Here is a 260,985-nt window from a genome sequence, read left to right on the forward strand (position 1 = left end):
GTGTATCTCGGCTGGATTATTTGTACGCGCAAACTAAAGTCACATTTACTGAAATGCACATTCAAATACGTCGTACTTTCAGATAGAGTATGTACCTATAAAAATAGTGATAGAAAGCATGAAATAGATACAGATGCACTAATATGTAGGCCAAGTAGTGAGGAAGTAGGCTGTGACAAGTAAATGTAAAATTCAGAGATAACTTCTGCCGTAATGAGTCAAAGCTGTGAAAATCAGCAAACGTTAGCAGAGGGAACAACACAATACGAGTGATATAGATATGAAAACCATTTAAAACGTTCACTTTACTCCCAAGACATAATGCATGCAATTTTAAAATAAAAGATGTGGCCAGACTCAAGAATTGTCAGGCCTGCATGTCAAGCGAGGTGGAACTGTAACAAAACATTCCGCAAGATTTAGGCTAAACTGAATGCAAAGATTAATTGTGGGGAAAAAAATACTTTGTCGCTCTTCAAAACACATGCCCTGTCTTAATTAGTTGTTTTCAGAGACCAGCAACATGGTAAATTAGATCCTGATGTAATGAAGCCTCGCACAATGTTCAAAAGCCTAAAATGAGTACATTTTTCCTCCGGAAGATGCTTCCTTCCTTTCTACTGATCACGGACCTAAGACAAACCGTCTGTCAGCATATTGGAAAGGAGTTTAAAATATAGTCCAAAGAACCAACATTTTAAAACACACAAATTTTTCATTGCCACAGTTCTCCGTTAACCAATTTGTTTTTAGAAGTTGAACATGGGCAAGTTTGCCAAACAATAAATATGTTTTTGACCTGAGCTTTCTTCTGCTGGAACCCTTTAGCAGGAATCTGATATTTATAAACAAATTGTAGGCAAAATTTCCATGGTTGCCATGGAAACCAAATTATCAGGCCTCTTATCTTTGGTATCCCGAGGTGATGGATAAAGAATGCAGGGATTGTGGGCGAAATTAGTTCGTGGTTGGGGTGTGGGTGCGCGGCTGCGTGGAATATCAAGAGTCAAAAAGCAAGACATGGGGTTCTGAAGAAAGTCTCCAGGTTTAGCGCAAAGCTATCCAGGCGTTGGCATTTTCCACCAATTGAAAGGTACAAGCAGCTGAAGTTATGTCTCTTGATGCTGCAATTGATCCAGAATGCCACTGGCAAGAACAATAATTCTCTCAGACACGAAGGGATTGGACACAATGGTTTATATAAAATACAAGCGGTTGCTCTGACTTCAATGTGTTGAGATGCTGGCTTGAATAAAAAGCATGAAATCCTTTTGAATTGGAACCTGAGCTGGCTTAAAGATGAGAACTTAGCCCTAAAGGTAAGAATCTGAAATGTGTTTGGCTGAGCCAGGGGATTAGAGAAGAGCTGGGAGTTTTCCTCTAGAGCTTGGAAAATATATCTTTCTGAAATTGCCTGACAGCGATCTTAAATTATATGTGCAAAAGTTAGATCCATTTTCTTTTACTACTTGCACTTGAAATACATATAATCGATACAGTGCTTTGCTATCCAAGATATGTATGCTCAATCCTATTTTTTCTCTCTCTTATCACCAGCGAGAATCATTTTGTTTTGGAAAAGTCCGTTTTCAGCAACAAGTTAGATGAGCCAAGACATATCAAAGTGAAGAGAAGCGGTGGCGTAGTTGCATTGTCGCTGGACCAGAAATCCAACATAACGCTATGGGGGATGGGTTCAACTCCTACTCAGTGACTTTAGAATTTGGATTCCATAACAATCTGGAATGAGAAGCCTAGTCATTGGGTTTGCTCAGTAAGGTTAGAGGGCGACGTAGTTAATAATCTAGGCTAATAACGTGAGGTTACTTCCCATAGTTTGCAGTGGAATTTAAATTCCATTAATAACAATCTGGCGTCATCAGTGATAGTGACTAACGTCTGCCATTCTTGCCTGGCTTGCATGCGACCTAGCAAGCCTCCCAGTCCACTCAGTTGTATGAAAAAAGGATTCGGACGGACCACCCGCCAAATTCACCCCTGTCGACGCTGAAAAGAGTCCTCCTCACTAACAAAATTGGGAGAGCTGCCTCACAGACGACTCAAGCAACAGATTGAAGGAATCATATTTGATATAGTCATCCACACAGAATCATATCCGACAGATAATAACATTGCCATCATCATCGCTGGTGTTGGTGTACAGTCGGGAGGGAGTTGCCCTGGGAGCCCTCAACATTGACTTTGTACTCCGATGTGGCATCAGGTCAAACATCGGCAAGGAAACCTGCTGCTGATTACCACATACAGGCCCACCCCAGCAGCTGATAAATCAGTACTCCTCGATGTTGAACACCACTTGGAGGAAGCATTGAGGGTGGCATGAGCACAGAATGTACTTCAATGTCCATCACCAAGAGTGGCACCACTGCTGGGTGAGCACTAGAGGACATAGCTGCCAGACCAGGTCTGTGGCAGGTGGACAGAGAACCAACAAGAAAGAAAAATATACTTGATCTCATCCTCACCAACCTGCCTGCAACAGATGCATCTGCCCATGACAGTAGCAGTCGAACTGACCACTGCACAGTCATTGTGGAGACAATGTTCCAGCTTCACGTTAAGGATACCCTCCACCATGTTGTGTGACACCACCACCATGCTACATGGGATAGATTTTGAACAGATCTAGCAACTCAAGACTGACACCCATGAGGTGCTGTGGGCCACCAATTGCAGCAGAATTTCACACAAACACAATCTGTATACCCAATTTGCCATTACCATCAAACCAGGGGATCATTCCTGGTACAATGAAGAGTGCAGAAGGCATGCCAGGAACAGCACCAGGCATATGTAAAAATGATGTGTCGACCTAGTGAAGCTATAAGACAGGAATAATTGTGTACCAAACAGCAAATGATAGACAGGGCAAAGCGATCCCACAACCAACAGATCAGATCAAAGATCTGCAGTCCTGCAACATTCATTCGTGAATGGTGGTGGACAATGAATTAACTCATTGGAGGATGAGGCTCCACAGATATCCCATTCCTCAATGATGTGGGAGACCAGGACGTTAGTGCAAAAGATAAGGCTGAAAAATTGGCTACAATCTTCAGCCAGAAGTGCTGAGTGGATGATCCATCTCGCCTCCTCTGGATGTCCCAGCATCACAGATGGCAGTCTCCATCCAATTGGATTCACTCCATGCAATATCAAGAAATGGCTGATGGCACTGAATGCTGCAAAGTGCATAGTTCTGAAGACTTGTGCTCCAGGACTTGCTGCACCCCTAGCCAAGCTGTTCCAGTACAGCTACAACACTGGCACCTAGTCGGCTATGTGGAAAATTGCCCGAGTATGTCCTGTACACAAAAAACAGGACTAATCCAGCCAAGCCAATTACTGCCCCATCAGTCTACTCTCCATCATCAGTAGAGTAATGGAAGGAGTCATCAACAGTGCTATCAAGTGGCACTTGCTTAGCAATAACCTGCTCACTGACACCCAGTTTTGGTTCTGCCAGGGCCACTCAGCACCTGACCTCATTGAAGCCTTGGTTCAAACATGGACAAGAGAGCTGAACTCCCGAGGTATGGCGAGAGTGACTGCTCTTGACAGAAAGGCCGCGTTTGACCGAGTGTGGCATCAAGGAGCCTTAGCAAAACTGGAGTCAATGGGAATTAGGGGAAAAGCTATCCACTGGTTGGAGTCACATCTAGCACAAAGGAAGATGGTTGTCATTGTTGGAGGTCAGCCATCTCAGCTCCAGATCAAGGTAGTGTCCTCTGCCCAACCATTTTCAGCTCCTTCGTCAATGATATTCCTTCCATCATAAGGTCAGAAGTGGGGATGTTCACTGATAATTGCAGAATGTTCAGCACCATTTGCGACTCCTCAGTTGCTGAAGCAGTCCATGTCCAAATGCAGCAAGACTGGGACAATATCCAGACTTGGGCTGACAAATGGCAAGTAACAGTCGCGTCACCCAAGTCCCAGGCAATGATCATCTCCAACAAGAGGGAATTTAACCATCACCCTTGACATTCAATGGCATTATCATCACTGAATCCCCCATTATCCTAGGGGTTACCATTGAACAGAAACTCAACTGGAATAGCCATATAAATACTGTGGCTACAAGAGTGGGTCAGATGCTAGGAATCCTGCAAAGAGTAACTCACCTCCTGACTCCCTAAAGCCTATCCACCATCTTCAAGACACATGTCAGGAGTGTGATGGAATGCTCCCCACTTGCCTGGATGAGTGTAGCTCCTGTGCCACTCAAGATGCTTGGCACCATCCAGGACAAAGCAGCCTGCTTGATTGGCACCACTTCCACAAATATTCACTCCCTACACCACTGACACACGTTTGCAGCAGTGTGTACCATCTACAAGATGCGCTGCAGGAATTCAGCAAGGCTCCTTAGACAGCACTTTCCAAACCCATGACCACTAGCATGTACAAGGACAAATACAGCAGATAGATGGAAACACCACCACCTGGAAGTACCCCTCCAAGTCACTTACTATCTTGACTTGGAAATATATTGATGTTCCTTCACTGTCACCGGGTCAAAATCCCGGAAATCCCTTCGTAACAGCACTGTGGATGTACCTACACCACATGGACTGCAGCTGTTCAAGGAGGTAGCTCACCACCACCTTTTCAAGGGCAACTAGGAATGGGCAAAGAATGATAGCCCAGCCAGCGAAGCCCACATCCCGTGAATGAATAAAAAAAGTAGAATCGTTAGATATTCCAGGTTAAGAAGGGAACCTCTAACTAGTAAGCATGCAGTCTTTTGGTGATTAGCTTGGTTATGTTGACCATCACTTCTCCCCACCCCTTTCACCATGCCCCAGCTCTCACCCCCTCCCCAAGGTCCTCACAACAACCATATTTGCCACATTTGAGTAAACTCAAACGCTCAATGTCAAGACTATCAACTATATGGTTACATGGGTAAAGGAATGAATACGAGGACAACTGGTGTTCACGAAACTGTAACCTTGTAAGATGTCAATACATTTAGAAAAGAATGAGGGACAATGTTGTTAATTCTGTGTTAAAGTACATCTGCCCTCCGCGTCACACCGAGAAGATAGGTCATCTTAAATTTATTGACATTGAATTGCTCCTTGACTGTAAATTGCACAATGTAGCACATTTTACGTTAATATACAAAATTTTGAAGCCTAATGATTAATCCTATATTTGAACAAGTTAGCTAAACAGTATAACAAACAAGAAAAGTTTACTGTTGAATACATTGCTGTTGAAAATTAAAACGCGATTGGATTCGGCTTGTCAAAGTGATAGAAAGTTGATTTACTCATATAATGTACAGCAAATTGTATTGGGTCCATGAAGCTGGTTCTTTCACAGAGTGTGTTAGGATGAAACCTGCTATAAAAATGATGAAACCTTCTGTCTTCATCTTGACTTGTATAATATCATTCAGTTAAGAATCAGCAAGATTTAGTGGTAGTGCTGCATACATGAGCATTTGAATATGGGGCATATCAGCACTTTTATCTAGGTCCATTTAAATTTGGGACAGGGTTTGGAAACACACGGTGTCCACTCACTGACCCGTTCTGATCCCAATTGGAGTGGGTGGTCTGTATGCCAGTCTACAGATACTTAAGCATATGTATGCAAAATGACGGAAACAGCTCGTAAAATATAATTCTCTCTTGATGGCACTAAGAATGCATGGTGTATCCAATCTCTCAAGAGCACATTAAGTGTTATTTCAATGGAACACTTTCTTTACAGCAATTAATCATATAGGAATGAACTGTAATAGGTAACATTCCTCCCTCAAGAAAATGAATGAGCATGGCAGGTTAAATTTAATGCTGAGAAATGTGAAGTGATATATTTTGGGAGGAAAAATGAAGACAGGTCATTCAAAATAAAGAATACAATTCTAAACGGGTGTGGGCACAGAGGGACAAGGGGGTTATGCACACAAATTGTTGATGGTGGCATGAAAGGCTGGGAAAGTAATTAATATGGGGTCCTAATCTGCATAATTAGATGCATAGAGTTCAAAAACTAATAGGTTATGGTGAACCTTCATAAAACATTTATTCAGCTTCAACTGGACTATTGTATCCACAATTTTGGGAGGATATAATGACTTCAGAAGAGTTCAGAATAGAATTTCAAGAATGGATCCAGGAAGGGGGACTTCAGTCATATCAATAGATTGGAGAAGTTGCGGCTGTTTTATTTAAAGAAGAGAAGGTTGAAAGAGATTTGTCAGAATTGTTCAAAATCATGTGGTATGGGCACAGTAGACAGGGGAAACTGTTCCCATTGGCACAATTGTCAAGAGCCAGAGGGCACTGAGCTGACCCACAATACAATAGCCTCCAGCATATGTGGGACAAGGAAGCGAGTCCCAAATCCATCCCAGCCAGAACAGGGATGGAACCATATTTTGGTGACACCAAGCCACACAGGCTGTCCAGCCAGATAAACAAACTAGCTCCCCAAGGAGACTGAGCTGTTGTGGAAACATACACTTTTACATGCATGTTCTAGCTTGGAGCTATGGGTAGTGACAGTAGAGGCTCCGATTTCTTTCCAGTGCATGCCTGACCAGGGATTTTTGCCATGCTTACTGCCTGCCATTCACATTTGTTAGAAGCATTTACATGTTGATACTCAACCTGTTTGGCTATATTATGGATGTACCTTCCTTGGACATCAAGCCTTGAAGTGGGACTTGAACCCAGAGCTTCTGGATCAGAGGCAGGGACACAACACTGCACCACACGGCCTCCCCAATATCAAAAAAGGATATTAACCTATAGGGGGCTGCAGCAAGGGGAACATAGGAACATAGGACTTCAGTGCAGGGGTGGGCTTTTTGGTCCTTTAAGCCTGCTCCGCCATTATATAAGATCACGGCTGATCTGGTTGGGGTCTCAATTTCCTTCCCTGTCTGTCCCCAATAACCCTTGATTCCTTTGGGTGTCAAAAATCTGTCTAACCCAGCCTTGAATAAAGTCAATGACCTCCACTGTTCTCAGTAGAAGACAATTCCACAAACTAAGGACCCATCCAGGGAAATAAATTCCCCTAATTTCAGTCTTAAAAGGGGGACATCTACTCTTAAACTGTGTCCCCTAGTTCTAGCCTGCCCTACAAGGGAACACATTGTCCCAGCATCTATTCTATAAAGTCCCCTCAGGATCTTACACATTTCAAAAAGTTCACTTATCATTCTTCTAAACTCTAATGGTTATAGGTCCAACCTGTTCAAGCTTTCTTCGTAGGATAAGCCTTTCATGATGGGAATAAGTTGAGCGAACCTTCTCTGTACTGCTTCTAATGTGATTACATATTTTTTCAATAAGGAGACAGAAACTACATGGTTTTCCAGATGTGGTCTCACCAATGTTCTGCACAGCTGCTGTAAAAGTTCCCTGCTTTTCTATCCCATTCATCCTGCAATAAAGGCCAACATTCCATTTGCCTTCTGAATCACTTGAACTTGCACACTACCATTTTGTAATTCATGTACCAGGACACCCAAATCCCTCTGTACTACTCAGTTCTACAATCTCTCTCCATTTAAATAGTACACCGCATTTCTATTCTTCCTGCCAAAGTTGACAAGTTTACATTTTCCCACATTATACTCCAACTGCCAAATTTCTTCCCACTTGTTTCCTGCTTTCTGTCTACCTCTTTTCTTGAATAAAGGAGTTACATTAGCTGTTTTCCAATCCCCTGACCCCTCCAGAATTTAAGAAATTTTGTAAGATTGTAACTAATGCACCTAATATCTCTGCAGCATCTTCTTTTAAGACCTTAGGATGCAGTCCATTTGATCCTGGGGACTTGTCAGCCTTTAGGTCGAATTTATTTAGTGATGGTGACTGTTTAAGTTCCCCCCTCCTATTCACCTTTTCATTTTCATGTAGCATTGGGAAGTTTTCTATGTCTTCTACAGTGAAGACAGAAAAAAAATGTGTTTAATGCTTCCACCGTTTCCTTGTTTTCCATTATCAATTCCCCAGACTCACTATCTAGAGGGCCAACATTAGTTTTAGTTACTCTTTCCCTATTTAAATACTTGCAGAAATTCTTATTTTTTTTTTACATTATTAGCTAGCTTTCTTTCACTATTATTATTTCTCCCTCATTATATATTTAGTAATACCCAGTTGGTTCTTAATATCAGACCAATCTTCTGAACCACCTGTAAGCTTTTCAGGATTGTACAGTGCTTCTTTCAACTTGATATAATTCTGAACTGCTTTATTCAGCCACAAATGATGCATCCTTCTCAAAGAGTCTTTCTTTCTTATTGGGATAAATCTTTGCAGAGAATGATTAAATATCTCCTTAAAAGTCTGCCACTGCATCTCTTCTGTCTGAACTTTTAACTTAGTTTTCAAGTTCACCTTAGCTAGCTCTGCTTTCATACCCAAATGATTACCTTTATTCAGGTTTAAAACACTAACCTTAGACTCACACTTCACCCCTTCAAACTGAACATGAAATTCTGTCATACTATTATTGCCGTTTTATGCTGAGGTTATTGATTAATCCTGTCACATTGCTCATCGCCAGGTCTAGAATGCACTGCCCCCCTGATTGGCTCCAGTACATAGTGCTCTGAGAAATTGTCCCATATACACTTTGCCTTTGCCAATCTGTGTCATCCAATCTACGTGTAAATAAAGTCACCCATGAGTATTGCAGTTCTTTTCTTAAACAACCCATTTATTTCTTCCTGCATACTCTGCCCTATGTTGTGAATACTTTTAGGGGGCATTTAAACTACTCCCACAAGTGACCACTTATATTTACTATTTCTTCTCTTTACTCAAACTGATTCCCAACCTTGCAATTTTAAGCCAAGGTCTTCTCTTACTATTGTACTAATGACATCCTTAATTAACAGAGCTACCCATTACTTTTTCCTAGCTTCCGACCTTTTCAAAGTGTCAAATACCCTTCAATATTGAGATCCCAGCCTTGGCCACCATGGAACCATGTTTCCTTGATGGCTATCAGGTCACACACATTTATTTCTATCTGTGCCAACAATTCATCAGTTTTGTAATGAATGCTGTGCACAAGCAGATCCAAAGCCTGTAACTCTCACTTTTCACCATTTTTGCACTCTCTGGTCTTATCTCCTGGTGCAGTCTTAAGTTTGTACTGTCCCTTCCTGCCACTCTCTGGTTACCTTTATCCAAAATTGCTAACCTGCTCTAGCACCTGATTGTTATCCTTTGATTTACTACATCTCCTCTCACATGATCTCTTCCCCCCTACTATTTAGTTTAAAGGCCTCTTCATCAACCTAGTTACCTGACTCACCAGAATGCTCATCACAGCCCAGTTCAAGTGAAGACTGTCCCAATGTACAGCTCACATGTTCCACAGTAGTGATGCCAGTACCCCATGAATTGAAACCTATTTCTCGCACACCAATTTTTGAGCCATGCATTAATCTCTTTGGCTTGCTGCATTGTTCCAGTGAAGCTCAACACAAACTGGAGGAACAGCACCTCATCTTCCGACTAGGCACTTTACAGCCTTCCAGACTGAATATTGAATTCAACAACTTTAGATCTTGAGCTCCCTCCTCCATCCCCACGCCCTTTCCGTTTCTTCCCCCTCCCTTTTGTTTTTTTCTAATAATTTTATATAGATTTTTCTTTTCCCACCTATTTCCATTATTTTTAAATCTATACATTTTATGCCTTTTAGTCTTATTCCACCCCACCCCCACTAGAGCTGTACCTTGTGTGTCCTGCAATCCATTGTTAATTAGCACATTCGTTTAGATAATATCACCACCTTCAACACCTCTTTGTTCCTTTGTCTGTGACATCTTTTGATTATCTGCTCCTATCACTGCTTGCTTGTCCCTACAACCACACCTCCCCCCTCAACTTCTCTCCTCCTACCCCCACCCCACCTTAAATCATCTTATATTTCACCCCTCTCCTAATTTTACTTAGTTCTGTTGAAGGGTCATGAGGACTCAAAACGTCAACTTTTTTCTTCTCTGCCAATGCTGCCAGACCTGCTGAGTTTTTCCAGATAATTCTGTTTTTGTTTTGGATTTCCAGCATCTGCAGTTTTTTTGTTTTTATCTCTTTATTCCTATTTACCCTTTGCCAATTCTCATGTGGTTCAGGTAATAATCCAGAGATTATGACCTCTGAGGTTCTGCTTTTTTAATTTAGCTCCTAGTTGGTCATAATCCCTAAGCAGAACCTCTTTCTGCATCCTCCCTGTGTCACTGGAACCAACTTGGACCACGAAAACAGGATACTCCACCTCCCAGAGCAAGTTCCTCCCCAGCCGCAAGCAGATGCCTCAAATCCTGCCACAGGGCAGGCGACACAGCTGTCTGGAGTCATGCTTTCATCTGAAGAAAGCTGTGTCAATCTTCCTGGACATGCTGCCCCATAATACCAATACATTCCAAATAAATCTCTCCACTAAAATGGCTTTCTGTACCATGGAGCCATGTTCAGTTCACTTATCCACCCTGCAGCCCCTGCTTTCCTGCCCACAAACTGCAAGAACCTTGAACATATTGGACATTTGCAAGGGCTGAGGCCCCTCTAAATCTACATTTTTCAATCTCTTACCCGCCTCACTTATAATTCCTGTCTCTGACCATTGACCAAATCAGCAAACCCTAACCTAAAGGACATGACTGCCTCCAGGAATAAATTGTCCAAGTAATTTTCCCCCTCCATGATGCAATGCAGTTTATACAGCTCAGCCTCCAACTCATTGACTCTGAGCCAAAGCTCCTCAAGCCACTGATACTTATTACAGGTATGCTTATTCTGGATCACACTAGCGTCTTGCAATCCCACATTCTGAAATCACAACTCATCACCTGCTCTGCCATCTTTATTATGTGTTAATTAATTTATTATTTTCTTAATTAATTTATATTTAATAAACCATATTACTCCCAATGAGTTTTACTACTGCTAGTAAACTTCACTACTACTAATGAAAGCTATCATTACTAATAAATTACAAGAGTTTTGAAAGATAAATGAGCAAAGTACTCACCAACAAATCGCTTACCTGTTTACCTCCTCCTTCATGCACCAAATTCCCAAATTCACACCCTATGATGAGCTGCACTCAGTGATGAGCTGCTGTCTTCATTTTTGCTTACTTCCTGGGGGTGCATGTACACACATTGTTCAAAATGGCAGAGCAGGCTGAGAAAGTATTTAAAATGCATGAAGGAACCTAGGGTTTATAAATAGAAGCATAGAGTACAAGAGCCAGGAAACTATGATGAACCTTTTTAAAACACTGGTTTGATCTCAATTGGAGAATAGTGTTCAGTTTTGGCTACAACTCTTTCATAAGGATGTGAAGGCTTTCGGATGGCAGAGAAGATTAATGAGAATGGTTCCAGGGTTGGGGACTTTAGTTAGTTGAATAGATTGGTGAAGCTGAAATTTTTGTCCTTAGAGAGAGAAGATTGAGAGATTTGATAGCAATGCTGAAAATCATGAAGGATCTGCATAGAGAAGATAGAGAGAAACTCTTCTCATTGGCAAAATCATCGAGAACCAAAGATGTCATGAAGAACATTTTGTTTACCTGATGAGTGATTATGATTTGGAATGCACTGCCTCAAACAGTCATGAAAGCAAATTTCATTGTGGCTATCAAGACAGAAATAGATTAGCTCCTGAAGGGAAAATAGAAAATGTGGGTCCATGGGGAAATGGTGGCAGAGAGGACCTAGTTGAGTTACTCTTGCAGAAAGCTGGCATGGACATGACAGGCTGAATAGCATTCCTCTGTCTTGTGCCATTCTATGATTCTTCTTCTGCTTCACCTGATTTCTCATTTATAATGTTGTAGAAGATTGTGCAGTATAGGACCAAGTGGATGATTTATTTTCACCTCCATAATAGGGCCAAATTTCACCCCTGTCTCAGCTCATCTGCTGCTGAAACCCTTATTCATGCCTTTGTCACCTCAAATCCAACATGCACCTAGCTGATCTCCCATAGTATGTTCTCCATACATTTGTTGTCATCCAAAACACTACTTCCCTTATGTTCACTTGCAAAAAGTCATGCTCACTGACCTACATTGGCTCCTTGTCAAGCAACATCATGATTTTAAAATGTCATCCTTGTTTTCAACTTCTTCTATGGTCTTGTCTCTCTCTGTCTCTGTATTCTCCTCTTGACCAACAACCCTCCAAAATATCTGCATTCATCTAATCCTGGCCTTTTGAGCATCCCTGATTTTAATCACTCCCCTATTGTTGACAATGTCTTCAGCTGCATAGGCGCTAAGCTCTGGTTACACTGCCCTATCTCTCTACCTGCCTTTTCTCCTTGAAGACAATGCTCAAAATCTATTGCTTTCGGTAATCTGATCTAATGTCTCCTTATGTAACTCAGTGCTTGTTTTACGATGCTCCTGTTAAAAGGCATGAGACATTTTATTACATTCAAAGCACCAGCTAAATATAAATTGTTTTTGTTGGACTGAATATATAAGCTTAAAATGCATACTAAACTAAGTCTGCATCCAAATGTCCTCTGCACTCCAACCTTATTTCTAACTTAAACTCCTTGGCCCTTATCTTCCCCTTGAGCAGCTTCAGGGAAATTGAATAGCTTTATTTTTTCTATACATCTTTGACAAGCTTAGCAGGCCTACTTATGCTGTGGTGAAGTCTTGCAGTGAAATACTTTCATCCCCTCTCTTCATTCTGATTTGCACTTAGTTTCACCAAAATTTAATGGGTGTTGGCTTGCAATATGCTAATGCCCTTGGCCTGAGAACTTAGCAAATGATGAGAGGGCAGCCATAAATTCTGCCTTGGTCAATATCTGACAAGAGCTTTTTTGAGAATTTTCATGACTCAATTTTTTTTTCTGCAACATTTCCTATGTTCTTTTAAAGGCAATAGAGCAAGGTGCTACTTTATGATGGCAATAATTTTGGTTACACCATTTCAATGTTGTTTTTCAAAGATGGAGATTTTGTGGCCCCAGCAGCACAACAGACATCATGTTGCATTGTACACTTGATCATCATGATGAATATGTTTCCTTTGCAATTTCAATATCCATCACAAATGACTTAAATATACTAAGAAAAAGCTTTTAGGTAAGCCGTTCTTCACATGCGCTATATTCTTAGTACCTGCATAGGTCCCAGTGACTTTGCACACAGTGCTCTGATGTACAATAGATTTATACTGTTTTGCCAAAGGCCCTTGGTTATCACTACATAGTATGCTGGAATCATTTTTTTGCTTAGGGAAGGCAACGTACACACAATGAATGTTTAAAAATATATATTTTATTGCAGATATTATTGCATGTTGCAGTTGTGCTATAAATTATTTCAGAAAAAGGGCAATTGAAGCATTTATAGGGAGAGGTTTATTAAAAAATATGTCAAGATGCAAAATGAGCTCCTGGTAGAATCATCCCTCAAGAGATTAAAGTTTTTTTTTCCCCTGCTTTAACCTCTTCCTGGATTTTATGATTCTATTGTTGAAATGATATCACATACACTTAGTTTATCACATAGTTCCCGATTGTAATTCAAACGTGCTAGAAGTACCAACGACATACTGCTCTTATTGTGAATTTTTAATCAGAAAAATCCAAGCAGATATTTGTAAACGTAAGGCAAACACCCGAAAGGTTAAAATCTTAAAGGGTGGTCAGTAGTCTGATGTTTATTTCCAGTATGTATTTATTCCAGAATGCCATCATTTGCGTTTTTGTTTTGTTGAAATATGTAATGGCATTTCTCTTGAACATACTAAACTCATTTAGGTACATAACGATTTTGTTAGTGCTAAGACATTGCAAGGTTGAAACATATAAAGTTTAATGAAGGAATAACAGTCTTCAGGGAATAAAACATTAGCAGTAAACCAATGTTAAAATAAAGATTAAATTTCATCCGTTTCATTCAGTGAATAGGTTAATTTAAATAAACTTTGTATCAGTTTTGAAAAGCGATAAAAAGCATTATATTGTATTCTCTAAATAATTCTCTAATTTGACTGTAGAAATTAGATTTCAGTAAAATATGCTTGCTTTTGCACATACGTTTTGCCTTTGCATTTTATGCAATATACTGAGGAGAGGTGCCTGCTTCTAATATTCCTTTTAGCACATAAATATAACTGCCTTGTTTCTAGGTTATTGAAAATCCTTTGGTTGTATCTATGGTCCAGCTTGAATTTTCTTTATGGAAAATTTTACTCAACAATCTGCCTGGTCTGATTATTTTGACAGGCAAATATCTTTTGAGTGTTCGGAATGGTAGACGGTTTTCTGTACTTCTCGTCTACTAGGTGCAACAGGAAAACGATGGACATCATCACTTCGGACATAGTGTTTTAAATGTTTATCTTTGTACTGCAAAAATAACAGTGTAATTATTTTGATTCAAGTTCCTGCTGCAATTATTCTGTTCTGTGTAAATAATAATTTGTTACCTAGGTACATGTTCACGTGCAATATTTTACACTAGGTTTTTACCTTCCAGCTCCATAGATAGGTTGACATTATCTGTCGCTAAGGCCACAAAAGGACAATGCTACTATCTCCCCAAAACCTTTCGCATCCATACAAATCTAACAATGTAACTCCAAATGACTGCATTGTCTGATACTCCAATCTACGCTTATCTTTCTGTATGAATTTATAAATGGAGAAAAAACAGTTTTAGAGCAAACACATTTAACCGAAAACAAATTTATAAGAAATAATTACCTCTTCTGCTTTGGTCGCCCTGGTTTGAAATATCTGCAGATTATAATACAGTATTTAGAAAGGTGGACTTTCTAATAACATTGTAGAAATGTTTCATCACACGTCAGATTTTAAATGGGGAACGGGTTAGATTGCTCAGGTCAAGTTTTTCAGTTGAAAACTAATTTAGATTTTATTATTTTAATAAAATAAAAATGGTGGAGAAGCCCGTTGGATTGAAACATATGTAAATAATATTTATGTTAATACATTACACATTATACTTCACATGCCCAATGATAAATAGGAACAATCGCCGAGAAATAATAGGGTTAATGCGGCTTATATGGTGATCAGATGTATTCATTATTCTACTGCAAAAAGGGACATATAAATGCTGTGACATTCCCGTGTGTGTTCTTCTTCTGAGTGAAATCTGAAAACATAGCACTGCATATCTTGCGCACAGAGCGAACGTGTTTACGCATAATCCATGCACAAACATGAGCTCTCAAAACCGAAGTCCTGCACTAAAGCAATTAACGGTGGAAGATCTGTGAGACATATCTCTGTAGTTTTCCCCCTCATCTTCTCGTTTAGATACTTAATGGAATGAAAATCTTAGGGGGAGGGTCAAGTTATCCTTAAAATAGCTGGAAATTAGTTGAAGGATCAGTGGATAATTACTGTATCCCGCATGATTGAGCATGTTGCTTGATTCGTTCGAAAATAATCCATCCTTATTAGCATACATAAAACCATAAATTGTCGAAATAATACTCATGCAAGTGAAAGCAGTTTTACTTACAGCTTATTTTGCTCTTGATTTTTTAAGGATTAACTGTTGAATTCCACATGTAAATGTTCCAATCACCTAAAGTGAGAATCACTTTCCAAATAAACACAGTCGGTTTCGTTCCCTAACTATCGACTCCATCTATCTCCTTTGCCACATCTGCAATTAAGCCAGTCTGTTCACAACCCTGGTGCCACATTTGACCCTGAGGTGAGCTTTGGACCCCATATTAGTGTCATCACTAAGACTGCTTTACTTCACCTCTAATTGTATCATTTGACTTCGCCCATTTCAGCTCATCTGTTGATGAAACCCTCATCCATGTCTGTTACTCTAGACTCAATTATTCGAACACACTCTTGGCGGCTCTCCCACATTCTACCCTCCGTAAACTTGTGGTTATTCAAAATTCTGTTACCCCGCCCCCTGGCTCAACTCAAGGCAAGTCCCATTCTCTTATCACCCTTGTGCTCACTAACCTACATTGGTTCTTGGACAAGCAACATCTTCATTTTAAAATTCTCATTCTCATTTCAAATTCCTCCATGGCCTTGCCTCTCCCTATTTCTGTCATCCCCTTCAGCCTTGCAGTGCTCTGAGATACCTGTGCTCTTCTAATTCTCCCTTTTTGTACATTTTCAATCATAATTGCTCCACCATTGGTGGCTGTGAATTTAATTTCCTAAGCCTCAAGTTCCAGAATTCCTTCCCTTCTCCTCTTAAGAACATAGGAGCAGGAGTAGGCCATTCAGCCTGTTGAGCCTGCTCCACCATTTAATTAGATCATGGCTGATCATTTGCCTCAACACCACTTTACCATGCTATCACCAAATCTCTTGATGTCATTAGTCTCCAGAAATCTATCAATTTCTGTTTTGAATATGCTCAATGATTGAGCTTCTGCAGCCCTCTTGGGTAGAGAATTCCAAAGATTCACCACCCTCTGAGTGAAGAAATTCCTCCTAATTTCAGTCTTAAACAACCTATCCCTTGTCCTGAGGTTATTTCCTCTGGTTTTAGACTCGCCAGCCAGGGGAAACATCTCATCTACATCTATCCTGTCATGATGTATAAGAATTTTGTAAGTTTCAACGAGGGCACCCCTCATTCTTTCAAATCCTAGGGAATACAGACCAAGTCTCTCCAGTCTCTCCTCATAAAACAATCCCACCACCCCAGGGATTAAACTGATGAACCTCTGTTACACACCCTCTATGGCAAGTATATCCCTCTTTAGATAAAACAACCAAAGCTGTACACAATACTCCAGATAAAGTCTTACCATGGTTCTAAACAACTACAGGAAGACATCTTTACTCCAGTACTCAAATCCCATTGTGATGAAGGCCGGCATCCCATTTACCTTCTTAACTGCTTGCTGCACCTGCATGTCAGCTTTCAATGACTCATGAATAAGGACACCCACACTTCCCAATCTCTCACCATTTAAGAAATATTCTGCCTTCCTGTTTTTTTTACCAAAGTCAATAACTTTACACTTGTTCACATTCTATTCCATCTGTTATGTTCTAACCCATTCACTTAGCCTGTCCAAGTCCTGTTGAAGCCTCCTTGCATCCTCCTCAGAACTTACATCACACTCAGTTTGGTAACATCAGCAAAATTGGAAATATTACAATTGGTCCCCACATCCAAATCATTTATATAGATTGTAAACAGCTGTAGACCTAGTACTGATTGTTGCAGTGACCCACTAATAAGAGCCTGCCATCCTGGGAATGACCTGTTTATTCCTACTCTCTGCTTTCTGTCAGTTAACCAGCTCTCAATCCATAGTAGTATGTTTCCCCCAATCCCATGCACTCTAATTTTATTTACTAACCTCCTGTGTGGGACATTATCAAAAGCCTTCTGGAAATCCAAATACACCCACTGGTTCCTTTTTATCAATGCTGCAAGTAATTTCCTCAAAAAGTTCCAAAACGTTTGTCAAACATGATTTGCCTTTCATAAATCTATGTTGATTCTGCTCAATTTTACCATTCTTTTCTAAGTGCCCAGTTATCACATTCTTTAGACTTTATTCTAGCATTTTCCCTACTATTGAAGTCAAACTAACAGGCTGTAGCTTTCCATTCTTAAATAGTGAGGTTACACTTGCTGCTCTCTGGTCTGCAGGAACTTTTCCAGAGTCTATAGAATTTTGAAAGATGACCACCAATGCATCCACTAACTCTCTAGCTGCTTCCTTGAAAACTCTGGAATGAAGCTCATCAATCATGAGGATATATCAACCTTTAATCCAGTTACCTTTTCAAGTACTATCTCTTTACAAATACTAATTTTCTTTAGTTCCTCGGTTTCACAAGTCCCTTGGTCACCTAGTATTTCTAGGAGATTATCTGCATCTTCTTCCGTGAAGACAGATGCAAGGTAACTGTTCACCATTATAAATAAACTGTGAGTGAATACTCCTTGTTCACCATTATAAATTCTCCTGTCCCCACTTGTAATGGGCCCACATTTGTCCTGGCTAATCTTTTCCTTTTCATACACCTAAATAAGCTTTTATAGTCCACCTTTATGTTCCTCGCTAGTTTGCTTTCATATTCTCTTTTCCATTTTTAAATCACTTTCTTGGTGCTCCTTTGTTGGATTCTAAATTTCTCCTAATCCTCAGGCTTACCACTTTTTTTGGCATCTTTATAACCCACCTCATTTGATCTAGTGCAACCTTTAACTTATCTCGTTAACCATGGTTGATTTACATTTCCCTTTGTATGATTGTGCCTTAGATAAATGTTTATATGTTGTAGAGCATGTAGTATTTCTTTAGATACTAGCCATTGCCTGTCTATTGTCAACTCTTTCAGTGCATTTTTCAAATTCATCATAGACAACTTGCCCCTCACAGCTTCAAAATTTCCTTTCTTCAGATTTCACACCCTAGTTTCAGAATGAACTGTATTGCATTCAAACTTAATTCAAACTTCTATCATATCATGGTCAGTCTTTCCCAAAGGCTCCTTTACAGCAAGGAATCTAAGCCCCCTTTCACATTCCCATCCCCCTGCCAATCTAGTTTAAACCCTCCCCAAAAGCACTAGTGCATCTCCCTGTAAAGATGTTAGTCCTGGTCCTGCTAAGATGCAGCTCGTCTAATCTGTACAGTTCCCACCTGCCCTAGAACTGGTCCCAATGCCTCAGAAATCTGATGGCCTCCCTCCCATGCTTGTTCTCCAGCCACGTGCTCAGTCTATGCTCACTAGCACGTGGGACTGGAAGTAATATTGAGATTTACTGCTTTAGAGGTTCCACTTTTGCAACTCCTTCCTAGCTCCCTGAAATGTGCTTTCAGGGCCTCATCGTCCTACCTAAGTCATTGGTACCAATGTGGCCCACGACCTCTGGCTGTTCACCCTCCCCAAGGAAAATGCAGCTGCTCTGTGGCCTCCTTGGCCCTGGCATCAGGGAGGCAACATAGCATCCTGGAATCACAGAAATGCCTTGCTGTTCCTATAACTAGCATTCTTCATCTACCTTGCTTGCTTTCTTTAAGACATTTCTTAAAGCTGACTTACTTGACCAAACATTTGGCCATCTGATCTACATTTCCTTATGTGGCTAGGTATCATACTGTCATACTTCATTTTATAATTCTCCTGTGAAATGCATTGAGAGGTTTCATTATGCTAAAGGTGCTTTATAAATATAAGTTGTTGTTGGGATAGTAAGTGTAATGTGAAATTTGGTTAGTTTGATTTAAGTGACCAATATACAGCCCTTTGTTGTGTTATTCGTGCGAAGATACATTGTGACCTTATTTTTCAGTGTCATTGGGCAGTTGGATTTGGGAAACTTGCAATGTCATATATTTGAAAGTTGAAGAATTTAAATTGACTTCTATATAACTGCCAAAACAAAAACAGAAACAATGGATTTTGGATTTCCAGCATCCGCAGTTTTTTGTTTTTATCTCTATATAACTGCCATTTAGTTTGGATGCTGGTGAGAAGAATCATCAAAGCAACAAAGTTTCCAGGTAACATTCATCAAATCTCATCATGAATTCCCCTCACTTAAATTTATGGAGCTAACCGTCAAGTGAATGATTAAATTTAGATACCAACTATTAAGGAAATAAGGCAGCTATTTTAGGTTGATTTTTTTTCCAAGAAAGCTGAAATCCTGTCGGCAGGGGTAAAAGTGAGGATCGACTTCACTCCGGTGGGTGGCTGGACCCTGGAGTGGCATTTTGCCAGTGGCAGCTACAGGCCACTGCCAGGTCTACCATCATTGCCCCCAAATGCTGACAGACCCATTTGAGGGTTTGCAGCTCAGCAGCACCACCACTAGCGGTTATCAGTACTGCAGTTCCAGGGAGAGGCAGCCTCAAGGCACAGCACCCTCAAGGACATGACTTTGAGGAAGTCTGGGCCAAGCAGCCTGTCCCTGGCAATTTTGGGTAGGAGGGAGATTGTTATGGTGGCATCACCTTGGTTGAAGACATGTTTATGGCTGCTGAAGCCCCTCCAAGGGCCATGGAGCACACATTAAGAATAGCCCCACACTTGAGACCCTGCCTCCAGGATTAAACTCGTGTTAACCCAACATGGCAGGGGACCTCCACTATATTTTGTGGTCTCCTGCCTCCCAGCCCATCTCCAATGGGCTAAGAAAATTCAAGATGGTTAGATACTGGGTCTAGAGTCAGTCATGATTCTTGGAACATTCTCTGTACCAGTAAATTAATAGAGGCCAAGATTTACATGTACAGAATTTACATGAGCCTCACCAAACCAAAAGCTATATTTTGGGGCGTCAGTGCTTTCAGAGCTGGATCACTCTGAAACTTCTTGCTCCTTTGTCACATTGCTGTCACTTTGCAAAGGTGTACAGCAGTAGTTGGAAATGATCCAGGAAACTTATAGCCTGGGCAATAATGGAATTGACTACATTTTGCTTTTCAATTACCGGTAGATGTTGTGTAGAGTTAACTGATTATAATACATCACTTTGAGTTTCAGGAGAATACTTTGACCCCAAAACTGTTCTCTAGAGCACTAGCCTAGCAACATCCTTTTCAAGATTATCCTATTTTCATGGTGTTGTTCAATGTGAGTAAAAAGGATGTTTCCTAATATGCCATGGAAACACAAAGAATGACCAGTGCCATTGATTTAGAGTGACTGATTAAGTCAAATGTTTAGCACAACAGAATATCCTGGGACTTTTATCAGTATATACTAAAATAAATAGAGGCCAGTGACAGACGTTGATAGATTCTCTTTATAGGGCATTCTAAATTGATTGTATCATAAGTTTTTAGAGTGCTCTCTTTAGTAGTTTTCCTAACCATGTTCTTGCTGTTGACTTATATGTCTTCTCCCTTAAATTTTGATTTCCACCTATTTTGCTTTGGGTTGGTCAATATGTAACAGGAGAACCGTGATACAGAAGTATGAAATAAGTGTGATACTTATGAGAAGTGCATATATCCATAAGGCCTTTCTTAAATTTGGGTGAGCACCTCCGTTTAAAAAGGAATTTAGCCCAATTCATTACTATACAATTATTTTATTTCAGGACTTACATAATCAAATTTAACTAAGGCACTGAAATTATATAATGGAATAATAGATCAGACAAACTTTGGGTTTGTATCAGCATCAACTATTGAAAATAAAATAAACAATAGTGATGGATAAACTTTTCGATTTGTCTTTACATTGAAGTACAGGAAATATTATCATTGAGGAATCTGGGTTGATTCAACTTGAGATTGTTATATCATGTAAGAATATATTTATTGTTATTGTAGCTTTAATAATGATTTCAAAGTTGCAGTATTAATGATGACATACAATTTTTTTCGAACCCTTAAGTAAACTTGAGATCCTCAATTAATTAATGGAGTTTATATGTATTCTACTGATATTCTCACATTTGAGTGCAATAATACCTGGAGAAATTCAGTACCTACGATTCCCACCCTCCCAAACCCTCAGCCACATCCCTCCTCGCCTGCACTCTGCACACTAGTTCCAGATCTGGTAGTATTGGAGATGGGGTTGGGGAGAAAGAAGAATGAAAGGTTACCTATCACAAAGTTGGTGCTGGATACTGGACATATTTTTTTGATTAAATATATCAACATTATCAGATGGAATAGGCCAAATTGGGATCATTGTCATTCTACTTAAATAATGGTGACTCAGATGCTATGAATTATTTTCCTACTAGGATACTTGTTTCTTGTAGATACAATGATGCACAATGCGAATCATTTTCTTTCATTCTTGCAAGGTGCACTAACTTGTTCCTGTTTCTTTTGCTTGCCTTCACTCAAGCAGAAGTGTGAGGCTGATGTGTGATAAGCAGTGCCACTGGTATTACACTTTAAGAACTGGTAATGAGAAACCAATGTACCTGAAAGGCACAGTATTAAATGCATCCAAGGGAACATCCTGAAAAAGTGATGAGTAAAGATCTCTTTTATACAAAATTAACTTTGAACTGTTTGAATTTAATATAGGTCCAAATGCAAAATAACCATTCTCATCTAACAAAGCTATTCCCCAGACCACCCAATTTTCTTTCTCTCTTTTCCTGAAGATGCAGGCTTATGTTAGCTATTGTTGCAGAGTCAATAGCTGCCCCTTACTATAAGAACATAAGAAAGGTGTAATCTCCATCCTGTCATTCCTAAATACTTACATAAACCTAGACTGTTGAGGAATTAAAAACATTGAATGATTTTCCCCATTTCTAATAAGAAAACATTTCGGCTGTTATATTATCTACACCACTGCTTGAAATACAATCAGTTACTTGAACATAAATGAGGAATGACAACTAGAATTTAACTGCTCAGTATGGATTAGTGGTGCATCACATATTATCACATACAATTCAATATTATCATCTGCTCAATGGATTGAGGAAAAATGTGTTGTGTTTCTATATTCCAAGTGTACTAACTCTAACTCACATTTAGTTCACTGATATGAAGTTGTTTTGATTGTTTTTTTCCTAATGTACAGGTATCATTACTTCGCAGTCTTTAGATGTTGACAAGGTCAGAAGACAAACAACTGCTATTCTCTAAGGAATTATTCAAGAAGACTTATTCCAATCCAGCTACAAATCAGCACCAATCTTCACCTAAAGAGCGTTTAGTGAACATTTTTTGAGAACCATAATGTATAATTTCTTATGCTCTTGTTATAACTTGAATGCAGTAGCAAATGATGGACATCAGGCTATGTTACTTGGATTGTGCTATCCAAATGCAATAAAGTATGTTGAAGCTCTCTTTTATACTTTTGATATATCTCACAAAGCTCTATTTTTTGGTCTCCCATTCTCCACCCTCCATAAACCTGAACTCATGCATAACCCTAATGCCCCTATCTTAAATCATGCTATGTACAATGGAGCAGGCTTGTGAGATCGTATGTTCTACTCCCAATCCTATTTCTTATGTTCTTAGTTCCTGTGCTCACTGACCTACATTGGCCTCTAGTCCCACAATGCCATGATTTTAAAATCTTTAGCCTTGTTTTGCCTCTTCCTAAAAATGCTCCTTAAAACTCAGCCCTTTGACCAAGGTTTGGCCATGTTCCCTGATATTTCCAAATGTGGCTCAGTATCAAGTTTCATTTGATAACATTCATGTGAAGTGCCTTGGAATGTTTTGCTATGTTAATAGTGACAAATAAATGCAAGTTGTTGCTGTAGTTTTCTCCAATACTCGCAGAAAAGCTGAAAATGCATTCATGGGATGTGGCCATCTCTGGTGAGGCCATCATTTGTTGCCCATTCCTCATTGTCTTTGAACTTAGTGGCTTGCTAGGCCATTTCAGAGGGCAGTTAAGAGTCAACCACATTGCTGTGGGTCTGAAGTCACATGTAGGCCAGACCAGGTGAGAGCAGTAGATTTCCTTCCCTGAAGGACATTAATGAGCCAGCTGGATTTTTAAAAAATCAATGATAGCTTCATGGTCACCATTACTGAGATGAGTTTTAGATTCCAGATTTATCAATTGAATTTGATTTCCACCAGCTACCATGGTGGGATTTGAATTCATGCCTCTAGAACATTAGCTTGGCATTTATAATCCAGTGACATCACTACTACACCACCATCACCCCCATGTCACATTGCCTCATTTATTACATGTTGAAATTCTGTGTTTGTGAAATGACATTCTAAGCTTTAGAGAAAACATTAATAGTTATTGTGGTTTATCCACTGATCCTTGACTCAGCTCTTAACTGAGCCTTGACTCAGTTACCAGTGAAATTTTTCAAGGTCAAAGATACTATGTACTATGAATTAGACAAGATCTTGCCAATTTCACGTTATGCTTAACCTTCTTTGTCAGTAAATCTTTTAGGAGAAATGTACGGGAACTCTAAAGGAATCGAGGGATTTGAGGATTGGGTGGGAAAGTGCAGCTGAGTTCGAAGATCAGCCATGATATTATTGATAGTGGAGTAGGCTTGAGCAGCTGTCTAGCCCACTCCTGCTCCTCTATCTTGTGTTCTTATGGAAGGTCGTGTGACTAAGAGGTGATTCCAATAAAATAATGCTCTGGACCCATTCATAGGGCCACTTGGCAAGTTCCAATATAACTAGCCAGTCCATGGAAACAAGAAGGGAATGGAGATTGTACCAGGACTATATAGTATGCAGCATTTCTGGATGCATTTGTATTTCCAAATTTCCAAGGAGTTGACTTCACTTTTATTTTGCGGATGTTGCTTATATTAGGAAATATTTCTACTAGTCTTGGAAAACAGACCAAATTTTTAAGTACAAACATTAAATTAAGCCTCATTTGCACCATTGAGACTTGAATTCATCCACATTCTAATGCTCATAACCTAATCAAACTAAATCCTACTCAACTATCATTCCTATGAATGCTGAACTGCTTTGGGTATTGATCCAGCGATGCCTTCAAATCTCTCTGTGATTTCACTCCTCCCTCTTTCTGTGATCTTTCAGCCCTACAACACTAAACACTTTGTGTTCCTACAACACTGGCCTCCTCTACACCCCTCACTCCTGAGCCTTACCATTGTTGGCCATGATTTGAGCAGTTGATATGCTAGGCTATGCAACTCCCTCCAAATTGTTCCATATCTCTCACTATTCAGATACGCCCTGAAACCTAACTCTTTAATTAAGCTTTTGGCCACCTTTCCTAATATCCCCTTCTTTGGCGCAATGTCAATTTTTGTCAATTGCTCTAAGATATTTACCTACATTAAAGGTGGTATGTCAGTAAAGGTTTTTGCTTTTGAACAAGAACACCAGCTAAAGCTTTGCAGTTCAGCCCCAAGAGCCAATTTTTTTCTCTAACATAGCTACTAACAGTATGAAAAAATGCAGATGTACAGATATTCAGGAATGAATAAAGAGCTACTTTAGTTAGGGCAGAGTACTTATCTGTGTGCAGAAAGCTGTAAAGTTGTATAAGAAGTGAAACATTTAGTCATTAAAAACGCATACATGGTAAAGATTGTCCTGATCACGTTTACTTATACATGCAAAAACAGAATACATCCGAAAATAGACTAAGCATAAAAGATTACATTTGATGTTATTGAGAAAGAAAGCCACCTTTGGTACAAATGTAACAAAAATGCATAGTTTGCCGCAGGTGATTGAAAAAGAAAGTGACGTATTTTTGTGATTACTGATGTCAAAAATGTACAATATGCTTCAAATGAAAATTAAGCAGTAACAGCCTGACCTAGCTAAGGTGAGTAGCTGAAGCCAGTTTACTGTTTCATCCACATTCTGTTAGACACACAGAGGTGCATTTTGCCCTGCATGTAAAGTTAAAGAAATTTCATTCATTCAGCTTTCAAGGCTTTATAATAAGTTTAGTAAGATTATTTTCCCCAACTTTACACACAGAGGAAAATATATCTAACTGTCAGATGTTTGAATACCATATAAGTAATGGCAAATACATGCTGTTCTTCAATCCAAGTCACAATTTGTTGAGACATGGAGAAACTGCAGTCGCTAGTTTGGCATGACATGCATTGACTCAAGAACTTTTTAATCCATATTCCTGTGGAATAAAATCCTTATGCATTGGCACTAGAAATGATCACTGCTTAAAACAGCTTTTAGATTTTGTGTACATTTGTCTTCACGCATCTCAGGTGAATTCTGATTGCTTATCCAGCTGGCTAGTTCAAGATTTAATCAATATTCACTAACGTCATATATATTTTTTCACTTTAAACATGTATAGTACAGTTAATCTGTTCTGTAGTCAGACACTGGGAAAGACACTAAGGGTGTAAAATTGACAATACATATTTCACAAAAGGTGTTGGCTTCAATGTTATGTTAGCATGAAGTTATTTTGAATCATTTGTTTCTAATTTGTTTTTACCATTGACTTTCATGTGGTTACAGTTGAACATATAAGAAATGAAAGTTGGTCAACACAAGGAATAGAGCCAAGCTAAATAAAACCCTTTAACTAGAATTAGAAAACATCCAAGACAAACAAATTAGCATTTGAGTGCACACAACAATACTTCTTCCAAATGTGATTTTAAATTGAATTTACAGAACCCTTGTGTCTACCCTGATGATCTGACCTGGTTTCTGAGAGTTCTCAGATTGCTGTGACAAATGACGTTACTCATTCTGTGATTCCTCCTTGGCAGCTTTACTCTCTCGTTTTTCTGATCGTTTAGTACGCTTCTTCTTCTTTCGAGTGGAAGAAGCAGAATGTTGCCCATCCTGCTTGGCAACTTGGTCCTGTTTGCTAGATAGCATGACTGGAGTGCCTCCCATGTAGATGTTAGACTGATACTCATCAGGTTCCAAGTTTCCAAGATGCTGAGTTCCAAACCTGGGTGCCCAGGTAGGTATGCCATCTTCCAGATCTGGAGATGCTTTAATGTAGTCCACATCTGTAAAACAAATTACTCATGAGCACAAATACAATTGCTGACAAGAGCAGATTACCATATCTAGGAGGAATATGAATATATTCGTATTTTCCTGCATTTTCAGATATCTTCAGAAAGCCAACACATCTGGCTAACAATTTTCCACCATGCTATTAAATTGCCTTTGGTATTGTCCATGGTTAACTGATTAATATTTTATTAGTTACTGATTGTGCTAGAGTTGAGAGCTAGAAACTTGAAAAAACTTGATGTGTTGACTTAACAATGTCTGGAATTTTACCAGCCCTTTGGCAACAGGCTGGGAGGTGTGAAGGCAGGCAAAATAGCACAGGAAGGTTTCATTGGCCTGTCCAAAGTCTTTCTGCCACTATGCTAATTTGCCAGAGGCAGGCCAAGTTGGTGGGTCAGTCGCCTGTCGGGAACCCAATTGAGCCACTTTACTGGCCAATTATGGGCCACTTCCCACTGCCAATGGGCCACTTCCCATTTTAGCGGGTCAGCCAGCAAGTGGGGAAGTTGCAAAGCAAAACCTGGTGGCTTTGAACTCTGGGGAGGGCACCCTCATCTCTGTACGCTGATGAAGCAGTCCCCCATCAGCAATAGTTGCTACTATGGCACCTACGCCTCTTATGCACGACAGAAACATCCCCCCCAACACCCGGTGACCCCAACCCTTCGAGGTTGGCCATCCACCTCTAACAGTAATGCTGCTGAGATCATTCAGTTGGCTGCCCTCTGATTAGGTGGCAGCTCTTGGGCGCAGACCACCACCCTTAATTGGGGTGGCGGCACCAGTGGTGGCCATTTAATTGTTCACCACCGGCAATGTGCTTTCATGGGCCCCACCACTGGCTGAAGCTTTTGGCTCTGCGAATGCTACCACCTTTAGAAAATCCAGCCCAATTTCTCTCCAAGTATAATAATTGAATCACAACTTCTTGATCTTCTTCATACTCTTCAATAAAGACAATAGAAATCTGTCTTTTTTCAGTAGCATCCTTAATATAGGACAATGTCCCCAGATGCTTCACGGGAGCATTATCAAACAAATTTTTGACACTGAATCACATAAGGAGATAGGAATGCACATGACCAAAAGCTTGGCCAAGGAAGTAAGTTTTAAGTAGCATCCTAAAGAGGGTACCAGAGGAAGAGAGGCAAAGAGGTTTTAGGAGACATTTCCAGAACTTAAGGCCTTGATGGAGTGATTAAAATTGGGAATGTTCAAAATGGAATTGGAGGAGTGCAGATATCTCAGAGAATTATGGGGCTGGATGAGGTCACAGATGCAGGGTGGACTGACAAGTTAGAGACAGTGAAGGGGTTGACAGACTTGGTGGTAAGGTAGAGTTCGGTGTCATCAGTGTACATTTGGAAAATGATGCTGTCTTTTTGGATAGTATCACCAAGGGGCATAGATAGGGTTTAGATGAGATATGGGTGGTGGGGGGAAGTAAGGATAGGTCTTTGAGGGATACAGTTGGTAACGGTATGGAAGTGGGAGGAGAAGCCAATTCAGGTGATTCTCAGATGGATGATAATTGCTGAGCATTGGAGAAGGATAATGTGGTCAACTATGTCAAAGTCTGCAAACAGGTCAGGTAGGATGCAGAGGAATAGTTTACCACTGTCACAGTCACATTTTATTATTCCTTCATGGGATGTAGGCAACACTGGCAAGGCCAACATTTAATGTCCATGCCTAATTGCCCTTGAACGGAGTGGCTTGCTCAGCCATTTCAGAGGGTAGTTAAGAGCCAAGCATGTTGCTGTGGGTCTGGTGTCACATGTAGTCTAGGCCAAGTAAGGATAGCAGACTTGCTTCTCTAAAGGGGCATGAGTAAACTAGATTGTTTTTTGTGACAATCAATGATAGTTTCATGGTCTCCATTACAGAGATAAGCTTTCAATTCCTTATTTTTAATTTAACTTAAATTCTACCAGTTGCCATGGTGGGATTTGAGCCCATGTCCCTAAAGATTAGGCCTGGCCCTCTGGATATTGCTACCAAGCTACCACCTCCCCCATAGGCTGTCAGTGACTTTGAAAAGATCCAGAGGCAAGGGTGGAAACTGGATTGCAGGGATTCAAACATGGAGTTCCGGGAAAGAAGGGTACGGATTTGGGAGATGACAATATCTTCATGGAGCTTGGAGAGAAAAGGAGATTGAAGATGGGATGGTGGTTAGCAAGGATGGAGGAGACGACTAAGACCAATTCTTTCCTTTTTGATCAATCAAGAAAACCCACCAGAACTCATAATTGAGCCTTTTTTATGTGGAAATTCCTGACTGTAGCTATATTTATGTATGATCCATAAATTAATATCAATATACACACATGCAGGCACAAAGTAGCCACATAAAGCAGTAAAACACCCAAGTTAACATTTCTGTCTTCCTACATATCAATTCTAAAGTTGCAACTTATTTTAGCATTGCTTTCATCATCATGATTGTTAATTATACAAGAAAAGACTGGAAGAATGTTTGAAGCAAGAAAACACAATTCAGTTCATGTCAGTTGTTCTATTACACTATATACTTCTTTATCTAAACCATTCAGTACCATTTTAGATTTTCAATTTTTGCATCCTCATGCCTTAACTTAAACAATCTTGACATAATCAAGACCTTGACCTAAGGCAAAATTCATTACTTCTTTTCCTGATTTAAAAATGTGTCATCTATAGAAAACTCACTTCACACAGCACTTCTCGACAAATTTAGCAGTTGCACAAAATGAAAATCTCTATAAGAAATAAATAAATTGCATTTATAAAGCACATTTCATGTCTTCAAGATGTCCCACAGAGTTTTCATGATCAATTAGTTTTGAAATAAAGTCATGCTTGTCATATAGGCAAATCAATGAGCCATTTTGTGCACAGTACAGTTCCACAAACAGCAATGGGATTAAAGGTCAGTTAAATTGCTTTGGTTGGTTGAGGACCACATTGTAGCAAGAATCCTGGGAAAGCGTAACTCCTCTTTAAATTGAGTCGGTAACATCAATGTCTATTTCCACGGGCAGATGGGGCCTGAAATTAATAAAAATGGATGGAAGGGAAAGAGGAGAAAAAGGGGAGAGGTTGGAGGCTGAGGGAGAAGAGAAAAAGGGGCAGCTACAGAGAAAGAGGAAATGGAAGAAGGAGTAGGGGAGTAAAGAAAATGTGGTGGGGGCAGAAGAGGATTCTTGATTTTTTAAAATTTATTCATTCAAGGAATGTAGGCGTCACTGGCTAGGCCAGCATTTATTGCCCATCCCTTGCTGCCCTCAAGAAGGTGATGGTGAGCTGCCTTTTTGAAACGCTGCAGTCCATGTGATGTTAGGAAGGGAGCTCCAGGATTTTGACCCAGCGATAATGAAGGAATGGTGGTGTAGTTCCAAGCCAGGATGATGTATGAATTGGAGGGGAACTTGCAGGTGGATGGTGTTCCCATGCACCTGATGCTCTTGTCCTCCTAGGTGGTACAGGTTGCAGGTTTGGAGATGCAATCATCTAGACAAGTGGGGAGTATTCCAACACAGCCCTGATTTAGAGGGGTCAGGAGGACCCCTATCCACAGAATTCCCAGCTTCTGACCTGCTCTTGTAGCCACAGTATTTATATGGCTGGTCCAGTTCAGTTTCTTGTCAATGGTAACCCCAGGATGCTGATAGTGGGGGATTCAGTGATGCTAATCCATTGAACGTCAAGTGGAAATGGTTAGATACTCCCTTGATGGAGTTGGTCATTGCCTGGCACTTTTGTGGTGCAAATGTTACTTGCCACTTATCAACCCAAGCCTGAGTGTTGTCCAGGTCTTTCAGCATATGGGTATGGATTGTCTCAATATCTGAGAAGTCACAAATGGTGCTGAACACAGTACAATCATCCATTAGCATCCCCACTTCTGACCTTATGATGGAGGGAAGGACGAAGCAACCAGGCCTAGGACACTGCCTTGAGGATGTCCTGTAGTGATGTTCCAGGACTAAGATCACTGATCTCCAACAACCACAGCCATCTTCTATTGTGCCACGTATGGCTCCAACCAGTAGAGAGTTTTCCCCCTGATTTGCATTGTTACGACTAGTTCCTGGGCGAGATCCCCATTTATTTTGACCGGTCAATGGGTGAGGTCCCCAATTTGTTAACTTCCCAAATGGGATCCCAATTGTGTTATGCCCTCAGTTGAGGAAGAATGAGCTGTCTCCCCTTCTTTAATCAACTCCCTCGGTTCATTACAAGGTTAGTTTAAATGGGATTCCCTTACCCCATGTGGATGCCTTTTCCCAATCCAAATGTATTTTTTTTTTTAGAAGAAGCCAATTTAATCAGACTTTCTTGAGTCAAGGGAGTAAATTTATTAGTTCTAAAACCCGTGCATGATGATACGATGCGGCTGTTAAGTTGGGTGATTCTGGTAGAGCTGACTTTGGCAGTTTCATAGTTGGTTTGGCGGCAACACATGATTCTGCAGGGCAGCTGAAGAAGCTGTCCTATTTTCTTTTTGATTGTGGCTTCTGCTGAGCCTTGCCTCCAGCAACAGGAGAGAGAGAGAGAGACTTCACCTGCAGAGGTGACTCATTGATCTTATTGTGTTGTCACTCTCACAGCACACCAGCAAACACTGCACTGATCTGCAGCTAGCTTTTTAACCCATTTTCCCTGTGTATTTCATGAGAGGAAATAGTCACCTTGCATCCATCTCAGAACTATTTACACATTCTGAGATATAAATTAACAGGAGATGGATTTTTGAGTGACTGCTGAGACATACAATCAGTCTTTTGTCTCTGCAACCACGGGAGATTCAAGTTCAGTCTTTTGTATCTTTCCTATCTCCTTTTCAAGTGTCTCTGCGTGAAGAAGGCCATGACACCTTTTCAGGTGCAACATTCCATGTTCTCTCAGGATATGTCTGTCAGTACAATCCACATAGGAGTTTTCCAGAAAGTGGTCACTTGACATTATCAACCATCTTTTGCTGAGAGTCCTTGTTTGTATTTCTTTAAAAACACACAAATCTTCCTTAAAAAGCTCAATATGCTTAAGTAATTCACAGTTGTAATTGGCTTTTCATGTCGCATTGATTTCAGTTTTGCTTGGGCTCCTTGATGCCACACTCAGTCAAATGCTGCCTTGATGTCAAGGGCAGTCAATTTCATCTCACCTTTTGAGTTCAGCTCTTTTGTCCTTGTTTGGACTGGGGCTGTAATGAGGTCAGGAGCTGAGTGGCCCTGCCAGAACCCAATCTGACTGCGAGTGAACTGCTTATTACTGAACCAGTCTTGCTTGAAAGCACTACTGATGACCCAACAACCCCTCCCACCGCTGATGACTGAGAGTAGACTGGTGGGGTCGTACTTGGGCTGGGTTGGATTTGTCCTGATTTTTGTGGATAACACAATGGATGCTAAAAAAAACTTCAACAGCTCCACAGTGGCACTTTAGTTTCTCAAGGGTGTCCTCATCATCTGCCAAAACATTAGCAGAGGATCCCTGAAAGCCACCAAGTAATGGTGCAAACTATGTGATGGCAAATTCACAATGGATCATTGATAGAAACCCTGTAGAAACCCAATCCCTCAGTATCAATTTCATGTTGACACACTGATAAATGATTTGTCATCGACGCTGTGTGTAGGAGTTTTCAATGCATTTAGGAAGAGAAAATTCTGAACTAATCAGAATCGTTAATATGTAGCTGATGTCTATGGTGAATCTTGATCTGTTGATTGACATCACCATTCACTCTCTCACACATACCCTCACATGTCCATCTGGCCTCATCTCCTCTGGAGACTACTTCCCAGCCCTCACCATCTTGAGGTCACTTGCACAGATCAGCAGGTGCCCTCACACACAACCTGGGATACCCACCTTCCCCAGTACAGGGTACAGTCCTCACCCCGTAGCCTCTTTTCTTGCCTGAAGCCACTTCTCCCACTTCCTCACTCAGCTGTTGAAAAGCCACCCCTGCCTTACAGTTGTGGAGCCTCGTGACCCTCCCCTGTCAAAAGTGATGTGGTGCTGCCTGCGAAGCCTGGCACTGATGACCGTGAGCGCAGCCCGAAGCAAGGTAGGAAAACAAATCTCGAAGTCCAGAGTGAAGTGCAGCTCACCTGGCACAAATTGCTAATGTACGGTTGTGAAGCACATCGGCGTGCAATCTCACCGACGTGCCTGGATTATCCAGCGTTGGGGGCTGATTCCAGTGAATTTGGGTTATAATGAGATGCTAAGGTATTGAAATTATGTTCTCAACATGCGAGGACGGGAAACACAGCAAACTGGTTTTACGACAACCTGAAACCGATTTTTGCGACTGCTCGATAGTTCCCACTCCCGTCCACTATGACGCAAATGAGAGTGGATGATTCTGGCCTTGGACTTATGGGGTGAACAATCATGAGTTCAAAAATACTTCACACCACAGTTTAGTTCAGGTTTTTGGTGCTCCAACCTCCTGTGCCTTGTTGTCATGCATGTTAAAACATTATCAATGCATTCCAGTTCCTGCTTTACCAATTCTCCTCTTCTCCCCTGAAACTCGTGACCTATTTTGGAACTAGTGTCAATATGAACTAACAACTTCTGATACTACAGTGAATAACTACTCTTTATATTTAAGCCTCCATGATGAAAGTCAGCCAGCTGTTCATCTTTTGTCAGTGATGTTTGGGGGGGATGGAATCACATTTCATGAAGCTATTAATGTATATAATATTTTAGAAAATATTTTTCTTTTAAAATAGAGGTTTAGTCTGAGGCTGAGTCTTAATTGGATTAAAGCTGGCTAGTCTGGTGCTTTGAGGGTACTAGCTTTGATATGGAAGAGAGATAGTGTGCATTTGCAATTTTTGAATAGAGCATTCTAGAAGTGGGGTGTATGCAGATACCAAGCCATATGTTTATATTGCTAATAAAATTGGTACTATGAAAGGGGTTTCACTGTTAAAAGGTGAAGTTCAAAGAGGCTGGTGAGACAATGAGAGTTTGAATTCAATCAGTGGTGGTAGGTATAACTTCAGTAGTTTTCGGGTGTGCAGAGCAGAGGCAATGTGAGATCAAAAGGTAGCTGCAAGCCTCCAACTGGCTCCACAGTGAAAAGAACCCCATTTTGAATTTGTACAGTGAAAATGCTTTCCTGCTGTCTGGTTAAGATTATGGGTTGCTGTCGCCTTAAAGGAGATTAGTTTGGGAATTTGTTAAAAGTTATGATAGTAGTAATATGTAGCCATGTGTATATATTTTAACCTGTGTAAATCAATAAAATGTTTATATTAGTTTAATGGAAAGCCTCGAGAACTAGTGATCTGTTTCCTGAGTTTAGGGTCGCATCTCAAACATAACACTCAAAATTATAGGTTATGACAATTGTTTAAAGTTTCCCTCTGGGAATTTTAAATAACTCCACCTTACCAACTGAATCAGTCACAACACAGAGCAGAGCACCTGTCTGTTTTCACCTTACAGCAACATACCCACACTTTACAACAGTGGTCACATCAGGTAACTCTGTGTAGGCCTTCAGATCTTTGTGGTCTACCTGCTTCAATAATGCATCACTTCACATACTTGCCTATGAAGATTTGGAATATTTCATCTGGATGCCATTAGGAAAATTAGTAGAAAGTGAAAAAGACAAACCAATACAATCAAGGTATCACAATAACTTAAAACGCGTCCCATAGCACTTTAATATAACTTAATTTTGTGTTTTTTGTGGCAGCATAAAGATGCTATTTTCATTTCTTTTAATTTAAGGGAAATTTGAAGCTAAGCAATAGACTTAAACACCAAACATAGAACAGGAGCCAAAACAAAAAATGCTGTAAAAAATCAACAGGTCTGACAGCATCTGTGGAGAGAAAGACAGGTTAATGTTGCGAGCCTGAATGACTCTTCTTCAGTCATATGAGCTCAAAACGTTAACTCTGGGCAGGATTTTCCTCTCGGCGATTTGGGGGCGGGGCCCACTCGCCGCGGGGAAAATGACGTGGGATGACGTCGGGAGGAATCCCTGACGTCATCCCGGTCCCTTTAAATTTTTAGGAAGGCGGGCGGACAGCGAAATCAGCTGTCCGCCCGCTGACCTGTCAATGGCCAATTGAGGCCATTGACAGGCTCATTAAGATAATTAAAGACCTGCCCGTCCAAGCTTAAGGCTGGCGGGCAGGCCAGGAGCCCCAGTGGGCTCCAGATTGTTCACGAAACTTTATCCACTGGCGGGATGAAGTTTCATGTCTGTTTTTTTTTAAACATTCAATAAATTTTATGTGTGTATTATTAACATGTCCCATCTCATGTGTCATTGTCACATGAGGGGGACATGTTAATAATTTCAATACTTATCTATTTTTAGACTTTACTTACCTGTCACGAATCTTCCTGAGACGGCACTTTGCCTCAGGAAGCAGTGCGCTCTTTGACAGATGGGGAATCTCTACTCCACCCCCCTCGCACAGGAAGCGCATAACGCTTCCTGTCGGGCAGGCCGCCCACTCAAATTGGCAGCGGGCCCCGTTTTGGTGGCGGGGGTCAGCTGTCCGTCCGCCGCCAAGCCGATGGGGCCCGCACGCCAACCGAGGGCAGAATTCTGTCTTTCTCTCCTTGGATGCTGTTAGACCTGTTGAGTTTCTCCAGCATTTTTTGTTTTTGTTTCAGATTTCTAGCATCCGCAGTATTTTGCCTTTATAGAACCGGAGCAGGAGGTAGAACTCCCACCCTTTCTGTCAGCGCAGTGTTCGATGCATTTCAAGGGCCAGAACTCATTACCATGCAGTTGGCGACCTGCCTCACTTAAATTGGAATTCAGTTGTTGCAAGTCATTGATACCTGTAATATCAGGTGATGTGAAAGTTGATGTTGCCACTCGGCCACTGGAGGATGGAAAAGGAGGAGGGTACTGACTTTCAAGAAGTTTCTCTGTTCTTCTGAATTCATTTGTTTATGATTGGCTGCACATTTATAGGTAACTATGATCCTTAAGTGTCTTGCCCAAGCATAAGGAATGAGAGTCAATACATTATTCAACTATGCCGTGCAGCTAGTTGGAGCTGGAAGCTGATTCCATCTGCAGCCACTATGTATAGAAATGTGTTTTAGCTTCCAGCAGAACAGTGCACAGGATTAGGAACATATACTACATAGTCCACCCTTAGTACGGAAAATCAAGGTGTAATTGGTCATTGGCAGCAATGGAAAACTGATTATTGGTAGCTCATTTTATATCTCAACAGATATTGTTTCCCATTCAAATTGGGCATGCTGCAGAATAAGCTGCTGGTTTACTGTCAACAGTTTTGCATCACTACTGAAGATCAATTTCAGTCCCACTGAAATTATTTCATTGCCCATAATAACATCTCAGCTTGCTCACTTGGAGAATAGCACCAGAAACTACTGAACTCCATGGCTAGGCTTTGTATACTTATTATACTGCCTTTACTAACTGTGCCGTTGGGGAATTATTCCTAATTTCCATTTTATCAATTGCTCCTTACTAGAGGAGCTAATGCTGCCAAAATATATATATATATTTTAATTCATGTATTTTCCCTGCAGCATTTTCAAAATAAACACATTTGTGCTTCTATATTCATGAAGTTTTTAATTTTAGGCACCCTGGTTCTTTAGTGAACAAAGGGATAATTATTTTGATGCTGCTTTATTTGACAAATGGAAAAGAAAATAAATTAATTCCATTTGATGGAAACGTGTTGGCAGTAACCTCAAGATGTAAAATATTGGCTGCAGGCACAACGTGCTCATAAATTTGAAATTGGTCAGTCGAGAAATATATTAATTAGCTTCAGAACAAATTGTAGTGATGGAACAATGAGCTCTGAATGCTTTACATAAATTATACAGGAATAAATTGGATGCTGGAATGGATTTGCATCTACACCCTTTTCCTGTTATTTCAGTTCCAACAAATGCAACACCACTGTCAACCTAATAATTGCATAGCCTAAAGTTTTGGTCACTCAGTACCAGATATTTGGTGCTAAATGTCTTTCCAAGCCTCCAGTATGGCAGTGAAGAACGACATGTTCATTATGAGCAAGAAAAGCGCTGAATGACATACAGGCAAACATCAAAAAAATTGGTATGCCGTGCTCACACCTGAAAAAGCCATTAGACTCTTTTTAAATGCAAGTCATGGATCTAACACCTGAGGACCCCATTGCAAGTTTGCCCGTCACCCCAACAGAGGCATACACATGATCTTTCCTCGACACCGATCACTACCCCAGCCATTGATGGACTCAACACCTCCTCGCCCATGCTGCCTGGCCAGGGACAATTTTCAGACAGCCAAAGTAATTTTCAAAAATATTGAAAACATTCATTTCCTCCATTCTGTTTTCTATGATAACTTGCTGGGACCAGTGTCCTCGCCAATAGTATAACTAAAGTTGGAGACAGGGCTTTAAACAAAGGGATTGGGGAGAGGATTCCGGTGAAGGGAGATTTAGATATACAAAGAGAAATATTGAGTCATCAGAACAGTCTAATGATATGGGTAAAGGCAGCAGAATAGGCAGGAAGTGACAGTGGGTTTAACATAAATTGTACATCAGCAAATAAGGTCATTACAGGGAACAAAAGTGAAACAATGAAATTAAAGGTTCTTTATCTGAAAACATAGCATCTGCAATAAGATGGGAGAACTAGTGTAACAAATAGTGGTGAATGGCTTAGATCTAATCACCATTACAGAAACATGGCTACAGGGGATCAAAGTTGGGAAATAAATATTGTTGGGCACATAATATTTTGGAAAGATAGACAGGATGGCAAAGGAGGAGTGATAGCCTTGATAGTAAAAGATGACATAAGAACATTAGTGAGAAAGGCCTCAGAAGATCATGAAGTAAAATCAGCATGGATGGAAATTAGGAAAATCAAGAGTCAGAAAACACCAGTGGGATTGATTTATAGGCCCCCTAAAAATAGTTATAACATTGGACAGAAATTACTGAGGCTGGTAACAAAGGCAATGTAATAATCGTTGGGGGCTTTAATCTTGATATCGACTTGGACAATCAAATTGACAAGAGTGGTCTAGAAGATGAGTTTGTAGTATGTTTATGTGACACTTTCTTGGAGCAATATGTTTCGGAACTTACTTGGGATAAAGCTTTTGTGGATCTAGTATTGTGTAATGAAGCAGGGTTAATTAATAATGTCACGGTAAAACATCCACAGCGAAATAGTGATCATAGTATCACTGAATTCCATGTTAAGTTTGAAAGTGACATACCCAGCACAAACAATAGTCTTAATATTAGACAAAAACAATTACATAGTCTTGAGGGGGGGAATTGGCTAATTATGTTAATTGGGTAAATAGACTAAAAGGTATGGCGATAAATGAACAGTGGGAGCCTTTACAAAAAACAAATCAAAATGTTCCGCAAAAATACATTCCACTGAGAAACAAAAACTCAGCAAGAAAGACCCATTTGTGGTTCACTCAGGAAGTTATGTATGGTATTAGATTGAAAGAGGAGGCTTGCAATCTTTCAAAATAAAAGCAAGTCTGAGGATTGGGAGCATTTTAGAAACCAGCAAAGAGTCACTAAAAAGCTGATAAAGAGGGGAAAAATAGAAAATGAGAGTAAATTAGCCAGAAATATAACATAACAAAAACAGAATTACCTGGAAAAACTCAGCAGGTCTGGCAGCATCGGCGGAGAAGAAAAGAGTTGACGTTTCGAGTCCTCATGACCCTTCGACAGAACTTGAGTTCGAGTCCAAGAAAGAGTTGAAATATAAGCTGGTTTAAGGTGTGTGTGTGGGGGGCGGAGAGATTGAGAGAGAGAGAGGTTGGGGGGGGGTGACAACCACACCTGCCCACCCCCCCACCTCTCTCTCTCTCTATCTCTCCACCCCCCACACACACACCTTAAACCAGCTTATATTTCAACTCTTTCTTGGACTCGAACTCAAGTTCTGTCGAAGGGTCATGAGGACTCGAAACGTCAACTCTTTTCTTCTCCGCCGATGCTGCCAGACCTGCTGAGTTTTTCCAGGTAATTCTGTTTTTGTTTTGGATTTCCAGCATCCACAGTTTTTTTGTTTTTATCAGAAATATAACATATTGTAAGAGTTTTTATAAGTATATAAAAAGGAAAAGAGTGCCTAAATTAAACGTTGATCCCTCAGAAGGAGGGGCAGGTGAAATTATCATCGGGAATGAGGAAATGGCGGAGGCTTGAACAAATATTTTGTGTCTGTCCTCACAGTAGAAGACACAAGTTTCATACCGGAAATGGATAGTAACCTAGCGTCTAAAAGTAGTGAGGAATTTAAAGAAATTAATATCAACAGAGAAAAAGTATTGGAAAAATTTAAGGACTAAAACCTGATAAATCCCAAGGACCTGATGGCCGACATGCTAGGGTGCTAAAAGAGATAGCTACAGAGGTAATGGATGTGCTAGCTGTGATTTTTCCTAAATTGCTTAGATGCGGGGATGTTCCCATCAGATTTGAAGTTGGAAAATGTTACACCTCTGTTCAAGAAAGGAGGGAAAGAGAAAAACAGGCCAGTTAGTTTAACATTAGTCGTTGGGAAAATGCTGGAATCTGTTATTAATAAAGTCTTAACAATGCACTTAGAAAAGCATTGTAGATTAGAACAAGTCAACATGATTTTACAAAAAGGAAATCCCATTTAACAAATTTATTAGATTTTTTTGAGGATGTAACTAGTTGCTGTAGGTCCAGAGGACCATAGGCTCTCATCAGAGAGAGAAGACTGGTTGTGAGTTTAACCTGAGGGTCACCACACCTCATGTGAGGTTGAGAAGGTGGGGCCTTCATTGATGACCTCAGCCAGTACAGGAATTAAACTCACACTGTTGGCATCACTCTGCATCACAAAACAACCATCCAGTCAACTGATCTGGGGTAGATAAAGGGGAGCTAGTAGATGTAGTATACCTGGGTTTCCAAAAGGCATTTTATAAGGTTCCACGCAAAAGGTTAGCAGGCAAGATATGGGCTCATGGAGTTCAAGGTATTATATTTGCATGCATTGAGGATTGGTTAATGGACAGGAAGCAGAAACCGGGCATGAATGGAGTGTTTTCAAGTTGGCAGGCAGTGAATAGTGGAGTGTTGCAAGGAACAGTGCTGGGGCCTCAGCTATTTTCAACCTGTATTAATGACTTAGACGAAGAGACAGAGAGTAATGTTGCTAAGTTTGCTGATGATGCAAAGCTAGGTTGAAAGTTAAGCTTTGGGGAGGACAGAAAAAAACTGCAGAGAGAGATAGACAACTTAATTGAGTGGGCAACAAAATGGCAGATGGAGTATAATGTAGGTAAGCATGAAGGAAACGAAACGTAAGAATAGAAAAACAAAATATCTTTCAAAAGGTGAGAAACTTGTAAGTGTTGATGGTCAAAGAGACTTGAGTATGCTTGTACAAAAATGCAGAAAGTTAGCATGCATGTAAAGCAAGCAATTAGAAAGGCAAATGGCATGTTGACCTTCATTACAAGGGGATTGGAGTACAAGAATAATGAAGTCCTGCTACAATTTTACAGGGTTTTGATAAGATGACAGATGTACAGTTTGGTTTCCATATTTAAGAAAAGATATAATTGCATTGGAGGTGGTGCAGAAAGTTCACTAAATTGGTCCCTGGGGTGAGGGGATTCCCTATAATGATAGGGTGAGTAAATTGGGCTTTTTTTCTCTGGAGTTTAGAAGAATAAAAAGCAATCTCATTGAAACATTCAAGATTGTGAAAGGGCTTGAGTGGAGATTGTTAGAGAGTCTAAAACATGGAGCACAGTCTCAGGATAAGGGGCCGATCATATAGTACTGAGATGATGAGAGTTACTTCACTCAAAGGATTCTGAAACTTTGAAATTCTCTACCCCAGAGGGTTGTGGATGCTCCATCATTGAATATGTTTATGGCTGGTCTCTCAGAGAATCAAGGGTACGGAAACTGGACAGGAAAGTGGAGTTGAAAGCTAAGATCAGCCATGACTGTACTGGATGGAAAAGCAGGCTCGATGGGCCATGTAGCCAATCCCTGCTCCCATTTTTTGTGGTTTTGCATTTTGCTGAGAGCCCATTCTTATGTTCTTAGTAACGTTTCACTGGCAGTCCATATAACTGTTTTGAATGGGAAGTTTATGCATCGAATTTGACTATTACTTTCCTATATTCAGTTATTGTTTATTACTTTCTTTTGAATGTGAAATGTACTGGAGAAAAGATCTTACGACTTGGGCATGAGCATGTGTGACAAAACACGAGCCTTTTAGAAATATATATATGAAAATTTATATCTAATAATACTAAACATTTAATTTTGTGATATTTGGCAATACAAACAGGATGCAACTTTCTCATATTCCAATCTCCTCAGAAATTCCCTGTTGGTAAAAGTGTTTCTGTGGCTGGCATACTGGCCTTATATTGATGCAGCCTTCACAAGGAGAGGTTTCATATTTAATTAGATCTGTTTTGACAATTGGTTCTCAGAATTAAAGGCTAGTTTCTGAATATATTACTTTCTGATGTTCTCTTCACTCCACCAGTCCTTGCTCAAAATGATTATTTTTATGTTGGTGTGGATAATGATTGTCATTGTGCTACCTGAAGCTATGATGAGTCACCACTTAACCCTCAATACTGTGGAGACTAAAAAGAAGTGGGGACATATATACCAGAAGTGAAAACAATGCACAATTGTTTTTGGTTACTTACCCAAGACCAAGCAAACCATTTGATGTGCCCCGTCTACTAACTTGGCTGAACTCCGCTAACACACAGTTTAGGTTAAAGTTGTCTGATCTTTGTGGTTCACTGCACCATTTGGTGCATGGACTCACTGAGCCATGGATGGTGTCACTAAGATAAATTCTTGTTGTTTTTGTAGTAATCATAATCACCTCAATAGAACTGATTAGAATTTATTGCACATATAGTTCACCTGCTCTATGCTGGTGCTGATGTTCCACGTGAATCTCCTCGCACTCTACTTCATCCAACCCTATAACCCTCACCTTCTATTCCTTTCTCCCTCATGTAACTTTGCCTTAAATATCTACTGTACTTTCCTCAGTTACTCACTGGAGTTAGAATCATAGGAAAGTTGTGGCACAGAATGAGGCCATCCAGCCCATCATGTCTGCATTAGCCGAAAAAGAGGAAAGAAAGAAATTAGCTGCTCATTTTAATCCCACTTTCCCACAGCTGGCTTGTAGCCTTTCAAATTTTGCACTTCAGGTACCTTATAAATGAGTTGAGCATTTAAGTTTCAACTACCAATTAAATCCTTCTACCAATCACCTTAAATCTATGCCCTCCAGTAACTGACCCCTCAACTAAGGGAAACAAGTCTCTCCTGTCTAGCCTATCTAAGCTTCTCATAATTTTGTACACCTCAACCAAGTCACCCCTCAGGCTTCTTTGTTCTATGGAAAACAACCCGAGCCTATCCGATTTTTCTTCATAGTTGCAATTTTCAAACATCTTTGAAAATCTCCAGAGCAATTATGTCCTCCCTGTAATGTGGTAACCAGAACTGTACATAAATTTCCAGCTGTGGCCTAATCATCATTTTATACAGTTCCATCATTACATCCCTGCTTTTATATTCAATATCTCGATCAATCAAGGAAAACATTCTATATGCTTTCTTTACCACTTATCAATCAGTCCTCCGCCTTCAGAGACCTGTGGACATCCACTCCAAGGTCTCTCACTTCCTCAATCCCTCTCACCAACTTTCCATTTATTGAGTATTCCCTTGCATTGTTTGCCCTCCCCAAATGCATTATCTCATACTTATCCAGATTGAATTTCATTTGCCACTTATCTGTCCACTGAACCAAACCATTTATATCATTCTGGAGTTGACAGCTATCCTCTTCACTATCAACTACACAGTCAACTTTTGTGTCACCTGCAAATTTCCCAATCCCACATTTAAGTCTGAATCACAAATATATATGTCAAACAGCAAGGACCCTGTGAACACCACTGGAAACCGCTTTCTATTTGCAAAAACATCCATCGACCATTACCCTTTGTTTCCTGTGGCTAAGCCAATTTTGGATCCAAATTTGCCACCTTCCTCTGTATCCCATGGGATCTCACTTTTCTGACCATCTGCCATGTGGGACTTTGTCAAATGTCTTACCTGTGAGTTCCGTATTCTATTTTTCTTTTGCAAAAGATATTGTGTTGTTTTCAGATTCACTTGGGGTGAGGTGCACCCAGCTTACTCACTAGAACAATTGGATAACTATGACGATGGAGTATTGTGGCGTTGAATGGCAGAACAGCATGGAATGGAAGACAGAGAGGCCATGCGCTCATTGTTAATTCATATTGATATGATGTCACCTTTGCCCTATCCTTTGGGCCAACACTGACAAAGGCAAAGATGCTTAGGTCTTTTGCCAGAGACATGGAGCCTTGTTTCAGGTTCATTTTATTGCATATAGAACAAATATTCATACATTTCCCTTTCATGATTTAGAATTAACAGGTATGCAATGAAAGGGCCTCCCCTGGTCCCTGTGGGAGCTTCATGATCAAACTGTGACATGGCAAAGAGGGGGATAGTTTCAGGAAGAAAAAACCTGAACGGATCAATATGAAGACTCAGCACCCAAGTGGGCATATTTTCTCTGCCATGATCCCTCACAAAATGATCTGGATTAAGCAGTTGACGATAAGCCAGCTTGATGCATGGCATTTAATTTGTTTATTTATAACATAAATTGGTGAATTAGGTTTGGCAGTACTATAAATAGTTACAAGAGCTGCAAGCAGCTAATACTGAATCTTCACATCTCCAGCTGATGCAACCATTGTTCATACTGTCATCACAAAGATACTGGTGATGTACTCTTACATGTTATAGTGAGCTATGCTGCTTACCAAGTCACATATGAAGAGTTCCTGTTGCCTTCTATCTGCCGAACAGAGATATCAGCCCAAGCTTTTCAGGCATTTAGTGAGTTTTGGAAGAAGGGGCTTAAATGGCATGGCTGCTGATTACAAGCCCAATGACAGAAGGCTGAAACCAAGTCAATCCGCTACGACAGACTTGACAGACTATCTGACTCAGCAGGCCTTAAGAAATCCTAGGCATTGTTGATGAATGACCAGCCAATCTTCTTCATTAATGGCACTCAGAGGGACAGACTTGCCACTGGGATTTCTCTCACTGACCCCCACTGGACATGATAAGCAGCACAAAACTTACTAGTGGCATGCACAATACATTTCTAGCTGTCTAAATTCTAGCAGCTCTCTTGTGCACATATCAGAATTCGCGAAGTTTTGGCTCTTGCCAATCTCCAAAATTTATTCCTGTACCTCCCCATGAGAGGACAATGAACACTGCGTATGGGGTAAATAGAAATTCAATGTACATTAATTCTTGCAGTGACTTAGTTTTGAAAACCTTTAAGCATGCTTATGGGTTGCAATCCATGTTCACAGAGTCCATGATTAAAAAAGAAATGAAAATCATTACAATCCATTTTTTGAAGTACAATAATATGGACACTCAATGTTGCCAGAAAGTCAAACAGAGCCAAATGCTGCAGCCTGAAATGAAATTTTCATGGATTTAATGAAAGAAAAAGCAATATAATGTTATTTAATTAGGTGACAGAAAACTCTAGGGTTGAAAGATGGCCAAGAGTGGTAATTTTCTGAAATGCTTTATTGGGCATAATCCTCCTCACCACCCACTTGTGAAATGCCATAATAAAACACTTTAAATGGCCTTGTTGATCTTCTCAATCAGAAACAAGTGAAAAATATTAGCTTTGTGTTTTGGGCCTAGAAATTTGGGGGGGTCACAGGTTACAAAACAGATGCCAGTCTTCAGCCAATTTGATTCACTCCACGTGATAACAAGAAATGGCTGAAGGCACTGGATATGGAAAATGCTATGGACGCTGACAATATTCCGGCAATAGTACTGAAGACTTGTGCTGCAGAACTTGCTGCGCCTCTAGTCAGCTGCTCCAGTACATCTGCAACACTGGCATCTAGCAAGCAATGTGGAAAATTTCCCTGGCATGTCCTGTACATGAAAAGCAGGACAAATCTAACCCAGCCAATTACTGCCCATCAGTCTATTCTTGATCATCAGTAAAGTGATGGAAAAGTCATCAACAGTGCTATCAAGTGGCAGTTGCTTTGCAATAACCTGCTCACTGATGCTCAGTTTGGGTTCTGCCGGGGCCATTCAGCTCCTGACCTCAGTACAGCCTTGGTTCAAGGATGGTCAAAAGAGCTGAACTTCCAAGGGGAGGTGACATCAAGGCTGCATTTGACCAAGTGTGGTGTCAAGGGGCCCTAGCAAAACCTGAGTAAATGGGCATCAAGGGGAAAACTTTCTGCTGGCTGGAGTCATACCTAGCACAAAGGAAGATGGTTGTGGCTGTTGGAGGTCAGTCATCTCAGCTTCAGGACATCACTGCAGGAATTCCTCAGAGTACTGTCCTTGGCACAACCATCTTCAGCTGCTTCATCAATGACTTTCCTACTATCATAAGGTCAGAAGTGGGGATGTTCGCTGATGATTGCATAATGTTCAGCACCATCTGCAAATCCTCAGATACTGAAGCAATCCATGTCCAAATGCAGCAAGACTTGGACAAAATCCAGGCTTGGGCTGACAAATGACAAGTAACATTTGCGCCAGGCAATGACCATCTTCATCAAGAGAGAATAAATCCATCACCCCTTGACATTCAATGGCATTACCATTGCTGAATTCCCCACTATCAACATCCCTTGATGTTCAATGGCATTACTATCGCTGAATTCCCCACTATCAACATCCTGGGGGTTACCATTGACCAGAAACTGAACTGGACTAGCCATATAAATACTGTGGCTACAAGAGCAGGTCAGAGGCTAGGAATCCTGCAACAAGTAAATCACCTCCTGACTCCCCAATTCCTGTCCACAATCTACAAGGCACAAGTCAAGAGTATGATGGAATACTCTCTCCTTGCCTGAATGAGTGCAGCTCCAACAACACTCAAGAAGGTTGGCAGCCCATTTGATTGGCACCCTATCCACAAACATTCACCCCCTCCACCACCAACGCACAGTAGCAGCATTGTGTACCATCTACAAGATGCGCTGCAGAAACTCACCAAGGCTCCTAAGACAGCACCATCCAAATCCACGATCACTCCATCTAGAAGGACGAAGGCAGCAGGTGCAATGGAACACCACCACCTGGAAGTTCCCCTCCAAGCCACTCACCATCCTGACTTGGAAATGTATCGCCTTTCCTTCAATGTCACTGGATCAAAATCCTGGAACTCCATCCCTAATGGCACTATGGGTGTACCTACATCACAGGGACTGCAGCAGTTCTAGAAGGCAGCTCACCACCACCTTGTCATGGTCAGTTAGGGATTGGCAATAAATGCTGGCCTAGTCAGCGATGCCCACATCCCTTGAATGAATATAAAAAAAAATCCCCTGTGCTTGAATAGTGACGTCCGAAGCATCCCCCGATATTTGGTCTCTGACCTTATTTCCATCCTCTGGTGAGCTACATAGAGATACCAGCAGACTGCAAATGCAGATTGGGCGGCAGAAGCATCGATAGCAGCCCTTAGGAAAATGAAGGTGGTGGTGGGTGATTGGGTCAGAAAGAGTCGAGGGATTAGGAGGGGGTAGTAGTGCTTGAAGGGGAGGTAATGGTGACCAGTGGTGACAATTGGTAGTCATGCCCGGGACCGGGGGGTGGGACGGCAGTGGGGGTGATGTCCAGTTCATGCTCCGCCAGTTTCCTCATTCAGTTAATTATATTTAAAAAACTTAGCTTGTTGGTTGTGGCCTGAAAGCACTTTTGTAAGGCCCGGGTTTCCTTAGGGCAAATTAATCTTGCACTGGGCCTCCAACAGATGTTAGGTTACTTATTTGAGTATACAAAGTGTGTTAATACCTGTTTCAAGTAGGCACTGCCACCAATTGCTTGAATATCACAGAATTGAAAATGTGTCATGAACCAGCTCAACCAGGTGGCCTTTTAAAACAGTTTTCTTTAAAATTTTGCTTTAAAATATTTCTTACATACGTATATACGAACATTCAAATTAGGAGCAGTAGTAGGCCATTTGGCCCCTCGAGCCTGGTCCACCATTCAATAAGATCATGGCTGATCTGAATGTAACCTCAACCTCACAGTTCTGCCTACTCCTGATAACCTTTCACCCCCTTGTTAATCAAGAATCTATCCAGCTCTGCCTTAAAAATATTCGAGGACTCTGCTTCCACTGCCTTTTGAGGAAGAGAGTTCCAAGGATTCACAACCCCTGAGATAAAAAATTTCTCTTAATCTTGATATATTTAAAGTGGTAACTTGCTGTAGTTCAATTAATAGAGCCGAAAATAGGATCATCACAAAAAGTAATTTTAATTTGTGTCTATTCCATCAGCTGTGAGTAACCCAATTCAAAATAACTGAAAATGACTTTTTTTTAATGATTTGCTCATTACATTAGATCATAATAGTTAGCTCCCTGGTAAACAACAACAAAAACAAAACAAAAGCTATTAAAACATTCTGAGTGCCGTTGTGGCCAAAAAAAAGCTTAATATTTTTGAGGATCCTTGAGGTTTACAAGGGAGCACATTTGGTGGGAAGTCCAAAGGTGATTAATTCAATCTCGGGGTGTGGTTAATTTTATGGGTAGGGCCAAGTGTTTCATAAACTGGTGCAAAATGTGATGGGATCTTGGATTTGCACAGAAAAATGTATCCATTTAAAATTCTTTTGCACTGGTTTTGCCATTTCCACGTGAATTGCTCAACCAAGTGGATACTCCAGACCATGAATTCCCAATATGGTTTCTCCTAATTTTAATCATACCACTGCCAGCACCCTGTATTTACATTATAAAGGCTAGACAGACTAAGATGAGCTGGAGGCTGAATAGCTCTATTGAATAATTCTATTTGTAATGTCATGCTATGACATACGGAGCTCCAGCAAACCTGCCTCCCTATAGCATTCCTCATGCCTTATTTTGCTGGAGAGCAAGAAAAGGAAACAGAACATGCATAAGTTATGACTTCTATATTTTAGATTGAGTCAGTTTGCTTTTGTGCACAACTCATTCATCCAACAACTCAGTCCTTCAAGATAAATAATAAAACCTATACCCCCTCCCTGCATTTGTCTAAATATCACTGTCCGTCTAACTACGGGGAGTAGATTTCTGCAAGGTATGCTCATTTACCTGCCATAATGTCAGCAGAAGAGCCATGCATACCATGGAAGAATAACATAATTTTCTTTAGTTGATGTTACAGTGCACAAGTGCGAAAATCCCCATGGAAAGCCATCCCATGGTCTTTCCCTCTTCCTGTTGCACCCTTGTTCTTCAGTTCAATATGCTTATGTGGATTTTTCTCTCTGTCCCTTTATATGTCCATGGTTTTGTCTTGTTTTCTAAGGAGTCAAATTATCATGGAAGTTTTGCTATTCGTCTGCTATAACTTTGGTGGAACATTCAAAGCAATCCAGAGAAACAGCAGATTTAAGCCATTTCCCTGGGAACATTAAGGATCTTCCAATAATGTTATGACATGATTTGGGGAATCCAAACAGAAAGTCAATGCCCATGTTCCTATGTGCGTCAATGGTTGCCTATTATTTCCTTTGGTTCACTCTTTGACTATTATCACATATCTGTCTCATTCTCTCTCTTTCTAGGCCTCTCTGTCCCTCCGTATGTCAGTGGCTCTCTTCACTATCTTCATGTATCAATATATGTAGCCCTGTCTCCACTCATGTTGTTCTCTCTTATGCTGGTGTGTATCTGCAAATTCTGAGACTAATACTTGGTGTATATATATATATATATATATTATATATGTCTTGGATAATCAAATGTAAATAATGCAGGAATAACAAAAACCCATTGTCAATAATCCCTACATTTTAAAGATATTTCCAACATAAGCTATTTGCTGATCTATATTTGGTTGTGCCCTTCACTTTCTAGTTTTTGATTATGATGGAGATCTCACATTCTTACATCTGCGAGATTCTTGCCCCCTCTCACTGCCAGCCCTACTAACTTCAAAATCTCAGAAGCAGCTAGTTGAAGAGCAATAATTCAACATTAAAGCACTGATAATTTACATGCATAAATGTGCAAGAAAATAGAGATTTGCATCTTAACACCCGTCCTTCAACATCACTGGATCCAGTTCTGTCAACAACCTATGGTGGGGCAGGGTTGTGACTGATGGCTGGAAAACACATCCAACAACAAGGTTGCTGAAAGCCACATGGATACAGCGCACATCAATGAGTAGTCCAGGACAAAGAATCATAGAATCGTTACAGCACAGAAGGAGGGCATTTGGCATGTTGCATTTGCGTTGGCTATATACAGTAGTCCCAGGATATGACTGTGGGAATTACTCAGGGTAGTGGACCAGGCCCAACTACCTTCAGCTGCTTCATCAATGACCTTCATTCCATCAGAAGGTCTGAAGTGGGGGTGTCCGCTGAAGATTGCACAATGTTCAGCACCATTCACTACTCCTCAGGTATTGAAACAGTCCAATCGCATATGCAGCAAGATCCGAACAACGTTCAGCCTTGGTTGAAACTTGGCAACTAACATTTGCGCCATAGAAATACTAGACAATGGCCATCTCCAGCAAGGGAAAATCTAACTATCCCCTCCTGACATTCAAAGGTATTACCATCATTGAATCCCCCTCTATCAATATCCTGGGAGTTACCATTGACCAGAAACTGAACTGGACCAGCCATACAAATACTGTGACAACAAGAACAGGTCAGAGACTGGGAATTCTGCAGCACGTAACTCACCTTCTGGCTCCCCAAAGCCTGTCCACCATCTACAAGGCACAAGTCAGCACTATGATGGAATACTCTCCACTTGCCTGGATGAGTGCAGCTCCAACAACACTCAAGAAGCTCAATACCATTCATGACAAAGCAGCCCACTTGATTGGTCCCCCACCCACCACATTAAACATTCACTCCCTCCACCAATGACACAGTGGTAGCAGTGTGTACTGTCCACAAGATACACTGAAGCAACTCACCAAGGCTCCTTCGACAGCACCTTCCAAACCCGTGACCTGTGTCACCCAGAAGGACAAGGGTAATAGCTGAATGGAAACACCACCACATACGAGTGCCCCTGCAAGTCACACACCATCTTGACTTAGAGCTGTAGCATCATTTCTTCGCTGTTGCTGGGTCAAAATCCTGGAACACCCTTCTAAACTCTGGGTGTACCTACACCACAAGGACGGCAGTGGTTCAAGAAGGCAGCTCACCACCACCTTCTCAAGGGCAATTAGGGATGGGCAATAAATGCTGGTCTAGCCAGTGACACCCACATCCAGTGAACAAATAAATAGAAAAACTAGTTGTTGAATGGCAGTGATTTAATTCACTAGAATAGTACAAATTACCAGCTCAATAGGCAGTCTTCTCTCAAACCCTAATCCCTCAATACTGATCATGGCTCTGCATCCATTATTATGGATTGCTATCTGACACACTATGAAGGTCAAAACTTGTTTCACAGGCCTCGATGATCCATTGAATTCAATGCTTAGATAAAAGGAAAATACTGCGGATGCTGGAAATCTGAAACAAAGATAAAAATAGCTGGAAAAACTCAGCAGGTCTGACAGCATCTGCGGAGAGGAATACAGTTAACATTTCGAGTCTGTATGACTCTTCATCAGAACTAAGGAAAAATAGAAATGAGGTGAAATATAAGCTGGTTGAGGGGGGTGGGACAGGTAGAGTTGGATGGAGGGCCAGTGATAGGTGGAGGCAAAGGAGAGATTGCCAAAGATGTCATAGACAAAAGGACAAAGGGGTGTTGATGGTGGTGATAAGGAATGTGCTAATGGTGACTTTAATGGTAGAAAGCAGGATGAGCAAGTGACAGGTCACCACCGTTAAAAGCTTAAATAGCTTAATCGACATTAATAGCTTAAAGAAGTTGAAATCATCCATGTGGTGAAGTGTAATACCATAAAAACATGTGGCAATTCCACAGATGGAATATAGCCCATATCACAATGAAGGCTGTTCAGTCTGAACTTGCAGTTTCAGAAATAGCAAGCGATCAGGAGTCTCTTTTTTTTTTGGCACACTCAGCAAATACTGCATTTTAAAGACAGTATCTCAACATTGACTAAACCACACTATTGACAAGTGTGGTCTTGCTTCATTTTAAGATCTAATTATTGTGGAGACCCAAGGCCAAAATGATGCATACGCTACCAACGGAAATATAGTAGAACAGACAAAACCTGCATTGATATCAATGTACTCATTTTGCAATCATTGTGGAATCAAAATGTGCAATGACTTCATAAAAAAATATATATTTTATCACAAAATAATGAAAAAAATGGAATATTAGACAAAAATAAGCGAATGAGCAGGTAAGTAAACTGACCAGGTTGTCAAATTTTCCATCTCCATCTCTGACATCTATTCACACATAATTTGCACTATTTCATAGCAAAATGAGAGCCAGAAGCTGCTCTTTAACTGTCTTGTAAGAAAGTGCAAAAGAACAGGTACTGACACTCCAGGTATAATTTTTTAACATGTTCTGCGAGAGGTTTTCTGATATGCTTAGTTAGAGGGTGAAGTTCCCTGCCATTTCTGCGTACTCATCAAATTATCCCTGCATGCGCTTTTTTTGCTTAACCTTCTCAGTAAACATTAGGATTATATTCATCCTACTAGCATAGTGTCAGATTGAAATTTGTTCTTTGTTCCAGAGTGACATTAAAATTTTGCAGTATAAATGTGGAATCAAACTCTAACGTGACTGCTAAATGAAAGTATAGTAATGGCACTAGACAAGCAACCCAACCATGTGAAATTGTGTTCAGCTAGTCAAGTAATTCATGGGCCTGGGGAAATGAGCATCCAAACTGCAGAATTTTTGTAAAAACCCAACAAATTCACCAAAGTTCTCCAGCAACCTGCCACTTGTACCTGGTCTGGCCTCCATGTGCCTCTAGGCCCGCTCTTAATGTCTTTTGAAGTGGCCTATCAAGCAACTCAGTTTTAAAAGAGTTTCTACAAATAGAATCATAAGAGAAATACTGAATTACTGGAATTCGCTGACTACCAGGGTGTTCGAAATAGTGATGACAATGACTTCAGGGCTATATGACAACAGATCAGGAAATGGTACTGGCTGAATTCCTCCACTAAGAACCAGCATGGACTCAATTTGCTGAATGGCCTCCTTCTGAGCAGTATTGACTCAATGACAAGGATCGGTAAAATTTGAAGATGGTACCAAATTAGAAGGACCATCAGGCTTAAAGAAACAGCTTCAAAATTACAGAATGGTATGAATAAAAATGTTTATGCAGAAAATAATAAGTGAATATTAATACAGATGCAAAGTATTGTGCATAGGTTGTGTGGCACTACCACTGTGCTAAATGGGATAGATTTCAAAAATATCTAGCAACACAAGACTGAGCATTCATGAGGCGCTGTGGGCCATTAGCAGCAGTAGAGTTGAACTCAAGCACAATCTGTAACCTCATGGCTTGGCATATCCTCCACTCTACCGTAGCCATCAAGCTAGGGGATCAATCCTGGTTCAACGAAGAGTGCAGGAGGACATGCTAGGAGCAGTACCAGGCACACCTGAAAATGAGGTATCAACCTGGTGAAGCTATAACACAGGACTACCTGCATGCCAATCAGCATAAGCAGCAAGTGATAGACAGGTCCAAGTGATCCCACAACCAATGGATCAGTTCTAAGATCTGCAGTCCTGCCACATCCAGTTATGAATGGTGGTGGACAATTAAACAATTCACTGGCAGAGGACGCTCCACAAATATTCCCATCCTCAATGATGGAGGAGCCCAGCACATCAGTGCAAAAGATAAAGCTGGAGCATTTGCTACAATGTTCAGCCAGAAGTGCCGAGTGGATGATCCATTTTGGCTTCCTCCAGAGGTCCCCAGCTTCACAGGTCTTCAGCCAATTCGCTTCACTCCACTTGATAACAAGAAATAGCTGAAGGAACAGGATACTGCAAAGGCTATGGGCCCTGACAGTATTCTGAAGACTTGTGCTTCAGAACTTGCCGTGCCCCTAGCCAAGTTGCTCCAGTACAGCTACAACACTGGCATCTACCCGGCTATGTGGAAAATTGCCTAGGTATGTCCTGTATACAAGAAGGACAAATCCAACTGAGCCAATTACCGCCCCATCAGTCTACTCTGCATCATCAGTAAAGTGATGGAAGGGGTCACCAACAGTGCTATCAAGCAGCACTTGCCTAGCAATAACATGCTCGCTGACATCCAGTTTGGGTTCCGCTAGGAACACTTAGCTCTTGACCTCATTGCAGCCTTGGTTCAAGCATGTACAGAAGAGCTGAACTCCTGAGGTGAGGTGAGATGGTCATTGCCTGACACTTGTGTGGTATGAATGTTACTTGCCACTTATCAGCCCAAGCTTGGATATCGTCCAGATCTTGCTGCATTTGGACATGGGCTGCTTCAGTCTCTGAGGAGTCATGAATGGTGCTGAACATTGTGCAATCATCAGCAAACATCCCCACTTCAAGCTTATGATGGAAGGAAGATCATTGATGAATCAACTGAAGATGGTTGGGCTGAGGACACTACGCTGAGGAACTCCTGCAGGGATGTCTTGGAGCTGAGATGACTGACTTCCAACAATCACAACCATCTTCCTTTGTGCACTTGACATCAAGGCAGCATCTGACACAGCGTTGCATCAAGGAGCCCAAGCAAAGCTGGAGTCAATGGGAATCAGGGGGAAAACGCTCTGCTGGTTGGAGTCATACCTAGCACAAAGGAAGATGGTTGTGATTGTTGGAAGTCAGTCATCTCAGCTCCAAGACATCCCTGCAGGAGTTCCTCAGCGTAGTGTCCTCGGCCCAACCATCTTCAGTTGATTCATCAATGATCTTCCTTCCATCATAAGCTTGAAGTGGGGATGTTTGCTGATGATTGCACAATGTTCAGCACCATTCATGACTCCTCAGAGACTGAAGCAGCCCATGTCCAAATGCAGCAAGATCTGGACGATATCCAAGCTTGGGCTGATAAGTGGCAAGTAACATTCATACCACTCAAGTGTCAGGCAATGACCATCTCTAGCAAGAGAGAATCTAACCATCGCCCCTTGATGTTCAATGGCATTATCATCACTGAACCCTCCACTATCAACATCCTGGGGGTTACCATTGACCAGAAACTGAACTGGACTAGCCATATAAATACTGTGGCTACAAGACCAGGCCAGAGGCTAGGAATAGTGCGGCTCATAACCTCCTGACTCCCCAAAGCATGTCCACCATCTGCAAAGCACAAGTCAGGGATGTGAGGGAGTACTCCCCACTTACCTGGATGAGTGCAGCTCCCATAACACTCAAGAAGCTTGACATCATCCAGGACAAAGCAGCCCACCTGATTGGCACTATATCCACAAACATTCACTCCATCTGCCACTGATGCACAGCAGCAGCAGTGTGTACCATCTACAAGATGCACTTCAGGAATTCACCAAAGCTCTTTCGACAGCACCTTCCAAACCCATGACCACCACCATCTAGAAGGACAAGGGTAGCGATAGATGGGAACACCTCCACCTAGTAGTTCCCCTCCAAGTTGCTCACCATCGTGACGTGGAAATATATCATCGTTCCTTCACTGTCACTGGGTCAAAATCCTGGAATCCCCCTCCTAACAGCACTTTGGGTGTATGCACACCACATGGACCGCAGCAGTTCAAGAAGGCAGCGCACCACTGACTTCTTAGGGTCAACTCAGGATGGACAAAAAATGCTAGGCCAGCCAGCGAAGCCCACATCCCATGAATGAATGAATAAATAAATAAATAAGTGATCCAAATGCTTCATGCTAAGGATGAAGCTGAATGAGCCTAATGAGTATTACTAAACTCGACATTCGTAATGCCGAACTAACACAGGCCAGTAATCAACAATGACAGTAGAATATTAAACTTAATAGCCAAAACAGTAGAATATAAATAAGAGGAAATTGTGACCAAACTACATTTATAATGCACGGTTAAATACTGGACTGAATTATATGAGATTCCAGATTCCCCTCATCACCTAGCTAAAAGCCGAGGTCGGGGGCAACACCAGCTACCCCACAGCCATTTAAGGGCCACTCGGATATTAACAGGCAGGAGGCAGAGTTTCTGCTCCTCAGGAACAGGAAGCCCCACTTCATAGAGCTGCCAGCCAATCAGAGGCTAGCAGCTTTTCAGCACTTCGGGACAGAGGTCAAATATTGGGTTGGGGAGATGGAACCCGGGGCCCATTAATGTTGTAAGGTGTTACCCAGCCCCGCCTGCCAGCAGCTGCACAGGGAAACCACTTGGTGTCACACTTCCCTGTCGCCAGTTAAATCCCTGTGGAAGTGAAACGTGGCCTGTAAGTGGGAATTAATGTCCACTTAAGGGCTTCAATTGGCCTGCTGGTGGGTCAGCTGTCCAACGCCATCCCTGCTGCTGGTTTACTTCTGGTGGGGCAGGGCCAGGCGGGAAGGCTGCCTGCTGGATATAATGAACCCCCTCCACCTTCAAACCTTCTGCTGGGGGAGCACAAAATGCATCCCACTGTGTCCAATTCTGGTTGTGAAGACATTGAAGAACTGGAAGCAATGTGCAATAGGAGCGTCAAAGGAAGAATTTTAGAGGAAACAAGTGGGAAAAACTTTGGCTTTATAGCTTTAGAAGAGGCATCGACAAGAAGATATTAAAGGGAATAGAAATGAGTATGGAAAATAATTAATTAAATAGTGAAAGTATAGCATGTTAAGCATAGGACAGTGGGAAATAAATTTAAACTGGTTAAAAGCAAATTTAGGATGGTTGGCTGGTGCAGCCTCTTTGCACAAATTGGAACAGACTCTCAGGAAGAGTTGTGGAGACAAAAGGTAAATCCTCCCATAGGCCTCAGTCGGGGCAAGGACAGGCTTCCCGTCTGAAGAACAATCAACTGATTGAATAGACTATAGTGGCCTGAATTTTTCAGATGGTGGAGTTTCCCTTCCCGCTATCATAAGAGTTGGTGGGGAGCACTCCCCCTAACTACTCCAAGTGCCCCGCAGCCTTTGCATGCACAAATGAAGGTCAATTTGCTGCAGGCAGAACTTCCACTCCTCACCTGGGAGGAAGTCCTGCCTTAGAGAGCTGCTGCCCAATCAGATTTGCCAGCAACTCTCCAGTCCCTACAGCAACAAGAGCTGCAGTGGACTGAAGGTCTTCAGGAAGATACCTGGGCTAAGTCCCAGGACCAGGTAATAAGATAAATTTTAGAGGTCCCAGGGTGGGGAGGGTAGGGAAGACCTGGGAGTGTGCAAACAGGGCGACTGGGATTCGGGGGAGAGGCTGGGCTTGGGGGTGAAGGAGGTCCAGCGGCCACTGGACCTTAAGGGGGCACCCAAAGTCAGAAAGGGACTTCTGATGGAGGTGACCCCCACCCTCATTCTTGTTTGGGCTTCCTCCATGCCAGGTGAATCCTCCTACAGGCCTCAATCGGGGCAAGGGCAGGCTTCCCGTCCAAGGCCTTGACCGCCCCAGCATTAAATTGCTGCGAGGTTAGGGCAGGCAGAAAGTCAGAGAGAATCCCGTTCCTTCAGTTTCACGCCATGCACCCACCAGCACAGCCCCCACCTAAATACCCGCCAGTGGGAAAGCATGAAATTTAGGGCAGTCTGTTACTGAGTAAACCAAGAAAGATGTACTGATAATTTTCCTCTTCTGTGACTGCTATTGTTCAAAAATAAAGTCCAACATTACTTTCTCAATGCAACTAGAATGAGACAATAAATGGCAGATTTGCCAATGTCACCTACAGACTGAGACCACAATTTTAAACAAACCAATTTCCTTCAATTCAGAGTTAGGTAGAGTTCTTATAACTTCTTAGGTGCCAACCAAAGCAAAACCACTTTACATTGATTCTACAAATGCAACACATTTGGTTAAATACTTCCTTTCCAGATAAAGATCAAATATAGCTTGCCAAGGCAAGAAGCCTGTAGTCATCCAATGTTTGGTTGTGTTTTATCATTGCAATATTTCAAAAAGAAAGCATGACACTTAAATAACTCTCCCTTTTCTTGGCCTGATGTAAGTTCAGCGCACAAAACTTTGCTGTGTTGGGCTATGGACATATAGTTTAGTCGGATCTTGCATTGAGAATCTGGGATGGGTCTTGCTGTTGTCCTTGAGATCTCTTGGTTGCTGTCACAGAAGCCACAGGGCATCCTGGCCTGATAATCAGGAACAGAACTTACCTCTTCAGGCTTAGTTTCCTTTCTGCCTCTCTCCTTCGACTCAACAGAGTCTGAAGTTCTGAAAATCTCAAGCAACACAAAGGGTCAGAGAATTATCCAGTTACAACCAAAGCAACATCAGGGGCCATGTATTAAGCTCCAGCCATGGCTCAGTTGTAGCACTTTCACCTCTGAATTAGAAGGTTGTGGGTTCAAGTCCCATTCCAGAGACTTGAGCACTGCTGACACACTAGCGCAATAGTGAGGATAAGTGTTGCTGTGCTGCTGGAGATACTGGCTGCATATTAAGGGGGTGTGGATGGCTCACCCCAACCTGGAAGGAACCTGCTCCATGTCAGCACACCCCACAGCCATAATGCGCAGTGGGCAGGCTAAATTGGTTGACAGTGGGACTTCTGCCCCTTCGCAGGGAAGGAAGTCCTTCCTTTGGAAGCTTCTGGACAATCCAATTGACCAGCAGCTCTAGCAGTGCCAAGAGCTCAGTAGTGGATGCTGCTGGGACTGCAACTAGTCCCAAAAAGAAGGCCTGATGGCTCCTGGAGTGGGGTATTGGGCGGGGAGGGTTTAGCCAGCTAAAAGGGTGGGGGTGATGGGTTTTGGAGAGCAGGCAGGTAGGAAGAAAGATGGGGATACTATCTTAGGGGACTGCCTCTTGATGCGCAAAAGGCAATACTTGATGATAGTAACCCACTTCCTGCCCACCCTTTTACCAAAACGGCCTTCCCAACTGCCCACGCCAACCGTATTATGGAATGGGCAGCCAAATGTTAACAATTGGCTTGTTAACATGCGCTGTTGACCCATCATTATTTATTTAAGTATGGCTGGGGGTGCTGCTGATTGCGGCACCCAACCCCTACCATGTTATGGGGGTGAGCTCGGGGACAGTGGATGGGAAGGTGGTGGGCTACGCCCACCCCACCTCCCCATCTTCCGCTGAAAAGGCACCTGGCAGGGACAAGTAAAATCCAGCCTGCTGTCTTTCAGATGAGACTTCAAACCACGGCAATGTGTGCCCTCTCTGATGAATACAAAAGAATGCTTAGCACAATCTCAAAAAATGTACATCTTTGAATCAACATCTCTAAGTGAGAAATAGATTATCCAGACATTATTACTGCAGTTTGTAGGATTTCACTGTGCAGCTTGGCTGCCAAATACCTGACATTACAATATGTACTGCCATTGACAAATGCTTAATTGGCTTTAAAATATTTTGGGATTTTCCAAGGTCATGAAATGTGCTTTCAATTTTACCCACCATGTCCAGATAATGGTTGTCTGCAATTCTTTTATCTCCAGACTTAAAGATGTGCATTGTTCTCTGATGTTATTTAACCATTTGAAAGGATAGCTTTTGCAAAAAGCAGCAGAGCAATTCAACATTTCAAATTAGTAGCTGAATCATGATTTTAAACAATGATCATTGTGAATGGGACGGAATTTGGAGCACCTGAAGCTAAAATCTTGCAGGACCATCACAGGCTGAAACGATTCTGCAATTTAAATGGAACATTAGGCTGATGCAGTGTACTGGTAAATTAAATACAGTGCAAATGCAACTATATGCAGTCTTGGCACATTTTTGAAAAGTTACTATGCTAATCAAAAATGACAGTTTATGAAAGAAAAAATATGGAAATGCAAAGGATCACTGAACAGGGCAATGGTGAGATTAAAGTGCCTCAGACAATTAAGTATACAATATATTGCTCTGTGAAATTTATACCTCCATGAAATAGAAAGAGAATGATCGTCCATGCTATGAGGTATATGGGAAGTTAGGACAATGAAATATATTATACCATCACTGCATAAAAGCAAAATAAAATCAACAACTTTGAAATCATGCTGTAGAAGAGTTGCATGAATGTTTAACACATTGCTATAAAATTCCTATTTTAGAGGAGACATTTCCCTATATATTTGAGAAGTGACATTGGTTATTTTTCTTAAATAGGTTACCGCCTGCACTAAAACTGCGAAGAGATGAATTTCAGATAAGCACATTAAGCAGCCAAATTCTAATATCCTATAGTGCAAATACAAGGTTTTTTCACTTCTTTTTACTGTGCTTATCACTTCCGTTCAACAGTTGCTTTACTTGTAATTCCACTTGCACATCCCTGGCTTAATTTCACTCCTCAATCCATTCCTGAGAACCTGCTGTGCTGTTTGTAATAAGAGTTCATTGGTAACCTAGGTTTACAGATTATCTCTGAAATGTACACTTAGGGATTAATTTGCGCTTATGCATTTTGAATATCTATGCTAAATGCTTGGAAGGCTGTTAACATTGCTGTTATCCTGCTGACTTTGTGTCAGCAACTTAGATGGTCAAACAGAAATTTGTGGCGAGAGAGTGAAAATTATGTGTTTTAAAAACGCATCTGCCTTTGGCACTGGCACAGACAAAATGCAGCATTTTATGCTGCAGTGAGACCATAAGACCATAAGGTGTAGGAGCAGAAGTAAGCCATTCGACTCATCAACTCTGCTCTGCCATTCAATGAGATCATGGCTGATCTAATAAATCCTCAACTCCACTTTCCTGCCTTGTACCCATAAACCTTGATTCCCTTAATGATTAAAAATCTGTCTTTCTCAGCCTTGATAAGACCATAAGACGTAAGGGCAGAAGTAGGGTTAAATTTGCTATTTCACATTGGCCGAAAAATAACTGGCAAAATAATGGTGATGCTAGTAGCATTATTTATTATTTATTTATCTGTAACTGCCACAACAAATTCAGGCAAGGGCAGATGTGCAATTAAATGCAGAAACTGAAAGGCTGCTGTCAGAGGTGCGCCATTCTACCATTAGCTTCATAAAAATGACACCTAGCTATCTGGCAATTGCGCTGAATAGTGTGAGGTTCCAAAGCCTGCACAGCAGCCAATCAATTGTGATGCCTTGCCCTGGATACTGTCGAGCTTCTTGAGCATTGTTGGAGCTGCACTCACCCAGACAAATGGGGAGTATTCCATCACACTCCTGATTTGTACCTTGCAGATGGTGGACAGGCTTTGGGAAGTCATGAGATGAGTTACTTTCCACAGAATTCCCAGCCTCTGATCTGCTCTTGTAGCCGCAGTATTTATATGGTTAGTCCAGTTCAGTTTCTGTTCAATGGTAACCCCGGGGATGTTGCTACTGGCAGATTCAACGATGGTAATGCCATCAAGAGAAGATGGTTAGATTCTCTCTCGTTGGAGATGGTCCTTGCCCTGCACTTGTGTGGCATAATTGCTACTTGCCACTTATCAGCCCAGGCCTGAATATTTTTCAGATCTTGCTGCATATGGACACAGACTACTTCAGTACTTGAGGAGGTGTGAATCATGCTGAACATTGAGCAATCATCAGTGAACATTCCCACTTCTGACTTTACGATGTAGGGAACGTCACTTTGAAGCAGCTGAGGATGGTTGGGCCTAGGATATTACCCTGAGGAACTCCTGCAGTGATGTCCTGGAGCTGAGATGACTGACCTCCAACAACCACAACCATCTTCCTTTGTGCTAGGTATGACTACAATCAGTGGAGAGGTTTCCACCTGATTCCCATTGGCTCCAGTTGATGCCACACTCGATCAAATGTTGCCTTGATGTCAAGGACAGTTACTCACACCTCACCTTTTGAGTACAGCTCTTATGTCTATTTTTGGACCAAGGCTGTTATAGGAACACAGGAGGAAGGGTAGGCCATTCGGCCTGTCATGTCTGTTCCACCACTCAATTAGTTCATGGCTGATCATCTACATCAATGCCATTTTCCTGTGCGATCCCCATATTCCTTGATGTCATAGTAACCAGAAATCCCTCGATTCCTCTCTTGATTACGCTCAATGATTGAGTTTCCATTGTCCTCTGGGGTAGAGAATTCCAAAGGTTTCACCACCGTGTGAGTGAAGAAATTCCTCCACAACTTAGTTTTAAATGGTCTACCGCTTAGTTTGAGACTGTGTCTCCTGGTTCTAGGCTCACCAGCCAGGAATTCAATGTTTTCAGCTTTTTCTGACGTCATGTGGAGTGAATCAAATTGGCTGAAGACTGGCGCCTGTGAGAGGGTTTCTGGCACTTCTGGCTGAAGTTGGTTGCAAATGCTTCAGCCCTGTCTTTTACACTGATGTGCTGGGCTCCCCCATCTTTGAGAATGGGAATATTTGTGGAGCCTCCTTGTCCCATTAGTTGTTTAATTGTCCACCTCCATTCATGACTGAATGCTGCAGATCTGCAGAGCTTAGATCTAATCCATTAGTTGTGGGATTGTCACCAGACACAGGTAAACACTGCACCCATTTAAAGCAACAAACCCTTTTTTTATTGTGATTGCACTTAAAAATGATATGCATTTATATCTACCAATTTTCTCTCCTTCCATTCCCAAAAGCACTGTCACACTGGGATAGATGCTTATGATCACCAAAAAAAACAGCAGTCCTTGGCACTTGCACCTTCTCTTCCTTTCGTTCACACTAAAAGCTCCATTCACTTGTCACCAATTCCATTCTTCTCCCTGGTGACTGGATTGAACCAGACTGTTTGCAACCTAGTTATCATCTTTGATCCTGAAATGAGCTTGTGACCACACATTTGTGCTATCAGCACAAACACATATTTACACGTCCAAACATTGCCCATCTCCACCCTCAGCTCAACTCATCCAAAACCCTCATCCATGCCTCTGTTACTTCCGGACATCACTTTTCCAATACTCTCTTGGCTGGCCTCCTATTTTCTCCCATCTTCCTGAACTTGAACTCATCCAAAACTCTGCTACACAGATCCTGGTGTGCAGCAAATCCTGTTCAACCAAGATCCCTGTGCTCACTGACCTACATTGGCTCCAAGTCTGGCAACATCACATTTTAAAATTATCATCCTTGTTTTTATGGCCTTGTCTCTTCCTTTTTCTGTAATCTCCTCCATCGTTACTAATCTACTTAGCTCTCTGTGCTCCTCCAATTCTGGACAAATTCTTGCTTTTAATTGCCCATCATTGGTGGCTGTGCCTTTAGCTTTCTGACCCTTAGGCTTTGGGAGTTTCTGCCTAAGCCCCTTTGTTTCTCCACCTCCTTCTCCTCCTTTAAGGTGCTTCTTAAAACCTACCTCTTTGCCCAAATTTTCAGTCACCTGTCCTGCTATCTGCTTTTCACTTTGTGCCAAATTTTGTTTGGTAGGCATTTCTGTGAAATATCTTGGGATATTTCACTATGTCAAAGGTACTATATAGACGCAAGTAGCTGTTCCTATATGGGCCGAGACAGAGAAGCCCAGGATTTTCTTTGTGGCCTCTGTAAGTGAGGGTAGTGGCCATGCATTAGGGCCACCTGTATAAACTGACCATCCCTCTGCAGCTCAGAAAGATCAGGCGCAGCCACAATGTTATGATTGGTGTCAGGCTCCTAGCCTGCCCGCCCATACAAGAAACGCAGAGGCACCAAAGGGCTACCAACCGCTCCATACCTTACCTCCACCACTCCAAGTCCCTTGACCCACACCAGCAGGGATTTCGAGTCTGCCACCACTTCATTGGACCTCGAAGGAACTGGACTGCATATGTTGTACAATCTCCTCACCCACGCTGGCCATGTCGCAGTCACTGCTGGGGACGATCACAGCCCCTTGCAATCTCAGCATCTCGGTTTGGACCAGTGTCCCCCATGTCGCAGGTTGACAGGACAGCCATGCAGCGCACTCATCCCTGGCCATCCATAGTGGTGACCAGCACTCTCCAGGAAGTGTTAAGGGGCGGTCACACAGTGCCAGGGGAGGTGCTAAGTACAGCCATGATAACCAAGTCTCTCTTTCATGCTGCGGGAGGATGACATCATGATCATGGATCCTGGTGACCTGGCTGTATACCTGATGGCCCACACAGACCATAGAAGACAAAGGAGAAAGCAACTGAGGCTCCTGGCTGTACAAAGTCAGGATCGGCAACCTCATGAAGAAGGGGCAGCAGGAGCTCCCGCACGCACTGCCCAGGAGTGACAGCCAGCAGTGGCTGGTCAGTACCTAGTGACACCCAGGGTCTGTAGACGCCGACTGCCATTCCGCAGATGACTAAAAACCAGTGTCGCTAATGACTGCACATGTCTAGGTACCCAGTGGCTCACATCTACCACTTACTGCAGGGCTTGGCACCAAGGGGGCATGGAGGGCATCCAGTGCCTGTGGCTGTGAAAGTGATTATGATGCTCAATTTCTATACCAGTGGCTCCTTTCAGGGCTCCACAGGTGAACTCTGTGGGATTTCACAATCCGTCACCCACAAATGCATCCATGAGGTTACTGGTGCCATCTTCTCCGTGGCAACAACTTTGTGCATTTTGCCCGGGACCAGGACAGCCAGGATGCCAGGGCCATTGGATTCACCCTGATATTGGGATTCCCACAGATGCAGGGTATGACTGACTGCACTCATGTGGCGCTCAGATCTCCATCGCTACACTCCGTGGACTTCATCAACTGAAAGAGCTTCCACTCACTAAACATGCAACTGGTGTGTGACCACCAGAAATGCATCCTGCAGGTGTGTGCACGGTTTCCAAGAAGCATGCACAACGCCTACATCCTGAGTCGCTCGCAAATCCCTGCAGCCTTCCAGGGTCCACAGAAGCTGCAGTGTTGGCTCCTTAGGGACAAGGGCCACCTGCAGAGGCCGTGGCCGATGACACCTGTGCGGCGGCCTCAGACTGCAGCAGAGCGGCGCTATAATGAGACTCAGACAGTAGTTCGCAACTTGGTGGAGCTGAACATCGGGATGCAGAAGAGGTTCCGATGAAGATGACCCGGACAGGTGGGGCCCTGCAATACAGTCCGCAGAGGGTCTCACACATCGTCGTCGTCTGCCCTTTACAACTTGGTACTGCAACGGGAGAGGAGCTGGCTGAGGAGGAGATGGAGGAGCTGCATATCCCCTCCGATGAGGAGGATGCCGACAGGGATGAGGGTGGTGGGGTCCTCAGTAGTGACGATGGCGGAGTTGAGGCTCTCGCAGTTGAGGCAGGTGAAGGAGGCCCTCATAGCTGCTAGATTTGTGGAGGCTGATGACGACATGCAGTGAGGTGACCCCATAGATCTTCACTTCGCAGTTGTGAATGTTTGACTCCAGTTCTGGCTTATGGCAGCAGCAGTGCACTCTATGAGAATGCTCCTGTCATAGAGATACAGTGGAGGCCCTAATAGTTGCTCGATCACAGGAGGATGTTGACAACATGCAGTGAGGACACGGACACTCCACAGATGTTCACATAGCTTCTGCAAATGTCTGACCTCTGCCTGACTGAAGACAGCTCACTTGTGCTCTGTGATCAGGGCCATCTCAGAGATGCAGCCATGAAACTTTAGATGCATTTGATGCTGTGTCTGCTTTCAGCAACTCAGTCCTTCAGAAGCTGGTGCACAAAATTACTTGCTGCAGATCCTGGTGTGATGGGGGCCAGCCCCACCTTAAAGGTGCTGAGAACACACAGAGAGAATGATGGAACGCTGTGGCGCCTGCCCACTATATTCTGGCAGCAGTGACCAGCACCACTGAGTTGCAGGCATCAGTAATTTTTCCAGGGAGTGTGAGGATAGACCATCACTGTGGTCTGAAGGCTGTGAAGGGAAGAGTCCATGGGCTGAGACAACTGTCTTTTATCTTGTGCAGAAAGGTTTCACATCTGACTGACGAGAACACCGCTCTTCAGAACAAGGAGACACAAGCAATGAGACATTCTAAGAGGCTTATTGACAACAGTGAACAGTGTACAAGTGATCAACACCTGTGGCCAGGCTGTGCAACCGCTTTTACCTAACTTTCCTTACCCTGCCACTACATCCTGTTACTCCCTGGACGTCCACAGCGGAGGTGGGAGAAGCCTGCTAGCGGTGACGACCTGTCTGTGATGACTTTCGCGGGCATCCTCTGGAGGGCTGAGTCTTGGAGGGCCCCAGCCTGCTTTCAGAGTCCTGCTATGTGGCACCCTATGTGGCCTGTGAAGCTGGAGCTGCGGAAGTCACAGGAAGAGGGGATTCAGAAGGGCTGGTCACTCCCAGAGTCAACTGGGTGGATGGCCCCAGAGTGTGCACCTGCTGATCCCCCTCCCTATGGGTGCCCGAGGGCCCCTGGCTGACTCCGTGAGTGGACGGGGAAGTTGGAGTGAGATCGAGCTGCCCAGCACCCCTCTCACATACACACTGTTGGAGGCCAACTATGACATCAGCGATGGAGTTAAGCCCGCGCTGCAGTGCAGGAGTGACATCCTGGACCAAGGTCTCCAAGACGGCTGCCATCCTACCAGTGTTGACCTCGGCATTGCAATGCCGGAGCTATCACCTCAGCCTGAAGATGGACGGACTCCTCCATCGTGCCTTGCAATCTGAGGAGTGCAGCGGACATCTATTCCTGATGTTCCCGAGCTTGCCTTTGCAACTCCAGCAACTGTGACATGACCGAGTCCAGAGGTTCATCATCTGACTCGGACTCAGCAATGTTCTGGCCTCCAGCAGTCCTCTGAATGCCAGGGACCTAGGAAGTCACTGCTTCTGCCTACTGTAGATCAGAAAGTGCAATGTGCTCACCAGATTGTGATCCCGAGGCTACTGTAAAGTTGGGTCCCACCGAGGTGCGTGTCTCCGCACTGGTGGAGGGTATGGGTGGGCGCTGTGACAGGACTTCAGGGAGGGGACCTTCAGATTCCTCTCCGGAGTTTTTTTCAGGGCTTGATTGGAGGCCCTTGGTCATGGACTCTGTTGGCTGTTTCCCAGATGTGCCTGCGAAAGCACCAAGGGGAGATAATTAGTACATGGTAGTGGCCTGTGAAACAGGGCACATCATTCATGGCATGGTTGTCTGATGTATGTTGCACTGCTGGATCCTCACTTGGTAGAGCAGCACTGACCTCACCATGATCACAGGACCAGTCCCGATCATCGCCAGCTGGATGGCTCTGTTTTTGATTTCTGTCAGAACATTGATCTCCGGCATCCTTCCACCTGTCCGTGACCTTTCCCTCCTGTTGTGCGCCAGTTTGTCCTACGTGGATAGAGATGGGGAGAGGTGTGAGGATGCCTGCTGGGCTAAATGATAAGTATGCCTGGCCTGTATGAGTGGTGAATGGCCCAATGGACAGGATGAGGGCAATGACATTGTGTGTGAAAGTGTGAATGGTGATGTCCCTTCCACTTTCACCCGCTGGATGTGTGATGGGTTTGTGAGTGTGTGAGTTGGGAGTGATGAAAAGAGTGACTTACCCTGGCAGAACGGAGGAGATCATTCATCCTTTTGCAGCACTGGCTGGCTGTTCTCCTCTACAGGGCGTTTGTGCTGACCACCGTTGCCACTGACTCCCAAGTGACTTTGCTGCGCAACCTGTGGCCAGAGCAGGGGTAGAACGAATCCCGTTGGGCCTTCACGGCATTCAGCAGTTGCCTGAGGGACACGTCGTCGAAGCCAGGGGCTGAAGTCTTTTTTCCTTTGCTGGCCATGTCTCCTGGGCAGCGGCGGTGAGCTGATGGCAATAAGTGCTTTGCTGGTGGCTGCCCGGGTGGCATGATGCAACAGCGGAGTGATAGCGAGCTGGTGAATGAGAGCCCGGCCGCCACGGAAAGTGCCTGTTTCCCGGAACTGAATAAGTAATGAGGCGGACTCGGAAAGATATGGCTTGAAAACCCTCCATTTTCATCCATTTTACCCGCCCGCAACCGCACTTAGTGCAATTCTGGGATAATTCTGCCCTTTGTTTACAATTCTAGTTCTGTGCTCCATGATGCAAATGGACCTTGTTGGAGAATACGCAGTGATATTCTGGGGAAGTGTGCACACTATAAGGGTAGTCTCCATCCCAAACACTTCCCTTTCTGGTTTCAGGATTACAGATATGTGTTGGAATGTTAGACTGAAACAACTGGAGAGGGTACGTGTGAAAGACATGCTTGTTGTGAGGGTCATAAAATTTAACTTTAATAGTGCCAGGAGTGGATTTGGCTGCCACTGTGAAAAGAAAAATGTGATGGATTGTATATTGGACAGCTGATCTACTGCCGCCAGTCTTCTGGCCCCTTGCTGAAATGCAGTTTTATCCCCATGATGTACAGTTCAGTCATAAGGTTGGGTTACACTATCGTATAATTAGATAGTACACAGTATGAACAAGGTCCTGCAGATAACATACTGAGACAGTTCGCAAGAGTAAATGACTGCTGTGTGTGGCACACTACCTAAAATGGATTGAAAATTTTAAGTGTGTAAATAGACAATTGCTGAGAACAGGACATAGCACAACCAAGACGCATAGAGTTAAGTAAGACAACAGCCATTCTCTAAAATCATACATAAAAAATGACCATTTGAAAAATGAAAAAATAAAGGTGCCAAAAAATGTGAATAATTCACAAGGCTACATCCCTGAAAAATTCAAAGTGCATTTCCCTTAAGTAGACATGTGCATGCTCTCTGAACAATACATCACAAAAAATACTTGCTTTTTAAGTTAGTGAATAATCTGTGTAATTCACTACAAATAAGCTTCTAAGATGGAATGGGGACAATTCTGTCAACCTGCTACAGCTTTGTTGGATCTTTAGGACAAATAATCGCTCCAAGTCCATATCTCAGCAGGAGTAGAAAGCTGAAGAATGAACGACAAGCCAGTGTCAGAGAACATAGAATCTTACAACACAGAAGGATGCCATTTGCCCCATCGTGCCTGCGCCAGCTCTTTGAAAGAGTTATCTAATTAGTCCCACACTTCTGCCTTTCCCCATAGCCCTGCAAATTTTAGTTTTCAAGTATATATCTAATTCTCTTTTCAAAGTTTCAATTGAATCTGCTTCTAACATTTTTTCAGGCTGTGTATTTCAGATCATAGTAGCTTGCTGTGTGTAAATAACACTTCTCATTAGCTCTTTCTTTTTATTTGCCAATTATCTTAAATCTGTGACCTGTAATTACTTACACTCTTGCCAGTGGGAAGACTTTCTCTTTATTTACTCTATCAAAGCTCTTCATTATTTTGAACATATAAGAGGACAAATTGTCCCCTTAATTGTGTCTACTTTAGGAAGAATAATCCCAGATTTTCTATTCTCTCTGCGTACTGATGCCCCTGAATCCTGGGATTTGTATGGAATCTGTATAAATGCTGTAGTGAGTGATGGAGTGACATAATTTAGGCTGCTGCTGTCATTGCAATACTGAGAAATGCTGCTTTGTTAAAAGTCCCACTTTTCAGGTTAACATTAAACTTGAGACCCCCTGTGCCATCTCAGATGGTAATAAAACATCCTAATGGCATTATTTAAAGAAGAAAACAACATTTTTGCATTTACTGTCTAACATTTCTCTCTATAAATATTGCCTAAAATAAATTATCTGGTGATGTCCTAATTTCCTACAAGTGGAATATTGCTGCATGCAAATTGGCTGCCATGTTTGCTTAGTGTTATAGGTACTTCACAATTAAAATACTTTGAGACATCATGAGGATGTGATTGTGTGCTGCATAAATGCAAGTGTTGCCTTTACAGTACAGCTTTTACCTGATGGTTGTACCTAATGATGGATTAATTTTTTTCCCCTAGTTTGTTTGTGCTAACAAGTCACAGGGGTGTAAATTAAACATACATACACGAAATTATCAAGATAAAGGCAAAATACTGTGGATGCTGGAAATCTGAATCAAAAACAAAAAATGCTGGAAAAATTCAGCAGGTCTGTGGAGAGAAAGACAGAGTTAACGTTTTGATTCCATATGACTCTTCTTCAGAGCTAAAGGGAAGTAGAAATGTGGTGAAATATATACTGTTGAAGGGGGTGGAACAAGTGAAGCTGGATAGAAGGCCAGCGATAGGTGGAGGCAAAGCAGAGGTTGCAAAAGATGTCATAAACAAAATGTCAAATGGTTGTTAATATTGGTGATACTGGCTAAAGGAGGTGCGAATGGCGACATTAAGAGTGGAAAGCAGAATGTGATATTGGCAGGGCCAGGATAAGCACTCTGAAGAGTGATAGATGGCCTGAGTGGGGATGGGATGGGAAAGATCGAAAAGGCTAAAAGCTGGGGATAAAACTATGAATAAAAATTGAAATGAATTTTAAAAATAATGAAAATAAGTAGAAAAAAATAAATAAGTAAATAAAAATTAAAAAATAAAAATGAATAAGAGAAAAGGGTGCATCAAAAAGTGGTGGGGATGGAGGAGAGAGTGAAATGACCATGTTGTCTCTCAATTTTATATTTTTAAGCTAGAAAACATACACATTTAATTAAAGCTCCTTTATTCTTTCATGGGGTGTGGGCATCACTGGCAAGGCCATCATTTGTTGCCCGTCCTTAGTTGCCCCTGAACTGTCATTTTAGACGAGGTAAGGATGGCGGACTGCCTTCTCCTAAAGTACGTTAGTGAACCAGATGGGTTACTATTACTGAGACTAGCTTTATATTCCAGGTGTATTAACCAAATTCAAATTCCATTGCTGCCACGAAGGGATTTGAACCCTAACCCCCAGGGGATTAGTCTGGGTTTCTGGATTACCAGTCTAGCGACATTATCACTATGTCATGTCTACCCTTTGTGTATGCTCTTCGTGTATGTTCTCAAGATGTGGCCTCTGCTGGCAAGTCTGCATTTATTGTTCATACCATGTTGTCCTGAGAGGTTGGTTGATCTTCTTCTTGAATAATTAATTGTATGCCCCTTCAGAGGGAATTGAGAATCAATTCCTTATATGGACTGGAGACACATGTAAGCCAACTGTTTTGGGGTGGCTCCCTGTGGGATATTAGTGATCTGGTAGATTCTCAGTTAGGAGCAGAGTTGGCCATTGATTAGGGCAGGAACTTATCACCCAATAACAACCGTGGACTTTTATAATTATTGGCTGTGGCTGCAAATAAACAGCCTTTACATCATCACATGATCATCACTCATCTCTAACCGAAGAAAATTTAGGCAACATATTTGTTTTCTTTTCAACAAGTCTTTATTTCTCCTCTTTGGCACGTCTTATGGCCATTGGTAGCATCCCTACCCTTGAGCAAGAAGTTCAGTGTTTGAGTCCCACTCTGGGTCTTGATGGCCAGGGAAGGTGCATTTGTAATGTGGCCAAACAGGTTGATTATCAACCTGCAAATCCTTCCTATATGCCCATGGCAGGTGATAAGAGCAGGAGAGTCCCCTGGTCAGCCAGGACCGTGTGCTTTGCAACAGCCTTCCCACATGAAAAGACTCCACATGAAGGTTCTTGTCACGGGCTGGACTCCGTGGCAAGCATCCTCCTTGCTTCGAGGGATGATGATGATTTCACCTGTTTACGATTGAGAGTAAGCATTGCTTAATTAACAGGAGTAGTGAATCAGTCTCTTATTGGCTCTGAAGAAGAGTCATAAGGACTCGAAATGTTAACTCTGTTTTTTTTCTCTCCACAGTTGCTGTTAGGCCTGCTGAGTTTTTCCAGCATTTTCTGTTTTGTTTCAGATTTCCAGCATCTGCAGTATTTTGCTTTTATCTAATCTATCCACGTTGAATTTTATAACAACCCAGCATAGTTTATGTGGATAAAAGCAAAAAAACCGGGGATGCTGGAAATCCAAAACAAAAGCAAAAATAAAAATACCTGGAAAAACTCAGCAGGTCTGACAGCATCTGCAGAGAGGAACACAGTTAACATTTCAAGTCCGTATGACTCTTCAACAAAAGCCCACTCTTGCATGCCGAACAGAAGGTTCTGTCCTCTGAGAAACATGATGTGTGAGGTAAGCCTTGGCTGCTGCGGGATTTTGCTCGCAACTCATGTTCTCTCTCTCTCTCTCTCTCTCTGGGGAGTGAAATTAGTCCTTGTCAAAATTACAAAATGGGTAATAGCAAATCATCAGTCTGTTGTACATTATGCCTGTTTTCTGTTCACTTCAATGGAGTGTAAAATTGGGCAGAATGTGAAATGGGTTTCCAACTGTACTGCGCCTGGCACTTCAGATTAATATTGGGGATTCTGACTCTGTCTCCATTTCCTTTTCCTTATTTCTCAATTACACTTTAACTTACATTTACTGTGACTGCACACAGCATGTTTAACATAGCAAATCATCCCAAGGTGGTTAACAAGATTGTGAACAAGAAAAATTTGACTCCAGGCTACAGTATGAGAAATCAGAATGGATAAGCAAAAACAGCCCAGGTGATAGATTTTAAGCATCATCTTAAAGAAGAGAGGTAGAGAGGCAATGTGCATTAGGCATAAAATTCCAGAGCTAAGGATCAAGGCAGCTGAAAACACAGCTGCCAAAGGTGGAGCAAATTTTTTTTAAATTCATTCACGGAACGTGGGCTTCGCTGACTGGGCCAGCATTTATTGCCTATTCTTTGTTGCCACTGGGAAGGTGATGGTGAGCTGCCTTCTTTAACCGCTGCAGTCTATGTGGTGTAGGTACACCCACAGTGCTGTTAGGAAAGGAGTTACAGGGTATTGACACAGTGACAGTGAAGGAACGGTGATATATTTCCAAGTCAGGATGGTGAGTGACTTAGAGGGGAACTTCCAGGTGGTGGTGATCCCACGTATCTGCTTCCCTTGTCCTCCTGGATGGTAGCGGTCGTGGGTTTGAAGGTGCTGTCTAAGGAGCCTTGGTGAATTCTTGCTGTGCATCTTGTAGATGGTACACACTGTTGCTATGGTGTGTCGGTGGTCGAGGGAGTGAATGTTCATGGATGTGGTGCCAATCAAGCAGGCTGCTTTGTCCTGTGATGGTGTCAAGCTTCTTGAATGTTGTGGGAGCTGCACTCATCCAGACAAGTGGGGAGCATTCCCCATTGACCCAATCACATTGCCCAATCACATTCCTGACTTGTGCCTTGTAGATGGTGGACAGGCTTTGGAGAGTCGGGAGGTGAGTTACTCATTGCAGGATTCCTAGCCTCTGACCTGCTCTTGTAGCCACAATATTTATATGGCTAGTCCAGTTCAGTTTGTGGTCAATGCTAACCCCCAGGGTGTTGATAGTGGGGGATTCAGTGATGGTAATGCCACTGAACGTCAAGGGGCGATGGTTAGATTCTCTCTTGTTGGAGTTGGTCATTGCCTGGCGCGAATGTTACTTGCCACTTGTCAGCCCAAGCTTGGATATTATCCAAGTCCTGCTGCATTTGGATGTGGACTGCTTCAGTATCTGAGCAGTCGCGAATGGTGCTGAATATTGTGCAATTATCAGCGAACATCCCCACTTCAAGCTTATGATGAAAGGCAGGTCATTGATGAAGCAGCTGAAGATGGTTGGGGCGAGGATACAACCCTGAGGTACTCCTGCAGTGATGTCCTGGAGCTGAGATGACTGACCTCCAACAACCACAACTATCTTCCTTTGTGCTAGGTATGATTCCAACCACCAGAGAGTTTTCCCCCGATTCCCATTGACTCCAGTTGTCCTAGGGCTGTTTGATGGTACACTCCGTCAAATGCTGCCTTGATGTCAAGGGCAGTCACTCTCACCTCAACTTGAGAGTTCAGCTCTTTTGTCCATGTTTGAACCAAGGCTGTAATGAGCTCAGGAGCTGAGTGCGCAGGTTGGTACTAAGCAAGTGCCACTTGATAGCACTGTTGATGACATCTTCCATTGCTTTACTGAGATTGAGAGTAGACTGATTGGGGCGGTAATTGGCCGGGTTGAATTTGTCCTGCAATTTGTGTACAGGACATACCTGGGCAATTTTCCACCTGGCCAGATAGATGCCAGTGTTGTAGCTGTACTGGAACAGCTTGGCTAGGGACACGGCAAGATCTGGAGCACAAGTCTTCAGCACTATAGCTTTTGCACTATCCAGTGCCTTCAGTCGTTTCTTGATATCACATGGAGCAAATAGAATTGGCTGAAGACTGGCATCTGTGACATTGGGAACCTGTGGAGGAGGCGAGATGGATGCTCCAGCCTTTTCTTTTGCACTGGTGTGCTGAGCTCCTCCACCATTGAGGATGGGGATATTTGTGGAGCCTCCTCCTCCAGTGAGTTGTCCAATTGTCCACCATCATTCACAACTGGATGTGGCAGAACTGCAGAGCTCAGATCTGATCCATTGGCTGTGGGATTGCTTGGGTCTGCCTATCACTTGCTGCTTATGCTGTTTGGCACACAAGTAGTCTTGTTCTTTAGCTTCACCAGGTTGACACCTCATTTTTGGGTATGCCTGGTGCTGCTAGGCATGCCCTCCTGCACTCTTCATTGAACCAAGGTTGATCCCATGGCTAGATGGTAATGGTAGTGTGGGGGATATGCTGGGCCATAAGGTTATAAGTTGTGTTCAAATATAATTCTGCTGCTGCTGATGGCCCACAGCGCCTCTTGGATGCCCAGTCTTAAGTTGCTAGGTCTGTTTGAAATCTATCCCATTTAGAATGGTGGTGCCACACAACACAATGGAGGGTATCCTCAATCCACAACAACTGTTTGGTGGTCATTCCTACTGATGGTGTTATGAGCAGATGCATCTGCGGCAGGCAGATTGGTGGGGATGAGGTCAAGTATGTTTTTCCCGCTTGTTGGTTCCTTCACCACCTGCTGCAGACCCAGTCTAGCAGCTATGTCCTTTAAGACTCGGCCAGCTCAGTCAGTAGTGGTGCTACCGAGCCACTCTTGGTGATGGACATTGGAGTCCCCCACCCAGAGTACATTCTGTGCCCTTGCCACCCCCAGTGCTTCTCAACATGGAGGAGCACTGATGCATCAGATGAGGGAGGGTGGCACATGGTAATCAGCAGGAAGTTTCCTTGCTCATGCTTGACCTGGTGCTATGAGACTTCATGGGGGTCCAGAGCTGATGTTGGGAATTCCAGGGCAACTCCCTCCCGATTATAAAATACTATGCTACCACCTCTGCTGGCAGGACAGTATATAGCCAGGGATGGTGATGGTGGTGTCTGGGACATTATCTATCAGATATGATTCTGTGAGAATGACTCTCTCAGGCTGCTGCTTGATTAGTCTGTGAGTCAGCCCTCCCAGTTTTAGCACTAGCCTACAGATGTTAGTAAGGAGGACTTTTGCAGGTAATGGTAGCTGAGTTTGTCATTGTTGTTTCTGGTGCCTAGGTTGATCTGTCTGGTTTCATTCCTTTTTTGAGGCTTTGTGGTGGTTTTGATGGAACCAAGTGGCTTGCTAGGTCATCTATGAGCCTACCACTTTGCTGTGGATCCAGAGTCATAGAGCAAGTGAGGACAGCAGATTTCCTTCCCTAAAGGGAAACCAGATGGGATTTTACAACAATCGGCAATGGCTTTATTGTCACTATTAATCTTTTAATTCTAGATTTTTTTCGAATTTTTATTGAATTGAAATTCCACCATCTGCCATGGTGGGATTCGAACCTGGGTCCCTGGATCATTACTCTGGGTCTCTGGATTACTAGCCCATCAACAGTACCACTATGGCATCAACTCTTTGAATGAAAATATATTTAGTCGGAGTGGCGGGGCAGGGAGAGAATGGGGGTGGTGCAAGATACCGGAATCGGTGCAGCACAGAGATCTTAAAGTAGTGTAGGGTTGGAGCAGGTTAAAGAGATAGGGAGGGATAAGTCAAGGGAAGGATTTGAAATGCAGGATGAGGATGTTAAATTTGAAGTGTTGTCAGACCATGAGCCAGTGGAGTGATGAAATGGGCTTGCTGTGCGTTGAGACACAGGCAGAAAAGTGTTGGATGAACACAACTTTATGTAGTGTGGTAGATATGAGACTTTTAGGAGAGAAGTGGAGTAACCAATTCTAAAGCATAAATGAGGGTTTGAGTAGCAGATGAACTGAGACAGAAAAATAATGGCAGCCAGGCACAGGTTTTATTTTATAAAATATATTATTCAGTGATAGCTATATCTTGGTGAGAGAATAAAAGAATATCTCCTGCTGCCAGACTTTCACTAAAGTAACTTGCCAGCAGCCAAATTCACATCAAACAAATTCTGCTGCAGACATATTTTAAAAAGCTTCTGCTCAGATTCATGTAATAAAAAATTACTAAGCATCCAAATTCAACTTTGTTCATTCAAACGATATGCAAACTTGAAACAAAATAGCTGTCACTCTGATTTTACACTCCCATCAAAATCAGTGCTTGGAAAATGTAGCTGCCGATGGAAACCAAGCCAAAAGCGCACTGAGTAGCATGACCATATACCACTAGCTTGTTTAATGAGATATCATAGAATGATACAGTATCTTAGAAGCATAGAACGATATGGAAAGGGAGACAGTCATTCAGCCGCACCTTGCCTATGCTGTCTCTTTGAAAGAGCTATCTATTTGGCCCATTCCACTACCCTTTCTCCGTAGCCCTGCTAATATTTCCCCTTGCAAGTATATATCTGTTTCACTTTTGAACATTGTTCTTGTATTTGCTTCCACCACCCTTTCAGGCAATGCAGTCCAGATCATAACAACTTGCTGCATTAAAAAAATATGGAACATGAAAGATATGGAACAGCCACTTGCAGTTCAAATTTAAAGGGATGTGGTCACTTAAAAATAAATGGTTGCAAATTTGCTGAACAAAAGAGACAAATGAATTTTAAATATTTTAAATATTATCAGTGTTTTAAGGCTGTGGAGAAGGATGTGAAGAAAAATCTCCAATGAGGAGGTACAAAACAAAATCTGTTGACAAATCAGGACTTGCTAGATTGCAAAATAGTGTTTCTGAATTAGATAGGGTCAAGTGTTCCTTTGTTTCACATTTCAAGGCATCCTCATTACAGACCAAAATTGTACTTTGTCTCTCTTGGGACAGTGGGCAAGTTGAATGGTCTTCAGAGTTCTTGGGTGTCGTCTGCATCCTTGACAACCCTGTCACCTATAGGTGATGACCCTTTTTCATGGGGCAGCTGATGTATGTGCAATTTCTCACACTTGTTTCATGCAGCCGTGGCTAGCTGAACAACTTAACACAAGTCAAAGATAGTCAAACGGCCAAATGCTTCATTCTCTTCAACTTGTAAATTTATACCCCTGGTTCAGCACCTAATGACACCAATAGTGATGACACCAACAGCGACAACTCACATTTATGTAGTGCTTTTAAGGTAGAAAAACGTTGTAAGCCACTTCAAACAGAAAGTAGAGACATGGTGGTGTAATGGTAATGTTCTGGATGAGTAATTCAGAGGCTTAAGCTAATGCTTGAGTTAAAATCTCACACCAGCTAATGGAATTTATTAATTCATTAATTCAGTATCAGAGCAGTGGGGTACAGGATGTCCCTTCTCTCTACTGCATTCAGCAGTACCTCCAGAGATGCATCACTGAACCTGGGTGCCAGTGCAGCTTGTTGTGGCCGAGTTATCTCCCAGCCCACTGTTCAGATGCAGCGAGAGCAGCAGCTGTTCAGGTGCCTTCTAAATATGATGCCCGGATATGCCGGAGGGGCACATGACATTCTGTCCAACTCGCCGCGTAAAATGTCAGGAAACCCCCCGTTGCATAATTAATGAGCTTAATATTGTGTGATTCGGCATGATTTCCCAACGGACTCTGCGGAGGGAAACACTCCCGCATCCTGCCCCCGCCACGATACTCCGACTGAGAACGGAAAATCCTGGATGAAAGCTTATGTCCGACACTGAGAACTCAATTCTGCAGAAAGCCGTGAGGAGTATAGAAAGTGGAGGAGTGAAATCAAAAAGGAAATTAGGAAAGCAAAGAGAGGACTTGAAGGAATATTGACAAGCAAAATCAAGGAGAACCCAAAGATGTTTTATCAATATATTAAGAGTGAGAGGATAACTAAGGAAAGAGAAGGAACCATAAATGGCCAAGAAGGTAACCTATGTGTAGAGGCAGAAAATGTTGGAATGGTTCTTAATGAATACTTTGCGTCTGACTTCACAAAAGAGGGGGATGATGCAGTTATTGTAGTTAAGGAGGAGGGGTATGAAATATTGGACGTGGTAAACATAGGGAGAGAGGAAGTATTAATGGGATTAGCATCCAAGTGGATAAATCACCAGGGTTGGATGAAATGAACCCCAGGCTGCTAAAAGAAACCAGTGAGGAAATAGTAGAAGGTCTGACCATCATTTTCCAATCCTCACTAGATGCAGGTGTGGTGCCAGAGGACTGGAGGTCTGCCAATGTTGTACCTTTGTTTAAAAAGGGGGAAAAGGATAGACCGAATAATTGTAGAACAGTCAATATAACCTGGGTAGTGGACAAATCATTGGAATCAATTCTGAAAGACAGGATAAACTGTCACTTAGAAAGGTACACATAAATCAAGGATAGTCAGCATGGATTTGTTAAGGAAAGGTTGTGTCTGATGAACTTGACTGAATTTTTTGTGTAAGTAACAAGGAGGATTTTTAAAAATTCGTTCATGGGATGTGGGTGTTGCTGGTCAGGCTGGCATTTATTACCTATCCCTTTTTGCCCTAGTTCATGGGACATTTGAGAGTCAACCACACTGCCATGGGTCTGCAGTCACATGGAGGGCAGACCAGATAAGTGTCACAGGTAAGGACAGCAGATTTCCTACCCAAAAGGACATTAGTGAACCAGATGGGTTTTTACAACAATTGGCAATGGTTTCATGGTCATCATTAGACTTTAATTCCAGATTTTTATTGAATTCAAATTCCACCATCTGCCATGGAGGCAGTGGCATAGTGGTCTTGTCACTAGAATAGTAGCCCAGAGTAATACTCTGAGGACCTAGGTTCAAATCCCACCTTGGCTGATAATGCAATTCAATCAAAATAAAACTGGAATTAAAAGTCTGATGATAACCACCATGCAATTGCTGACTGTCATTAAAAAAAAATCATCCCCTTCGTTTAGGGGAAGGAAATCAGCTGGCCTGACCTACATGTGACACCACAATGTGGTTGACTCTTGAATGCTCTCTGAACAAGGGATGGATAACAAATGCTGACCTAGCTAATGATGCCCACATTCCGTGAATGAATTTTTTAAAAAAATCCTGCAAGGCTATGGATCAAAGGTTGGATAGCTTGTTTTTCATCCAGCACAAACATTTCTCCTGTGACATAAACTTTCTATGATTCTAATTATAATCTGTAATAATAAAAATCAGGAATGAAACTACCGGATTGCCATAAACACCAGCTGGTTTGCTCAAGTCCTTTGTGGCAGGAATTCTGCCACCCTTACTTGGTCTGGCCTACATGCGATTGCAGACCCACAGCAATGTGCTCTCTGAAATGGCCTAGCAAGCCACTCATTTGTACCAAACCATTACATAAAAGTCTACTAAGAATAAAGCCAGATGGAACACTCAGCATCAGCGTAGGTAACAGAAATGACAACAGCACACCCTGCCCAGTCAATCCTGCAAAGTCCTCCTTAACGTCTGGGGAGCTTGTGCCAAAATTGAGGGAACTGCCAAAGACCAGTCAAGCAACAGTCAGCCATAGCCGCGCTCACTGAATCATACTTTACAGCCAAATGTCCCAGACTATTCTTGGGTATGTCTCATCCCACTAGCAGGAGACACCTAGTGATATGCAGTCAGAAGGGAGTAGCCCTAAGAGTCCTCAATATTGACTCAGGATCCCACAAAGTTTTCTGGCATCAGGTCAAACATGAGTGAGAAAATCTCCTGCTGAATACCATCCAGCATCCTCCTTCAACTGATGAAATAGTACTCCTCTGTGATGAATACCATTTGGAAGAAACAAGGACACAAAATGTACTCTGGGTGGGAGACTTCAATGACCATCTCCAAGAGTGGTTCAGTAGCACCATTACTGATGGAGCTGGCTGATTCCTGAAGGATATATTTGCCAGACTGGCCTGCGGCAGGTGGCGAGAGAAAAAATTAGAGGGAAAGACCTACTTGACCTCAACCTCAACAATCTACCTGCCACAGTTGCATTTTTGCATAACAGCATTGGTAGGAGTTGCCATCACATTGTCCTTGTGGAGACAAAGTCACACATTCATACTGAGGATACCCTCCTTCACATTGTGTGGCACTACCACCGTATTAATTGGGATATATTCAGAACATATCTAGCAGCTCAAAACTGGACATTCAAGGGGAAAAGTCAGACTTCAGCAGGAACCATGTTTCAACCACAATCTATGACCTCACGGCCTGGCATATTCCTCATTCTACTACTACCACCAAACCAGGGACCACTCCTGGTTCAGCGGGGACTGCAGGATGGCATACCAGGAACTGCAACAGGCATAGCAAAGAGTGAGGTGCCAACCTGGTGAAGCCACATCACAGGAGTATGTGCACACTAAAAAGGGAAAAGAGCATGCGATAGGTAGAGCTAATTAAACTCCACAATCTCTAATCTCACAACCAATAGATCAGATCAAAGCTTTGCAGTCCTGCCACATACAGTTGTGAATAGTGGTGGACAATTAAGCAACTAATGGGAGGAGCAGGCTCCACAAAATCCCCATTTTCAATGATAGGAGAACCCAGCATATCAGTGGAAAAGACAAGGCTGAAGCATTTGCAATCAACTTCAGCAGAAGTACGAGTGGGCGATATATCTTGATGTCACATGATCAGATGCTTTATGATCAGATATCCCGCCATAAAATCTCCAGGGAAAATGTCTTATCACCTCTCAATCTGAGTAGAGAAAGGGAAAAAATTCAGCTGAAGTTCCAGCCCTAACTGGTATCCAGCGATGCCTGCTATAAAGTATGCTTGCATGGATGCTGGGTGAGGGTGGTATTGGAATGCCTCATTTGCTATGAGAGGGTTGAGCAAATGATCTCAGCTGACATTTTTGTGCAGTGCTGAGGAGTGCTGCACTGCCAAATGTGCCATCTTTCAGATGACTTGTAAAACTGAGGCCGAGTCTACTCTTCTGATGGATGTAAAAGAACCCCAATCAGAATTATAAGGGGAATCAGGGAGTTTACTTGGTGACCCAACTGATATTTTTATCTACATTGCTGAAACAGATTATTTGTTCATTATTTCATTCTTGTTTGAGGGAGCTTGTTGCATGCAAACTGGCCGCTTCATTCCTACATTACATCAGTTCAAAAACACTTCATTGGCTATGAAACAATTTGGGTGGAACTTTCTGGCCCCATCGCCGCAGGGGCTGGACCTGAAAATGTGGCAAGCCATTCAAAAGTCCACTGACTTCAGCAGGACCAGAAAACCTCGCTGGTGGTAGGGGCCAGAAAATTCTGGCATTTGGGTATTCCGTTTGTGGTGAAAAGTGATGTATATATGCAAGTTCTTTCTTTCCCATTATTTTTACCCATTTGGGAAGTTATTCATTTATTTTCCTCTGAGACTTGACAAAATATCAAATTTAATTTGCTTAATGATGCTAAAAATTGGTTTTATTTTGTGATTATGGAGTGTATCAGAGCAGAAAGAAATATTTGTACAGTGAATTTTCCTATTCTTATTTTAGTCGTGAGAAATTTCCAAACATTGCAGAATTACAAGTCCATTCATGGGCTATAGGAAACAGAATGCATATATTTCATTTTTGGAACTTAACTTTAAGAAAGGAACTAATTTTTTTTAAAGCAGGGAAAAGCTTTCTCAAAACAAAAGCACAATACTCTAGCTTCTGGAAATCTGAAATAAAAATAGAAAATGCTGGAAATACTCAGCAAGTCAAGCAGCATCTAAGGAGCAAAAATGAGTGAATGTTTCAGGTCGGGATGACCTTTCATAGTAACTGAAGAAAGATAAAAATTTAGTATGTTTTAAGCCAGTGGAAACAGAGAAGCGGCAGGCAGGACAAAAGGGAAGGTCTGTAATAGGATGGAGAGCAGGAGGGATTAAAGAACAAAAGATTTCAGTGTACAAAAACCAAAGGGAAAGCTAATGGGTATAGTAAAGAAACAAAAAATTGTGTCCAGATGAGGCATGAATGTCAACATAGCAGTCATCTGAATGCAACGTGAAGGGATAAAGACAGAAATGAGACAAGGTTGAACAAGTTGAAATAACGCATAGAAGAAACATACAAAGTTGTTGAACTCAATGTAGAGTGCAGGTTGTAACATGAGCTAGCATAGTGCTTCATTGAAACACTGTAGCAGGCTATGGACAGAAAGGTCAGAACAAGGTGGGGAACTGACATGACAAGTGACAGAATCTTGGGGTCATGCTTGAGGATTGAATGGAGGTCTGCATTGCAGTCTGCATTTGTCCTCACCAATATAAAGACTACATCATGAACAGTGAACACTGTATACTAAATTGAAAAAAGCACAAGTGTCACTGTTATTAAAGTTTTCTTAATATCTGATGGCTTGATGGGTGAATATATCCCACAGTGGTCGCTTGAAATTTACAGTCCAGTATTAGATTGAGAATCCCACAGTCTGCTCTTTGGGGGGTAATTTTCAGGGGGCTAATTTTCAATTTTGATCAGGGCAGAAACCAAGGACAGGGATCAGTTGCCCATTATATACATAATCTGATTTTCCTTCGGTGTATAATGTGTCACAGATCCGTTATTGACAAGTTTATACACCCCCCACCTCACAAAGAGACAAAATTATTCCTATAATCTGTGGTGATTTATCTAAATTTGGTTAGGCTGGAAGGGGAATGTACTGTAACTAGCTTTCTGCACCCAATTTACCTGGGCTACAGAGAGGAAATCAACCGGGATTGATGCTTCTGTGATCATTACTTGGGGGAAAATGCACATGCAGACATTAGGTGAGGACAGCATTGTCATTTTTGTAATATCTGCAAAGATCCTTGAGACCCCAGACATGCAGAAATGCCATTGCCTGTGGAACTGTCTCCCAACATGAATCACCACTGCCAACAAAAGAAGGGAGGAAAGCCACTTACACTGACAAAAAACTAATGAAAATCAAATGCAGATTTATTTAAAATTTAAATTTGGTATTCCAATTTCTGATGGCATCAATAATCTCTCAGCTAAATATGAAATCTATCTTTCTAGAAATGAAACTATAATTACATAGCCACACATTTCTCTAGAACTGATCAGCTTGCAGCTTAAGCAAAAGCTTTTTGTGGAGTTTAAGTGTTAATCCTATCCAGCAAGGGTTTTGCTCATCCTGTTTCAAACACTTTTGCAGGTTGACAGATTCTCACTTCCTTTCTTTTGCAAACTGAAAACACCATATGGATTGTTCCAGTTGTTAACAGTGAGAATTTTGTCAAAGTGGTGCACAAGACTAACCTTACACCTAAAGTTTGATTTTTGTTTCATTAATTGCCCTGGCTGACACTCTCTTTGTCAATGGATTAAGGGTTAAATTCTGCTAATCACCTGCTAACCTTTTCGTGTTTGGATGATGTAATGAAGACAGTCAGCTCTGGGAACAGTTGTCATGACAATGACATTAGTCTTCCAGGAAGAGAGAGCGACTGGAAAGCAGTTTCATCGGTTTTCAGGAAAGCTCTGGCTTTATATAATAATGTATTCAACTTCTGGACCCACTAGTTTTAATACAGGAGATTTCTATCAAGATCTATAAATAGAGCAATAACTTGTTAATTCATAAAGTGTTATAATTGGAACCTTAAGCACATTTAAAACATCCAGGTCATAATGTATTTGACAATTCGTATTTAGCTATAAAATATTTACGTTTATCTTAACCAAATAAATATAATTAACCCACAAACTGCTAGCAAATCCAGGGAGATTCCAAACTCCCTTGGCTTATACTTTTCTAAATTTAACACTTGTTGGAAATTCTCTATCAACAGCATATTACATTCGGATAAACAATGTCTACATCCCGCTAAGAATGTAACTGCTTTCCAAATTCTCACCCCTGCGCTGCCCAAACCCCAACCTCTCTTTTTCCTCCTACATTCTCTCTGAGAGGTGTTAACTGCCAATAAACTATGGCTCCAGTCAGTCTGCTGCACCTTGATTGTCATTCTTCATGCTTAAGGCTAAACAATAAACAATAACAATATAACCATGCTATGTGACTTCTCGCCCTCATAGAGTACTCCTGCAATTAACAAAGACATACACTATACAGAAATGAGGAAAGGACACTGTCTATGTGACCTTCTGCCATAGTGCATCTGGGAATTGTATAGACCCTTCGGGCTGTACGAATCATAAAGATTCTATGTAGTGAATACTAAATGTACCATAATTGTATTGAAACACCTCAGAAGGCAACATGATGTATGCCGATAACTCCAATCCCATTGCACCGACTGTCTGTAATGATCATATTGAAATGACTGTAATATTCATTGATTGTATTGAAGCACCTGGTGATCCATTTGTAAAAGTTGAATATGATTGCCCCTTTTGTGATGGCCATTTTGAAATGTTTTGTAGTGTTCTTTCAGATATTTTATGAATAAAGTAAATTTTTCAAAAAATATCCAGCAGGATGAGGTGTAGGAAACCAACCTGACTCTTTCCTGAGTAGCAGAGGGGCATTAAAGTCAATTTTGATCCCCTGAATGTCACCTTGGTTCAGATCAGCGAACTTAGTACAGACTGCAAATCCATCCAGCAATCTTTTGAGCTGCATGTCATTGTTGCGAACCAACTTTATTAACCATTGCCCCTCCCTGACATAGCCTGGACTTGCATTCAGTTCAGGGCTGCTTGAGTCCCTGTCCTGGCGTCAGTAAATCAGATGAGCAGAAGTGAATGGTAAGACTTGCAGGGAACACCTGAATTACTGTCCAATAACAGATCCTGACAGAGTAAACTGGGAGAAATTTTGGGAGGTGAGGAGATTTTTTTTAACACGGCGAGTTGTTATGAGCTGGAATGCATTGCCTGAAAGGAAGGTGGAAGCAGATTCAACAGAAACACCCAAAAGGAAATTGGATATATACTTGAAAAGAAAAAGTGCAGAGATAAGGGTAAACAGCAAAGGAGTGTGACAAATTGCATTGCTCAGACCTGATGGGCTGAATGGCCTCCAGCTATGCTGACTGATTCAATGAAACACTTAAGTCCTGGTTTTAATCTACCCGACTCAGGGGAATGCATCTTGCCTATCAAATTTGGAACAATGTAAGGAGGCAGTGGCAGCAGAGATGAATAAAAATATATGAAAAGGTTTCAAATTTATTTCAGTTGAAAGAGAGGTGATCACAGTAGAGGAGAAGTGCAGGACAGGAAGATGCTTAAAGGCAAGAGATTTGATGCTAACATCAGGCTGTGCATAATGATAAAAATTGACATCTATTCTCAAGAAACACTTCGAACCATTCCTGAAAAAATATAAAGATTTTTTCTTAACAAGAACTCTTCTTAACAAGACTCAACCTGAGTCCAAATGTCAATGTTATTTTATTTCAAGAAAACAGGCATCAAATTAATTGTGGGCAGTGTCACTAAATGAGCATTGGAAAATAAAATTGTGCAAAAAGTAAAACAGGGGTTAATGCCTATTCTGTGGCACCACCCAATATGTAAAAAAAATTGTGCCTTTAGGAACAACGATACAGGAGTAAGCCGTTCAGCCTCTTAAACCTGATCCACCATTAAACTGTATCTTAACACTATCCACATCATTTTCACATCCTTGGGTAGCAAATATCACATCAAACTCAGATTTAAAATTATTAATTTATTTGGCATAGATTCCTGCCTTCTCTTCTGAATGGCCTGGCTCAGGTTCGAAGGTCCCCTTATTGTAGACTCCCCCATTCTCACTATTTTATCCTTATCCTTATTAGTTCCTCCAAAATCCTAAAAACCTGAATCAAACAATCTTTTAACCTGGAAAAACTCAGCAGGTCTGGCAGCATCTGGAGTTAACTCTTCAGCATGACTCTTCAACAGAACTGAGTAAAAATAGAAGAGAGGTGAAATATAAACTGGTTTAACAGGCGGGGTGGGGGGGTGGTGGTTGGTGGGTGGGACAGGTAGAGCTGGATAGAGGGCCAGTGATAAGTGGAGATAACCAAAAGATGTCACAGACAAAAGGACAAAAAGGTGTTGAAGGTGATTATATTATTTAAGGAATGTGCTAATTAAGGGTAGAAAGCAGGACAAGCAAGGTACAGATAGCCCTAGTGGGGGTGGGGTGGGGTGAAGGAATCAAAATAGTCTAACTGGAGGAACAACACCTCATCTTCCAACTAGGCACTTTACAGCCTTCCGGACTGAATATTGAGTTCAACAATTTTAGATTACGAACTCTCTCCTCCATCCCCAACCCCTTTCTGATCCCCCCCCCTTCCTTTTTTTTCCAATATCCCACCTATTTCCATTATTTTTAAATGTATTTCCATCCATTGTTTTATCTCTGCCTTTTAGCCTATTTTGATTCCTTCATCCCACCCCACCCCCACTAGGGGCTATCTGTACTTTGCTTGTCCTGCTTTCTACCCTTAATTAGCACATTCCTTAAATAATATCATCACCTTCAACACCTCTTTGTCCTTCTGTCTGTGACATCTTTTGGTTATCTCCACCTATCACTGGCCCTCTATCGCTCTCTCTGTACCCACCCCCCCCCGCCTTAAACCAGCTTATATTTCACCTCTCTTCTATTTTTACTTATTTCTGTTGAAGAGTCATACGGACTTGAAATGTTACCTGTGTTCCTCTCCGCAGATGCTGCCAGACTTGCTGAGTTTTTCCAGATATTTTTATTTTTGTTTTGGATTTCCAGCATCCACAATTTTTTGCTTTCATCTTTTAACCTGCTGTATTCCAGCAAACACAAGCCTAGTTTAGATAAAAGCAAAACACTGCGGATGCTGGAAATCCAAAACAAAAATAAAAATAGCTGGAAAAACTCAGCAGGTCTGACAGCATCTTAGTTCTGTTGAAGAGTCATACGGACTCGAAACGTTGACTGTGTTCCTCTCCGCAGGTGGTGCCAGACCTGCTGAGTTTTTCCTAGTTTAGATAATCTCTCAAAGTCTAATCATTAGAGCCCTGGAGACGAAAGCACTATCATATCATATTTAATCCATTATTAAGTAACAGCCTTGCATGTAACAGATGAGGGAAGGTCCAACGTTACAACCCAAGCTGCTTATATAAATCTACCCTCATATAATCGAAGGGGAGAAAATTTGAGGTACAAAGAAAAAAAAAGATAATAAATGTTACTTTAATATCCCTCTCTCCCTCTCTTTCTTCCTTTGAGATGTTTCTTAAAAATAACCTCTTTGACCTAGCTTTTGGACACTTGTTCTAACATTTCATTATGTGGCCTTGTGTCAAATTTTGTCTGATAATGTCCTTGTGGAGCATCTTGTGATGCTTTACAATATTAGTGGTGCTAAATAAATGCATGCTATTTTGTTAGAGAAAATTATACGATTAAATTGTGGCTATTTGAGTAATTTACAGCCTATTGTTCTCAGCAGTCTATCTAATGTTTTCAAATTGTTTCTTTCCATTCACTTTTGTGCTTTGAGTTTCTTTATGAGGTCATTCTCTTGTTTTTCATTTATCCAGCTCTACTCATCTAAAGAATCCCAATCCTAGTTCAATTTGTATCACTTATTACACATTCATGAACCTAAACCTATATAACAAAAGCTTATAAATTATTAATAAGTTAGACCTTTCCAATATGATGTCATATTTTGCTTTAATTTGGAATACTGCTATCGCAATGAGGTAGGAAAAGCTGTTCCTCAATTTACTTAAAACAGCACTTTCAAAATCTCAACTGTCTTGCCTTGGGCTCTCCATTCACTGTAACATTTCTGCAGTTACTGATCCACTAAACCATATCCCTCACCCCAACCTTTGATTTACCAGTCCCCATGAAAATGATTACTCTCTCTCGCCCTGATCACTCCTGATGTTGTACTCATCTCCACATGGCACAGACTTGAACAGATGTGGTGGACAACATGTTTAGCCATTCACTGCCAGATCTGGCTGAACCATATACATCCTTATTGGGTTCTGCTATCGGCTACCAAAATGATACACAATTTCAGGTCATCCAGCAATGTAAAGATAAATCATTTTTCTAAACCCCTTTCCCTTGTCTCCTCCATACTCACCCCCAAGTGTGAGGAGCTCATGGACTGAGACCATCCAATCAGCTGTCTCTGCATTTTCCCTCCCTTCACCGAGTGCACCAAGCCAAACATCCTTTAAGGTTCTCCCCTGCTCTAGCCCTGAACCACAGCTTCTAGTTTGTCCCCTTTCTTCCCTTGCGTCCATTATGAGCTCATTTTGTCCATGAAATCCATTTCCTGCTCCCTTGACCCTATTCCCACTAAACTGTTGACCACCCAACTTTACACCTAATGTTCTAATGAAAGGTCACAGACCTGAAATGTTAACCCTGTTTCTCTCTCCACAGATGCTGCCTGACCTACTGAATATTTCCAGCATTTTCAGTTTTTATTTCCTTAATTCCTAGCTCCCATGTTCACTAATATTGTTAATGGTTCTCTCTCCTCAGATACTGACCCTCTCTCCTTCATATCTGCCATCATCACCTCTCCTAAAAATTTTGACCCCTGTGCTCTTGCAAACTACTGCCCAGCTCCAAACTTCCTTACTTCTCTAAAGTTCTTTAATGTACTGTCACCTCTGAAATCCATGCCCATCTTTCACATTGTTGCCCAGCTGCAAGGGACTGCATTTGCCTGGTTGCATTTGATCTATCTCCACTCCTACATAACTACCCCTGGTGTCTGCCAAATCTATCCTTGGACCCATCCTAATTCTCATCTACATGCTGTCCCTTGGCAACATCATCTGAAGATACAGCACTAGTTTGCACAAATGTGCTTACAACATCCAGCTCTAGCTTTCAAGCTCCTCCACTATCTCTAAAGCATCACTCTGCTGTCTGGAATCAAGTTGTAGAAGCCAAAAATTTCCTCCAACTAAATACTGGGAAGAACAAAGCCATTATCTTCCGTCCCCACTACAAACTAGTCACAGACTCCATCTCTTTCCCTTGCAATTGACTGGGGCTGAACTATACTGTTCACAATCTTGGTGACATATTTGACCCCGAGAAGAACTTCTAACTACACATCCATGCCATGACTAAGGCAGTTTATTTCCACCAGTGTAACATCTACATCCTTCTTCCCCCCAGACCCCCATCTGCATCCCACCTCAGCTCATCTGCTGTTGAAATCCACATTGAAGCATTTTTTACCTCTCTGCATGTGACTACTTCAACTCATTTCTGCTGGCCTCCCACATTCTACCCTCCATAAGCTTAAGGTCACCAAAGCTCGGCTACCTATGTCCTAATTTGTTCAAAGTTGGGTTCACCAATCACCCTCTGCTCACTGACCTAAATTAGCTCCCTTTAAGCATTGTCTCAGTTTTAAAATTCACATTCCTGTTTTCAATTCTCTCTACTGCCCTAAGCCTCCAAAATCCATTCTACTCCAGCTGGATAACCCTCCAAGATATCTGCAGTCCTCCAATGATGACCTCTGGAACATGTCCGATTTTAATCGCTTCATCACTGGCAGCCATGCCTTCAACTGCCTAAATCCTGAAGTCTGGAATTCCCTCCCTAGAATCTCCTCCTCGCTAACATTCTTCCCTCCTTTAAGGTGCTCCTTAAAACTTACCTATTTGTTCACGCTCTTGGTCATTTGCCCTTATATCTCCTTATATGGCTTGGTGTCAAAGTTAGTTTGATGTTTCTGGGGAGTGCCATGGGATGCCCAAAGGCACTTCACAACAGCATTATAATACAATGCATTAGATGACTAAAACTCAGGGGGAGGTGATGACATAGTGGTATTGTCACTGGGCTAGTATTCCAGATACCCAGGGTAATGGCAGATGATGGAATTTCAATCCAATAGAAATCTGGAATTAAAAGGCTGATGATGACTGTGAAACCATTGCGATTGCTCTAAAAACCCATCTGGTTCACTAATGTCCTTTAGGGAAGGAAATCTACTGCATTTATTTGGTCTGGCCTACATGTGACTCCAGACCCATAGCAATGTGGTTGACTCTTAAATGCCCTCTGAACAAGGGCAATTAGGGATGGGCAATAAATGGTTGCATAGTCTGTGATATCTACATCCCATGAACAGCTGCAGGTATGTGGTGTAGGTAAACCCTGTCTTTAGGGAGGGAGTTCCAGTATTTTGATCCAGCGACAGTGAAGGAACAACGATATAGTTCCAAGTCAGGATGGTGTTTGGCTTGGAGGGGAACTTGCAGGTGGTGATGTTCCCATGCATCTGCTGCCCTTGTCCTTTCTAGGCAGTAGTGGTTACTGGTTTGGAAGGTGTTGTCGAAGGAGCCTTGTTGAGATGCTGCAATGTATCTTGTAGATGCCACTGTGCGCTGGTGTTGGAGTGAGTGGATGTTGAAGGTGGTGGATGAGGTGCCAATCAAGTAGGTTGCTTTCTCCTGTATGTATCAAGCTTCTTGGATGTTGTTGGAGATGCACTTTTCGAGGAAAGTAGAGAGTATTCCATCACACTCCTGACTTATGCTTTGCAGATGGAGGACAAGCTTTGGGGAGTCAGGAGGTGAGTTCTCTCCACAAAATTCCCAGCCTCCGATCTGCTCTTGTTGCCACGGTTTTTATATAGCTAGTCCAATTCAATTTCTGAGATGAGCTAAGATAGAGGGAAAGTCAAGCAATTCTATGGAGGCAGGAATAGGAAGTCTTAGTAATGATGCAAATGCAATACTGGAACCTTGTTTTGGCATCAATGTGACACCAAGGTTGTGAAATAAATGCACTCAATCTCAGACTGTTACCAGGCAAAGTATAGAGTCGCTAGCTGGGGAACAGTATTTGAAGTGGGGACCAAAAACAATGGCTTCAATCTTCCCATTATTTAATTGGAGAAAATTTCTGCTCATTCAGTACTGGATGTTAGAAAAGCAGTCTGATAATTTAGCAACAGTGGAGCTGTTGAGAAAGGGAATGATAAGGCAGAGCTATATGTTGTTAACATACGTATGGAAACTAATGCTGTGCCTTTGAATGATGTTGCCAAGGAGCAACATGTAGTTCTGAAATAGGAGTGGGCCAAGAATAGATCCTGGTGGGACACCAAAGGTAATAGTGCCAGAGCAGAAAGGGATGCCATTGCAAGTGATTCTCTGGTTAGGATTAGGTAGTTAAGAATGGAACTACTTGAGAGCAGTCCCACTAAACCGGAGAACGGGAGAGATGTTGGAAGAGGATGGTGTGGTCAGCCATGTCAAAGATTGCAGACAGATTGAGAATGTAAAGGAGGGATAGTTTACCTTTGTCACAGTCACACTGGATGCCATTTGTAACTTTGAAAAGAGCCATTTTGGTACTGTGGTTAAGGTAGAAACCTGATTGGAGGTAGACAAACATGGTGCCCCAGGAAAGTTGGGAACGGATTTTGGAGGTGGCAACATGTTCAAGAGTTTTGGCGAGGAAAGGGAGATCGGAGATAAAATGATAGTTTGCAAGAATGGAGGGGTCTTGAGGAGAGGGGTGATGACAGCAAATTTAAAGGAGAGAAAGACAACGGAAGAGTGAGAAAAGCATACAATATTGGCTAACATGGGGTGCAGGAGAAGTTGGGTGATCAGCAGTTTATTGGGAATAGGATCATGGGAACAGGATGCGGGTCTCATGGACAAGGTGAGTTCAGGGAGGACATGAAAGGAGATAGGTGACCTACTAGAGAAAAATGTGAGTTCCAGTCTTGACTGGAAGGAGCATTAAAGGAAGTTTCACTCGGTGGGCTAGTGGAAGGGAGCGACACAGCAGAAGCAGCTGTTCAGGTTATCTCAATCCTAGTGACAAAGAAGTCCATGAAGGTGGAGGGGCAGGGGAGAGGGGTTTAAGAAGAAGGTATATGGTAGAGAAAAAAAGCTGGTGGTTAAGCTTGCATTCCAAGATAATGAGACAGAGTCAACATGCTTTCGTGAAAGGGAAATCAACCAACTTAATGGAGTTCTTTGAGGAAGTAACATGTGCTGTGGATAAAGAGAAACTGGTGAACGTACTGTATTTAGATTTCCAGTAGGCATTTGATAAAATGCCACATCAAAGATTATTGTGGAAAATAAAAGTTCATGGTATAGGGGGGTGACATGTTGGCATGGATAGAAGATTGGCTGGCAAACAGGAAGAACAGGGAAGGCATAAATGGTTCTTTTTCAGGTTGCAAGATGTAACATGTGGTGTGCCACAGGGATCAGTACAGGGACCTCAACTGTTTACCATTTATATAAATGACTTGGATGAAGAGATGGATAGAATGGTTGCCAAATTTGCTGATAGTACCAAGATAGGTAGGAAGTAATTTGTGGAGGGGACATAAGGAGGCTATAAAAATATAGAATAGCTAAGTGAGTGGGCAAAGATCTGGGAAATGGAGTATAATGTGGGAAAATATGAAATTGTCCATTTTGTGGAAGAATAAAAGAGAAGCATATTATCTAAATGGTGAGAGATTCCAGAGCTCTGAGATGCAGAGGGGTCTGGGTGTCTTAGTTCATGAATTACAAACGGCTAGTATGCAGGTACAGCAAGTAATTAGGAAAGCTAATAGAATGTTCTAATTTATTGTGATGGGAATTGAACATAAAAGTAGGGAGGTTATGCTTCAGTTGTACAGTGCACTAGAGAGACCACATCTAGGGTACAGTGTACAGTATTGGTCACCGTATTTAAGGATGTAAATGCATTGGAAGCAGGTCAGAGAAGGTTTACCAGACTAATACCTGGAATGGGTGTGTTGTCTTATGAGGAAGGGTTGGATAGGCTAGGTTTGTATCTGCTGGAGTTTAGAAGAGTAAGAGGCCAATTGATTGAAGCATATAAATCCTGAGGGAAACAGAAAGTGCTGGAAAGACTGAGCAGGTCTAACAGCATCTATGGAGAGAAAGACAGAGTTAACGTTTCAAATCCTGATGACTCTTCTTCAGAACATTTCGCGTCATACGGACTCGAAACGTTAACTGTCTTTCCACAGATGCTGTTAGACCTGCTGAAGTTTTCCAGTATTTTCTGTTTTTGTTGGAGATTTTCAGCATCCACAGTATTTTGCTTTTAAAATCCTGAGGGGTCTTGACAGGTTGGATATGGAGAGGATGTTTCCTCTTGTGGGAGAATCTAGAACAAGGGATCACTGTTTAAAATAGCGGGTCGCTCATTTAAAACGGAGATGAGGCAAAGTTTTTTCACTCAGAGGATTATGAGTCTTTGGAACTCTCTTCATGAAAAGGCAGTGAAAGCAGAGGCTTTGAATATTTTTATGGCAGAGGTGGATAGATTCTTGACAAACAAGGGGCGATAGGTTATCAGGGGTAGGAGGGACACAAATTTGAGGTTACTATCAGATCAGCTTATTAATTGACAGAGTAGGCTTGATAGGCCAAATGGGATGGGAATGCTGGATTGGCCAGCATTTATTGCCCACCCCTAACTGCTAGGCCATTCCAGAGGGCATTTAAGAGTCAACCACATTGCTCTGGGTCTAGAGTCACAGGTAGGCCAGACCAGGTGAGGACTGCAGGTTTCCTTCCCTAAGAGGCATTAGAGAACCAGATGGGTTTTTACAGCAATCGACAATGGTTTCAAGGTCATCTTTAGAACTTTTTTATTGAATTCAGATTTCGCCATCTGCTCTTATGGAATTCAAACCAAAGTCCCCAGAGCATTAACCGTGGATCTCTGGATTGCCAGTTCAGTGATAATGCCACTACCTCCCCTCCTGCTACCTGTTTGTATATTCACATGTTTGCATGCTTTTCGGATTTTGTCGGACAACCGAGCGTCATATAGGCCTGCTTCTAGACAATAATATCATGAAAAGCTGATTACAGCCACAAATTACTCACGGTCATATTGAGCTTTTTTTAAGGACTTTTTATAAAATACATATAAATACGCTCATGGCTATTTCTAAAATTTTAAAAGCTGGACAAAGACCGTTTAAAATGGCTGAATCTATGTCTGTCTGTGAGCCTTGAACAAGGCGAGCTACCTGGCAGTATCAACAAAATTTTTACCTTGTTATCTCTGAAGAGAAAATAACCACCCCAGTGTAGGGTCCCAGGCCAAATTTAAAGAGAACCGTACAAAGGCCATCCACATTTCATAACCCAGGCTGGCCATCCGGAGCCTACTCATCTAATAGGAATTTTCAATTTTTAATAGTTGGGACATTTAAACATCTCAGGGACCCAGATAAGGAATACACTTCCTTGGTCAAAGACAATGTGGAGAGGTAGGAGGCATGTGACATGGACCTCCAGCTTGTGTAACCAGTAATATTGACTTGCTGTACTGCAAAATCTCAATCCGCTGTTTACCATGCTACAAGCGGCCTCACAGAAAAGGCACTCTGGCCCGGGTTTGGACACCTGGCCCCATTTACAATGATTTTACTGGAAATTCTGTATCATTGCCTATAAGACTGATTCATCTCTGCATGCTTATCTCATCGTATGAAGTCAACACCACAGGAAAAGTGAATTATCCAGCGTGGGTTTTCAACCCTGCTAACCGCAGTGAAGGAATACCTCATTGGACTTTGATTCTGGACCCTGGAACCCATGTGAAACACCATTTATTTTCTGTGGTTCCTGCTCTTTAAATCTTTCTTATCTCAATAACTTTGACTGTCTGAATGCAAAGGGGCAATGTTGCAACCTCCCTTCTGTGTTTTGAGTGTGTGAAAATAAACTAACCCTTTGAGCTCATCTGATTTTGAGTTTGTTGTGGGGTTATTAATAGAAAATCCAGTCACACTAAAACTGAGGGGTCGGGAAATGCACCACTGCTTATAAAATGTGAAGCAAATCAAAACGCTTTCTGTATACAGATAGGGGGTGAGAGGAGAAATTGGTGCTTTTTAAATTAACCCCCCTCATATTCGTAACATTACCAATAGGAAATTCACCAGGTCATGCACTAACCCATAGCTTTCCCCATTCCTAGAAGCACTAGTGTGCCCATCATGAATTACAACACCTGCTGATGCCCATGACCTATTTGAGTTACAGTCTTCTGACATTGTCAGCATTACATGGGCTTTTTCAGTATTACATTTAGTAACTCAATTTCATAATGGTATTAGAATGTGAAGAAGGTTTAAAGCCCATTTTTATTATATCATTAGGCTTATGGTTGCGTGGAGGCAATGGCATAGTGGTGCTGTCACTGGACTGGTATCTCAGAGACGCAGGGTAATGATCTGGGGACCCAAGTTGGAATCCCACCATGGTAGCTGGTGAAATTTAAATTCAATAAAGAAAAAAAATCTGGAATTAAAGCCTGATGATAACCATGAAACCATTGTTGATTGTTGTAAAAACCCATCTAGTTCACAAACATCCTTTAGAGAAGGAAATCTGCTGAGCTTATCTGGCCTGCATGTGAGTCCAGACCCACAGCAATATGATTGACTCTTAAATGTCCTCTAAACAAGGACAATTAGGGATGGGCAATAAACTCTGACCTAGCCAGTAATGCCCACAAACAATAAATACATTTTTAAAAATCAGTATGGTTTCATATTTTTAATTTAATTTTCCACAATGTACCCATTCTGCTGAAACGCTATAATGATTTTCACATTTTAAAATATTTTCAAAGGAAGGGACCTGCCTAATACTAGCATATAAAGTCAGAAAATGGCTTTCAAAGTATAGGAATATACAAGACCAGTCAGAGCATGCACTGTTGTTTTAGATTCCACAATGCAAGCTATTGCACATGCATATTTTAAAAGCTGCAAAACACAACTGGCATTGAATTAGTTGATCTTGTCAAATAAAGATAGCTATTTTTATGTTATATTATATACAATGGATAATGGAAGGCACACTGGAGGTTAAAGAGATGAAATGAAGAGGAGAGTTTATGAGACTATTGTGTAGTTGACACTTCTGTATAGTGCTTAGAACAGAACCTTGGAAAGTGCACAGGTTTTATGGCTGAAATTTCTTTGGAGGATATCGCCCATGGGAAATTTTGGATGTCATCTGGAAAAAGCATGTGAATAAAATTTAGTAATAAAACATCCGCTCAGCCAAAGTTCACTGCCCTCAACAGTTGATGCAATGCATCTAGCTGGAAAATAACCACATGGAAACTAAATTTCCCACAGTGGAAATGTGTCACAAAAGACTAAAATGAAAAGAAAAATAGATGGAGATCTGGGGCATGTGGGAAAGGAAGCAACACAAAAGTTAGTTTTTGTGTTGTCTGTAGCATGTTACAAAGACACTAGAGCCAGGGTTTTCTGTGCCCGCTGGCGTCTTGTATGTTTGGTGGCATAAGGTGACAATATGGCAAGACGACCGAAAGTCGGTTTAACGATGTTGTGAAACCGATGGTCCGCTCAGCCTGTGTTCCCGCCATTGGACATTGGGAACTTCATTGCAATACATCAGCATATCATTTTCAGGCCAGCCTGCCGGACTCATCCGCGTTGCTGGATCATCAGCAAACACGTCGACTTGTTTCACAACAACAGCTATAAGGTGAGCACCTGACGGGCTGCACTTTGCTCGGGACTTCAAGGTTTGTTCGCCTACCCTGCTTCAGTCAGCACTTGCAGCCATCAGCGCCAGGCTTCACGGACAGCACCACATCACTTTTAGGGGGCCCACAGCAGGTCCCTACCTACCAGGTCAGCTGTATGTGGGTGGCTTTTCAATGGCTGAAGGGCTAGGGCTTGCTTTCTGAAGGAGGAGAAGGGGCCTCAGGCAAAGGAAGAGGCTGCAGGATGCGGGCTGTACTGTGGAAGAAGGGTATCCCATGTGTGGGATTCTATGTGTGGGGGCACATGTTAATCTGTTCATGTGGCCTCCAGATGGTGAGCGCTGAGGAGGCAGTCTCCAGGGAAGATGAGGCCAGATGGACATGTGAGGGTGTGTGTGAGAGAGTGAGTGGTGATGTCCCGTGAGCGAGATTTCAGTGAACGTGTGATGGGCTTGAGTGTGAGTTCAGAGTGATGAGATGGTTTCCATATCCTGGCCGCATGAATGAGATCATTGGTCCTCTATTTGTACTGGTTGGCCAACCTCTTCTGTGCAACACTGACACTGATCCTCACCACCATCACCTACCAAGCCGGAGTGGTAACGTTGCTCCCCCTCCTGTGGCCAGAGCAGGGGTAGAGGACATCACTGCGGACCTCCATAGCAACCAAAAGGCGCTCGAGGGCTGCAGTCTTCTTGCCTTTCGGGGCCACATCTTATTTGCAGCAGTCCTGGGCCAGAAGCACTGAGTGTGGCTGTACTTTAAGGTAGTGCCTGGCGTGACATAGTGGCGGGGTGACGGCGAGGCAGGCGAATTGGAGCCCACCTGCCATGGAAACGGCATGCATCCCAGGAATGTATAATTAATGCTGTGGGTCTGGGACGATATGACATGAAAAGCCGCCGTTGCAGGTGGTGGGTAAAGCGTTGTTTATCTCGCCTGCTACCGCACTTAGTACAAATCTGGGACAATTCTGGCCTAGGTCTAATTTTGGCTTTTATTGCTACTGATAATTAAGCGATATTAGATTAGCTGCCAATGGTCCATCTCTCATGATTTTCATTTTCACTGAAGTCAAATCAGGTGGGACAGGGCATTTTAGGGGCTGGTAAACAAAAAAGCTGCAGACAGAGGAACAAAACTGATAATAAAACAAAGTGTCTTGGATTTTCCCCTGCTATCCTACCAGATTGAACAACAATGAAATTTGGGTGGAAAAATCTGTCGATGCAATGGGGGGAGGCAGGTCCCATCAAGCTACTAAAGGCCCCCCCATCATAATTAGTGCTCCAATGAAACTCAACACAAGCACCAGGAACAGCAACATCATTTGATTAGGCGCTTTATAGCCTTCTGTGTTCAATGTTAATTCCAACAATTTCAGACCATAAACACTGCTCCCCATTCTGTTTTGGGATTCTTTTGGATGCGTTTGGTCTTAAACTCGTTTTTAACATTTTTGCTTTTGGACACAGCTCTTCATTCTACCATTCATGCTCACTCTGGCCAAATCTTTTGTTTCTTTACTGCAACAATTACCACTCTGCCTTTTGTACCATGAAATCTTTTGTTTCCTACTGCCCACCCCATCACAGACCTTCTGTTTTGTTCTTCCTGCCTCCTCCCTCCATTTACTTGCACAAAGCCAAATACACCTCTGTCTTCCTTCAGTTCTGAAGAAAGACGTTTGACTGAAATGTTAGCTCTGCTCTTCTCTCCACAGATGCTGCCAGACCCGATGCGTATTTCTAGCATTTTCTGTTTTTATTTCAGATTTGCAGCATCCAGAGTATTTTGCTTTTGTTTTGTCCCTTCTTATGGTGGATACATCAACCACCACCAGCAATGGAATGACAATGCCCACTAAAGTAGCATCTGCACACTCATTGGTTGGAGTGTGAGGGCCCAGCTGTATATATTGTTTCCCTCCATTATGAGCACTAGCAGTGAACTATTGATGTCTCAGCCCAATAAATTGTCTTCAGCAAAAAAAATTTTAAAGTTTATGTGATGCTCCTGTTGTGAGTGGAAGTCATCCTGACCTTCCTCGAAGGGGGAAGGGAATCTCAAACAGCTTATCAAAGCAATGCAGACAGAGCAGGGTAAAGCAAAATAATGAGAAAAATTGATAATTTGAAAGATGGGGAGAAACAATTGGAGAGACAATGGCAGAAATTCAGGGGCAAATATAAGAAATAAACTTCCTTTAAAAAACCTAATAGGAGATGAATAAGATTTATTTAATTTCCATTAATTTGATGACTATCTTAACCAAACATGGCATATAATTTGCTGTTTGATAATTAAATAAAGTAAACAATTTATATTATCAGTTTTAACATTTTTGCAAGGAATCTTACTTCAGAAGTAATTTTTCTTGCCAGTGGTAAAAACTATTTCTTACTTTGTACTTTAATGACCTCTACTTGAGCTATAACTATAAAGGCTGATGTCCATTTGTGTGTGGGGAGGAAGTGGGTATCTTACTCTCTTAATGTGACTAGTAGCAGACTTGCTGTTTCGACTATGTAAATATAATTTGATGTAGTGCTCAGTCACATAATAAACTCTAATCATATGAAATTTTGAACTGCTTCAAAGCTGATGAAACATGAAAGAGCTATGATCTCCTTCAAAGGCTCCAGTGCAGTTATTAAAAACGCATGTTGCCTTAAGGGGGAGGAACTTGTCTGTGGCTGTGCTTTGCTCGATAGGAGTGAACCAGTTTAACATGTCTCATGAATCTCCTGGTGCATAGCCAGTCAAGCAGCAATTGTTCTCCTAAATTTTCCACAACAACAAAAAAAAACACAAAACAGTTCTTAACTGATTTCCCAATGAGAATAATTGCTACACATTACTTCTGATTCCCTACAATCTAATTTGTCACAGTTATTTTCAGAAAGACGTGCAATTTTTAACTATTAATAGTCCATTAACCCCTATGCGGTTGACAGCTTTAACATTGTTCATTGTTGGAAGAACATCAAGATATGTGTAATAGGTCTTGCTTTTTAAATTCGTAAACTGAATTTTCTTTTGTGTAATAAATGTTTTATTTGTATAATACTGGGACAGAATATCCTGTTCTTGTTCCTGAGACAATTGGATTGCTTTTGCACACTGAGTAGAGAGCGAAGTACTGGCATATGCATGCCCAGAATGGAGAATGCTCAATTCTTTGTCTATTTAACTTGATGGGGAGATAATCAGGTGGGCCCCCCATGAACTACTGCCTGCCCAACTTTCCTAAATGTGCAGCACTCAAGAATCTAAAAGCCCCAAATGCAGGTAAGGAAAAATATGCCCTGTACATTTTTTAAAACATAGCATTTGAGAAGCTTTAGTTACAATTCAAATGTACCGCCATAATAATCTGAAAGAAACTTTGTCTTGTGCAGAACGCTAATATGGAATTTTTTTGTTCTGAAACATTAACTTATTGTTTTCTTTAAGATTTTGATGGACTCACTGTGCACTTCCAGTATTTTTGAACTTAATTATGAATACCCACCAGTGTAGGTATTCTCTGCACAGCCGCAGAACAACAGAAACAGAACAGAATCAAGCAGGGTTTGACTCAACAGATGGGAGAATGTTAAACTCTGTTGAGTCTTCTGGTCCATTGAATTATTTTGGAGTTCCTAGCATAATGTGGGCATAATACTGGGCGGAAGGAAAATCAGGGTTTGAATATTGCATGGCATGAAACATATTTGGGCACAATGAGTGACTTTGTCTGTCACCTGTTTGAGGTTAGCAACACACGTCCCTTTAATTTCTGAAACAGTGTTATGACTAAATAATGCTGATTCGGAACCCATCTAGCCAGTTGTTGTAGGGGTGCTTGAGGCAAAAGAGTGGTGCAAGCAGTCTGGTTTTATGCCTGCTGGTTTCCTTGGTATACCTTCTTTTCCCTTTCTCAGTTCAAAAGACAACTTAGCTACTTTCAAAGCATTCCCTATCATTAATTTTAAATTGTTCTGCTAACCTATGCTAGATTCTGCAGAATGCCTGGAGTAGCTTACTTTTCCCTGACCTGAATGGAACGTTTGAATTGTAATTGCTTCCCTCAAGTCTATTTTTTACCATCTTCCTGTTCCATACAAACCTATAAGATATATGCATTAGGAGCAGGAGGAGGCCATTCGGTCCCTCAAGCCTGCTCTGCCATATAATAAGATCAAGGTTGATCTGATTGTGGCCTCAAATCTACATTCTGTACACCCAGTGACCTTTGACTCCCTTGTTAGTCAAGAATATATCTACCTCTGCCTTAAATATATTCAATGGCCCTACCTCGGCTGCTCTCCGGGGAAGTGAGCTCCAAAGACCCAAGACTCTCTAGAGAAATAAATTCTCCTCATCTCCGTTTTAAATAGGAGACCGCTTATTTTTAAAGTGTGTACCCTAGTTTAGTCTCTACCACAAGGGGAAACATTCTTTCAGCATCCACCGTCTTTGCAGGATATTATATGTTCCAATAAGATTGCCTCTCATTCTTCTAAACTTCAATGGATACAGGCCCAGCCTTTCCTCATAAGATAACACCCCCATTCCGGGTATCAGTCGAGTGAACCCTCTCTGAACTGCTTCCAACATATTTATTTCCTTTCTTAACTAAGGAGGCCAAAACTGTACACAGTATTCCAGATGCAGCTTCACCAATGCCCTGTAGCATTGTAGCAAAACGGCCCTACTTTTATATTCCATTCCCCTTACAATAAATGACAACACTGCATCCACCTTCCGAATCACTTGCTATGCTTGCTTAGTAATTTTTTGTGATTCATGTAAAAGGATACCCAATCCCTCTGTACCTCAGTTCTGCAATCTCTCTGCAATCAAATAATACGCAGCTTTTCCATTTTTCCTGCCAAAATGGACAAGTTCACATTTTCCCACATTATACTTCAACTGCCAAATTTTTGTCCACTTGCTTAACCTTTCTATATCCTTTGCAGATTTCTTTTGTCCTCTTCACAACTTCCTATACAACCTATCTTTGTGTCATCAGCAAATTTAACAACCATACATTCAGTCCCTCCATCCAAGTCATTGATATGAATTGTAAATAGTTGAGGTCCCAGCACTGAGCCCTGTGGCATTCCACTTGTCACATCTTGCCAACCCGATAATGACCCATTTATGCCTGGGGCTTCATTTTATGGAGGGGTGGATGGCTCACCCCACCCCACCCACCATTCACCACCCCCCCGCCCCACTCCGCAGAGGGTCTCTGTGCAAGCCCATCCCACAGCCATAATATGATGGGGACAGGCTACATTTGCTAACAGTGTGATTTCTGCCCCTTGCTGGGGAGGAAGCCCCATCCTCAGGCGCTGCCAGCCAATCCAACTGCCTGGCAGCACCAACAATCCCGGCAGTGGCAAGAGCTCATTAATGGGTGCCGCTGGGACTGCAACCATTTGCAAGAAGGTGGCCCAGTGGATCCCAGAGTGAGATACATCAGAGTATTGGGCGGGGAGGGTTTGGCCAGCTTAGGGAGTAGGGCAGTCAGTGGGTTTTGGAGAGCAAGAGAGTAGGAAGGGAGGGGTAGTTCTATCTTAAGGTGGCTGCTCCTGCTGCCTGAACTGTCTTAGTTTCAGAGGAATGGTCAGTTTATACAGGAGTCCCTACTGTGTGGACACTTCTCTCACCAGTGATATGACTGGGATCAGGCTCCTAGCCTGCCCGCCCATGCGAGCAATGCGGAGGCACCAAAGTGCCGTCAAGTGCTCCAGACCTTAATTCAGCCAACCCCCCACCCACACAACAGACTGCAAGTCCACATCCACTTTACTGGACCCAGAGCAGTTGACGGCACACATTGTACAATCTCCTTGCGAACGTTGGCAATGTAGCAGTCACTGCTGGAGGCGCTCACAGTCCCTCGCAATCTCAGCATCCTGGTTAGCAGTCTCCCCTATGTCGCAGGCTGCCAGGGTTGGCCAGCACTCTCTGGGAAGTGTTAAAGTGCCATCACACAGGGTCAGGAAAAGGGCTAAGTATGCCCATGCTAACCACATCTTTCTTTCTTTCATGCTGCAGGAGCCTGGTGACCCGCAGATGACTGAAAATCAGTGTCACCGACGACTGCGCATGTCTATGGATCTGGTGGCTCACATCTGCCACTTACTGCAGGGCTTAGTGCTAAGGGGACATGGAGGGCATCCGCTGCCACTGGTTGTGAAAGTGACCACGGCACTCAATTTCTATGCCAGTTGCTTCTTTCAGGCCACCACAGTTGACCTCTGTGGGACATCACAAGCTGCCACCCACAAATGCATTCATGAGGTCACGGATGCCATCTTCTCCATGGCACACAAATTTGTGCATTTCGCCTGGGATCAAGACAGCCAGGATCCAAGGGCCATTGGATTCTCCCAGATCTCGGGATTCCCACAGGTGCAGGGTGCGACTGACTGCACCCATGTGGCACTCGGGTCTCTGTCGCTACACTCAGTGGACTGCATCAGCCACAAGGGATTCCACCCACTAAATGTGCAGCTGGTATGCAACCACCAGAAACATATCCTGCAGGTGTGTGCATGGTTTCCAGGGAATGTGCACGGCGCCTACTTTCTCAGTTGGTCACAGATCCCTGGAGTCTTTCAGGGTCCACAGGAGCTACAGGGATGGCTCCTTGGGGACAAGGGCTACCTGCAGGGGCCTTGGCTGATGACATCCATGCAGCAGCCTCAGACTGCAGCAGAGCTACAGTATAACAAGGCTTATGCTGCAGCTCACAACTTGGTGGAGCAAACCATCGGGATGCTGAAGATGAGGCTCCAGTACCTGGACTGCTCTGGTGGAGCCCTGCAATACAGTCCGCAGAGGGTGTCATGCATCGTCATCATCTGCTGCGCCCTTTATAACCTAGTGCTCTAACGGGGAGAGGAGCTGGCTGAGGAGGAGATGGAGGAGCTGCATGTCTCCTCTGATAAGGATGCCAATGGGGATGAGGCTGAGGAGGTCCTCGGAGGTGACGATGACGAAGCAGGCGCGCTCGGGAGGCCTTCATAGCTGCTAGATTTGTGGAGGATGATGACGACATGCAGTGAGGCGTCCTTATAGATCCTCACATTGCATTGTAAACATTTGACTCCAGTCTGGCTTCTGGCATTCTCTGTGAGAATGGTCCTGTCATAGCGATGCAGTGGAGGCCCTAATAGTCGCTCAATTGCAGGAGGATGATGACGACATCCAGTGAGGACACTCCGTAGGTCTCCACATAGCCTTTGAGAATGTCTGACTCCTGTCTGGTTGAGGGCAGCTCACTTGCGCTTCATCATTAGTGTCATGTTATAGAGGCACAGCCATGAAACTTTAGAAGTTCTGATGCTTTGTCCATCTTCAGCACCTGAGCCGTTTGGGAGCTGAAGCACAGCATCAGTAGTCACAGATGCTGAAGAGATGGGGGCCAGCTCCTCCTTAAAGGTGCTGAGAGCACACAGAGAGAATGACGGAACTCTGTAGCACCTCCCACTACTTTCTGGCAGCAATGACAAGCATCGCTGAGGTGCAGGCATCAGTAATGTTTCCAGGGAGTGTGAGGCCAGACCATCATTTTGGACTAAAGGCTGCATAGAACATAGGGAAGAGGCCCTGGACTGAGACACCTGCCTTTATTTTGTGCAGAAAGGTTTCACATCTGAGTGACAAGAACGCTACCCATCAGAACAAGGAGCCATAGGCAGGGAGACATTCTTGGAAGTTTATTGACAATAGTGAACAATATGTACAAGTGGTTAACACCTGTGCCCAGGCTGTGCAATTAATTCTCCTTAACTGTCCTAACCCTGCCGCTACGTCTTGTTGCTCCCCGGGCATCCACAGCCGAGGTGGAGGCAGCCTGCTGACTGTGATGCCCTGTCTGTGATGACTTTGGCAGGTGTCCTCTGGAGGGCGAAGACTTGGAGGGACCCGGCCTGCTTTTTATGGAGGTGTGGCAGTGGCACCCTCCTTGGCCTGTGGAGCTGAAGCTGCTGAGGTCACAGGAAGAGGGGAGTTGGATGGTCCGGACACTCTCGGAGTCACCTGGATGGATGGGCCCAGAGTGTGTACCTGCTGATCCTCCTCCCTATGGGTGTCTGGGGGCCCCAGGCTGACTCATTGAGAAGCAGGGCTAGCTGGAGTGAGGTCGAGCTGCCCAGCACACTCTTGCGTACACACTGTTGGAGGCCAACAATGGCATCAGCGATGGAGTTGAGCCCTCACAGCAGTGCAAGGGTGAAGTCCTGGACCAAGGTCTACATGGTGGCTGCCATCCTGCCAGTGTTGACCTCGATGCGCTGGCACACCAGTGCTATCACCTCAGCCTGAACGCTGACAGACTCCTCCATTGTGCCTTGCAATCTGAGGAGTGCAGTGGACATCCCTTCCTGATGGTCCCGAGCTTGTCTTTGCAGCTACAGCAACTGCGACACGATCAAGTCCAGAGGTTCCTCATCTAACATGGACTCAGCAATGTTCTGGCCCCCAGCAGTCCTTAGAGTGCCAGACCCCTGGGAAGTCCCTGCCGCCGCCTGCTGTGGATCAGACAGTGTGGTTCACCAGATTGTGATCCCCAGGCTGCTCTAAAGCTAGGTCCCACCAAGGTGTGTCTCTGCGCTAGTGCAGGGTGTGGGCGAGCGCTGTGACAGGACTTCAGGGAAGGTGCCTCCAGATTCCTCTTCCGAGGTTTACTCGGGGCTTGATTGGAGGCCCTGGGTCATGGACTCTGTCGGCTGTTTCTCAGATGTGCCTGCGAAAGCAAGGAGAGATAATTAGTGCATGACAGTGGCCTGTGAAACAGGACACATTGCTCATGGCATGGTTGCCTGATGAATGTTGCACTGCTGGACCCTCACTTGATAGAGCAGCGCTAACCTCACTGTAGTGCAGGACTGGTCCAGGTCGTGGCTGGCCAGCTGGATGGCTCTGTTTTCAAAGCCCACGAGGACCTTGATTTTGGGCATTCCGTCACCAGCCTGTGACCTCTCTCTCTTATTGTGTACCAGCTTGTCCTGCATGAATAGAGATGGAGAAAGGGTAAGCAAGATGCCCACCAGGCCAGGTGTTAAGTGTGCCTGGCCTGTGTGGGTGCTGAGTGGTCCCATGGATGGGACGAGGACAATGACGGTGTGTGTGAGAGAGTGAATGGTGATGTCCCTTGAACTGGCAGTGAGTGAAGACCCTGTGAATATGTGATGGCTTTGTCAGTGTGAGTGATGAGAAGAGTGACTTACCCTGGCGAAGGGAGGAGATCATTCATCGTCTTGTGGCATTGGATGGCTGTCCTCTTCTGATGGGCATTGGTGCTGACCACCACTGCCACCGCCTCCCAAGCTGGACTGGCCATGTTGCTATCCATCCTGTGGCCAAAGTACAGGTGCTACAGGACATTCTGGTGGGCCTCCACAGCATCCAGCAGTCACTCAAGGGACCCGTAGTTGAAGCGGGGGTGCGGTGGTCTTTTTCCTTTGCTGGCCATGCCTTCTGTGCAGCAGTGGTGAGCTGGAAGCAATGAGCGCTATGCTTGCAGCTGGACTTTAAATATGGCGCCTAGCATGGTGCGGTGGTGGGATGATGGTGGCGGGCGAATGACAGCCTGCCGCCATGGAAGCGGCTTGTTTCCCAGGAGTAATGAGGCGGGTTTGGGATGATACGGGATGAACACCCACTGGCCCATTGTTTTATCCCATTGCTACTGCACTTAGAGTATATCTGGGAAAATTCCAACCCCAGAGTTTGCCATGCTACAGCCATGTTTCTGTAATAGCTACCAGATCATATATATTTATTTATATTTGCACTGTCAGTTCATCAGTTTAGTTACAAATGCTATGTGCATTCAGATACACAGCCTTTTGTTCTATCGTTTTGTTATTTTTGAAACTTCTAGAATTATCTGCTTGTGCACTGTTAAGTTTGTAAACTCTGTCCCATTCTGCCACACTCTGATCATCATTTCCCTTATTGTCACCTTTCACTTTGCCTTGTCTTCACTATTTAATTTATCATACAATCCTAAAATTGATCCCTCACCACCATTATTTAGTTTAAAGTCCTCTGTACTGTCCTTGTTATATGATGCTCCAGAACACTGATCCCAGCATGGTTCAGGTGAAGACCATCCCAATGGTCCAGCTCCCACTTTCCCCATTGTCTTCCTGTTCCTGCTGCAATCTTGTAAATTCTTCAATTAGCTGACTTCCAGAGGAATTGTGAAACAAAATCTAGTGTTACTGTTTGTACTTGAAAAATTCTGACCAAGTTCTGGACACTATACTTTAGAAAAGATCTCCAGCCCTTGGAGAGGGTGCAGAGGAGATTTACCAGCATGATACCAAGGATTCAGTTATGTGGAGTGACGAGGGAAGTTGGGGTTGTTCTCCTTACAGCAGAGGAGCTCAAGGAAAGATTTAATAGATGTGTTAAAATTATAATAGGTTTTTATGGATTAAATAAGGAGAAATGGTTTCCAGTGGCAGAATGATTGGTACTGAGAGGACATGATTTAATGCAATGCCTGAAAGGGTGATGGAAGCAGTTTCAATGGTAAATTTCAAAAGAGAATTGTGTACTTGAAAAAGAAAAAAAAAAATCCAGGGCTGTGCAGAAAGACCAGGGAAGTGAGAATAAGTACTAATTGTTTGGAAGATCCAGAGCAGACACGATGGCTGATTGTTCTCCTGTGTATTAAGAGTCTATGATTTCAGTAAAAAAAATCTGAACCAAAAAAATGCTAAAAAAAAACAGAAAGATAGAAAAGCGTAAAAACTAGCATAAGTATTAACAAAAGGAGTTTAAGTAAGAATAAAAATTTGGGGAAAATGCCTCTACTCCAGAGCACGAAGCTTTTCTTTATAACCACTGCAGATGTCTGGCTGAGTACACAGTAGGGTCCATTCATAAAAGATGGGAAATTGCATGTATGCCAATTTATAAATAACAAGGGTCAGTTCAAATATTAAAATCTAAGTCCCACATTAAGTCCTGGATCCCACCTGCACAATATACATAGCAGGTTGAAAATATATCTCATCGTATTCACTCCATCCAAATATGAAATGTATTTAAAATGAAATTTGAATTTTTGCTAACATGAGTGCAAATAAATTGGCAGCTATTTTCTGAGTTCAGGGGAAGTGTAAGCTGTTTGAAAGCAGTGAGAATGATCACTTTGTTCAATTTTCCCTCCAAATAAGGGCAAAGGCAACTACAAGCAGTGAGGAAGTAGCAATTATCTTCCACAAACAAAGAATCACAGTATTACTGAAATGAGAATCTATTGAGTTTAACAAGGTTATCCACTTTCCAAAGAAAAAAAATGAATGAAATATTCTTTCATTGGCAGGCTGAATGTGTTCATTGCTCTCATTCACAACTTTAAAATTGTTTGCTGAACATATTTGACCATTTTTTGGGTTTCCTGGAAAATGCCTAAGTACATAAAGTGGGAACAACAGGTTATTTATATTTCCAATAGTCTGATTCAATATGGAATCTGTACACAGAGGCAAAATTTTCTCAACAGGAAATTCCTGTTCCTCTGGAGGTCCCAGTGTCATCCTACCAGATGCTACAGAATGGCACAGGACACTTTCAGCCAATGCTGTGGAGAATTTAGCTGTACTTTCGCTTACAAGAAAGAAATTAAATGATGCACAACCTTTGGCACTGTACTTCATTTTGGTATATTTTAACAATTAAATGTGTGAAACCCTTTTGCTTTGGCTAAGACTTTCAGCCTCAAGATTTAGGGAATTATTTTTTCCATCTTGAAGTAATTGATGGAAACTTACACAAATATTGGTGATTATGTAATAGTTAAGAACTTTCTTGTATAATTTCTTTCAAATTATGTTGTGTGACATGACAAGTGACCATTCAGCAACTTCATAATAAAGTTCTTTGTCAGCTTTTTAAAATAGCTCCCAAGGCCATCCTGCTGTCCTTCACTCTATCCATAAACTTGAGTTCATCCAAAACTCTGTCGCCTAAATCTTAACTTACACCAAGTCCCATTCACCCATCACCTCTGCCCTCGCTAACATACACTGACTCATGATCGGCCAATGTCTCATTTTGAAAAATCTAATCACTATGCTGATAATTTCTACATGGGCAGGTTCTTCCAGTTGCGCCAAAGTCAATGGACTTTTGAATGGATTGCTGCATTTTCTGGTCCCACCCCTGCCGTGACTGGGCTGTAAAATTCTGCCCCATGTCTTGTCCTCCTTATCTCTGCATTATCCTCCAGTCCCATAACCATCCGATATCTCTGCATTCCTCCATCTGTCCTGTTTTGTATCCCCGAGATCCTTCACCCCACCAACGGAGGAAGTGCATTCAGTTATCCAGGTCCTAAAGTGTGGAATTCCCTCCCTTAAACTGTTATGACACTCCACCCCTCTCTCCTCTTTTCAGATGCTCCTTAAAGCTTAGCTATTTGGCTAAACCTTTGGTCCCCTGTCCTGCTGTTTTCTTCTCTAGTTGTGACATTTTACTGTGTTAAAAGCTCTAAATAAATTCAAATTGTTATTGTTGGAGAAAGGAATTTCACATGAATACATTAAGTGTCCGTGGATTAATACTGCACAGCATAGGTTCAAGGTTTAAATTCACAAATGTAGAAAAGTATAAATGTAATCATAGTTTAAAGAGGGAGTCTCAATATTTATACTGATTTTATAAGATCAAGCCTGTACCGAAAAACTTTAATAGCCTCATTTCACTGTGCCTGTATATTTTTGAATTATATCTCTCAGAATTTTCTTGAAAGTGGCAAAAATATCATTGGGGCACTGGCTCTGAGGAATTACTGAGTCTGCCAGTGTTAAGGAGCTTAATAAGCATGCACACATTTTAAATTATATGATTTGTCAAAAACCACCGATTATTGTTAACTGACAAATCTGCTGATGTTTAATCATGGGCAAAAGGAAAATACTACTTCGGTTGGTATATTTGCAACCATCATAATTATACTCCTGATTTCCGCTGGTAAATATTTCTAACAAAATCTTAAGCACAGTCAAGAAAACCCTTCTTGTGAATCAGCTAAATTTAATGACTGGACCAGAGCTTTATCCATGAACTCCAGCTATATATAGAGTGAAGATTCTTTCTTCCACCCAAGTCCTTTGCATTTGCCGGCCCTTAAATTCCACCATATTAGTCTCATTACATAATATCCGTGGTATACTTGAATTCCGTGAACTTGAGCTCCCCCAAAGCTTGACTAACGGTATCCTAATTCACAAAAGTCCCACTCACCCATCACCGCTGTGCTCACTTACAAGGTTCAACAACACATGAATTTTGAAATTCTCAGTCATTTTCAAATCCATCCTCTGCCTTATCCCTCAATACCTTTGTAACCACCTCTAGCCCAGTAACAATGCTCCAAGAATTACGCTCCTCCTATTCTGGAAGCTTGTGCAACCTTAATTTGCATCCACAATTGGTGCGTGTGCCTTCAGTTGCCTAGCCCTTACGTTTGGCAATTTTCTCCTGGAACCTCTTCACTTGCTGGATTTTACTGGGTGGTGGTGGTAGTGGTGGTGGTGGTGGTGAGGGGTTGGGGGGGTGGGGGGGGGTCCTGGGGTCAATAAAATCCACTGGGTGGCCTTCCTGCTGCCTATCCACTTGCCCCCAACCTGTCTGAAATTTTACAGAGGTCTGGGAGGCATTGAGCGGCCCATCTTTGGGTGTATTGAAACCCTTAAGTAGTCAATTAATGGCCACATAAAGGCCTCTTCCTGCCCTGCTAGCAATTACCCAAAGCAGTGGGAGGCTCATGTAATGCAGGAAGCTCAGCAGCTTTGGCTGCATCGGCTGGTGTTAGACCAGATGGGAGGGAACCTCCTTTGAGGGGCCCCTGGCCCTAACAGAGGCATCCCCTGCAAAGGGCATCCCCCGCCCCCCCACCTTAATCATCCCTTCTAGCATCTTGAACCCTACCGTCCCATCCCCCTCAACCCTCTTGTCCCACTCACTGAGAAACCCGACTCTGAGCTTATCTGGGCTCCTCGGTGTGGTGGAACTGCCTGTCACCCCAGCAGTGGCCATCACTCCCAGCTGGGGGCTACAGGTCTGTCAGCCGTCCAATTGGCCAGCAGTTTTCTAGGTGAGATTTCTTCCCATGAAAGGGGAGGAAGTCTCAACTTAAAGCAATTAATGCTGCTCCCGGTGTTAAATTGGTGCAGAGTAACCGTTGAGACCACAACTTTTTTAGCTGACGGGGCAGGGACTGCAATGCCCTGTAAAATCCTGTCCCATGTCTCTGCCTCCCTTTCCTCTTTTCAGCTGTTCCTTACATTGTAACTCCTTTACTAAGCTTTAGGTCACCATTCCTATTATCTCCTTCTCTGGCTCTTAATCAAATCTTATTTGATAATGCTCCTGTGAAGTGCCTAGGGACGTTTTACTAGATAAAGACAGGTTTTTGTTGTTCTTGTACAAAATTTGTCATTTAAACAAAATTGTCCAAAATCAGGTGAAGGACTTGGACTCACAAAGTCAATCATGCTTCTCAGTAAGGTTTTTATTTTTACACTCACATACATGTCAAGATATTGATATCATATGGCTGTAATGCCATATTCCGTGATCTGCAAATGTTAAACATGGCCAACAGAGTTTCTTGGATCTCTCTAGAGTCACAGAGATTCTCAAGAATCATTACCAATAACTACATTCAACAACAGGGCCAAGTTAGAGGCTTTCAGCGTTTCTTCCAACTGAAATTGAGATTTCTGTGATGACTGTGGTGTTTTTACTCATAGCATGCACATGAATCACAAAAGGTTAGTACGCAAGTACAGCAGGTAATTAGGAAAGCTAATAGGATGTTATCATTCATTGCGAGGGGAATTGATTACAAAAGTAGGAAGGTTATGCTTCAAAAAAAAAAACAAAAAAACTGCGGATGCTGGAAATCCAAAACAAAAACAGAATTACCTGGAAAAACTCAGCAGGTCTGGCAGCATCGGCGGAGACGAAAAGAGTTGACGTTTCGAGTCCTCATGACCCTTCGACAGAACTTGAGTTCGAGTCCAGGAAAGAGCTGAAATATAAGCTGGTTTAAGGTGTGTGTGTGGGGGGCGGAGAGATAGAGAGACAGAGAGGTGGAGGGGGTTGGTGTGGTTGTAGCGACAAACAAGCAGTGATAGAAGCAGATCATCAAAAGATGTCAACAACAATAGTACAATAGAACACATAGGTGTTAAAGTTAAAGTTGGTGATATTATCTAAACGAATGTGCTAATTAAGAATGGATGGTAGGGCACTCAAGGTATAGCTCTAGTGGGTTTTTTTTATTTTATATAATGGAAATAGGTGGGAAAAGGAAAATCTTTATAATTTATTGGGAAAAAAAGAAAAAAAAAAGGGGGGAAACAGAAAGGGGGTGGGGATGGGGGAGGGGACTCACGACCTAAAGTTGTTGAATTCAATATTCAGTCCGGAAGGCTGTAAAGTCCCTAGTCGGAAGATGAGGTGTTGTTCCTCCAGTTTGCGTTGGGCTTCACTGGAACAATGCAGCAAGCCAAGGACAGACATGTGGGCAAGAGAGCAGGGTGGAGTGTTAAAATGGCAAGCGACAGGGAGGTTTGGGTCATTCTTGCGGACAGACCGCAGGTGTTCTGCAAAGCGGTCGCCCAGTTTACGTTTGGTCTCTCCAATGTAGAGGAGACCACATTGGGAGCAACGAATGCAGTAGACTAAGTTGGGGGAAATGCAAGTGAAATGCTGCTTCACTTGAAAGGAGTGTTTGGGTCCTTGGACGGTGAGGAGAGAGGAAGTGAAGGGGCAGGTGTTGCATCTTTTGCGTGGGCAAGGGGTTGTGCCATAGGAGGGGGTTGAGGAGTAGGGGGTGATGGAGGAGTGGACCAGGGTGTCCCGGAGGGAGCGATCCCTACGGAATGCCGATAAGGGGGGTGAAGGGAAGATGTGTTTGGTAGTGGCATCATGCTGGAGTTGGCGGAAATGGCGGAGGATGATCCTTTGAATGCGGAGGCTGGTGGGGTGATAAGTGAGGACAAGGGGGACCCTATCATGTTTCTGGGAGGGAGGAGAAGGAGTGAGGGCGGATGCGCGGGAGATGGGCCGGACACGGTTGAGGGCCCTGTCAACGACCGTGGGTGGAAAACCTCGGTTAAGGAAGAAGGAGGACATGTCAGAGGAACTGTTTTTGAATGTAGCATCATCGGAACAGATGCGACGGAGGCGAAGGAACTGAGAGAATGGGATGGAGTCCTTACAGGAAGTGGGGTGTGAGGAGCTGTAGTCGAGATAGCTGTGGGTGTCGGTGGGTTTGTAATGGATATTGGTGGACAGTCTATCACCAGAGATTGAGACAGAGAGGTCAAGGAAGGGAAGGGAAGTGTCAGAGATGGACCACGTGAAAATGATGGAGGGGTGGAGATTGGAAGCAAAATTAATAAATTTTTCCAAGTCCTGACGAGAGCATGAAGCAGCACCAAAGTAATCATCGATGTACCGGAGAAAGAGTTGTGGAAGGGGGCCGGAGTAGGACTGCAACAAGGAATGTTCCACATACCCCATAAAGAGACAGGCATAGCTGGGGCCCATGCGGGTACCCATAGCCACACCTTTTATTTGGAGGAAGTGAGAGGAGTTGAAGGAGAAATTGTTCAGCGTGAGAACAAGTTCAGCCAGACGGAGGAGAGTAGTGGTGGATGGGGATTGTTCGGGCCTCTGTTCGAGGAAGAAGCTAAGGGCCCTCAGACCATCCTGGTGGGGGATGGAGGTGTAGAGGGATTGGACGTCCATGGTGAAGAGGAAGCGGTAGGGGCCAAGGAACTGGAAATTGTTGATGTGACGTAAGGTGTCAGAGGAATCACGGATGTAGGTGGGAAGGGACTGGACAAGGGGAGAGAGAAGGGAGTCAAGATAACGAGAAATGAGTTCTGTGGGGCAGGAGCAAGCTGAGACGATCGGTCTACCGGGGCAGTTCTGTTTGTGGATTTTGGGTAGGAGATAGAAGCGGGCCGTCCGAGGTTGGGCAACTATCAGGTTGGAAGCTGTGGGAGGGAGATCCCCAGAGGAGATGAGGTCAGTGACAGTCCTGGAAACAGTGGCTTGATGTTCAGTGGTGGGGTCATGGTCCAGGGAGAGGTAGGAGGAAGTGTCTGCGAGTTGACGCTCAGCCTCCGCGTGGTAGAGGTCAGTGCGCCAGACAACAACAGCACCACCCTTGTCAGCGGGTTTGATGACAATGTCAGGGTTGGACCTGAGAGAATGGAGTGCAGTAAGTTCAGAGAGAGACAGGTTAGAATGGGTGAGAGGAGCAGAGAAATTGAGACGACTAATGTCGCGCCGACAGTTCTCAATGAAAAGATCGAGAGAAGGTAAGAATCCAGAGGGAGGGGTCCAGGTGGAGGGAGAATATTGAAGATGGGTAAAAGGATCCGTTGAACTGGGAGAGGACTCCTGCCCAAAGAAGTGAGCCCGGAGACGAAGACGGCGGAAGAAGAGTTCAGTATCATGCCGAGCCCGAAATTCATTGAGGTGAGGGCGTAAGGGTATGAAACTAAGTCCTTTGCTGAGCACTGAACGTTCAGCATCGGAGAGGGGAAGGTCAGGGAGTATAGTGAATACACAGCTGGGGCTGGGATTGGAAGATGGGGTGGGGACGGAGGGACAGGCAGGGGTGGAGGGTCCTAGATGGGTGTTGGTGTCGATGAGTTGTTGGAGCTTGCGTTCCTTAGCACTTGAGAGAAAGAGAAAAAGTTTCTTGTTGAGGCGTCGGATGAGCCGAAGGATAAAATGAAACTGGGGGCACGCGCAGCTTTGAAAAAGGGTACGGCGGTGCTGCTGGAGGGAGAGGTCGAGTGTGTTCATATGGCGGCGCATGGCACTGAGAGTGGATTTCAGAATGTGACGGGAACAGCAGTCCGAGAAACGTTTTATGTCCCGGAGATACCTGTAATCCTGGGTGGGTTCGAAACATGAGGGGTGGAATTTCAGTTGAAATCCATGTGGGGTAAGTCGGAGACGGAGACAGTCACTGAGAAAGGAGATATGGCTGTGAAAGCGGGTTTTAGTAAACACCTTGTCAAACACTAGGAGAGAAATGGAAAGCAATGAAGGTGAACAAGGCAACAGAGAAATCCGGAAATCTTGTCGCAGAGAGGAACAGAACTTCTTCAAGGAGGTAGGCATTTCTTGAAGAGCAGTGGCAGTCAATTAAACACAGAGAAAAAAAACCAAAAAAACTGCGGATGCTGGAAATCCAAAACAAAAACAGAATTACCTGGAAAAACTCAGCAGGTCTGGCAGCATCGGCGGAGAAGAAAAGAGTTGACGTTTCGAGTCCTCATGACCCTTCGACAGAACTTGAGTTCGAGTCCAGGAAAGAGCTGAAATATAAGCTGGTTTAAGGTGTGTGTGTGGGGGGCGGAGAGATAGAGAGACAGAGAGGTGGAGGGGGTTGGTGTGGTTGTAGCGACAAACAAGCAGTGATAGAAGCAGATCATCAAAAGATGTCAACAACAATAGTACAATAGAACACATAGGTGTTAAAGTTAAAGTTGGTGATATTATCTAAACGAATGTGCTAATTAAGAATGGATGGTAGGGCACTCAAGGTATAGCTCTAGTGGGTTTTTTTTTATTTTATATAATGGAAATAGGTGGGAAAAGGAAAATCTTTATAATTTATTGGGAAAAAAAGAAAAAAAAAAAGGGGGGAAACAGAAAGGGGGTGGGGATGGGGGAGGGGACTCACGACCTAAAGTTGTTGAATTCAATATTCAGTCCGGAAGGCTGTAAAGTCCCTAGTCGGAAGATGAGGTGTTGTTCCTCCAATTTGCGTTGGGCTTCACTGGAACAATGCAGCAAGCCAAGGACAGACATGTGGGCAAGAGAGCAGGGTGGAGTGTTAAAATGGCAAGCGACAGGGAGGTTTGGGTCATTCTTGCGGACAGACCGCAGGCGTTCTGCAAAGCGGTCGCCCAGTTTACGTTTGGTCTCTCCATGTAGAGGAGACCACAAAAAAAACCCACTAGAGCTATACCTTGAGTGCCCTACCATCCATTCTTAATTAGCACATTCGTTTAGATAATATCACCAACTTTAACTTTAACACCTATGTGTTCTATTGTACTATTGTTGTTGACATCTTTTGATGATCTGCTCCTATCACTGCTTGTTTGTCGCTACAACCACACCAACCCCCTCCACCTCTCTGTCTCTCTATCTCTCCGCCCCCCACACACACACCTTAAACCAGCTTATATTTCAGCTCTTTCCTGGACTCGAACTCAAGTTCTGTCGAAGGGTCATGAGGACTCGAAACGTCAACTCTTTTCTTCTCCGCCGATGCTGCCAGACCTGCTGAGTTTTTCCAGGTAATTCTGTTTTTGTTAAGGTTATGCTTCAGTTGTGCAGGGCATTGGTGAGACCACACCTGGAATACTATGTACAGTACTGGTCTCCTTATTTAAAGAAGGATGTAACTGCGTTAGAAGCAGTTCAGAGAAGGTTTACTAAACAAACACCAGGAATGGGTGGGTTGTCTTATGCGGAAAGGCTAGACAGGCTAGGCTTGTATCCATTGGAATTTAGAAGAGAAAGAGGCGACTTAATTGAAACCTTTAAGGTCCTGAGGGGTCTTGACAGGTTGGATGTTTCCCCTTGTGGGAGAATCTAGAACTAGGGCTCACTGTTTAAAAATAAGGGGTTGCTCATTTAAGACAGAGATGAGGAGAAATTTTTTTCTCCCCGAGTCTTTGGAACTCTCTTCCGCAAAAAGTGGTGGAAGCAGAATCTTTGAATATTTTTAAGACAGAGCTAGATAGATTCTTGATTAACAAGGGGCTGAAATGTTATCGGGGGTAGGCAGGAATATGGGATTCAGGCTATATTCAGATCAGCAATGATCTTATTGAATGGCAGAGCAGGCTTGAGAGTCTACTCTTGCTCCTAATTCGTATATGTGTATAACGTCACCTGACTGATCCCCTGCCAGTTTGATTGACTGCCCACACACCAAGTGAAAATTCCTGCCCATGGTAACATTTTCTGTATGATAGCTATTTAGTGACTTAAACCCCTTAGAACTGTAAACTAACTTTTGAAGGGATATCAGTTTCAGACAATTAGCTATTTTAATCAGTTATTGACTACAGTTAACATATTGAGGGAGGTCAGGACGGAAATACAATTTTTGATAGAATAATGGGATCGTTTTGGAGAGCGCAATTTTTATCAAATGGATTACTAGATTTGGCATCATTCACTTTCAAAAGTAATTCTTACAAGCAAATAGAGTACAACTCTGCTCTAAACCAACAAACGGTTCATGCCTAGCCAGTGATACAACAATCAACAAAATGGTGCTCAACACCAACTAGAGATACTGAATTCCAGCAAAAACTGTTAACAACATCAATTATGTGAATTTAACCAAGCAGGATTTAGCACACTAAAGATAAAATGATATATCACAAAACAAAAACAAGCTGTTTTTGCAAACAGGAGTGATAGATGGGTCAGTTAATGCACTGCGCAATGGAATCAGATTCAAGCCCAGGCCATGTGAGCCCTGTAGTTAAGCAATATACTGTGGATGCTGGAAATCTGAAATAAAAACATATTCTAGAAATATTCAGTGGCCAGGATTTTTTCTATGGTGGATGGGCTGGATAGGGGTGGGTGCTGAGCTCCGCACTGCCATTTTATGCGGGTGGGCTACCTGTGTTGAGGGGGGGGGGGGGTGGGAGTCGGGGCCAATGCTCTTTCGTGCATGCGTGCAAAAGAGCGCAGCAATCTCCCTAAAGCACGCAGCTGTCTGAGGGAGGTTGAATAGATGTTGAAAAAAGCAAATGAATGGTTTGAAAATTTACTTAAACATGTCTCCTCATGTGACCCTGTCACATGAGTGGGGACATGTTTTTATATTTATGAAAATTAATTTATTTATTCAACAAAAGCTTCAGGAAACCTCATCCATGCTCGGGGAAGAGATTTCCTCAAAAAACGCAAAGGCCGCTTGGGCTTTCCACCTTCCTGCTAACCTTCAGGTTGGACGGGCAGCGTTCTCAAGAGGCTCAGTTGATTTCTTAATGGCCTTAATAGGCCGTTCACATTTCGGCGGGTTTGCAGCCGACTCCGGCGCGCACCCGCCGAATGAAATATCGCGATGGCGCACGGTGACATCGGGACACACGCCCGACTTCATTGCGTGGCATTTTATGCGTCGGCGTGCTGGAACCGCCCCCGCACGCCAACTGGAAAATTCTGCCCAGCAAGTCTGGCAGCCTCTGCGTGGAGAGAAACAAGAGTTAACAGCTGGAATCTTCTGGCCCCACAGGAAGCAAGGAAGGAGGCAGGCGGGTCTGAGAATCCAGCAGGTTGGTGTTGAAACCAAAACCTGTTGCTTTCCCGCCTCCGTGGGAAGTAAGATCCGGGCGGGAAGGCCCATGGTCAACCTTCCTGCCCCACCTTCACTTGAGCCCCTTAAGTGGTCAATTAACGACCACTTAAGGGCCTCTTCCCACCTCTGCTGCAATCCTGGCAGCTCCAGGCAGGCCTATCGACATGCAGCCTTCACAACTAGTAAAACCTTGTGGGCTGTACGTCAGCTGAAGGGATGGGGAACCCTCAATCTGTGCTAATCTGTGCAGATTGAGGGCACGGTTGGTTTCAACACCAACCTGCTGGCTTCTCAGACCCGCCTGCCTCCTTCCTGGCTTCCCTCTCCCCATGAGACCCCCTAGAATAGCACTTATCTATTTCCTGGGTCGCTTTGCAATCTTTGGACTCCAGGGGGGTGTTGTCCTGGCAGCAGTCACAGCCTCCTCCATCGTGCTGCAGGGTGCAAGAGCTGCCGGCCAATCACGGTGGGTGGGAAGTCATCTTCTGGGGTCCTCAGCCTGGAGGATGGCCCACTGCTGTCCACGTAACTGCCTGATAGGCAGGAGATATGACAGGTCTTCCTCCTCAGAGTCAGCACAGATATCTTACCGCCTTTTCAGGCAGAGTGAGACACCTGCCGAGAACAGAAGAGTCTGCCCAACATTTCAGGTCAGTGACCTTTCATCTTAGACATTAGTTGGGATTTTATGGGACCTGCAAGAGCAGGATAGGCAGGAAGAGGCCAAAAAACTGGGAGGGAGGACTGGGGCTGGCATGCCTGTTGCACTGCCATGGCATTATGCCAGCAGTGGGAAAGTATTGGATGGCCCTCCTGCCCGGAGGCTAATTGAGCCACTTAAATCATCAATTAGGGGCCTCTTCCTGCTGTTGTTGGCATTTTACCATTGGTGGAGATTGGGACCTCTGCCACATGGGGAGACTTCACGGTGAACCCTGGTGGCCTCCCTGCGGGCTCAGGTGGTGACCCTCTTGAATGGGTATTCTGTGGTTCACGGTGGGCCCCCCGCCCCCCACCTTGCTGGCATGGCTGACCTGAAGTAACATCCCTACTGCCTTCACCAACCAGTGCTACCCCTGACTCAGGTCCGCCTGACTGGCCCTGACGACCCCCGGTCCCACTTACCTGGTTTTAAGGGCAGCATCCATGCTGCTTTTCTCAGGTGGGTGCAGTGCTTACAGTAGCCAGCACTCCCAGAGGTGGTGCTGGGACTGACGAGCAGCTTGGCCTCCACTGGCCAGCAGCTCTTGGAAGTTTGATCTCACCCCTTCAAAGGATGTGAGCCTGAATGGCAGCTCATTGGCTACCAGATAAAATCTGTTTGGGGCTCCTCGAAACAGCTGAGGTGTGTTTCCTCACAGCTTTCCAGACCCTCACTGCGGCTACTGCTGTCCCAACAATACCCTGGCCTTTAGTTCCGTTTTTCTCCCCACGGATATTGTCAGACCTGCTGAGTATTTTCCACATTTTCTGGGCAGAATTTTGCTGTCGGTGTGTGGGCGGGGGGGGGGGGGGGGGGGGGGGGGGGGGTGAGGGGGGCGAAACACCGACGTGGAAAATGACACGCGATGGTGTCGGGCATGCGTCACACGAGGGGGCATGTTTAAGTACATTTTCACTTTATTTATTAAAAAGTTTTCTAATCCGTTCAAACTCCCTGAGGTGGCTCCATGCCTCAGGGAGATTGCCACGCTCTTTCTTGCGCATGCGCAAATGACCCAGGCCCCGACCCTCCCTCCTCCCACCACCCGCACAGGTGGTGCTGCACGCTACTGGCTGCACGTTACACTGGGCGGGCCTTAATTGGCCTGCCTGCGTAAAATGGCAGGCCAATCGGCTCGGTGCTCGCTCCCACCCAGGCTGCCCGCCATAGGAAAAATTCTCCCCTCTGTGTTTATGCTACCTGAACCCTTGATCCATGTAGCAGTTGGATATCGCAAAAATATCTTTAACCAACTTACCATTTCCTTTCTCTTGCAGGGTGGCTGAGCTGCTTGTTTGTAATAGAGTTGATCTGCAAACACCTCTTGAGTGGAGACATTAGTTTATTTACAATATGCTCAGCAGCAACTACACGTGTGCTTTCAACTCCAACCGTATTCCCACCTTAAACCAGCTTATATTTCAACCCTCTCCTATTTTTACTTAGTTCTGTTGAAGAGTCATGAGGACTCGAAACATCAACTTTGTTCTTCTCCGCCGATGCTGCCAGACCTGCTGAGTTTTTCCATGTATTTCTGTTTTTGTTTTGTATCTCTACTCTCACTGTGGAGGTAGCCCACGCTACGCTCCTATTGGTTACTGCAGATCATGTGATCCTTCCTAGCAAATACTATTCTTAAAGGTACATTACACTAAATAAAACCATAATTACTACACTCTCCTTATGACATTGGGGATAAAATTCAACTTCAGTGGGATAGCTAAATGGATGATAATGGATCAGCCACCTGTAATTCATGACTTCATGGAAAGAAAAATTTGGCATTGTAGAAGGGGCTGGACGCATATCAAATGTATAACGTAACTTTTTGCTTTGTGCCCCAGCTCACTTTTAACCCCATTTTCTCATGCTGAGAAGTCAAACTGCGATAACCAGCAGCCCTCCAACGTGTCACCCAACTGCTTCTGGATTAGCGGCAAGCTGAGGTAGGGAGTCAGAAGGTTATTTGGCTGCAGATAGCAATTGCTCTGAATGAAGGCCTGTTCCAGCAAGGCTCTCTGGATAATAGCCGAGTGATCTAACTCACCTCGGTCATTTCAGCAGACAGGCAACTGAAGTGGGGATTTTCCTGGCCTGCATTGCACAGTGCAGTGTTTATGGTGCCTTTAATCATTTAACCACGGAGGGAGGAAGCTGTTTTTATTTTTGCCAGCACCACATGAAGTTGGAGCACAATAAGCCAAATTATTTGACAGGAAAAAAACATTTATGCAACTTTAACAAAATGCCTCCCACTACAACAACTAACAGCACTAAAAGGAAATATTTTCATCAAAAAATATTATTTGACAGATTTCAAAATCAAAAGTTCCATGTAAAAAGATTGTGCTCTGTCTACATCTGTTATTAATACTATGTTTTTCTGGGATAAACTTGTGAGTCATGTCTGCAACTCATTCTCAGCTGCATTATTCATGAACTGTAGGCTCGTCACTCTGTGCTTTATTTACCAATAAATTGCCAGTCTCCCTTCCTCTATCCTATATGTAATAACAGGAACCACTTTAACAATAATTCTGCTTCAGATGAACACATACTAAAGTCATTTATTTCCAGAAGGCTCAAGAGACGTTTGGAATGATTTTTGTCTGAAGTCAATTTTCTCTTGTGTGTAATTGCATCCTAATCCAATTTTATCCGAAAAAAAAATTAATGGCTGCTTAGAATACAGGTTGTACTCGAGTGGAAAACTGCATTGACCAGAACAATGAATAATACCCAGGAAAATAGAATAATTTGCATGGAGAGAGTGTGGTATGGTCTTATCTATGCCGCTCATGCAGTAACTCACAAACTAGTATTTTTACAGTTGATTCTATATTGTGTTCACAGATATATTTTCCACTCATAAACCTAGTCTACCCTGAAAAATTATTATTAAAAGAAGATTATTAAAGATGATTGTTTCCATATTAGTCTTAAGGCCACAGACTGTTTTTCTCCAGTTTATGCCTGTTAGAAAATCACAATAGTTTACACAAATCTTTTACGAACTGGGAGGTCAAAGGGTGATGGTGGTGTACAAATCTCTGTGACCACAGTCTCCACAGATGTTTTTGTTCATTTGCTTTACAGCCTGATGAGGCTGACACTGTTGCACTCTATTTATGTGACTTCCTCTAATTAAAATTCGTTATAAATTTGCATCTGTTCTATATTAGGTAGGAATTTTAGTTAAAGAAAAATCATACACTTATCCTGAAAAGTATCACATGCTGTTTACAATAACTCCAAAGCAAACTGATTCAAACTAGTTTTGTTGATATAGATATATACAACTAATTTGAATCTCTCTGAGATTTCTATCCCATTGACTGGTGCAGCATATTTGTTAGATAGTCATTTGATATTGTCTGCCATATGTGCTGAATGATCAGAAAATGCTGTTTAAATACAACAGGTTAAATTCAGCATGGTGTTATTTGAGAGGAATCATATTTGTCTCTTCGTGAAAATAGTTAAAGCTTCTTTTCGGCTGCAAAGCTGATTTGTTCCTTACTTCAACAGGGGGCTCAGCACAACTGGCCTGCCCAAGAGCTAATAAAAAACACCATATGGGTGAAGGGCAGATGTGAACATTAACAAATCACAGAATCAGATTAACAAAAATATGAAGGCGTGGTTTAAATGATGTAGTATTGTAATATATGATACAATTCTTTCAAACAACTTTATTTAAATCAATTTAAACATGCAGCAAATACTGGCTTTGGACATATACTGCCTTTTCAAAGTAACTCAGGGCCAGCTCCACGGCACTTTTCAGCCAGGAAAATGAGGCTCCATGCAGATGTACAAGTGTGCACCAAGCAATTGCTGTTGAATTTTAATGTTAACAGAAAGCTGATAGTACAGTCAGTTCTTTGTTAAGTATTAACAAAATTAACAAAGATGTTTTAAATGGTTGCTCAACCTGGGAATTTTTTCAAATTTTTCTTCACATTGTTTAAAGTCATACTGCAAAGACGGTGAAGTAGAGGGTGAAGTTGCCTCCTCAAAGTCCCTAAGTTCAATTTGGGCAAGCTTGCACTTGAACTACAGGATATGTCGAGTTGAGCTGAATTCATCCATCACTTTTAGTCATTGCGTTACTTCAGATTTTTTTAAAGATTGTTGCACCTTGAAAGTTTAGACCAGAACAAAATAAAAATTTCCAAAATAAAGACATTTTACCAGTTCAGATTCTCCAACCAGATCCTGATAGAATCGAACCTTAATATAATTTGTATGTTTGACATGCAACTGAAGTGAATAATGAAGGGTTGCATGTGGATCCCCTAAACTGGAACAAACAGATCTGATTGACACTTAAAAAAGTTAATATTGTAGACAGCAGGAAGAAGATTTATCAGTGTTGAAATTTGGCTTGGGCAGAAGTGCAAAACAAGCAGTTGCAAATCATTAACAAAAACAGAATTACCTGGAAAAACTCAGCAGGTCTGGCAGCATCGGCGGAGAACGAAGTTGACGTTTCGAGTCCTCATGACCCTTCAACAGAACTGAGTAAAAATAGGAGAGGGGTGAAATATAAGCTGGTTTAAGGTGGGGGGGGGGGGGAAGAGAAGTGGTGGGGGTGGGGGGGGGGGGCGGTTTGATGGTTGTAGGGACAAGCCAGCAGTGATAGGAGCAGATAATCAAAAGATGTCACAGACAAAAGAACAAAGAGGTGTTGAAGATGGTGATATTATCTAAAAGAATGTGCTAATTAAGAAGGGATGGCAGGACACTCAAGGTACAGCTCTAGTGGGGGTGGGGTGAAATAAGACAAACAGGGCATAAAAGGTATAGATTTAAAAATAATGGAAATAGGTGGGAAAAGAAAAATCTACATAAATTATTGGAAAAAACAAAAGGGAGGGGGAGGAAACAGAAAGAGGTTGGGGATGGGGGAGTGAGTTCAAGATCTAAAGTTGTTGAATTCAATATTCAGTCTGGAAGGCTGTAAAGTGCCTAGTCGGAAGATGAGGTGCTGTTCCTCCAGTTTGCATTGAGCTTCACTGGAACAATGCAGCAAGCCAAGGACAGACATGTGGGCAAGAGAGCAGGGTGGAGTGTTAAAATGGCAAGCGACAGGAGGTTTGGGTCATTCTTGCAAACTTCCCTGTCGCTTGCCATTTTAACACTCCACCCTGCTCTCTTGCCCACATGTCTGTCCTTGGCTTGCTGCATTGTTCCAGTGAAGCTCAAGGCAAACTGGAGGAACAGCACTTCATCTTCCAACTAGGCACTTTACAGCCTTCCAGACTGAATATTGAATTCAACAACTTTAGATCTTGAACTCCCTCCCCTATCTCCACCCCCTTTCCGTTTCCTCCCCCTCCCTTTTGTTTTTTCCAATAATTTATATAGATTTTTCTTTTCCCACCTATTTCCATTATTTTTAAACCTATACCTTTTATGCCCTGTTAGTCTTATTTCACCGCACCCCCACTAGAGCTGTATCTTGAGTGTCCTGCCATCCATTCTTAATTAGCACATTCTTTTAGATAATATCACCACCTTCAACACCTCTTTGTTCTTTTGTCTGTGACGTCTTTTGATTATCTGCTCCTATCACTGCTTGCTTGCCCCTACAACGCCCCCCACCCCCACACCGTACTTGTCTCACCCCACACTCCCCACCTTAAACCAGCTTATATTTCACCCCTCTCCTATTTTTACTCAGTTCTGTTGAAGGGTCATGAGGACTCAAAACGTCAACTTCGTTCTTCTCTGCCGATGCTGCCAGACCTGCTGAGTTTTTCCAGGTAATTCTGTTTTTGTTTTGGATTTCCAGCATCCGCAGTTTTTTGCTTTTATAGTTGCAAATCATTAGCCTGTTTTACTTCCAGTGCAAAATGAGCTACCAATTCACTATTGTCCATCTTGTGCTATCACCAAGCCAAAAGTAGGCCCGATAATTTCACTGACTGTATGAAGATTTTCAGCAGTACCATGACTGAATTTTACACTAGAAATCCAAATGTGAGCATTATCCGTGTCTTTCTTTCAATTATTACCACAGGCTCGGATTTCTGCTCTATTCCTCAAGCTGTACTTCCAAGATCCTCCTAGTCTTTCTTACTGTCACACCACACTGCACTGTTGGTTTCAGAGAACTGTCCATCAATATCTTCAGATCCCTCTCCTTTAGCTTAGACTCATTTAGTTAATAATCCCACTGCTTATTACCTTTCCCTGGTTTAATTACCTTCCATTTGCCTACCAGAAGTGGCATAACTATTCACTAGCTCGCTTTCCTACATTAATCAGGCTCTGCTATAATGGATTTGCCATTTTTAAAATTTGTTCTTGGGATATGGACATCACTGGCAAGGCTAGCAATTATTGCCCATCCCCAACTGCCTTTGAAATGGTGGTGGTTGAAATGGTGGTGGTCAACAGCTTTCTAAAGTCCATGTGGTGTAGGTACACCCAAAGAGCTGTTAAGGAAGGAATTCCATGATTTTGCCCCACTGGCAAATGACTCACTCCCTGACTCCCAAAGTCTGTCTACCATCTGGAAGGCACAATTTAGGAGCCTGATGGAATACTGTCCACTTGTCCTGACGAGTGTGGCTCCAACAACACCTAAGAAACTCAATAGACATCATTCAGGACAAAGTAGCCTGCTTGAACGGCACTCCATGCACCACCTTAAATATTCATAGCTCCACCCCCAATGCACAGTGGCAGCAGTATGTACCTCATATTAGGTGCACTGCAGAAATGTGTCAAAGCTCCTCCAATAGCGTGTTCCAAACCCACAACCTCAACCACCTGGAAGGACAAGGTCAGCAAACGCATGGGAGCCCCACCACCTGCAAGATCCCCTCCAAGCATCATGCCACTCTGACCTGGAACTATATCACCATTCCTTCACTGTCACTGGATCAAAATCCTGGAACTCTCTTCCCAACAGCACTGTAGGTGTACCTACATCAGATGAACTGCAGTGGTTCAGGAACGTGTCTCACCACCTCCTTCTCACAGGCAGTTAGGGATGAGCAACAAATGCTAGCCTTGTCAGCGATGCTCACATCTCATAAAACAATTTTAAAAAAAAACCCTGCTTCTGACATGCTCTCATAGACAAAGTATTTAAATGGTTGTTCCAGTTAGGTTTTTTGGTCAACGCTCATGATCAGGATGTTGATAGTGGTGGATTTAGCAATGGTAATGTCGTTGAACATCAAGGGGAGATGGTTAGATTCTCTCTCAATGGAGGTTGTCATTGCCTAGCTCATGTATGGTGCAAATGTTACTTGCTGCTTATCAGCCCAAGCCTGAATGCTATGCATGTCTTGCTGTTGCAGGCACAAACTGCTTCAGTATCTGAAGAATTGCAATTGGCCCTGAACACTGTGAACATCCCAATGTCTGACCTTAAGTTGGAGAGGTCATTGATGAAGCAGCAGAAGATGGTTGGGCCCAGGACACCAACCCAAGGAACTCCTGCAGTGATGTCCTTGGCACAAAATTTGCCTCAATGTCAAGGGCAGTCACTGTCACCTCACCACTGGAATTCAGCTCTCTTGACCATGTTTGGAACAAGGCTGAAATGAAGTCTGGTGCCACGTACCCTTGGTGGAACACAAGCTGAACACTGCTGAATGTTCAACAAGTGCCATTTGATAGGACTGTCAATGAAACCTTTCATCTAGGGCTGCCAACCCTCCAGGATTGGCCTGGCATCTCCAGGAATTAAAGATCAATCTCCAGGACACAGCTGTGTGCAACCTTGGAGAAATATCATTGGGGCATTAAAAAGATTTTTTTTTCAATTTCCTTGAACACTTCTCTTTACAAAATGTAAAAATATTGAAAATGGGATATTAGGCTGTTTGGCTGACAGTCAAGCATCACCCAATTAGGTAGTGAGTCTTTCTGCCTTCAAATTGGCAACAGAAGGCAGTACCTCACAAGGATGGACGTGGACGTGTTGGCCGAATAATGGCTGGAGTACAGGGAAGGTCATGTGATGAAACCTCCAGGAATACATTTAATAATAGTCGAAAACCCTACTTTCATCACTGGTGGGCCAGTAATTGGCTGAATTGGATTTGTCCTGACCTTTGTGAACAGACATACTTGGTCAATTTTTCACAATGTCCGATAGGTGCCAGTGTTGTAGCTGTATTGGAACAGCTTGACTATTAGTGCAGCTAGTTCTGGAGCACAAATCTTTAATGCTACAGCTGGAATGCTATCAAGGCCCATAGCCTATGCTGTATCCAGTGCCTTCAGCTGTTTCTTGATATTAATAACAAATTGTCAGAAGATTGGCTTCTATCACAGTGGAGCCCTCAGAAGGAGGCTGAGATGGCTGAAGATGGTTCCAGCTGCTTTTAGTATTTGAAAACCTACTTATTTTGTTGTCATCTGCTTTGCCTTTGTGTCCACTTCAAAATCTTTAAAAGATACTGTAACAAAAAGCACCAGTACTGACTCCATTATTGAGTCTTTAACATGTTAATAGTTGAGAGTAGTGGCTCGGTGGTAGCACTGTTACCTTTAAATCAGAAAGTTCTGGGTTCAAATATCCACCACACAGACTGTAGGTGAAGAGCTCAGTGTAGTATCTGAGGGAGTAACAATTTGGCACTAGGTGCCATTATTCAGTTGGGATATTAAACCAAGGTCCTATCTGGCGTCTCAGGTGGCCTAAGAATCTTCCATGGCACTGATTGAAAAAAAGAGCAATGGAGTTCTCCCTGAAGTCTTGCATAATATTGATCCCTCAACTAACATTATTAAAATAGGTTATCTCATTACTCTCATCATGGATCTTGACGTATGCAAACTGGCTTCCATGTTTCCTACATTAAAATTAAAATTGACTATACTTCAAGACTAAGATAAAAGCAAAATACTGCGGATGCTGGAAATCTGAAACAAAAACAGAAATGCTGGAAAGACTCAGCAGGTCTGGCAGCATCTGTGGAGAGAGAAAAAGGGTTAATGTTTTGAGTCTGTATGACCCTAACTCTTTCTCTCTCCACAGAGCTAGAGCTGCTGATCTTTTCCAGCATAGTCTGTTTTTGTTTTATACTTCAAGGCTATATTGGCTGTAAAGTGATTTAAAATGGTGAGGTTGTGAAAGGCACTATATTTATGCAAATCATTTTTAACATTGCCACCCATTCACATTTTTTTTTCTCATTCATTCAATAGTCAAAACATCACAAAAGCTTGGCTCCTATTCCATGCCTCACTACCTTTTGGATTGATTACTCTTGTATGATACCTAAAATCTGGGAGAAAACTCAACACATCACATTTCCAGTTTACATTATATCCTCAAATAATGCTGGTGAATTTATTAAGTAAGATATTCTTCCATACTATTATAGCAAGATATTAAGAGCCCTAGATCAGATTAAATGTAAGAAAATATTGGCAAATACAACTGGTAAGGAAAACATGGGTGCGGATTAATAAGAGATGAAGAGTGCAAAATTATAGTGGCGAGTGAGGGAATGGCAGAGATATTGAGCTGGATATTCCAATCTACTGCAATATCAGAGTTAGAACAAACCTTAAGCTTGTCCAGCCCAGTGAGCACAGAAATTGGTCAATCCTCCAAGATCAGGCTTAATTGCTTTTTGGTGGAGTTTGGGTATTGTGTGCAGCATCACTTGGTCAATTACCACAGGCGATGGGAGAACATGGGAATAAGAGACATTTCTGGCCCTTAAAAATATCATGGCTGATCTGCATCTCAACTTCAATGACCCACCTTATCTCCATATCACTCCCAGCCTTTAAATAATAAAGATCTATTACAGATTACAGTTTGAAAATTTGCAGTTGACTTAGCTTTCTGAGGCAGAATTCCAGATTTCCACAACCATTCATGTGAAGAATTATTTTCTGACGTCACCCATGCCATGCCCCCTTGTTCTGGACTCTCCCACATGAGGAAAGAGTTTATCTCCATTTCCCCTACCAAATCCATCAATCATCTTGAACAGCTCAAATAGTGTCACCTCCTAATCTTAAATATGCAAGAGAATAAAAACTAGTCAATGCAACCTCATAATTTAACCCTTTAAGCCATTTCTCATTCTGGTGAATCTGCACAGCAACAGCTCGAAGGCAAATATATCTTTCCTGGGATCCAGTGACCAGAACTGAATACTGTATTCCAAATGCAGTCTAAGCAGAGCTTTATACAATTGTAACAATACTTCCACCTGTTTGTATGCCCCTTTGAGATAAAGTGAGGAAACAATTGAAAGAGAAGGCATTGAGGGGAAGGAGGAATGCAAAGAGAACTTTCTACAGCACTTGAACACTACAACAATGTGAGCTAAATTTCTTTCATTTTTTTCATCCTGCCTAGGTGACAGTCCTTAAAATTTTGCTGCCCACCTCCACTGCATTAGCAATACTGGATGTTAGGAATACATGACAATCCCAATTGTAGTAATGTTGAGGCAATAATTGTGAGAAATCTACTGGCTGAGGTTGCTCCATTATTATCTTCTAGGCTGAATGTGCCTGCTCAGGTTTGGGGGCAAAATAACGATGCTTTGAATGCATACTACCACTTCTGGCATGAAATTCTACAAGATAATGATAGATGCTACGGAGCTAGCAGAATAGCTCCCTGCCATCTGCCATGTATACATATAATTCTTCAATTTACTTTCATTAACACATTTTCAGAAGGTGCTCATAAAAGTGTCACTTTCCACCCTCTGTTTTCCCAATAATTTTGAAAACAAGGTGTTATTTTCTCATTACTTTCTATGGCTAAAAGCTTCCATCTGTTAACTATCAAATTGAATTTACCCCTTGCATTTCATACTAATATGTTACAGGCTTGAAACTATGGTGAAATCAAGGTGGTTCATTCAAAAATGACAGGTCCATTGAACAGCCACCTGCTGCTGCAGCTTCATTCGATTTAACTTTCATTTCACTGGAATGTTCATTGTCACTGCAAGCTTTTAGAATGATACTAAAATGGCAATAACAATACCTTTAATGTAATAAAACAACCCAAGGTGATTGATAGGAACATTATAGAGCAAAATATGACACTGACCAAAAACTTGGTCAAATAGATAGGTTTTAAGGAGCATCTTAAAGGAGGCAGAGAGGTGTAGGGAGGCTATTTCAGAGCTTAGGGTCTAGGCAACTGGAACCACAGCCACCAAAGGTGGAACCATTAAGATCGGGGATGCACAAATGGCCAGAATTAGATGAGCACAGATAACTCAGACATTTGTGGGACAGGAGGAGATGACAGAGATAGGCAGGGGTGAGGCCATGGACGGATTTTAAAACAAAGGTGAGAATTTTAAAATAAAGTTGCTGCTTGAGAGGGAGCCAAGATAGGTCAAGAACAAAGGGATGACAGTTGAATGAGACTTGTTGACAGTTGGGGCATGGGGAGCAGAGTTTTGGATGATCTCAAGTTTATGGAGGGTAGAATGTGGGAGACTATCCATGTGTGCATTGGAATAGCCGAGTCTAGAGGTAACAAAGGTATGAACGAGGACTTCAGTAGCGGATGAGCTGAGGCAGTGGTGAAGCTGAGGGGTGTTACTGAGGTGGAAATTGGCAGCGTTAGCGATGGTGTGAATAGTTGGTCATAAACTCATCTCAGGATCAAATATAACATTAAGGTTGCAACAATCCACTTTCATCCCTGAGAATTGCCAGGGAGAGGGATGGAGTCAGTAACTAGGGAGCTGAGTTTGAGTGGGATGGAAAACAACAGCATGAGCCATCCAAACATTTGAATGAAGGAAAATTCTGCTCATCCAATACTCGGGGTCAGATACGCAGCCCGATAATTTAGCAACAAAGCAGGAGTCAAAAAAGGTGCTGGTGAGGTAGAGCTTGATGTCATTTGCATCCGTGTGAAAACTAATGCTGTGTCTTTGGATGATGCCGCCGCATGGCAGCATGTAGATGAGAAATAGGAAGGCATCAAGGATAGATCCTTGGGGGAGACACCAGAGGTAACGGCAAGAGAGTGGAAAGGGAAGCAATTACAAGTGACACTGTGGATATAAATAGATAGACAGCAATGGAACCAGGCGGTCGCACCAGCTGGATGACTGGAGAGGTGTTGGAGGAGGGTCATGTGGTGAATCATGTCAAAGGCTGCAAGCAGGTCAAGAAGGATGAGGAAGGGAAGTTTATCTTAGTCACAGTCATATGGGATGCCATTTGTGACTTTGATAAGAGCCGTTCTATACTGTGCCAAGGGCTGAAGCCCAATTGGAGAAATTCAAAAATGGAATTTCGGCAAAGTTGAGTATGGATTTGCTGTGCGACAAGATGTTTCAAGACTTTAAAGGGGAAATGGCGCTTGGCGATAGGACAATAGTTTGCAAGGAAAGGAGGTTGGAGATAGGGCGACAGTATGCATGGACGGTAACATTGTTTTTTTGAGGGGTGGAGTGATGAGGAACGATTTAAAGAAGAGAGGGATAACACCTGAAGAGAGAGAACCATTAACAATATCAGCTAGCATGAGGACCAGGAAGGGAAGTTCTGTGGTCAGCAGTTTAGTGGGTATAGGGTCGAGAGAGCAGGAAGTGAGTCTCATGGACAAGATGAGCTTGGAGAGGAATAGAGAGAAACCAGAGAAAAATGTGCATTCATGACTAAGGCAGGGAAGCTTTTGAGGAAGTTTGGACCAGTGGGCTAGTGAAAGATAGGGTCACAGCAAAGGCAGCTGAGTGGATGAAACACAAGAAACAAGAGCAGGAGTAGACCATATGGCCCATTGAACCTGCTCCGCCTTCAACATGATCATGGCTAATCTTGGATTCAATTCCACTTTCCCACCTGCTGCCCATATTTCTTGACTCCCTAAGAGTCCAAAAATCAGTCTTTCCCAGTCTCAATCTTACTGATAAAGAAGTCCATGAGCTCCTCACACATATTGTTGGAGGTGAGCCTGCTGACCACAGAACTTCCCTTCCTGGTCCCCATGCCAGCTGATATTGTTAATGGTTCTCTCTCTTCAGGTGTTATCCCTCTCGCCTTTAAATTGTTCCTCATCACTCCACCCCTCAGGGGAGAGGGGGGGTTAAGAAGATGGTTCCAGTGGAGAAAAGAAGTTGGGAGTTATCTTTGCATTCCAGGATCACCCTGGGATTGTGAGCAGTTTTAGCTGGCAAGAACAAGACCTGATGTCCTTTATGTAGTTCAGCCAGATATGAAAGTGGAAGGCTAAACAAGTTGTCCAACATATCCTTTCAAGTCTGCATTCCCTAGGACTTAAGGAAGCATTGATGAGGGCTATACCAAGGAAAATGGACAGGGTGAGAGAGAATAACTATTTTATTGGGGACAGGGCATTGGAGTGGAGGGGAGGCTGTGGTTGAGCAAATCAGCAGCTGCAGAAATGTTGTGCTGAATGGACAGCCAAAGGTTGACAGCTGAGATTTTGAAAGTGAAATTGTATTTGAATTTGGGGATAGTTTTTTCCAGGGATGGTTACGGAAGGAGGTTAGGTTGGGACATGGAAAGATTATGTAGGTGAGGAGTGGTCATTTGGTGCAGACACTGAGGGAGAAAAGCAGTATTGTCCTATGATATGTTACTTTTTTTTGCTTTACTTTTTGTCTAATTAATAAATGCAAACTCCAGTCCTTAGCTGCTGATTCTATCTCTCTCCCTGGCAACTGTCTGAGCCTGAACAAGACTGTTTGCAACCTTGGTCTCATATTTGACCCCAAGAAAACTTGTAACTGCTTTAGAGAGGGTGGAGAAGGTGGAGCAAAATAGAATGTCAGGGATAGGAGTCCTGACCCTCTATTTTGCTTGACCTTCCATTTTGCTCCACCTCCTCTTAAACAGTATAATATCCATCACATTTCTAATTCTCTTTAGCTCTGAAGAAGTCATACAGACTGGAAACGTTAACTCTGTTTCTCTCTCCTCAGATGCTGCCAGACCTTCAGAGCTTTTCCCACAATTTCTGTTTTCATTGCAGATTTCCAGCATCCACAGCATTTTACTTTTAGCTGAGCCTCTTTTCACCCTGCTTCATTCGAACTGATCAGCATTATCTTTTTTATTCCGTCGTGTGTTTATATAGCTGCCCTTTAACTGCAGCTGTGCTGTTCACGTCAACTCATCCTTATTGTAGCAAGTTCCACATTTGATTAATTGCTTTCCGGTTCATGAATTTTCTCCTGAGTTCCCTTTTGGCCCTTAATTTTGGTCTCTCCCACAAGTGAAGCATCTTCTCTATGTTTATACTGTCAAACATTTTCATAAAATTAAAGAGTTCTCCCAGGTCTTCCCTCCGCTCTGCAGGGCACACTTCAGCAGCTTTGTGAGCATATGAAAGTGATTGCTTGGGTGGTAATTATCAATATTGTCAAGATGTACCCCAAGAATTTGGTAAATTTGAATTAATTAATTAACCAAAATACCGGCATCTGGGATGTAAATTTCCTTTGATTGTCACCTGTTGGCAGCATCATAAAAATGACAGTAAAATTCAATTTTTAATTATTTCCAGTAGAGTCGTAAGACATTCCAAAAGCCTTTAAGATTTAGCTAGAAATAGTGAGGGGAGGAAAGCTTCCCAATTTGCTCACAAATGCCAGAATATTTCAGACTTATAGGGCAAAATTTTACCGTCGGCGTGCAGGGCAGACCCGACATGCTGACGTGTAGAATGACGCACGATGACGTAGGGTGTGTGCCCCTACATCATTGCGTGTCACTTTGATATTCTATTCGGCAGGTGCACGCCGGAGGCAGCCTCACGCCCACTGAACTGTCAAAGGCCTATTAAGACCATTAAAAGAGTAATTAAAGTTGTTAAGAATGCTGCACATCCAATGTTAAGGTTGGCGGGCAGGCAATGAGCCCATGCAGCCTTTGTGTTTTTCAGGGATGAGGTTTCCTGAAGGTTTTATAAAATAAAAAAAAACTTTCCTAACTTCACAACATGTCAAATGAGGGGGCATATTTAAATAAATTTTTACTTTATTTATTTTAAAGGTTTCAAATCCATTCAATCTCCCTGAGGCAGCTCCATACCTCGGGGGACTGCTGAGCTCTTTCACGCACATGCACGCCCGACTCTCCATCCTCCCACGCCCACGCTAGTAGCGCTGAGCGCTACTGGCCATGCGTTACCCTGGGCGAGCCTCAATTGGTGCGGTAATAGCAGTACGCAGCCAATTGCGGGCGGTGATCAGCTCCGCCTCCACCCCTACCTGCTCCCACCCAGATTGCCTGTCATAAAATTCTCCTCATAAAAGTCCTGGGTGCAGGACCACTTCTGGGACTGGCCCCCACTGGCGTTCCCCCACCCACACCAACCACCAAGCGCGAACTTATGGGAGGCTTCTGGAACCCTATGCAAATAGGGAGTACAGCCGGGTTCCAGAGTTAGGTGTCTTTAGCCAAAGGGAATTGGCTGCATCAGGTGCAGTAGCAGCTGAGCTGCAAAGGCATGGATTCTGCTTGCAGATATATAAGCATTGAGAATAACTGCTGGCAAATTATTAAAAAGCCTCATCGCAACTTCACCAGCACTAGAAGATCCCACCTGCTGGAGGGGCTGTAAAATTCCAGCCACGTCCCGCTGCGAAACTGCTTCCGATGTATTGCTGCTCTCCTCACACAGTGGGTGGCCCATGCTATGCCGGGGAACATGCTTCACTTATGAAGATGGCCATTGATTGAGGCTTTAACTGCCTGGCCACCTCCTGCGAGTGGGTAGCTGATTCCACTTGCAGCCCATTCTTGGGAAATTTGCATGGAGGTGGCAAAACGTTGAGGGCTGCCTCGAATCGTTGGGCGGAACTTTATGTGGCAGATTTTTACAGTCCTGCCGAAGTCAATGGACTTCTGAACGGTTCACTGCATTTTCCGGCCTCGTCTCGCCACGATAAATTTTCAGGCCTGGCCTCCAAATCTGCCCCCAGAGGGCCGGGAAAACCTGGCCAATATCTCTGTCTTAGCCAACCAAGGACAGTTCTTCCATCCTTATCAGTTGTAGAGTCATACAGTGCAGAAGGAAGCCACTTAACCTACTGTGTCTATGCCAGATCTTTGAAAGGCCAGGTTAGGCTTCTCCCCTGTTCTTCCCCAATAGCCATGCAAATATTTCCTTTTCGAGTATTTTACCAAGTCTCTTTTGAAAGTTACTATGAAACCTGCTATCACCACCCTTTCAGGAACCGCGTTCCAGATCATAATAACTTGCTGTATGAGAGCTCCACTTCCCAACTTGTAGATGGTATAGCATTGGCAGTATATACTGGGCAGGATTTTCAGGTCGTTGGGTGAGCACGGTGGTTGGGCCTGAGAGTGGCCGAGAAATGGCCCGCCCCCCCGCGATTGGCCGCTGACCACAATTTCACGCTGGCTGGCCAATTAGCGGCCAGCCAGCGTGAAAGGTGTGCTGAGAACGATGAAATACCGGGGTGGGGGCAGGAGGAGGGCAAACACAAAAGTCTGTGCATGCGCAGGGAAGCTGTGTCAGGGTGCTGAAGAATTTCAAAACCAAAAATAAAGATTTTGAAAATCAGAAAAAAGTCCCCGCATCGGACTCACTCACATGAACAGGTGCATAATAAAAATATCAAAAGATTTAAGCCAGCATCTATTGCCCATTCCTTAATTGCCCTTGAGAAGGTGGTGGTGAGCTGCCTTCTTGAACCGCTGGGTCCATGTGGGGTAGTAACTCTCACAATGCTGTTAGGAAGGGAGTTCCAGGATTTTGACCCGGTGACAGTGAAGGAAGATTACTGTGTTCTAATACCTGAACATCATTTTCAGACAGGGATTTTCTGTTGCATCTATATGACATTTTTTCCATTTCCCGAGTCATCCATCCTGTGGCCTCTCTGAATGAGATTGAACTTTTATGTAAAAATAAGGGCATTTTAATGCTGTGGGTCCTGAAATTTGAATGAGGCTGCCCAAGATTATTTAATGTTGGACCTTCACAGCTGCCAAAAAAAGGAGATGATTATCTCATTAATATGGGCTGCATTTGAATGTAGTTCGCAAGGGTGAAATGCCAGTGTCTAACTCACTGCAAGCTCAACCCATTGTAATTCAAAATCTCTATAAACATGAGCTTGATTGATGCTTTAAGAAAAATCTGAGCACATAACTTTGTAAAATTATGTATAAATCTAGACTAACGTATTATATCTTTACTACTAATGAATATTTATTTGGTTCGTCCCGATTAATATTTAACTTAGTTTTGTCTGGCACTGATCTCTTGCTGAAATTGCATTTACTCCTGCAGAGTTATTTAATCATTTAATCTATTGCGACATATTTGACAAAGTGTCCCTAGCAAGTCTAATATCAGAAACAATCAATAAGTGAGTATAAAATAGGAGGCATTGAATATTTTAATAAATGTCTCTAAATCTAATTTCAATCCAGAACTCAGAACATTGCTGAGATTGTTAAGACTTGTGTATAAATCCAGTGTATAAAATCCTCTTCTGTTGATTCATTCACTGGTTTCTTCAAAACGGTTTAAATAATCCAATATGCATTAACACCCAGTTCCTGGCAGAATCCTGGCCAGGGTGGGGGCTATGGCTATGAAGGGGGCATTTAAAATAGAGTGGGGAATTTACCCACTCCTTTTCCATCCCAATCGGCCTGACTTTAATTTTAAATTGCAGACTTTGCAGGGTCTATAGGGCCGAGTTTGCCATTGTCGTTTCTGGTGCCTCAGTCGATGCCAGGTGGTGCATCTGGTTTGATTCTTTTTTGAGGCTTTGTCGCAGTTTGATACAAATGAGTGACTTGCTAGGCCATTTCAGGGGGCATTTAAGTGTCAACCGCATTGCTGTTGGTCAAGAGTCACATGTAGGCCAGACCAGGTAAGGACGGCAGATTTCCTTTCCTAAAGGGCATTAGTGAATCAGATGATTTTTACAACAATGCATAGTCATCATTAGACATTTCATTCCAGATTTTTTTCATTGAATTCATCAATTATCTTCCAGGATTTGAACCCAGGTCCCCAGAGCATTACTCTGGGTTTCTGGGTTACTAGTCCAGCGACACTACGGCTAAATTCTCTGCAGAATTCCCAGTCCCTGACCTGCTCTTGTAACCACAGTATTTATATGGCTGGTCCAGTTCAGTTTCTGCTCAATGATAACCCCCAGGATGTTGATTGTGGGGGAATTCATCAATGATAATGCCAGTGAGTATTCAGAGCAGATGGTCTGATTCTCTCTTGTTGGAGATGGTCTTTACTTGGCTCTTGCAGGAGTGAATGTTATTTGCCACTTATTAGCCTAAGCCTGAATACTGTCCGGCTATTGCTGCATATGGACATGGACTGCTTCAGCAAATGGTGCTAAACATTGTGCAATCATCTGCGAACGTCGCCAATTCTGACCTTATGATGGAGGGAAGTAATTGATGAAGCAGCTGAAGATGGTTGGGCCTAGAGCAGTGCCCTGAGGAACTCCTGCAGTGATGTCCTGGGACTGAGTTGACTGACCTCCAACAATCACAACCATCTTCCTTTGTGCTAAAAATTACTCCAAACAGTGGAGAGTTCTCCCCATGATTCCCATTGACTTCAGTTTTGCTAGGCCTCTTTGATGCCACACTCAGTCAAATGCTGCCTTAATGTCAAGGGTATTCACTCTCACATCACCTCTTGAGTTCAGCAGTTTTGGCCATGTTTGGATCAAGGCTATAATAGTGTCAAGACCAGGATGGCCCTGGTGGATCCCAAACTAAGCGTCAGTGAACAGCTTATGCTGAGTAATGCTTAATCATTTTGTGCTCTTGTTGAAACAAATGACCTCATCTGTTATTAATGGTGAATATTCCCTCTGACCTATTGTTGTGTATTATAATTTGTGGGTCAATTTTCTGCAGCTCCCTCCCAGACAACACTGTGGGTTGCCTACACTGATTTCAGCAGTTCAAAGAAGCAGTTCATCACCACTTTTTCAATGGTAATTGGGGAAGGGCAATGAATGCTGGGCACATCCCATAATTGAAGGAAAAGAGAGAATAGGACAGTTTGTTACTTCCCACTGTCTTTTTTTTTGACACAATCGGTTAATTTTCAGTGAGTAGGAGGCCTTACAATCTCCCCCACGTCTTCTCGAAAGGAGTGTAGTTGGAGTAAATTGTTCAGGGAAAGTGGATTTGTTTCACAATGATTTTGTAATAGTAAGTAATAAAAAGATATGGAAAAGTTACTGCACTTAATTAATTTACCAGGAGGATCAATATTTCTGGGGTGTGTGTTATTGGCAATAAAACCTCTTCTTGTGGGTTGCATTGAAAATTCTAGCTTTTTTTTATTATAAAAGTAATTTTGACTCAGGAATTATAGAATGCATTGCATGTACAATGTGTTTCTTTTAAATCCAGCAAGAATTTGACAATAAATACCATAATTGAATGGAACACAAATTATCTAAATGTCGGTATATAAAATTCCTCCAAAAACAGGGGTCAACTTAAATGCTGAGTATAAAAGTAAACTGCCAGGGTGAGAGTGCGGTCAACATTTTGAAATGTCATCATCATCTGATGCAAAGAGTGGAGTTGTCTTAATCTCCCACACATCTTCGCAACACGGCCCATATCACCTGCTTGATCCCTTCCATTCGTTCTTCAATTGTTCATTGCCATTTACGACTGGATGTGGCAAGACTGCAGGAGTTTGACCTGATCCATTAGTGGTGGGATTGCTTAGCAGAGTCTATAGCATGCTTAGCGTGGATCTAACTTCACCAGGTTGGCACGTACATCTGGTACTGATCCTGGGTTACTCTTCTGCATTCATTGAACAAGGATTGATGGTAGTAGAAGAGTGAGGGATATGAAAGGTCTTGAGCTTACAGATGTTACAGGTTAAATAAGGTTATAGATTGTGCTGGAATACAAATTTGCTACTGCTGATCATCTATAGAGTCTTTTGGATGTTCAGTTTTGAGCACCTAGATCTGCTCTGGATCTATCCCACTTAGTTTTGAGGTAGTGCCACACCACATAATGCAGGGTATCCTCAGTGTGAAGGTGAGACTCGATCTGCACAAGGACTGTGCAGTGGTCACTCCAAACCACGTTTGTGGTCACCATTTTGCTAAGGTCCTTGAAATAGGCCATCCAAGAGGCTGCCTGAAGTAAGTGCACCTAAGTTTGCTGCGTTTGGAGTTCTGTGTTGCCAGCAAATCATATGAGGGAAAATCTACCCCGTGGACTTCTTTATGGGGCAATTGTTCTATAGATAACAATGGTCTTTTGATACAGCTACCTTCCCAAAGTGTCTGTTGTTCACATGTGAGGTTTGACAGCAATTGCCATTGGACTATTGATAATGGGCTGAATGATACGGTACGTCTCAATGGGTGGGACTCGCACCGTCAAGTGAGTGGGTTGCCGACTCCCATCCCCGCCATCGCAGCACGTCATATAAAATTGCAATTAGCCAATTAATGGCTGCAGGGTGGGTTTGAAGCCCATAATCTTGCTAGATTATTGTTCCTCCGCCTATTCTGAGCTGGAGGGTGGATGTCTGGTAGCCATAATTGCTGGCTGTGACCTAGAAGGAAGTCATGGCCACTCATTTAAAGGAGCACCTGGCTCAGGACAGTGTCAGGTGACCCTCTAAGGGACAAAACCAGGTGGAGATGTTGCTTTCAGCAAGATTATAAGGCATTGTTTGAGGTCACTATTATTAATATGAAGTATGGTGAAGACCTGAAGAGGCTTCGAGCTAAGTGGTTTTTGCTAGTGAACACAGAGGTAAGAAACCTCATCATCCACACATAATGTTAAGATCTGCAAATTGAGCTGCTTAACTATAGCAAGTTTTCATCCATAGATGGCTGAGAGAAGGGAGTGAAGGTCCATAACTGTCCTGAACTTTGATGATGACGCCCTCTGCGCACTCCTCCAGGCTGTGTCCACCAGGTGTGATATCCTGATGCCAGCTGACGGGAGGAGATTTACCTCAGTAACCCGAGCTGCCTGGCCGGAGGAGGCCGTGGAGGTCAGCAGCGTCGGGTTCAAAAATGAAGGCAATGCAGAAAGAGGCTGAATGACCTCGTGAGAGGGTGAGTAAGACCTCACTCTGTGTATTATTGTGCAAGAAAGATACTGGGAAGGCCTGAAAATGCTTGAGCCTTGAGAGAACCTATGAGGTCCAATGCAGCATCATGCACCACTGTCAATGCTCGTGGCCCCAATGCCTTTGTGGAGGTATGATTGTGATTCGCGGTTTGGAGGTTGGGGGGAGGGCCTTAGACCTGAGGAAGGTACACAGTGTTATGGCTGCCATATCCTGAGTGTGCATTCCTCCCTGAGCTTGGATGCATGCTGAGCTCATGCTGCCTGAAAATAATCTTCATTGCAACTCATTTCAGGAGAAGCAGGCCCACAATGCCTGCGAAAAGAAACAGGACTGGAGGTGGCGTGCCTGGTCTGGAAACCCTCACACTAGAGGCAGAGGCCCTCATGCTCTCCTCAATGGGAGTGACCCTCTCCATTGGCAAAGGCAAAATTGGAAGGAGGCTTGGGGCTGGTGAGATTGTCAGGGGCTTTAACCAGATATGGGACACAGAGGGGGAGAGGACTGGCAGGAGGATGAATGAGGCTTGGCATGCTTACATGGATAGTAAGTGTGTAGTTGATGCATTCAAATGCCGGGATGTTTCTTTGTATAAACCTTGTGAGTTTGCTACAAGTGTGGTTTAATGGATGCAAGGTGTCATATCTCATACTCCACATTTTGCTGATGGTGTTTAATATTGTGGCCTTGCACACCCCATGAAGGCTGTGAAAGGCCAATTAATACCCTTTCTTCTACATGTCCTGGGTGGGTGAACCTTCTTCTGCTGACCCTGCCAGGCCTGAGGGACCGACAGTAGTCACCAAGGAGGAAGAAGACACCTTGGAGGGTACAACATCACATCCTCTCCCATTACAAAGCACCAGCGTAGATACAGGCACCTCGGCAGGGATCAGAGCGTCGGGACGAGGGCGGGCACTATCTGGTGAGGGCACTTCACGTTCGCATGCGCAGCCAGCAGACAGTGTGGTGAAGCAGGTCTCAGGCAGTCAGAGGAGTGTACAAGGTGATCTGGAGACTGAGTCTGAATCAGATGATGAGCCTCTCAAATCTTCCATGAGGCGGCAGGTACTGGATATCCAGCGCAAGGAGCATGGAAATTTAGTGATTATACCAGAGGGGTTGCGTTCTTTGGCCCAGACTATGGAGATGTCCATCCAGGCCGTGTGCACTGCAACCACCCACTCTTCATCCAAGCTTCCTCCATGGACAGACTGGCGACTGTCGTGGAGAGGCAAACCCACCATATTGAAGATGCAAGCATGGGTATGTGCACGTTCGTTCTGGCCCTGTGCTCAGGGGCCCAGAACCTGGGTGACAGGGGAATTGGGAATCTGGACACTGATCCAGCTCCTAGGGCCTCAAGGGAAAGCAGGGAGGACCTGTCAACCCTCATGACGAGAATGAACAGCAGCTGCCTCCATCTGGAAACACCTCTCAGAGCAATTCTGATGGACGCAGCCGCTCCTCTGCCCATCTGTCATTGACACAGTCATCCTCAAGTGCCACAACAACAGAAGCTACTCCTGCAACTCAGCAGGAGTCTTCCAACATGGCGAGGCCCTCAAGACCTCAGCTACATAGAGGATGCCTGCCAAAGTCATCCAGAGCAAAGGGACAAGCAGATCAGTAGCTTCTCTGCAGCGCAGTAACAAGCGAGGTGAGAATACTGTGCTGAAGCCCAAGGAAAAGAATCAAGAAAATTTCTCACTTGTCACTAATTGGGTCACATGGGTCCTGTTTGTTAATGAAATGTCTCATCATGATTATACAAATAAACCCTGACCTCACCGTCCCTCATGCAAGGGTATTTAACTGTGTTATTGCTGTTTAACTTTTTAGGGAGATAGACATCAGCTTTCATAGTTTGTGGTGGGACAGGATGCATCAAATTTCAAGGGCTGGACCAGGTAAGTGTTTTGACAGGATGGGGACATGATTCTCACATTCCACATGAAATGACATTTAGACCCATGTCTTGCAGACATATCTGAGGCCAGGGCTTCATTATCTATTTGAATCTCTGCCTTATCAAAGCATCCCTTGTGTCTCGGCTATCCATGCAATCGCGTCCATGTCCTTCTACCTGAACAGCGAGATGTGAATGGCCCCTATTTGGCATTCCCTCTTCATCAAGGGCATTCCCTCTCTGACTAGTGAGATTATAGAGGGTGCAGCATACTACTACCATGAGGGACACATGTCGTGGACAGTACTGCAATGCCTCTCATGATCTGTCAAGGCATCTAAGCTTCATTTTCAGTAGCCCATTGTCTGCTCAATGATTGGGCTGGTGCTTCCAGGCTGTCATTGTAACTCCTGTCCACGTCTGTTCTGGGTGTCCTCACAAGAGGTCATCTCTTCAATGGGTAACCCTTCTTCCTCTCACTGTCCTCCTCCTCCCCCTCTCCTCCTCACTAGAGGATTTGCCTCCCACAGAAACAACTATCCCCATGTCTGGCCTAATTAGATGGCTAAGGTGATGATCAGGGTCTAATTGTACCTCTCTGCAGGAGGATTGAGGCCTCGACATAAGGCAAATACGAAATGGAAACTCTACTTTTTGGATGAAGCTATTCCAGCAGGCAAAGAACCCTGGGCAGCTAAGCTGAAACTCAGGGCTCTGCTGGAGCCTTTAAATCTGCCCTAACAAGCTGCCTGATAAAAAAAAGAGAAACCCACCTGGCTTGAAACACACTCTGCAAGCATTTTATTGCTCACATGATGTATTATTGCAGTCAACTGAGAGATTAATGAGCTTAACTACACCATTGAATGAAATTTGAACAACGTGGGCAGGTTCCCACTTTCCAGCCCCACCCAGCTGCCATATTATTTGGATCGGGCATGTATCGTGCCTGATAATACATCGGCATGGGCAATTAGCACTCCCATTTTATGAGTGTATTATTCAGCCCAATGAGTTTAATCTTGTTCTCACCCAAGCGCGTATACATCTAGAAAGGCCATTGGAAGTTGCTCACGGGATGTAAACCAGCCAATTTTGTGCTAAGGTTTACTGTTTGCATTTCCCACCATTAACTTGTTCAGTTCTTAACTTTTTTGGAAAAACAACGGAAACAACATTGGGATAATATTCAATTCTATCATAGCTTGAAGTGTGATGACCGTAGGTGTAGTTTGGCACATGTCATATGGTACTATTTCTCCTTGTCACAACCTACCTGAATCTGCATCCAATGAAAAATAGAGTTCAGCTAGCTCAGCAAAGATTGGTATAAAACCTAGAATGTTTGTGCTGCATTGCTCTGGGGAGCAGCTTAATAAGCCAATGGGAGCACTGCATAAACTTATAGTTCTCTATATTTTGATGAATTTTTGTGCTGAAAGGCTCTGCAGAACAAAATAATAAATAACATTTTCAAAGCCATAAAACAGTTTATGCGTTTATCTGCAGTCTAATACCATCAAGTATTACTTAGTCCCGTCTGTTGAAATTCCTGTGTTTTTTGTCTTCTGTATTATAAAAGCATTCTTATGGAGAATCAAATGTTTGATCAATGATTGATGGCACTGGATAGTTCAACAGTTCCTCTTTTCATCCCTGTAAATACGTTTGACATATGCTATACTTTGTTAGCATTATAAATTCAGTTGCATTAATTTCTCACTTGTACTTATAGCTATACAGAGTTTGAAGTGTTCAGTGAAACTGATGTTATGACAAGCTTTTTTTAAATTTTTCATTGGATGCAGATTCAGGTAGGTTGTGACAAGGAGAAATAGTACCATTGTGACATGTGCCAAACTATACCCACGGTCGTCACGCTTCAAGCTATGAAAGAGCTGAATATTATCCCAATATTATTTCCATTGTTTTTCCATAACAGTTAAGATGTAAGGAGGATTGGCTGCCTCAATGTGGGTCTTACTCCCCATTGTTGTTTGACGTATCCTTTCAGCCCTTAAATCAATAACTGCTTTTCATAGAAATATTGGAATCGAGTAATAACAGTGGGCTATTCAGCCTTTCGAGCCTGTTTCAACATAGTCATAGATCTGGCTGAGCTGTACCTCACCTGCACTCACCCCTATTTGCTCGTTCTCCTTTGATAACTTTTTTTTTTCCATTTTCATATCAATCGATTGTCTGTGACATGTTAAATAAAATTAAGCTACTTGTGCACTAACAAATTATAGCACACACTGATTGGAAGATCACTTTGGAAAGCAACATTCAAACCAATAATTTTGTCCTAATTATTGGTTTCTTGCTTATAACAAGTATAAATAGCAAATCTCAAAATAGTATGTTTCCATACATATCAAAAATCAATAAAACTTATTTGTGACTATACCTTGTTACTAAAACAATCATGAATAAGTGTTTTTGGGGAAAAAATATTTGTTCTAATATTTATTGACATTACAGGGCAAAGGCTGACAACCAATTTAAGACTGACAGTGGGGCTCACAGTGTGGTGCATTTGCGGTACTGGAAGCTACATATATTAATACATGGGCGTTCTTGCAATTGTCCTGATGAGTATTAATGGCTAACTGAGGCCATTGGCAAAGTCATTGAAGCAATTAATGGAATGGCCCATCCAACCTTAAGGTTGGCGGGCAGGCCAGGAATGCTGGTGGGCCTCAGGAAAAGCATGAAGCTCATCCATGGGCAGGATGAGTTTTCATGTTGGTTTTGAAAAATGTATTAAAGTTTTTAAAAAAGTTAAGGACATGTCCCAACTCGTGACGGTGTCACATGAGGGGACATGTCAGGGATTTTTTTTTTCCATTTTTAATGTTTTTGACAGTAGAGGCGACCTCCCTGAGGCAGCACCTAGCCTCAGGGAGATGAATGCGCTCTTCCATGCGCGTGCGCGAAGGAGCGCACTATCAGGTTTAGGAATTCCCCCCATCCCCCGACTCGCACAGGGAGCACATAGCCAATGTCACGCTGGGCAGGCCTTAATTGGCTTGCCCATCTAAAATGGCAGTGCGCCCCCGAGATAATCGGAGGCATGCCTGTGTGCACCCACACTTCAACTTTGCCCCTGACAGGAGGAAAATCCTGCCCTTAGAACTTTATTTTATGGACCTTTATTTTATCTTATCTCTGCATGGGTCCAGAGGTCTGCCCATGGTGGATATAAGGGCCAAGGGTGGGTATGAGTTGGCTCTAAGTTGGCATAGGGGCTATAAAGGGCCATGCGGATGGCTTGAGGGGCATAAGTTGGCATGGAGGATATGAGGGCCCATGGAAGTTGGATAAAAGGGTATAGGTTGGCATTGGGGTTATGGGGGGGCTTGGGGTTGCGCACAGCACATAAGCTGGCATGGGTCAGCTTGGATGGGGCATGGGGATTTTGTGGGAAGTTGACAGAGTGTGAGGGCTGGAGGGATGTTTTATGTTTTAATCTTTATTTTTTATTTTTGTGCCAGAGTCCTGAGGCAGGCCTTCTGTCCAGCCTTCCTCCATACCAAAAAGCCTCCTTACTAGGAAGCACTGACTCCAATTCTAACCCACGCCCCTTGACCAAATGTCCTACGTCTGAGTAGCCATTTTTAAAGGTCATGTTCACGGAGCTGGGAATTCTCCCATCTCTGCACGCCCTACTCGGAAGCAAAAATCTGGGCCTCAATGTTCAAGGCAATTCAAAATGACTTTTCTATTCATGTATATTTCTTCAGTGGTAGATAATTTTGGGTATTATATTATTACATTCTTTTCATCATTATAATTAGTCTGGATAGCAGAACAGATGAGGAATGCTACGCAATTACCCTCATTAGTAAAATGTTATCCACACAGCCTCAGAGTAAAGGGTAGACCTTTTAGAACAGAGATGAGGAGAAACTTGTTAAGCCAGAGAGTGGTGAATCTATGGAATTCATTGCCGCAGAAGGCTATGGAGGCCAGGTCATTAAGTGTATTTAAGACCGAGATAGATAGGTTCTTTTTGGTAAGGGGTTCAAAGGTTACGGGGAGAAGGGGGGAGAATGGGGTTGAAAAACTTATCAGCCATGATTGAATGGTGGAGCAGACTCGATGGGCCGAATGGCCTCATTTCTGTCTTATGGCTTACGGCTTATGCTAAGCTGACAGAATATTTTTGTATTAACAATTTTATGAATTTGGTAATTCATAATTTGGCTTTTTTCTCCATTTACTCTGTTGCTGAGCTGACCGGATTATCTTTCACAGTTCATTCTACCTAACAGATTGACAGAGAGTAACAAATACACCTTGTGCACCATAAATTGCTTCAAAGGGTTGTTCTTATACGTAGCACTAAAGCCACAATGATAAGAAGCAAACAGTTTTGCTGCTTAGTCATAGTTTTGGATAGAAAAATATGGAACTGGTAAAATTGATTTACCTTCAGGAGATTTTACCAAAGTGGTTCTTTACCTTGTAACAGATAGATGCCGCCACATATTGCACTGCAGCAAAATAGATTTGGCTCAATTGATTGCAAAAAACAACCACAATTGTGAATAAGGATCTCTCTGTGCTAATTATGTACTTGCTGATGATGTAGTTGAGCAGTGTACATTCATCCTCTATTGATCTGATGGACTACACTCCATGCCTGAGGGACAAATGCTTGGTTAAGATTTGCACATATTGTTGATTGGATGCGATGTGCAACTGGCCCACTTGATGGATTCAACATGACAGTTGATCATTTTGGTAGTTAGGCCTCACTTTAATGAATCTGGTGAGCTGCCTATTTGGAGCACACTCCCATAGGCAAATTGCAGATCTGGGGGTGGAAAATTGGTGGCAAGGTTGATTTTGATGGACCTGCAACAGCACCTTAAATGGGGGAGCAGTTTCTGATTGCTGGAAAAATATTAATGGCGCTCAGCACAGCAAGCAGATTGAATGTTGGAAGCTTTAAAGGCTCAAAATAAGTAACTCCATTAAAAATAAGAATGCAAATCCTCACAACAGTCAATGCTGGAGATCTGAAATAAAAACTGAAAGTGCTGGAAAAGCTCAGCAGGTCTGACAGCATCTATGCAGAAAGAAACAGAGTTAACATTTTGAGTGCAATGTGACTTCTTCGAATAAATGTCATGTCAGACTCGAAACATTAACTCTGTTTCTCTCTCCATAGATGCTGCCAAATCTGCTGAGTTTTTCAAGCACTTTCTGTTTTTACTTCTACTGCCTATGATTAGTGGAAGCAAGTGGGAGCGAGTGGTATCAATGTAGAAACGGATGAAAATAACGTCAGAGGTTATAACTACAATCTCGGCATTAATTTATTCATAAGTCCCCTCCCTCTCCATGACAGAATCTCTGTGTACCTAAATCAAAATCTGCCCCAAAATTAGAAAAAGTAAACAACCAACGATGTCAGTGCTTCAGTTTTCTGATTTTTGATGTCCTTTTTTAGAGACAAACGGCATAGTGTGGGGAGGATGTTATGGTGCACAATCAGGAGAATCTCAGGTCAACTGAGGCTCAGTGGATGGCACTCTCATCCCTGACTCAGAAGATCTTGAGTTCCAGTGCCAAACTCAAGGCTTGAGCCCAAAGTCTAGGCTGACAGTCCAGCGCAGTACTAAGGGAGGTGCTGAAACATATAAGATTCTTAGGGGGCTTGACAGGGTGGATGCTGAGAGGCTGTTTCTCCTTCTTGGAGAGTCTAGGACCAGAGGGCATAATCTCAGAGTAAGGGGTCGCCCATTTAAGACAGAGATGTGGAGGAATTTCGTCTCTCAGAGGGTGATAAATCTGTGGAATTATTTACTGCAGAGGGCTGTAGAGGCTGGGTCATTAAGGATATTCAAAGTTGAGATAGACAGATTTTTTATCAGTAAGGGAGTCAAGGGGCAGTAAGAGAGTCAAGGGATTTGGGGAAAAGGCAAGAAATTGGAGTTGAGGATTATCAGATTAGTCATGATCTCATTGAATGGTGCAGTAGACATGATGGGCTGAATGGCCTACCTCTGCTCGTATGTCTTATGGTCTAAGTGCAAGTTCTTTCATTTCTAAAGGGCATTCCTCCACAGGATCACCATAGTAAACACTGAAAATATCCATTCAGCCATGTGCCTGCTTTGATGTCTGCATTGACACTTCAAGTACTGTTTAGGGATATGATTAGAAGTGAGCAATTTTTCTTTTCTTACTGCCTTGGCTGAGATGGACTGTCTAGCACTGGGCACAAACCAAACCTATGAAATTTGTGGTCTGTGTGGCTAGAAAGAAAGAGAAAAACTTGAATTGATAAAATGTGTTTCATTATAAAATGCTTTTCGTTACAACATTGGCATGTACCCGGCTATGCGGAAAATCGTCCATGTATGTCCTGCACACAAAAAGCAGGACAAATCCAAACCGGCCAATTACTGGTCCATCAGTCTACTCTCTATCTTCAGTAACGTAATGGAAGGGGTCATCAACAGTGCTATTAAGTGGCATTTGCTTAGCAATAAACTGCTCGCTGATACCTAGTTTGGGTTCTGCCAGGGCCACTCAGCTCCTGACCTCATTACAGCCTTGGCTCAAACATGGACAAAACAGCTGAACTCCTGAGGTGAGGTGAGAGTGACTGCCCTTGACATCAAGGCAGCATTTGACTGACTGTGGCATCAAGGAGCCCGAGCAAAACTGGAGTCAATGGGAATCAGGAGGAAAACTCTCTGCTGGTTGAAGTCATACCCAGCACAAAGGAAGATGGTTGTGGTTGTTGGAGGTCAGTCATCTCAGCTCCAGGAAATCACCACAGGAGTTCCTCAGGATAGTGTCCTCAGCCCACCATCTCCTGCTGCTTCATTAATGACCTACCTTCCATCATAAGGTCAGAATTGGGGATGTTCACTGATGATTGCACAAGGTTCAGCACCATCCGCGACACCTCAGATACTGAAGCAGTCCCTGTCCAAATGCAGCAAGACCTGGACAATATCCAGGCTTGGGCTGCCAAGTGGCAAGTAACATTCGTGCCACACAAGTGCCAGGCAATGACCATCTCCAACAAGAGAGAATCCAACCATCACTCCTTGATGTTCAATGGCATTACCATCACTGAGTCCCCCACTATCCAAATCCTGCGGGTTACCATTGACTAGAAACTGAACTGGACTAGCCAAATAAACACTGTGGCTACAATAGCAGATCAGAGGCGAGGAATTGTGCGACGAGTAAACCACCTCCTGACTCCCCAAAACCTGTCCACCATCTACAAGACAGAAGTTAAAAGTGTCATGGAATACTCCCCACTTGCCTGAATGAGTGCAGCTCCCTCAACAATCAAGAAGTTTGACACCATCCAGGGGAAAGCAGCCCACTTGATTGGCACCACATCCACAAACATTCACTCCCGATGCACAGTAGCAGCAGTGTGTACCATTTACAAGGTTCACTGCAGAAATTCACCAAGGCTTTTTCAACAGCACCTTCCAAACACATGACCAGTACCATCCAGAAGGACAAGATAGATGGATGGGAGCACTACTGCCTGGAAGTTCCCATACAAGACACTCACCATCTTGACTTGGAAATATGGTGCTGTTACTTCACTATCATTGGATCAAAATCCTTGAACTCCATTCCTAACAGCACTGTGGGTGTAGCTACACCACATGGACTACAGCTGTTCAAGAAGGCAGCTCACCACCACCTTCTCAAGGGCAATTAGGGATGAGCAATAAATGCTGGCCCAGCCAGCAAAGCCCACATCCCATGAAATGAATTAAAAAAAAACTACCAGCTAAGTGCGCATTTAATCTCTGAGCCACATAATCGATGACAACAAATTCTGACATTTATGATACCTGTAACAAACATATTGTTTTCTTTCTGTTGGACTGTGGATTAAAGTTATATAGCCACAGTTTGAAGGACATGTCCACTGGAACAATGTGAGGGATATATACAATACTGCTGTCCTGGAACAGAGTGTGCCATGAAAGACAGAATGGTGCAGAGGAGGAGTCTGGTCTAATGAGGAATTGCAGGCAACAACATTTTAATTGGCTCCTGACCAGGTGACCAGGGTTGGTGTGAGAGCAGTGCACCAATATAGCTCCCAGCCTGAAACCTTTCTCTCCTGTGTATGTAAGATTCCAGCAATTTTACAATAATAGCTAGCTGGCTTTTTCTCCTCATATCTTTACAACCTGCTCTCTCTCTGAAAACCTCTGTCAAGAGGTAAAGGGAAAAATCACTGTTAGAGACATTGAAAAACAAGTGCTCAACCAGTGAACTAAAGACTGAAAGTGCTGGAGGACCACTTTGTCTCATCACAAAGAAATGAAAGGTATTTGGAAGGCATTGATTAAAATCAACCCACTGAATCCTGTACTCCAGGATTGGTGCAATTGAACTGTTCTATCACACCATTAAAATCCATGCTTTTGTATGTCTTGTATGTGTGTGTATAGGGATTCAAGAAGGGGTAGAGTTTAGGTTATAGAGTTGGAAATTAGCAGTTCATAATTATTTTGCCATTGGTTAAAGACAATTTGTTCATAAACAGTTATTTACCTAATAAGTTTACAAACCTGGTGCTCATATTCTGATAACCTAAATTAAACAGTTAGGTAGATTGATCAAACCTTTTCACATTTGTCATGGCTCGGGGAGCAGTGGGGCTTGATGTTGCAGTACACTATCCTCAGTGAATCGTGACATACCACAAAGCAGGTATTTACTTGCAATGAAGCAAAAGTGAAAAAATGCAAGTTGCAGCATTTTCATGAAAGGAATCTCTCTCAAATTGCTGCCTACTGTTAAGTGCTTATGTCTTCTCAGCCATCGTGTTGTAATTATATTCAACTTTATTGGGAGCTAATTAATTCTTTTAAGCTATCACTGTGGCCATCTGGTAGTAATTTGTGGCACTTGGAAATTAGCCTTTATCAGTGATGAGGGTACAGAATTGAACTGGAAAAAAATAAAATCTCATTATCTGAGAGTGTACATTTGTGTTGTAATATTTCAATCATTTATTATTTACACTGTCTGTTAACTAATCCCTTGTGACAAAATTCATTACATTGAATTCTAGCTAGCAGAAGTTAATTATGAAGATGATGTGCAGATCAAGTGCTCCATATATGGGATTGGGAAGAGCTGAAAAGAAACAAATCAGATGTTAAATGTGACGTGTAAAACTTGCAGAACAACTTTGGCCTGGATTTTTATCCTCATGATGCGTAGGGGGAGTTGGGAAAATTCCCAGCTCGGCCTGTCTGCCTTGGGGGAAGGTTACAACAAATAACAAAATTATCTTCATTGCTAGAGCTGGGCCAGCCGACCCGGGGAGAAGTTTGGAGGAGCCACAGTGGCTGTCAGGCGCAGAGACGGGCTGTTTAAAAGGCCCAATGGAAGAAAAAACACAAAGACCCTCCATCCCTTACCCATCACTGCCCATTCATCCCAAAATACTCCCCATGCCCCATCCATGCCACCTCATGCCCCCACCCACCACCTATATTTCCTCATGCCCCCTTTGTCAGGCTCTGCCCTTCAACCCACACCCTATGTTCCCTCATTCCTCCATGACAGATTCTGTTCTTCCACCTACCCCCTATTCCCCCTTATCCCTCCTATGCTAGGCTGCCCTGCCACCCACCCCTTCAGGCTGCTCAAATGCCCATGCCAGGCTCTGGCACTTCCATGCCCATTAACCCACTATAAACATTTTGGAACCAACGGACATCAAAGTGTAAAAGGGGATGTTTTAAAAAAAAGCTTAGCTTCAATAATGACTAACGATTTCTTCCCATGGATAATAATACCAAATTGATACAGAACACGTGTAGATAATTTGTCCAAATAAATCTTGTTTTTGGACTCAAACTGGCCTACACAGCTCCATATGGGGGCCATGGGATTTGTCTATACTTTTGGCTGGAATTGAGCTGTTTAGTGTATTAGGGGAGGCTGTGGCACATTGGTAATGTCACTAGACTAGAACTCTTTAGGGACAAGGATTCAAATCCCACCATGGTAGCTGGTGGAATTTAAATTCAATTTACAAAATCTGGAATTATGAAGCGAGTCTCAATAATGGTGAACATGAAAGCAATCATCAATCATTGTAAAGACTAACCTAGTTCACGAATGCCCTTTAGTGAAAGAAATCTGCCATCCTTACCTGGTCTGGCCTACATATGACTCCAGACCCACGGCAATGTGGTTGACTCTTAACTGCCCTCTGAAGTGATCTGGCACACCAATTTGTTGAGTCAAACTGCTACAGAAAAGTTGATTAGGAATGAATCCTGATGGAGCACGCAGCATCGAGTAGACATTGGAAATGATAATGGCACTTCCAGCCCTGTTGATACTGCAAAGTTCTTCTTACAACCTCTGAGGGCTTGTGCCAAAATTTGGAGAGCTTTCCCAGAGGCTAGTCAAGCAATAGTCTGGCATAGTCACACTCATGCAATCGTATCTCACAGAAAATATCCCAAACACCACCATCACCAAAATAAAAACAAAATAATGCAGATGTTGGAAATCTGAAATACAAACAGAAAATGTTAGAAAAACTCAGCAGGCCTGACAGCATCTGTGGAGAGAGAAATGGAGTTAACAGTTCGTGACTTTCCTTCAGAGCTGGTCTGAAGAAGTTATACGGACTTGAAATGTGAACTCTGTTTCTCTCTGCACAGATGCTGCCAGACCTGCTGAGTTTTTCCAACACTTTCTGTTTTTATACCACCATCATCAACCCTGGCTATGTCTTGTCCCACTGACAGGACAGACCCACTTAAAGTGGTGGCACAGCAGTATATATACAGTCTCATGGCATCAGATCAAACATGGACAAGGAAACTGCCTGCTGGTTACCACCTACCCAACTTTCCTCAGCTGATGAATTGATGCTCCTCAAGGTTGAATGCTGATTAGAAGAAGCACTGAAGGTGACAAGGGCACAGAATGTATTCTGGCTGGGGAGCTTCAATGTCCATCACCAAGAGTAGCTTGGTGCCACTGCTGACCAAGTAAAGGACACAGCTATTAGACTGGGTTTGCATCAGGTGGTGAGGGAACCAACAAGAAGGAAAAACTTACTTGACCTCATCCTCACCAATCTACCTGTCACAGATGCACCTGCCCATGACAGTACTGGTAGGACTGACCACCGCGCAATCTTTGTGAAGACAGTAACATTGTATTGTCCACTACCACCATGCTAACTGGGATAGATTTTGAACAGATTTAGCAACTCAAAACTGGACCTCCATGAGGTGCTGTGACCCATCATAGCAGCAGCAGAACTGTATTCAACCACAATCGGTCACCTCATGGTCTGGCTTATCCCCACTCTACCATTACATCGAGCCAGGGGTCAATGCTGCTTCAATGAAGAGTGCAGGAGGGCATGTCAGGAGCAGTGCTAAGTATACCTAAGAATGGTGTGTCAACCTGGTGAAGCTATAACACAGGACTACTTGCATGCCAAACAGCAAAAGCAGCATGCAATAGACAGAGCTAAACCATCCCACAACCAATGAATCAGGTCTAGGCTCGGCAGTCCTGCCACATCCTGTCGTGAATGGTGGTGGAGGTTAAACAATTAACTGGAGGAGAAAGCTCAACAAATACCCCCATGCTCAGTAATGGGGGAGGCCCAGCACATCAGTGCAAAAGACAAAGCTAAAGCATTTGCAACCATCTTCAGCCAGAAGTGCCAATTGGATGATCCATCCTGGCCTCTTCCTGAGGTCCTCAGCATCACAGATGCCAGTCTTCAGTCAATTTGATTCATTCCACATGAAATCAAGAAACAGCTGAAGACACTGGATACTGCAGAAACTATGGTTCCTGACAACATTCTGGCAATAGTACTGAGGACCTGTGCTCCAGAACTAGTGGCACCCCTAGCCAATCTGTTCTAGTACATCTACAATGCTGGTATCTGCCTAGCATTGTGGAAAATTGCCCAGGAATGTCCTGTCCTCAAAAACCATGACAGGTCTGACATAACCAATTACTGCCTCATCAGCCTACTCTCAATCTTCGGCAAAGGGATGAAAAGTGTCATCGACAGTGCTATCAAGTGGCACCTACCCAGCAATAACCTGTTCACTGATGCTCAGTTTGGGTTCCACCAGGGCCAACCAGTCCTGACTTCATTACAGACCTGTTCTAAACATGACAAAAGAGCTGACTTCAAGAGGTGAGGTGAGAATGACTGACTTTGACATCAAGGCAGCATTTGACCGAGTGTGACATCAATGAGCCCCAGCAAAACTGGAGTCAATGGGAATCAGGGAGAAAACTCTCCACTAGAACAAAGCAAGATGGCTGTGGGTGTTGGAAGTCAATCATCTCCATTCTGGGACATCGCTGCAGATCTTTTTCCACCTATTTTTAAATTTATTTCGAGAGATCTTTTCCCACCTATTTTTAAATTTACTTTGATCTATCGTTTTATCTCCACCTTTTAGCCCATTTTGATCCCTTCCCCCACCCCACCCCCACTAGGGCCATCTGTCACTTGCTTGTCCTGCTTTCTACCCTTCATGTCCCCATTAGCACATTCCTTAGATAATATCACCACCGTCAACAGCCCTTTGTCCTTTTGTCCATGACATCTTTGGCAATCTCTTCTTTGCCTCCACCTATCAATGGCCCTCTATCCAGCTCTACCTGTCCAACCCCGCCTCAACCAGCTTATATTTCACCACATTTCTATATTTCCTTAGTTCTGATGAAGAGTCAGACAGACTCGAAATGTTAACTGTGTTCCTCTCCGCAGATGCTGTCAGACCTGCTGAGTTCTTCCAGCTATTTTTGTTTTTGTTTCAGATTTCCAGCATCTGCAGTATTTTGCTTTTAGGTCATGTTGGAGTTGAAAAGAATCTTGGTGAGGCCACAGCTGGAGTACTGTGTGCAATTCTGGTCGCCACATTAAAGGAAGAATGTGATTGCACTGGAGGGGGTGCAGAGGAGATTCACCAGGATGTTGCTTGGGATGAAACATTTAAGTTATGAAGAAAGGCTGGATAGACTTGGGTTGTTTTCATTAGAGCAGAGAAGACTGAGGGGTGACCTGATCAAGGTGTACAAGATTACGAGGGGCATGGACAGGGTAGATAGGGAGCAGCTTTTCCCCTTAGTTGAAGGGTTAGTCAGGAGAGGACACAAGTTCAAAGTGAGGGGCGGAGGTTTAGGGGGGATGTGAGGAGAAGCTTTTTTACCCAGAGGGTCGTAATGGTCTGGAATGCACTGCCTGGGAGGGTGGTAGAGGCGAGTTGCCTCACATCCTTTAAAAAGTACCTGGATGAGCAATTGGCACGTCACAACATTCAAGGTTATGGGCCAAGTGCTGGTAAATGGGATTAGGTAGGTAGCTCAGGTGTTTCTAACATGTTGTGCATACTCGATGGGCTGAAGGGCCTCTTCTGCACTGTGTGATTCTGTGATTCTGCTTCATCAATTACCTTCCCTCTGTCATAAGCTCAGAATTGGGGATGTTCACTGATGATTTCACAATGTTCAGCACTATTCGAAGCTCCTCAGAGACTGAAGCAGTACATGTCCAAATGCAGTTTGACTTAGGCAACATAAGGCTTGGGCTAAGTGGCAAGTAACATTCACATCACACAAGTTCCAAGAAATGACAATCTTCAACAAGAGAGAATCCAACCATTTCCCCTTGACATTCAATGGTATTACCATCATTGAATCCCACTCTCTCAACATCCTCGGGGTTACCATCGACCAGAAACTAAACTGGACCAGCCATATAAATTCTATGGCTGCAAGAGCAGATCAGTGCCTGGGAATTCTGCAGCGAGTAAGTCACATTCTGACTCACTAAACCATATCCAATATCTACAAGGCACAAGTCAGGAGTGGGATGGAATACTCTCCACTTTCCTGGATAAGTGCAGTTCCAATGACACTCAATAAGCTTGACACCATCCAAGACAAAGTAGCCTGCTTGATTGGCACTGCATCCACAACCTTAAACATTCACTCCCTCCACCACTGATGTACAGTGGCAACAGTGTGCATCATCTACAAGAAACATTGCAGCTCGACTCACCAAGGCTCCTTCGACATCACTTTCCAAATCCACAACCTCTATCATCTTGAAGGACAAGAGCATCAGGTGCAAGTTCCCCTCCAAGCTGCATATCATCCTGATTTGGAACTATATCATTGTTCCTTCACTGTTGTTGAGTCAACATCTGGAACTCCCTTCCTAACAGAAGTGTGGGTGTACTTACATCACATCGACTGCAGCAGTTCAAGAAGGCGGCTCACCACCACCTGTCTTAACCAGCAATGTGGAAAAATATTTTAAAAAGTGAAAGAAAATAGGCCTCCAATGCGAGAGAGAAGGTGGTGGAATGGTAATGGCTGGTAAGGTAGAGACGTAGGCTAATGTTGTAGGGAAGCAGGTTCAAATCCCACCATGGTGACTAGTGGAATTGAAATTCAATTATTAAACCGGGAACATAAAGCTAGTCTCTGTAAAGGTGACCATGACAGCTATCATTGATTGCTGTTTTAAAAACTCATTTGGTTTACTAATGTCCTTCAGGGAAGGAAATCTGACACCTTTACTTGGTCTGGCCTACATGTGATTCCAGGCCCAAAACAATGTAGTTGACTCTTAACTGTACTCTGAAATGGTACAGTATAGCAAGCCAATCAGTTCAAGGTTAATTAGGGGTGGGCAACAAATGCTGGCCTTGCCAGTGGCACCCATATCTCATGAAAGAACAAATTTTAAAAAATGCCTGAAACAGGGGTTAGTCTCTATGCATTTGCAAACAGCTTTTGCCTGAAATCAGTAAAACCAGACATTATGAAGTTAAGCTTTTCGAATTTATTTATCTGAATTTGAAGCCCAGAGGAGCATGAATGCTCTAAACAGCCCCACATTTAAAGAAAGCTCACCACAACATCTGACCAGGCCCTTCACCTTAACTGCCACTGCTCCACATCCCTTCTCCCCAATCGCCACAGCTCTGGAGCACTGGTTGCCTATCCTCCATCTCCCCAGCCCCCTGACACCCAATCCTCTCCACTGTTCATACTCCCAATTTCACTTCCCTGGGAGCTGCTGAAACATTGACAGTGAACAGCCTCAGTCTCCTTCACCCCAGCTGGCTTTTTGTGTGATGCCTACAGCATTGTAAGGCAATGCCTGAGGCCCCAACCAGGTGCAGGACAGGTACCCCACCCCACCGACCCCATGCGCTCAAAAATGGGTGAGCCTGAATTTCCAGGCCATGGAGTTGAGGTAAATAAACATGATCTAATAGAGTGGAAGAACAGGTTTAAGGGGCTGAATGGCCTTCTGCTGTGTCAATGTAAAGAAAGTTGATATTTTTAAAAAATCATGAATCAAAGTTCTATAAGAAATGTGAAAAAATACATTTCAAGTACTGGTACAGTACTTCAAATAGATATTTGTGATTAATAGTCATTTGGTGATACAAAACTTGAGTATTGATGAAAAAAGAGACATAGTTGTCAAAGCTTTTCACCTTGCACTCATCAGGACAATACCAAATGTAAAGGGAACAACAATTTATACTTCATGAGAAGAGAGAACTGATTGGCAAGTGGACTCTAATTGGTAGAGGTGTTGCAATCCACCAGTTAACTGATGACTACCAGTTAACTCCCAGGGTTTGTTTATATTTAAGCCAGACTCGTTGACACTGATCGAGGCATTGCCCTGGGGAATGAACCAGACAATGGGTATCATCTATTTTGTTTAGTTGAAACATGGGCAATGTGTGTACTTGCTCTTTCTGTCTGCAAAGAACGGGGCCATGTGTATTAATATATGTAGTTTCTAGCTGGCGTAAGTGAGCTATACTGCGAGCCCGATTGATAAATTGGTTGTCAGCACGCTCAGCATTGTTTAGCCAATATTGTCCGATTGTGGAATCATCTAATGTTGGACACTGTGTTTTGAGTTTTGCAGGCGCAGGCTGGTTGGGTACAATTAGTAATTTGCCTGCTGCAAACAGTGGAAGGGATATAGGCCGGAATACTACGCTCATCGGGCGGCCGCGCGCCCGACCTGACCAAGTGTAAAGTGACGCACGATGACGTCAGGTGACTGTCCTGACATCATTGCGCACTTGCGTGATATTTCAGTTGGCGGGTGCGCGTGGATGTCAACATTGCATCTGCTGCCAATTAAAAGGCCTATTAAGACCATTGAAGATTTAATTAAATTTTATTTTTTCTTGCCCATCCAACCTTTGGTTGACAGGGAGGTGAAAAAGCCAAGTGGCTTTGTACTTTTTAGGAAACCTCCTCCACGGGCGGGTTGAGGTTTCCAACACTAATTAAAAATAAAATATAAACTTTAACATTTCATTAAGAACATGTCCCTACTCCTGCAACAGAGTCACATGAATGGACATGATTTTTAACAATTTAAAATTGTTTATTTTTAATTCTTAAACTCTTCATCTCCCTGTGGCTGTGTGTCTCAGGGGGCTTTTCCAGCGCGCACCCACGGGCTTGCACAAACTTGCGTTCTTGCCCTCCAGCCCCCTCACCCCCCTCTCCCAACACTGCAGCATGCGTTTCGCGCTGGGTGGGCCTTAATTGGCCATGCCAGTGTGCAATTGTGGTCTGGCCCCGATCGCGGGCAGCAGTCGGCTTCCTGACTGCACCCGCCTGCCCCTGCCGAGTCTGCCTGAGGAGGGAAAATTCCTGGCCATAATGTTTGATATGATCCGCCAGTCTTTGGGACATGCAGCCTAGATACCTAGCCTCACATTGGCACTGAAATTCATAAACCACGTTATTCTGTGAGATAGGCAGGACATCTTTTTAGTTTGACGGCAGCATCCTGTTGGTGACAAACAGCACTCATGTTGCTACTGCATAGTGACAGTGTAAAACGGTTAGCTTCACCAGTTGCTCAAATCTTTGAGACATCCTACCCTCCCAAAGTAACCTGAGCTAGACTGTTGGGCACTTTTCAGGACCAAAAGTGCGCGATTCACAGCAAACATTGATCTGACCAGGATATCTCGCAGGATGGCTTTGATGATTGCTGACGATTTGTAATTACTTTGAGACAAAGAAAAATACTTTCCTCTAGACTTTCATTTCCCATTACATATTGGAAAATTACCTGGTGAAGGATTGACTTGGAGAAATGAAAAAGAGTAATGTTGTGGAAATAAGAAGTGGCAAATTAATTTTAAGCTTTAGCTTTTCACTGGCCAGTTGTTAAAATTGAATTTTGCAGTCTTGCTGTGCTTTTATAATACGTTTAAAGAAGGAAAAGCTTACATTTAATCAGTGCCTTTCACGCCTCAGAACATCCCAAAATGTTTACAGCCAATAAAGTACTTTTGAAGCTTACTCTTTCTGTAATTTAGGAAATACAGCAGTCCATTTGCACACAGCAAGTTCCCACAAACAGCAATATGACAATGACCAGATAATCTGTTTTTGTGATATTGATTGAAGGATACGCATTCACCAGTTTTAACTCTCCGGCCCTTCTTTGATCTTGTGCTACTGGCTTGTCTAGATTCTTCTGAGAGGGCAGAGCTTTTATTTAATGTCTCACCTGGAAGACAGTACCTCCGACAATGCAGCAGTTGGCCAATACTGCACTGAAGTATCAGCACAAGGTTTGGTACCCAATTTCTGCAGTGGCACTTGAATCCACAACCTTCTAACAGAAAGGCCCTCCCCGTCAGATCCTTCCTACACACCAGGAGTCTCACCTCCTCTGCACGTTGCCCTCGAGGTGGTTGTGGTGGGGAAGAGACCATTGTTCACCTCCTTGTGGAATGTGCCTTTGCAAAGAAGATCTGGAGAGAGACGCAGTGGTTTTTGTCGAGGTTCATCCCGAGCAGTGCTGTGATGCAGGACACTGTGCTCTATGGGCTGCTCCCAGGGACATACACTGAGACAAACATCAACTGCAGCTGGAGGATCATCAACTCAGTGAAAGATGCTCTTTGGTCTACCCAATATTTGTTGGTCTTCCAGTGCAAAGAATTGTCCCCGACCGAGTGTTGCAGACTGGCACATTCCAAGGTCCAGGACTACGTGTTGAGGGATGCACTAAAGCTTGGGGCAGCTGCCACAAAGGCACCTGCGATCGGGTCCACTCCACCATTTTATGCACCAAACGTGCCTGGGAGGAGGTGGCGAAGGTGGTGAGCTCCCGCAATGTGATGCGGCGCACCTGGATCCAGTGTCGCAAGCGCTTCAACGATTTGTTGCATTCTGGCAGGGTGAGTACCATGTTGGCATTGGGCATTTAATCCAGCAGGTAGCCTTACCCTCTGAGGCCCCCTTCCCGCCCAAGTCTTACCATATTGACTGCATTGAATAACTTAGGGCATTTTTCCTTTGCTGGGTGGGTAAGCAGATAATGGGCATGCTGAGGTCAGCTTGAGTGGGTCATGTGGAGATGAGTGCTCCCTCGTGCCAGGTGTTGACTTTAGTCCGAGGGGCACACTAAAGCTTGGGGCAGCCGCCACAGAAGCGCCCGCGATTGGGTCCGCTCCACCATTTTATGCACCAAACGTGCCTGGGAGATGACTGATTTGGGGGCAACCTGGAGGAGCTGCACCTAGGCACATACTCAGAACTCCAGGACATGTCCGATTCAGGGTGATGAGATGGTGGAAGGGGAGCCTTAAGGTGTCATGGCAACGTACCATCTGCTGTCTTCTACGCTGCGTATAGTTGTGCCTCCTTGCTATGCAAGGAAATACCGTGTGGTTCCTAATGTGATATGGCCAGCATGTGTCCAAGGGGGTGCTGGGGGTTGCTGGGGAGCATCTTTGTCTGAGTGATCAGCAGCAGTGGGGAGAGGAGGCACTGGAGGCCTGATATGTCCCACTCTGGCAGGGGTGTGGCACAAGCGCAAAGTCCAGTAATAAATGGTCTTCTCTCTTTTTCAGAAGACTGCTCATAACACGGTCGAGCAGTCCATGAAGACTGGAGGATGCCAGGCACATCTCTCCATATTAAGCTGGAGGCCCTTGAGCTAGAGAGGCGCCATGCACTCAGGTCTACTGGTGTCAGTGAGGCTGGGGTGGCACGGCCTGGTATTTAAGGCCAACAGTGAGGTCCGCATTGTCCTCCCAACAGCCAAAGCACTGATGCTTGTTAAATTAGTTATTGTCGCAACATTAGTGGGTCACTGGTAATGGAAGGTTGAACGCATAATGAGCCAGAGGGACAGGGGTGAAGTCTGTCAGTGTGCGCACGCTAACTGATCCACTGTCCTTGTTATTCCTTTCAGCACAGCACAGCTGGGAGGAGGAGCAGCAGAGGGCCCCCCCTCTCACACCTGAGGGCCCTGAAGGTTCACCAACATCACACCATTTCTGCACCAGCGCAGATACTAGCACCTCAGTGGGAATTCAAACTTCGGTTAGTGTCCCGGGGCACAGCGATGAGGGCACTTCACAGTCGTTGGAGGATCTGGCAGAGACAGAGAGTGCCCATGGCGCCAGCAGTCAGACGATTTCAAGGGACAAGGCACATGCTCAGTCGGTGCCTGATGATGTGCTCCTGGAGTCGTCCCCGAGCCAGCAGGGGCAGGAAATGCGGCCGGGTGTGTGGCAGCACCTGGGGGAGATACATGAGGCTGTGCTTGGCTTGGTGTCTGTGGGGGAGAAGTCTACGCGGATGATCGACGAAGCAATGAGCCACATGTCCAAGAGCCATGCGTCCTCCATGGAGAGAGTGGTGACTCTCGTGGAGAGCCTACTCCAGGAGACCCGCCAGGGCTTCCTGGGCATGGGCTCTGACCAGCAAGCCCTCATTTTGGCATTCACTTCAAATGGTCAGTGCCAGTGTGAGAGATGGCATGAGCATCAGGCTTCCCAGCTCATTGCCCATCCATCGACGGTGAGCAGGAAGGTCCGAGGCGACCTCATGTCATGGCAGCTGCCTGTCATCTCTGCGGGCATCTCTCGGGGCACTCCGGATGAGGGCACCAGCTCCTCTACCCCTCTCCCAGTGAACGTAACATCTGGTGAGGCTGTGGCAACTGGGCAGCTGCCAGCTGCGGAAGAGGCACCTTCCTCCCAGGCAGGGCCAGCAATGGCTCCACAGGCCAGAAGACGATTGCCAAGGTCATCAAGGTCAACAGGACAGCGGAGTGAGCAGGCTGTCTCAGATACCACTCCGAGAGATGGGGCAGCACCAAGACGTAGCACTCATAAATGAAATTAGGCACACCACGGGATTTTCACTGGTGCTTTTGTGTTGGCTCGAGATTAAGTCCTTCTGATTTCTTTTTGACTGTTTACACTATTGTTCAATATTTGTGATAACTTCTGATTCACATATTAAATGCCAGATGTGTGACCTTGGCTGAGGGCACCTTGTTTCTTCTTCATGTGCATGTTTAAGAAAAGTGTTAACAGTGTTTTTTTGGACATTCAGCTTTATGTACAAGGCCCTTAGTTAGTGCTGATGACCTGGCAGAATTTGCATGTAGGTGTCGAATAGCCAGGTGGAAGCCCAGGTTTGTCATGGTGACCCATTAGTGTTGTGTTAGCTGAAGGTTCATTGGACTAAAGCATCCTGGGTGTCCCTGCCTCCTTGGAGTAGTCCTGGGTCAGCGTCTATGCCCTCAGCATTTCCCTGTGTGTGCTCATCCTTGGACTCACTGCTGGACTCATCGTGTGCAGCCGCAGGCACTGTGTTGATGTCTTCATCGTCTACTGCGTCCCCCCTTTCCAGTGCCAGATTGTGGAGAGCACAGCATGTAACCACTATCATTGAGACACGATCTGGGGGGTACTGGAGTGCGCCCGCTGAACGGTCCAGGCATCGGAAGCGCATCTTGAGAAAACCGATGGCTCTCTCCAAAGTAGCCTTTGCTATAGTACTGCTGCCCAGCTTCTGTTCTTGGATGGCAGAGAGGCGTCATAAGCCACCTTCTGAGGGGATAGCTTTTGTCACCCAGCAGCCGTCCATCAAACTGGGCCAGAGCACTGAAGAGCCTCGGCACCTGGGAGTGTCTGAGGATGTAGGCATTGTGGGAGCTGCCTGGCTACCATGTACAGACTTGTAGAATCAGCATCCTGTGATCACACACTATCTGCACGTTCATGGAGTGGAAGCCCTTCCTGGTGATGAAGGCACCGGGCTCACCCGCTGGGCCTTGATGGCCACATGTGTACAGTCTATTGCACCCTGGACATGGGGGAAGCCAGCAATGGCCACAAAACCTCTGGCTCACTGTGTCTGGCTTGCCTGGTCCCAATGGAAGTGGATGATGGTCAATGCCCGTCTGAACAGAGCATCTGTAACCTGCTTGACACAAGTGTGGACAGCTGATTGGGAGACACCGCAAAGGTCACCCATTGAGTCCTGGAAGGAGCCAAAGGCATAGAAGTTGAGGGCAGGTGTGACCTTCAGAGCCACTAGCATGGGGTGTCTGCCCACGCAGTTAGGGGAGATCTCAGGCCCAATCATCTGACAGATATACTTGACTGTCTGCCGTGAGAGTTGGAGCCTCCTTAGGCAATTCACCTCAGACATATTGAGGTTACTGCTTCACTGCCTGTATACCCTGGCAGCAGGATAGTGGCACGTTCTGCGGCCCCTCCACCTTGGACTACGTCTTGGCCCTGCGCCCCTTGTGCCTGTGCCTGTAGTCCCAAAAGTGGCTCCCTTGGAGGCTGAATGTGTACTCCTGGCCTCCTCCTCCTTCTTGCCTTCCCTTCCTCCTTAGAGGAGCTGCCTCCAGTGGAAAGATCAGATCTCATACCCAGGCTAAGGGAAGGCTTCCTGAAACCTGCAGGCTCAGGAAAGTTTCCTCACTGCAGTGTGCTGACCTGAAGGTTGTGAGTCCAGAAAACGCTGCTGGGATGCGTTTTGAAGTACTGCAGATCACACAAGCAAGTTTTAAAAACTTTCTCCAATAAATACTTCACAGAGTATATTCACGACCCCACTGAGCCCTCTTATCCCGCCCGTGGATGAGGTTAATAGAAATGTCTCCTACCCGCCTGCCCGTTGCACCCGTGCGCCGAACTAAAGATTGCACAGGTGCCAAAAAATCGGCATCGATTGAAGACTAAAGGGCCTTAAGTGACCCGTTAATTAATGGCGGGTGTGCGTCAGACTACACCGTGCGCCCGCCCAGCGAAATATTGCGATGGTGCGCGGTGACTTCGGGACGCTCGCCCGCGCATCATTTTATGGGCGGACATGCAGGGCCCACCTCTCACACGTCAAATGGAAAATTCTGCCCATGATGTATGTCGATAACTCCAATAATATTGCACTGTCTGACTGTCTGTAATGACCATGTTGAAATGATTGTAATATTCATTGATTGTATTGAAGCACCTCGTGATCCATGTGTAAAAGTTGAATATGATTGTACTTTTAACGATGGCCATTTTGAAATGTTTTGTAATATTCTTTCAGATATTTTATGAACAAAGTATATTTTTCCAAAAAAAACTACTTGGGCCAGTTAATTGCTAACTTGCATGACAATAAATGTCTGTCTCTGTTATCACTATTGAAATTATTAATTTTAAGGCACTGATCATTCAAAATCCCAATTCTGTTTAAATTTTACGATCAGAAGTTTCTTTCAAGAAAGAACAAAACTAATAAAGAAAATAAAAACGTAAATTAATATAGCCTCTTTCACCTCCCCCAAAAGTCCCAAAGTGCTTCATGACCAATGAAATATCTTCAAGTTCAGTTACTGTTGTTAGATATGCAAATGTGGCAGCCAATTTTCACACATTTAGCCAGGACCCACAAACAACAATAAGTTGAACGACTTGTTCTTGTTAGGAGTTGCCTGAGAATTGATACTGATCAGGAACTGGGAAACTCCCTGCTACTCTTCAAATAAATACCACAGAATCTATTACTACTGCTGAAATGGGCAAGCATAACCCCGCTTTCATGACAGCTCTGACAATGTAACAATGCCACAGTGTTGTAGTGAAGTGGCAGTTTACGTAAGATGGTCAAGTCTGTCTTCTGGCTTCATCCCATAACATCATCAAGGAACCATTCTGCTGCCATGAAGTTTTCTTATTCTATTATCACTCATACCCACGCTCACAACTTCAGACCATCCATAATTTGATAGATCTTGCCTTGCAGTACTGGTAGTGCAGATATTAATGACAAAAGTGTCAACATATTTACATTAATTTTGTTTTCCACTAACTCAATAAAATATATCGAGCCATCGATTTAAATGGTTTTAATAGCCAATTAAAATGAGCAATTTTACATGAACACATAATTGCACTCAATGTGAACATTGCTCAGTATAGTTTCAACTTATTAGGCTTAGAAAGTTTATACCAGCTAAAACATATTCTAATTGTAAACAAATACAGGTATTTGGATTTACATCCTTTTTTCCACCTAGAATCATAAGGGCAGCAAGGTAATAAAATAAGGTCATAAAAGTTCCATAAAGCAAAAAGTTTTTTATACCTCCTGATGTCCAAGATTATACAATGTGACAAAGTAAAAAAAAAAGATATATGGATAAGAGCATTTCTTCCAGCACTCATATTAATATAGTTGATAGAGATGGCAAAATCTAGGTCTCAGTGCTGTACTTCATGAAAGCTTACAAGAAAACCTGAACATGCAGTTGCTATGGTAACTGCCAAGGTTGTCTGAACTATTACCTAAAGGATATAATTCCCCAAAGTACATCACTAGACAATACACCCCCTCTTAATAACACTGTGTCAACAGAAGTGTGATTTATTTCCTGCAGTATTTTACATAGCTTTAATGAAATCAAGAACATTCTATCCCTTTTTTAGTGCTTTATAACGTGTGAAATTTAACAACTAAAAAGGATTAACTTTTTGTTCTAAATTGCACTAAAAGCACATTGTTCTCTTCATTCTTTGAGATTTTGCACCACCCTCTCCTCCCTTTCTAAAACCCTTGACTCATTTCTGGCAAAGTTCCCCAGGCACTGGCAGCCACTCATGTAGTTTGCCCAATTTTGCATTACAAAGCAACAATGAATTTGGACATAGACCAAGCTTCTGAATGAAGTAAACAACAGCAGATAATCAACAATATTAAGGATTATTCCATGTACTGGGAAAATGATTTACTGTTTTGCATTAACATTTTCTGTTACTTCTGATAACAAATTTAAGTGAGAAAGTGCAAGAATTATACTGATCCTTTGAAATTATTCAATTTCAATTTAAATATATTTTAACATTATATACTTTGTTTAATTTGAAATATTAACTAATTTATAACGTGTTATAACATTAAATGACCACACATTGCACAAATCTTTTTAAGTGTCTTCAAAATATAAAAATGAAGATTAATATTCAAAGCCACAATTCAAAAAGCAATCTTTTGTTCTACGCAGGGTGGTAAAACAAACCAGGATTTCACGACAAAATATAGCTTTGTAGTAATCTTCTGAGTAACTGATACCATGGAGGAAAAATTGTCATCTTCTATTACCTGCTTGCTTATTGCCTGAAATGGGCATCAGATAGTGCACAATGTTTTGGGGGGGGGGGGGTGGGGGGGATGTGGTGTGGTGTGGTGGTGGTGGTGGTGGTGGTGGTGGTGGTGGTGGAGGAGGAGGAGATGGAGGCACTTAGCCTGTCCCTTAGATGCCAAGATCTGCAAGATGCTATTTTCAGGTGTGCCTGCTCAAAACAGGAGGCAGTCTGCTTAACCTATACCAATGGAGGTCCTACAGAAGCTACGAAGACGTGGAACATGCAATGTGTACATTAGGTCCACTGATGTGGTAAGTGGTCTGCTTTCCTTAAAGAGAGCTGAAGCTTAATGAAAATTTGTTCTGTAAGTCCTGGGGCCAATTTTTGGGTAGTCATGACAAAAATAATGTGAGCTTCAACTGGCTGCTGATTGTATTGGCCTCTGGTATGCCTCCTGCCTCCATTTACCACTGACTGTTGGTTCGGCTAGGACAAGAGACTCCAGTCTTTTTGGCTGTTTACCACCGGTTTTTGCCTCCCTCCACCATGTGACACTGCACACAATCACCAAGTATGGGTCATTTTAACTTTTGATGCTGGTATAAAACTAGTGATAACAGATGGGCTGTGCAATATACGCACCCATCCTTTTTCCCTTCCAACAAAGTGAGGGGAGACAAAAATCAACAGGATACGTTGGATGTGAAAAGGAATGGGTTCAGCAATGATGTTCTCCTCCTCCATCAGCCTCATGCTTGAACAGGCTAACATTCGCAGCTCAGTTTGTTCCATGAATAACAGCCCCTTATACGTATTGGGAGAAAAACTGAACAAATTGGCAAGAAAGTCATTTATATTATAAAAAGGCAGTTAAATAAGGACCTAAGGATAACAACCTTGATTCATTATGAGTTTCCATTGCTTAACCTTTACCCTTGAGGTTCATAATTTTTCGCATTTTCCTTCTTCTTTGAATTTTCTGCCCAGCTCACCTCTGGCTGCTGATTTGTACAGGGCAGTGGTCCCAAAAATCTCCTAGATACCCCTCCTCAGTAGTCATTCTCCATACCTGAGTTCATGCATCACACCATATGCTCTGAGAGGCATCACAGGATCTATACCTATCCCTTACCCAAATGTTCACCTAGGAATTCCTTCCACATAAGCCAATGGATAGCATTTAGCAGTCAATTAATTTAGCTTCACTAGCTATTAATGAGGAGTAAGAACTTGGGCTGATTCCGTGCCCCCCACCCCTCCACCCCCTGCCTCCCCAATTATTAAACAGGTGCAAGAAACTGGTCTGATTCTCCCATTCTAACCCATAGTCTCTGTATAATCATAAGGAGCAGGAATCTGCACTGATTGCAATGAGGAACCTTGCTGCTATTTCCTCATGCCTCGCCTAAGATTCTTAGGCTAACTATAGCTTAACTTCTGCTGCTCCTGCAGAGATTAGTACGTAGAATTATTTCTGGTCTGCTTATCACTTTCTCCTAATTGAATGGGGTGTAGAAAATCCCATGATCACTGTGGACAATTCTAATACAGATAAGGTTCTGACAGCATACTGCAGTGTTTCTACATTGCAAGACTTGTTTTGTTAAGATTTTTGGATTTGTTAGTGGTCCTGGTGGAAAATCAAATGCTGGCCAAAAGAAAGCTTTCTGGACTGTGGCAGAGCATTGTAAATTCTAGCTGATCAAGTGCTTACACAGCACTACAATCATGCTCATTGGCTGCTCCTAGCATACGCCCAGTATTCAGTGGCATCTCTATTTATTTATTTCTGCAATGCTCTGGCATCATTTGCAGACCTACTGAGTCTTCTGGTTATGTGCAGTGTTGCTTCACAAAAAATGAGAGAATAACTCATCCTCCCCTTTCTTTCTTCACTTGATAATTTATTTTAGCCATTTTTACTTTATTGCCACAGGTAGTTCTGCAAAATGGCCTGAGATACATAAATCAAAATGGAAATATCTTTGATTGCTTCACTTTTCTATGAATTAAAATTGTACTATTCAAATCTAATTGCAAGGGAACATGTCCCTGGTTTCCAAAATCCTAGACAGTATGGCAACAGCTTACATCATAAACAAATGAGTGATATTAGTGATATTTAGCCAGAGAAAAAAATGTTTAATTTTGTTTTTATTTTACTTTGAAACCAGATGTATTGCCACGGTGGTAAAGAATTATTTGATGGCAACTTGCTACATGACCTGATGCTTTCTTGAACCCTGCTGACCGTTTGTTATGCCTGGCTTTAAGGTTGTTTTTACTGTTAACAGCAGCAGAAAATTTATGTCACTGCTATTGGTGGAAAAAAAAAGCAACACCAAGTCTCCATTTAGAGGGAACACTGAACCCATACAGGTTTGGCAACTCTACATTTGTTTGCAATTTTTCCAAAATTCAGTTCATCGTGGAAGTATTATTACACTTTGCTACAGAGTATAGTCTGCTTCGGTATAATGGCTTATAAAGAGAAGATGGCTAAAGAGATGCCTGCGTCATAACGTTTTAATACTCAAGTTAATGTTGTTAATTTAATTGGCTTCCTCCACCCTTGCAGCTGTTCACCAAATTCACAAACCTAATGTCATCTGTTAACTTTCATGTATGTATATGTTATACAAATAATAATTCATGTTGGCATTGGCTCAGAGGTAGCATTCTCACTTCTAAATCAAAAGGTAATCAGTTCAACTCCACTCTAGAGGCATAACCTAATCTGATACCTCGGTGTGCTGCATTGTTAAATATTGACATTTTCTTGATTCAACTTCGAACCAAGGCCCTCTCAGATAGATATTAAAGATCCCAAGGCATGACTCAGATAACATCTAGGCAGTTCAGCCAGTGTCCTGGCTAATTTGTATCTCTCAACCAACACCACCAAAATAAATGACTTAATTGCTCTTTCAGGAAAATTGCAGCATGCAGGTTGGTTGCTGCATTCCCCCTAGATTACAGCAATAACCATGTGTGGAATTTTCATCCTCAAAAAATGCCTGGGTTTGGGTCAGATGTGATGCAAAAGGATTAAAAATCTGAACATTGACCGCGAGCTGCTCACTACTGGGGCTGGATTTCATGGAGCACCGTGGCTCTCCTCACACCGCCGGCTAAAACACCAGGTGAAGTCTGAACACAATCTCGACAGGTGCCCCACAACAATTTAACACTGGCAGCAGCTTCAAGAGCTTGGGAAGAAGTCCAGCCTCCGAGAGTGCTGGCCAATCTATTGGTCGTCAGCTCTGTAGTCCCAGCAGCAACACCCACGAGCCACTGCTGGAACTACAGGCAGTCTCCAATGCTGAGCAGCCCAGCGTGACAGGTAAGTCTGAGGTTGGGGTTCACAGCAAGGAAGGTGAGTGGCGGTGAGTTGGGGGGTGATTGTGAGCAAGATGGGGAACTGGGTTCAAGAGGAATGGGGGAGGATTAAAGGCAGGGCATGATTTTGATGGGGGGTGCCTCCAATGGGCTGAGGAGACCCCAGCAGGAGGATCCCCTCCCCACCTTTTGCCTGGCATAAGCACATGTAGCTAAAGCTGTAGGGCTTCCCGCATGGCACAGGCCTCCCTGTGCTGCGAGTAAAATACCGGTGGAGGTGGAATGAGACCCTTAGGTTGTCATTAATTGTCCACTTCAAGGGTGGGTGGGCCGATGCCTCCAATACCTCCACTGCATCACCCCCCACACCCCCCCGCACCGACTCAGTAACATTGCTCGGTAAGCAATGGGAAGGCTATCTGCTGGATATTACGTTCCACCCTACCTTCAACTCACAGGCGGAGGTGTGTAAAATCCAACTCCTGGTTTCAGGGCTATGGTGGAACCCACTTGCATGAGGTGGACTGACAACTTAAATATAATAGTGAGGCTGTGTGCCTCATGTTTATCCACCATTTTAAATTTAACCCTGGCTGACCGGGTTTCCCAGGCCAGCTGGGAAAATTTGGTTGCCAAATGGATTGACTGCGGGATTCGTGAGATAAGCGCCTTTCCATTTATTGGTTGAATCTAGCTTACCTGCTTCATCAACTCCTTGCAATTGGACACTCCTCCTTTACCCATTTTATCAACCTCATCAACCCACCTAATCTGTACTCCCCAACCCTTCTAGTCTCCTCCATGATACCTCCAATCTCAAGCTTCCAATTTTTCTGACCTCCCCACTACTCTGGCCTCCGAAATTCCCTGTGGTTCCAGAACTTGATCCCCCCTTGCTCCATGTCCACAATGGTGACTCTGGGACTGATCTTCCTCCCCCTACTCAAGCCTCCCCTGCTTAATTGGATCTTCCTTCTTACCCACGGCTGCTTCAGCTTCCCTCATGTTGCCTCTGGATTTTGATCATTTCTACCCAGTCTCCCCAATGTTGCCTGTGGACTTTGATCATCTTCCACCTTCCAGATGTCTCCCAGCTCAGAACTCTTGACTTTTCTCTCCCAGCCTTCCTGATCTTCCTCCCCCAACCTCTCTGATTCCTCTCTCCGTCCTTGGTCCCTGTGGTGGCCGGTTAGCTCTGTTGGTTGGAGTGTGGTTCTAATAACGCCAAGGTCGCGAGTTTAATCCCTGTATGGGCTATTTATTTGAGGAAAGTGTGAGAGGATGACCCTGGGACAGACAGTCATCAGCACTGACAGGAGAGTGTGAGAGGAGGAACAAAAACAAAGATAGCTGGAAAAACTCAGCAGGCCTGACAGCATCTATGAAGAGGAAGACAGAGTTAACGTTATGAGTCCATGTGACTCTTCATCAGAACTAAAGAGAAGTAGAAATGAGGCAAAATATAAGCAGTTTAAGGGGGGTGGGCCAGGTGGAGTTGGATAGAGGTCCAGAGGGTGGAGGTAAAGGAGAGATTGCCAAAGATGTCATAGACAAAAGGTCAAAGGGGTGTTGATGGTGGTGATATTAACTAAAGGACGTGCTGATGGTAAGTGGTAAATGGTAAAAGGAAAGTGTGAGAGGAGGACCCTGGAACAGGCAGTCAGCAGCATCTAGAGAATCTAGCATCTAGTCTTTACACAAGTAGGAGTAGGGCTAAAATAAAAGCAAGGGTCCATATTCTATTTAGTTAAGATATGCCTGGGGAGCTCAGTCCCGTGATTTGCACATCCTGTGCTATGTGGGAAATCCTAGATGCTCCTGGCTCTGAATGGCCATCTGTGCGATAGGTGCCTCCGACTGGAGCAACTCGAGTGGCAACTGGGGGCACTATGGTGCATTCTTGAGGCTGAGATGTTTGTGGATAGCACATTTCAGGACATGGTCACCCCGCAACTTAAGGAAGTGCAAGCAGAGAGGGAACGGGTGACCACTAGAAACGAGAAAGGAAGCAGACAGGTAGTGAGGGAATCCCCCGAGTGCATCTCTCTCGCAAACTGTTTTTCAGCCTTAGAAAATGGTGTGCGTGACAGCTCCTTTGTGGAGGCCAACCAGAGTCAAGGCCATGGCACTGTGGGTGGTCTAGCTGCTCAGAGCGAGGGGAGGAAGCGTGGAAGGCCAATAGTGGTAGGGGATTCATTAGTGAGGGGAACAGACAGGTGTTTCTGTGGCTGTAGACATGACTCCAGGATGGAATCCAGGGGTGCCAGGGTCAAGGATGTCACAGAATTGCTGCAGGGCATTCTGAACAGTCAGAGGTCGAGGTCCATGTTGGGAACCAATGACATAGGAAGAAAGAGAAATGAGGTCCTGCAAGCAGGCTTTAGGGAGTTCAGCAGGAAATTGAAAAGCAGGGCTTCATAGGTCGTAACCTCCAGATTACTCCTGGTGCCAAGCAGTCGTGAGTATAGAAACAGAAGGATAGAGCAGATGAATGCATGACTGGAGAGGTGTGCAGGAGGGAGGGCTTTAGATTCCTGGGGCATTGGAACTGTTTCAGGGGAGGTGGGACCTGGTTAAATCTGAATAGGAATGGGGCCAATGTACTTTATAGGAGGTTTGCTAATGCTGTTGGGGCGTATTTCAACTAAATTGGCAAGGGGTTGGGATCCTGAAAAGTAGTTCAGAGGGGAAAGAAGCTGAGATAGAAATAGAAGTTAAAACGCTACTGAGTCTGTAAGGCCGACGAAACATAGGCTAGATAAGAAAGAAGTGAGTTTAGCAAGGCTAAATGGAATATATTTTAATGCAAGGAGCCAGAAGGATAAGACAGATGAGCTTAGAGCATAGATAGGTATGTGGGAGTACGATATTATAGCTATGACCGACACTCGGCTAAAAGGGCAGGATTGGCAGCTCAACATTCCTGGTTATAGGGAATTCAGGCGAGATAGAGAGGGGAATAGAAGAGGAGGAAGGTGTCGCAATATTGAGCAAGGAATTGATTATAGCAGTGAGGAGGGATAATATCTTGGAAGGATCATCAAATGAGGCCATATGGGTAGAAGTAAAAAACACAAAAGGGGCAAATACGCTGTTGGGTGTGTGCTATAGGCCCCCAAACTGTCAGGGAGAGAAAAGGGATCAAATATGCAATCAAGTTTCAAAGAAGTGTAAGAATAATAAGGCAGTAATAGTAGGGGATTTTAATGACCAAATATTAACTGCGATAGCTTTAGTGTGCAAGGTAGGGAGGGAACAAAATTCTTAATTTGCATCCAGGAGAACTTTTTTAGCCAGTACATAGAAAGCCCAACAAGGGAGGGAGCAGTTTTCGACCTAATATTCAGAAATGAGAAAGGGCAGGTGGAAGGCATGTCAGTCGGGGAGCATTTTAGAGATAGTGACCATAACTCAGTTAGATTTAGGATAGTTATGGAAAAGGATAAGGTTGAGCCAGGAAGAAAAGTTCTAAACTGGGGAAAGGCTAATTTTACAATGCTGATATATGCTTTGGCCCAAGTGGACTGGGAGCAACTACTTGCAGATAAAACTGCAGTCTACATGGACTTTGACAAGGCTTCTGATAAGGCCCTTCATGGCAGATAGGTTAAAAAAGTAAAGGCCCATGGGATCCAAGGCAAAGTGGTACATTGGGTCCAAAATTGGTTGAGAGACAGGAAGCAGGGGGTGATGGTAGAGGGATGTTTCTGTGACTGGAAGTATTTTTCCAGTGGGGTTCCACGGGACTCGGTGCTAGGACCCTTGCTGTTTCTGTTGTATATAAATGATTTCGACTTAAATGTAGGGGGTATGATCAAGAAGTTTGCAGATGACATGAAAATTGGTAGGGTGGTAAATAGTGAGGAGGATAGCCATAAACTGCAGGAGGATATCAATGGACTGGTCAGGTGGGCAGAGCAGTGGAAATGGAACTCAACCTGGAAAAGTGTGAGGTCATGTGCTTGGGGAGGGGTAACAAGGCAAGGGATTACACTATGAATTGTAGGACCCTGGAAAGTACTGAAAATCAGAGGGACCTTGGTGTGCATGTTCAGAGATCTCTGAAGGTAGCAGGGCAAGTAGATAACGTGGTTAAGAAGGTATATGGAATACTTGCCTTTATTAGCCGAGGCATAGAATACAAGAGCAGGGAGATTATGCTGGAACTGTATAAAACACTGGTTCGACCACAACTGGAGTACTGCATACAGTTCTGGCAATCACATTATAGGAAAGATGTGATTGCACTGGAGAGGATGCAGAGGTGATTTGCCAGGATGCTCCCTAGGTTGAAGGGTCTGATCTATGAGGAAAGATTGGATAGGCTGCGGTTGTTTTCCTTGGGGCAGCGAAGGTTGAGAGGGGACCTGATAGAAGTGTATAAGATTATGAGGGGCATAGATAGGGTGGATAGGAAGGCACTTTTTCCACTAATAGAGGGGTCAATAACCAGGGGGCATAGATTTAAGGTAAGAGGTAGAATGCTAAGAGAGGAGTTGAGGAGAAATGTTTTCACCCAGAGGCTGGTGGGAGTCTGGAACTCACTGCCTGAAAGGGTGGTTGAGTCAGAAACTCTTGTAACATTTAAGAAGTATTTAGATATTCACTTGTGTTGCCATAGCCTCCAGGGCTATGGGCCAAGCACTGGAAACTGCGATTAGTGTAGTCAGACCTTTGTTGACCGACACAGGCACGGTGGGCAGAATGGCTTCATTCTATGCTGTAAAAATATATGAATCTATTAATCTCCCTAGTCTTCACTCCCTGCTGAAGCCTGGTGCCAAAAATCTATTTTTTTTATTATTCATTCACGGGATGTGGGCTTTGCTAGCTGGGCCAGCATTTATTGCTCATCCTTAGTTGCCCTTGAAAAGGTGGTGGTGAGCTGCCTTTTTGAACTGCTGAAGTCCGTGTAGTGTAGGTACACCCACAGCGCTGTTAGGAAGGGAGTACCAGGATTTTGACCCAGCGACAGTGGATGATATATTTCCAAATGAGGATGTTGAGTGACTTGGAGGCGAACTTCCAGGTGGTGGTCTTCCCATTTACCTGCTGCTCTTGTCCTTCTAGATGATAGTGGTCATGGGTTTGGAAAGTGCTGTCTAAGGAGCCTTGGTGAATTCCTGCAGTGCATCTTGTAGATGGTATACACTGTTGCATCAGTGGTGAGGGAATGAATGTTTGTGGATTTGGTGCCAATCAAGAGGGCTGCTTTGTCCTGGATGGTGTCAAGCTTCTCGAGTGTTGTGGGAACTGCACTCATCGAGATAAGTGGGGAATATTTCATCACACTGACTTGTGCATAGAACCATAGAAAAGTTACAGCACAGAAGGAGGCCATTCGACCCAACATGTCCATACCAGCCCGAGGACACCCAAGTGCCCTTTTTAATCTCACCTTCCTGCACCCGGCCCATAGCCCTGCAGCTTACAGCACTTAAGGTGCAGATCCAGGTACTTTTTAAAAGAGTTTAGAGTTTCTGCCTCTACCACCAACTTGGGTAGCGAATTCCAGACATCTACTATCCTCTACGTAAAAACGTTCTTCCTCATGTCCCCCCTACACCTTCTGCCACTTATCTAAAATCTATGTCCCCTGGTTCTAGAATTCTCCACCAAGGGAAACAATTTTATCCTGTCCACTCTATCTATTCCCTTCATAATTTTGCACACCTCAATCAAGTCACCTCTCAGCCGTTTTTGTTCTAAGGAAAATAACCCCAACTTATCCAATCTCTCCTCGTAGCTACACTTTTCTAACCCTGGCAACATTCTTTAAACTCCTCTGCACTCTCCACAGCTATTACGTCCTTCCTGTGATGTGGTGACCAGAACTGCACACAATACTCCAGTTGTGGCCTCACCAGTGTTTTATACAATTCCAACATTATATCCTTACTTTTATATTATTTACCTCTGCTAGTGAAGGAAAGCATTCCATATGCCTTCTTTACAACCTTGTCTACTTGAACTGCTGCCTTCAGGGACCTGTGTACTTGTACACCAGGATCTCTCACTTAATCTATCCCTCTTAGTATATTCCCATTTATTGTGTAATCGCTGTAACTGTTTGACCTCCCTAAATGTATGACCTCACATTTCTCCATGTTAAAATCCATCTGCCACCTTACAGCCCTCTCCACCAACCCATCTATATCATTTTGGAGATTATGGCTATCCTCTACACTATCCACTACTCAGCCAATCTTTGTGTCATCCGCAAGTTTCCCAATCGTGTCCACCATGTTCACGTCCAAATCGTTAACATTTAACATAAATAGCAAGGATCCCAACACCGAGCCCTGTGGAACACCACTTGAGACAACTTTCCATTCGCAAGGGCATCCATTGATCATTACCCTTTGTTTCTTCCATGTAGATCGTGGACAGGTTTTGAGGATTCAGGATGTGAGTTCATTGCCACAGGATTCCTAGTCTCTGACCTGCTCTTGTAGCTACAATATTTATATGGCTAGTCCAGTTCAGTTTTTGATCAATGGTAACCCCAGGGGGTTGATACTGGTGATGGTAATGGTAACCCCCCCGTTCGACATCCAGCCAGCCAGCCTCTCAATCTAGCTAGCTGCAGCCCAGAAATGAAGACAAAAAATGGTAATCGGGTCATGTCATTAAAATCACCAACACCTGAGGGAGATCAACTATTCTGTGTTTCCCAATCTTAATCCACAGCTTGCTCATGTCACCCACACTTTCACAGCTCTGAGTTAATATCCAGTTCTATGTTTCAAAATACTGTGTCAGCTGTGAAACACTTTGGAGCATCCTCAGCTTGTGAAATGCACTAAATAATTGCAAATTATTTTCTTTACATGAAATTGGCTTAGTCACTCTTTCTTTTAGCTATAACATGAGCCATTGTTGTTTCATTTTGACTTGGATGAGGAGCACATGCTCAACTGTGAAAATTGCGATAATTAACAAGCACAATTTTGTGGATGTGTGTTCATTTGTGTTTAAAATAATTTGCTGGGCTTCAATGTTGTAGAACAGGATAATATTGCGCATTTTAGCAGTTTCAGAATTAAAACATCAGCTACACTCTTAGCTGCCAGCAGCAAGATGAAGCTTTATCTACTATCCCACGCTAAGTCCTGAGCCACTGACTACCCCATCCACTTACTGGCACAAGAGTTACCCTTTATTGCATTAGGGTGAGTTTCAATTTCCCCCACCACTAATCACTGAACCGTCTCTTAGTGAAATTGCCAATTGAGTGTCAATTAGGATTGGATTCTTGATATTCTTTGTGATATATTATCTTGCCCACAAGAGCTGATTAATGCTGATCACATGAATATTAAGAATCACAGAGCCAAAAAACAAAGGTGGCTTTTATCCCATGGCATGAATACAAAAATATCTGCTACATAAATATTGCAGGTATGAAAGTCATCTCTCACAATATTATCAAAATATATATTTAACAATTAATATTTAGTCTAATACTGGCTGCACATTATAGATTGTTGCACAACAGTTAAAATGCTATTTAACAGGACTGGTAATAATTTCCACTTTGTTTTGTATCCTGAACATCTGATGTTTTGCAGTCTTCAACATTTAGGTCTTACCTTTCTTCCTTTGCTGTTTTAAAATGTTTCATGTTATATTGCATTGTTACTGTTGTCTGGTAAGTCATTTTTAAAAATTTCTACACGTGCATTTTTTGTACTTAGTAAACCTTTCCAGCTCACACTCCAGTCAATTTGCCCAGGGCAGAGCACATTCAGGCCCATAAAAGCTGGGTTGGAATTGGACATAGTGCTTGTTGAATAATTCGGCAGTGGATGCAGTCATGCAAACCTATAAGATTGGAAATAAACCCAGGTCGCAGTGATGAAAAAGCAATGTTCTCATCTATTGTAGATTCTTTTCTGCTCAACAACAACAAAAAAACGAATTCCATCATCATCTGCTGTGCAGAAGCAAAATTCACACTTACTACTTCAATTTGACACAGTAACCAAAACTGCTGTATAAATTATTATGTTTATCATTTTTGGAAATAGAAAGCAATTTAATGCTTTTTTGTAAACATTTTAATGAGCAGACTTTATTGTTCCATAATGGCCAAAGTTGTATTTGAAAAGGAATGCCATTTCAAGCTACAGAGTTAAGGGAAATACAGCTGAATCTGCAATAACCTGGAAAATTCATTTGGAGTGAGTGGAATATCTTTGTATGAAATACTGAAACTCTCTTGAGAAAATTTGAAAATAGTTGCCATGGACTTTGGACAGACTAACAAGCAACTCAGATTAAGTAATGCAGAATTTTATTGTACCCTCATGCTCATAGTAACCATATTCATGTCATATTGAGCCTTGTGATTAAGCTGTGTCATGGCTTGTTTTCCAGGATTATAACAGATACTTCTGTTTTCTTCATGGGGGAATTATGTGTATGCACATTGCATGCCAAAATAACACTGCTCGTCATAGTGGTAAAGATTGCTATCTACGTCTGCATTTAAATTTTTGCACAGCAGATGATGATCAAATTCATTTTTTTCCTGTTGTTGAGGAGAAACGAATCTACAATAGTTTAAAATATTGTTTTTTCATCACTGTGGCCTAGGTTCATTTCCAAACCAATAGGTGTGCATGAATGCATCCACTGCTGAATTATTCTCAAACACTGTGTCCAAGGTTTGCATACGCAACTAGGGGTACTAACACCTTTAATGTTCCTTTATAGAATTCATTAGTGACTAATTGCAGCATGCACCATGTTGCTTAATCAGCATTGTCAATGTTTGGCAACTAGACCAGACTGCCTCTCAAAAGGTAAAGTTCCATTTTTTTTATTTTCCTTATTGTGGAGGTCAATCACTAAGTTTGTGGTCCACTGCTGGCCATGACTTCCCCTCCTCCCAATTGCCTCGCCCACACACCCAGACTCTGCACTCACAAAAAATTAAATTTTGTTTGGTCTAGCTATTGGCTTCATTAGGCTTGTGCAATGCCAGTTGCCTCAGTTTGAATGCAAACCAATTTATAAATACCCTTGTTCTGAATTGCCATTTATCATCATTGACCCACGTTGCATAAAAGTAGAATCTAAAATTGTGTAAAGTCTTATGAAATACAACACTGGCATCTAACCGACTTGTGGAAAATTGCCCAGGTATGTCCTGTACACAAAAAGCAGGACAAATCCAAATCTGCCAATTACCGCCCCATCAGTCTGCTCTCCATTATCAGTAAAGAAATAGAAGGGGTCATCAACAGTGCTATCAAGCGGCACTTAGCAATAACCTGCTCACTGACGTCCAGTTTGGGTTCTGCCAGGGCCACTCAGCTCCTGACCTCATTACAGCCTTGGTTCAAACATGGAGGCAAGGTGAGAGTGACTGCCCTTCACATCAAGGACGCATTTGACCAAGTTGTGGCATCAAGCAGCCTTAACAAAACCGGAGTCAACGAGAATCGGGGGAAAACGCTCCTCTGGCTAGTCATACCTAGCACAAAGGAAGGTGGTTGTAGTTGCTGGAGGTCAGTCATATCAGCTCCAGGATATCATCGCAGGATGAGTTCCTCAGGATAATGCTCTTGGCCCAACCATTTTCAGCTGCTTCATCAATGACCTTCCTTCCACCATAAGGTCAGAAGTCGGGGTGTTCACTGATGATTGCACAATGTTAAGCACCATTCATGACTTCTCAGATACCGAAGAAGTCCATGTCCAAATGCAGCAAGACCTGGACAATACACAAGGCTTGGACTGACAACTGGCAAGTAACATTCATGCCACAAAAGTGTCAGGCAATGAGCATCTCCAACAAGAGAGAATCTAACCATCACCCCTTGACATTCAATGGCATCACCGTCACTGAATCCCCCACTATCAACATCCTGGGGGTTACTGTTGACCAGAAACTGAACTGGACTAGTCATAAAAGTACTGTGGCTACAAGAACAGGTCAGAGGCTAGGAATCCTGTGACGAGTAACTCATCTCCTGACTGCCAAAGCCTGTCCACCATCTATAAGGCACAAGTCAGGAGTGTGATGGAATACTCCCCACTTGCCTGGATAAGTGTAGCTCCCACAACACTCAAGAAGAGACAAAGGACAAAACAGCTCTCTTGATTGGCACCACATTCACAAACATTCATTCCCTCCACCACTGACACACAGTAGCAGCAGCGTATACCATCTACAGGATGCACTGCAGGAATTCACCAAGGCTCCTTAGATAGCACCTTCCAAACCTATGGCCACTACCATCTAGAAGGATAAGGGCAGCAGATACAGATGAACACCACCATCTGGAACCTCCCCTCCAAGTCACTGACCATCTTGACTTGGAAATATATCACCGTTCCTTCACTGTCACTGCGTCAAAATCCTGGAACTCCTTTACTAACAACACTGTGGGTGTACCTACACCACATGGACTGCAGTGGTTCAAGAAGGCAGATCACCACCACCTTTCAAGGGCAACTAGCAATAGGCGATAAATGTTGGCCCAGCCAGCGAAGCCCACATCCCGTGAATGAATAAAAAAAATAACTATAGTTTAAGAAAACATTTTTTGAAACTTTCAAGTTTTTTTGGGAACATATTGAATTTCTTTTCGCTAACTTGCACAGCGCAAAGGTAGAAGAAAGAAAACAGCATCAGGAAGAGTGAGAATAAATGTAGGAAGGACATAGAAACAGTCATTGAAACAATGATTTCTAATATACATCCTCCCAATAATACAACACATTGTTGATTGGAAAATTGTTGATGGTCCTCACCCAGCTGAAGACAATGCTTTTCATGTCAGAAAATAAAAGCTGCAAAAATTATATTGGGTGATGAAGGCTCTCTGTGAGTATCATCTTGTTCCTGTCTATACATACGACAAGACTCACTCAAAAGCCATCTACTTACATGCATCCATGGTGAAGGGAAATTGCTATTAGAAGTATTTGTCACAACTGTATTAGTGCATTTAAATAAGATTCCTTTGTGCAATGTACAAATTTATTCATTTACAGGATATGCCTTCAAGGTAAATAGATTAATTGTAAATTGATGCTACTGTTGTTACTTAGGCAGTTGTAGCAGTTATTTTGAACAAAGCAAAGGCCAACAAGCAGAAAAATTAGGTAAAATCAGGAGAATTCAGGTGCACTTTTTCAAATTGTGCCAAGGGATCCTTTACCTGAACTGGTAGCCATCACCTTGGTTTAACATTTCACCTGAAAGCTGTTAATCCAGTCAATTTACGTGGGTTAATAAATACTTTAAAGTATACAATAGAATTGCATGCAAACAAAATACACCCTGAGAAATTTCCACCCTAAATAGCCAGAATACATTTACTGGATTAAAGTGAGTCGAACCTGTTACCGACGAATAGATTAACAAGGGGATAATTATGCAGGGCTGCCTGCAGTTATTATGAATGTTAATATACAGAGAAACCTGTATATTTTGGGAATCAGATAGAAGATGAAAGGGAGTAAATAGGTTCCCACGCTGAGACATTTAGTGTTGGATTTTTTGTGCTACTATAGGTACTAATTTGGCAGTTTCAAAACAGCATTACATTTTGAATCTCTAATAAAAGCAGAACAATTGATCTTTTCCATTCAATGTTGTACTTAATGCTGCATGGCCAAAGGGCATTGGTTAGATGTTCATATTGATTCTTTCACATCCCAACTGACCTTTCTCTTTGTGAAAGTACTGCTGATGCTAAAACTTCCATTATATCTTTTAGAAGAGGTGGACCAGAATACGTTTAATCAAAAGGTTGCAATTAGATCCTTGGCTTTGTGTATTTGGCTTGGGATTGCACTATAGGTTAGAATTAACTTGCAAATGCCTGCATCCATCCATCCATGCAGTTCGAGAGTATGACTGATAATATTCATAAATGAAAATTGATGAAGCATTAGTAATGAAAAATTGAGTTTCTATTACAGGGAATGATGATTTCAAGAAAGTTTGAAGTTTTGTCAAGTGCTCACTGTGTGTTTTTGTTAGTCAGTGCAACAATAAAACGCAGATCAAAGTATAATGATATAATTACAGTTTCTAGCAGTTTAACTGGGAATAATGCCAAAAGTTTGACAGTTTAATTTGAGTCTTTGAATATCTTGCAAGCAATTATAAATAGCACAAACACTCATTTGATGATAACAATACAATCTACTGATAGCTGCAGGAAAAATCTACACATAGGGGAGAATTTTCCCTGGAGTGGGTGGGGGTGGGTGCAGAGCCAATCACCACCTGTGATTGGCTGCGCACCACCATTTTATGCGGGCGGGTCAATTAAGGCCCACCCAGCGGAATGCGTGGCCAGTAGCACTCAGCGCTACCTGTGCGGGCAGGGGGAGGAGGGAGAGTCGGGGTCTGCGTTCTTTCACACATGCGCACAAAAGAGTGCAGCAATCTCCCAGCACAGAGCTGCTCAGGGAGATTGTATGGATTATAAAAGTTTTTAATAAATAAAGTAAAAATTTATTTGAACATGCCCCATCATGTGACAGTGTCACATGAGCTGGGACCTGTTTGTGAAGTTTGGAACATTTATTTCATTAGTTTATAAAACCTTCAGGAAACCTCATCCCGCCCGTCAATGAGGTTTCCTGAAAAACACGAAGGCCGCTTGGGCTCTTTGCCTTAAGGTTGAACGGGCAGAGTTCTTAACAAGTTTAATTACTCTTTTAATGGCCTTAACAGACCGCTGACAGTTCGGCAGGCATGCAGCTGCCCCTGGCACGCACCCGCCAAATGAAATATCGAAATTATGCGCGATGATGTTGGGATGCACGTCCGACGTCATCGCGCATCATTTTACGCATCAATGTGTGGGTCCCGCCCCCACACGACAACGGCAATATTCTGCCCATAGAGAATGCTTTTTGGAAAAGGAAGATGACCTATCACCAAATTAACTTGTAGAGAACAGAGAAAAACATTGCAATGTGAAAAGGATTACTGCTACATCATTAGTGTTGCAACATTTAATTATATTGTTATTAACAACTTGGAAATTGTTATATTTGTCACTTTTCAAATCGATAGTTTATTTCTGAATCATATTCTGTTTTCCTATAAGTTTATAACTTTATTGTGAGAATTACAAAAATAAACAGAGCAAGAACACAGTGGGAACCAATTTAGTACTCATTAAATAAATGATATATTTTGCATGCATCATAAAAGGCATCCTATTGTCATAATTCTAATTTTACTGTGAAACATAATCATAACCAATAACTCCAGGATAATCATTATGTGGTTACTTTTCTATCTTCAATATTATTTGTTTTAAAACTTTTGTGAGAATGACTTTAAACATTTCTCCACAACAAAATGTTATTTGCTCTGATGTAAAAATTGTGCTTCTTTCCTAATGTTGAGATTTTCTCTGATCAATTTGAGGTCTTTAATGTACTGATAAGGAAACAGGCTGCACTAAGTTGCACAAAGCACGTAGGAAACGCTTAGGACAGTGGTTCAACACAGCTCAATTTGAAGATGTTTTGACCACTGCATCTTGGATTGGAACAGAAATACATTTAAAATGTCAAATATTGCTTGATTTAAATAACCATGTATAAAGTATCTCTAACCTTCCTTCGTGTAAGTAAATATCTGTTATTCATTTCATCACATCGCCCCTGTAACTCTAACACTGACCTGCTGCTGCTGTGTGTCTTCTGTTGAATTCTCGTTTAACTTCATCCTGGGTTAGATTTTCTTCCAAACACTGGGAACTAAAAAAAATGAGAAGGAAAGATTGCAATTATGAAATAGCTTTCTGAATCTATACAAAATCATAAAAGCAAAAGAATAGAAATAGCCAGCTTTGAGCTCCTTCAAGCCAGTTTCGCCACCCCTTTCAATCATGGAACCTACCTGCACTATCCCCATATCCCTTCATTCCCTTAGCATCTAAACAGCTATTGATATATGTCTAAAACATATTTAACCACGGTGCATGCACAATGCTTTGGGATAGAAAATCCCAAAGATCAAAAAACCCTTTGAGCAATGAAATTTCTCCTCATCTCAATCTGAAATAGCTGACAACTTATTCTAAGACTGTTATTCTTACTTACAGATTCCCCAGGTATGGAAAACTTTCTCCTATCAAGCCCTTTAAGAACCTTAAGTAATATTTTTGGAATATAAAACAGAAAAAGTGGATTTTCAGGCAATTAATAAAGCTTTTTCCTAACTGCCTCCTTCTAAGTTATTGTGTCCAATGTTTCCAACAACAATGATGTTAACTTATATTTATTTAGCACCTATAATGTGATGAAACATCCCAAGGCACTTCATAGGACCATTATAAAACAAAGTATAGTGCCAAGCTACAAAGAGGCATAGACAAGTTGGTGGAATGGGCAAACAGGTGAAGCTCAATGTGGTGAAATGTGAACTGATTCAGTTTGGAAGGAAGAACATGGAGAGACAGCATAAAATAAAGGAAGCAATTCTAAAGGGAATGGAGGAGCACAGGGACCTGGGTGCATGTGTGCATAAACCATTGAAGGTAGAACAGGTTGAGAGCACAGTTAATAAAGCATACAGTTTCCTAGGCTTTATTAATAAGGGCATAGAGTTCAAGGCCAGAGTCTTCAGGTCAGCTTGCAGGGGCGGGTCCCGCTCACCGACACGTAAAATGAATCGCGGTGACGTCGGGCATGCGTCCTGACTTCACCGCAGGTCATTCCGATTTTCAGTTCGGCGGGCGCCCAGCTGACTCCGGTGCATGCCCGCTGAACTGTCAAAGATCTATTAAGGCCATTTAAAAATTAATTAAAATACTTGCCATAGCTGTTTGTCCAAGCTTAAGGCTGGCGGGCAGGCGAAGGGCCCAGGCAGCCTTTGCATTTATCATGGAACCTCATGAAAATGAATAATTGAGTAAAAATTGTTACTAAAGTTCATTGGCATGTCCCAGCTCATGTGACACTGTCACATGAAGGTACGTGCCTTAAAATTTTTGTTTTTCTCTATTAAAATTTTTGATAATCAAACTAATCTCCCTGAGGTAGCTCTGTGCCTCAGAGAGATTTCTGCACTCTTTCGACTCAGTCTACTCTCCCTGCCTGCACAGGGAGTGCTCAGCTCTTCTGGGTGCGCATCATGCTGGACAGGCCTTAATTGGCCCGCCCACATAAAATGGCGGTGCGCAGCCAATCACAGGTGGTGGTCAGCTGCTCACGCGCCCGCTCCTGCTCAGCACCCCCGATGGGGAGAAAAATCTCCCCCAAGAGGAAGGAGGTTGTGTTGAACTTGTATAAGGCACTAGTTCGGCCTCAGCTGGAGTATTGTGCTCAGTTCTGGACCCTAAGCTTTAGGAAGAATGTGAAAGCATGGGACAGAACACAGAAACATTCATACGAATGGCTCCAGGACTGAGGAACTTCAGTTATGAAGATAAATTGGAGAAGTTAGGACTGTTTTCTTGGAGAAAGGGAGGCTGAGAGAATATTTGATACACGTATTCAAGATCATCAGGGGTCTGAAAAGAGTAAATAGGGAGAAACTGTTCCCACTTGTGAAAGGATCAAGAACAAAAGGGCACTGATTTAAAGTGATTGGCAAAAGGGATATGAAAAAAGACCTGGAATGCAATGCCTGCAAGTGTGGTGGAGGTTGAATTGAAGCATTGAAAGGGGAATTAGACTGCCATCTGAATAGGAAGAATGTGCAGCATTACAGGGAGAAGGCGTGAGATGGGCACTAAGTGCATTTCTCATTCGGAGGGTCTCTGCAGACATGATGGACTGAATGGCCTCTTTCTGTGCATTAACAACTCTGTGATTCTATGATAAGGTGGTACTAGGAGGGATCACCAAAGCTTGGTCAAAGAGGTAGGCTTTAAGGAATGTCTTAAAGGAGGAAAGCAAGGTAGAGGGGCAGAGAGGGTACTCCAGAGCTTGTGGCCTAGGCAACTGAAGGCACGGCACCAATGGTGGAACAAACAAAATTGGAGATGCAAAAGAGGCCAGAATTAGAGGAAAGCAGGTATCTCAAAGATCTGTGGAGCTTGAGGGTCTTACAGAAATAGGGAAGAGTGGTGAGGCTATGGAGAGATTTTAAAACAAGTTTGAGAATTTCAAATCAAGAATTTGCTTGACTGGGAGCCAATGTAGGTCAGCGAGCATAGGGGTGATAGGGGTATATTTTTTAAAAATGCATATATTAATTAACGGGATGTGGACATTGCTGGCCAGGCCAGCTTTCACTGCCCATCCTTAATTGCCCTTAAGAAGGTGGCAGTGAATCGCCATGTTTTCTAGGTACACCCATAGTGCTATTAGGAAGGGGGTTCCAGGATTTTAACCCAACAACGAGTGATGCAACAGCAATATATTTCCATGTCAAGATGGCGAGTTGCTGGGAGGGGACCTTCCAGATGGTGATGTTCCCATGTGTCTGCTGCCCTTGTCCTTCTAGATAGTAGAAATTGTGGGCTTAGAAGGTGATGTTGAAGGAGCATTGGTAAGTTGTTGTAGCTCATCTTGTAGACGGTTAACACCACATCCATTGTGCATCGTTGGTGAAGAGAGAACATGTTTAAGGTGATGCATGGGGTGCCAATCAAATGGGCTGCTTTGTCCTGGATGGCATTAAGCTTCTTGAGTGTTGGTGGAGTTGCAATCATCCTGGCACATGGGGAGTATTTCATTACACTCCTGACTTGTGCCTTGTAGATGTGGACAGGCTTTGGGGGGTGGTCAGGGGATGAGTTACATGCCACAGGCATTCCAGTTCTGCCGTGCTCTCATAGCTACAGTATTTATATGGCTGGTCCAGTTCAGTTTCTGGTCAATGGAAACCCCTATGACATTGATAGTGGGGGATTCAGCAATAGTAATGCCATTGAATATCAAGGGGAGATGCGTACATTCTCTTTAGTTGGAGACGGTCATTGCCTGGCACTTGTGCGTGTGGATGTTACTTGCCACTTAGCCCAAGTGTGAATGTTGCCCAGTTCTTGCTGTGGGTGGACACTGACTGCTTCAGTACCTGAGATGTTGTGAATGGTGCTGAACATTGTGCAATCATCAGCGAACATTACCAGTGATGGAGGGAAGGATGAAGCAGCTGAAGATGGTTGGACCTAGGACACTACCCTAAGGAACGCCTGCAGCAATGTCCAGGGACTGAGATCTCCAACCAACACAGCGACAACCATCTTCCTTTGTGCTAAGTAAGCCTCCAGCCAGCAGAGAGTTTTCCTCCTGATTCCCATTGACTCCAGTTTTGCGAGAGCTCCTGATGCCACAATTGGCCAGATGCTGCCTTGATGTCAAGGGCAGTCAATCACAGCTCACCTCTTGAGTTCAGCTTTGTTGTCCACATTTGGACTAAAATTGTAGTGAAGTCAAGAGTTGAATGGCCCTGGTGGAACCCAAGCTGAGTATCAGTGAGCATTTTATTGCTGAACAAAATTCCCTCACAGTGGCTTCAAGTTTATTAAGGTAGAATGTATAACATTCAAGGTATAATATCAATTTGTTTAATGAATGTTAAACATAATCTAAACTAAATTTTATTTGTATTTTTCAAAGTGTCTAATTTATCACATATTCCTTTTAGCTGTGTCATTATGTAAAATGAGTTTCATATACAGTAGGTCTAATGTTGAATACCATGGATTAGAAGTGCTAAAATGCAAGAAAACTCAACCACTTTATCTTGTATACTATATAAATTGCACTTCTCAGAATTCAGTGCTTGATGTCTAGTTCATCAATTGCTTTTTTCATATGTTCACGGTATGCTATTGGCAAGTCCAATATATATTGCCCATTCCAAATTGCACTTGTGAAGGTGGTAGTGAACTGCTATCTTGAACCACTGCAGTCCATGTTGTTGTATAAGCAAGTTTGGGTTGGTAAGGGTTAATGTGGGACTGGAGAACATTATCACCCACAGTATGATATAGGCATTCAGATGATGGTAGACTGTATGTCGTAGAATCGGGAAGGAGCCAGCATGGAGACAGCACCCATGCAGGGCAGTACCTTCGAGAAGTATATAAACATGGGTTACCAATAATGTTTCTGTCCAACCATAAAAGCCTCCATTCATTTTAGTGAGACACAAACCACCGTACAACATGGTGGCAATGGTGGGATGGATCCTGAAATCCCAGAGAAGCTCAAGGAGGAACCCAGAATCTCAAGCATGAAAAACTACAGAAAATGAATCCTGACCTGAGCAAAGAGCGCCTAAATTGAGGACACAGTTGGAAATCGCCAAAAAAGAAGCTGAAGACACAGTTGGAGATTGCCTAAAAAACGTCTTGCAGACAGGAAGGCTGAAGGACTAACCAGGGCATGTGGAAGGCCATTGCCAGAGCTGATCAATCACTAATTGTAGGACCTAGCTGGATCAAAAATGGCTGAGCAAAATTCAAAAAAGGATAAAAGGGTTGAAAGGCAGCAGGAGAACCCTCTGTGCAAATGAAAAGTCAGGCCTGATCGAATATAGAGTCAACAGACCTAGCTAAATCACAGAAAGGGTGAGCAAAGTACAGTAAAAGAAGGCTGAGATTACCTTTTAAAATAGACAGCAATCAGGACCAGCACATGCAGAGTGCAGTTGCAAGCAAGCTGCAGCAACGGGTCCACAGCTGGCACTATAACACGTGGTGGCCGAGCTAGAATGAATAGAAAAGAAAAGCTTTTAAAACGGTAGGCAGGGCTAAAAAATTGCCTTCCATTTGATCCCCAAGCTTAAAAAAAGCAAGTAGCTGGACCAAGTTACTTATTTTGATGTTTCCTGGAGAATCGATTCCTTTAAAAAACCAGCCACGTCACACTGACACCCGATAAGTGTGGGAAGAAGAAAAGAAAAAAAGGCAGCTGCAGAGCCATATCGAAGAAAAAAAAAATAAAGAGGCACCCACCTGTTATAAAAAAATGGCCATGGATAGAAAATTGAAACTACCAGAGCAAGTTAGGCTAAAGCAACAGCCAAACGAGACCCAAAATTGGGCACCTTGGAGAAGAAACCTTTCAGATTACAGTAGTACATCAGGGTTAAGTAAGAAATCAGAAAAAGCACAAGTGAATACGTTTTATAACTGTTTGATGTAGTTGTGGATGAAGTAATCCTAAACCAAGGTATGGATGAATCATCAACCATGTTTGGTGAAATATACAAGGTTTTGACAAATACTTGAAATTCCAAGTTGTGGAGAGTGCAGGCCTTATAAGGTCTCGAAACCCCCCGATTAGGCAAGGGAGAGAGAAGACCTCAGAGCGAGGGAGACAGAAGACCATAGGCCAAGGGAGAGAGGAGACCCCGGGCCAAGTAAGACAATACCTAAGCAAACAACAAGATGGCCACAGAGCATGTGAGTGCAATGAAGCGTATGTGCCAAGAGTTCAGTGCAGAAGAAAGAGGCTGAGAAGCAGCTGTAAGGCTTAAGAATAGAGCTTTTTGAAAATACCAACAAAATACTCAAACTGCATCAGCAGATGGCAGTGTGGAGCAAGCAGCTGGCTGTGAACAAAGGAAAGCCATCTGAGGTAACCCAGAAGAAACATAACCTGAAAAAAGAAAATGAAGCTATTGTGGTGTAGGCACACCCACAGTGCTGTTAAGGGAGGGAGTTTCAGGATTTTGATGCAGCGAATTATGGAATAGTGAGAGATTTACATGTCAGGGTGCTGTGTGTCTTGGAGGGGAACCTGCAGGAGATGGTGTTCTCGTGTGTCTGCACTCCAGTTCTTCTAAGAGGTAGAGGTAATGGGTATGGAAGGTTTGTTCGAAGGTGCCTTAGCGAGTTGCTGCAGTGCATCTTTTAGATGGTAAACACTGCAGCCATGCACTAAGCCAATGGTGGAGGTACTGAATATTTTAAGCAGCTAATCTGCAGAATTTTTTGTCCTGGATGTTGTTGAGCTTCTTGAGCATTGTTGGAGCTGTACTCAGCCAGGCAAGTGGAGAATACTGAATCACACTCCTATCTTGTGCTTTTTAGGTGGCAGATAGGGTTCTTGGAGTCAGCAGGGAGATACTCATTGCAGAATTCTCAACCTCTGAGCTGCTTTTGTAGTCACATTACTTATTTGGCTGTTCAACTGAAGTTCCTGATCAATGGTAAGCCCCAGAATCTTGATGGTGGGGAATTCAGTGATGGTAGTGTTTCTTAAGAGAATAAGAAACTATAGAACAAAAGAATTATGCGTAAAGTGAATTTTCCTTAAGGACTTTGAACAATTTGTAGTATCATCTTCTCAGTTATTTAATCTCACAAAGACAAAATGTAGGTAAACTGTTATGCAAACTGGCAAGAAGAAAAGAACTTAAAGGTCTAGCTTTTATGCTGTAAGATAATAGGTAAAAATGCCTGATATATTCAACTGAAATGTTCTTTCCATTTCTTTACTTGTAGGCATTAATTCTTTGCAAATAAGGGGATTAATGCACTCATTAAAACGGTACAGAGAGATTTCAAATGCATTAAGCAACAATACCTGTTATTTTGTACTTCAATTTCAAGATGTATGAGATTGTCAAACCACCTAAGATCATTCAAGTAAAACTGAAGAATATTAATTGAACATTAAATTCCACGCTTAGAACTCTTAATGACTTTAAATTCCAAGCACCTCCTTCAAGATCTTTCATACAGCTTTTGATAATTCTTATCTTACACCTTCAATCCCTCTGTTTAAATAATATTTGTGTTAATTAACAGTATTAATTGTCATCTCATATAACATTATACTTTAAATATTGGCCTTAGACTCCTCTGTGGGGTGTGTGATGTCCAATCATTTGGGGGAGGTGGTGGCGTAGTGGTAACATTATTGAACTAGCAATCCAGAGGCCCAGGCTAATCCTCTGGACAGCTCTCCCAATTTTGGCACAAGCCCCTGGAAGTAAGTAAGGAGGACTTTGCAGAGTCAACAGAGTGGGTATGCAGTTGTCATTTCCGGTGCCTAGGTCAATGCCGGGTGGTCCATTCCCTCCCTCCACCACTGACACACAGTGTCAGCAGTCTGTACCCTCTCCAAGATCCACTGCAACAACTCACCAAGGCACCTTCAATAACACTTTCCAAACCTGTGATCACTATGACCTGGGAGGACAAAGGCAGCAGATGCATGGGAATACCACCAACTCCAATATCCCCTCCTAGCTGCATGCCATCCTGACTTGGAAATAAATCACCGTTCCTTCACTGTTGCTGGGTCAAAATCTAGGAACCCTTTCCTAACAGCACTGTAGATGTACCTACACCACATGGACTGCAGCGGTTCAAGAAGGCAGCTCACCACTGCCTTTTCAAGGACAATTAGGAATGGGCAATAAATGCTGGCCCAGCCAGCAATGCCTACATCTCGTGAAAGAATTTTAAAAAAATACCTAATTAAGTTGCTTACAAAAAAGGAATGCATTATGCTAGGATGAGTTGATACTTTATGTTGAGGATATGGGCAGCAAGCTCTTCTCTATTAGGAACAAAACACAATTCAATGTTCCCAAAAGCTCTCAGCTGATCTCATTTGTAAATTTATGCTGATAAAATTAGCTTCATCCTGGTCTGAATTTATTCTATCTCTTACCTATTCATAGACCTAATAGTGCTGGATGAGCTACCAAAGATCAGTTTAAGTGGTCTTGGAACTCAGATTTTCACTGACCTCCTCGTTGTACTTTAATTTTTGTACTCCTCAAAATTTTGTGGACCACTGCAGACTCGGCCTCATGCCCTGTCTGGTGAAACACCCCTGCAAAAAACACATCTGTCAGTTGGCTCCGCATTGGAGCCAGCCAAATATTCTCCGGCTCTGACTGATGAGCCATATTAGGACACCTGATTGCTGACTACCGCTTGCTGGCTTTGTGCACTTAAGGCCCAAGGCTCAATTTGTAACTGGCTGTGGACCAACAATATTGTGATACCAATTTCATGCTACTCATGTATATGATGTTACACAAATTCTCCATCAATTAGTCTATTAGATGAGTAATACTGGCAGGTTATAGCTTTGGTTGTTAGTTAATGACTTGTCATAGCATGTTTAGCATTTCAAATTTTTACGTAACTTGCTGAAAATGTGTGTGTTGTTAATGCACATCTGGGACATGACTGAACAGGGAAGCTTTGTCAAAGGTTACGGGGAGAAGGCGGGAAAATGGGGTTGAGAAACTTATCAGCCATGATCGAATGGCGGAGCAGACTCGATGGGCCGAATGGCCTAATTTCTGCTCCTATGTCTTATGGTCTTAAGGTCTTTGTTGCTCCTTAGCCAATCAGATTGGGATTGTAAAATAAACAGCACAAGGACCCTGAAAGAGGTATAAATTAGAGTTGGTGGATTCATTGTCAAATCAAGTACTGAAAGAAACATAAAGAGAGAAAATGATAGATTGGATGAAGAGAGAGAGAGAGAGAGTAAAAGAGCAAGAAAAAGTTTAAAATTCTGTTTATTTTTATGGTATTAGATCTCCAACACAGATTAATACATGAAGGAATGAGGCTTCACAATTGCAAAGGTTAACTTTCAGTGTCAAAAAAGTTGATTGGCTGTCATTAAAATTATTTTAAAAGTTCGCTTAGACTTGAAATGAGAAGAACTAACTTTCTATGGCAAGTTTTGTCGGTATCTCCCCCACAAACACAGCAGCTTCACACAATTTGTTGCATTTCAATGCTGAGGCAGACAGTGAGATACTGTTTCCAAGAAACTAACAGTACAATGAAGTGACCTGGACAGCAACCATTCAGTATTCACATTTAATCACACACCTGTCACTCACCTGAAGTTACTGTACTATTTGTGTATGTAATAACCATGAATGTTTTAATCTCTGTATTATTTTTATAGCACATTCTGGACAAATTTGTTTTGTATCAGCTGCAACTATTCTACAACCAAATATGAAAGTGAAGCAGCGTGCGACTCCATCCTGCTCACATCTTAAGCTAAAGCCACATTCAAATGTATCATGAATCGTTTAAAATTTTCATGGGTCTCCTATACTTTTATGCCATAATTTGCTTATTCATATGTGCAGCAGTGCTTAAAAATAGGTTGTCTGTTTTTTCTTAGGTTACAAAGAAAAAGTGGTTGTTAGAAAATTAAAGGCATTAATTCACAGGTCAACAAAATAATCCAATCAGCTTTGCATATGCATAAATAATGAAATAGGTGTCTAAAATAAAATAAATCTTGACTTATGTCAGTATGTAAATGGTCCAAGGGCTAAATTAAATGGATTGAATAAAAATAAACATATTACCTGATCTTTCCGACTATGTGAGGCTCTGAAGCACGCCAGTCTGAATTCAATTGTCCCACCTGTAAAAAGGTACATGGACATAATTATACAATTATCAAAGCAAAAGCAAATTTTTGCAGACACTAGAAGTCTGAAATAAAAACAGAAAATGCTGGAAATGTTCAACAGGCCTGGCAGCATCTGTAGAGAGAGAATAACAGTGAACATTATGGGTTGATGGCCCTCCATCAGAATTATTAATAACCTGCTCAAAAAGTTTGGTCAGGAAAATAAATAGAATAATGATCACTAGTGTAACAACTCTGGCTGGAGCTGTGCACTCATTCATACGATTCAGGCTATACATTTGATAATACAGGGTATGTGCACTAGGTTTTAATAAGAAATTTCTAGGTTCAAAATTCTGACTTTGAATGATAAACCCCACTTACTGAGCAAGTTTAGTAGTTGTTTATTCGACCACTACAAAAAGGCCACAGAATTTACAGGTAATCTGCACATACCATCTAAGAAAAGCAGCTTACTTGAGTACAGTTGATGCCTTTGTTAATCTCCATTCCAAGCTGACAAAGCACAGTGTTCTGTTGAAGGGTCATGAGGACTCGAAACGTCAACTTTGTTCTTCTCCGCCGATGCTGCCAGACCTGCTGAGTTTTTCCAGGTATTTCTGTTTTTGTTTTGGATTTCCAGCATCCGCAGTTTTTTGTTTTTATGACAAAGCACAGTGCTGTGCATGCAAAAACAAATGCATGTGTGAGCTGCGGCTCAGTGGTATAATACTCATCTCTGAGTTGCAAATGTGTGGCTCCAAGTCCTACTCCAGAAACCTAAGCTCATAATCTAGACTGATCAGCAGCAGCAGCTGTATCTTGATTCAAGGGTGGCATCTACTCGGAGCTGTGAGTTTCCGCCTTGGGTCTTCACGGGAACTGAACAGGCTAATTCTCAACCCTCAGATCTTTGGGAACATGGGACAGGAGGTAATTGGATCCAGAGTGCAGGATTTGCTTCATTTTCTTTTCTTCTTTGCCACCGCCCTGCCGCAGCATTAAGATGTTGTGACTCAATGCGTGATACAGCTTTATGGACAAGTTGCCACCATTCTGAATGATTGGTAGCAAGCTCCTCCCAATCATTAATATCAATGCTGCTGCACTTCAAGGAGAGCTTGAGAGTGCCTTTGAAGCTTTACTTATTCTCCTCTGGAATTTGGCCACTTGGGAGTTGAAACAACAGGACCTGGTGAGATGCTTTTTGGCCATCTGGACACAATATCCAGTCCAACTATTCAGTCTCTTTAGCCTCAGCGATGGCGTAGTGGTATTGTCGCTGGACTAGTAATCCAGAGAACCAGAGTAATGCTCTGGGGAAACAAAAACAAAAAGAGCTGGAAAAACTCAGCAGGTCTGACAGCATCTGCGGAGAGGAACACAGTTGACATTTAGAGTTCGTATGACTCTTCATCAGAACTGAGGAAATAGAGAAATGAGGTGAAATATAAGCTGGTAGAGGGGTTGGGACAGGTAGAACTGAATAGAGGGCCAGTGATAGGTGGAGGCAAAGAAGAGATTGCCAAAGATGTCATAGACAAAAGGACAAAGGGATGGTGGTGATATTATCTAAGGAGTCTGCTAATGGGGACATTAAGGGTAGCAAGCAGGACAAGCAAGTGGCAGATGGCCCTAGTGTGGGTGGGGTAGGGGTAAGGGATTGAAATGGGCTAAAAGATGGAGATAAAGCAATAGATCAAAATGAATTTTAAAAAGGTGGGAAGAAAAATTTTTTTTTTAAATTATAAATTATTGGAAAAGGGGGATCGGAAAGTGGGTGGGGATGGAGGAGAGAGTTCATGACCTGAAGTTGTTGAACTCAATATTAAGTCTGGACGCTGTAAAGTGACTAGTCAGAAGATGAGGTGCTGTTCCTCCAGTTTGTGTTAAGCTTCACTGGAACAATGCAGCAGGCCAAGGACGGACATGTAGGCATGAGAGCAGGGTGGTGTGTTGAAATGGCAAGCAAAGCTTGACAGTGAAGCTTAACACAAACTGGAGGGACAACATCTCATCTTCCAACTAGGCACTCTACAGCCTTCCGGACTTAATATTGAGTTCAACAACTTCAGATCATGAACTCTCTCCTCCATCCCCACCCACTTTCCGATCCCCCTTTTCCAATAATTTATAATTTAAAAAATATATATTTTTCTTTTCCCACCTATTTAAAAATTTATTTTGATCTATTGTTTTATCTCCACCTTTTAGCCCATTTTGATCCCTTCCCCCCACCCCCACTAGGGTCATCTGCCACTTGCTTGTCCTGCTTGCTACCCTTAATGTCCCCATTAGCACTTTGCTTAGATAATATCACCACCGTCAACACCCCTTTGTCCTTTTGTCTATGACATCTTTGGCAAACTCTTCTTTGCCTCCACCTATCACTGGCCCTCTAACCAGCTCTACCTGTCCCACCCCACTCTACCAGCTTATATTTCACCTCATTTCTCTATTTTCTTAGTTCTGATGAAGAGTCAAATGGACTTGAAATGTCAACTGTGTTCCTCTCTGCAGATGCTGTCAGACCTGCTGAGTTTTTCCAGCTATTTTTGTTTTTGTTTCATATTTCCAGCATCGGCAGTATTTTGCTTTTATCTTAATGCTCTGGGGACCTGGGTTTGAAACCCGCCATGGTAGACAGTGGAATTTTAATTCAATAAAAAGTCTGGAATTAAAAGTCTAATGATGACCCCATTGTCGATTGTTGTAAAAGCCCATCTGGTTCACTAATGTCCTTTAAGGAAGGAAATCAGTCATCCTTACCTGGTCTGGCCTACATGTGACTTCAGACCCACAGTAATGTGGTTGGCTGACTCTTAAATGCCTTCTGAAATGGCCAAGCAAGCCAATCAGTTTGAAGAAACTGCTATAAAGACACAAAAAAGGAATGAAACCAAACAAACCACCCGGCATTGACTGAGGCACCGGAAACAACAACAGCATTTGCTGCCCTGTTGACTCTGCAGAGTCCTCCTTACTAACACCTGGCGGCTAGTGCTAAAATTGGGAGAGGTGTCTCACAGACTAGTCAAGCAACAGCCTGACATAGTCATCCTCACGGAATCATACCTTACAGATAATGTCCCAGACTCCACCATCACCACCCCTGGATATGTCCTGTCCGACCGGCAGAAGTGGCGGCACAGTGGTATACAGTCGGGTATACAGTGAGTTGCCCTGGGAGTCCTCAACATCGACTTCGGACCCCATGAAGCCTCAGCAGGTGAAACATGGGCAAGGAAACCTCCTGCTGATTACTACCTACCATCAAACCTTAGCTGATGAATCAGTGCTCCTCCATGTTGAACATCACTTGGAGGAAGCACTGAGGGTGGCAAAGGCACAGAGTGTACTCTGGGTGAGGGACTTCAATGTCCATCACCAAGAGTGGCTCGGTGGCACCACTACTGACCGAGCTGGCTGAGCCCTAAATGTCACAGCTGCTAGACAGCGTCTGTGGCAGGTTGGTAGATGGTAAGGGAGCCAACAAGACGGAAAAACATACTTGACCTCATCCTCACCAATCTGCCTGCCGCAGATGCATCTGTCCATGACAGAATCAGTAGGAGTGACCACCACACAGTCATTGTAGATAAAAAGTCTCACCTTCACATTGAGGATACCCTGCATTGTGTTGTGTGGCGCTACCACCATGCTAAGTGGGATAGATTTCGAACAGATCTAGCAATTCAATACTGGGCATCCATGAAGCACTGTGGGCCATCAGCAGCAGCAGCAGAATTGGACTCAAACATAATCTGTAACCTCACGGCCTGGCATATCCCCCACTCTACCATTACCATCAAGCCAGGGGATCGACCGTGGTTCATTGAAGAGTGCAGGAGGGCATGCCAGGAGCAGCAAGAAGCATAACTAAAAATGAGGTGTCAAACTGGTGAAGCTATAAAACAGGACTACTTGCATTCCAAACAGCAGAAGCAGCAAGTGATAGACAGAGCTAAGTGATCCCACAACCAACGGATCAGATCTAAGCTCTGCAGTCCTACCACGTCCAGTCGTGAATGGTGGTGGGCAATTAAACAGCTCGCTGGAGGAGGAGGCTCCACAAATATCCCCATTCTCAATGATGGAGGAGCCCAGCACAGCAGTGCAAAAGATAAAGCTGAAGCATTCGCTACAGTCATCAGCCAGAAGTGCCGATTGGATGATCCATCTCAGCCTCCTGCGAAGGTCCCCAGCATCACAGATGCCAGTCTTCAGCCAATTCAATTCACTCCACGTGATATCAAGAAAGAGCTGAAGGCACTGGATACTGCAAAGGCTATGGGCCCTGACAATATTCCAGCAATAGTACTTGTGCTCCAGAACTTGCTGCACCCCTAACCAAGCTGTTCCAGTACAGCTACCACACTGGCATCTACCCTGCTATGTGAAAAATTGCCCAGGTATGTCCTGTACACAAAAAGGACAAAGCCAACCCGGCCAATTACCGCCCCATCACTATACACTCAATCATCAGTAAAGCAATGGAAGGGGTCATCAACAGTGCTATCAAGTGGCACTTGCTTAGCAGTAGCCTGCTCACTGATGCCTAGTTTGGATTCTACCAGGGCCAGTCAGCTCCTGACCTCAGTACAGCCTTGGTTCAAACATGGACAAAACAGCTTAACTCCCGAGGTGAGGTGAGAGTGACTGCCTTCGACATCAAGGCAGTATTTGACTGAGTGTGGCATCAAGGAGCCCTAGCAAAACTGGAGTCAATGGAAAGCAGGGCAAAACTATCCGCTGGTTGGAGTTAAACCAGTTGTTGGAGGTCAGTCACCTCAGCTCCAAAACATCACTGCAGAAGTTCCTCAGGGTAAAGTCCTAGGCCCAATCATTTTCAGCTGCTTCATCAATGACCTTCCTTCCATCATACGATTAGAAGTGGGGATGCTCGCTGATGATTGCACAATGGCCAGCACCATTCGCAACTCCTCAGATACTGAAGTAATCCATGTCCAAATCAGCAAGACCTGGACGATATTAGGGCTTGGGCTGACAAGTGGCAAGTATCATTTGCGCCACACAAGTACCAGGCAATGACCATCTCCAACAAGAGTGAATCCAACCATCTCCCCGTGATGTTCAATAGCATTACCAGCACTGAATCCCCCACTATCAACATCCTGGGGGTTACCATGTACCAGAAACTGAACTGGGCTAGCCATATAAATACTGTGGCTACAACAGCAGGTCAGAGGCTAGGAATCACGCGACAAGTAATTCACCTCCTGACTGCTCAAAGCCTGCCCACCATCTATAAGGCACAAGTCAGGAATCTGATGGAATACTCCCCATTTGTCTGGATGAGTGCAGCTCCTACAACACTGTAGAAGCTGGGCACCATCCAGGACAAAACAGTCCACTTGATTGGCACCACATTCAGAAACATTAATTCCCTCCAGCACTGACGCACAGTAGCAGCAGTGTATACCGTCTACAAGATGCATTGCAGGAACTCACCAAGGCTCCTTAGACAGCACCTTCCAAACCCATGACCACTTCCACCTAGAAGGACAAGGGCAACAGATAAATGGGAACACCAGCACCTGGAAGTTCCTGTCCAAGTCACTCACTGTCCTGACTTGGAACTAAATCAACGTTCCTTCACTGTCACTGGGCCAAAATTCTGGAATTCCCTTCCTAACAGCACTATCGCTGTTCCTAGACCACATGGACTGCAGCTGTTCAAGAGGGCAGCTCACCACACCTTCTCAAGGGCAACTAGGGACAGGCAATAAATGCTGGCCCAGCCAGCAAAGCCCACATCCCGTGAATGAATTAAAAAAAAGTCACTTTGTGCCAAAACTAGCTGACCAGCATTGATAAACATGATCACCAGTTTGCGGGTGAGAGTAGTGTCGTTAACCACCCCACAACAGATTTGCAAGCCACTCTCAATCTCTTCAATTCTGCATACAAGAAACTACATCTGTCCTTGAATGTTGCTGAAACAAAACTGATAAAGCAGCTGACACCATGGTCAGGCATATATCCCACCTTCCCTCTATGCTGAAGAAGAGACTCTAGAGTATGTTCAGCAGTTCCCATACTTTGGCAGCCACCCCTCTCAAAAAGCCATTGACAAGGAGATCCAAAATCAGCTCAGCTGCGCCAGTTCAGCATTCTATAAACTATGGCACTGAGTGTTTGACAACAAAGAGCTCCGCCAGTCAACACAAATCTTAATGTACAGTGTAGTTGTTGTCACCAAACTCCTGTACTGCAGTGAGACCTGGACTGTGAATCAACGACACACAAGAGTACTGGAGAAATCCCATCAGTAATACCTCCACCACATTCTCAGGATTCAATGGGAGAAGCATCAAACAAAGGTCAGTGTCCTTGAAGCCAGATCCAAAAGCATTCAGGCAAAACTCTTGAAAAATAAACTTCATTTAGACCGATACCCCAGTGCTGTACTGACAGAATGCTGAACTGTCAGCTGTGCTGTCTTTCAGGGGAGATATTAAAGCAAGGCCTCTTCCATTCTCATAGTTGGAGATCAAAGATCTCATACAAAAACAGAATTACCTGGAAAAACTCAGCAGGTCTGTCAGCATCAGCGGAGAAGAAAAGAGTTGACGTTTCGAGTCCTCATGACCCTTCGACAGTTCTGTCGAAGGGTCATGAGGACTCGAAACGTCAACTCTTTTCTTCTCCGCCGATGCTGCCAGACCTGCTGAGTTTTTCCAGGTAATTCTGTTTTTGTTTTGGATTTCCAGCATCCGCAGTTTTTTTGTTTTTATCAAAGATCTCATGGCTGTTTTTCGAAGAGCAGGGGCTTTCTCCCAGATGGCCCGGCCAATAATTATTCCTCAAACAACATCACTAAAGCAGAATATATGATCATTCTCACATTGCTATTTGAGGGTGCTTCTTTTGTGCAAATTGGCTGCCCTGTTTCCTGCATTACAACAGTGTAAGTACTTTAAAAGTACTTCTCTAGTTTTAAAGCACTTTGACTTCTTTGAAGTTGTAAAAGGTGCTAAGTAAATGCAAGTTTCTGCTTTATCTTTTCAGGTGTGGAACTCAACTTGCCAAGATCTAAATGCAGATTAAATTTTTAACACTGCAGGAGAGCAGATTGTCCTTTCAGCCAACAATAACATTTGAGCTTTAAGGGCAGTTCAGCAGACTGTCTGGGAAACATTCAAGTTTTAATTTTAAAGTTTAAGTAGTCCAGTTTCCAACAGTTATCATTATACTGTAGACAGCATCAAGCTGTGACAGTATGAGGCTATTTGCTTGAGGCGGTCTCACATCAAAAGCCAAACTTACATTCAGCCTGTTTTTTTCTGCAGTTATGCTGCATGTTTTCCATTACTATGAAGCTGAAACTGCTGTTCAGCAAATTAGTTTATGATTGCTATTTTTACACAATTCATAGAGTTGATGGTTACAGTACTTGAAGCACTGAGATGTACATGAACAGAACAAATGCAAAGATGAAACAACAGTAAGCTTGTTTGTCTAAAGTAAATTCCAACTGAGGGGGCAAATTCAAATCTATACATGTATTTAATTGTGAAATAGAATTCATAAACAATATGAACGAATGTAAGAGCCTTGTGAGATTTCTAGATTCAGAGTGCATTTACATTTGAAGTTTAGCATGGCATAAATATTGAGCTTTACAATGTAATTCCAGGTTCCAGACGGGGCCGACTAGGCCTGTAATCACTGGAGTTTAGAAGAATGAGAGGGGATCTCATTGAAACATAAAATTCTGACAGGGCTGGACAAACTGGATGCAGGGATGATGATTCCTCTAGCTGGGGGTTTCTACAACAAGGGGTCACAATCTCAGGATACAGGGTAGGCCATTTAGGAATGAGATGAGGAGAAGCTTCTTCATTCAGATGGTGGTGAACCTCTACCACAGAAGGCTGTGGGGACCAAGTCACTGGATATACTTGAGAAGGAAATAGATAGATTTCCAGACTCTAAAGGCATCAAGGGCTATGGAGAGAGAGTGGGAGTACAGTGTTGAGATATAGGATCAGCCATGATCATATTGAATGGCGGAGCAGGATTGAAGGGCCAAATGTCCTACTCCTGCTTCTATCTCCTATGTTTCTAAATTCCGGGTCTGACCTGACTTTGGAGCAGAGTAGGGACCCCCGTGGATATTGTCTCACATCACTTTGATTGGACACAGCATGGAATTCAAAACCAGTATGACGCAAAACCTGTTTTACAAGGTGCTGAGGAGATTCATTGGATCCCCTGAAAATGTTAAAATCTATCTTAGAATTCTTTAATTATTGAATAGTAAAGCACCGAAGGAGGCTATTCGGGCAATCGAATCTGCACCAGCTCTTTCAAAGAGTCATCCTGCTAGCCTCCCTTCACTATTCTTTCCTCCATTGCTTTCTCTTTCAAGTATTTATTCAATTCCATTTTGAAAGCCTATATTCAGTTTGTTTCCATCTGCTTATCAGGCTACTTCCCTTCTAAGGTTTTAAGGTTAAGAGTACAGGGATTATTCTGTGCTTATTCTCCAAACATTTAGATTTTTAACTGTTGGGAGAAAACATGCACATATGTGTACCCAGCTATTTTCTGGGAAGGACAGTTGCATTTACATAGGATTAAAAGCATAAAAGGCACACAAACAGGCCTTTCCGCCCAACCCGTGTATTTTTTTTATATTGATTCATGGGATATGGTCGTCGGTGGCTAGGCCAGCATTTATTGCCCATCCCTAATCGCCCCTGGAAGATGGTGGTGAGTTGCCTTCTTGGGCCGCTGCAGTCCATGTGGTGTAGGTACACCCACAGTGCTGTTAGTGAGAGAATTTCAGGATTCTGAGCCAGGAACAGTGAAGGAACAGCGATAGATTTCCAAGTCAGGATGGTGAGTGGCTTGGAGGGGAACCTCGAGGTGGTGATGTTCCCGTGTGCCTGCCGCCCTTGTCCATCTAGATGCTAGTGGTCGTAGGTTTGGAAGGTGCTGCCTAGGGAGATTTGGTAAGTTCCTGCAGTGCATCTTGCAGATGGCACACACTGCTACTACTGTGCATCAGTGATGGAGGGAGTGAATGTTTGTGGATGGGGTGCCATTGAAGCGGGCTGTTTTGTCCTGCATGCTGCCAAGCTTCTTGAATGTTGTTGGAGCTGCACTCATCAAGGCAAGTGTTTATGCTCCACTCAAGACTCCTCCCATCTTTTCTCAAATAAATTGATCACCTTGGCTATCAATTCCTTTCTCCCTCACATGCCTGCCCAGTTTCTCCTTAAATGCAACTATTCATTTCAACCACTCCCTGTGATAGTGAGCTCCACACTCTCACCACTCTTCGGGCGAAGATGTTTCTTCTAAATTCCCTATTAGTTTTCTTTGTGACTATTTTATACCAACGGCCTCTAATTATGCTCATCCCCACAACAGGAAACATCCTCTCTGCATCCACTCTATGAAAAGCTTTCATATCTTTAAGGAACTCTATTAGATCACTCTTCAGCCTTCTTTTCTCAAGAAAGAAGAGGCACAGCTTGTCAATCCTTTCCTGATATGGACACCCACACATTCCTGGTACACCGTTGTGAACCTTCTCTTCATCCTTTCTAGTGCTTCTGTATCCTTTTTATAATATGGTGAACAGAATTGTGTGCAGTATCCTTATGGGTGGTCCAACTAAGTTTTGAAACAGGTTTAGCACAACTTCTTAAATTTTCAATTCTATCTGTCAAGAAATAAAGCCTATCACTTAATTTGTTTCTTTTTAATGGCCTTGCCAACCTGTGGTGTAACTTTCGGTGATTGATTCCTTTGTACTCCAAAATACCTTTGTTCCTCTAACCCACCTGGACTTGCACCTTCCAAGTGCATTGACGAGCAGAGGGATCTGGGTGTACAGGTCCACAGGACACTGAAAGTGGCAACGCAGGTGGATAAGGTAGTCAGGAAGGCATATGGCATGCTTGCCTTCATTAGCAGGGGTATTGAGTATAAAAGCTGGGAAGTCAAGCTGCAGCTGTATAGAACCTTGGTTAGGCCACACTTGGATTATTGCATGCAATTCTGGTCGCCACATTACAAAAAGGATATGGAGACATTGGAGAGGGTGCAGAGGAGGTTTACCAGGATGCTGCCTGGTCTGGAGGTTATTAGCTATGAGGAGAGGTTGGAGAACCTCAGATTGTTCTCGCTACAGCGACGGAGATTGAGGGGGGAACTGATAGAAGTTTACAAAATTATGAGTGGCATGGACAGAGTAGACAGGCAGAAGCTTTTTCCCAGGGTGGAAGAGTCAATTACTAGGGGGCATAGATTTAAGGTAACAGGAGAAAACGATAGAGGAGATGTGCGGGGCAAGTTTTTTACACAGAGGGTAGTGAGTGTCTGGAATTCGCTGCCAGAGGAGGTGCTGGAAGCAGGTACGATAGTGGTGTTTAAGAGGCAGCTTGATAAATGCATAAATAGGATGGGAATAGAGGGATACGGACCCTGGAAGTGCAAAATGTTTTAGTTGACGGGCAATATGATCGGCGCAGGCTTGCAGGGCCGAAGGGCCCGTTCCTGTGCTGTACTTTTATTTGTTCTTTGTTCTAATAAGTGACCTTCCTATTCTTCTTAACAAAATGTATTACCTCACATTTATGTTGAACGTCATTTGCTAACTATTTGCCCATTCCGCAAGTTTATGTCCTCCTGTTATTTGTTGCTGTTTTCATAAGTATTGACTACCCATCCATGAATTTAGATGTTGTGTTTTTGATTCCAAGTCCAAATCATTAATATAAATTGTGAACAGGAATAGTCCCAACACTCTCAGCCATGGAGGAGTCAAGAAATGTAAACGGGCCCTGTTTGCCTGTCGGCGTCTGTCTCAAACTGCAGTGTAGGTATGCCCATAGTTTGCAAGGATTTAATTGATGTAATGAAAATCTCCAGGTCTCCTGGTTTAATTGGTTTAAACCAAGGTTTAATTGGCAGATTCCTTGCCTTAAGCCATAAATTGTGTTTTTAAGCCCTACTCCAAGACTTGACCACATAATCTAGACTGATCCTTCAGTACAGTACAGATGCGAGAGGGCTGCATTGTTGGAGCGGCTGTCTTCTCATTTAGTGGAATTTTAAAAATCCTGGTGCTCTTTGAAGAGGAGCAGGGCATTCTCCTGCTCTCCTGGTTAAATTTGTTCCATCAGTTAATAATAGATTAACTGGCGGTTGAAATCATTTGCTATTCATGGGACTATACATGTTTGCAAAGTGGCTGCCACATTTGTCTACACATTAACTGCAATTGCACTTCTAAAATAATTCAATGGCTATGCTATGTTTTGAAACATTCTGAAAGTGTCATAATGTGCCATTTAAATGCAAGTTCTTTCCTCGTTCTTTCAATCACTGTTGGTTGTAATGGTCTCTAAAACAAATTAGTTTTGGCAGACACAACCTACTTCATGGTGGGTGTAAATTTACAGAAGAAAGCAATCTATAATTCAACAATAATGAAATTGGAGCAAAGCCATAGTGATGGTTCCTGCACAAGAAATTGGAAAAAGTCACACAACTTCAGTCTGAGGGGATCAACTGCGATCAAGGTTAAACAATAATGGTTCAGCAGTGAAAGGAACTTTACTCTGCAACTAGCCATCTAATACAGGTGATTTATCAAGATAAGCTCATGGTATTCAATGGAAGAGCTAGAAAGGTACTCCATTCCTTATCACATTCTTTACCACAGTTATAATATATACAGTTTTTAAGTGGAAAAAGTTCACCTTATCAGTATAAAACATTATGACCATAGCTGCCACATTTTTCACTTGAGTTTTAGATCACTTATCCACTTAAATAGAACTAATCAAAAGCTTTTTACTCATGTCAAAATGATCCGGAAATTTTACATTACTATATTGATACTGCTTGTATAAACCTAGAAAAATAACTGAGAAGTAATGCAGTAGAATCATAAAAGCTTACAGCCTGTGCTCACTTTGACAGAAGGTTCATGCTTAATCTTAAATGCCCACCTTTTATCTGTAAGTCAGTAAGTTCTTCATCCTCAAGTATATGTCCAACTCACTTCTAAAATTGTTTATGGAATCAGCTTCAACAACTTCTCAAGTACAGTGTTTGAAGTCCCACTGAACTCCCTCTGAGTGAAAACATTTCTCCTTTTCTCCCTTCTCACCAATGTTTTAACTCTTGCTGAAAAGACAGATATGTGTTGAAGCTTTTTGTTTTCTACACAGCAGCACAAAAGCAAGAATGCCAAATTTCAAATGATCACAACAAGTTGGCACAATTGTGTTTGTCCGGATGAATGCAAGATGTTTCACTTTGGCAACATGTCTCTTGTTTCAGCAATATTTAAGTTCTGTACTACCAAGCGACTGATTTTAAATCTATGATCTCTAATTATTGAACAATTAACCAGAGGAATTTGTTTTTCTCAATCTACTCTGTCAAAAACTCTCATCGTCTGGAAAACCACTCTTTATGTCACCCCTTAACCTCTCCTCATAACGGAGCTCCCTTATATTTGCTAACATTCTGGTATACCTCCCCTCTATCCTTTCTAACGCCTATGCAACTTTCCTAAAGTGCAGTGTCCAGAACTGTCCACAATATTCCAGCTGAGGCATAACCAGCGACTTACAAATTTCTAACATAATTTTTTTCAAAAAATATTCTATGCCTCTATATATAAATCCAAGTTACCCGAGAGTTTGTAAGCACCTTATATCTTTCCCCTGCCACTGTTAAGGATTTGTGTATGTAGACACTGAGTTCTCTCTGCTTGAAACCACTTTTGAAAATCATGCAATTTAAAGGATACTGTATTCGTCATCCCAAAATGCATCCTTTCACATTTCTCTGCATTGAACTCCATCGACCATGCTTCTTGCCAATTAACTATCTGGTCTACATCATCTGAAGTCTATAACTATCCTCAGCAGCACCAAATACATTGTCAAGTTTTGTATCATCTTCACACTTACGATGCTATTCCCAACACAGGAGTCAGGTTGTTAATAAAGTTTTTTTAAAAAGCATTTAATGGATCCAAAACTAACCCTTGGAGGACACTACTGCAATCCATCTTCTAGCCTGAGAAATCTATCACCCCTCTATGCTTCCTGTCACTGAGCTAATTCAATATCAATCTTGTCATGTTCCTCTTAATTCCACGGGCTTCCAACTTTTTAACAGGCTGCTTGATAAGGGGCAGGATATTTTAGATTTCCACCCAAAGCAAATTTGACATCTATGAAGCAGGTGTATCACCCAACCTGACACTAATTTTGTAAAATGTTTTCTAGTTTCAGGTTACTTTTGCATGCAGCCTGTGAACTGTGGCCACAAAATGGACACTCCATTGCAGCTTCCCAGTTGCAAGCAGTGAGACATCAGCTATCTCCTATAGTGAGACAGCTACTAGATCAGGGCTGGGCTTTGGAGAGTGCCCGAGGTGAGAGGCAGTGAGCATAGGTCATATGTGAGCTAAAGTATTTATCTGCAGCCAGAATGTGCACTCTTGTTCTTCTTGAGCCCACGAAAAAGTGAAAAATGTAAGGCCCTATTGTGTTGGGGTGACTGGACTTCACTTTAAGGACTTCTACTTAGGCTAGTCACTGTCTGGTACAAATGTTTGGAGCATGCATAGGTCACTTTCTAATGACTCGTATGAGAATATGGAAATCCAGGTCCCACAATGGCATAGAACCTTCATTTTTATATTTACAAAGCTCCCTGCCTGAAGCATGTGAGTATGTTCTTCTCGCATTTATAAGTGCACCTGAAAATTTCATCAGGCAGGCTTTGGGCATAGAAGGGTCAATAAAGGGTACCTAGCCCTGCTCTTTCTGTGCCCGCTGTCCATTTATCAGGCTATGAATAAGTATGCAGAAGCTGAAAATCACCCCATGATATTATAACCTCAGGGAGAGAAAAGACTGATGTATGAGGCTGCCTTTATGTTAGTTCCAAAGTTAACACAAGTTCTGAGACCTGAAGCTATGATATTGATTGCAGCACTGCAGTAACTTATTTTTACTGCCTAGTTCCAAATTGAATTTTCAGGTCTAGAAGAGAGGCCTCAGCACAGATGGTTATAAGATGAATAAGATGTGTTTTGACAGTGTGATTGTAATGTCCACAATCTGAATCAATTTTAAGCTCCGTGTCGTTTTCTAAAGTAACCAGGAGCTCGAGATCTTTCTATACTAGATTTGGCTTTGTGCTAGAGTTATATTCAATGCAATGCAAAAGTGCAATGCTGAAGCATGATCCACTCCAACAGTTTAATATGACTAACTCTACTTTACAGTGAATCAAAATCCCACTCATAGGAATTAGAAAATTTATGGCAAAGTAGGAGACTATTGGGACCATTAAACTTAACCTTTTGATTGGAGCTCTTTATAATCCCCATTTCCTTGCATTTCCTCCACACCCATTTATACAATTCTTTATGTATGAAATACATAAATGAGAAGGTGTAGTCTTTAACTCAGCAGCAACGTCTGGTGAAATTTTAAACCTTCTAATAACTCCACTGACACTGTCACTTTTTTCACTTTATACATTGTAGCTACATAAACGTAGCAATATAACGGAACTCATGGTTAAGTTGACTTATGTAGGTCCCCCAGGGTGCATTCAAACTCCAAATGTAGTTTTAGTGCAAAGTAGCTTTGCATGGCATCAATGCTACAAGTTACTGTTTTATTGCACTCTACATGTTACATCAGGTATCAACCTGGGACTAGAAAGGAACTGAGTGAAAAACGCTCATCATTTGGGAATCAGAGGGGCATTGGCATTCAATTTATACTCCAAGATCAGCATTGGTGCACAGTGGTCTCTGCTATAGTGGTGTGAATGTACCCTCATGTGATCTTATGAAATCAAACCGCACAGGAAACTGGAAACGTGTGGTTAAGTGCTCACTGCTTCCCCCGATTTTCCTCAGAGCAACTATCTTTGGTGCAACTCACCTCAGAGTGCGGATTTTTCCAATTATTCGTTAGCTCCCCTCTCCATTCTGCCAGAAGCGTGTCAGTATTTGCCACGTCATTTTGCAACGTTGCCGTGTTGTATGGCGCTAAAAAGACGAAATCCCCCTTACTTGATAATTGATTTGGGCGAACCTTATAGGAGTATGTTCGAGAAAGCGACCCATTGCCAACTAACTCAACGAAGTGCGGGGTTCCTTTGTAATCGGGTACAGTTTGAAAATATAGATGGGAATTTGGGAAAGTGTCGTCCGCATGCCACCGTTTTAAATTGCAGCACGAGGGGGAGAAGTCACAGCAGCGAGACCTATTTCTATCAGAATGACACATGGTCGCAATGAGGACGATTAGAACGACAAGGAGAATGGAGGAGGTTGAAGCTAACGTGATTATTAAATAAAACGCTAAATTAGAAGTGGGACGGACGTCCTGGGATTGTGGAATTTGGTCTGACAGAGTTTCTGCGCCACTGTCTGTTATTAATAAGTTGATGGTGACCGTGGCGGAAAGGGATGGGTGTCCATTGTCTTTCACCAGAACGACGAGTTTATGCATGGGGTCGTCCTTTTCCACGAAACGACGATTTGTCCTGATTTCTCCGGACCCGTGTGCCACGCTGAACAGGCCCGAGTCAGTGGCCTGGAGCAACTGATAAGACAAACGAGCATTCTGGCCGGAATCTGCATCTGCAGCCATCACTTTGGTCACGAGGTAGCCCGGGTCCGCCGAGCGAGGCAAAGTTATTCGTGAATTATTCTTGGTCAATGGGGAAATGATGTGCGGGGCGTTATCGTTCTGATCCAGGACGATGACGTTCACAGTCACGTTGCTGTCAAGGAGCGGGAATCCAGCGTCCCGAGCTTGAACATAGACCTGGAAGCTTTTGAGTTCCTCGTAATCGAATGAGCGTTGGGAATAGATGACACCGGTGTCCGAGTTGATGGAAACGTAGGCGGGTGCAGGCATGTTATGAACTTGGCTGTTCAGGATTGAATACGCTACATGTGAATTCTGGTTCAGATCCGGGTCCAAAGCGGAGACAGCACCTATGGAAGAGCCAGGAGGGTTGTTCTCGGGCACATAAACTGTATAGGAAAGCTGTGCAAAACGTGGTGGATTATCATTAATATCCGAAACTTGAACCAGAATGGTTTTGTTGGTGGGGAGGGGAGGAGATCCTGCATCAGTGCAGGTTATGTGAACGGTATATTGGGAAGCCATCTCCCTGTCCAGAATATGGCTGGTGGTCAGTGTGTATGTGTTCTTTAAAGATGTTTTGAGGTTAAATGGTAGGTCATGCGGAATCTGACACTGAAACTGCCCATTTACTCCAGAATCTCGATCCGTTACACGCATCAGAGCTACTACAGTCCCAGGCTGGACATCCTCCCGGACCGGGGTAGATACTGACATTAATGTCACCTCTGGTGCATTATCATTCACATCAATTATCTCCACTATAACTTTGCAAACTGCAAAGTGAATGCTGTCCTTTGCTTCAATGTTAATCTCATAAAGATTATTCTCCTCGAAATCCAGTACCCCCTTGACTCTCATTTCTCCCATTTTGGACCCGAGGCTGAAGAGGTCACGCACTCTAGCCGGGGTACTGCTGCTGAAGGAATAGCTTATGTCACCATGAGAACCTTCATCCAAATCAGTGGCATTGAGTTTGATAACCAAAGTACCAACTGGCACGTTTTCCAGTAACCTCACCTTGTACACTGCCTGCTCGAATACCGGCCAGTTGTCGTCGACATCGAGAACAGTGATGATAATTTGGGAAGTGCCTGACTTCACTGGGATTCCACCGTCAATAGCTGTCAGAGTTAACCGATGAGTCGCCAGCGCTTCCCTGTCTAAAGCCTTGGTCAGCACTAAGACTGCAGTTATACTACCGTCGCTGCTGTTCTTGACCTCTAAGGCGAAGTGTTGATTTGCGTTCAAATGGTAAGTGTTGATGGAATTGGTGCCCACGTCGGGATCGTGCGCGCTCGGGAGCAGGAAGCGCGTTCCCTGCGGAACTGACTCCACAATTTCCAGATGGAGCTCATCATCTGAGAAACTGGGCGAATTATCATTTATATCCAATATCTCGACTTCAGCGCTGTAAAGCTCCACCGGATTTTCAATTATAATATCATTAGTAAGGACACATCTAGCGTTTTGTCCACAGAGTTTCTCTCTGTCTATCTTAGCATTCACACGCAACTCTCCGTTAGCCAAGTTTACCTTAAAATACCGCTCATTGGCTTCAGACATTAACCGAAGATTGCGATTAGCTAACTCGTTCACGTCTAAGCCTAAATCCCTGGCGACATTCCCAACAAAGGCTCCGTGCTCCAGCTCTTCAGGAATTGAATAACGGATCTGTCCAGAGACATTTTCCCAGATACAAAGCAGGAAAATAAAAGACCACGCTAGCATTCTCTGTCTGAATTAGTCCTTGCATTCGGAGTGCTGTAGGAATCCAAACCAAGAAATCGCGGCAACCACCTGTATGATCCAAAATGTCGCGATGAATACTTGATATCCGTTCTTAATAGTTGAGAAAGACTGCATGGAAAAGATGGCTGTTGAATGTGAATGTAAACACTGAATCAGTGCTTTTCCTTCTTTCCGATTCTTCGCTGTACGTGGTCTAAGGGGGAGGAGTGATGGATCTCTGGCAGTATTTGAGTACCTCATTGGTACACAGCGACACAGAGAGTCTCGGCCAATAATTGCACGGTACAGTCGTGGACTGCGTCAACGGTGCAGAAGGAAGTTGTCATTTGGCATGCAGTGTCGGTAAAACAGTTGAAAAAAAGGTTTGTGTATGTATATGTTACACTGAATCTGCACACCTAATCTAATGTATTTCTATCTCTTTTAAAATCGTAACCATGTTAGGTTTATTTTCGACTGTTCAGTGGAAGTCATTCCCGCTACTGTGTTCGTCAGTTCCTGAAAAAACAATGGCGAAGATAAAACTCCCAGGAACGTTATTGTGAGTCGAGAACTCTTATTACCAGTTTCCTTAGTTAAGCTAACTGAACTTGAACTGGAATTATTTGCAATATCTAGGTGACTTTTAGGTTTTAAATACTAATGGAAACTCTTGATTTTGCCCAGTAGAAATAATAATCGCTCAGCATTTTAGTATATTAGATGTTACTTTGTCCACGAACATTTTATATATTTAAACCCTGTGATTTAAAGGATAGTCAATTACATCAAGCCCAGACAAGAGTTTACCTACAGCAGTTCAAATAATCCCAAAATATTATTAGAAATCTACTTCGTTGCTGCATTGATTGAAAATTCTGGCAATGAAAAGCAAATCCAAATGCACAGTCAGTCTACACTGTTTAATATTCCAGACACAGTCAACAGCAGGGACAAGAAGTGAAAGAAAACATTTAGTGGAAATTTAATTTCGTTCTCCGTCAGTGCTGCCTTCACGATAGTATCACTTTATTTAATCAAAATAAATGATTCCTACGTGAAGATTTTAAGGTAGCAGATTTTGCTGTCAAGGCGTTTGTCAACTGCTGAACCGCTAAAGAAGAGTCTAGCTATGCAAGAGGAAAACTGTCAGGCACGTTGCGTCAAAAGGGCAGGCAAGCTTTAGTTATCTTGGCACGGAAGAAAAGTTGCCAAGTTGAGCATAGTAATACAGAGCAAGTGTCATTTCTTAGGACGATCCTTATGCGACAGTAGGGTCACAAAAGAGAATGGAAGGACCTGGACAAATGAACATACAGAGCTAATGCAATTGCATTAGTTTTAAAAAGCAGTATGTTGGCGTGATATAACACCTAACAGCTGACTAACCTGATATTACGATGTTGCAGAATTTCTGATAGTGACATTTAATTCTTCCTGGCCAGAACAGAAAGCATTACTGTAACATCATAGAAATTTAAGGCACAGAAAGCCGTTTGGCCCATTGTCTCAGTGTTGACTGAAGATATATCCTGCTTAATCACACTCTCCAGTTCTTAGTCCAGTGGCTTGTTGGCTGTGAAGTCCAAGGGCATATTTGGTACATTTTAAGTATGATGAGGGTTTCTGCCTCTACCTTTCAGACAGTGAGTGGCATTACCTCATCAAAACATTTCTCCTGAATGCCCCGCTAATGCTTTACCTGTTACTTTAAATCAGTGCCCCCTGATCATTGACTTTTCTGATAAGAGAAATGGGTCCTTCTTATCCTCTCTGTCTAGGACCCTCATAATCTTATACATCTCAAGTAAATCTCCCTCAGCCTCCTCTATTTCAAAGAAAACAACTATAGCTATTCAATCTTATAGCTAAAATTTTCCATTCCTAGTAATATCCTCATAAGTCTCCTTTATCGCCTCTTTAGTGCACTCATTTCCTCCCTGTAACCAGAAATTAATGCAGTTCTGTAGCTGTGGCTTAACTAGTATTATAAACAGTTCAAGTATTACCATCTTGTTCTTAAATGCCATGTGTAAGCTAATAAAGGAAAGTATCACATATGCTTTCTTAACCACCTTATCTACTTGAACTTCAACCTTCAGAAATCTGTACACGTACACTCCAAAGTTCCTCTGTTCCTGTACACTTCTCAGAATCCTACCATTTATTGTGTCTTCCTTCACCATGTTTGCCCACCCCAATTGCATTACTTCACACTTCTCTGGATTGAATTCCATTTTCCACTTTTCTGCCCACCTGAACAACTGATATTTTTATGGAGGCTAAAGCTTTCTTCCTCACTATCAACCATGCAGCTAATTTTCTACCATTTGCAAACTTCTTAATCATCCCCCTACATTTGTATCTAAATCATTGATACATGTGATGAAAAGAAAGGGACCTGGTCCTGAGCCCAGTAGAACCTCACTGGAAACAGCTTTCTGGTCACAAAATACCCATCGACCATAAATCTTTGCATCCAGCTACTAAGCAAATTTTGCCACTTTCCCTTGGATTTTTCTGTCCAGTCAGCCATGTGGCTCCTTGTCAAAAGCGTTGCTAAAATCCATGAAAATTACTTCAAACATTCTACCTCTATCGACCCTCCTTGTTACCCCTTCAAATAATTAAATCAAATTAGTCAGACATAACCCTCCCTGAACAAATCTATGCTGACTGCCCATCATTAATTTGTGCCTTTCCACACGAAGATTAATACTACCCACAAGAACTCTCTGCAACAATTTGCCCACCGTTAGGCTGACTGACCTGAAATTACTGTCTATTCCTTTCTTCCTTTTTAAACAATTTTACAATATTTGCAGTCCTCCAGTACTCTGATGCCCCACCTGCAGCTAGGGAGCATTGGAAAATGAAAGTGAGGGTCTCCATTATTTCCTCCATTGCTGCTTTTAATATCCTAAGGTACAGCAGCTGGCAGCTTATCCACTTCCAAAGATGCTAAATCCATTAATATTTCCACTCACACTCTTTTTATCCCATCCAATATTTCACATTCCTCTTCTTTAACTACAATTTTTGCATCATCCCCCATTTGTGAAGTTAGATGGGAATTATTCATTAAGAACAATTAGCACATCTTCTGCCTCCACACACAAGAACACAAAAACATAAGAAGTAGGAACAGGAGTAGACCATATGGCCCATTGAGTCTGCTCTGCCATTCAATATAATCATGGCCGATCTTGGCCTTCAGCTCAATTTTCCTGCCTGCTCCCCATGTCCCTTAATTCCCTGCAAAACCAAAAATCTGTCTATCCCAGCCTTAAATGTATTAAATAATGGAGCATCCACAGCCCTCTGGGGTAGAGAATTCCAAAGATTCACAGCCCTTTGAGGGAAGTAATTTCTCCTCTTCACAGTCCTAAATGATCGGTCCCTTATCCTGAGATTGTGCCCCTATGTTTTAGATTCTCCAGCTGGCAGAAATAACCTCACCATGCCTACCATATCAAATGCCCTCAGGATTTTGTAGCTTTCAAGGAGATTGCCTGTCATTCTTCTAAACTCCAGGGAATATAAACCCAATTTGCTTAGCCTTTCATCATAGGACAATCTCCTTATTCCAGAACCAATGTAGCAAACCTTCACTGTACCACCTCCAATGCAAGTATGTGCTTTCTTAAACATGGAGACCAAACCTCATGCAGTATTCTAGAAACACATAGTGTAATTAGAAAAAGGCAATATGATTTTACTAAGGGTAAAATCCTTTTTGACAAATTTATTTGTATTTTTTGAGGATGCAAAGAGGGTGGATAAAGGGGAACCAGTAGATGTAGTATACCTGGATTTCCAAAACCGTTTACAACTGTGGCAAGATTTCTTTATTCTTGTAATCCAATCCCCTTGCAATAAAGGTCAAAATACCATTTCTCTTGCTAATTGCCTGCTGCACTTTCTGTGTTTCTTGTACAAGAACCCCTAAGTCTCTTTGAACACTTACAAATTTCACACCTTTTAAAAATATTCTGCTTTTCTATTCGTAGGACCAAAGTGAATAACTTCACACTTCCCTGCACTATTGTCCATCTGCCATATTGTTGCCAATCACTTAACCTGCTTATATCTCTTTGTAGCCTCTCTGAGTACATCCCATAGCTTACCTTCCCACCTAGCTTGATATCATCAACAAATTTGCATATATTACTCTCTGTCTCTTCATCTAAGTCATTAATATAGATTGTAAATAGCTGAGGCCCCCACACTGATCCTTGCAGTACTCCACTATTCACTGTTTGCCAACTTGAAAAAGCCCTGTTTATGCCCACTCTCTATTTTCTATCTGTTAACCAATCCTCTACCCATGTTAAAATACTACCCCAACTCCATGACCCCTCATCTTGCCTATTAAACTTTTTTGTGGCAACTTATCGAATGCCTTTTGGAAATCAAGGTATACTACATCTACTGGTTCCCCTTTATCCACCCTCTTTGCATCCTCAAAAAATACGAATACATTTATCAAAAAGGATTTTACCCTTAGTAAGATCATATTGCCTTTTTCTAATTACATTATGTGTTTCTAAGTGCATTGTTAAGACTTCCATAATGATAGATTCCAATGTTTTCCCAACAGCTGATGTTGGATTCACTGACTGGTAATTCACTGTTTTCTCTCTCCCTCCTTTCTTGAAAAGTGGTGTAACATTTGCCAATTTCCAATCTAGTGGGGCTGTTCCTGAATCGACGGAATTTTGGAAAATCATAGCCAGCTCATCCACTATCTCTGCAGCTATCTCTTTTAGAAGCTAGGGTGTAGGCCATCAGGTCCTGGTGATTTGTCGGATTTTAGGCCCTCAAGTTTCGGCAATACTTTTTCTCTGCTGATATCAACTTCTTTAATGTGTTCACTCTTTTTAGACCCTAGATCAACATTTCTGGTATTAAACTTATGTCTTCTATTGTGAAGACAGACACAAAATGTTTGTTCAATGCCTCTGCTATTCCCTCATTCCCATGATAATTTCTCCTGTCTCTGCTTCTAAGGGGCCAACGTTTACTTCAGCTAATAAAAACAAAAAAACTGCGGATGCTGGAAATCCAAAACAAAAACAGAATTACCTGGAAAAACTCAGCAGGTCTGGCAGCATCGGCGGAGAAGAAAAGAGTTGACGTTTCGAGTCCTCATGACCCTTCGACAGAACTTGAGTTCGAGTCCAGGAAAGAGCTGAAATATAAGCTGGTTTAAGGTGTGTGTGTGGGGGGCGGAGAGATAGAGAGACAGAGAGGTGGAGGGGGTTGGTGTGGTTGTAGCGACAAACAAGCAGTGATAGAAGCAGAATATCAAAAGATGTCAACAACAATAGTACAATAGAACACATAGGTGTTAAAGATAAAGTTGGTGATATTATCTAAACGAATGTGCTAATTAAGAATGGATGGTAGGGCACTCAAGGTATAGCTCTAGTGGGTTTTTTTTTTTTTTTTATTTTATATAATGGAAATAGGTGGGAAAAGGAAAATCTTTATAATTTATTGGGAAAAAAAAAAGAGAAGGGGGAAACAGAAAGGGGGTGAGGATGGGGGAGGGGACTCACGACCTAAAGTTGTTGAATTCAATATTCAGTCCGGAAGGCTGTAAAGTCCCTAGTCGGAAGATGAGGTGTTGTTCCTCCAGTTTGCGTTGGGCTTCACTGGAACAATGCAGCAAGCCAAGGACAGACATGTGGGCAAGAGAGCAGGGTGGAGTGTTAAAATGGCAAGCGACAGGGAGGTTTGGGTCATTCTTGCGGACAGACCGCAGGTGTTCTGCAAAGCGGTCGCCCAGTTTACGTTTGGTCTCTCCAATGTAGAGGAGACCACATTGGGAGCAACGAATGCAGTAGACTAAGTTGGGGGAAATGCAAGTGAAATGCTGCTTCACTTGAAAGGAGTGTTTGGGTCCTTGGACGGTGAGGAGAGAGGAAGTGAAGGGGCAGGTGTTGCATCTTTTGCGTGGGCAAGGGGTTGTGCCATAGGAGGGGGTTGAGGAGTAGGGGGTGATGGAGGAGTGGACCAGGGTGTCCCGGAGGGAGCGATCCCTACGGAATGCCGATAAGGGGGGTGAAGGGAAGATGTGTTTGGTAGTGGCATCATGCTGGAGTTGGCGGAAATGGCGGAGGATGATCCTTTGAATGCGGAGGCTGGTGGGGTGATAAGTGAGGACAAGGGGGACCCTATCATGTTTCTGGGAGGGAGGAGAAGGAGTGAGGGCGGATGCGCGGGAGATGGGCCGGACACGGTTGAGGGCCCTGTCAACGACCGTGGGTGGAAAACCTCGGTTAAGGAAGAAGGAGGACATGTCAGAGGAACTGTTTTTGAATGTAGCATCATCGGAACAGATGCGACGGAGGCGAAGGAACTGAGAGAATGGGATGGAGTCCTTACAGGAAGTGGGGTGTGAGGAGCTGTAGTCGAGATAGCTGTGGGTGTCGGTGGGTTTGTAATGGATATTGGTGGACAGTCTATCACCAGAGATTGAGACAGAGAGGTCAAGGAAGGGAAGGGAAGTGTCAGAGATGGACCACGTGAAAATGATGGAGGGGTGGAGATTGGAAGCAAAATTAATAAATTTTTCCAAGTCCTGACGAGAGCATGAAGCAGCACCGAAATAATCATCGATGTACCGGAGAAAGAGTTGTGGAAGGGGGCCGGAGTAGGACTGCAACAAGGAATGTTCCACATACCCCATAAAGAGACAGGCATAGCTGGGGCCCATGCGGGTACCCATAGCCACACCTTTTATTTGGAGGAAGTGAGAGGAGTTGAAGGTGAAATTGTTCAGCGTGAGAACAAGTTCAGCCAGACGGAGGAGAGTAGTGGTGGATGGGGATTGTTCGGGCCTCTGTTCGAGGAAGAAGCTAAGGGCCCTCAGACCATCCTGGTGGGGGATGGAGGTGTAGAGGGATTGGACGTCCATGGTGAAGAGGAAGCGGTAGGGGCCAGGGAACTGGAAATTGTTGATGTGACGTAAGGTGTCAGAGGAATCACGGATGTAGGTGGGAAGGGACTGGACAAGGGGAGAGAGAAGGGAGTCAAGATAACGAGAAATGAGTTCTGTGGGGCAGGAGCAAGCTGAGACGATCGGTCTACCGGGGCAGTTCTGTTTGTGGATTTTGGGTAGGAGATAGAAGCGGGCCGTCCGAGGTTGGGCAACTATCAGGTTGGAAGCTGTGGGAGGGAGATCCCCAGAGGAGATGAGGTCAGTGACAGTCCTGGAAACAATGGCTTGATGTTCAGTGGTGGGGTCATGGTCCAGGGAGAGGTAGGAGGAAGTGTCTGCGAGTTGACGCTCAGCCTCCGCGTGGTAGAGGTCAGTGCGCCAGACAACAACAGCACCACCCTTGTCAGCGGGTTTGATGACAATGTCAGGGTTGGACCTGAGAGAATGGAGTGCAGTAAGTTCAGAGAGAGACAGGTTAGAATGGGTGAGAGGAGCAGAGAAATTGAGACGACTAATGTCGCGCCGACAGTTCTCAATGAAAAGATCGAGAGAAGGTAAGAATCCAGAGGGAGGGGTCCAGGTGGAGGGAGAATATTGAAGATGGGTAAAAGGATCCGTTGAACTGGGAGAGGACTCCTGCCCAAAGAAGTGAGCCCGGAGACGAAGACGGCGGAAGAAGAGTTCAGTATCATGCCGAGCCCGAAATTCATTGAGGTGAGGGCGTAAGGGTATGAAACTAAGTCCTTTGCTGAGCACTGAACGTTCAGCATCGGACACTTCCCTTCCCTTCCTTGACCTCTCTGTCTCAATCTCTGGTGATAGACTGTCCACCAATATCCATTACAAACCCACCGACACCCACAGCTATCTCGACTACAGCTCCTCACACCCCACTTCCTGTAAGGACTCCATCCCATTCTCTCAGTTCCTTCGCCTCCGTCGCATCTGTTCCGATGATGCTACATTCAAAAACAGTTCCTCTGACATGTCCTCCTTCTTCCTTAACCGAGGTTTTCCACCCACGGTCGTTGACAGGGCCCTCAACCGTGTCCGGCCCATCTCCCGCGCATCCGCCCTCACTCCTTCTCCTCCCTCCCAGAAACATGATAGGGTCCCCCTTGTCCTCACTTATCACCCCACCAGCCTCCGCATTCAAAGGATCATCCTCCGCCATTTCCGCCAACTCCAGCATGATGCCACTACCAAACACATCTTCCCTTCACCCCCCTTATCGGCATTCCGTAGGGATCGCTCCCTCCGGGACACCCTGGTCCACTCCTCCATCACCCCCTACTCCTCAACCCCCTCCTATGGCACAACCCCTTGCCCACGCAAAAGATGCAACACCTGCCCCTTCACTTCCTCTCTCCTCACCGTCCAAGGACCCAAACACTCCTTTCAAGTGAAGCAGCATTTCACTTGCATTTCCCCCAACTTAGTCTACTGCATTCGTTGCTCCCAATGTGGTCTCCTCTACATTGGAGAGACCAAACGTAAACTGGGCGACCGCTTTGCAGAACACCTGCGGTCTGTCCGCAAGAATGACCCAAACCTCCCTGTCGCTTGCCATTTTAACACTCCACCCTGCTCTCTTGCCCACATGTCTGTCCTTGGCTTGCTGCATTGTTCCAGTGAAGCCCAACGCAAACTGGAGGACCAACACCTCATCTTCCGACTAGGGACTTTACAGCCTTCCGGACTGAATATTGAATTCAACAACTTTAGGTCGTGAGTCCCCTCCCCCATCCTCACCCCCTTTCTGTTTCCCCCTTCTCTTTTTTTTTTTTCCCAATAAATTATAAAGATTTTCCTTTTCCCACCTATTTCCATTATATAAAATAAAAAAAAAAACCCACTAGAGCTATACCTTGAGTGCCCTACCATCCATTCTTAATTAGCACATTCGTTTAGATAATATCACCAACTTTATCTTTAACACCTATGTGTTCTATTGTACTATTGTTGTTGACATCTTTTGATATTCTGCTTCTATCACTGCTTGTTTGTCGCTACAACCACACCAACCCCCTCCACCTCTCTGTCTCTCTATCTCTCCGCCCCCCACACACACACCTTAAACCAGCTTATATTTCAGCTCTTTCCTGGACTCGAACTCAAGTTCTGTCGAAGGGTCATGAGGACTCGAAACGTCAACTCTTTTCTTCTCCGCCGATGCTGCCAGACCTGCTGAGTTTTTCCAGGTAATTCTGTTTTTGTTTTACTTCAGCTACTTTCCTTTTATTTCCTATAAAAGCTCTAACAATCTGTTTATTATATTTCTGGCGAGTTTATTCTCAGATTCTAATTTTTCCCTTTTAATCAACTTTTTGGTGGCCCTCAGGTGGCTTCTAAAACATGCCCAATCCTCAGATTTGCTGCTGTTTTTTGCAAGACTGTAAGCCTCTCATTTTAATCTAATACTATCCTTAACTTCCTGAGTGAGCCACAGATGGGACTTACTCATTGAGTTTTGTTTTTCAACAGAATGTATTTTTGTTGAAGGTTATGAGATGTTTCTTTAAATGTTATCCACTGTTCATTTACCTACATATCTGTTAGTCTTTTTACCCAATTAACCATAGCCACCTTTTGGGGGAGGCGGTGGTATTGTTGCTGGATTAGTGATCCAGAGATGCAGAATAATGATCTGGGGACCTGGGTTTGAATCCCGCCATGGCAGATGGTGAAATTTGAATTCAATTAGAAATCTGGGATTAAATGTCTAATGATGACCATGAAATGATTGTTGTTCAAACCTATCTGGTCCACTAATGTCAAAACCAGCCGGTCTTACCTGGTCTCGCCTACATGTGTCAAAAATGAGTGAAACCAGATAGACTACCCTGCATCGAACTAGGCACTGGAAATGACAGCGGCAAACTCAGCCCTGTTGACCCTGCAAAGTCCTCCTAACTAACATCTGGGGGCTTGTGCTAAAAGTAGGGAGAACTCTCTCCCATAGTAGTCATGCAACAATCTGACTTAGTCAAACTCACAGAATCATTCTTTACAGGTAATGTCCCAGACGCACTTTCTGCAAAGGTGGCTGCACAGTGGTATACAGTCAGGAGGGAGTTGCACTGGGAGTCCTCAACATCAACTCCAGACCCCGTGATGTGTCATGGCAGCAGGTCAAACATGGGCAAGGAAACTTCCTGCTGATTACCATGTACTGGGCCACCCCTAACCCCACCCCTGGCCCCCATCCCTCAGCTGATGAATCAATACTCCACCATGTTGAACAGCACTTGAAGGAAGACTGAGTGTGGCAAGGGCAGATAATGTTCTCTGGGTGTGGGACCTTCATGTCCATTGCCAAGAGCGGCTCGGTAGCTCCACTACTGATCGAGCTGGTCGAGTCCTAAAGCACAGAGCTGCTGAACTAGATCTGTGTCAGGTGGTGAGGGAACCAAGAGAAAAAAGCATACTTGACCTCATCCTCTGAAACTTGCCTGCTGAAGATGGATCTGTCCATGACAATATCTGTAGGAGTGACTACCGCACAGTTCCTGTGGAAATGAAATCCCGTCTCACATTAGGGGTACACTCCATTGTGTTATGTGGCACTACCACCATGCTAATTGGGATAGATTTCAAACTGTTCTAGCAACTCAAGACTGGGCAACCATGAAGCGCTATGAGTGGGCCACCAGCAGCAGCAAAACTGTACTCAACTACAATCTGTAACCTCATGGCCTGGCATATCGCCCACTCTACCATTATCAACAAGCCAAGGGATAAACCCAGGTACAATGAAGATTGCAGGAGGGCATGCCTGGAGCAGCACCAGATATACCCAAAAGAGGTGTCAACCTGGTGAAGTTACAACACCAGACTATTTGCATGCCGAACAGGAGAAGCAGCAAGTGATAGCAGAGCTAAGCAATTCCAGAACCAATGGATCAGATATAAGCCCAGCAGCCCTGCCACATCCAGTTGTGAATGGTGGTGAACAATTAAATGACTCACTGGAGGAGGAGACTCCCCAAATATCCGCATCTTCAATGATGGGTGAGCCAGCATTTCAGTAAAAAGGTTAAGGCTGAAACATTTGCAACAATCTTCAGCCAGAAGTGTCAAATAGAAGATTGATCCCAGACTCTTCTGGAGGCCCCCGGCATTACAGATGCCAGTGCTCAGCCAGTTCGATTCACCCCATGTGACATTTAGAAATGGCTGACCGCACTGGATACTGCAAAGGCTATGGGCCCTGACAATATTCAGGCCTAGTACTGAATACTTGTGCTCCAGAACTTGCCATGTCCCTAGCAAAGCAGTTCCAGTGCAGCTACAGTATTGGCATCTACCCTGCAATGTGGACAATTGCCCAGGTATATCCTGTACACAAAAAGCAGGATAAAGCCAGCCTGGCCAATTATTACCCTGTCAGTTTACATTCAATCATCATAAAGTGATGGAAGGAGTCATCAACAGTGCTTTCAAGTGGCACTTGCTTAGCAATAACCTGCTCACTGACACTTCGTTTGGGTTCTCCAAGGGCTACTCAGCTCCTGATCTCATTGTAGCCTTGGTTCAACTATGGGCACAAGAGCTGAACTGCAGAGGTGAGGTGAGAGTGACTGCCTTTGACATTAAGGCAGCATTTGACTGAGTACGGCATCAAGGAGCCCTAGCAAAACTGGAGTCAATGGGAATTGGGGGGAAAACTCTCTGCTGGTTTGAGTCATACCTATCACAAAGGAAGATGGTTGTAGTTGTTGGAGGTCAATCATCTTAATTCCAGGACATCACTGCAGGGGTCCCTTAGGGTGGTTGGTGTCCTCGGCCCAACCATCTTTAGTTCCTGCATTAATGACCTTCCTTCCACAATAAGGTCAGAAGTGGGGATGTTTGCTCATGATTGCACAATGTTCAGCACCATTCACAACTCCTCAGATAGTGAAGCGGCAAGACCTGGGCTGACAAATAGCAAGTAACATTTACGTCACACAAATGCCAGGTAATGACCAGCTCAAACAAAGAGAATCTAACCATTGTCCCGTGACTTTCAATGGCATGACCATCGCTGAATCCCCCACTATCAACATCCTGGGGATTAGCATTGATCAGAAGCTGAACTGGCCTAGACATATAATATACTGTGGCCACAACAGCAGGTCAGTGTCGGAATCCTGCACCGAGTAACTCACCTCCTGACTCCTCAAAGCCTGACTATGCACATACAAGGCACTGATCAGGAGTGTAATGGAATACCATCCACTTGCCTGGATGAATGCAGCTGTGCAGCATCAATAACACTCAAGATGCTTGACACCATCCAGGACAAAGCAGCCCATTTGATTGACACCCCATCCACAAACATTCACTGCCTCCACCATGGTCGCACATTGGTAGCAGTGTATACCATGTACAAGATGCACTGCAGGAATTCACCAAGGCTCCTTAGGCAGCACCTTCCAAACCCACAGCCACTACCACCTAGAAGGACAAGGGCAGCAGGCACAAGGGAACATCACCACCTGGAAGTTCACCTCCAAGACACTTACCACCCTGACTTGGAAATATATTTCCGGTCCTTCACTGTTGCTGGGTCTAAATCCTGGAACACCCTCCCTAACCACACCCTGGGTATCCCTACACCACATGGACTGCAGCAGTTCAAGAAGGCAGCTCACCACTACTTTCTCAAGGGCATTTGGGCATGGATAATATGCTGGCCTAGCCAGTGATGCCCAAATCCCATGAATGAATAAAAAATAAGTTCTCCCCTCGCACCCATGTAATTGGCTTAGTTTAACTTTAAGATTCTTGCTTGTGATTGGAATATGTTAGTTTCAAACTTAACATGAAATTGTGTGGTATTATGATCACTACTTCGCAGAGGATCATTTACCACAACATTACCAATTAACGCTGCTTCATTACACAATACTACATCTAAGATAGCTTTATCCCTAGTTGGCTCCATAAAGAATTGCTCGAAGAAAATGTCACACAAATATTCTACAAACTCATCTTCCAGACCGCTCTTGCCAATTTGATTGTCCAAGTCTATATGAAGATTAAAGTCCCGCACAATTATTATACTGTCTTTGTTACAAGTTCCAATAACTTCTTGTTCAATGTTCTCCCAACAGTATAATTACTGTTAGGAGAACTATAAACTACTCCCACTAGTGTTTCCTGCCTCTTGCTTTTCCTAATTTTCACCCATATTGGTTCTACTTCTTAATCTTATCAGGGCCACCCCTCCTTTGCCATTCTGCCTACCCTTCCTGAATATTATGTACCCTGGAATATTTATTTTCCACCCTTGATCACCTTGTAACCATATCTCTACAATGGCAATTGCATCTTTTTCAGTTATGTTTATTTGTGCCATTAGTTCATTCATCTCATTGCGATGCTTCACACATTCAAATAAAGAACCTTGACTTTCAATAATTGACTTTTTTTTCCCTACAATGTCCTTATTCACTGATGTAGAAATCTTGTTAAACTCTCCGCTCCTTGCTGACCCATTCTGTTTGTCTTTATCCACATTTGTATACTGTTTTGATGCCTGCAACTTTCTCTGTGAATTTCAAAATCTCCCTTCACCCAAACTTTCACCACCTCTCCCTGCCCACCACCACCACCCCACCCCCCAACACACACACACACACACGCACACACACACACACACACACACACACACGTTAGTTCGAAGCCCTGTCCATTGCCCTAGTTTTATTATTGGCCAGGGTACAGGTTCCAGCCCGGTTCAAGTTGAGCCCTTACCAATGGAATAGGTCACTCTTCCCTGAGTCCTGATGCCAGTGCCCCATGAATCGAAACCCCTTCTTTCCACACCACTCTTTGAGCCATGCATTTAATTCTCTAAGTCGTATGCTAACTTGTGCTTCGCTCAGGTAACAATCCAGAGATTATTACCTTTGATGTTCTGTGTTTTAATTTGGACCCTAACTCCTCAAATTCTCTTAGCAGAACGTCATTCCTTGTTTTACCTAGGTTGTTGGTTCCCATTTGGACCACAACTACTTGATTCTCCTTCTCCCACTCCGAATTCCATTCCAGCCTTGGGAAGATCGCCTTTAACCCTGGCACCAGGCAGGCACCACAATCTCCAGAGCTCCTGGTCGTGGCTGCACAGAGCTATACCTATCCCCTTGGCTCTACTGTTTCCTGTCATGAGCGCATTCCTCTTCGCTCCCTCCACTTGAATGGCATCCCTCACCATGATGCAATGATCAGCCTATGTATCCACCTTGTGGTCCTTCTCCTCATCCAAACAGATAGCATGCACCTCGTTCATACCTGGTATCCAAAGGCAGGGGCTGAGATTCCTCCATCACTACATGCTGGTTCCTCTTATCTGCCCGACTCACAGTCACACCCTCCTGTCCTTGACCATTGACCAACTCTAATGTTCTGCCTAACCTAAGAGCTGTGACTGCCTCCTGGAACAAAAAGTCCAGTTAACTCTCTCCCTCCCTGATCCCTTGCAACGTCCGCAACTCAGACTCTAGCTCAGCAACTTGGAGCCAAAGTTCCCTAAGCTGCACACACTTTCTGCAGATATGGTTATCAAGGATTGCACTGCATTCCACAGATTGCCACAAGCTGCAGTCATGGCATACCAGAAGCCCTGCCATTTCTGTCCAACCTTATTTATTTAATTAGTCAATTAGTTAATAACTTAAACAACTAAAGTAATAGAAGGTTGCACTCACCTAGTTTGGAGACAAGGAATGAAACTTACCTACCACTGGAGACTGAGAAAAAGTGGAAAACAGAGTATCTCTTTGCCCTCTGCACCAAGATCCCATCTGAAAAAATTTACAACAGCTCACTCAATCTACATCTCACTCAGGTGTAGTCACATGTCCGTGTGCCTCCGTCTGTGCAGGTTCAAAACCTCTCTGCTGATATATAGAGCCTCTGATGACTTAATAGCTAGCTCAGCTTTCTGCTACAGTAATTATTGCCTATTGGGGCTACTACTTGCAGCTGATTGACAGATACACATTACCATTTTGGTCTTCAATAAGCCCTATTCTTTCCTCAGTTGTCCTCTTGATCGTTATGCATTTATAAATATATTTGCATCTTCTTGATTTTACTTGCCAACATTTTTCATAACTTTTCTTTGTTTTCCAGATTTCCATTTTAATTTTGAGTCCTGAATTTTCTATACATCCCTGGGCATTCCCTTTTTTGCTTTATCTTACCCTGTATGATCCAAGGTGCTCAAAATTTGGTGATCCTATCCTTTTTTTGTGGAAACATATATGCTTTGAATCCTCTGTATCTACCCCATGAATTCCTCCCACTGCTCTGATATCGATTTACCTTCAAGTGGCTATATCCAGTCCACTTTTGCTAAACCACATCTCAGCTCGGTAAAAATGCTTTTTCCCAACCTGAAAATTAACTCCCAGCCAATGTTTGTCCTTTTCCATAATTAGATTATCTCTAACTGGATTATGATCACTACCACCAAAAATGGTCTCACTGACTCTCTTCCACCTGTCCAACATCAGTGCCTAAAACTAAGTCCTTAACACCCTTTCCTGCTATTGGGCTTGCTATGTACTGGCTAAACAAAGTTCTTCTGATTGCATTTTAATAATTCTGTGCCCTGTATACCTTTCACAATGATTCTATCCCAGTTCCTATTAGAGTAGTTGAAGTCTCCTACTATTATGGACTATTATTTTTGCCCTTCTCAGAAACTTGTCTAAGTAATTGTTCTTCGACTTCCCTCTGATTGTTTGGACATGTATAGCACAGTTACTTAACATTTTTCACTTGATCACTGCCAAAATCAATGCAATTATTCTAAAGAGCAATATGGTCTAGTCCCAGCCCTTCTAAATGCTATTCAATGTATTGCAAATCTGTGCCTAATCAATTCAAGTCACTCACCATCCTGACTTGGAAATATATCTCCATTCCATCACTGTCACTGGGTCAAAATCCTGGAACTCCCTCCCTAACAACACTGTGGTTGTACATACACCACATGGACTCCAGTGGTTCAAGAAGGCAGCTCACCACCACCTTCTCAAGGGCAATGTAGGGATGGGCAATAAAATACTGGCCCAACCAGCAAGGCCCACATCCCATGAATGAATTTTTTTTTAAATTGGATTATATAGCCTGAGTATTTTTTTGATGACGAAAATGGTTTATTCATATTTACTCATAAATGTATACAGAAGGAATAAAGAAATAAATAGCTTACCACATTGCTTTTTCAGGTAATGCATGATAACCTGGAAGAATAAAAGGTTGATTGGTCTTGACAATGCTCCCTCAGGTCATGTAAGATCTGCCCTGTTTTCAATTCTATCTCTCTGGTATAATTTTCTTAGGAAAATTTCTGCCCAAGCCCATTTATTTGATCATCAAAGCAAAATGACAAAAACATCTGTTCATTTCGCATGTCTACTAATGTAGTGTCATTTGAGACATCAATAATTAACCAGAAGTACAACTGTACTAATAACTTGGATACAGCGGAAGGGCATTCAGTCCATCAAATCGGCACCACTATTCAATTAGTTCATGATTGATTCATATATTAGCCCATATACCCCATATACCCACTAAGCAACCTTAAGTTTTTTGTTCTTTCGTGGGATATGGGCATTGCTTGTTAGGCCGGCATTTATTGCTGGCTCCTAGTTGCCCTTCAGAAAGTTGTGGTCAGCCTTATTCTTGGGCTGCTGTAGTCCATATGGCATAGGTACACCCACAGTGCAGCTAGGAAGGGAGTTCCGGGAGTTTGGCCCAGTGACAATGAGGGAACAGCGATATATAGTTCCAAGTCAGGATAATATATAGCTTGGAGGAGAATTTGCAGATGATGCTGTTTCCATTCATCTGCTTCCCCTGTCCTTCCAGTTGGTAAAGGCTGCGGGCTTGGAAGATGCTGTCGAAGGAGCTTTGATGAGTTGCTGCAGTGCATTCAGTAACTGGGATGCCGCTGCCACTGTGCATCGGTGGCAGAGGGAGTGAATGTTGAAGGTGATAGATGGGATGCCAATCAAGTGAGCTGATTTGTTCTGGATGGTGTTGAGCTTATTGAGTGTTGTTGGAGCTGCACTCATTCAGGCAAGCGGAGAGTATTCCATCACGGGCCTGACTTGTGCCTTGTCGTTGGTGGACAGGTTTTGGGGAGTCAGGAGGTGAGTTACTCACTGCACAATTACCAGCCTCTGACCTGTTTTTGTACCCACAGTATTTATATGGATGTTCCAGTTTAGCTTCTGGTCAATGGTAAAACCTAGCATGTTGACAGTGGGGGATCCAGCGATGGTAATGCCATTAAACGTCAAGTGAAGATGATTGGATTCTCTCTTGTTGGATATGGTCATTGCCTGATTCTTGTGTAGTGTGAATGTTACTTGCTACTTATCAGCCCTAGCCTGAATGTTGTCCAGGTCTGGCTGCATATGGACACGGACTGCTTCAGTATCTAAGGAGTCATGAATGGGGCTGAGCATTGTGCAATCATCAGCGAACATCCCCACTTTCTGACCTTACTTGGACACTACCTTGAGGATCTCCTGCAGTGATGTCCTGGCACTGAGTAGCTAAACTTACAAAAATCACAACATCTTCCTTTGTGCTAGGTACAACTCCAGTCAGTTTTCCCCTTGCTTTCCATTGAATCTAGTTTTGCTAGGGTTCCTTGGTGCCACACTCGGTCAAATGCTGCCTTGATGTCAAGGACAGTCACTCTCACATCACCTCTTGAGTTTGCTCTTTTTTCCATATTTAATGTGTAATGTGGTCAGGTGTTGAATGGACCTGGCCGAACCCAAACTGAGTGTCAATGAGGAGGTTATTGCTGGGTACGTACAGCTTGATAACACTGTTGATGGCACCTTCCATCACTTTGCTGATGACCGAGATTAGACTGATGCTGTGGTAATTGGCCGTGTTGGATTTGTGCTGCTTTTTGTAGACAGGACATTTCTGGGCAATTTTCCACATTGCTGAGTAGATTCTAGTGTTGTAGATGTACTGGAACAGCTTTGCTAGGGACAGGGCAACTTCTGGAGCACAACTCTTTAGTACAATCGCCGGAATGTAGTCAGGGCCCCTAGCTTTTGAGTATCCAGTATCTTCAGCCATTTCTTATATCACATGGAGTGAATCGAATTGGCCAAAAACTGGCACCTGTGACGATGGCAACCTCCTGAGGTGGCCGAGATTGATCATCCATTCTGCACTTCTGGCTGAAGATGGCTGCAAATGCTTCAGTCCTGTCTTTCGCACTGATGTGCTGGGCTCTCCCATCATTGAGGATAGTGGTATTTGTGGAGCCTCCTCCTCCAGTTAGTTGCTTAATTGTCCACCATCATTCATGACTGGATGTGGCAGGACTTCAGAGCTTAGATTTGATCCATTGGTTATGGGATCGCTTAGCTCTATCTATCGCATGCTGCTTCCACTGTTTGGCATGTAAGTAGTCCTGTGTTGTAGCTTCACCAGGTTGACATTTCATTTTTAGATATGCCAAACACTCTTCTTGGCAGGCCCTCTTGTGCTCATCATTGAACCGGTTGATCTCCTGGCTTGATGGTAGTGGTATGATGGGAGATAGGCCAGGCCATGAAGTTACAGGTTTGTGGTTGTATACAATTCTGCTGCTGTTGATCGACCATAGTTCCTCATGGATGCCCAGTTTGGAGTTGCTAGATTTGTTTCCAATCTATCCCATTTAGTACATTGGTAGTGCCACTCAACACAGTTGAGAGTATCCTCAATGTGAAGACAGGACTTCATCTGCACAAGGGTTTGTGTGGTAGTCACTCCTATTACGAATCACAAGATCATTGCAGAAGGGGGCCATTCAGCCCATCATGTCTGCATCGACTCTCCAAATGAGCGTTATGACTTAGTGCCATTCTCATCCCTTTTCCCCATACCCTTGTGCATTGTTTCTATTCAAATAATCATCCAATGCCTTCTTGAATACCTCCATTGAACCTGCCTCCACCACACTTCCAGGCAGACTCAAACCACTCGCTGAGTGAAAAAGTTTTTTCTCACATCACATTTGCTTCTTTTGCGAATCAGTTTAAATCTGTGTCCTCTCATTCTCAATCCTTTTATGAGCAGAAGCAGTTTCTCCCTATCTACTCTGTCCAGTCCCCTTATGATTTTGAACATCTCTATCAAATCTCCTCTTAGCCTTCTCCTCTCCAAGAATAGTCCCAACTTCTCCAATCTATTTTAATTACTGAAATTTCTCATCCCAGGAACCATTCTTGTAAACCTCTTCCACAATCTCCCCAGTGCATTCACATCCTTCCGATAGTGTCGTGCCCAGAACTGTACACAATATTCCAGCTGGGTTCTAACTAGTGTCCTATATAAGCTCAGCATAACTTTCTTGCTCTTGTTCTCCAGTGCATTAGTAATAAAGCCCAGGGTACTGTATGCTTTATTAACTGCTCTCTCTACCTGTCTTGCCATCTTTAATGATTTATGCACATACACACCCAGGTCCTTCTGCTCCTGCACTCCCTTGAGAATGGTACTGCTTATTTTATGTTGTCTCTCCACGTGCTTCCTACCAAAATGCATTGCCTCATACTTCTCCGCATTGAACTTCATTTGCCACTTGTCTGTCCACTCGACCAAATTGCCTATGTCCTCTTGAAGCTCTATACTGTCCTCCTCACAGTTTATAATGCTTCCAAGTTTTGTACCATCCACAAACTTTGAAATTGTTGCCTGCACACCAAGATCTAGGTCATTAATATATATCAGGAAAAGCAAGGGTCCCAATACCCACCCTGGGGAAACTCCACTGTCAGGAATAGCAAGAGTCCCAATATCAATCCTGGGGGATCTCCACTACAAACCTTACTCCAGCCTGAAAAACACCCATTGGTCATCACTTGCTGTTTCCTATTACTCAACCAATTTTGTATCCACGTTGCTACTGTCTCGTTTATTCCATGAGCAATATGTTTTCTCACAAGCCTGTTGTGTAGCACTGTATCAAAGTACACAATCCAAGTACACAACATCAACAGTATTACCCTCATCGATCCTTTCTGTACCTCTTCAAAAAACTCCAACAAGTTGGTTAAACACAATTTCCCATTTAGAAATCCATGCTGGCTGTTCCTAATCAACTCATATTTTCCATGTGACTGCTAATTCTACCCCGAATAATTGTTTCTAGAAGCTTCTCCACCACTAAAGTTAAACTGACTGGTCTGTAATTGCTGGGCTTAACCTTACAGCCTTTTTGAACAAGAGCATAATGTTTGCAATTCTCCAATCCTCTGGCACCTCCCCTGAGTTTAGGGAAGACTGAAAACTTATCGCCATTCCCTTTGCAATTTCCACTCTTAGTTCCTTTAATATCCTTGAATGCATCTCATCCGGTCCCGATGCCTTGTCAACCTTAAGTACTGACAGTTTATCCAACACTTCCTCCTTATCATTTTGAGTCCTTCTAGTGACAGTTTCCTCCTCTGTCACCATGGCCACGGTAGCCTCTGCTTCCTTAGTAAAGACAGATACAAAATTTTCCTTTAACACCTCAGCCATGCCCCCTGCCTCCATGTGTAAACCCCCTTTTTGGTAGCAAATCAGCCCTACTCCTCCCTTTACCACCCTCTTGCTACTTAGGTGCCGTTAGAAGACTTTGGGATTCCCCTTTATGTTGGCTGTTAGTTTTTTCTCATAATCCCTCTTTGCTTCTCTTATTTGCCTTTTAACTCCCCTCTGAACATTCTGTATTCCACTTGGTAATCAATTGTATTTTCCACCTGACACCTGTGATAAGCATACTTGTTCTTTTTCATCTTAATTTCTATCTCCTTTTTCACCCAGGGACCTCTGGATTAATTTGCCCTACCTTTCTCTTTTGAGGGAATATACCTTGACTGTGCCCAAACTATTTCTTCTTTGAAGATAGTCCATTGTTCAACTTCAGTTTTTCCCGTCAACCTTTGATTCCGGTCTAGTCGGCCCAGCTCTGTTCTTGCCCTCTTGAAGTCAGCTCTACCCCCGTTAATTATTATTACTCTGGATTGCACATTATCCTTTTCTATTGTCATCCTAAACCTTATGATACAATGATCACTGTTTCCCAAATGATCCCCCACTGATACTTGATCTACTTGGCCCACCTCATTTCCAAGAATCAGGTCCAACAATGCATCCGTTTTTGTTGGACTGGACACATACTGATGTAGAAAATTCTTCTGAACACAATTTAGGAACTCTTGACCCTCTTTCATTCCTTACGCTACCACTGTCCCAATCTAATTCTGGTAATTAAAGCCCCCTATTATAATTACTCTATAATGTTGCATCTCTCTGTAATTTCCCTGCAGATTTGCTCCCCTATATCCTTCTCAGTAGTTAATGGTCTATAGATTACACCGAGCAATGTAATTGCTTCCTTTTTGTTCCTTAACTCTAGCCAAATTGATTCTGTCTTTGAACCCTCTGGGACATCCTCTTTCTTCAGCAAGGCAATGCCCTCCTTAACCAATACCACCACCCCTCCTGCTTTTCTTCATGCCCTATCTTTCATGAACACCTTGTACCCAAGAATATTTAGCACCCAGCCCTGTTCTTCATTGAGCCAGGACTCTGTTATCGCTACAACATCATATTTCCACTTGGCAACCTGCACCTGCAGCTCCTCAAACTTATTCACGATACTGCATGCATTCACATGCATGCACAGTAACACTGATTTAAACTTCATGACCTTTCTCTCACTGTGGCTCCACCTATTAAATTACTTTTCTCTATTCTAGTGCTATCTGTCTCTCCCAGTATTTTGTGCACCCTGGTATTCCTCTCTAATACTCTCTCCTGGTTCTCACACTCCTGCTGAGTTAGTTTAAAACCCTGCCAACAGCACTTGCAAAATGCCCCGCAAGGAAATCTGTCCTGGCTCTGTTCATATGCAGCCTGTCCAGCCTGTACAGGTGTCATCTTCACCAGAGCCAATCCTAGTGTCCCAGGAATCTAAAGCCCTCCTTCCTGCACCATTTTTCCAGCCATGTATTCATCAGCCTTATCCTCCTGTTTCTGTACTCAAATACTGTCAACTGCCACAGACGCAATCTAGCAGCTATGTTCTTTAGGACTCAGCAAGCTCGGTCAGTAGTGGTGCAACTGAGTCACCCTTGGTCATGGACATTGAATTTCCCCATGCAGTGTACATTCTCTGCTTTTACCATCCTCAGTACTTCTTCCAAATGGTTTTCAACTTGGAGAAGTATTGATTCATCAGCTGAGGTTGGAGCGGTAGGTAGTATCCAGCAGGGGATTTCCTTGCTCATGTTTGCTATGAGACTTCATGGGGTCCAGAGTCAATGTTGAAGACTCCCAGGGAAAACTTCCTCCCTATTGTATACCACTGTGCTGCCACCTCTGCTGGGTCTTTCCTGTCGGTTGGATAGGACATACCTGGGGATGGTGATTGTGGCACCTGGGAAATTGTCTGTGAGGTATGATTCCATGAGTATGACTATGTCAGGCTTTTGCTTGACTGGTCTGTGGTACAGCTCTTCCAATTTTGGCATAAGGCCCCACATGTTAGTAAGGAGGACTTTGCAGGGTTGACAGGGCTCGGTGAGCTGTTGTCATTTCTGGTGCCTTGGTCAATGCCACGTGGCCCATCTAATTTCATTCCTTTTGGCTTTCATAGTGGTTTTATGCAACTGAGTGGTTTGCTGGGCCATTTCAGAGTCAACCACACATTTCTGTGGGTCTGGAGTCACATGTTGGCTAGACCAGGTAAGGACAGCAGATTTCCTTCCTAAAGGATGTCATTGTTCCAGATGTTTTTTTACAACAATCAACAATGGTCACTATTACTGAGAGTAGCTTTTAATTCCAGATTTATTAATTGAATTTAAAGTCCACCAGCTGCCATGGTGGGATCTGTACCCATGTCCCCAGAACATTAGAGTGGGCTTCTGGATTGCTTGCCCAGTGACATTATGACTATGTGATCACCACTGCCATTGCCACCGCCTCTCCTTGATATGCTTAACCAGCAAAAATCTATCACTCTCAGTCTTGACAGTTTCAACTGACGCAGCATCTACAGCCTTATTAGTTGAGAATTCTACATTGTTACTACCTTTTATATGAAGAAGACCTTCTTGAATTTATTCCTGAATGGCATGGCTCTAATCTTAGTATTATGCCCTCATTCAACACCCCTGTGGGAAGTAGGTTCCAGGCTATGACCGCAAAATTTATGAGCAGTTTTGACATAACAAATAGAGAGTAATTGTTTCCACAGGCAGAATGTTTGGTATCAGTGGACACAGATTCAAGTTAATGGCAAAAAAAGGCCATGGGGGTCATAATTAGAATGTTAGTTTTTAGTTTGTCAGTTGCTTAGTATTGATTGAAAGAATAGTGGCAGCAGATTCAATAGAAGCTCCTTAAAGGGACTAGGATATGTGACAAGGAATATTTTTGAGCATCATGCAGAATCAGTAGAGGAGTGGCAGTAATTTGTAGCTCTTACACAGAACTAGGATATACAGGATAGACTATACAACCTCTTTCATTACTGTAGTATTCTATGATACTATGATTTTGTTTTAGAAAATACATCCTTTTATCATTTTAAACACTAATTAGATCACCACTCAATGTGAACAAAAAAGTCTCCCACAGCTTTGCACGTATTGCCCTCCCTCAGCTGATGAGTCAGTATTCTTCCATGTTGAACACCACATGGAAGAAGCACTGAAGGTACAAAATGCAGTCTGGAGGCGATTTCAATGTCAACCACCATGAGTGATTCAGAAACACCACTACTGACCGAGCTCAGAAGGACAGAGCGGCCGTACTAGGCTCTGGTAGGTGATGAGAGAATCAAATGAGGGAGCCAACTTGACCTCATGCTCACCAATCTTGCTGTCACAGATATATCTGTCCATGACAGTATTGGTAGGAGTCATCACTCCACAGTCTTTGTGGAGACCAAGTCCTGTCCTCTTACTGAGGATATCCTCCAATGTGTTGTGTGGCAATCACACTGCACTAAATGGGATAGATTCAGAACACATCTAGAAGTTCAAAACTGGGCATCCAAAGATGCTATGGGCCAACATCAACAGCAGAACATTCCACCACAACCTTTAGCTTCATGGCGTGGCATATCCCTCATTATTATTACCATCAAGTCAGGGGATCAACCCTGATTCAATGAGGAGTGCAGAAGAGCATGCCAGATGGAGAACTAAGTATCCCTAAGTTTGAAGTGCCAAGCTGGTTAAATTACAGCAGAACAAAGCAATTCAACTCATCAGATCAAAGCTCTTTACAGTGCTGACATATGCAGCTCTAAATGGTGGTTGGAAATTAAACAACGACCAGGAGGAAAAGGTTCCATGATCATCACTAACCTCAGTGATGGGAGAGTTTGGCAAGCAAGTGCAGGAGTCAAGACTTAAGCAGTCAGAAGTGCCAAGTGGATGATCCATCTTGGTCTCCTCCTGCAGTCCCCATCATCCCAAAAGCCAGTGTCCAGCTAATTTGATTGATTGCATTTGATACAAAGAATTGTTTGAGCACACTCCATACAGCAAAGGCTATGGTCCTCAGGGGCATCCCAACTTTACTGCCGAGGATGTATTTCAAAACTAGTTGTGCTTCTACTCAGACCATTGCAGTACAGCTACAGCACTGCCAGCTTCCTCACAAAATGCAATATTGCCCACATATCATCTGTCAGGACAAATTCAATCCAAATACCATCATATCAGTCTGCTCTTAATCATCAGCATTGCAATGGAAGTTGTCACTGACAGTGTCTTCAAGCAGCAATAACTTGTTCACTGATGTTCAGTTTGAGTTCTGCCAGGGCCACTCAGCTTCAGACCTCATTATAGCCTTTCTCCAAAATAGGCAAAAGATCTGATTTCCAGAGGTGAGGTTAAAGTGACTATCATTGACATAAAGACAAGATTTTACAGGGAATCCAAATAAAATTGAAGTCACTGGGAATTGGGGAAAACCTCCACTGTTTGGTGTCATATCCAACACAAATGAATATTGTTATTGTTCTTGGTGACTGCCTCAATCCCAGGAACCCTTTGGAGAAGTACCTCAGGGCAGTGCATAAGGCACAAACATCAACGCTTCAATTACATTCTCCCCATCATAAGGTCAGATGTGTGGATGTTTTTTGATGATTGCACACAGTTTTCAGGTAATGAGGCTATATTTGCCTAGATGCAGCAAGACCAGGGCAACTTTTCAGGCATGGGCTGGTAAATGGCAAGTAATGTTCATGCTATGCAATGACCATCTCAAATAAGATAGATTCTAAACATCTCTGCTTGATATTCAATGGCATTACCATTGCTTAATCTACCACCATCAACATCCTGGGCTCACCATTTGTCAGAAACCTAACTGGACAAGCTGCATAATTACTATAGCTGCAAGCACAAGTTAGAAGATGGGTATTCTGTAAAAAGTGACTTATCTCCTGGCTCCCCAAAGCCTTTCCACCATCTGCAAGGCTCCAGCCAGGAGTGTGATGGAATACTCTATTTGCCTGGATAAGTGCATTCCTGACAACGCTCAAGAAGCGCGGCACCATCCAGCACAAAGTAGCCCACTTGATTGGCACCCCATATTGGTGCAATGGTGCAGCACTGTGTACCAACTACAATATGTACTGCATCAGCTCACCCAGATTCCCTTACCAGCACTAAGATAAAAGCAAAAGATTGTGGATGCTGGAAATCCAAAACAAAAACAAAAATAAAAATAGCTGGAAAAACTCAGCAGGTCTGACAGCATCTGCAGAGAGGACTCTTCTGTTGAAGAGTCATACAGACTCGAAACGTTAACTGTGTTCCTCTCCGCAGATGCTGTCAGACCTGCTGAGTTTTTCCAGGTATTTTTATTTTTGTTTTTGTTTTCCTTACCAGCACATTCCCAACCTGTGACCTGTAGTTCCTAGGAGTGCAAAGGCAGCAGGCACATGGGAACATCATCACCTGCATATTCCTCTCCAATTAACATTCATCCTGATATGGAAACCTATTGTCATTCCTTTATTGTCACCTGGTCAAAGCTCTGCAACTTGGTCCTTTATGGCACTGTGGAGTAACTTTGTCACACAGACTGCAGTGGCTCAAGAAGATGGCTCACCATCACCTTCTCAAGGACAGATAGGGATGGGAAATAAATGTTGGCCTTGCCAGTGAGTCCCACATCCTATGACTTAAAGAAAAGACAGATTTATGCAACCTGTGCTCAGTGCTTAACTATTTTAGAACTAGCATCATTTTAGAAAATTAGTGTTGCATCTACTCCAAGGCAACATATAAACCTTAAGATATACTGCCCAAAACTGAACACAGTGTTCCAGAGGCCTGACCAAGGCTCTATCAAACTGAAGCACGTGAATTCAAATAACATACCTATTTTTACAAAAGCAAAATACTATGAATGCTGGAAATCTGAAATAAAAACAGAAAATGCTAGAAATACTCAACAGGTCAGACAGCACCTGTGGAGAGAAACAGTTAACATTTCAGGTTCATGACCTTTCATCAGAACTGATTTTAGATCAAGCACCATATTGTTGAAACTAATTAATGAAGGGTGGTTCCTGGGAAAACATAGGATGCAGCCCACAAATACTTTATTTAAGACATGGTCATGCAATTAACAATATTTGTAGCCACTGTTTCCATTCCCCCAGGAATGGCAGAGAAGACAAATGTATGATTTGGTGTGGTGCTGGCTCAACTAGATCAATAAGCTCTCATATGGAAGGTAAAAATCATGCTGGAAATTAAAATAAAAAACAAATAGAAAATGCTGCAAGTGCTTAATAGAGAAGTTCCTTTTCTAGATAGATCTCTCCATCAGAACTGTTCAGCACTAATGGCTTGTGACTGAGGGATCTATTTATGAAAAAGCTAGATGTTGCACTGGAGAGTTTTTGGTCATGTAACCTGGAAGACGAAATAAAAGTGGCTGAAGAATCGGTCTCCTTCATTGAAAACTATCTTGTGACATTGTAAAAGAGATGTAAATTGATGCACAGTGTATGAAAGTGATCGTCAGAGTTTAGCTATTCTGTATATATTCTTGTTTGCTTTACCCAATAAATTACATTAGGTACTGTTGTTGCTCCTTTCATTTTGGATGTACCCTTGATTCTTTGTTTGAACTTTTATTTTCCAAATTTCTGCACAGTTAAACCTATTTGCAAGATATTGTCCATTTTAATTATTTATTTGTGAAATTTTGTTTCCTGTGACAGAGTTTTAGTCACTGGGAACGCATTTCAGGAACTTGTGTGCTGAAGTCACTGGCACCTAGTGATTATACTCTCCATATGTTCATGAGACCAATGACCTCAACATTCAACTTCCCAAAATGTTGCTCATAGTACAGGTAATGCCATGTCAGGAGCACAAATTTGTAAACACTGTTCAATGGTCTGAAGCATTTATAGGTATTTTCAGAATTATTTTCTTTGTTCATCAATCTGGGTGGCCTTAACAAGGCCAGCATTTATTGTCTATCCCTAATTGCCCTTGATGAGGTGATGTGCCACATTTTTGAACTGCTACAGTACTTGTTGTCTACAGTGTTGTTAGAGAAGAAGCACCAGGGTTTTGACCTAATGGCTGTGAAGGGACCATAATATATTTCCACATCAGGGTGTTGTGTGACATGGAGGTGAACTTTCAGTTGCTGGTATTTCCTTGTACCTGTTATCCATGTTCTTCTAGGTGGTAGAGGTTGCAGGTGTAGAATTTGAAAAAACACTAGGATATGAAATCCATTTGTTGTTTTTTCCCTTTGAATATCATTAGTAGATTTGATTTGTTGATTTCCACTTATTTTTCTCCCACCTATGACATGACCAGGCTTGCTCTTTACCCCCGAACAAAAAAATTAGTTTTGATGAAGACTTCTATTTCAAAAAATGCAACAAAGTACATACTCAATCATTGGTATTGATATAGCCAGGGATCAATCTGAAAGAGACCTAATATTGGTCTTAATAGACTCAATGCAGAACAGCAAATCAACAAAGCCATGATAGAGCCAACAGGATGGAATCTAAACCAGAGGAGGCTGTGCTATGGTCATCTCACCCCTTGAAACTGCAATCAGTTCTGAAACATTAAATCATTGTACAAATGAGAAGAGCCAAGAGGCTGTTCCTCAATATCTAGGGTCTGATTTGAGGAATGGCCATATAAAAATGGCCTTTTAAGCTTAGAAAGATACCTAGGGGCTGCTCTTGTGGGGCTGCATAAGATTGTTCTGGAGAGAGAGGCACATCGGGGGTGCCACATAAGCTCACATAAGGATGCCAGATAGTATCTTCTGTAAAGGCCCACAACAGTGGGATGTGAATGTGTTTGAGCATGGATGTATTGCTTTCAGTCTTTGGGACCATTGATACCGGCATGTGCCAACGTAGTCTGACCTCCCACTTTGAAGCCACCTCCAAAGCGTTGCTGGGCTCCGGAGACAGCTGGTGGCTTGTGCACTATTGGTCAAATTTTCACAAATTGCCAAAATATTGCATTAATACTTTAACTGGCTACCCATCAGTGCCAGAAGGGTAGCCATTGCTGCCGGGAGCCTCCACTTGATGAAAAGCCCTGGACATGGGAACACATTGGAGAAAAGAAAAAAGTTTTGGCATATACCACAACTGCATCCAGTACACATGACACCAAAATGGGATTGCACCAGTTTCTCATTGTGACCATTATCAATGAGTAAAGAAACCGGTGGGATTTGATTTTGTACCACATGGCCTTTACTTTGGGGAGACGGTGGCATTGTGGCAATATCACTAAACTGGTAATTCAGAGTAGTGCCCTTTGGGGCATTTGTGCAATTCCCACTATTGCAGCTAGTAGAATTTAAATTCAATGAATAAATCTGGAACCTAAAACTACTCTGTGTAAGATGATCACATCGATTGTTGTAAAAGCAAATCTGCCATCCTTACCTGGGTTGGCCTGCATGTGACTCCACCCCTTTTCAAGGGAAATTAGAGATGGACAACAAACGCTGGCACGGGGCAGTGATGTTCACATCCCATTAAAAAAATTAAAATAAAAACAAATCCTGGTTTGTGATTAGTTTAAGGTTCCAGGGTGGAAATCATAGATAAAAACAAAAAACTGCAGATGCTGGAAATCCAAAACAAAAACAGAATTACCTGAAAAAACTCAGCAGGTCTGGCAGCATCGGCGGAGAAGAAAACAGTTGGCATTTCGAGTCCTCATGACCCTTCAACAGAACTGAGTGAATATTAGAAGAGGGGTGAAATATAAGCTGGTTTAAGGTGGAGGGGGGGGGGGGGGTGGGGGGTTGGGGGGAGAGAAGTGAAGTGGGGGTGGGGAGGGTGGTGTGGTTGTAAGGACAAGCAAGCAGTGATAGGAGCAGATAATCCAAAGATGTCACAGACAAAGGAACAAAGAAGTGTTGAAGGTGGTGATATTATCTAAATGAATGTGCTAATTAAGAACAGATGGCAGGGCACTCAAGGTATTGCTCTAGTGGGGGTGGGGTGGAAAGACTAGCAGGGCATACAAGATTTAAAAATAATGGAAATAGGTGGGAAAAGAAAAATCTATATAAATTATTGGAAAAAAAAACAAAAGGAAGGGGGAAGAAACGGAAAGGGGGTGGGGATGGAGGAGGAAGTTCAAGATCCAAAGTTGTTGAATTCAATATTCAGTCCAGAAGGCTGTAAAGTGCCTAGTCGGAAGATGAGGTGCTGTTCCTCCAGTTTGCATTGGGCTTCACTGGAACCATGCAGCAAGCCAAGAAGAGACATGTGGGCAAGAGAGCAAAGTGGAGTGTTAAAATGGCAAGCAACAGGGAGGTTTGGGTCTTTCTTGTGGACAGACCGCAGGTGATCTGCAAAGCGGTCGCCCAGTTTACGTTTGGTCTCTCCAGTGTAGAGGAGACTACATTGGGAGCAATGAATGCAATAGACTAAGTTGGGGGAAATGCAAGTGAAATGCTGCTTCACTTGAAAGGAGTGTTTGGGCCCTTGGACGGTGAGGAGAGAGGAAGTGAAGGGGCAGGTGTTGCATCTTTTGCGTGGGCATGGGGAGGTGCCATAGGTAGGGGTTGAGGAGTAGGGGGTGTTGGAGGTGTGGACCAGGGTGTCCCGGAGGGAACGATCCCTACGGAATGTCGCTGAGGGAGGGGGGGGGGGGGTGCGGTGAAGGGATGATGTGTTTGGTGGTGTCATCATGCTGGAGTTGACAGAAATGGCGGAGGCTGGTGGGGTGATAAGTGAGGACAAGGGGGACCCTATCATGTTTCTGGGAGGGAGGAGAAGGCGTGAGGGCAGATGCATGGGAAATGGGCCGGACATGGTTGAGGGCCCTGTCAACGACTGTGGATGGAAAACCTCGGTTAAGGAAGAAGGAGGACATGTCAGAGGAACTGTTTTTGAAGGTAGCATCATCAGAACAGATACGACAGAGGCAAAGGAACTGAGAGAATGGGATGGAGTCCTTACAGGAAGCGGGGTTTGAGGAGCTGTAGTCGAGGTAGCTGTGTAATGGATATTGGTCGACAGCCTATCACCAGAAATTGAGACAGAGAGGTCAAGGAAGGGAAGGGAAGTGTAAGAGATGGACCATGTGAAAATGATGGAGGGGTGGAGATTGGAAGCAAAATTAGTAATTTTTTTCCAAGTCCCGACGAGAGCATGAAGCAGCACCGAAGTAATCATCGATGTACCAGAGAAAGAGTTGTGGGAGGGGGCCGGAGTAGGACTGGAACAAGGAATGTTCCACATACCCTATAAAGAGACAGGCATAGCTGGGGCCCATGCGGAGGAAGTGAGAGGAGTTAAAGGAGAAATTGTTCATTTTGAGAATAGGTTCAGCCAGACCGAGAGTAGTGGTGGATGGGGATTGTTCTGGCCTCTGTTCGAGGAAGAAGCTAAGGGCCCTCAGATCATCCTGGTGGGGGATGGAGGTGTAGAGGGATTGGACGTCCATGGTGAAGAGGAAGCGGTTGGGGCCAGGGAACTGGAAATTGTTGATGTAACGTAAGGTGTCAGAGGAATCATGGATGTAGATGGGAAGGGACTGGACAAGGGGAGAGAGAAGGAAGTCAAGATAACGAGAAATGAGTTCCGTGGGGCAGGAGCAAGCTGACACGATCGGTCTACCGGGACAGTTCTGTTTGTGGATTTTGGGTGGCGGAAATCCACTGATCGTTTTTTTTAATTGATTTTGAGTTTGTCTCAAATTTGATTTTTGCCTTTCCCAGCAAGTTGCAGGTTAGATATTTAATAGTTGGAGGGAAGACTGCCAGTTTTGTTACTTTATTATTGTCGGGAACATGCTCGATAGACTAGTTGGTCTATTTCCTTTGTTTCGTATGCACGACAAACCCACATTATAAGCAACTCGAATCGTGGCATGCAATCACAAAACGCCTCTAAAATAAACCCACTGGATCTCGAGTTAAACATGGAATTTCTCTTAGTCACCTGTTTACATCCGAAATTGCATGCCGCCTTTATGTTTTTATTTTTGACCTGCATTGAGTTACCTTTAGGGGCAGCAGAGGCATTGAAGGTAACCTCGGAACGACAAGGTAATTTAGAAGTTTCTGCCAGGTTTCCCTAAACATGAAGACGATTGACACAATGTACTTATTTAGGAGATTGGGCACTTGGTAAGAAGGAATTCACAGTTGAGCAGTACGATAACACAATTCCACCAGGAACAATTGATAATCAAATGAGCTACCACTGTTCAAATCGAACCCGATAGTTTTCTCCACCTTCGAGGGAAGTGTCGGTGGGAAAATTAGGAAATAAAGAATCGCTAATTAGCAAATTTAATTTTCACTCTTTAGTGTTTGGCTACCATACTTCGCAGGTGAAAATTTATATTTTCCGCTACATGCATAAGATGGATAACAGGGGAAACCACAATATATTTAAATCAATATGACGAACGGAGGTCTTAAAGTTAGCCTTACTTACCTCAGTGGCTAAAATTGTCGTGTTGCCCATTTCTTTAACATTCCAGTCTGAAAAATATCTATCAACAGCATCAGATTGGCATCTGGTGGATGCTGCATTTAAGGGTGACAGAAACTTGGAATCGCTTTTAACCGATTCTGGAGCAGACCGAAGCGTATAACAGTATGTTTCAGCGAGAGAACCAGATCCACGCACTTCAATAACATTTTTAATTAGACTGGAGTCTGGTACTGTGTGAAAATTTAAATTGGAATTTCGATATATCGTTTCTGAATCGCTATGTTCAAAACACAAACACCAGTCCTCATCATTACTTGCACTGCGACAAACTGTGATAACAAGCGCAATCAGGGCAACCATTAGTGTAAGTGTGATTGCTCCTAAAGATATAATTACATAAAAGGCTGCACTAGAGGGATACTCAGGGACTCTAGGCATTAATGTAACGGCATGAATGACATCTTCAGCACTGTCTACTATTGAGAGTGTGATGGTAATAGTGGTAGATAAGGATGGGTGCCCATTGTCTTTTACCAATATGACCATCATCTGTACCGCAACATCTCTGTCATCAATTTGACGAGTCGTCCTTACTTCTCCCGAGTTAATCCTCATGGTGAAAAGATTCTGATCGGTAGCTTGGAGAAGTTGATAAAACAATCGTGCGTTCTGCCCAGAATCGGCATCAACCGCAATGACCTTGACCACCAAGTAATCTGGATCTGCTATTCGAGGAATGGTTACTTCGGATCCATTCCTTGTTAGCGGGAATACGATTACAGGTGCATTGTCATTTTGATCCAGGATGACGACATGCACCGTATGATTAGTGCTAAGTGGAGGCAAACCAGAATCCTGCACTTGAACGTCAATCTGGAAATTTTTGAGCTGTTCATAATCGAAGGAGCGCTGCGAAAAGATGATTCCGTTTTCTGAATTGATGGAAACGTACGATGAGATGGGCAAACCTTGGACCAGGCTGTCTAGAACGGAATAAGAAAGGTGGGCATTTGGACCTAAGTCAGGGTCAAAAGCGGAAACTGAGCAGATGGAAGCCCCAAAAGCGTTATTCTCCATCACATATGCAGTGTGAAACTTTTCAACAAAGCGCGGAGGGTTGTCGTTTACGTCTGACACCTGCACTTGAATAGTTTTATTGGTGGATAGAGGAGGAAACCCTGAGTCATAGCAAGAGATCCCAATTTGGTATTCAGACGTAGTTTCTCTGTCCAGTGTGTGTTTGACAACTACGGTGTACGTATTTTTAAAAGTCGATCTGAGTGCAAACGGTAGGTTGGGATGAATCAGGCAGGTAGTTAGTCCGTTATCTGCAGAATCCTGATCGGTTACACTAATCAGCGCTATCACAGTTCCAGAAAGTACATCCTCACGGATCGAATTAGACACTGACATCAGAGTCATATCGGGGGCATTATCATTGACATCGTTGATATCTATGAGAACAGTGCAATGCACGGGGAGTGCAAATGGACCTTTGTCTTTGGCTTCCGCTATAATTTCAAAAGTCTTGGCTTCTTCAAAGTCTATAATCCCTTTTACTATAATTTCACCTGTTTGGGAGTCCATACTGAAGAGTTCGCGGACCTTACTTGGAGTAAGGTCGCTGAGAGAATACACAATCTCTGCATTAATGCTTTCGTCCAGATCGGTGGCATTCAATTTGATAACTGCAGTACCTATCGGTACATTTTCCATTAAACTGGCTTTATAGAACATCTGGTCAAATGCAGGGGAGTTGTCATTGACATCGAGGACAGTGACGATAACTTGGGCTGTGCCAGTTCGCTCTGGGCTGCCCCCGTCAACAGCAGTCAGTAGTAAATGATGAATCGCCTGTTGTTCCCTGTCCAGGTATTTCTCCAGGAGTAGGTGGACAAACTTGCTATCGTCCCCGCTATTCTGCACTTCTAAAGCAAAGTGTTCATTTGGACTGAGATAGTAAATGCGCACAGAATTGATGCCCAGGTCGGGATCATGGGCACTCTGAAGAAGGAATCGAGTTCTCGGTGGCGCTGATTCTAGGACCTCCAAACGGATCTCAGCATTCGAAAAAGTGGGGGAATTGTCATTTATATCTAGTATCTCCACTTCAATACGATAGAGTTCCAATGGGTTTTCTACAACAACCTCCAGATTCATAAAACAAGTAGGACTCTGCCTACATACGTACTCCCGGTCTATTACTTCATTCACAAACAAAACGCCATTCTCTAAATTAATCTCGAAATACCGTTTTCTTACTGCAGACATTATGCGGAGCCTGCGACTAGACAGCTCTCTCACATCCAGCCCAAGATCTTGAGCAATGTTCCCAACGAAGGCACCATGCTTTAATTCTTCATGAATAGCATAGCGAATTTGACCATGAACGATATTCCAGACACAAAGCAGGAAAACTGTAGACAATGCTTGCATTCTCTGTCCGAATTCGCCCTTGCATTCGCAATGATGCAAAATTAATTTACACTCTACCAAAAAAAATCAGTTACTGGTATCCAGCATATACTAAGCAAAACGCTGACCAATAGCACATCTGTACATAGGAATAAGAGTACCAGAAATGACCGTTCCGATGTACGAATACAAACAGTGGGAGTCTGTTTTCCTCTCTGTTTCTGCATTATGCGTAGTATTGGGGGAGGGGGGGATAGATCGCTGGCAGCATTTTAGCGCCTCATTGGTAGACAGCGACACAGAGAGTCTTTGCCAATAATTACACTGAACGCTTATTAAAGTTGGACGTATGCAAAGTGTGAATGTTACGCGTATTCTAGTGTATGCACTGAGCAACAAAAGTGACTAACTTATCGATTGTTCCATTGCCTCCAACTCAACTTTTAGAGCAGGATTATTGCGTAATAAGTCAAGAACATTACTTCACGAATATCTACACTTATGTCGAAAAGTAAAGTTGAGCTTTAAAGAATACTGAAGGTATCTTGCATTTCCCTCGAGTTTTAGCGTTGAATTTCCCATGTTGGCTCATCACACAAGTTAGACGCGAAAATTGCACGTTCTCCCAGTCTCAGGACACTGCGGAATTCCCTGCCTAACCTGATTATAAAGTGCCCAGCGAAAAACTTGGTGTAAATTACATAAACGATCAGGGCACATGGGAAGAGCTGAAGACACACTTTATGTTATTCATTTGATTTTGTTCGGTTTCCTCATTCAACAATTCATGCATCTTAGACACCCTTGGTGCCTAAAGTGGATAAGTAATTCAGTCCTGCGGAGATATATCTAGGTTCCTGAAGTAAAATGGAGTAGAAATTGCAGAGTTGCTGATCACAATCTTCTATTCTTCATTCGAAACTGGGATACTGCCAGAGGACTAGAGGATATCAAAGGTTACATGTTCGTTTTAAAAAAAGTGGAGAAGGATAAATCTGGCAATTACAGGACAGACAGTTTTATGCAAGTACAAAAACAAAAATTGCCAGAAAAACTCAGCAGGCCTGACAACATCTGTGGAGAGGAAGACAGAGTTAATGTTTTGAGTCCGTATGACTCTTCATCAGAACTAAAGAGAAATACAAATTAGTGAAATATAAGCTGTCTAAGGGATGTTGCACAGGTGAAGCTGGATAGAGATAAAGGAGAGATTGCCAAAGGTGCCATAAACAAAAGGTTTTCTACCCTTAATGTCACCATTAGCACATCCTTTAGCTAATATCACCACTGTCAACACCCTTTTGATCTTTTGTTTATGACATCTTTAACAATCTCTCCTCTGCCTCCACCTATCACTGGCCCTCTATCCAGCTTCACCTATCCAACCCCCCTTAGACAGCTTATATTTCACCACATTTCTATTTCTCTTTAGTTCTGATGAAGAATCATATGGACTCGAAACGTTAACTCTGTCTTCCTCTCCACAGATGCTGTCAGACCTGCTGAGTTTTTCCAGCAATTTTTGTTTTTGTTTCAGATTTCATGCATCCGCAGTATTTTGCTTTTAACTTAGTTTTATGCAAGTGGTGGGGAAAGAATAAACTGAGAGAAATTTAAGAGTCACTTGTAGAACCATAGACTAACAAAGGAGGGCCAGCATGGATTGGTTTAGGGCAATTTGAGCTTAATTATTGTGATTGAGTTTTTTGATGAGGTAACAGAAAGCATTAATGAGTATAATACAGCGATATGAGGAAAGACAGGGAGAATCAGCCTAACTTGTTTGTTCTAAAGTGCTGGCACAGATTCAGTGGGCCAAAATGCCTTATTTCCTGTATTGTTCTATGATTTTAAGAATAAAACCTGCAGTAGGGGAAACTTTCGAATTTTTTCTGTATTTATTAAAGAGAAAATTGAGTCCAGAAAGCTGTCACAAATGAAGAATGAGCAATGGAGAATATTGACAGGGCCCATATCAGGAATATGGTATCTGATTAGGTCATAGGAGAAGTCCTGCTGGGTTTTAAACTGTCTTTTCTTCCTTTCCTACTCACTTACATGTCATCCTTGGGCTTTCAGGTCTGTTTCAGGACTTAAGCATAATGATTAAGGCTGATACACAGTGCCATATGAAGGAAGTGCTGTCTTTCAGATGTGATGTTAACCTGAGACCATGTCTGCCTTCTTAGATGAATTTAAAAGATACCAAGGCACTATTTCAAAGAAGAGCATAGAATTATCCTTAGTTTCTTGGAAATAGTTGCTTGTAATTCACTTTCTGACTCCACGAAGCCTGTCTACCATTTGCAAGGCACCAGTCAGTCATATGATGGTGTACTCTCTACTTGCATGGATGAGTGCAGCTCCACTAACACACAAGGTTAAGACCATCCAGGAAAAGCAGACAAGTTGATTGGCATCCATCCACCACTTTAAACATTCACTCCCTCCACCATTGACACACATTGTGTACTATTGACAAGATGCACTGCAGCAACTCACCAAGGCAACTTCAGCAGCACTTTCCAAAGCTGCAACCTGTACCACCTAGAAGGACAAGAGCAGCAGATGCATGGGAGCACCACTACCTGCAAGTTCCCTTCCAAATCACATACCATCCTGGCTTGGAGCCAAATCACAGTTGCTTCACTGTCGCTGAATGAATGTCCTGGCACTCTCTTCCTAACAGCACTGTGGGTTTACCTGCAACACATGGACTGCAGTGGTTCAAAAAGCTTGCTCACCATCACTTTCTCAAGGGCAATTAGGGATGAGCAATAAATGCTAGCCAGCCAGCAATGCCCACATTTCCGGAAAGAATAAATAAATAAAGCTACCTCATTATGTCACAAAGGAAGTGATCTGGTCATTATCATATTACTGTTTGTGGGACCTTGTTGTGCACATATTGGTTGTGGTATTTTCCACATTACAACACTAACTACATGCCAAAACCTACTTCATTTGCAGTAAGGTGCTTTGGGACACCCCCTCTGGCCATGAAGGGTGCTTTTAAACTGGGTATTTTTTCTTTTTTATCTAAAAAAATGATGAGTGATAAATTTACTGCTGATTTCGGGAAGATATATCTCAGCTTGCCCATGCCACTAAAACAACTCTTTTCTTAGTTTGTTGCAGAAACTGCACTCAGACCCCAGTAGTCAGTGAAGTAAGGTAAAGTCATAGCATTCGTTGCCCATACCTCAATACCTTTGAGAAGATGGTAGTGAGCCACCTTCTTGAACTGCTTGTGGTGTTGGTAAACCACATTGCTGAAAGGAAGCACGTTGTAGAATTTTAATCTCATGCCAGGGATGGGTAGTAGATAGTGTGTGCTTTGGAGGAGAAGTTGTGTTCCCCTGCCTCTGCTGACCTTGTTCTTTCAAATGGTAGATGTCATGCGTTTGGGATGTGCTGTCAAATGAGGCACACTGCAGCAAGTGTGTCTTGTGCATGGCACACACTGCTGCCAGTGCATGCCAGTGGTGAAGGAGGATTATTTAAGGTAGTGGCTGAGATACCACTCTTGCCAGGTGCATTGTCCTGAATGGTGTCGAGCTTATTAAGTGTTGTTGGAGTTGCACTCATCCAGGAAAGCGGAGAGTATTCCATCACGCTCCTAACTTATGCCTTGTAGATGGCAGAAAGGCTTTGGGGAATCAGGAGGTCAGTTACTGGCCATAAAATTCCACAGTATTCATATGGTTGGTCATATGGTTAGCTTCAAATTTCCTTGATGCCACAATCAGTCAAGTGTTGCCTTCATGTCATGGGCAGTCACTCCCACCTCACCTCCTTTATTCAAATCATTTGTTCATATTTGGACAAAGACTGTAATGTGGTATGTTTGTTTTCAGTCTGTTTTCTTGTTAATGGTAACCCCGAGGATATTGATGCTGGAGAATCCATGGTGATAATGCTTTTGAACATCAAGGGGAATGGTTAGATTTTCTCTACTTAAAGATGGTCATTGGCTGGCATTTCTGTGGCATTAATATTATTTGCCACTGAACAGCCCAAGCCTGAATGCTGTTTATGAATTATTACATGTGGGCAAGGACTGCTTCTATTTACGGAACTGTGAAAAGCATTGAACACTGTTCAATCATCAGCACACATCCTCACTTCTGAACTTATGATGGAGTGAAGTTCATTGATAAGCTGCTGCAGAATTTCTTCAACCTTAGACACTGCTCTGTGTAGTTCATGCAGCGATATCCTGTGAGTGAAAAGAATGGCCTCCAACAATTAGAACTGTCTTCCGTTGTGCTAGGTAAGACACCAACCTGTGGAAACTTTCCTCTGACTCTGATTAGCTTCAAATTTCCTTGATGCCACAATCAGTCAAGTGTTGCCTTCATGTCATGGACAGTCACTCCCACCTCACCTCTTTTATTCAGATCATTTGTTCATATTTGGACAAAGACTGTAATGTGGTATGTTTGTCTTCAGTCTGTTTTCTGACCATTAACCGATCGTCTATCCATGCTAATATGTTACCTACAATTCCTTGACTCTCAATCTTGGGTAATAATATCATGTATTGTTACTTTATATTATGTCTTCCTAAAATCAAATCTACTACATCCACTTGTTACCTCTTATCTACCACATCAGTGAGAAATCTCAAAGCATAAATAAATTTGTCAAACACAATTTTGTTTTTGTAAAATGGTGTTGGCTTCACCAGTATTCCAAGTGTCCTGGTACCACTTACTACTGATGCCCAGCAAACTGGCCCATGGTTCTGCATCTTCTCTCTCCTTCCTTTATTGAACAATGTGGTTGCAATTACTAAGTTCCAATCTATAGAGGCAATTATGGAATCTGGTGTATTCTGGAAGATCAAAACCAAAATATCTGTTATATCTGCAACCATCTTTTTAAGCACACAGGATATTGGTTATCATGTCCAGGTTATTTGTTGACTTTCCGTTACTAACAATAATTGCTTTAAGACCTTCACTTTTTTAATATTCTTGCTTCCACATATTTTGGCAAGCTGTTTGTTCTTGTACTGTGAAGACTGAAGCCAATTTTTTGTTCACCATCTCTGCCATTAGTTTATTCACTATATAAGCTACTTTTCCAATCTATCTCAGCAAACTCTCTCATAATACCTCTATCATTTGTTTTGTTTAAATTTAAGACTGTAGTTTCAGACTTATCCAATCATGCTCAAACATAACATGAAATTCTCTAATATTATGGTCACTCTTCCCCAAGTGATTCTTTATCATTTGGTTATTAATAATCCATGTTTCCTTACCCAATACTGGATCGAAAATAACATGCTCTTAAGTTGGTTCTGTGGCACATTGTCCGAGGAACCTGCTAACTTTCTTTCTCTGCCTCTTTGTTCTGAGGTGAGTTTTCTTTGTGTGTCAGGGTTGTGGAGTATGCAGCAAATGATAACAAACTGTCACACTCACTTTGATCACACTGAAGATCTCTCCCAAGACCATTATTTCAGTACTCCAATGCTTTGCATAATCAGACCAGTTTTCTTGCATGGCTCTCATTATATCCAGATCTGTGTTAAGGTTCTTGACAGGAACACAGTGTAGTCCTTACCCTTCAGCAATCTTCCTACAACTAGATGTTCTAGATGATACAGTAGGAGTATTCAGAACTGGTGAGTTTCAGGACTCCTGCCAGGAAAGCAGCCACAGAGCTTCATGAGTCACTGTTTAAGGTCAAAAACAAGTTGAGGGTTCAATGAATGGAAGACTTTCCTGCTGAGAAATAGAGCTAGTCCATGATGGGGAGCATGTACATGCAATATAATAATGGCCTATACAGAAGAGTATGTAGCAATGTAAGAAAATACCAATGCTCTTTCTTACTACTTGCAAACCCACATGCCATGCAAACAGTGCTACAGCGACCTGCCAGCTGGCATTGTGCACAGGAACATGATAGATATTACTCATGCCAACTAGAGAAGTTTGCAAGGAGTAAGAAACATAATCTTGACCTTCATTGTCACTGACAGTGCTGTGTAAGATTTCATGCCAAGTTCTAATTCCTGCTGCATAGGCATGTGACTGTTCCCTGTTGAAAAACGTTCCTTTATACAGTGCAACTCCATAAGATTCAGGTATAATACCGTAATGCCTCCTCCATCCTTGTTTATTTTTCCCTCTTCTTTAAGCTTACGGAGCTCATTGCAGGCCTCCTTGCTGGTGTTTTGGCTTCTAATTTGGAAGGCTTGAGTATTGTACACTTAGCAGCATTCACACATTAAGTAATTCACAGAACAAAGGATACATAGCACAGAAACAGACACTCAGCCCAATCAGTGTATGTTGGTGTGAAAATCCAGATAAATTAAATCTACAAATTCATAACAGAGAAATGCAATGAAATTGGACCTGCCTCCATAAATTCTGAGAAATATTATTAAAGCCCTTCATGGTCTGAGGACATCGCAAAACACTTTATACGTTATTAAATCATTTTGAAGTTTAGTAAATGTGTAATGTATACAGCTCATGCACAGCAAGCTTGCATGATCTTTAATGCCCTTTGCTCTTCTTCAAAGGTTGCATCGGTTTAATGTATCATTAGAAAGATGGCATGTCAGGCAATGCAGAACTTCATTTGTGATGCACCAGAATGCCACAATAGATAGTGATCTACAAAAAGTTACAGACTCAACACTACTGCCCTTTTTTGGGGGATCTTCCAATCCAGGCTGACACACAAATGGGCAGCAGAACATCTCACAACTAAGCCCAATGAATTGTAGTAGAGTTGGGGAAAGGAGAGGTCATGTCTGCTGTTTTATGGCACTGGCTGCCAAATTTAGGAAAGTTTTAAAGGCCCAATCTTTCAATGAATCATTGTGGGTGAATGGATGAGTGAATGCATGAGTAAATAGGTGAGTGAATAAGTGAATAAACAAACGGGTGAGTTAGTGAAAGGGTAGATGGGTGACATGGATAGGTGTGGAGGTGGTATGTTGTGTGAGATAGGTGATTGGGTAGGTTGGCAAGTGGGTAAAGTGTGTAGGTGGATGAGATGGTTGAATGGATAGGTGGGTGAGGTAGGTACTTGGTGAGGTGACTGAGGTGGGTGAATTGTGTAGGTTGGTGAAGTGGGTGATGCGAGTAAGTGGGTCACTTGGTATGTGAGTAAGTGCATCGTTGGTTTGGGGTGCACTCAGGTGGTTAATGAGGTAGTCAGATTGTTACAGAGTAGTTGGGTGGTCAACAGGGTAGTAGGTTTGGGTCAGGGGTCAGGTCAGGTTGTAATGGGAATGAGGGGGGGTGGTAGTCGGGTCCGATCAGTGGGTTGGCAGCCAGATCAGGTCACGGGAATAGTCAGTTGTTGAATTGTTCTGCAGGTCTGGTGTGTGGAGGTAGTTGGGTGGTCGGGAGGATTTGGATTTTTGGAGTTGGTCGAGTGTGGGGGTGGTTGGGTTGGGTCACATCAAGGTCGGGTGTCTGTGTGGATAGTTGGGTCAGGTCAGGCTGGGATAGTCATGCGGTTGGGGCTAGTCGGCTTGGGGCAGGTGGAGTATTTGGGTGGTCAGGGGCAGTCCCGAGGTTGGGGTGGTATTCAAATCTGGGGGTAGTTGGTTTATGCCAGGGAAAGGTCTGGTTGTTAAGGAGAAATTGGGTCAGGTCTCGGTGGGGTGTTCATGTGGTTGAATGAATCGAGTCAGGCCAAGGAGTTAATTAGGTTGGGTCAGATGGGGTAATCAGGTGGTGGGGGCAGTCAGATGGTTGGGGTGGTAGTCAGGTTGTTAGGTTAGGGATAGTTAGGTTGGAACAGAGATAATCGGTTGGTCGTGATGGTAGTCAGGTGCTTTGAGATGTCGTTGGGTCAGGTCGTTGGGTACTTGGGTGGTAGAGGGGAAGCCAATTTGGGTTTGGGGTATAGTTGGGTAGTCGGGAGAGTTAGTCAGGTCAGATTGAGAGGCAGTAGAGTGGTTAGGTGTAGTTGAGTAGTTGAAGGGCAGTCAGGTTGTGTCAGGGGTGTCATTAGGTCTGGTCAGGGGGTAGGTAGATGGTAGGAGGTAGTCGGATTGTGTTGGGGGCAGTTGGGTGCTCAGCCAGATGCTTGGATTGGGTCAGGGTAAGTGAGTGGTTGTGGAGTAGTTGGGTTGGGTCAGTGGTGGGGGGTAATTGGGTGCACGGCTGGGTAGTCGGATTGGGTTGGAGGTACTGTGTGGTTGTGGGGTAGTCGGCCAGGAGTTGGGAAGTTGGGTGGTCAGGGGTGTAGCTTGGTGATCATGGGGTGGGGTCATCAGGTGGTTGGGTGTAATTCGGTGATCAAGGTGTAGTTGGATCATCAGGGCAGAGTCATGTACATGCAAATATACAAACACATGAATTTGGGGCAGGAATAGGCTATTCTGCCCCTCAAACCCGGTCCACCATTCAATAAGATCATGGCTGATCTAATTGTGGCCTCAACGCAACTATCTTGCCAAACCCGAATACCCTTTGTTTTCCTCGTTAGTCAAGGTTTCATATACTTCTGCCTTAAAAACGTTCAATGACCATGCCTTCACCACTCTCTGGGAACAGAGTCTTACAGTCTCATGACCCTCTGGCAGAAAAAGAAATCCATCTCTGTCCAAAATGGGAGACCATTTGTTTTAGAATTTTGTCCCCTAGTTCTAGGCTCTCCCACAAGCTGAAACATCCTTGCAGCATCCACTCTGTCAAGTCACCTCAGAATCTTATCTGTTTCAATAAGATCACCCCTGATTCTTCTAAACTCCATTGGATACAGGCCCAAGCTGTCCAATCTTTCTTCATAAGATAACCCCCTCATTCCAGGAAGCAGTTGAATGAGCCTTCTCTTAACAGCTTCCAATGCAATTTTGTCCTTTCTTAAATAAGGAGACAAAAATTGTAAACAATACTCCAGATCTGGCCTCGTCAATGTTCTGTACAACTGTAGCAAAACAACCCTACTTTTATATTCAATTCCCCTTGCAATAAACTACAACATTCTATTTGCCTTCCTAATCACTTGCTGTAGCTGAATACTAACTTTTTTGTGATTCCTGTACAAGGACATAAGATGCCTCTGTACCTCAGAGTCCTGCAATCTCACTCCATTTAGATAATGTGCTGCTTAACTATTCTTTCTTCCAAACTGGACAAGTTCACATTTTCCCATATTATACCCCATCTGCCAATTTTTTGCCCACACACTTAAATTACCTGTATCCCTTTGCAGACCCCTTATGTCCTCTTCACAATTTACTTTCCAACTTATCTTTGTGTCATCAGAAAATTTAGCAACCATACATTCGGTCCCTTCATCCAAATAATTTGTATTGATTGTAAATAATTGAGGCCCCAGCATTGATCCCTGAGGTGCTCCACTTGTTACATCTTGCCAACCCAAAAGTGACCCATTTATGCATACTTTCTGTTTCCTGTTACCTAACCAATCTTCTATCCATGTATCCCTGCTAATATGGTACCCCACCTCTACACCATAAGTTCTTATTTTCTGTAGTAACATTTGATGTGGCACCTTGTCAAATGCTTCCTAGAAATCTAAGTACAGTATATCCACTGTGTTGCCTTTATCTACATTAGCAGTTATTTCCTAAAAGAGGAAAGCATGATTTTCCTTCCATAAACCAGATGGCATTTAGATTTTCCAAGTTTCCAGGTATTACATCTGGGGGCCCAGCTTCGACAGCTGCCATGGCAGATGGTAAAATTTGAATTCAATAAAAACCTAGAATTAAAAGTTTAATGATAACCATTAAACCATTGTCAATTGTCGTAAAAACCCATCTGGTTCACCAATGTCCTTTACGAAAGGAAATCTGCCTTCCTCACCTGGTCTGATCTATCTGTAACTCCAGATCCACATAACGTGGTTAACTGTAAATGCCTTCTGAAATGACCTATCAAGCCACTCAATTGTATCAAACCTCTAAAATGTCAATAACAAGGAATGAAACTGGATGGACCACCCGACATCGATTTAGGTACCAGCCCTGTTGAACCTGCTAGGTCCTCTTTACTAGCATCTGGGGGTTTGTACCAAAATTTGGAGAGTTGTCTCACAGGCTAGTCAAGCAACATCCTGACGTTGCCAGACTCACTGAATTATGCCTCACAGATCATATCCCAGACACTGCCATCACCACCCTTGGGTATATCCTGTGCCATCAGCAAGACAGGCCCAGCAGAGGTGGTGTCACAGTGGTATACAGTCAGGAGGGAGTTGTCCTGGGAGTCCTCAATATCGATCCCATGAAGTCTTATGGCATCAGGCCATATATAGACAAGGAAACCTCTTGCCAATTACCATGTTCCACCAACCACACCGCCCCCACCCACCCCCCCATGCCCTGCCCCCTCCCCATGCACCCCCTTCCTCGCTTCTGAGGATGAATCAGCACTTCTCCATGTTGAACACCATTTGGAGGTAGAACTGAGAGTGGCAAGGGTGCAGATGTATTCTGGGTGGGATACTTCAATGTCTATCACCAAGAGTGGCTTAGTAGAGCCATTACAGTCTGAGCTGGCTTTGTCCTAAAGCACACAGCGGCTAGCCTGGGCCTGCAGCAAGTGGTGAGGGAACCTACAAGAGGACAAAACATGCTTGACCTCATTCTGACCAACCTACCTGCTGCGGATGCATCTGTCTATAACCGTATCAGTAGGAGTCTACTGCACAGTCCTTGTGGAGATGAAGTCCTGCCTTCATATTGAGGATTCCCTCCATTGTGTTGAATGGTGCTAGTACTGTCCTAAATGAGATCAATTTTGAATAAATCTAGCAATTCAAGATTGGGCATCTGTGAGGCGCTGTGGGCCATCAGCAGCGGCAGAATCTGTGAATTCATGGCCTGTCATATCCCCCGCTCTGCCATTCTCACCAAACCAGGGTATCAAACCTGGTTTTGTGAAGAGTGCAGGAGGGTATTCCAGGAACAGTATCAGGCATACCTAAAAATGAGGTGTCAACCTGGTGAAGCTACAACACCGGTCCTGTGTGCTAAACAACATAAGCAGCAAGTGATAGACAGGGCTAAGCGATTCCACAACCAACAGATCAAATCTAAGCTCTGCAGGCCTGCCACATCCAGTCATGAATGGTGATGGACAATTAAGCAACTCACTGGAGGAGGAGGCTTCACAAATATCCCCATCCTCAATGATGGAAGAGCCCAGCACATCAGTGCAAAAGATAAGGCTGAAACATTCGAAGCAACCTTCAGCCAATAGTCTTGACTGGGCAATCTATCTCGGCCTCCGCTGGAGATCCCAGCATCATATATGCCAGTCTTCAGCCAATTCAATTCACTTCATGTGTTTCAAGGAGTGGCTGAAGGCAGTGGATACTGCAAAGGCTATGGGCCCTGACAATATTCCAACAATAGCACTGAAGACTTGTGCTCCAGAATTTGCCATGCCCCAAAACAAATTGTTTGAGTACAGCTACAAGTGCCAAGCAATGACCATCTCCAACAAGAGAGAACCTATTTGTTGCCCCTTGGCATTCAATGGCATTATCATCATTGAGTTCCCCACTATCAACATCTGGGGGCTATCATTAACCAGAAGCTGAACTAGACTAGTCATATAAACACTGCCTATAACTGAGCAAGTTAGATGCCAGGAATTCCGTGGTGAGTAAATCACCTCCTGTCTCCACAAAGCCTATCCACCATCTGCAAGGCACAAGTCAGGAATGTGATTGAATACTCTCCACTTGCCTGATGAGTGCAGCTCCAACAACGCTGAAGAAGCTTGATGTATCCAGGCCAAAGCAGCCTGCTTGATTGGCACCCCTTCCACAAACATATACTCCCTCCAACACTGACAAAAAGTGGCAGCAATGTGTATCATCAACAAGATGCACTGCAGAAATTCACCAAGTCTCTTTGGGCAACACCTTCTGTACCCATGAACCCTATCATCTAGAAGGGTATGGGCCACAAACACACAGGAACACTACCACCTGGAAGTTCCCCTCCAAGCCACTCACCATCCTGACTTGGAAATATGCTGGCGGTCCTTCACTGTCACTGGTTCAAAATCCTGGCACTCTGTCCCAAACAGCACTATGCATGTGCCTACACAACAGAGATGGCAGCGGCTCGTGAAGAAAGCTCACCACCACCTTCTAAAGGGCAATAAAGGATGGGCAATAAATGTTGGTCTACCCAGATCCTGTAAATGAATTTAAAAAATAGACTCCAGCATTTCCCTATGACAGACGTTAAGCTAACTGGCCTGTAGTGTCCTGTTTTCTGTCTCTCTCCTTGAATTAGAGGAGTTACATCCACCATTTTCTAATCTGGTTGGACCTCTTCAGAGCCTAGTGAATTTTGTAAAAATAATACCAATGCGTCTATTATCTCAGCAGCTATTTCCTTTAAGGCCCAAGGATGAAGTCCATCAGTACCTTGGGACTTGTCAGAATTTAGTTCTATTAATTTTCTCATTAACCTTTCTGTAATGATTGTAATTGTTATAAGTTCCTCCCTCTCACCTCTTGATTCACAAATACTTCTGGGATGTTATTTGTATCTTCTACAGTGACTACAGGTGCAAAATAGCTGTCCAATTAATCTGTCATTTCCTTATCTTCCATTATTAATTTCCCTGACTCACTCTCTGGAGGGCCAACACTCAGTTTACTTACTCTTATCCTTTTTAAGTACCTGTAGAAATGGTCTGCTTTATATTCTTAGCTAGCTTTCTCTCATACTCTAACTTCTCCCTCTTTATTACTATTCTTTTTGTCATTCTTTGCTGTTGTTGCTAATATTCTTTTCAATCTTCTGACCTGCCTCTGATCTTCACAGAATTGTACACTTTTTTCTTTTATTTTGATACTATTTTCAACTTCCTTAGTTAGCTATGGCTTGTGTACCCATCTCCTCTAGTCTTTATTTCTCACTAGAATGTATCTTTGCTGAGTGTTGTGAAATATCTCCTTCAATGTTTGCCACGACATCTCTACTGACCTATCCCTTAGCCAAATTTCCAAGTTCACATTAGCCAGCTCTGTCTTTGTATATCTATAATTGCCCTTACTTACGTTTGAAACAATAGAACATTAGTCTGAGACCCAATCTTCTCTCCTACAAATAGAAAGTGAAATTCATTCATGATACGATCTTTGGTACCTAGGGGCTCCTTCACTATGAGGTTCTTCATTAATTCTATCTCATTGAACATTACCAAATCTCAAATAGCCTGGTCTCGAGTTGGCTGTGCTATAAGAAACCATCTCAATAACTATCTATGAAGTAATTTTCCAGGCTACCTTTGCCAATCTGATTCGTGCTGATGAGGTCCGGGGGCTAATTGGGTGGTCGAGAGGTTGATTGGGAGTGGAATTGGGCTGTTGTGGAGCTACTCATCTGTCAGACCAGGTTTTAAACTGTCTAATATCTCCAGCGTAAACCCGCAGGTAAGTCCCATGTACCTAGCCCAAATCACCACCCTAAGGTCCGGGTCAGAGACATTTGTGTAGAGTCCTGGGCAGCAGTGAATCAGCACAATGGAGTAACATCCCAGGCAAATTCCATGTAATTCTGTGCATCAGGAGTTCCATTGATGATTTGGGCCTTGGGCCTATATGTTCAAATCTCTATATTGGGACTTCAACCCACCAACATTCTGATTCCAGGGGCAAGAATGAGGCAAAGGTGATTAAGTCTCATGGCCCTTATTATCATATTTAAATGATGCCTCTGCTTCTGTGTCACAGGAGCATATCCTGTGTTCCATTCCAGCAGCCGACCAGAATGGCATCAAGTTCCCTTCTGACATCGACCGCCCTGCTACTGCCCTGGACTCGGGGCAGGAAAGCTTGTGAAGTGTGTGCCAATTTCTACCCCAGTATTTTCATGGCAGATCAAGCTAAAAACAATTAGGTAGGAGGACAGCTGTTTCATTCATTACGATAGTTGAACGTCGATGTATGTTAAAAACAAAAAGGAGCCTTAGCTTCAACATCTTATACCCAGTTTTACAAAAGTCTTAAAAAGGTAAAACAAATTTATGTTGAAAGTAGTTGCATTCAAACAAAGCCAGAGGAAATTGAATCAAAGCAAATTCCTATAAAAGAATGAAATGAACGAGCAATTAATCTAGTTTTCTAGCATTAGTGCAAGGACAACCTTTGTCTATGAGGTACAGGTAAACCATTGCATCACCTTGAAAAATTTCATTGCATCATTAACATTCAACCAAACAGGCAAATGTGACCTAGATTTAAGGCCTGATCTGAATAATTCTTACTCTGACATAAAAGTGTACTAAATATATGATATTCCGGATAAAGACCTAAGCCATATTGTTTGCAATAAAACAGAGCAAGCGAACCTCAAAATAACAACTGATAAAGAAAGGACACTGTTATATTCAATGAAGACCAGTGGTGGCTTTCACGTGACAGATAGCTTAATACTAAATGTATTGGCAGCTTTGGCAAAGAAAGCGATCGGTCAAGGCCACAGCTGGATGCGATCAAAGGCACACCAACATACTACAGTCTAATAAGGTACTAACCTTCTCATGACTTTCAGTTGGCTGCAAGGAAATCGACACTTATACAATATCCCCTATTACCTTGTATTTGCAGTTTCTTTACCTTTGTTAAGGCCAGTTAGGGGTGGGCAATACATTTTGGCCTGTCCAGTGACACCCACATCCGATGAATGAATAAAAAGAAATGCAAAAATGAAATATTCATGATGATCTAATTAAATGCAATATTCTGTTGTGTTCTGATGTGACTTTTCAGGTGCATGTTCCCTTTATTTAAAATAGATGACTGATTTCATCCTCTTATCTGATAAGTGTTCTATCTGAAATCAGATTATTTGGAACCTTGCAGTCCTGACTGACCCTGTACTGAACATTTGGCACTTGACCTTTCCAGCACAAAGGCTGGCTACTGCCAGCTCTGTAATATCGGCCTTTCCTGCCCTTGCCTCATCACACCTGCTGCTGAAATGTTCATTCATGCTTTTTTTACCTCCAGTCTGTTTTCAGAACTAGAAGATCCACAATTGACATGATTTCTCAGTTTGGTAGCTGCAAGAGAAATGCCACAAACAAAAGAAAACCACTGCAGATCGCCTTCATCAATTTCACCAAGCATTCAACCATGTGAGCAGATGTGGTCTATTTAAGCTGCTAGAGAAAACTGTTTGCCCTCCGAAACTGCTCAATGCGATACCCTCTTTCCACAACAACATGATGGGTAAGGTCAGCTTTGAACCCTTTGAGATCCGAAGTGGTGTCAAACAGGGTTGTGTTTTGGCACTGATACTCTAGCATATTCCCTTCTCTGCTGCTTTCTGGTACACTCAGTTCATCTACAAAGAATGTTTACTTATATACCAGAACTGACAGAAAGCTGTTTAGCCTTGCTTGCCTGGTATCCTAGGCAAAAGTATGCCACTTCCTCATCAGCGAGTTGTTCACTGGCAATGCCACTGTAGCATTTCATAATGAGGAACACCTCCAGCAGCAAATGGACTGACTCTCACACACCTGTAAAAAAGTTTGCTTTGACCATCGGCATCAGGAAGACAAATATCATGGTCCAGGACATTGCCATACCATTGTCTATCAGCATTGATAATGTGACGCTGGAGGTAGATGATAGTTTCATATATCTAGGGTCTACAACTACTGGCAATCTGTCACTTGATACTGAGATCAACACACACGTTGTAAAACTGCAGCTGTTAAGTCCAAACTGAGTAAGTGAGTGCGGGACAACAGCAATCTGACTAAGAATACAAACCTACAAGATTACTAAGCCTGTGGGCTCAGTGCACTCCTTTACAGTAGTGATATCTGAACAACATATGCTAGGCAGATGAAAAGGCTGAACAGTTTCTACCTCTGCTGCCTCATACATCTCTTGGTAGGACAAGATCACCAATTCAGAGGTCCCAGACTATGCTAACTCCGTCAGCATACACCTCATTGCTAAGGCAACAGTGTCAGCATTGGCCAGCTACATTCATCAAATGGGTGATGGCTGTAAACCTGAAGGCTTCCTGTGGTGAACTAGCTACTGGTTGATGGCCTGATGTGCATCAATACCTCAGATACAACGATACCTGCAAGTGAGATATGAAGATGAGGGACAATGTCACTGTCAACTGTGAGACAATTTGTGAAGCCTGTGACCTCTGGAGACTGACTGTTTGGAGGGGAATTGGAAGAGGTGAGCAGAAATATTAGCTCACCTGGCCGAGAAAATCAGAGGCCAGTGAATCCTATGCCAAAAAAGGTCCACTTTTTTGCTCTGCAGCAAATGTGGTTGAGACATAGGAACATTGGACTTAAGAACAGAAATAGACCATTTGGCTCTTCAAGCCTGCTCTGCCATTCAGTAAGATCATGGTTGATCTGGTTGTAGTCTCAAATCTACTTTGCCATCTGCTTCCCATAATCCTTGGCCTCCTTGTCTACCAAAAATCTGCCTAACTTTGTCTTGAATAAATTCAATGACCCAGCCTCCACGGCTTCTGGGGAATAGAATTCCACATACTACTGAGACTTTGAGAGGAAAAAAAAAACTCCTCATCTCCATCTTAAAATATCGACCTGTTATTTTTAAACTTTGCCCCTTGTTTGTAATCTCGCCCACAAGTGGAAACATCCTCACGGTGTCTACCTTATCAAATTCCCTCATGATCTTATGTTTCATTAAGATCACCTCTCATTCTTCTAAACTCCAATGGGTATAGACTCAATCTTTTCAACCTTTCTTCATAAGATAAGCCCCTCATCCCAGGAATGAAAAGATTGAACCTTCCCTGCACTGCTTCTAACGCAATTGTATATATATCTTTCCAAATAAGGAGACCTAAATTGTACACAGTACTCTCGATGTGTCTCACCAATGCCCTGAACAGCTGCAGTATAACTTCCCTGCTATTATTTTCCATTCCCCATGCAAAACATGGCTCTCATGTAAGAATGAGGTTCCTGAACCACAGCAGGCGATGGTTAACACAGAGTTGACTATGATGGCGTACATCATCATACCAGGAAATGCAAGGATGGCACTACAGTAATACCAATATCTCCAGAATAAATAATCTCTTGACTAGTCTCCCATCTTCATAAAAGCTCCATAATCTAGAGCTCATTCAGAATTCTGCTTGCCGCACCCTAACAGACACCAAATCATGTTCAGCCATTACCACTGTGCTTACCGAACTATATTGGATCAGATGCACCAATGCCTTTTATTTTTTAAAATCCCATCCTGGTGCTTAAATCACTGCATTGTCGCAACCAGCTCTTGACCTGAAACTTCCTCCTGCTCTACAACCCTGGGAGGATTCTATATTTCTCTAATTCTCGCCTCCTGTGACTCGCCTGATGTCTTTATCCACTATTCACGTCTGTGCCTTTTGCTGTATAAGCCCTGATCTCTCGACTTCCCTCCCCAAACGTCTTTGAATCTCCCTGTCTCTCCTTTCCCAAGACTCTGTTTATACCCCGCCTCTTTGTCCTAATAATTCCTTGACTGGCACACTTTCGTCCGATTATGCCCCTGTGAAATGCGTTGGAGCTTGCTACTACCTCAATGTGCAAATGTAGGTTAAGTTGTTGGTTAATTGAGTCGGACAGTGGAGAAAGTCAATACCCAAGGAAATCTACAAGGAATTATTTAGCTCCCCCAGAAGACAAAGGAAGAAAATTGGCACAAATACATGCAAAATCCTGTGGCTATTTTCCCATTAGGTTTCACAACACTGCAAAATTCATAACACACCTAATAATTGGTTCTTAAATTATACAAAGCACATCCAACTTATGTAATTTTTGTTTGCTGATCCATAGAAACGTAGGACATTTACAGCACAGAATGAGGCCATTCGATCCATCGTATATGTGGCGC

General features: G+C 43.1%; 2 protein-coding genes and 1 long non-coding RNA gene across 3 annotated transcripts; 1 reads left to right on the forward strand and 2 right to left on the reverse strand.

Annotated features, from left to right (window-relative positions):
- Window positions 1-25,011: 25,011 nt before the first annotated feature.
- Window positions 25,012-208,863, reverse strand: LOC121280827 (protocadherin beta-15-like). Its single transcript, XM_041193098.1, has 4 exons — window positions 206,306-208,863; window positions 191,296-191,354; window positions 181,711-181,787; window positions 25,012-26,433 (listed from the first exon to the last, which is right to left on the reverse strand). Exons 1-4 carry the CDS (start codon window positions 208,748-208,750, stop codon window positions 26,156-26,158), a joined length of 2,859 nt encoding a protein of 952 aa, XP_041049032.1. The 5' UTR covers window positions 208,751-208,863; the 3' UTR covers window positions 25,012-26,155.
- Window positions 208,864-208,963: 100 nt separating this feature from the next.
- Window positions 208,964-209,310, forward strand: LOC121280828. Its single transcript, XR_005943716.1, has 2 exons — window positions 208,964-209,113; window positions 209,216-209,310. It is a non-coding gene; the product is annotated as an uncharacterized LOC121280828 (long non-coding RNA).
- A 27,787-nt stretch (window positions 209,311-237,097) lies between these two features.
- LOC121281390 (protocadherin alpha-C2-like) lies at window positions 237,098-243,144 on the reverse strand. Its single transcript, XM_041194333.1, has 3 exons — window positions 240,694-243,144; window positions 240,255-240,327; window positions 237,098-237,207 (listed from the first exon to the last, which is right to left on the reverse strand). The coding sequence occupies exons 1-3, from the start codon at window positions 243,127-243,129 to the stop codon at window positions 237,098-237,100; spliced, it is 2,619 nt and encodes an 872-aa protein (XP_041050267.1). The 5' UTR covers window positions 243,130-243,144.
- Window positions 243,145-260,985: the final 17,841 nt, after the last annotated feature.

The sequence above is a fragment of the Carcharodon carcharias genome, chromosome 8 (assembly GCF_017639515.1).
Source record: "Carcharodon carcharias isolate sCarCar2 chromosome 8, sCarCar2.pri, whole genome shotgun sequence".
In the NCBI taxonomy this organism is placed as follows: domain Eukaryota; kingdom Metazoa; phylum Chordata; class Chondrichthyes; order Lamniformes; family Lamnidae; genus Carcharodon; species Carcharodon carcharias.

What these genes read in the sequence shown, in the direction of transcription:
- LOC121280827 (XM_041193098.1), bottom strand. Translation starts at nt 208,750, where the DNA reads ATGCTAGCGTGGTCTTTTATTTTCCTGCTTTGTATCTGGGAAAATGTC. An exon ending in GGAAAAATCCGCACTCTGAG is followed by an intron (nt 191,355 to 206,305) that starts GTGAGTTGCACC and finishes ACCTTTTTACAG; the next exon opens with GTGGGACAATTGAATTCAGA. An exon ending in AAGACACACAGCAGCAGCAG is followed by an intron (nt 26,434 to 181,710) that starts GTCAGTGTTAGA and finishes TTTGTTTTACAG; the next exon opens with ATGTGGACTACATTAAAGCA.
- LOC121281390 (XM_041194333.1), bottom strand. Translation starts at nt 243,129, where the DNA reads ATGCAAGCATTGTCTACAGTTTTCCTGCTTTGTGTCTGGAATATCGTT. An exon ending in CGACAATTTTAGCCACTGAG is followed by an intron (nt 240,328 to 240,693) that starts GTAAGTAAGGCT and finishes CTTCATGTTTAG; the next exon opens with GGAAACCTGGCAGAAACTTC. An exon ending in TGCCTCTGCTGCCCCTAAAG is followed by an intron (nt 237,208 to 240,254) that starts GTAACTCAATGC and finishes TTTGACCAATAG; the next exon opens with TGCACAAGCCACCAGCTGTC.